At 42.5% G+C, this 243,460-nt stretch overlaps 4 protein-coding genes and 2 pseudogenes across 10 annotated transcripts; 3 read left to right on the forward strand and 3 right to left on the reverse strand.

The window, feature by feature from the left end:
* Nucleotides 1-924: 924 nt before the first annotated feature.
* On the reverse strand, nt 925-38,508 carry ING5 (inhibitor of growth family member 5). 3 transcript variants are annotated; one of them, XM_077153374.1, is made up of 8 exons: nt 38,424-38,508; nt 35,804-35,875; nt 32,920-33,086; nt 32,396-32,507; nt 32,135-32,225; nt 4,856-4,991; nt 4,681-4,742; nt 925-4,520 (listed from the first exon to the last, which is right to left on the reverse strand). In XM_077153374.1, the coding sequence occupies exons 1-8, from the start codon at nt 38,458-38,460 to the stop codon at nt 4,478-4,480; spliced, it is 720 nt and encodes a 239-aa protein (XP_077009489.1). In that variant the 5' UTR covers nt 38,461-38,508; the 3' UTR covers nt 925-4,477. The 3 variants fall into 3 exon arrangements, with proteins under 3 accessions (XP_077009489.1, XP_077009488.1, XP_077009491.1); XM_077153373.1 differs by having other exon boundaries at nt 32,135-32,228; XM_077153376.1 differs by lacking the exons at nt 925-4,520; nt 4,681-4,742; nt 4,856-4,991 and adding an exon at nt 31,111-31,903 and having other exon boundaries at nt 32,135-32,228.
* DTYMK (deoxythymidylate kinase) lies at nt 38,333-63,872 on the forward strand. Of its 3 annotated transcripts, none has more exons than XM_077153378.1 (5): nt 38,333-38,430; nt 47,500-47,608; nt 49,758-49,848; nt 51,582-51,779; nt 63,349-63,872. In XM_077153378.1, exons 1-5 carry the CDS (start codon nt 38,385-38,387, stop codon nt 63,457-63,459), a joined length of 555 nt encoding a protein of 184 aa, XP_077009493.1. In that variant the 5' UTR covers nt 38,333-38,384; the 3' UTR covers nt 63,460-63,872. The 3 variants fall into 3 exon arrangements, with proteins under 3 accessions (XP_077009493.1, XP_077009492.1, XP_077009494.1); XM_077153377.1 differs by lacking the exon at nt 38,333-38,430 and adding an exon at nt 46,260-46,461; XM_077153379.1 differs by lacking the exons at nt 38,333-38,430; nt 63,349-63,872 and adding exons at nt 46,260-46,461; nt 52,871-53,090.
* A 14,703-nt stretch (nt 63,873-78,575) lies between these two features.
* ATG4B (autophagy related 4B cysteine peptidase) lies at nt 78,576-138,697 on the reverse strand. The gene is made up of 13 exons (XM_077153383.1): nt 138,624-138,697; nt 122,378-122,479; nt 122,161-122,232; nt 117,785-117,883; nt 117,173-117,274; nt 116,555-116,627; nt 113,862-113,941; nt 87,158-87,351; nt 84,858-84,936; nt 84,407-84,552; nt 82,697-82,753; nt 81,978-82,071; nt 78,576-80,401 (listed from the first exon to the last, which is right to left on the reverse strand). Exons 1-13 carry the CDS (start codon nt 138,631-138,633, stop codon nt 80,328-80,330), a joined length of 1,182 nt encoding a protein of 393 aa, XP_077009498.1. The 5' UTR covers nt 138,634-138,697; the 3' UTR covers nt 78,576-80,327.
* On the forward strand, nt 112,223-112,936 carry LOC143677433 (small ribosomal subunit protein eS12 pseudogene; annotated as a pseudogene).
* On the forward strand, nt 138,464-241,935 carry THAP4 (THAP domain containing 4). 3 transcript variants are annotated; one of them, XM_077153382.1, is made up of 6 exons: nt 138,464-138,557; nt 141,559-142,718; nt 198,972-199,131; nt 202,256-202,365; nt 203,233-203,336; nt 241,596-241,935. In XM_077153382.1, exons 2-6 carry the CDS (start codon nt 141,815-141,817, stop codon nt 241,713-241,715), a joined length of 1,398 nt encoding a protein of 465 aa, XP_077009497.1. In that variant the 5' UTR covers nt 138,464-138,557; nt 141,559-141,814; the 3' UTR covers nt 241,716-241,935. The 3 variants fall into 3 exon arrangements, with proteins under 3 accessions (XP_077009497.1, XP_077009495.1, XP_077009496.1); XM_077153380.1 differs by lacking the exon at nt 138,464-138,557 and adding an exon at nt 139,311-139,443; XM_077153381.1 differs by lacking the exons at nt 138,464-138,557; nt 241,596-241,935 and adding exons at nt 139,311-139,443; nt 220,430-220,903.
* Nucleotides 222,924-232,782, reverse strand: LOC143676745 (small ribosomal subunit protein uS14 pseudogene; annotated as a pseudogene).
* Nucleotides 241,936-243,460: the final 1,525 nt, after the last annotated feature.

Consider the following 243,460-nt stretch of genomic DNA (forward strand, 5'->3'; position numbering starts at 1 on the left):
CCTGCCAGTTTTCAGCGATGTCTATTCCAGTTACACCTTCAGTAACTGAAGAAACCATATGGGCTGGGTCTGTACCCACTTGAGATGAGTAATTTATCACCTGACGACCTGAAATTCTCACTCTGGCCAGGAGGCCAGTGGCATTTTGGATCCCTGGGAATCACTAACAGTCCAGAGCCAGTAGAGCCCACCCATTCCCCCCCCCACTCCCCAGAGCCCACCTGTCCCAGCCTCCAGTCTGCGAAAGAACTGCCTTTCTTTCCCCAGGGCAGTGATTCTAGCAAATGGCTGCAGGGCCCTTTGGAGAACACTTGAAGGAAAATGTATATGGCGCAAGCTTGTGGCAGGACTGCAGGGGCCCTCCTCAGGGGTCTCAGCCTTCCCTTTGAGGGAGGACTCTGGGTCTGGGAATTGAGTGAGAGGAGGACTTTCCACCATGAAGACCCAAGTCGTATTTTGGGACCCTGACTATTTACCCTGCACAAGAGAAGGTAAGAACTTTCAGCTTCCAAAGGGATCTTGGTCTTGGATGGTCCTTGCAGAGAAAGCCTGTCCAGCACTCCTCTGCAAAGCAATCCCAGCATTCTTATTACGAGCACATCTTTCTTGCGAGTTCAGGAGCATGATTAGTTTTCTGGGTCTGACCAACTTTGGGTGCCACACTGTGGCTGGGGCCCAGAGAGAGCTGCTGACCCTTCTGAGATCAGCATCCACCCAAGGTGTAGCCTGTGGCCAGCCGAGTGTCCCAAGCAAGGCTCCGCCAGCTCCCTGCATCTCCTTTCCAATTGAACCTAAGAGACATTCATCTCTGGGCACAACACTGAAGCTTCACACCATGGGATGTTACACAGTGAAAAGCAGAATGACATCACTGTATTTTAAACAAGATGCTCAAGATACAGAAGTCAGATAATACACTGTCAATTGTTTGTTCCCAAAAATACTTTATTTATTAAACAATATATCCATAATCTATAACATGATCCAAAAATACAGATATACATCTTTACATTATTTAATAAAAAGATTTACAATATTATCTTTCATTTACAAAGGGGACATAGATCATAATTCCTTGAAAATAAAATGTAACATTCATGTTAAAGCTGCATCATCTTTTTGGATGAGTGTGGTAAAGCTGGATACCACAAGACATGTATCTATGAAGAAACTTCTAGGAACTCTGCTGAAGGAGAATATTTTTCTGAGATGTCACCTTGTTTTATAATTCCTCTCAGCATAGGTAATGAAGACCAGTCACTGCTCACTAAAAATTTAGGAGCCCTTTAAATCACTGCTGCCAATAGCACACGTCCCTCCTCACTTTCCCTGACACCACAAAGACCCCGGGCAGACAGCACTGCTCAGAGCAGTCCCTTCCAAAGGGGTGCCAGGGACACAGGAGGCAGAGCGCAGGCTGAAGGAGTGCTGTGTCCCAAGGTGGTCGACCCACCCACCAACTCCCTTGGCCTCTGCTGCTCTGGGCAGGCCGCATGATGCTGGGGCTGGCCACTCGCAGGCTCATGTCCAGGGCCCACAGGGAATCCAGCCCCACCCAGGCCCAAGGGCGACCAGGAAACAGGCTTTGGCTCAGGGTCTGTGGCCCAGCTAGCAGCTCTACCTGTGACACTCAGATCTGGTGGGGGGGCTCAGTTTAGAAACTGTTGTTGTTATGTAGCATGTTTCCTCCTATAGGATAACTAGAGGGTTTTCTTCACATTGCTGACTGAGAATGTAGCACTGAGAGCAAGGAAACTGTTTCTGCATTTCCTCTGAACAAAATATTTCTTCCCTTACAAGGAACCCCACACCCATTAAGACTCCAATGCCTGGGCTCAGATAAATCTGCAAGAGTGAAAATCCTCCGGTGGAGCCCAGACCTCTCCACTGGCTCTGCCAGGTGCCCCATTGATCAGCAGGACGGGCTGCCACCACAGCCTGGACCCTGGCAGGTGTGGAGGGGAGGTGTGGTCTGAGACTAAACCCCTAAGTCAGAACAAAGGGGCCAAGCCTTCCAGAGCAATTCCAGGGCTGGAGTCAGGGCCAATTTCATAGGATATTTTTTCTCAACCCAACAACCATTCCTAAGTATCTTTTCTACTCTCAGACAGATGACAACCAGGGGAGGCATTCACCCAGGCTCCAAAGAATGTTCTAGGGAATCTTCCTATTCTGCTCATGTTTCTGTGTTTTTTCCAAAGTTGTATGCATATTAATTTGGTGATATTATTTTAACTGGCAAAAATAAACACTAGAAACAGAGAAGCACAGAAACTTAAAACAAAAACCAACACAGTATATTACACAGCAAAAAGTAGGACATCATCATATTTTAAACATGGTGCTTAAGATACAGGAGTCAATCATCATTCTTGTGAGATTAGCAAGAGGAATTCAAATGACAATCAAAACAATCATTCATCAAAACCTACATCAACAAACACATCTTTTTTTTCAATGATAACATTGGACACAACCTGTTCAAAGATAAAGCACAAATATTAAATTAGCTTCTAAAGAGTCACCATTCATTGTCTTATCAAACACTTATTGTACTTACCGATCCCTTTCCACAAAAACTGGTAAGAGTGAAGGAAAAAAAATTCACAATTCATTCCCCCACAATCTTTCAACACCTGTACTAACAAAAAGGCTAAGCTGCTGAATCAGAAATCATCTCTGGTTTTGTAACCAAGGCTGAAGGGAGGGTGTGCAAGCTCCCAGCCCCTTTTCATTCTGAGCTATAAGAAGAAGTCAGTTCTAGAAAGTTGCTTTGGGCCCAGGGACCCGACAAGGATGAACCACAGCAGCCCTGAGCCTCTACCCTTAGCTGCCTGGCATTCAAAACCTGGGAACGGTCAGGACACCTGACCAACCCACAGCTGTCTTTTATTTGAGACTAAGTCCTACTCTGTGGCTCCCTCTCCAGAAAGGACAGGTGCTCCAGAAATATTCTGGGGGTGGTCAAAGAATTGCCAGAAAATGAGAATCCCAGACCAAGGCCCATGCTGACTGTGGCTGCTCCTTGGTGTTCTCACTGCCATTCATTGGACAGTAACTTCCTTTGAGGAAAGGGACTCCCAACCAGCATGCAGAGCCTCCCAAGTTTCTTTCTTCTTTATTTCCTCTCCTTGGTAAAGTTTAGAATATAAGAGAAAAACAAAGTCAATATGACCATGAGAAGGTTACAGGCATCTACTTCCAGATGACCCTCCTTATAAAGAAAATAACAGAGTTTTCTCAAGTTGGAGATTTCTTCTCTCAGTTCAATCTCGTGGGTCTCTTTATCTGGCTTGAGAACAGAGACATGCTTCCTTCTCTTTGCAGCCACCCTCTGGCCTGGTGAGATGCATGTGAAAGGTCTCTGGTCATCGGAGCCTCACTTTAGGGGCCATCACAAAGATATTTCGACAGAGCAGATGTTTGCCATTTCCCCCCATGAATCCCCAAAAAGACTGTGCTGAATCAGCTTGGTGAATGCCGACTAAGTAGAAAATACACCTCTGCCTCTCATTTCATTGCAGAACTGCTAGTGTATCACAATAAATTCATAAATCAAAACACATAATACTAGTCCCCTTGGCCAGAAGCTGCTGATCTAGCGTGGGGCAGCAGACAGAGCTTCATGCTCAGATCATAGGAGACTCACTTCATATATACCTCAGCTCCACTATCTTCCTGCTTGGAGGCTAATCTCATCTTCACAGTAAAAACGTCAGGGATTCCCAGAGGAATGGAACCTGAGCAGGCCATCAGGATCTGCGGGTGCCAGTCACATGGCCCAGCAGCTAGGGCCAGCAAAGAGCCACCTCCTCCAGGCAGACCCCACTGAGGGGAGGGCCAGGACACAGCCTAGCAGGGCAGTGCCCGCAGAAGCAGAGCCACGTCCTTCAGGGCACAGACCGGGAGCCAGTGGTCCTTGATGTCAGAATAAGAGTCAAGCCACAAAGGGCACGCCAGGGCAAGCCCTGAGCCCGACCTGCACGCACACATGCGCCCCTGCTAGGTGATGGCAGCTTTACTGAGGAGCTAGGGAAAAATGTGGAACCCAGGCTGTACGAACCAGTTTTACAAAACTACAAACAAAACGACACAAAATTTTACACCCAGAATTGTAAAGGGATGGCAGTGAACCAGGTTAAAATGTTCCGGTCCCAGGCTGTACTTTCTCATGGCAGCCCACCTGTGCCGCCTTGGTATACGGGGGGTGACTGCTCCACTCAGCCCTGGGGCAAAAGTCTGAATCAAAGAGTCATGGGTACAAAGTCACCGTGGCAATCCCCATGTGAGCATCCTCTGTGCAGAACAGATTTCGGTTGGTTTCTTTTTTTTTTTTTGAAATACCAAGAATTACAACTGGCCATTGAGTTATTAAATATCAATAGAAACAAGGTAGTTTTAAGAAGATAAAATATTGCAACATGAATGAAGAAATATATTAACTTGCTCTTCTGATCCAGAGCACATGAGCTTTTCCTTACTTCTTCTTCCTTTTCTCCTGGACACACCGTGGACAGAACCTGTGACGAGAGGGGCCCCTGTGCACAGTGTCGCCCACACACACTGTGTGGTGCCCAGACCACTTCCCTGGGGTCTCCCGGGGCCGCAGAGGGCTGGGGAAAGAGCCCCAGAGATGAAATGCAGAAGACAAAGACACAGAATCATGCACCCCATACTGACCATTTTCCTTTCGGTTTCGTGGTAAGATCCACACAAGCAAAGTGAAACCACTCAATTGGACACTGTAAGCCAAAGGAACAGAGAGGGCTGTGAGAACTGCAGATTTCAAAAGCAGAAACCCACCACAGTGAGCTCCCGGGGGGTGCCGCCGGGGTCCTGGGTGCCCGGCACTCACATCAGGGTTGTCGCAGCCAATCATCTCCCCGTAGGACACCTGGTGGCACAGGCAGTACGTGGGCTCATTGGGGTCCACCGGCATGTCTAGCACGTCTGAGGGGTGCACCGACAGGATGGTGTCAGTGAACTCTGACCTGCAGGGGGGAACAGGGGACACCAAGCATCAGGCCAGTTGCAGGGACCCGAAATTCCCATGTCACCTCCCCATCGCCATGTGGGCAACTGCAGAGGTTAACTGAGCTTCCAAAGGAAGAACAACCACATGTTCTGAGGCACTCCTGTTTAATGGACTTGATTCCATCCCTCCTACTGTTGTTTGAAAATGAGTGCACTTCCTCATCCTGGTTACTGAAGGTTTGCACTGAGTTAAAGCACATTTTTGAGCAAAAAAAAAAAAAAAAATACAGATAAATAGGACTTTGCCAAAATTTAAAACTTGTAAATCAAAGGACATTATCAAAAAGTAAAAAGACAACCCACAGAGCAGGAGGAAATACATCTGATAAGGATTTAATATTCAGTATATATAAAGAACTCCTGTAACTCAACAAAAAAAGACAAACAGGGCGGTCCATGGTGGCTCAGCAGGCAGAGTTCTCTCCTGCCAAGCCGGAGACCTGGGTTCGATTCCTGATGCCTGGCCAAGAAAAGAAAAAAAAAAAGGACAAACAACCCAATTTTAAAAATGGTTGCGAAACTATGATCTGTTACCAGAGAACACTTCAAACTTTACCATCAGAAAATCCCCTGATACTGTGTCAAACCTTAGGGACACCCAAATCAATAGGCCATGCCCTTAATCTTCAGGTTTACCCTTGTCAAGCTTCTGTAGGTACCAGAGAAGCTTAGACTACCTATAGGCATGCCTAAGAGTCACTGCTCGAGGACCTCTTTTGTTGCTCAGATGTGACCTCACTCTCTCTCTAAGCCCAACTCTGCAAATGAAACTATTGCCCTCCCTTGCACATGGGACATGACATCCAGGGATGAAAGTCTCCCTGGCAGCTTGGGAGATGACTCCCAGGGATAAATTCAGCCCTAGTACCATGGGATCAACAATTCCATCCTGACCTAAAGGGGGAAAAGAAGTATAACTAATAAAGTATCAATGGCAGAGAGAGTTCAAATAGATTCAAGAGGCTACTTTGGAGGTTGCTCTTTCACAAGCTTTAGTTAGACCTTGCTACCTATCATAACCTGCCAAACCCCAGTCAGGACCATTCCAGCCAATCTTAAGAACACCTAGGGCAATATATAAGATTCCACAAGGGTTCCATGCACTAGAGGCACTTTTCAGAAACCTAAAACCTCCAGATGGGTCCTTGGACCAGATAAGTCCTGAAACTTAAGAGGGCCCAGCCTCTGCAGAACGTCAGATATTCCCATCTTCCTACCCCATATTAGTGGCAGCCCCTTCTAACATGAAAAAGTCAGAATGGCCATAGCCCAAACACCCCTAAAGAGAGTGATAGAAAGATCAAAGGGGATGGTGGAGTTATATAGAGAAGATAGGATTTAACAAATGAATATGATTGCTGAATCATTAAATTGATAGCTCTTTTAGTCTCCAGTATCTTAGAGCAGCTAGCAGTAAAAACCTAAAATTGTGGAATTGTAACCCATGTCAAACTCTGAAATAGGTTCTATAACTAATTGTGGTGCTGTGCTTTGAAATGTATTGCTTTTTTGTATATATGTTATTTTTCACAAAAAAGAAAGAAAAAAGTTGATTGTGGTGATAAAAAAATATTTAAGCCTTCTAGCCTCCTATATTCTGGAGCAGCTAGAAGGAAAAATCTGAGATGATGGTATTGGTAGCCCATAACAAACTCTGGGATCTGTTCTGTAACTACTTGTTGAAGAGTACTTTGAAAACTATTGCTTTTTTATTTCTTTGTTTTGTATATATGTTATACTACACAATAAAAAAGTAAAAAAAAAACAAAACACTTCTTTTTGAACAGCTGAAAAAAAAAAAAAGACATGCATCAAAACTCTATTGCAGGGTAAACCCTATTGCAAATATTCCAACAAAAAGAGTTCAAATACAAATGTTAATGTAATATAAAATTCTGAGTATTTGGAGGTAGTGCTGATAATATTTTAAAACAAATCCATTCATTTGTTTAGGGAAAAAACATGGGCAAAGGACTTGAATAGACATTTCTCCAGAGAAGATATACAAACGCCCAAAAGTACACGAAAACGTACACAACATCGTTAACCCTCAGGAAAATACAAAGCAAAACCACAATGAGATACCGTTTCACACCTACTAGGAGGGCTACTATTTAAAAACAAACAAACAAACTGAAAATAGCAAGTGCTGACAAAGATGCAGAGAAACAGGAATCCTCATAGGCTGGTGGTGGGAATAAAAATGGTGCAGTCAATGTAGAAATTGTTGTTGGTTCCTCAGAAAGTATAGTTGTTGGTTCCTCAGATAGTTAAACTATAGAATCACCATATGACAGCAATCCCACTTCTAGGTATACACCCCAAAGAGTTAAAAGCAGCGACTCAAATAGATACTTGTTCACCAGTGTTCATCACAGCATTATTCACAATATCTGAAAGGTAGAAGTAATCCAAGTTTCCATCAACAGATGAGTGGATCATCAAATTGTGACTTACCCATATAAGGGAACATTATTCAGCCAAATTGAAGTTCTGATACCTGTGACAACACCAATAAACCATGAAGACATCATGTGAATAAACTAGATGCCAAAGATACTATGATTCTGCTTTTATGAAATAACTAGAACATGCAAGACACAGAGACAGAAAGTAGACCACAGATGCCTGGCCAAAGGAGCGATAATGGGGATTAAGGCTTACTGGGAGCAGAGGTTCTCTTGAGGGGATGGGAAAGTCCTGGGCAAGGTCAGTGGTGAGGGTGGCACTGCATTGTGAATGTGCTAATGCCACTGAGTTGTGTACTTGGGAGGGGTAAGATGAGAAATGTTATGTTCTATATTTCCACAACCTAAAAACAACGGGAGATACTGAAGAGATGATGACAAATGCAATACGCAATCCTGGACTGGATATAAGAATGGAGAAGAAAAGGCCCAAAAGGACATTATTGGGATAACTGAAAACAAACAAACAAAAAGGAATATAGACTATATGCTTTATACCAATGCTAAATTTCTTGAATTTGATAACTTTATTTAACGAGGTTACATAATGATTATCTTTGTTTTTAGGAAATGTACATGGAGGAGTAAATGTCAAAGGAGGTATGTTGCATGCAATCTAATCTCAACTGTTTAGAAAGCAGACATTCAGATAGATGATAGAAAGATTTAGCAAATGTGGCAAAATATTAAAAGTTAGTAAATCTAACTTTTACTGGATAGGGAGTAGTTGGAATTCTCTGCCTGGATTTTGTCTTGCTTTTGCAACTTAGTTTTTTTTAAGTTAAAAAGGAAAGGACCCACGGCTGGGGGCCTCCTACCCAGGCGACAGCCCAGCCCATGGGGCGAGGCTGAGTGCCAAGGGGCTGCCCACAGTTATGCCCATTCTGGGGCCATAAACCCACCCAACCTCCTATATCCCTCCTTGGCCCAGCCAGCCACTCGGCCCCTCGGACTCGACAGGGCCAGCCAGGGGACTTCCTCTGGGGAACTCTGTTCAGCTTGAGGACAGGGGGGGTGGGGTTGGGGGGGTGAGGGGATGGGGTGGGTGGGTATACCCCTTAACGGATGCTAGAGAGGCCCGCAGGTGGGCTCCAGCGCCCCCTACCCCTCAATCCCGTCCCTAGGCCCCGCCCATGCCCACCCCACCCACCAACGGCATCCCCGCCTCCCATAGGCCCCAAGAGGTCCCGCCCACCTCGCCGCCTCACACCAGCCGCTGCTGCCGCCCTGCACCCAGGTCCCCGACCCTGACAACGCAGCCATTCCTTGTGTTGGAGGGATGGAAGTAGGCGATTCTACTCGGGCATTTCTCGGTACTTTTAAAATAAACATTAAAAAAAATAATAACTGGCAGTCTTCAGTGTAATAGAGACAGTATATTCCCATTAGTGTCAGAATAAAATATCTGCCCTACTCCATTCCCCCCAAATCAAGAATATATATATTTCAGGGGTCTAGCTTAGGAACTGCTGGGGGACTGCAGAGCCCGCCTGCATTTCTTTCTTTTCTTGTCTTCTCTTGCTCTCACTCTTTTTCTCTCTGGGAATATATGGGATTTTCTCTTTGTTTGAAATTCTGAAATATCACAAAAAAGCATCCAAGTCCATTGTGTTCTATCAATCTCATTTTCAACCAAGTCTGGAATAGTTCTTCAGCCTAGGGAAGTTTGTTTTCATTTGCTTTTCATCTGAAATCTAGGCTTCACATAATATTCTACTTTTCATTCCATCTTTTGAGTGTTTTTCTACAAAGGCTTTCATGATCTTCTTTTCCATAGCAGCTGGTTCTGGAATTGTGAATACAATATCAACAAAAATATCAACAAGAAATAAACTTAGAGCACTTAGAGCTGTCTGTCCTCTTTCCTACATTTACTTCACCTGGGTTCCCTGTAATGCTCACCAGGCTTGGTGGGACTTCTGCCCCTCATTCAGTTGGCCCTTGGCCTGCAGTCCTGTAGGACCTGCCTGGGCTCAGGACCCTGGCTAATCAAGGTGCAGCAGAGGCGCTAGGGCTGTGGCAGTTGCAGCAGGCAGGCCTGGGCAAAGCGCCTGCTCAGTCTGCTCTCCAGCCTCTCCCGGAGGGAGCTGGGCCAGGGCAGCCCAGCCTGCTCACCGGCTGCTGGGGTGAGGCTACAGCTCCCACAAAAGGCGCCCCTGTGCCACATTGCCTGTACTGGGCAGGTACCCTCACAACACAGTACTGTGGAGCCCTTTCCATGCCAGGCCCTCACTGTGTCCCAAGCACTTCGGGTTATCCCGCCCAGTGCACTTGAGGTTCTCCAGGAGTTGCAGGTCCTGCCTTTCTAGAAAGCAGAATGCCCCCAGCCCAGTATCTAGGCAGGGACAGAGCACTGGGCTGCAACCACACAGATACATTTCACAGGTGAGTGCAGGGGTACCCTCCTAGCAGGCCCCACCCACACCTAACCCTGGACAAGTGCATGTCAAGACAGCAACGTCACAGGGACAAGTATCTAGCATCCTCTCCAATCCCCAACAGAGAAAACAGAACCTGTCATACACAGGACATTCCAGAACGCCCAGCATTACCAAAACATGGGCTATAAAACCCAACTGTTCAAATGGGGGAGTTCAGAGCCCAGGCACAAGGGAGAGGGCTTCAGGCAAAGCCTGGTGTAAACCTTAGGGCCCTCAGGCCCATCCCCTCGCCTGTAAAGGGGGCTGAAAGCACCTGCACTACCCCACCGGGTGGCTGGGAAGGGGACAGAACCCAAATGAAAGCAAATGAAACAGGCTGACAGCCACAGAGCCCCACAGACACCACTGCCTGAGATGGCTCCCAGCAGAAGCCCCCACTTGAAGCCCAGCTGAACCACTGGGCCCAAGTTGGTGGCCACCAGGCAGCCAAGAACTGACATCAGACACAGTAAGACACAACGCAACTAGAACAGGGACAGAGCATGCCCCCGACAACACAGACCCCCAGCACCTGGGCCTCCTGACACTGAGTATGCTTCTTCTGGAAAAGGATGGGGGGTCCTGGTGCTCTCCCATAGCTAGGTCAGGGTGGGGTGTGGCCTTCAGGTCTGAGCAGGGAGCAGGAGGAAGACACAGAACATGGTTGCCACAACAAGTTACAAACAAGGCCAGACAAACTGCAAAACCCCCATTTCTAAAGACCTGGAGAGCTGTGGCTTGACAAGGACAGCAGAGAGGGGCTCGTCCACCTAGGCTTGGCTAACAGTGGGGCCTGCCTATACAGAGACACAAAGGAGGGGCAGTGGGCCGTGAAAACCCCACAGCTCTTACATAAGCATCGGCACTTCAGGAGCCCTTCATTTCTTGCATTAGGAGCTATGCTGGGGGCTGCAGTGATACTGGTGACCAAATTGAATTCCCCACAGGCTCACAGCCTCCGGCTCAGGGTTCAGCTCAGCCTGGGCGCAGCAGAGGGCAGGAAGCTGGAGGGGAGTGAGAAACGGCCAAGGCACAGAATACATCTACAGAGCAGTCTTTCTGGGAAAACAAGGGACTGGCTGGGTTCTCAGTCCAGGGCAGAGGGACTCTGGACATGTGACATCAGAGGAGAAGGTGCACCCCCACTTCAGCCTAGCTCAATGTCTCATGGACCAGAAAGAGCAAACACATTCAGAAGACTGTCATAAATGTAATCCTCCAAGTGTCCTCTCCACCTACTGCTGGGCAGACAATAAAAAAATTATAAGACGTGCAAAAAATGCAGAGAAACAGGACTGGGAATCAAGAGAAAAGATGGCTAATAGAAGCAGATATACAAACCATCCAGAATTAAAATTAGCAGACAAGACCTTTAATAGCCATTATAAATGTTAAAGGAAATGTGGGTAAAATGGATGAAAATATTGTTTCCAAAAAGGAATTAAAATCTCTAAAAAAGGGTCAAGTGAGTATTCTAACACTGAAAATACAATATATGAAGTTAATGTTTATGATCGCATAGATTTGTAAATAAGACCTCCTATCTGCTCAGATGACAAAGTCATTTTAAAAAGACCATGTAAGATGGGTACCTTTTTAATCACCTCTAGGGCAGGTTTTGTGGCCCAGTGTTTAAATTTCCTGGCAAATCTACAAAACTTCAGCTTTCCCAAGAACATACACAAAAAACTAAAAGACTACATTCCCAAGTGCAATTATCAAACTGAAAGCCCACTGAGCAAAAAGGAAGTACAGTCAAAACAATGAAACAGCCCCCTCAAGGCTGATAACTTATAGCAAAGTCCAGACTCTGTGATTATAAAAATTCAGAAATGGATAGCACAATACTACCTAACTGTAATACAATTATGTTAAAACACTGAATGAAGCTGAATGTGAGAATGGTAGACGGAGGAGGCCTGGGGGCACAAATGAAATCACAAAGAAAGACGATAAAGACTGAGATGGTATAATCTAGGAATGCCTAGAGTGTATAATGATAGTGACTAAATGTACAAATTAAAAAACTGTTTTTGCATGAGGAAGAACATAGGAATGTCATTACTGCAGGGTATTGAAAACTGATAATAATTAATATTTTAAAATTTTAACTTATGTGTGAGATTAAAGCAAAAAATGTTTATTTGATACAAAATTTCTATTTTGACTACTGCGTTTCCTAATATAACTTATATAGACAGCTTAATTGAACATCATAAGTACATGGAACCTTGAGTAGGGCATGAGATTTTGTTGGTTTGTCCAGAGTGATGCCCTGATAAATCCCAGAGTGATTTGAACAGTAAATAAAAAAGTATTTGCAAAGTCCCCTTTGGGGAATGGTAAGAAAGGGAGAAAATTCAACTTCCCCAAGTGGGATTCTAAATATTCTCACAAGCAGTACAGACAACCAAAGCAATAGGCTGAGCCCCCAATCTTGGGGTTTGTTCATAGGAAACTTAACCCCACAAAGGATAGGTCAAGCCTACTTAAAATTAGGCCTGAGATTCATGCCCAAGAGAACCTCTTTTGTTGCTCAGATGTGGCCTCTCTCTCTAGCCAACATAACAAGCAAACTCACTGCCCTCCCCCTGTCTATGTGGGACATGACTCCCAGGGGTGTGGACATTTCTGGCAATGTGGGACAGAAATCTTAGAATGAGCTGAGACTCAGCATCAAGGGATTGAGAAAATCTTCTCAACCAAAAGGGGGAAGAGTGAAATGAGACAAAATAAAGTGTCAATGACTGAGAGATTCCAAACAGAGTCGAGAGGTTATCCTGGAGGCTATTCTTATGTATTAAATAGATATCACCTTGTTAGTCAAGATGTAATGGAGAGGCTGGAGGGAACTGCCTGAAAATGTAGAGCTGTGTTCCAGTAGCCATGTTTCTTGAAGATGATTGTATAATGATATAGCTTTCACAATGTGACTGTGTGATTGTGAAAAGCTTGTGTCTGATGCTCCTTTATCTACCTTATCAACATAAGGTAGATAGGAATAAAAACAAATAATAGGGAGAACAAATGTTAAAATAAATTTAGATTGAAATGTTAGTGATCAGTGAAAGGAAGGAGTAAGGGATATGGTATATGTGAATTTTTTTCTGTTGTCTTTTTATTTCTTTTTCTGAACTGAAACAAATGTTCTAAGAAATGATCATGATAATGAATATGCAACTATGTGATGATATTGTGAATTACTGATTATATACATAGAACGGAATGATCATAAGTTAAGAATGTTTGCATTTGTTTGTTGTTATATATATTTTTTTAATTAAAAAATTTAAAAAAAGTCCAGACTCTGGGAAATTCTACAGGTCAAACGGTACAGTACTTCAATAGAAAAGGTGTAAAGGTAAGAAAGATGGAGAAAAACCTATAAATTAAAAGAGACTTAAAGGACGTATCAATAAAGAAAAGAAAAAGACATCTATACTTCTGGCCATGACAGAGTTAGATGTAGAACTTGACTTCCTACTAGGACTGACTAAAAAACGGGACAAAGCAGGAAACAACTGCTTTCAGACACTGGACTAAAGGCAGCCCAGGGTCTTGATCCCGAGACCCACAATCAGCCTAGAGGCATTTTCCAAACCATGGTCCACGGAGAGAAAAGTCAAAGAGAACATGATGAGCATCTTGCTGAATTAAGGGGAAAAAATTCAAGGTTCAGGGAGGCTGAGGCTACTGGAAGTTGAGGGCAGGGTATCAGAGCAAAAGAAGCTACAGAGAGAATGAGCTGAAAAATCTGTAAACGGGTCCCTCTGAGCTTTTCATACATATAACTAAGCTGTCTGTATGCAGACTGAGGATCCAGAAGGTCCACCAGAGACTGCCAGGGAGGGAACTGAACCAGAGGCCAAATGCAGGTAGGTAGAAGTAGGCAGCCCAACTGGCCAGAACAGAGAGAGGGCATTAAACACCAAGGACATTCTGAAAAGGCCAGAAGTGTCCCTTCTTAGCAGTAGGGCTTTGCAAAGTTCAGAGTAAAGGTTATCTTAAACTAGGGGTTGGAGAAAATGACCTATGGTTTGGTTGCCTGTTTCTGTAAATTAAATTTTATTGCTACACAGCCATGCCCTGCCACTTACATATTTTCTGGATGCTTTTGAACTACACTAGTGGAACTGAGTAGTGGCAACACAAATCCCAAATATTTACCACCTGGTCCTCTAAGAAGAAGGTTGCTGATGCAAGCTCGAGAGGCATTCTGATGAAGCTTCAAAGCAAGCCAACAGCCACCTCAATCACAACAGAGAAGGGAATTGCCTCAGGGCTCTGCCCCCTGACACACACTTAGCATAACCAGCAAGAACCAACAGGAACAGCTTCCTAAAAGCTCCACAGAATAGGTAGAAGACTGTAACAACAGGGCAAGCACCAAATATACAAAAAGGTGCTGAAGAGGTAAGACTCGTGGTGCCCTTGCTCGCCCCTCCACATCCTCTCACTTCGTGAGGAGTTGACTTCCGCTCCCAAGGATGGGTCCTTAGTTTGGTTCTCACCAGACTCACCCTCGTGCACATCCTGGGAGTCTGTCTGGTGGTGGCATGAGAGACTTGCTGTCCCAGAACCTGCCCTGTGTGTACAAGGTGGCTCACCGAGCTCTCCTAAAGGACTTTGTGCGGAGCAGGCAAGTGGCTACCTGAGACAGGGGGCTGCTAGCTGAAGGACACACACAGTACGGGGCCAGGGACTGTGAAGAAACTGTGTCCTAGAGAAAAGGGGACACATGTAAACAGGAGACTTCCTAGGACCACAAAGCCATGCCCCAGACAAAAAGCTGGTGCAGAAAGGGTCAGGGAGGCCCCTAGACTTTGGTGTAGAGCTACTCTCCAAGCTCATTGAACGTGTAATCCAATGAAGAGCACTCCCACATGTCAATCTGCAAAGACTGGGAAAGGGTTTTTCCTTTTTCCATTCTTTCTATTTTATTGTTGCCTCTGTCAGCACCTGACCTTCAAGGAAAGCTGTCACAACACTCGCTGGACACGAGATCAAGGAAAGACAACTCAGAGTCTAAATCCCAGTGATCATGGAACACTAAAATACCAAACTTCCAAGGCTTCAATAAAAGGTTATAAAACATACAAAGAAGGAAGGAAGTGAAGGTCCAGGCAATGAGAAACTTAGAAACCACCAATGATGGATCAAACCTGGGACACTGCAGTCAAAGACTTTATGAAAATGGTCCTAAATATGCAGATAATCAGGAAAATGACAGATGGCAGAGATGGAAATTACGACAAAGAACCAAACAGAGCTAAAGACCAGAATAACACAAAGCTCCCATAAGGCAACAGCACACTGGAGCCGGCAGAAAAAAGAGTCAGTGAACCTGAACATGGGACTGTTAAAATTAACTAGTTGAAAATTTTTTTGAATATTCATTTATTATATCCTCTTTCCACTCTTTTTTGTGAGAACACAAAATATTCCCTGCCTTGCATGAGCTCCAAGAATTGTTTTGTCTTCTCCTTTCCAATAGTACTTAACCTAGTTTCACATTCATAAAGTAGTATTTCACCACAGACTTAAAAGTACTGTATGTCAAATTGCCAGAGTGTCTTTTCATTCTCTGTCTCTGCCTGTCTCTCTGTCTCTCTCTGCCTCTCTCTCTCTCCAGCTCTCTCCTTTCTGGCTCTTGGTATTGCAAGTTAAAATTTTAGGTAACTTAACTATCTAAAATAAAATCTCTGTGCCCTCTACCCAGTGAGCATCAGGTTGTGCTCTGTTTTCCCTTCTCTGTGCCTTAAAAAGCTTCCAAGCAGTAAGCTGCTATGATCAAGGTACTCAGATTCCTGGTTTCCCATCCCTCAGTGACTACATATCTGCTATTTCTGCAAACTGTTCACTCATTTATTGTGTCAGGGTTTTAATGAATTAATGTGGAGAGTAATTGTGATCACTATTACTTCAATATATATGTATTCATTTTATAGCATATGCATGAACACACACACACACACACACACACACACACATACACACACACACACATGAAGACCCATGCTACTTAATGTCTGTCTTTTATTTTACCCAGACATTTACCTTTCTGGTGTTCTTCATCCTACCTGAAGATCCAAAATTTCTTCTAAGATCATTATTTTGAGCCTAAAAATAAATTTTTGTCATTTGTTTTAGTGAGAGGCTTATGGTGACACATTCTCTTAGTCTGGTCTGAGAAAGCCTGTATTTCACCTTAGATTTTAAATAAAATCAATTGCTTTCAAAGTAAAAAGCAGAATGAATTTTCAGTAAGTATAAAATGCTAGCTTGATTTTTTTCTTTCTTTAAGCAGTTAAAAGATGTCATTTTATTCACCTCTAGCCTTCATTATTTCTGAATAAATATTAGCAGTCATTCTTACAACTTCCCCTATTTATAAGGTGTCTGTTTTATTTTGATGTCTTTAAGGTCTGCTATTTATCTATGATTTAAATCTATTTGCCTATAATATACCTAGGTATGGTTTCCTTTTTATTTAGCCTGCTTTTTGTCCCCTAAACGTCTGGATCTGTGGATTGATACAATTTATCTACTTTGAAAAATCTCTCTGTCATTATCTCTCCCATTTTCTTTTTCTATTTTCCAGAAACTTCAATTATTAGCTTGTTAAGCCATTTAATATTTTCCAAAAGACTGTTGACACTTCGTTCACTTTTTTAAAATTGCCAATTTGTACTTCAGTCTGATCTTTTTTTTTTACCTGCATTTAGTCTTCTATTGAGCATTTCTTTTTATGCTTGTAATATTATTTCTAACATTTAATTTAGGATATTGTTGATAGTTTAGATATCTCTCCTAGAATAGCCCATTTTTTAACCATTATTTTTGTATTTCACTAGACTCCTCAACATTTTATCATATCTGACTAATATTTTATCATATCTGACTAATATCTGTCTAATAATTACAATATCTGATTTGTATTTCTACTTTTATTGACTGTTTCCTCTTTAGTCAATGCATCACATTTTCTTGTTTTTCCATGTTTTTTTAAAATTTATTTTGTACCATACATTTATATAAAAGCACAATAGAGGTGGGAGTGAATTATTCTTGTCCCTAGAAAGAGGCACACTCCTGCTCCTGTCACTCCTATTGTCTTTCTTGTTGGAAGGCCTGCAATCCCTGGAGTGTCTCTGTTTTCCTCCTCTGCCCTTTTTGCTGTGGTACACCCCCAACATTGTGCTCAAATTCATGGATAAGAGTTTTATAGGTAATGCAATCTTTCTCTGTCTGGGGCTCCTCTGATATTAATATGCCAAGACAATCAACACATTTCCATTAAAACCTTTTAAAAAGTTGGGCTCCCTATGTGGAAGATGACTCCCAGGTATGAGTCTGGCTCTGGCACCATGGGATCAACAATGCCATCCTGACCAAGAGTGGGAAAAGAAGTGGAACAAATAAGGTATCAGTGGCTGAGAGAGTTCAGAGTTGAGAGGCTACTTTGGAGGTCACTCTTACTCAAGCTTCATTTAGACATTGCTACCTACCATAACTTGTCAACTCCCAAACAAAACCATTCCAGCCAATTCTAAAGAACAACCAGGGTATTATACAAGATTCTACAAAAGTTCCAGGCACTAGGGTAACTTTCCAGAAACCTACAACCTCCAGATGGGTCCCTGGACCAGATAAGTCCTGAAATGCAGAGAGCCCAGCCTCTCCAGAACATCAACCAGTTCCATCCCTCTATCCCAATTTCTCAACAGCCCCTTCCAACATGAAAAAGTTAGATTGGGCATAGCCCAAATACCCCTAAAGAGTGGGGAAAAGATCAAAGGTGATGGTGAAGTTATACAGAAAAGGTAGGGTTTAACAAATGAGTAGGATTGCTGAATGATTATATTGATATTACTTTTAGTCTCCGGCTTTCTTACAACAGCTTGAAGTAAAAACCTAAAATTGTAGAATTGTTACCCATACCAAACTCTGAAATCTGTTCTACAACTAATTGGTGTGATGTGCTTTGAAATTTATTGCTTTCTTACATGCATGTTTTTTCACAAAAAAAAGAAAAAAATAGAGGTAATAAAATAATAAAATAATCCCTATATTAAAAAAAATTAACTAGTTGAAAGGGTGGAAAAAAGAATGTAGAAAAGTGACTAGAACAAAATAAAAACTAGAACAAAACAAAAAGTGATTAGAATAAACAAACAAAAAGTGAGCAAAGCCTTAGGAACTGGTGGGACACCAATATATGCACTGTGGGAGTCTCAGAAGTAGGGGAGAGAGAGAAACAAGCAGAAAGAATTTTCAAAGAAACGATGGCTGAAAACTTGACAAATTTAATGAAAGACATGAATATACATCCAAGTTGCAAAAATTCCAGAGAGGATACACCCAACAGACCCAGGCCACAGCATATTCTGATCAAACTGTCAAATGCCAGAGATAAAGAGGGAAATCTGAAAGACACAAGAAGCAACAACTCACATACAAGGGAGCCTCAAACCAAGAAAGCATCAATTCCTTATTAGAAACCATGGAGGTAAGAGGCAATGGGAAGACGTGTAAAGTGCTGAAAGAAAAAAAATTTAAACCAAGAATGCCATATCTGGTAAAACTGTCTTTGAAAAATGAGGGAGGAATTACAACATTCCTGAATAAACAAGATCTGAGGAACTTTATCACCACTAGACAGATTCATCCTTTAAGAAATGTTAAAGGGATTTATGCAGGTTGAAAGGAAAGGACACTAGATAATTAAGTGAAACCACATGAAAAAATAAAGAACTTCAGAAAAGATAATGACATGGATAATTATAAATACCAGTACTATTCTTTTTATTTGTAACACCAATTTTTAGTTCCTCCAGTATAAAAGGCAAATGCAGACAAAGTAATGATAAATCAACAGTTTTGTACACATAATGTATAATTATGTAACTGGTGACAAGAACTACATAAAGATGGGGGACAGAGGGGTAGAGGACCATAGTTTGTATATGCTACTGAAGTTAAGTTCGTTATCAAAACAAACGAGACTGTTACAGATTTAGGGTATTAAATTTAAGTTCCCTGGTAAGCACAAAGAAAATATTCTCAGAGAATATGTTAGTCATAGAGACAGAAATTAGAACAGAGATTACTAGGTGTGGGGGCAGCGGCAAAAGCAAGTTAACGTGAAAGTAGGGTTTCTGTTTGGGGTGAAGGGGAGTTCTAGTAATGATGGTGGTGAGGGTCCTGCAACACTGTGACTGTGATTAAACTCACTAAATGGTATGCCTGAGGAGGAAGCATGGGTTGGGAAGATTTATGATGCACATGTTTCCACAATTAAATAAAAAGAAAGAGAAACCAAGGATATAATGACAATTAAATGCAATCCATGACACTGGATGAGATCTAAGAATGAAGAGAAAAGACTCAAAAGAAATTATTGAGACAATAAAAAATTGGAATACAGAATGAAAGCTTTAAATCAACGTTAAATTTCTTGAACTTGATGACTGCACTTAAGGTGATTACATAAGTGAATATACTTGTTTGTAGGAAATGTACATGGAAGTATTATGTGTTCAAGGAGTGTAATGTGTGTAACCTGCTCTCAAATGTTCCCAAGGTCACACAGATACGTAGACAGAGAGTGGATAGAGACAATAATATGCCGATGGCAGCAAAACGTTAAAATTGGTGTATTTACAAGCAAACTTACCACCCTCCCCCTATCTACGCGGGACATGATCCCCAGGGGTGTGGACCTTCCTGACAACGTGGGACAGAAATCCTAGAATGAGCTGAGACTCAGCATCAAGGGACTGAGCAAAACCCTAGAATGAGCTGAGATTCAGCATCAAGGGATTGAGATAACCTTCTTGACCAAAAGGGGGAAGAGCAAAATGAGACAAAATAAAGTATCACTGGCTGAGAGATTCCAAACAGAGTCAAGAGGTTATCCTGGAGGTTATTATTACACATTAAATAGATATCACCTTGTTAGTCAAGATGTAATGGAGAGGCTGGAGGGAACTGCCTGAAAATGTAGAGCTGTGTTCCAGTAGCCATTTTTCTTGATGATTGTATAATGATATAGCTTTCACAATGTGACTGTGTGATTGCGAAAACCTTGTGTCTGATGCTCCTTTTATATACCTTATCAACAGATGAGTAAAACATATGGAATAAAAATAAATAATAGGGGGAACAAATGTTAAATAAAATAAATTTAGATTGAAATGCTAGTGATCAATGAAAGGGAGGGGTAAGAGGTATGGTATGTATGAATTTTTTTCTGAATAGATGCAACTGTTCCAAGAAATGATCACAATGATGAATATGCAACTATGTGATGATATTGTGAATTACTGATTATATATGTAGAACGGAATGATCAAAAGTTAAGAATGTTTGTGTTCGGTGTTTTTGGTATTTTTCTTAAAATTAAAAAAATTTGGTGTATTTAGGAATCTGGGAAGTTCTTTTTACGGGATTTGTGTTATTTCTGCAACTGTCCTGTAGGTTTGAAATTATTTCAAAATAAAAAGCTAAAAAAAGAAACAAGCAAACAAAAAAAAATCATCAGGAAACATGGTGGAGTAGGAAGCTCAGTACCTCCACCAAAATAACTACTAAACTGGCAGAAACTGTCTGAATCAACTATTTTGGAACTCTGGAATCTGGTGAAACACTGTGCAATGTCCAAAGAAGAACTGGAAGAGGCTGGAAAATTTCAAGTAAGTATCAGTGAATTTCACCTTCTAAGCAATGGCTACTGACCTCTCCCCATCCTTCAGTCATGTGGCAGGCAGCAGGAGGGACTGCAGCCTGGGCTCCTGGGGTATCCTGCTGGTCTGAGGTGGGCTAAAAGGACCTAAGTATTCAAGCTTCAGAGGGGTGTCATCTGACCACTAATCACTGCCTTGGATCAACTACTCCAGATCATAGGGGTGGGGGGTGAGGGGGGCTGGCTCTGAAGACAGCCACTGTTCCAGACCCCCTCAGGAAAAAGTGACAGAGTCTCAAAGAGGCAGTATCTATTTTTTTCTTTCTCCTCTGTCCCCTCACCATTTGGGAGTGAAAATAGTTTGGAAAAGTCACAGATTGATGTCTCCAGTCTTAGCAACAACAACAAAGAGAACAGCCCCAGAGTAGGGGAAGAACTAGACTCCCAGAACTATAACAACATAATACTCAGAATGCCCAGTTATCAACAAAAAAGTGCAAAACAAAGAAACTAGGAAGTATGGCCCCAGTGGTAGAATGCTCGCCTGCAAAGCAAGAGACCAGGGTTCGATTCCCAGCCCAAGCACCAAAAAAAAAAAAAAAAAAAAGAAATTATGGCCCATTTACAGGAAGAAATAAATTTCCTAGAAACCATGTTTGGAACTATTTAAATCAAATGTCTAAAATATATTCAGTGAGCTACCATGTACAAAGAACTAAAAAAATTAGCAAACTATTGTCTGAACAAAATAGAGACAACACTCATAAAAAGGAAGCAAACAGATATTTTTGAACTGCAGGGTCCAACAATTTGAAAGGAAAAACTCATTATATGGATTCAACAGCATATCTGAACAGACAAAAGAATGGATCAGAGAATTTGAAGACAAAGTGATTGAAATTGTCCAGTGTGAGGAAAAGAGAGAATACTGAAAAAAAATCAACAGAGCTGAGAAAACCGGGCCCAATGTTAAGCACAACATGTGAGTTACTGTGGTCCAAAAAGGATAAGAGAGAGACAAAAAGAATAGAAAATGGATCTGAAAGAATCAAGACCAAAAACTTCCCAAATCTGATAAAAGACATGAATGTACAAATCCAGGAAGTTCAACAAGCTCCCAGAAGGACAAACTCTAAGAGATGAACACCAACACATGAGAGTGAAATTGTTAAAATCCAAAGATAAAGAGAGGATTCTGAAAGCAGCAAGAGAGAAGTGACTTGTCACATACAAGGGATGCCCAGTGAGCTCAACAGCGGATTTTTCATCAGAAACCATGGATCAAGTCAGTGGAATAGCATGTTTAAAGACTAAAGAAAAAACTATGAATCAAGAATTCTATACCTGGCAAAATTAAATTTCAAAAATAAAGGAGAAATTAATACATTTACAGTAAAGCAAAAGCTGAAAGAGCTCACAAGCAGAAGAGCTGGCCTATATGAAAAGCTAAAGGGAATCCTTCAGCCTGAAATAAAAGGAACTAGACAGTAACTCTAAAAGCCATAAGAAAAAAAAAAAGCCATAAGAAGAAATAAAGCACACAAGTAAATATACAATCCTGTATTACTGTATTTTTGGTTTACAACTGCTTTTTCTCCCCTATGTGATTTAAAAGGCAAATGTGTGAAACAACATTTTAAGTTTATGTTATTGAGCGTACAGTGCATGAAGATATAATCTGAGACAATAACAATATAAAGCGGGAGAGATGGAATATACAGAATATAGAGGATTTATCAATAGTACATATGGGTAAAAATTTCAATCTACCAAGATTATTTTTTGTCTGAAATATCTTTATTTCAACTCCATTTTTTAAAGAAAAATGGAGAAAATTCACCACCAACAATAAATCTGTATTACAGAAAATGTTAAAGGAAGCTCTCCAGGCAGAAAGGAAATGACAGATGAAGAACTGTTATCTACATGAATAATTACAGGCTCCAAAAATGTTAGCCACATGGAGAGATTATAAAACTTTTTTCTCATCTATTAAAATCTGTTTAACACAATCAGTGATTTAAACCTGTGAGGTTTACAGCAAATGTAGAAGTAAATGTATAACAACAATAGCACAAAGGGTAGGAGACAGGAAAACGAAGAATGCTGTTGTAAAGGATGTTATATGAAATATGAAACAGTGTATTATTTGAAGTTCAATGTGATAAGTTAGGGAAACAGATTGTAAACACTAGAAAAATCTTTTAAAAATAAAAAAAGAGCTATAACTAATAAGACAACAGTGGGGGGGGGGGTTTGGAATGGAATATTAAAGAAAATACTTGATAAAGCTAAAAGTAACCAGGAAAAGGAAAGATGGAACAATTGGAAAACATCTAGCAAGATGGTAAATTTAAATTTAAATATATGATTAATTACACTAAATATAAATGGTTTAAATACTGCAGTAACAAGGCATGGATTATCAAACCAAATTTTAAAAGCAAGACATAATTATATGCTGTCCTCAAGAAACCCACTTTAAATACAATAATGCAAACATGCTGAAAGTAAAAGGATGTAAAAAAATATATACAAACACTGATTACAAGACAGCTAAAGTAGCTATATTAATATATTAAAACAAAAAAAACAGGAATAAAGAGAGACATTTCATTATGATAAAGGTGTCGATTACTTAAAAAAAAACAAAAAAAGCCTCACACAATCACAACAAAATGAAAAAACCCTAACTGTGTATATATCAAATAACAGAACCTCAAAATAAATGAAGCAAAAAAGAGATGAAAAGAGAAATAGACAAATCCATAACTAAGGTTGGCAATTTCAATAATTTTCTCTCAGCAATTGGTAGAACAAGGAAACAGAATACCAACAAGAATATAAAAGATGTAAACTCTACCAACCAAGTTATCAACTGACATTTCACCCCAATAACACCCACCCAACAACAGAAGATGCATTTTTTTAAAATTGTTCATGGAATACTCAGCAACACAGGCCATAAACTGGGCCATATCATAGTAAGACAAGTCTCAGGACCGGACTTCCGGAGAAGATGGCGGCTTAGAAAGATGTGCGGGTCTTAGTTCCTCCTCCAGAACAGCTACTAAAGAAATAGAAACAGTACAGAACAGGTCCCGGAGCCACGACAGAGACCAAAAACACAGCGTACCCCATTCTGGAATGGCTGAACCGGCAGGGAGAATCCGCTGCGGTGAGATCACCGAGGGGCGCGCACTGCCCCGGGTCGGGGCGGCTGGCGGCCGGAGTCCCCTCCTCCCGCCTTCCCGGGCCGACTGGGAGAATTGGACAGGCGGTCTCCTCAAGCCGTGGCGGCTGGTGCCTGTGCCCCCCACGCATGGCCCCCTGGACCGGCTGGGAGAATTGGATCGGAGGTCGCCCAAGCCGCGGAGACCAGCGACCGGGGTCCCTTCCACACACGTGGCTTCCCGGTCCGGCTGGGAATGTTGGATAGGCACTCCCCAAAGCCGCGGCAGCCGGCGCCCCCCCGCCACGCTTGGCGGTCCGGGCTGGCTGGGAGATTTGGACCGGCACTCCCCCAAGCCACGGAGACCGGCGACCCTCCACACGCGCGGATTTCCGGGCCGGCTGGGAGATTCGGATCGGCACTCCCCCAAGCCGCTTCGGCTGGCGACCCCCCCTACAGCGAGAGTTTTCCAAAGTTAAAGAAGCCACAGCATCTTTTACTGGTGGGACCCACAGACAGACAAACGCCACCTACTGGGCAGGATAAGAAAAACAGAGCCCAGAGATTTCACAGAAAAAATCTTTCAACCTGCTGGGTCCCACACCCAGGGAAATCTGATTAAATGCCCAGACGCCAGCAGAAAATAACGGATCACGCTCGGAAAATTGAAGATATTGCCCAGTCAAAGGAACAAACCAATAGTTCAAATGAGATACAGGAGCTGAGACAACTAATGCTGAATATACGAACAGAAATGGAAAAACTCTTCAAAAACCAAATCAATAAATTGAGGGAGGACATGAAGAAGACATGGGCTGAACAAAAAGAAGAAATAGAAAATCTGAAAAAACAAATCACAGAACTTATGGGAGTGAAGGACAAAGTAGAAAAGATGGAAAAAACAATGGATACCTACAATGGTAGATTTAAAGAGACAGAAGCTAGAATTAGTGAACTGGAGGATGGAACATCTGAATTCCATAAAGAAACAGAAACTATAGGGAAAAGACGGAAAAAATTGAGCAGGGGATCAGGGAACTGAATGACAATATGAAGCGCACAAATATACGTGTTGTGGGTGTCCCAGAAGGAGAGGAGAAGGGAAAAGGAGGAGAAAAACTAATGGAAGAAATTATCACTGAAAATTTCCCAACTCTTATGAAAGACCTAAAATTACAGATCCAAGAAGTGCAGCGCACCCCAAAGAGATTAGACCCAAATAGGTGTTCTCCAAGACACTTACTAGTGAGAATGTCAGAGGTCAAAGAGAAAGAGAGGATCTGGAATGCAGCAAGAGAAAAACAATCCATCACATACAAGGGAAACCCAATAAGACTATGTGTAGATTTCTCAGCAGAAACCATGGAAGCTAGAAGACAGTGGGATGATATATTTAAATGACTAAAAGAGAAAAACTGCCAACCAAGACTTCTATATACAGCAAAACTGTCCTTCAAAAATGAGGGAGAAATTAAAACATTTTCAGGCAAAAAGTCACTGAGAGAATTTGTGAACAAGAGACCAGCTCTGCAAGAAATACTAAAGGGAGTGCTAGAGTCAGATACGAAAAGACAGAAGAGAGAGGTATGGAGAAGAGTGTAGAAAGAAGGAAAATCAGATATGATATATATAATACAAAAGGCAAAATGGTAGAAGAATATATTATCCAAACAGTAATAACACTAAATGTTAATGGACTGAATTCCCCAATCAAAAGACATAGACTGGCAGAATGGATTAAAAAACAGGATCCTTCTATATGCTGTCTACAGGAAACACATCTTAGACCCAAAGATAAACATAGGTTGAAAGAGAAAGGTTGGGAAAAGATATTTCATGCAAATAACAACCAGAAAAGAGCAGGAGTGGCTATACTAATATCCAACAAATTAGATCTCAAATGTAAAACAGTTAAAAGAGACAAAGAAGGACACTATATACTAATAAAAGGAATAATTAAACAAAGAGACGTAACAATCATAAATATTTACGCACCGAATCAGAATGCCCCAAAATACGTGAGGAATACACTGCAAACACTAAAAAGGGAAATAGACACATATACCATAATAGTTGGAGACTTCAATTCACCACTCTCATCAATGGACAGAACATCTAGACAGAGGATCAATAAAGAAATAGAGAATTTGAATATTACAATAAATGAGCTAGACTTAACAGACATTTATAGGACATTACATCCCACAACAGCAGGATACACCTTTTTCTCAAGTGCTCATGGATCATTCTCAAAGATAGACCATATGCTGGGTCACAAAGCAAGTCTTAACAAATTTAAAAAGATTGAAATCATACACAACACTTTCTCGGATCATAAAGGAATGAAGTTGGAAATCAATAATAGGCGGAGTGCCAGAAAATTCACAAATACGTGGAGGCTCAACAACACACTCTTAAACAACGAGTGGGTCAAGGAAGAAATTGCAAGAGAAATTAGTAAATATCTCGAGGCGAATGAAAACAAAAACACAACATATCAAAACCTATGGGACGCAGCAAAGGCAGTGCTAAGAGGGAAATTTATTGCCCTAAATGCCTATATCAGAAAAGAAGAAAAGGCAAAAATGCAGGAATTAACTGTCCACTTGGAAGAACTGGAGAAAGAACAGCAAACTAACCCCAAAGCAAGCAAAAGGAAAGAAATAACAAAGATTAGAGCAGAAATAAATGAAATTGAAAACATGAAAACAACAGAGAAAATCAATAAGGCCAGAAGTTGGTTCTATGAGAAAATCAAAAAGATTGATGGGCCCTTATCAAGATTGACAAAAAGAAGAAGAGAGAGGATGCAAATAAATAAGATCAGAAATGGAAGAGGAGACATAACCACTGACCTCACAGAAATAAAGGAGGTAATAACAGGATACTATGAACAACTTGACGCTAATAAATACAACAATTTAGATGAAATGGACGGGTTCCTGGAAAGGCATGAACAACCAACTTTGACTCAAGAAGAAATAGATGACCTCAACAAACCAATCACAAGTAAAGAAACTGAATCAGTCATTCAAAAGCTTCCTAAAAAGAAAAGTCCAGGACCAGATGGCTTCACATGTGAATTCTATCAAACATTCCAGAAAGAATTAGTACCAACTCTCCTCAAACTCTTCAAAAAAATCGAAGTGGAGGGAAAGCTACCTAATTCATTCTATGAAGCCAACATTACCCTCATACCAAAACCAGGCAAAGATATTACAAAAAAAGAAAACTACAGACCAATCTCTCTAATGAATATAGATGCAAAAATCCTCAACAAAATTCTAGCAAATCGAATCCAACAACACATTAAAAGAATTATACATCATGACCAAGTAGGATTCATCCCAGGTATGCCAGGATGGTTCAACATAAGAAAATCAATTAATGTAATACACCATATCAACAAATCAAAGCAGAAAAATCACATAATCATCTCAATTGATGCAGAGAAGGCATTTGACAAGATTCAACATCCTTTCCTGTTGAAAACACTTCAAAAGATAGGAATACAAGGGAACTTCCTTAAAATGATAGAGGCAATATATGAAAAACCCACAGCCAATATCATCCTCAATGGGGAAAAATTGAAAACTTTCCCCCTAAGAATAGGAACAAGACAAGGATGTCCATTATCACCACTATTATTCAACATTGTGTTGGAGGTTCTAGCCAGAGCAATTAGACAAGAAAATGAAATACAAGGCATCAAAATTGGAAAGGAAGAAGTAAAACTATCACTGTTTGCAGACGATATGATACTATACGTCAAAAACCCGGAAAAATCCACAACAAAACTACTAGAGCTAATAAATGAGTACAGCAAAGTTGCAGGTTACAAGATCAACATTCAAAAATCTGTAGCATTTCTATACATGAGCAATGAACAAGGTGAAGGGGAAATCAAGAAATGAATTCCATTTACAATTGCAACTAAAAGAATAAAGTACCTAGGAATAAATTTAACTAAAGAGACAAAAAACCTATACAAAGAAAACCACAAAAAACTGTTAAAAGAAATCACAGAAGACCTAAATAGATGGAAGGGCATACCGTGTTCATGGATTGGAAGACTAAATATAGTTAAGATGTCAATCCTACCTAAATTGATTTACAGATTCAATGCAATACCAATCGAAATCCCAACAACTTATTTTTCAGAAATAGAAAAACCAATAAGCAAATTTATCTGGAAGGGCAGGGTGCCCCGAATTGTTAAAAGTATCTTGAGGAAAAAAAACGAAGCTGGAGGTCTTGCACTGCCTGACTTTAAGGCATATTATGAAGCCACAGTGGTCAAAACAGCATGGTATTGGCATAAAGATAGATATATCGACCAATGGAATCGAATAGAGTGCTCAGATATAGACCCTCTCATCTATGGACACTTGATCTTTGATAAGGCAGTCAAGCCAACTCACCTGGGACAGAACAGTCTCTTCAATAAATGGTGCCTAGAGAACTGGATATCCATATGCAAAAGAATGAAAGAAGACCCATATCTCACACCCTACACAAAAGTTAACTCAAAATGGATCAAAGATCTAAACATTAGGTCTAAGACCATAAAACAGTTAGAGGAAAATGTAGGGAGATATCTTATGAAACTTACAATTGGAAGCGGTTTTATGGCCCTTAAACCTAAAGCAAGAGCACTGAAGAAAGAAATAAATAAATGGGAGCTCCTCAAAATTAAACACTTTTGTGCATCAAAGAACTTCATCAAGAAAGTAGAAAGGCAGCCTACACAATGGGAGACAATATTTGGAAATGACATATCAGATAAAGGTCTAGTATCCAGAATTTATAAAGAGATTGTTCAACTCAACAACAAAAAGACAGCCAACCCAATTACAAAATGGGAAAAAGACTTGAACAGACACCTACCAGTAGAGGAAATACAAATGGCCAAGAGGCACATGAAGAGATGCTCAATGTCCCTGGCCATTAGAGAAATGCAAATCAAAACCACAATGAGATATCATTTCACACCCACCAGAATGGCCATTATCAACAAAACAGAAAATGACAAGTGCTGGAGAGGATGTGGAGAAAGAGGCACACTTATCCACTGTTGGTGGGAATGTCAAATGGTGCAACCACTGTGGAAGGCAGTTTGGCGGTTCCTCAAAAAGCTGAATATAGAATTGCCATACGACCCAGCAATACCATTGCTGGGAATATACTCAAAGGACTTACGGGCAAAGACACAAACGGACATTTGCACACCAATGTTTATAGCAGCGTTATTTACAATTGCAAAGAGATGGAAACAGCCAAAATGTCCATCAACAGAAGAGTGGCTAAACAAACTGTGGTATATACATACGATGGAATATTATGCAGCTTTAAGACAGGCTAAACTTATGAAACATGTAATAACATGGATGGACCTATTGAAAATTATGCTGAGTGAGTCTAGCCAAAAACTAAAGGACAAATACTGTATGGTCCCACTGATGTGAACCGACATTCGAGAATAAACTTGGAATATGTCATTGGTAACAGAGACCAGCAGGAGTTAGAAACAGGGTAAGATAATGGGTAATTGGAGCTGAAGGGATTCAGACTGTGCAACAGGACTAGATTCAAAAACTCAAAAATGGACAGCACAATAATACCTAATTGTAATGTAATTATGTTAAAACACTGAATGAAGCTGCATCTGAGCTATAGTTTTTTGTTTGTTTGTTTGTGTCTTGTTTTTTTTTCTTTTTCCTTTTTTATATATTTTTTATTTTTTATTATTACTATTATTTTTATTTTTTTCTCTATATTAACATTCTATATCTTTTTCTGTTGTTTTGCTAGTTCTTTTCCTAAATCGATGCAAATGTACTAAGAAATGATGATCATACATCTATGTGATGATATTAAGAATTACTGATTGCATATGTAGAATGGAATGATTTCTAAATGTTGTGTTAATTTCTTTTTTGTTTTTTTAATTAATAAAAAAAAACAAAAAAAAATCCACCCTACCTCAAATAGCACTTCCCTACATACTACGATCAGTTTTCTGGTTTTATTTTTTTCCAAGTATTATTACTCCCTAATACTTCCTGGCACAAATTAGGTACTCAGGAAATATTTGTTGACTGACTGAATAAATATTAGGACCTGGAATATATTTCTCCAGAAGCAGTGTTGTATCTCACCTCCTTCCTCATGGAACAAGTAGCCAAGGCCTTGGGCAATGGCTCACAAATCTAGAATTACCCATGGCACCTTTGTTCATTGCTATAGAATAATCTTTAGAAATGGAAGAGAGTAATGATAAAGTAGCTTTTGCAGTACAGACACAATAAAAATTAGAAGGCACTCTACTGTTTTCCTTTGACCATACCTGTGTGAGGGGAAGAAACACATTTATTCATTTAATTAATTTGCTCATTCATTCATCAAATATTTATCTAATGTCTACTCTATGTTAGGCACTGTTCTATGTGTTGGAAATATAGCAGTGAATAAAACAGATAAAAATCCTTAAAAAAAAAAAAGACAAGTCTCAGTAAGTTTCAAAGATTCCTCATGGAATTAAACTAGAAATTTAAATTGGAAAAATATCTAGAAAATCTTCAAATAACTGGAAGTTAAGAAAATACATCTAAAATGCCTATGGGTCAAAGGAAAAAAAATATCTTGGACAGAAGAAAAATAAAAACACAAGAAATCAAAATTTGTGAGATACAGCTAAACAATTGGAAGAAAATTTATAGCTTTAAATATTTATATAAGAAAAGAAAAATGGCATAAAAATCAAAGATCTAAGAAGCCCCCACCTTAAAAACCTAGAGAAAGAAAAGCACAGTAATCCCAAGTTAAATAGAAAGAAGAAAATAATAAAAATAAGAGCAGTAGAAAGTGAAATGGAAAATGGACAGAGGAAAAAACATCAGTGAGACCAAAATCTAGTTCTCTGAAATGATTAAGGTAAAATGAGATAAAGCACAAATTACCAATGAGGAATGAAAATAGGGTCATCAGTACAGATCCTTTAATATCAAAAGGATAATAATGTAATATTATGAACTTGTTGCCAACAAATTCCACAAGTTAAATGAAACAGATAAATTCCTTTAAAGATACAAAGTACCAAAACTGACTAAAGGAGAAATAGAAAGTCTGAATAGTTCCATAACTTTAGAAACTGAGTAAAACATCAAACTTTACAAAGAAAAATCTTCCTTACAATGGGAACATTTAATTATATATAAATTATTCCTTACTAAAGTTAATTTTATTTTTATTTTTTATTTTTGGCATGAGCAGGCTCCTAAAGTTTATTTTAAAAGCAAAAAAAAAAGAAAAAAGTAAGACTAAACCAGCATGTCTAAGAATGTATACTTTGGAGATAAAAATATAAAGAAACATGAGGAAATAAAAACTTAAAAGTCTGAATTGTGTTTATTTTGGGACACAGGAAGGTTATGATTTTGGTGGGGCACATGCAAGGGCTTCTGGCCAGCAAAGGTAGTTACTGGCATGGGTGATAGTTACAAAGGAATATTTACCTTTCAATAATTTACTAAACTATATATTTGTGTTGTCTCATTTTCTGTATCTGTGTATTACTTTACAATACTAAGGTTTTGGGTTTTTTAAAAAGAAAACCAGTTAAAGGTTGTAAGTGCTTTAAGAACCCTAAAGTCTTTCACCCCCTTTTTTGTTTGTTTTTGTCAAGAAAAACTAACTCTTTTTCTAACCTCTTTACATAACTATCACTGGAATTTAACCATTTCCTCTTTGGTCTAAATATCACTTCCATGAAACAATGTTATGACACCTTTCACAGGGCAAGGGCGGGGATCAGATGGGAATAAGCTTTAAATGAAATATCCAGAAATTCAAGTTAAATGATATATATATTTAATAACTGTAGTCACAAAATTTAACAATGCATACGTGCAAAATAAATATTTATACATATAATAACAGATATATACAAATTTGACTACTAAAGAGTAGTGTAGACTTAATTCGATCCATAAAAACTCTAAACATGATCACATCATTGGAAAGGCAGCACAACGTAGTGGCTAAGAGAAACGGTTCTGGATCAGGCGGCCTGGTGCAAGCCCAGCTCTCCCACACACTGGCTACAAACCTCGGGCAAGGGCCCTCCCTGTAAATCAGATTATAACAACACTAACCTCACCGGCACATGTGAGGATTTCCTGGGTTAGCACATATAGGACATCAAGAACTATACCTGGTGCATACGTGGTAAGCACTCACTCAGCATTAGCTTTCATGGCTGTTTCTGTACCCTAAATAAATACTAATGGTGTTCTTTTGGAAAACAAAAAAGAAAAGAAAAAACAAAAAAGAAAACAAAACAAAAAAAACCTCTTACCCTCCTTTATGCTTCTTTTTCTTGGGAGTGTCTTCTTCTGACGTCCTCCTGCCCCGACCCCGAGAGCCTCTTTTTTCTTTCTGACCCCGACCTTCTGAAAAATAATAATAACTGAGACTATTTTCACAGAATTCACTAGAGCAGGACAAGATTTACCCAAATATGTTATTTACCATAATATCCCTATTTCAAGTATTAGACAAAATTCTTCATAACCCCATAGTCAATAGTAACAAAATAAAGAAGACAGTAACGACTTGCTTTTTAACCCACGTCCTCCAGAACTCTCAAAGTCACTGCCCTCCATCTTATCCTTCAGATCAGCTTCGAAGCGTGCTAGGTCCGCATCAAGCCTTCGAATGTGCTTGTCTACCTGTACAAAAGAATACTCAAAAATCTTAAATAAAAGCAAAATACCTCAAGAATCAGAAATCCACTAAGAAAGCAACGAGGAAGAACTTTCTTACACTTTAATTTTGTTTTCAGTCAATAGAACTCTGCTTAAACAAGGCCCATATTTCACTTAAAGCTGACAAAAACAAACTATATACATATGTGAATAATATATATATTCAAACAAATGACTCCTTCTAACCAAACAAACAAAGGCAAAGCTGAACAAAACTGTGGCGCTGGCCCCTGGAGAAGGGTGTGCCTGATGTGCACTGCTTCCTAAAGCATGCCTCTCTCAAGGCTGTCCTCCACCCAGTGCGCAGCTGCTGAGCAGTCCTCCCTCAGGTCTCATCCCATGGCAAGAGGCCTCCCTCCCACCTGCAGTGCCTCACCATCTCGTAGGTCTGCATGGCCAGCTGCACCTTGTCATCGCTGTACTCCTTGCACCTGCTGTAGGCGCTCTGGATCTTCTGAAGGTGCTCCACACGTTGGTCAGGAGAGAGGGTCTTAACAGTTGAGATGTACTCTGCAGCCAGGATGTCAATTTCTGCCTTCTTATCTGATGGCGAAAGGGTTGAAAAGCTAGTCCCTACCTAAGGAGGTGCTACTACCCACTTCAGGTAGGCTGGTGCAGGCCTGGTCAGCACAGCCAGGCTGGAGAGCAGTGTGCCATCATTTGGACAGTCTGCCCAGGACAAGCATCCATGCAGCCCCTTTTGATTCTCGTGTCCCTGCTGGAGCAATATATTATGTGGTCACTCTACATCTGATCCAGCATATTACTCACAGGTATATATCCTAAAGGCAGCAGGCAGGATATATGCCAGAAAAAGTTCCTGACAGCAGAAAACAGGAAGCAACCTAAACGTGCAAACTACAGTAAAAGAGATGAACAAACTGTGGTGCACGCACACAACAGTATGTTAGACTGCAGCAGAAAGAATGAACATGACAAAATGGATAAATCCCACTAAAAATGATAAAGAGTGAAAAGGCAGGACACAAAGGAAAACTGTGTGATTCTGTCACTATAGAGTTCAGAAGCATCCACAACTGGACTTTTGGGTGGACGGAAGAGGATCAGCACCCAATTCAGGAGGTCAGTGACTAGGTGAGTTGGGGGTCGCACAGAGTTTCCCGGACAGAGAGGGCCACCTGATGTAGGTATCAAGTTCTCTATAAAAGTTCTATGCTTGGTTCTGAATATGTGTTATTTCTCACAATAGAGAACTCTTTGTATGCCACAGTCAAGATGCTGTACCCAAGTGAAAAAACGTAGCTTTTCCAAACTTGCAAAACATGTCCCTAACTCAATGAATGAAAAGTCACCACACAGAAGCACATCAACAGGAAATACAAAACCCAGGACTAAAGAGAATATCCCAAAAGCTTCTGAAGAGGAGAAATTAATAAATAAAAATGGTGAGCAGTCCAAACGGCTTCAGACTTCTCAATGGCAATAAGAAAGCAAGAAGACAAAGCCACGAGGCCTTCCACACACTGAGGAAAATGACTACCAGCCTGGAATCCCAGCCCCCTCCCCATCAAATGGGAGGCTAAACACACTTGCAGACATGCAGCAGGTCAAGTGGAGGTTTATTTCCCTATGTACCCACCTCAGAAAACTACCAGAGGAAAAGCTCCACCTAAACAAGGGAGTCAACCAAGAAAGGACATCTGAGATCCCAGGGGCAGGGTGGAGCCCTGGAGAGGCAAGGGGGGATCCCAGGGCAGCACTGAGGGCCTAGAGACATGCAAGTCCGACGAGATCATGGACAGAGGGCTCCAAGGAGGGCATAGAAGGAGCCAGTGGGTCTTCTGTGAGGCCACACCAACAAAGGTTGTGGGGTGTGAGGGTGCAGAATATGAGGGACAAAGCTGTATAGTAATGAATCTGGCCTCTGTCCCTACACATAGGAGATAACCTCTAGACATTTGGAATGTCCTGTGGTAGGAGTATCTTTGGCCACAGCATGCCTCCAGACCACAGCGAGAGTATATAACTCCTGTGCTGACCAGCCACACCAGCAGTCAGAGGGGAGGAAGCTGCCCACCACAAAGGCCATCCACAGAATTATGGATTAAGGGGTAGGGGCTTTGAGCAACGTCCATTGGCCTACCACCCAGACTTCTGGAAGGAGAGGGGACTACAGATTGAGTTCAACCACATGGGTGTGGATTCCATCAGTCATGCTTAAATAATGAGACCCCAGGGAACTCCGGGCACTCAAAGCCCTGATACGCTTCCATGATGGAGAAAAGACTCGGCTGCCATAAAAGATTGTAATGACCTCTGGCCCCACATGGAGAGGACTCAGGGGCTGGTGTGTGCGACCCTCCCAGAGTACGCCCTTGACTCTCTTCTTTTGGCTTCTCTCATTTGTATCCTTTTAGTATTACTGTAGTCATTAGTATCACGCTTCCAGTAAGTTGTGAGAGTCGTCCTAGCAAATTACTGACCCCTTAAATTGGGAACCAGTTGGTAAGAAGAGCGCTGGCCCTGGGGAGCCCTAAACCTGTGACTGGTTGGTGCCTGGGGGGCAGGCCTGTAGAGGGCGGCCCTGAGCATAGGGTCCAGCCTAACTTGGGGTCATGACAATTGAAGTGAACTGAGTACCACAGTCTTTGTAGCAGCTGATTGATGTTTTCGTAGTCTAAATAAAAGCCAACAAACTAACAAAGGAATTAGTGACTCCAAGAAAAAAAACGAAGTTATTCAAAAAAGACCAAGCAAGCCCAGGAGGTGATGTGGTTCAGCTGTGAAGTACCTCGGGCTTGCCTGGGGGAGCAGGCCCCCATATTCGACAGGGTCCTCATACAACTACACCTTGAGACTGGGAGAAATGCAAGAGGAGGCTGATAGGAGTGCCTGGGGGCTGAAAGGGGTGGACATAGGAACAGGAGGTATTGGTCTTCCATAGTATAAATGAACAGATGAAGTTTAAAACCAAAAGGGAAAAAAATAAAGAAATAACAGCAAATATACGTTGTTCAGAAATAGGGAAATCCTATCTAGCTTTGCACACCATGCACATGTAGTTAAAAAACAGAAATTCTTTTAAGAGGAAAGCTAAAAGTAACAAAAGTATTTTGAATGGAAAAGAGCATTTATAGTAAGAGTTATAGTAAGGATCCAAGAAGCTAAATTTGATGACAATTGAATGAGAACTCTGTAGGATACTGGAATACAGCCCCAGCTTGGGGCTCTGCGGCAGACCTGGCCATCTCCCCCAGATGCCCCTCCTAGAACCAGAGCTGGCTTCCAAACGTGCCCACCTTCTGTCCTCTGGTCCAGCTCTCGCATCAGCTGGAAGTTCCTCTGAAGTTCACAGGGAAGGTTCTCGATACCTGAAACACAAAGGCATCAGGCTCTGTGGAATTTATGAGAATAGGACAAAGCTTTGCCTTCAAGGTTTTATATCAAATTCAACAAATAAAAAACTCATTTTCTGTTTCTGTTGGGGCTTGGGAGGGGAGAGGGCTAAAATCTCTTTATTCAGGGTTGGGTACCAAACAACGCTGTCAACAGGCTGCCCACTTCAGGAAGGGAGGAGGTGGAGGTATGCTGTGAAACAGCTGCAAGTAGGACAGGGAAGGAGGCCCAGGGTGGGCAGACATGCCGACTGAGACCCCATCGCCCCCTGGCCACATGCTCACTGTCTAGACAGCAGCACAAGTCCTGCACATGGCAGGAAGCAATCAGCATTGTCCTCTTCCCACAAACAAAACAAAAGGGAGGATTGGGGAGGTCACAGGGCTCTCAGTGGATCCCAACCCAGCCCACCAACCCCACAGCTAGTGCCAGCTGTAGCACGTGCCCTGCCTCTGAGGACAGAGGCACCCCCTGTAAGGCAGAGGCGCACTGGGTTCCGCTGGAGCAGAATGGAACGGCTTGAGAACGCTCCTCTGGCTCATAAGAAAGACTCCTCTCTGAAATCTTTTCTTGGAAAGAGTTGAATCACTTTGGTTCCTAATCAATATAGCTTGAAGGAACAAATAATGCCAGAAAACAAGGCAATTACTAGCAGCAAACTATCTGCAGTTCATGAGGATCTGAAAAACAATAAAAATACTAGTGTTCAGCACAAACTGGAGAGAAGTTCAGACGAAGGGCAAAGCAAGTGCAAAAAAGAGGGGGTGGCGTTAGCTGGATGTGAACAGGGCACAGAGGCTCATCCTCCAGGCCATCTTCATCTTCTACCTCACTGGCCAGAGCCAGATCCCTCTTGGAAGGCCCCTCAAGTACCCGAGATTCCACAGTTCATTCCCCCAACATTTGAACTCATTTCAACACAAATTCTTAATAAGTCCCAGGCACATGGGGGGGAAGGTGGTAATGAGAAAAAGAAATCCCTGCCTCCCCAGGACAGTGTCCATTTCCAACTCTGGTGAATTAACATGGTACTTTCAGTCTGTGATGGCTAGTAAGCAGAGCTCTGGGCAAGTAGGCAGGTTGGGGTCACTCTCCCTGAAAGACAGGTGCTCTGATGCTCTGAGGCTGTGGGATGCAGGCAAGTTACATAATCTTTCTGTGCCTCAACTTCCTCACCTGCAAAGTGGGGATAATGGCGGGACCCTCTGAAGGGTATGGGTGGGTTAAAGATGGCCCATGGGAACTGGACTTCAGTGTTACTCAGTTTTAACCAAAGTTATATTGGAGCCTGCAGCCTTCAACTGCTATACTGAAGGGCCCCATACCACAATGCTGCCCTGGGCCCCACACCACACTCCTGGTCAGAACCCCAGCGAGCCCCTCCCATCCACTCTCCAAAGCCAACCAAGTGAATCCCCAGTCCACCCCGCTCAGGCCCAGGATCTGCTGGGCTGCACCCTCCATCCTACCAGGGCTTTGCCTCTGCCACCTTGCAGGACAGTAATGACCCTGTGCTCTTCACCTACCGCGCTCCTTGTCGCCCTTAGGCTTCTGTGACCCTTCTACAAATCCACCTTCCCCATTAGCTGGTGAATTCCATGGAAGTGGAAGTCATGTCTGCAGTCCTGGCACACCAGCCCCAGTGCCCCTCCTCCTCCTTCCTGGGTACCCACGACGTTGGGGAAACACCTCTACTCCACCACCTCCTTGACTTGGCTTTCCCACCAACCCATGCACCTCTGCTCGGGCCAGAATGGGGCCACCATGCCCTCACTGCCTAGGATCCGGTGCGCCACCAGCATCCTGCGCCCAGGGAGGTGACTTGGGGAGCTGGCCCGGGGAGGTGACCCAGAGAGGTGATCCAGTGAGAAGGTCCGGGAAGGGCACCGCAGACCCGCCCACTCCGGAGCTCCGGATTCACACACCGGGTCCGCCAGCTGGGCTCGGGCGGGTCCCTGCACCTCTCCAGGCCTCGGTTTCCTCGTATGCAACCTGGGAGAGTCGCCATCGACTCAAGTTTCCCCGTGGAGCAAGCCTGTGGTCACATGTAAGGCAAAGGGAGCCGCTCCGGACACGGGCACCGGGGAGAGGCTGAGGGCGTCAGCCCAGGCCAGCGGGGGGACCCGGCCACCGAACGGCCCCCAGCTCAGCAGACCACCCCCTCCCGAGAGGTAGCAACTGAGGCTCGGCGCTGGGAGCCCGCTCTGGTACCAGCTAAGACCAGCGCGTCCGGCTGGGAGGGGGCGCGCGGCCGGGGCGGAGGCGTGGGTGGCCCTGCCCCGCCCTCGGCCCCGCCCCTCCGTGACGCACCTCGAAATCGCCCGGAGCCCGCGCCGCGTTCAGGGCCGCGCCCGCCCCGCCCCGCCTCCCGCCCGCGCGCGCGCGCGCTCGTCGAGCGTCGCCCCGCCAGCCCCCGGCCGCCCTCACTAATCTCCGGCCGCGGCGCGCAGAAGCTACGCGCGAGGAAGCCAGGCGGCAGCGGTCATGCAGCGGCCGGGCCCGGGAGGCGGGGCGGGTGCTTACTGTCCAGGTAGTGCTCCAAGTACATGGCGGTCGCCATCTTCCTCCGCGGCCGCGCTGGGGCTCTGCGCGCGGTCGGCGCGGGTTGCGAGGCGAGGGGCGGGGCCGGCCCGCATCTCATTCACTATTCATAGACCGCGGGCACTGATTGGGGCGCGGGCCGCCGGGGCGGGGCGTAAGTAGGGCCCGCCCCCCAGCTTCCGCTCGGCGCCCTGCGGGTGTGCGCCGCCCCGGGTCTGGGCCTCCGCCGGGTGGGCCGCAGCGCCGGAGGGCGTATGGGCGTAGAGGCACAGTTGGCGTGCGGAGGCCTCAGGGGCTGGGAAGGGAACGGTGGCCATTCTCGCGGTTCTAAGCTCGAGGCACCCGGTGTGCACCTCCAGCCTGCACCTGTTCGCGGCCGACCCCTACTCTGGTCATCTGGGCTAACACGTGCAGGCTCTCGGCCCCCGAGGTGTCGGTGAATCCTGTCTGTCATTCCCAACCCCACCCCACCGTCTTGTCGCACCGCAGTCTTTCCTGCCGACCCAGAACTGGAGGAGGAGCCGAGGGCGGACGGCCACCTACGAGCCAGGGAGAACTGCCTGTACCTCCCATCTCTGGTCTTGCCGCTCCGATCGAACTACTTGGGCCTCTGCTTCTTCCCTTAAACTTGCAGAGGATGTGACCCACCCCTCCTCACCCCTCCACTGGCAGTAGCTGCCCCCACAGCATCAGCCTTGGCATCTAATAGACCCACTGTCCAGTCCACTTTGGGGTCCCTTGAGCAGTACCTGTCACGTGGAAAGTGTTGAGAGTATGACTGAATGCAGCCTTTGTAACGATATGATTCAGTGTTAAAGGAATGAAAGAGCGTGAAAAGGTGTATCCTGAAGTGGATGTAAGAGTGCTGGAGGAGAGTAAAAAATGGGTTTAGAAGGTGCAATTCGGGATGATGCTTCCCTTCTGTGTCCAGACTCTGATGTCCTAGCTGCTGGTGCGCCCCTGGACCCAGGTTCCTCCACTCCCTGCCGCCCCAGCCTGGCCTCCCTAGCTGATTTTTAGGCAGAGGACTACCCTTGGGTGATGTGGCCACTTCCAGGGCCAGCCCCTATTCAGATAATTTCTCCTCGCTCAGAAGTTAGCCCAAGGTAGAGATTGCCCAGGATGTTCCCAGCCCTGAGGGGACAGATGACTTATAGCCAGAACTAGCCTGAGCCCCAGGTCCCTTCCCACAGTCCACATGAGTTGCTGAGGCTGTGGGTCACCCAAATTATCATAACCTGACAGATGCAGATGTCATGATTTTGTCATTTAAAACCTATTCCTAAAGGTAGGCCCCCCTTTGTGAACTGTTCCGCAAACTGCAGGCAAATACTGCAACAGATACATACACGTTCTATTGCCAATTTTCATTCATTATTTCCTACCTCCTGAGGGTGCAGGACTGTGACTGTCTTGCTCATCTTAGAATCTAAATGATTGCAGTTTGGGGAGCACCCGTCCAGGCCCCATTTAATGCTTGCACAAAGAAACACACGCATGCACATGGATTTTTAATGTGATCGCACACTACCCATATTTCTACTACTCGCTTTTATAACTTAATACTCTGACCATGAACTTCTGGCCCCCAAACCTTAATTCTGTCTCATCCTGATTACTGGATAAATTTTACTGTGTTGATGTATCAAACTGTGTTTAACAAACTCCTCACTAATATGGTAATGATTTGACTCTTTCCAGTTCTTCATTATGATAAATAATGCCCTGGTGAACATCCTCATGCATATGTTCCTGTATGTATCCTTCTGTTCTAGGTGTGTATTGTTGCGTAACAAAGTACCTAAGAATTCAGTGCTTTAAAACAACCGTCTCTCAGGAATTCCAGCAGGGCCAGCTGGGTGATTCTTTTGTTCTGTGACCTGACAGAGACCACCAGCTTCCTTTGGGATCCTGGTGCATTGGCAGGGTTGAAAGGCAGGGTTCAGCTGGGACTTTGGGTGCTAACACAAGGGCTGGTCCTGCTGTGGGCATGGGGGCAGAAGGCAGCAGGACCCCCCCAGGGAGGTGCGTGTTCGTACCGCAATGTGGTCTGCCTTAAACACGAGGTGCTGGCTGCCCACACAACCAGGTCACGTGCATTTGGACACCAGCAGGGGCCTGCAGGGGCTGCTACCTCAGCTCAGAAGAAGCCACAGGGCAGAAAACGACACACCAGTGCTGCTGAGGTAAGGGCTGCTGCTGAGGTAACTTGGGGGTTGGCAAGTTATGATGGGTAGCAATGTCTATCTGAAGCTTGTGTAAGAGCAACCTCCAGAGTAGCCTCGACTCTTTATTTGAACTCTCTCAGCCACTGATACCTTATTTGTTACGCTTCTTTTCCCCCTTTTAGTCAGGATGGCTAAATTGCTCACAACTGGTTGCTCAGACCATGGCTGGAGCAAGAGGTGGGCCTAGAGAAGGCAAAGTGGGCACAAGGGCAACCCCACGAAATGATAGGGGTGCTAGGGAGGGCTTCCTGGTAAACTGGGGTGTGGCTGGAGGCAGGTGAAAGTCAACTGGCCATGAGTGTATAATTGCCGAAGCTGGCTGATGGCCACACAGGGTTCACTAGGTTCTTCTCTCTACGTTTGTTTGAAGTTTTCCATTAAAAAAGAAAGTTAAAGGAGCAGTAACATCCAGTCGTTGGTCCTTTGCTGACATTTCCATCTCACAGGAATTGTGTCAGACTTTGCTAGCTATCCATTGAATCTCACCTGCTGCCCTGAGGACCCCACTTCCCAGCCCCTGTGCAAGTAGAGTGGCCACCAGTGGCATGGGACAGAAGTGGGTATCCTCTGCACAGTCGCCCTCAGACAGCAGGTTTGTGTCTTCCTTGATGCACTCCCCCACTTCACTACTCCCCACCTGGCCACGCCAACTACGGTGAGGCCCCTGGGTGGAAACGACCAAAGAAGGATTCTGATTCCTTGGGTGACCCCATGGAGCAGGTTGCACACCGACCAGGAATGCCACAGAAGAGAGAATTAAAACCCTGCCTTTACTAAGTGGGATTTCTACATTACAGAGGCTTAGGTTACCCCAAAGTGGTGGTCCTTAAAGGGAGGCTGGAAATGTCTGGAGATGTTTTGATGATCCCAGCTCTACGCAGTGGGTAGGGGCCAAGGAAGCTGCTAAACTTCTCTCAGGGCACAGGACACCCCACCCCACAGAAGCATCCCACTCGAAATGCCAACTTCAGGATGAGCTCCCAAGCAAATTGGGATATGGTGCAATGCCCATGGTGGTGGTGCGGAGTGCTGAAAAGAGGAAGGAGCTGGGCCACCAGGGTCTTGGGTCTTGAGTAGCTGGGGTGCAGGGAATATCCTTTGGTTGCAAGAATTTGCTCAAACTAGCACAAGTAAGTGATTTGCCTCCAACTGTACCTTCGCCCAGCTGGTCACCCCTCTTTGATCAGTTAGCATGCCTTTAGCTGCAAGTACCAGAAAACCAGCTGTGGCTCCAATCGTCACATAAAATGGTCTCACATAATAAGAAACTTAGAGTGAGAGTAGAACCACTTCTGCCAGTTGGTGCTGTCAAGTGTTGAGGTTGTTGCAGTTCCGTTGGCTTTTCCGGATTGCCGGGTGGCTGCAGTACTGCCTGGCACCCAGTTCTTATGTCCTCGTCCTGACGTGGGTGTAGGAGTCCCTTTGTGGGGGACACTCAGCCTCCTTTGTGCTTTTGCTTTGCTTTGGCAATTAAATCTCAGACCTGATGCTCAGCAGCCTGGAGCTGTAGAGGTAAAGGGCTATGAGTGTCGCCTTTCGCAGGACTCAAACTTGAGAACTTGCTGTGCTGGTCCTGCCTTTTTCTTTGTGTAAGACATGAAAAGTGGTTAGCCGAAGCCGGCCACCTCCACATCCCCATAATCGTTGTATTCTCCACACAACTCAGGTGTTTAACTGCTTCACCCTCCATGCCGCATCCCAAACCACCCCCAGCGAGAGGCCATGGAACCATGAGGCTGCCAGGGTGCCTGGGTTAGCACTGCCCGTCACCACCAGCAAAGGGGTCTGTGTTGTCGTGTCACTGGGGAGGGGGCCTGTCCCAGATCCCAACCTTGAGAGGCTGCTTTCCTGATGCCAACTGTTTCTCCAGATTCACCCAGAAAGCAGAACCTGGACCATGCCTGCAGGCAGGGGGCTCATTTTGGAAAGTGATCCCTGGGAGTGGGAGTGAAGATGAGGTCTGGGGCAAGTGGAGCAGAGAAGGAGGAAAGCCGTTACTGGGCCTGCTCCTTCAGTGATGCCCCTGAAGATGCCACACCCCAATCCCTAGAACCTAGGGATATCACCTTACATGGGGTGTGTGTGGTGGTGGTGGTGGGGGTTGACTAAGGACCGTTAGGTGGGTGGTTGTCCTGGGTGGTCTGGACAGGGCTGTCTGGGCCCCTGCCTAACCTGAGAGTTATCTTCCTTGTACTTATCCTTTTCAGGTCAGTCAGATGGGCATTTTAGAAAAAGAGGCAAAAATCAGACAAAGGGATATCCCTTTTATTTTTTTTACCTAGTAAGACAATACCAAGCAGTAGTCGTATCAGTCAGCGTTCACTTGTTTGTGCTGCAGTAACAGAGGATTCCAAAATCTCAGTGACATGCAATCACAAAGGTTTCTTCTTGCTCCTGTTACTTATCAGCTACAATGGCTGCAGCTCAGCTGTGGCTCCATTTTATGGTTTTCTTCATTTCAGGACCCAGGGAGAAAGAACAGCCCTATTGTGTGCCTGCTGTTCTCATGCTGGGGGTGGAGGGAGAAGACAGCACAACACCAATTATTATTTTTTCTTTCTTGTAAATGCAATTTTATTGAGATATATTCACACAGCATAGAAACCATCTGAAGTATACAATCACTGACTCACAGTATCATCACATGGTTGTGCATACAGCCCCATAATCAAATTTAGAACATTTTCTTTATTCCAGAAAATATAAAAGAAAACTCTAATCCTCCCATACCCCTTATACCCCCATATTATTGACCCATAGTGTTGGATGTGGTACATTTGTCACGGTTGATGAAAGAGAATTAAAATATTTCTGTTAACCGTAATCCATAGTTTGCAATAGGTACATTTTTTCCTTATACTCTTCTGTTAACTCCTTATAATAATGTCGTACATCTGCTCTAGTTCATGAAATAAGTTTTGTATCTGTACAATTAACCACAGACATAAATGCAACAGCTTTCAAAGCTTCTGCCAGTACAGGGCACATATAACTTTTGATCACATTGTATCAACCTTTGGAAGTCATGTTACCAGACAAAGACTGTGGATTCTTCTGCCCACGCGCTCAATAACCAACTCCTAAGACACTGGGATTTCAAAGAGAGTTTATTACTACACATGTAGCAGGAGAACAGATTGCATAACAGCCCAAATTTTGTCTCTCCGAGTTTAGAGGGTTCAAGGGCTTTGGATTTTTTGGCAAGGGGAAATGACGTTATTTCAGATAGTAAGTTCAAAGCAGAAAATGAGATGTGTTATCGTTATCATTTCAATAGGAGAACATAAATTGAAAGGAGAGGAGGAAGAGCTATCACTTCAGTACTAAAGGTGTAAACCAAAAGGAAGAAGTAGTTAATGGCCGACTCCAGTCAGGAACAGGGCCTTTGCTGTAGAAGAGAATGACCAGCTCTTATGATCACAAAGGCACAGGATAAGGGTTTTTTATATTCATTTCAGATGTCAAGGCAGCTGGACTACAATTCAGAGATCTCAGGTGTTTCGCTGTCTACTCCAACATTCCAGAAAGCAAAAAGGAATTTTTATGTAATGATTCACTAATGAAAATTATCCCTTAAATCCTGATTTCTTGGTTACAGCCACATGGCCAAACTCAACATCAATGGGGAGGTCGGAGAATATCCTAATAAGGAGGGAGCCAAGTAACTAGGAAAAATACAATCTACCACCCTTCTAGAACTCCAAACCATGCAAGACAGAGGTTCATTCAGGAAAACAAAAAGCTATTCTTGGTATCTCAGGCAAAAACGTAAACAAAGGCAGAGCAGTGTAAGGTGAGGTGGGGAGCAAAGGTCAGGAAAATTACTGCCAATGATCCAAGCCTGAAGCCTACAAGTAGGTGGTCTCTAGAACTCACAGGGAAGCTACTGCAATTTTCAACAGTATAAGGCTCTCATTGATTCTCTTGGTCTGCAGCAGCAAAGCGGGCGGACCTCAAAATTTTGCCAGAAAATAGCCTTAAATTTCATGTTTATCACATTTCTGGCTGCAACTGCCATCCAAGAAAAATTTGGCAAACTAACCACATAGAAGATTCTGGAAAATGCAGTACCCACATTTTCTTCTTTCAAGCAAACAACTTGACAAATCATCACATGCAAATATAAAAAACTAATAACAACAACAAAAAGTTCGGAAACATCTTCAGGAATCCTGGATGTCCCTAAGAAAACAGCAGCAAACATTATTTTGCATTTTCTATGTGCTGGGGGTTCGGCTTGGGACTGGACATTTATTACCTCTCTGTATTAGGGACTGTTTACCATTTTATGATCAAAACCTGCTTCACCAAGGAGGAATCTGAGGCACATAAGAGATGAAATAGCTTGTATCAAATCAGACAGCTTGGAGGTCACAGGACTGAAGCTGGGACTGGTGAGTGATTTCACTGCTCCCTGGGTGATTTCCAGATCAAGCGTTGGTACCACGTCTTACCGAGAGGCAGACACACCGGGGCTACCGGGTTAGTCCCCCAGCTAAGCTGAGCGTGGAGCACATGGCCTGCTTCCAAGCTGGGCAGAGATTCTGGTGGCTTTTAGGAGCCCCCAACACAGCTTTTCTGTTTGAGGAACCAAAGGTCAAAGCAAAACACCCCCACGTTTTCGTAAAACGACTACGTATTTCACACTTTCGTAATAAAGTAAAGTGAATAGGGTTTCTGGAGATTTCCAGGACTTTGTTAAGGATTACCCGCGCCCCTCACCCCTTCCCTTGTGGCAGCCTTCGAAGGCGGAACCTTCAGAGCTTTGCAATTCTGTGCTTTAGGAACGACAGTGATAATTTATTATTCCCATCATTTTTCTAGACGTCACTTGGCCCTTGTCCAAGCAAAACCCTCAGCCTGCGCTGCTCGGTGAAAAACAGAGTTTTCAGAACGTTAAAGGCGAGCCGCGGACACGCCTACACACGCTGCCCAGGCGACCACGACGCGCGCCCTCGGCCGGACCACGGGCCTGGCCGGGCAACCAAGTGCTCCACGCCTCCGAGGACCGACTGATCGGCCGCGCGCAGCAGGAACCGCGTCCGCCAGCGACGCTGAAGTTTCGGCAGCTCCGGCTTCCGCGCCCACGGGCCCGCAGGTGCCGGTTCGGTTTGACCCGGCCCCGGACCCGCAGGTGCCGGTTCGGTTTGACCCGGCCCCGGGCCCGCAGGACCCGCAGGTGCCGGTTCGGTTTGACCCGGCCCCGGGCAGGTCGCTCTTCTGCGCGGGATCCAATCCCTCACCCGGCTAGGTCACGCTCCCTGGTGTCGACCCGCCTCCCTGCGGCCCGAGGACGGGGGCCCGCGAGAGTCAGCACACGCCCGACCCCGACCCGCAAGCCGGAACCCGCGGGAGGCGGCAGCGCACGCCAGGCGCAGGCGCGGGTGCCAACCACCGTCCGTCGCCTCGCCCCGCCCCCGGGCCCGTTCTAGTCAATCTGACTAACACGGGCAAACTCCCGCCAGCCCCCTAACGCGATCACATTTTAGCCAATCCCAGCCCGCGCTGCTAACGCAACCCAATCCCAGCAAACGCCGCTGACGCCGCAGTCCCAGCCATTACGAGCGCGCGCCGCTGACGCCGGCCAATGGGAGCTCCGAGCGGCGGCGGCGGGAGCTTGGGACAACGCGGAGCCGCGGTGGGCTGCGGCAAAGACGCGGCGATGGCAGGCCGGCGCGGGGCGCTCATCGTGCTGGAGGGCGTGGACCGCGCTGGGAAGAGCACGCAAAGCCAGAAGCTGGTGTCCGCCCTGCGCGTCGCCGGCCACCGCGCTGAGCTGCTCCGCTTCCCGGGTGGGTGCGCCTGGCTCCTCTGCACAGCCGGGTTGTCCTCCACAAAGGCCCCTGAAGGTTTTTGAGGCGGGGGCGAGGGCGGGACGCAGAAGGTTCTCCTGTTTCGGGGACCCTGCGTGGCTGTGCTGCAGCACGAACGCACCGTTTCCTGCAGAGCTTTAGCGCGGCGGTTATTTTGTACAGCTATGTGCTCAAACTTTGGTGCCCATTTTTCTTCTGAAAACAGCGGGATTTGCGATGCAGCATAAAGTGGGGAAGTTGTTTCATCTAAAATTATGTTAGTGACGAGGGCCTGGCTGCCAGCGTGCTGCCCTACTTTAGTTTACCCTTGGGAAGATAGCGCGCCTGGAGGTTACTGCCTTTATCTTCTAAATTGTTTTTCCTGATGGTCGCGGTTACCTGTCACTCAGCTTTGGTTCATCTTTGCCTTTTTTTTTTTTTTTGTACAGCTGTATTGAGTTTGTTGATGTACAGTGAAACACACGTTAAAAGCGCACGGTTTGATGAGTTTCGACATATGTGTAGTCCCGATGGATTTATCTGTCAACTCCAGGAGTTTCCTCATACGCTTTTGTAATCTTCTTTTGTCTTTATAGCTCTGCTTTCTGAGGGATTTTATGGCATATTATTTAAAATAAAATGTTGCCCTTGGCAATACTGAGGAAAATATTATCAATACCTAGATAATCAAGAGACAGCTCAGGGTATTAAAAAAGGTGGTGAGGAAATGGAAAAAAATTTTATAAGTTCTTATCTTCAGGAAACAGGTCACCCGGTCTTATATACTTCCTTCGAAGTCACACTTTTTTTTTTTTTTTTACCTGAATTCCCCTTTCTTGTTGCGGGTCCATCCTGATCCTCCTAGATGGTTTGCCCTTTCTCGGAAAAACTCCTGGTTTTAGGGGAAAGTCTGAACCTAGCACAGATGCCATGAAACTAGAGTCCAGGGTGAGAAGTCTCAGCCCAAAGTACAAGCTAATATAATGGAAAGCCTAACTTCAGTTTTTTGTGTGTTTTGCTCTTTTTTTTTCCTTTTAGAAAGATCAACTGAAATTGGAAAACTTCTGAGTTCCTACCTGGAAAAGAAAAGTGACATGGAAGATCACTCAGTGCACCTGCTCTTTGCTGCGAACCGTTGGGAACAAGTGTAAAAACACTGCCCTTCTGCCTGCTTGCTTTCCCCCACCCCCTAGTCATGGGCTTTGCTTCCCCATGAGTGCTGAGCTTTAGGATTCGGTGAATGCAGCTCTCCATTCTGAATAACAGTGACAGTGAAGCTAGAGGCTGAGGTTGTGCTTTCACGTTTTTGAGGTTCTTTTATTCAGTCTGGTGTGCAAAAGTGGTATTAGCTCCATTTTGGAAGTCCTGAATAAACACTAATTTACATTATAAAGGAGGTGGCCAAGAATCATAGCTAATGCTTTTTCTTCATTTCCTCTTTTCTTTTTTACACCATCATAGTAGATTCCCTCTCCAGTCAACATTTATATAATATTTATAGAGTGCCTGTGGTGTTTCCTTGCAGACATATAGCTAGGGTTGTTTTGTTTTTAACCTGAATGGGGTCATATCATACAGGCTGCTTACAGCTTGCTTTCTCACTGTATTATGGAGCTCTGCCCTTATGTGACAGCACTTCCTCACTCCTTTCCATTGCATAGAGCATCCCGTACGAAGACTGGATTAGGACATTAACCAGGTGTCTGCTGATGGACTTGCAAGTGATTTCTCCTTGTCCAGTTAAGGTGTTGCATATTCCTGTCCTCGGGCCAAGCTTTTGTGCCTTGCCTGGGGAGGCCTTCCTACTCTGAGGATTAGATGACAGTGAGACCATTTATATAATCTTACTGCATATGTGTTTACGAGGTAATTGTTCCAGTTTTTCTTTTTGTGACTTTGTAGAAAAGTGATATAACACACATCTGTCTAATTCAAAATGAACAATACCCCCTTATTTTCTAAACAGTCTTCTTATCCTAGGTATCCAGGCCTGGGTTTGTGTTGTCCATTTGTCCCACTACAGGCTGCTTGTTGCAAGACTTCTGGTTCTCGACAACACCCACTCAGATCACTCCAGCCACTGCTGTCAGATTAGTCTTCTGAGACTGGTTTCCTCTTGTTCCCTTTAAAGTCCTGGTCCACATCCCTGCACCATTGCCCATTGGCTGGTTGGGCATTGCCCACTGGCCTTGGGAATTGATTAGCCCCTCTGTACTACACCATCCTCGTCAGTAGGATGGGGGCCGCAGTGCCCCTAGCAGGCCTGATGTGAGGGTCTGATGAAGTGCTGGGGAAAAGGCCCTGTCCCTGCCAGCAGGCACCAGGGAAGCAGTCAGCGCAACGGAGCTCTTTCAGTCTTACTCTGGCATTCGAAGCACTTCACAGAGAAACTCACTTCCTCCAGCCTCATAATTCACCCTTTTGCTGTGCTTTGTCTTCACTGGATCAATAACTAGTCTCTGAAAATCTGTTGTGCATATGCCATGTTTATTCAACCAGTTTCCTACAGTTGGGCAATTAGGTCTTTTTATAGCTTGAAAGTATAAGCAGTGTTGTGATAGAAATTTCATCTTATTGTTGGAGATATGTCCTCTTCCCCCATACTATTCTGTGAGCTTCTTAATGTCAAGATGTCATTCATCTTTTTGTTCCTCCAAAGTGCTTAGTATGATGGCCCTGTAATTTGTAGGTTCCCAGGAAAATTTATGGAGTAGAAATGAAATTGTTTCATCCTCTCTGGTTTAAGTGTTGCTTCTTGTTATTCTTGGGCGCCTCCATCCTTACTAGGTCATTTTCCCTCATATTTTGGCAGCATAGGGAGGCGGTGCTCGACTGGGCATCATCTGCTTAAGAACTTCTTTGTACCCCTCTGTAACTTCCTGTAACCCCCATAGCCCCATATGATCCCGTCATTTCTTCTCCCCCATGTTCAGGTTTGAGGGTATAAGCATTACTGCATACCCTGAGGCCTCCAGCTGCCTCCCTTAGTCTGCCTCCTTCACTCTCCCCCTTTGCTGACTCACCTTTTCCCTTTATGGGGCCAGTCTGGCATTGCTACCCCTTCCTCAGCCAAGGAATCTTTAATAATCTCAAAAATTCTCTGGATCTAGAAGATCCAGAGAATTTTTGAGATTGTTAAAGATTTCTTGAATAAAAATTAAGGGTCACAAGTCCCATCTCAGAATTTTGCCATTGTTTCTGGTTTCCTTAGTGGTAACTGTCGGGATCACTTAAACGTGGCCAGTTAAGAGTGTGTGGAACTGAAACCTCGACTTAACGCATTCTTTCTGTTTTAGGCCGTTAATTAAAGAAAAGTTGGACCAGGGAGTCACCCTCATTGTAGACAGATATGCATTCTCTGGGGTCGCTTTCACCAGTGCCAAGGAGGTGAGTGCTAGCAGCTTCATCCTTGCAGGTGAGGCCAGGTGTGGCCAGATGTGTGATCACCATCACTCCCTTTTGTCCTGGGAATCAGCTAAGACTGCAAAATAGGTGTGGTAAATGCTCCAACTGCTGTTTTGGAGTGTTATAAGCCTTATATTCCTTTACTCTTTGCTAGGTTAATTTGGTCTTTATTTCTTGTTAGGAAGAGCAAACATTAATGTCTTGTTTTCACAGATAAAACCATATTTGGGACTCTAGTAATACATTTTAGAGTGTATGAAGGGGGCCCCTTGGTACTGGGTTTTTATACAATGCCTTGCTGTCAGTTATTCTTTCATGACTTTCCTGCTGTCGTTTCACAGGTGCTACCCCTTTTACCTACTTTTTATTTAGAACATTTCAAGCATATACTAACAGAGAAAATAATCAGCAAACCTCAGATGCCAGCCCTAGTGTGAGACCCTCTGTTCTCTGTGCTCCACTTTCTTTCCACCCCCAGGCCATTACTAAAGATCTCAGCTTGTGTCCCTAAAAGATGAAAATGTTCTCTAAAACATGATCTCACCTAAAAATAATTGGTAGTGATACTTTGATGTCATTTAAATCACCCAGTTCTTTCTCAAATGCTGTTTGATTTGACTTACTCTTATTTTTTTTTTCTTACTGGTATTTTTATAGTTGTTTTAAATCAGAGTCCAGTTAAGGCCTATCCCTTGAAATGTCACTTAAATCTCTTTTTTCCTTGCATTTAGAATATTTTTATTTCTACAAAACTACTTCAAGGAGTACAGGGGTGTTTGATCAGGAAGCTCACAGTGGCTGGTTCTCTGGTTCATTCTGACAGCCGCTGATGATGCTCCATTAATCCATCAGGGTCTGTGAGGGGCTGCTCTCTCTGTTCTTGTCCGTTCTTCGTGTGTTACCTGGAATCCTTAAGGAGACACTTTCTCTCAAAGGTTTGGTTACTGAAGTTCAATTTATATAACAAGAGGGACAAGACAGGAAAAAACCCTGGGCTATTTCCAAGCATCCCTTTAAAGGGTGTGGCTGTTTGGAATTTCAGGCAGGACACAGGCCCATAGTAAGGGCTTCACAGTGTCTTCCAGGAGTGCAGTTCTGGGGCTGGATTATAATCTTGACTCCTGAAGCTGGGTGAGCTCAAGTCATGGCTTCTCTGGCCCTCCCATTCATCCAGGAATGGGGTGCCACCTTTGGAGAGCTATTACATGAGTAAGAGAACATGTGAGATCCCAGCACACATGGCTTCCTGTCCTCAGTCTCCTGCCCCTTCTCTTACGAAAAAGAGGAGATGACCCTGGAGTATGCAGGAGAAAGCACACAGCTGAGGCCCCCGGGCTGGTCCCTGTTCCGTCTGTGCTCTGCCAGGACACCTGGGCTGGCTTCAAGCCTCCATGGGGTAGGCAGTCCTTTCCTCTCCACAAGGCTCTCGCCCCAGCAGGATGCGCACTTTAGACCAGATATGTGGGGCCATGGCACCATTCTTTTTGTATGTATTTGCAGTGTATTCAAAAAGTTATACAAACAGTTGGCATGAGAGAAAGCAAAAACACTTTAGATTTCCATTAAAAAAGAAAAAAAAAGGCCCACTGCTTTGTATGAATTTGCCATACTTGGTACCTCATCACTAATTATTTCGTCATTTTCATGACTTGTGAAACAAACAATAAGGGCCCATTAAGTTTTCTTTCTCTAACCATTGGATTCTCTCTTGGCAGAACTTTTCCCTAGACTGGTGTAAACAGCCTGATGTGGGCCTTCCCAAACCAGATCTGATCCTGTTCCTTCAGTTAAAGCTCTCAGATGCCGCCGCCCGGGGCAACTTTGGCTGTGAGCGCTACGAGAACAGGATATTCCAGGAACGGGCGCTGCAGAGCTTCCACAAACTGATGGCTGACCCGACTCTTAACTGGAAGGTGAGTCCCTGTCCAGTGAAGCTGGTCATGGTTTATCTCCGCACCCTACTCGGGACCAGCAAGTTCCATTCCTTCGGTGCCTTTTGCAGAAAGCAGAAATGGTTCCTTGCCTGGTAATTGATAAATATAAAGTAACAGTACTTCCAACTTCCAACCACTTTTGAAAAGTGATTCCTGCAGCTTGTTTCTATCAGTAAACGCTATGTTTTTCTGTCCTCTTCAAAACTTTAGTCATGTGATTTGCCTTTAAAACTTTGGAAGCCTATTATCTCCTTCATGTTTTATCTATTATTTTTTCATTGTAGTTTTTTTGTTTAGCTTTGTTTTTTACAAATAACCCCCCCTTCTGCTTTCCCAGTAGCCTTTAACCTACTTTCTATCTCTGAGAATTTGTTATTTCTAGTCATCTCTTATAAGTGACATCAGACAATTTTTGGCCTTTTCCTTCTTTCTTATTTCACTGACATATTATTGCACTTCATTCCTTCTGATAGCTAACTTATCCTCCATCGTGCTTTGGTCACGTGTTGTCTGTCCTTCTCTCAGTGGACACCTGGGTTTGCCCACCTTTTGTCAATTGTCCCTGAAGACAGTCAGGCCCTTCCTTCAGTTGGGCTTACTCATGCACACATACCTGAATTTTTATTTAAGTGGAATCACTCCATGAGATTCCCTGAAAGATACTTTTAATGTTAAATAATGGGTTATTGGATATTTTCCATGTTAATATATATAAATCTGATTTGTTCTTTTCAACAGCTGTATAAAGTCTCATTTAGTAGTAAGACCACAATGTATTTAACCAGTTCATTATCATTCGCCATTTAGAGGCTTAAAGTGCTGTAATAAATACGCTGTTGTATGTATAACTTTGCCTAGTTGTGTATATTGCAGAATGTAATTCTAATATTGAATTTGCTGGTTTAAAAGAGTTAGTACATTTAAAACTTTGATTAATGCTCCTAAACTACGTTTTGAAAGCAGTGGAGTCAGTTAATTCCCATCACCAGGGAATGGGAATGTTGTTTCACTTTACCTTTGCTAGTGTTCAGTGCTCCCAGAATTTTGGATCTTTGCTCTTTGTTCTGTAGGAGAATGGAAGCCGTTTGTTCTGGTAACTGTGGAGGCTGAGCATCTCTTCTGGTTTATGTCCCTGTTGTTCTGCCTGTTTGTACAATTCCCCATCTTTCTATACTGATTGTTACTTTTCATTGCCGGAATGGGAGGACCCTGTTGTGAGATCTCCTTTGCCTATAGTGTGGATCCATGTGCATTTTTAAAAAAAATTTTTATTAATAAAACCAATCCACATACAATGTGAACATTCTTTTTTTTTCATCACATAGTTGTATATTCCTCATCATGATCATTTCTTAGAACATTTGCATCAATTCAGGAAAAGAAATAAAAAGAAAACAGAAAAAAAAAATTCATATATACCATGCCCCTTACCCCCCTCCCTTTCACTGATCACTAGCATTTCAGTCTACTAAATTTATTTTAACATTTGTTCCCCCTATTATTTATTTATTTTTAATCCATATGTTTTACTCATCTGTCCATAAGGTAGATAAAAGAAGCATCAGACACAAGGTTTTCAAAATCATACAGTCATATTGTGAAAGCTATGTCATTATACAATCATCTTCAAGAAACATGGCTACTGGAACACAGCTCTACATTTTCAGGCATCTCCCTCCATCCTCTCTGTTACACGTTAACTAAAAAGGTGATATCTATTTAATATATAATAATAACCTCCAGGATAACCTCTCAACTCTGTTTGGAATCTCTCAGCCATTGACACTTTATTTTGTCTCATTTCGCTCTTCCCCCTTTTGGTCAAGAGGGTTTTCTCAATCCCTTGATGTTGAGTCCCAGCTCATTCTAGGATTTCTGTCCCACATTGCCAGGAAGGGCCACATCCCTGGGAGTCATGTCCCTCATAGACAGGGAGAGGGCGATGAGTTTGCTTGTTGTGTTGGCTGAAGAGAGAGGCCACATCTGAGCAATAAAAGAGGTTCTCTTGGGGGTGACTCTTAAGCCTACTTTTAAGTAGGCTTGACCTATCCTTTGTGGGGTTAAGTTTCCTATGAACAACCCCCAAGATTGGGGCCTCAGCCTATTGCTTTAGTTGTCCCCACTGCTTGTGAGAATATCAAAAAATCTCCACTGGGAAAGTTGAATTTTCCCTCTTTTTCACCATTCCCCCAAAGGGACTTTGCAAATACTTTTTTACTCACTGTTCAAATCACTCTGGGATTTATTCGGGCATCACTTGGGACAAACCTACAAAATCTCATGCCCTACTCAAGGTTCCATGTACTTAGGGTGTTCAATTAAGCTGTCCACATAAGTTATATTAGGAACTGCAGTTCTAGTAACTTTCTTGTGGATTCTTTTGGATTTTTATATAGAGGATTAAGTCATCTCTGAATAGGGATAATTTTTTTTTTTCTTTAAATAATTTTTTTTTATTTATTTTTATTTTTTATTAATTAAAAAAAGAATTAACAAAACAATTAGAAATCATTCCAATCTACATGTACAATCAGTAATTCTTAATAACATCACATAGTTGCATATTCATCATTTCTTAGTACATTTGCATCGATTTAGAAAAAGAAATAAAAAGACAACAGAATAAGAATTAAAACAATAATAGAAAGAAAAAAAAAACAAAAACAAAAACAAAAAACCTATACCTCACATGCAGCTTCATTCAGTGTTTTAACATAATTGCATTACAATTGGGTAGTATTGTGCTGTCCATTTCTGAGTTTTTATATCCAGTCCCGTTGTACAGTCTGTATCCCTTCAGCTCCAATTATCCCTTCTCTTTTTTTTTTTTTTTAATTAACGTAAAAAAAGAAATTAACCCAACATTTAGAGATCATACCATTCTACATATGCAATCATTAATTCTTTACATCATCACATAGATGCATGATCATCATTTCTTAGTACATATGCATTGGTTTAGAAGAACTAGCAACATAACTGAAAAAGATATAGAATGTTAATATAGAGAAAAAAATAAAAGTAATAATAGTAAAATCAAAACAAAACAAAACAAAACAAAACAAAAACCTATAGCTCAGATGCAGCTTCATTCAGTGTTTTAACATGATTACTTTACAATTAGGTATTATTGTGCTGTCCATTTTTGAGTTTTTGTATCTAGTCCTGTTACACCGTCTGTATCCCTTCAACTCCAATTGGCCATTATCTTACCCTGTTTCTACCTCCTGCTGGACTCTGTTATCAAGGACATATTCCAAATTTATTCTTGAATGTCTGTTCACATCAGTGGGACCATACAGTATTTGTCCTTTAGTTTTTGGCTAGACTCACTCAGCATAATGTTCTCTAGGTCCATCCATGTTATTACGTGCTTCATAAGTTTATCCTGTCTTAAAGCTGCATAGTATTCCATCGTATGTATATACCACAGTTTGTTTAGCCACTCTTCTGTTGATGGAGATTTCGGCTGTTTCCATCTCTTTGCAATTGTAAATAACGCTGCTATAAACATTGGTGTGCAAATGTCCGTTTGTGTCTTTGCCCTTAAGTCCTTTGAGTATATTCCCAGCAATGGTATTGCTCGGTCGTATGGCAATTCTATATTCAGCTTTTTGAGGAACCGCCAAACTGCCTTCCACAGTGGTTGCATCATTTGACATTCCCACCAACAGTGGATAAGTGTGCCTCTTTCTCCGCATCCTCTCCAGCACTTGTCATTTTCTGTTTTGTTGATAATGGCCATTCTGGTGGGTGTGAAATGATATCTCATTGTGGTTTTGATTTGCATTTCTCTAATGGCCAGGGACATTGAGCATCTCTTCATGTGCCTTTTGGCCATTTGTATTTCCTCTTCTGATAGGTGTCTGTTCAAGTCTTTTTCCCATTTTGTAATTGGGTTGGCTGTCTTTTTGTTGTTGAGATGAACAATCTCTTTATAAATTCTGGATACTAGACCTTTATCTGATATATCATTTCCAATGAATAGGGATAATTTGACTTCTTTTCTGATTTGCATGCTTTTCATTTTTTTCTCTAGCCTGATAGTTCTAGCAAGAACTTCCCAGACAAGGATGACTAATGGTGACGGTCAGCATCCTCGTCTTGAGCTTAGGGGAACTTTTAGTCTTTCACCATTTGAGTATGATCATTGTTGTGGGCTTTTCATAAACACACTTATCAGGTTGAGAAAGTCCCCTTCCATTCCTAGTTTTCTGAGTGTTTTTTTTTTTTTAAACATAAAAGGATTTTGGATTTTTTTCTCCATCGATTGAGATAATGTGTTTTCTTCCTTCATTCTGTTAATATGGTGCATTGCATCGATGTATTTTCTTATGTGTGAAACCATTCTTGTGATCCTGGAATAATTCCTACTTGTCATGGGATTTAATATCCTGTTGGATTTAAACTGAATCTAGTATTTTGTTGAATATCTTTGCATCTATGTTCATTAGGGATATTGGTCTGTAATTTTCTTGTGCTTCCTTTTTCTGGCTTTGATATCAGGGTAATGCTAACCTTCATAGGATGAGTTAGAAACAAACCCCTCCCCTCCTCTTATATTTTTTTTGGGAAGAATCTGAGAAGGATTGGTGCTAAATCTTTTCTAATTCAGAAGTGAAATCACCCGGCCCTAGATTTTTCTTTGTTGGGAGGTTTTTTTGCTTTTTTTTAATTGAGATATAACATATATACAAAACAGTAAGTTTCAGAGAACATTTTAACAAGTAGTTATAAAACAGATTTCAGAATTTGTTATGGTTACAGTTCCACAATTCCAGGTTTTTCTTTCTAGCTGCTCCAAGACACTGAAGACTAAAAAAAAAGTTGAAATAATGATGCGGCAGTCATATTAAATTTAACAGCATATTAAATCCCACGACCAAGTAGGATTTATTCCAGAAATGCAAGAGTGGTTCAACATAAGAAAATACATCAATGCAAGGCACCATATTAATAGAATGAAGGAAGAAAACATATTATCTCAATTGACGCAGAAAAAAACCCAAAATCCTTTCATGTTAAAAGGAGTTGTTAAAACCTATCTTCTCTGTTACAACTCCTCCTTTGATCTTTCTCCCAGTCTTTATGGTTCTTTGGGCAATGCCAGTTCTAATTTGTTCATGTTGGAAAGGGGTGTCAACAGTATGGGATGGGGGAATGGAATTAGTTGATGTTCTTGAAGAGGCAGGCCCCTCTGGGTTTCATCTAGAGGTTGTAGGTTTCTGGAAAGTAAACTTAGTGTGTGAAACTTTTGTAGAATCTCGTGTAAATCCCTGAGTGTTCTTTAGGGTTAACTGGAATGATGTGATTGGGGTTTGGCAAACCTGGCCATTAGCAATTCATTGCTGAAACTTGCATAAGAGCAGCCTCCAGAATAGCCTCTCAATTTTATTTGATCTCTCTTAGCCACTGATGCTTTACTTTGTTACATTTCTTTACCCCCCCTCCCTTTTTTTTTTTTTTAACATGGGCAGACACCCGGAATCGAACCCAGGTCTTCTGGCATGGCAGGCAAGCATTCTTGCCTGCTGAGCCACCGTGGCCCGCCCCCTTTACCCCCTTTTGGTCAGGAAGGTGTTGTCCATCCCACAGTGCCAGGATCAGGCTCATCCCTGGAAATCATGTCCCATGCTGCCAGGGAGACCTTCACCCCTGGATGTCATGTCTCACGTGGGGAGAGTAATGAGTTCATTTGTGGATTTGGGCTTAGAAAGAGAAAGGCTGCATCTGAACAACAAAAGAGGTCTTCTGGAAGTAACTCTTTGGCATTACTATGGTGGGCTTACCTTTGCTACAGAAATAAGTCTCATAAGAACAAGCCTCAAGATCAAGGACTTGGCCTAGTGACTTGGGAATCCCTTATGTTTGAGAGAGTATCTGTGGTTTTCTTCGAAGGTTTTTAATTACTGATTCAATCTCTTTTTCATACAGGTCTGTTGAGATTTTTTATTTTTTCTTGCATTATGATAATTAGGTAATTTTGTATGTTTCCAGGAATTTTTCCACTTCACCTAGTTTTTCTAACTTATTGTCATATAGTAGTTCAGAATTTCCTTTTATAATCCTTTTTATATTTGTAAGGTCAGTAGTAATGTATGCACTTTCATTCCTGATTTTAGTTATTTGTGTTATCTCTCTTTTTCTTTGTCAGTCAGACTGAAGATTTGTCAATTGATTTACCAAACATAAAATTTGGGTTTTGTTGATTCTTTATTGTTTTCCTATTCTCTATTTCATTTGTCTCAGCTCTAATCTTTACTAGTTCCTTCTACTAACTTTGGGCTTAATTTTCTGTTCTTCTAGATTCTTTAGATATGGAGTTAGGGATTTGTGATCTTTTTTAATATAGGCATTTAGAGCTGTACATTTCCCTTTGGGCATTGCTTTCTCTGCCTCTCACAAGTGTTGACATGTTTTTTTGTTTTCATTTAAAGATATTTCTTAATTCCTTTTTTAATTCTTCTTTGACCCATTGGTTGTTTATTACTGTTTGTTTTCCAGTTTTCTTCATTACTGTTATACAGCTTTATTCCATTGTGATCCAAGAAGATACTTTGTTTATGAGTTCCGTATTTTTAAATATATTATTATATGATTTGTGGCCAAACATATGGTCTATCTTAGCAAATGATGTTTCATGTGCACTTGAGAAAAACGTGTGTTCTGCTGTTGGGTAGGGCGTTGTATGCGTGCACATGGCTGTGGTTGGTTCACAGCGTTGTTCCAGTCCTCTGTTTCCTCACTGATCTTCTTTCATATATTGAAATGCTGGATTGAAGTCTCCGAATATTCCTGTAGAACTATCTTTTCTTCCTTTAATTTTGTCAGTTTTTTCCTTCATATGTTTTGGGGCTCTGTTGTAGATGCATATATGTTTATGGTCATTCTATCTTTTTGCTGGATTGAATCCCTTAGCAATATGGAATATCCTTTTGTGTCTCTCACGATCTTTTTTTTTTTTTTTTTACATCGGCAGGCACCAGGAATCGAACCCGGGTCCTCGGGCAAGCATTCTTACCTGCTGAGCCACCGTGGCCCCCGCCCACAATCTTTTTTTGACTTAAAAGTCTATTTTGCCTGACAATAAGAAAAGTACCCCAGTTCTCTTTTGATTTCTGTTTGCCTGAAATCTCTCTTTCCACCTTTTACTTTCAATCACTTTGTGTCTTTGTACTTGAATGGAGTCTCTTATAGACAGCATATGGGTAAATCATGATTTTCAATCACTCTTTCATTCTCTGCCTTTTTAAAGGATGGGGGTGGGGGTTAGGCCATTGGTATTGAGGGAATAACCAAGAGGAGGAATTTACTTCTGCCATTCAGCAGTTCTTTTCTGTGTGTCTTGATTGTTTTTTGGTTTTTAGTGCTCCATTATTGCCTCTTCTTTTAAATTTAATTGCTTTTTTTTAGTGTACCATTTTTAGTCCCTTTTTCTCTATATTTTCCAGTTTCTTAGTGGTTGTCTTTGTAATTACAGTAAACATCTTAAACTAATAACAGACTAGTTCCATGGTATCAACCTAGTTTCAGTAGTATACAAACACTATTCTTTATATATCTGTCCCTCCTCCTTTTATATTTTATCTCACATTACGTCATCAGTTAACAAACTGATAATTTTTAAAAATATTTTTATTGACATATCTTTTCACACAGAGCCCATATATCAATGGTGTACAATCAGTGGCTCACGGTATTATCACATAGTTGTGTATTCATTACCATGATCATTTTTAGAACATTTTCATCACTCCAGAAAAAGAAGTAAAAAGAAAAAAAGAAAGAATTCATACATCCCATACCCTGTATCCCTACCTCTCATTGACCCTCAGTATTTCAGTCTACCCAATTTATTTTACCCTTATCCCATTATTATTTATTTATTTTTTATCCATGTTTTTTTTCTCATCTGTCCATACCCTGGGTAAAAGGAACATCAGACACATAAGGTTTTCACAATCACACCGTCACATTGTAAAAGCTGTATCATTACACAATCATCTTCAAGAAACAAGGCTAGTGGAGCACAGCACAACAGTTTCAGGTACTTCCCTCCAGCAACTCCAATACATCATAAGCTGAAGAGGGATATCTATATAATGCGTAAGAATAATCTCCAGGGGAACCTCTCGACTCTGTTTGAAAACTCAGTTTGAAATCTCTTAGCCACCGACACTTTATTTTTTCTCATTTCTTTCTTTCCCCTTTTGGTCAAGAAGCTTTTCTTATTCCCTTGAGTTGGTCCCAACTCATTCTAGGATTTCTGTCCCATGTTGCCAGGGAGATTTACACCCCTGGGAATCTCCCTGGGAGGGGGAGGGCACTGAATTCACGTGCCATGTCGGCTTAGAGAGAGAGGCCACATCTGAGCAATGAAAGAGGTTCTCTGGAGGTGACTCTTAGACCTAATTTTAAGTAGACTTAGTCTATCCTTTGCAGGGATTAAGTTTCATAGGAACAAACCAAGATCGAGGACTTGGCCTATTGATTTGGTTATCTCCACTGCTTGCAAGAATATCAGAAATTCTCCAGATGGAGAAATTGAATATTTCCCCTTTTCCCCCCATTCCCCCAGGGTTATTTGTAAGTACTTCTTTATTCACTGCCCAAATCACTCTGGGATTTATTGGGGCATCACACTAACCTGCACAAACCAACAAAATCTCATGTCCTATTAAAATTTCCATGTACTTATGGTGTTCACTAAACTGACCATACAAGTTAAATTAGGAAATGCACCACCCAAAATACAAATTTTGCGTGAAATAAACGTCTCTCCCTTTGGTCTCACACAGAAGTTGAAGCTTTAAAATATGGACGATATCATCCTTTACTCTGTATCCTGATATAATTTAGTCCTAATACAGATCAGGTTCATTTGTATCTCTACTTGATGTCTGATCACTTTCAAATTTTAAACATTTCCTGTGTGGGGTACTACTGACTTTCATAGCTTCACAGCTCTAACTCTGAGTTTCAGATGTCACATAAATACCCGAAACTTCTGGGAAAGACCCTATTATATAAAAACAGCCCAGTCTCTAAGAATTTATAAGTAACAGTTAAAAGTTCCTAATATATAAGACTGCTGTAAGAGCTTACAGTCTAGGACCCTTTACAGTAAGCCCCAACATGATAACACATGCTCTCGACTTCACCGAATTTTTACATTATATTTAGTCCATATGATTGAGACATGATAATATTTGTCTTTTTGTTCCTGACATTTCATTCAACATACAGCTCTTAAGGTTCATTCACCTAGTTGCATGAACAATCATGCACAAATTCATTCTTGTGGCCATTCAGTAGTCCATTGTATATATACATGATTGTTCCCGCTTTCATTGCTCAGTCGTTTTACTCTTAGGCCACCTCTATTCATTGTGGATCTAGAACACTGCAGCCATAAACACCAGTGTGCAAATGTCCATTCATGTCCTCACACTCAGTTCCTCCAGATATATGAGCAGTGGGGTTTCAGGATCATATGGCAACCTCACCCCTAGCCTCCTGTGGAACGACCGCCCTGGCCTCCACGGGGCTGCATCTCTCAGTTTCCCTACCAACAGTGAATAGGTGCATCTCTTTCTCCGCATTTTCTGTAGCATTTTTCTCTCTGTTCGTTTTAAACAGTTTTATTCACACATCATACAATCCAACCTAAGTGTATAGAGGTGCCTTTGCCACCATACTCTATATGAAGACATTTCCTTCTCTTCCATGAAGAATCCATACCCCTTTCCCATGCACCCTGCCTGTTCACATTTAGTTTTGGCATAAGAGGCATGTACATATCTTGATAGGGTGTCTTTGAAAGTTAATTTCCTTTGGTTATCTAAAGCTTTGTATTTCTGGAATGGATTTGGAGCAGGATGGGTTATGTGGGGCAAGGCACAACATGGCGGTAATGGGCTGCAGAAAAGGTATAGGCACGGGTCATGGACACTGCGCTTGTGCCTGTGAGTGTGGGGTGTGAGGTGCAGAGTTGTGGAGGTGCAGTGCAGGAGCCATGGTGGTGGGATTCAGCTCAGGCAGGCCTTGGAGAGCAGGTGCGTGGTCCAGCATGGGGGACACAGGTAGGGCGCAGTGAGGCTGATGAAGGGGTTGTGCAGATACATGGGGCTGTTGTGCAGGCAGCATGTGGGTGAGTGCATGGAACGTGGGGGTCATGGGTATCAGGGTGTGGGGTACAAGGCACAGAAGTTGGGGCACAGGGAGGGCAGGGCGCTGGTATGACCTTACACAGGGAGAGGAGTTCAGTGGGGGCTGGGATGCAAATGTATGAGTGTGTAGGGGTGGGGTACAGGTCATGGGGGTTGTGGGATGTGATTCAGGGTGGGTGATGTTAGGTGGGTGGGGCTCCGGTGCTTGTGTGCAGGTGGGATGGGGGTAGAGGCACGGGTGCACACATATGTAGGGTGGGGCCTATGTAGCACAGATGTGTAGGTGAGCACCTGCCAGGTGTAGGAGCAGGGTGCTTAAACCAGGGGTGGGGGCAAGGGTATACACATGTGTGGGGCAGGGGTCATGAGGTCGGTGCACAGATGCTAGGGCGCCCGGCAGGGAGGATATGGTTGTGCTTGTGTGCATACTGGGGCCAGAGCCCTAGTGTGTGTGTACTGCGTGCACAGAGCTCAGAGCTCAGGTGGGGTTGCGTCTGCATGGACTGGGACCAGGTGTGGACCAGATACGCGGGTCAGGGCCTGCCCAGATGGGGGCGTGCATGGTCTGGGTGCGAGCATTTGCATATCTGGGGGCGCTGGACACTGCTATACGCATACGTAGATCTCAAGGTGGGGTTGCATGCTGTATGGCCTGAGAGTGGGTGTGTCCCAAGAATGAAGTGAGCACCCACAGCCTACCTGAAGGTGCAGGGATGGGGAGGGGTAAGTCAAGTGGCAGGGTGAGAATGTGTCCTTTCATGGGAGAGGTGGATGGGGTTGGGGGAGGCATGTGCTGGGCAGAGGTGTGGGGCGGGGATGGCAGGGGTCTCTTTGAGTGGGGGACAGGAGACGGAGTTCAGATGTGGGGGAGTCACCGGGCAAGAGCAGAGTGCCAGGGTACTGCATTCAAGGAACATGCCTTGTCCCTATCTCCCCATCTGTGCACTCCTGAGGGCTCGGGCTTCCATTTGGAAAGGGGTGTGTTAGTTGTTTGCACTCACTGGGTGGTCTCCAATTCTCTGCGTCTCAATTCTTCAGCCTCCTCAGTTTCTTGTGGGGACGTGGCTGTGTAGGTGGCAAGTGTTGTGGTGGCCTTTGGATCCCATCTCATCCCTGGCTGGCAGTCACTGCATCAAGTGTAAGGTTGAGGGCTAGGCCAGGCAGCCAGGGTTGGTGAGAGGAGCTTGGCTGTTGGCTCTGCCCTCATGGCCCAGTCCTATCCTTAAGGAACAAAGCAGGCACTTTCCTCGTGGACAGACAGCAGCCAGAGGGGCCAGAACTCCACCTCCCCGGGTTCTGTGCTGGGGAAGGTCTGGGTCATGACGCAGTAATGGGTGCTAACTCGCTTCTCTTTCTCCTGCATCCCCTGTGAGAAACAGACTGTGGATGCTTCCAGAAGCATCGAGGATGTCCATAAGGAAATCTGCATGCTATCTGAGGACACGATATGGGCCGTGGCACAGAGTCCACTGGGGGAGCTGTGGAAGTAGCTGGTGCCTGCCAGGAGCAACAGTGGGGCTTCTCCCACATGACCCACTGGCTCCTGCATCTTTGGAAGGTTGGGGCCTGCAAATTGTTCACGGACCTGATGGCAGTGACTGCATGTTTTTTGGTGGGCAGCCCCATGCACAGGCAGCACAGGAACATGGGGAAACCCCCGAGCCAGTGTCCTGCGAGCCCATACAGTGAGCTGGAGTGTGGATGGCCATTCTGTCCAATGTCTGCTGCCCCAATCACCTCTCCATTTTGTGTCCTGCAGTTACTCCTACATTATTGTGTATTTGTATTTAAGTTTAATGATATATCCAAGCAGTTTCATTGAGATCATTTCAAGTGGTAACCATTGGCATTCTCAGTTTCTTACAGACACTAATAAAAGTTAACCTGAAATTGGCCGTGGAAGTGTCACCATCTTTTGAAATACCTAGCCTTGGACCAAGTGAGTGTGGACATGAGGCTCCCCTCCGTGGGCTAGGAGGGACCCCCTGGCAGCCCCTGGTGCCTTTCTTGTCCTTCCTGCAAGGCCCTTATCCTGTCCCTAGCCCAGGTAGTCATGGGGGCTGCAGGCATCTCCATCATCCTCCCTGGCTTAGCCTGGCTGGACGGTGGTAGACAGCTCTTGTGCCATGGCCACATCAGACAGGCTCGGCTGTGACTCTGATGCTCTTTTCCTTACAACCTTAAATGTGAGGCACTCGTCCCCATCCCACTGCACTTCAAATGACTGCTGGCTAGCACCATATGTTGTGCATAATGCCTTTCTGGGTGGAGGACGTTCAGCTCTGCCGGTGCTCATGGCCAGGTGGGCACAGCAGGGACCTCCAGGTCTGCCAGTGCAGCAGTCAGTGGGTTTCAGTGCTCTTCCCTCCACTGCCAGGATGTTGGCATTCCAGCAAAACAAAAATGACCTGGCATTCTCAGTGGACATTGAGTTGTGGCTGCACACAAGCCAGCTGACAGGTGTGGCTGGAAGCCCTGGTTGTGGTCCTGGGGATGATGAAGACAAGGCTCCAGGCAGCATTGCCTGAGTCCATGTCAGCTCACCTCCAGCAGGAGACCCACAGCAGCCCCGAGGAAGGTCAGGGAGTCTTGTCCTGCCTGTAGGCCTGTCTCCTCAACCACGCAGCCACTGCTCCCAGAGCTCTGTGGATTGCTACTGGCAGTGGACTTGTCTGAAGGGCTAAGTTCTGTCCCCAGATTGCCTTCCAACCACCCAGCCATCCCAGCACACTCAGGCTCCTCACACACATTCAAGACTGCACGGATGCGTGGCTGGGGCAACCATAGCGGGTGCTGTGCATCACGGTAGTCTACGTGTGTTAAAACCAAAGACAAGTGCAGGTGTCCTGGTGTCTCGGAGTGGGGGTGGGGGGCCGCTGTAGAAATCTTTGCGGGATTTCTTTATAACAGAACTCTCACACTGCATTGTAAAAATATTAAATTGATTCCTAGAAAGACCTGAGCCACTTGGTGGCTGGCTGCCCCTTGTGGCATGATCACCAACCCTGGGGGAGGTTGGTCAGAGGACAGTCATAGAGGCAGGCAGGCTGGCAGGCAGTAGAAGAAGGAGAAGTTTGATTTGAATAATAAAAAGGAGGTGTAAAACTTTATTCAATAAATACCATACAGGAAAAGAAATGTAAGAAAATAAGGTATCAGTGGCTAAGAGTTCAAATACAATTGAGAGGCTATTCTGGAGGCTACTCTTATGCAATCTTCAGCTAGACATTGCTAATTAGAGTGGATTGCTAACCCCCAACTATCACCATTCCTATTAACCCTAAAGAACACCCAGGGCTCTATTTGAGATCCTACAAAAGTTCCATGCACTAAGATTACTTTCCCGAAACCTACGACCTCCAGATGGTTCCTAGGCCAGATAAATCCTGAACCCGAGAGGGGCCAGCTGCTCCAGAACATCAGATGGTTCCATCTGTCTATACCATATTAGTGACCCACCCTTCCAGCATGAAAAATATAGAATGGCCATAGCCCACCTGTCCCTAAAAATTGGGAGAAAGATCAAAGGAGAAGGAAGAGGTATAGAGAAGATAGGATTTAACAAATGAGTATGACTGCTGAGTCATTATATTGGTAACTATTTTAGTCTCCAGTGTTTTGGAGCAGCTGAGAGGAAAAACCTAAAATTGTGGAACTGTAACCCATACCAAACTCTGAAATCTGTTCTATAACCATTTGTTAAAATGAACTTTGGAATTTATCGCTTTTTTGTATATATGTTATATACTATATATAATTTGCCCAAGTCTAAAATATCCTGGGAGTGTGATGAGGCTCCGGGGCCCCGGGCAGCACCCATAGGCACAGCCATGAGGAAACCACAGCCCCAAGCTGACAGACTGCCCTACCCCCTTGGTGTCACATCCCAATCCCTGGAACCTGTGGGCATGACTCACGTGGCAAAGGGGGCTCTGAGGAAATGACTGAATGAGGGACCCTGAGGTGGGGTAATCCTGGGCAGTGCGGGGGCCCAGTCCCATCACCAAGTCGCTACAAAAGGAGACAGGGGACCCAAGTCAGAGCAGGGGGCATAAACGTGGGCATATCCAGGGGCAGCTTCTGCTGGGATTCTGCAGAAGGCACCAACCCTGGGGCAAGATGGTGGCGTAGTGAGGTGTGGAATTTAGTTCCTCCTCCTCCAGAGCAGCTAGTACATAGCCAGGAATGTTACAGAACTGCTGGGCTCCATCAGTGACCAGACACACAGGGTACACCAGTTGTGATCAAAGGGACCAGCTAAGACCTCATACAGTTAAGTCCCCCAAGCCATGGAGGCTGGCACCCCTCCCCCACAGTCTCACAAGCTCGTTCCTGGAGAAGAAAGGAAACATTACTAGCAGCAATAGTTTAACCAAGTCCCGAGTGTGGAATTAATTAACAAATTCTGACTACTGAAAATAAGACCCCAGCACAGATAAACCTGGAATAAGCACTAAAGTTACCAGGAGTTTTTGCTCTGGCAGGGAAGGGGCAGGGCTGACAGAAAAAAAATATCCAGAGGCTTTTTGACTTAGACAGCACAAAATGCTGGAAAAGGGCTGGACCCTAAGAAAAGTGATCACACAGAGCCTGGAGATACATAAGAGTCCCATACCAACTTAAGCTCTTGATTGGCAAACTGAAGGAGCAGCGGTTTGGCTCTGAAGAGACTTTTTTTGGCTTTTTATCTCCTTCTTAACTGCTCATTAGATAGAACTGGAAGTACATTCAAGTTCTAGCACTGCCCCAGGCAACAGTGGATTAAGCTTGTCTAAGAGGCAAAGTAACTTGTCAGGTGAAAGCAATTAATTTCCTAAATGAAATTACCCCAAGAGAAAGGTGGGACCCAGTTCAGGTAGAATCCCTCCTTCAAGGAATCCAGGTCCCAAGGACTGGAAAACTGAAGCAACTAATGCCAGCCTGCAACCTCACTTCTATCTCAGCCACGCCCCCTGAAATGTGTCTGCTGAATTTAAAGGCACCACATCATTTTAATGTGGTGGGAAGCTGGGCAGACAAGGGTCACATGCGGGACAGGACAGGAAAAGCACAGAGTCTAGAGGCTGCATAGGGAAGTCTGACAAGATGCAGGATCTCACCTTCAGGGAAAACATGCCGGGGACTCTTTCTTCCTGAAGCATGTGCCAGTCCAGTCTGGGAAAATCTGACTGGGGTCCATAATACCTGAGGAGACTGTCCAAAAAAAAAAATGACCCTTATACTCAAGGCAAGAAACAGAAATACAAAAACTGAAAAATTCTGATCAGTTACACAGAATCACACTAGAGGTATAGAATAAGTTGAACTGAATGTCAAAAAACAGAAAACAGCCATCCAGCAAGAAAATCCTAGGTAAAAGAATGAAAACCACCTCTTTTTTATTTTTTTTAAAATGCAGCAACAAAATCTCATGCCCTACTCAAGGTTCCATGTACTTTTGTTGCTATATTTAAAAAAAATTTTTAATTAAAAAAAAGATGAGAACTAACAGGAATAAATATATAGCAACAAATAAACACAAACATCTTAACTTATGATCATTCCGTTTTACATATATAATCAGTAATTCACAATGTCATCACATAGTTGCATATTCATCATTATGATCATTTCTTAGAACATTTGTATCAAATCAGAAAAAGAAAAAGACAACAGAAAAAAATTCATACCTCTTACCTCTCCCTCCCTTTCATTGATCACTAGCATTTCAATCTGAATTTATTTTAACATTTGTTCCCCCTATTATTTGTTTTTATTCCATATGTTTTACTCATCTGTTGATAAGATAAAAGGAGCATCAGACACAAGGTTTTCACAATCACACAGTCACATTGTGAAAGCTAAATCATACAATCATCTTCAAGAAACATGGCTACTGGAACACAGCTCTACATTTTCAGGCAGTTCCCTCCAGCCTCTCCATTACATCTTGAATAACAAGGTGATATCTACTTAATGCGTAAGAATAACCTCCAGGATAACCTTTCAACTCTGTTTGGAATTTCTCAGCCATTGACACTTTATTTTGTCTCATTTCACTCTTCCCCCTTTTGGTCAAGAGGGTTTTCTCAATCCCTTGATGCTGAGTCTCAGCTCATTCTAGGATTTCTGTCCCATGTTGCCAGGAAGGTCCACACCCCTGGGAGTCATGTCCCATGTAGGCAGGGAGAGGGCAGTGAGTTTGCTTGTTGTGTTGGCTGGAGAGAGAGGCCACATCTGAGCAACAAGAGAGGTTCTCTTGGGGGTGACTCCTAGGCCTAATTTTAAGTAGGCTTAGCCTATCCTTTGAGGGGTTAAGTTTCATATGAACAAACCCCAAGATTGGGGGCTCAGCCTATTGCTTTGGTTGTTCACACTGCTTGTGAGAATATCAAGAGTTCAACCTGGGGAAGCCGAACATTCCCCCATTCTCAGCATTCCCCAAAGGGGACCTTGCAAGTTTTTCAGCTCACTGTTCAAATCACTCTGGGATTCATTGGGACATCACTCTGGACAAACTGACAAAATCTCATGTCCTACCCAAGGTTCCATGTACTTACGGTGTTCAACCAAGCTATCTACATAACGTTATATTAGGAAATGCACTAGACAAAATATAAATTTTGTACCAAATAAACATTTTTTGCTTTAGTCTCACACATAAGTTGAAATTTTAAAATATTAATTACCATCTATTTTCAGCACCCTGCAGTAATGACATTCCTTTGTTCTTCCTCATGCAAAAACATTTTTAAAATTTGTACATTTAGTCACTATCATTATACACTCTGGGCATTTCTAGATTATACCATCTCAATCTTTATCTTCTATCTTTCTTTCTGATTTCATTTATGCCCCCAGCCTTCCTCCCTCTATCATTCTCACATTCAGCTTCATTCAGTGTTTTAACATAATTGTAAAAACACCTCTTTTTAATAAGAATAAACTAATTGAGGAAATCAAATGCCTAGATGGCAGCAAAAAATAATAAGTCATACTAGAAAAGTTGAAGATAGGGCCCTAAGGAACAAACCAACACTTCAAATGAGATACAAAAGTTGAAACAACTAATTCAGGATGTTCAAACAGATATGGGAAGTCTCATCAATAATCAAATCAATGTTGTGAGGAGGATATAAAGAAGGCATTGGGTGAATAAAATGAACTCAGAAGTTTGAAAAAACAAATCATAGAAATTATGGGAATGAAAGGCACAACAGAAGAGATGAAAACAATAGATTTGTAGAGGCAGAAGAAAGGATTAGTGAACTAAAGGACTGGACATCTGAAATCTGATTGAAAAGAAAATACAGGGAAAATATGAGCAGGGTCTCAGGGAATTGACTGACAACATGAAATTCACAAATATATATGTGTGGATATCCCAGAAGGAGAAGAGAAGGGAAAAGGAGAAGAAAGACTAATGGAAGAAATAATCACTAAAAATTTCCCATCTCTTAGGAAAGGCAAAGAATTACAGATCTAAGTACAGCGCACGTACCAAACAGAATAGATCCAAATAGACATACTCCAAGACACTTACTAATCAGACTGTCAGATGTCAAAGAGAAAGAGAATTTTGAAAGCAGCAAGAAAAAAATAATTCATTACATACAAGGGAAGGCCAATAAGACTATGTGGATTTCTCAACAGAAACTATGGAGGCGAGAAGGCAGTGGTATGATGTATTTTAAGATTCTAAAAGAGAAAAACTGCCAACCAAGAATTCTATATCCAGCAAAATTGCCCTTCACAAATGAAGGGGAGATTAAAATACTCTCAGCAAACAATCACTGAGAGGATTTGTGACTAAGAGGCTGACTCTGCGAAAAATAATAAAGGGAGCACTACAGGCAGAATAGGAAAAGGCAGGAAAAAGGGATCTGAGGAAGAGTGCAGAAATGAAGACTATCAGTAAAGGTAAAAAGAGAAAAAAAATTAAATATATAAAATCCAAAAGACAAAATGGTAGAAGAAAGTATTTCCTTTACAGTAATAATACAATGTTAATGGATTAAACTCCCCCAATCAAAAGACATACACTAGGCGATGTGACAGTGGCTTAGTGGCAGAATTCTCACCTGCCATGCTGGACACCCAGGTTTGATTCCCGGTGCCTGCCCATGCAAAAAAAAATACACTGGCAGAATGGATTAAAAAACAGGGTCCATCTATATGCTGTCTCATTTTAGACCAAAGGGTAAAAATAGGTTGAAAGTGAAAGGTTGAGAAAAGATATTTCATGCAAACAACAATCAGAAGAGAGCAGGAGTAGCTAAACTTACATGTAACAAATTAGACTTGAGATGTAAAATAAAACAGACAAAGAAGGACACTATGTAGTAATAAAAGGAACAATTCAATAAGAAGACATAACAATCAAAGATTTATGCACCAAGCCAGAGTGCTCCAAAGTACATGAGGCTAGTGCTGAATGGAGAAATAGACACTATAAGAGTTGGAGACTTCCATTCCCTGCATCATCAATGGACAGAACATCTAGACAGAGGATCAATAAACAGAAAACTTGAATAATAAAATAAATGAACTAGACTTAACAAATATTTATGGAACATTATACCCCATGTGCTGATTTGAATCTGTGGTGGATCCCAGAAAAGCCATGTGCTTTAATCCTCATTCAATATTGCTGGCTGGGAGCTTTTTGATTGCTCCCATGGAGATGTGACCTATGCAATTGTGGGTGGTAACTTTTGATCAGATAGTTTCCATGAAGTTGTGACTCCACACATTAATCCTTGAAAAAAGGAAACATTTTGGAGAGAGTCCCTTAGAGCCAAGAGAAAGCCACAGCAGAGCTGAGCAGAGCCATGAGGCTGAGAGAACCACAGGGTCCACCAGCCAGTGACCTCTGGAGATGAAGAGGTTACAAGTTCACAGTTACAAGTTTACCAGTTGCAGGTTTGAAGATGAAGAAGTTACAAGTTTACAGTTCTAAGAATTTACAGGTTTACAGTTCTAAGGCCATGAAAATGTCCCAATTAAAGCAAGTCTATAGATATGTTCAATCTAAGGCATTCAGAAAAGGATACTTTGATTCAAGAAGGCTGATGAAGTTCAGGGTTTCTCTCTCAAATGGAAAAGCATATGGCGAACACGGCTTCATCTACTAACTTTCTCTCCAGGCCTCTTGCTTCATGAAGCACCCCCAGCGGCATTCCCTTCCTCTCCAAAGGTCGCTGGCTGGTGGACTCTGCTTCATGGCGCTGGTTATTCTGTCATCCTTCTCTGCTCTCTCAGAATCTTCAAAAGACAAAATGTCTGGTTCTCTTGGCTTCATGGCTCTGCTCGGCTCTGCTGTGACTTTCTCATCATTCTCAGAAAGGCATTCTCTCCAAAATGTCCCCTCTTTTATAGGATTGCGGTAATCTAATCAAGACTCACGTAGAATGGGTAGAGACATGTCTCCATCTAATCAAGTTTAACACCCACAATTAATTGAGTCACATCCCTGTGGAGAGAACCTAATTAAGTTTCCAGCCTATAGTACTGAATAGGGATTAGAAGAAACCGTTGCTCTTACAATATTGATTAGGATTAAAACATGGCTTTTCTAGGATACATAAATCCCTTCAAACCAGCACATGTAATGTGCAATCTGAGGAGGAAATCCAGAAAAATAATTCCAGTTACCATAGCAACCAAAAGAATTAAATATTTAGGAATAAACTTAAGGACACAAAAGACTTATACAAAGAAAACTATAGGAAATTGCTAAAAGAAGTCACAGAAAACCTAAAAAAAAATGGAAGGGCATACTGTATTCATGGATTGGAAGACTAAATATAGTTAAGATGTAAATTCTATGCAAGCTGATTTATAGAGTGAATACAATACCAATTAAAATCCCAAAAACTTACTTTGTAGAAACAGGAAAACTAATAAAATAACCAAATTTATTTGGAAGAGGAGGGTGCCCTGAATAGCTAAAAATATCTTGAGAAAGAAAAATGAAGTAGGAGGTCTCACACTATCTGACTTTAAATCATATTACAAAGCTACAGTCATCAAAACAGCATGGTAATGGCATAAAGATAGATATGCTGACCAATGGAATTTAACTGAGTGTTCAGATATAAACTCTCATCTATGGACAATTGATCTTTGATAAGGCACTCAAGCCAACCCACCTGGGACAGAGCAGCCTCTTCAATAAATGGTGCTTGGAGAACTGGATATCCATATGCAAAAGAATGAATGGTGATCCATATCTCACACCCTATACAAAAATTAACTAAAAATGGGTTCAAAGACCTAAACATTAGAGCTAAGACTATAAAACTTTCAGAGCAAAATGTAGGGAAATATCTGATAAATTTTGTGATAGGAACTGGTTTCCTAGACCTTATAACCAAAGCACCAGCATGGAAAAAAGAAATAGATAAAAGTGAACTCAAAATTAAACACTTTTGTGCACCAAAGAACTTTGTCAAGAAAGTAAAAAGGCAGGCTATGCAATGGGAGACAATATTTGGAAACCACATATCAGAAAAGGGTTTAGTATCCAGAATGTATAAAGAGATTCTTCAACTCAACAACAAAAAGACAAACAACCCAATTAAAAAATGGGCAAAAGACATGATCAGACACTTCTCGGAAGAGCAAATACAAATGGCTAAAAGAAAAGATGCTTAACTTAACTGGCTATTAGGGAAATGCTAATCAAAACTACAATGAGATATCTCACCCACTGGAATGGCCTTTATTTTTTATTTTTTTAATAGTCCATAAATAAACTGATACATTTATGATCAGTTGATTTTCAGCTAAAATGCCAAGACATTCAATGGGGAAAGGATAATCTTTTCAACAAGTGATGTTGGGACAATTTGATATCCATGTGCAAAAACATGAACTTACATAGTAACTTCACACCACATACAAAATTAACTTCAAATAGATCATAGACCTAAATATAAGAGGTAGAATTATAAAATTCCTAGGAAGAGAAAACATAGGTGAGACCATCCTGGTTTCTTTTTTTTTTAGATTCCAAAGGTATTATTTTGTTTTTTCTTTTTTTATTATTTTTTTAATTAAAAAAAATATATATAACAACAAACAAACATTCTTATGATCATTCCATTCTACATATATAATCAGTATTTCACAATATCATCACATACTTGCATATTCATCATCATGATAATTTCTTAGAATATTTGCATCAATTCAGAAAAAGAAATGAAAAGACAACAGAAAAAAATTCATACATACCATACCCCTTACCTCTCCCTTTCATTGATCACTAGCATTTCAATCTAAATTTATTTTAAAATTTGTTCCCCCATTAATTAATTTATTTTTATTTTTTATTAATTTTTAATTTTTTAAAAAATATGACAACAAAGAAACACATTCTTAACATATGATCATTCCATTCTACATATATAATCAGTGATTCACTATATCATCACATAATTGCATATTCATCATCATGATAATTTCTTAGAACATTTGCATCAATTCAGAAAAAGAAATAAAAAGACAACAGAAAAAAAATTCACACACCATACCCCTTACCCCTCCCTTTCATTGATCACTAGCATTTCAATCTAAGTTTATTTAACATTTGTTCCCCCTATTATTTATTTTTATTCCATATGTTTTACTCGTCTGTTGATAAGGTAGATAAAAGGAACATCAGACACAAGGTTGTCACAATCACACAGTCACATTGTGAAAGCTATATCATTATACAATCATCTTCAAGAAACATGGCTACTGGAACACAATCTACATTTTCAGACAATTCCCTCCAGCCTCTCCATTACATCTTGAATAACAAGGTGTGCTGGTTTGAAAGGATATATGCTCCCTAAGAAAAGCCATGTTTTAATATAAATCCCATTTCATAAAGGTAGATTAATCTCTATTCAATACTATAAATGCTTGAAACTGTAATCAGATCATCTCCCTGGATGATGTAATTTAGTCAAGAGTGGTTGTTAAACTGGATTAAGGGATGACATGTCTCCACCCATTTGGGTGGGTCTTGATTGGTTTACTGGAGTCCTATAAAAGAGGAAACATTTTGGAGAATGAGATTCAGAGAGAGCAGAGAATGCTGCAGCACCACGAAGCAGAGAGTCCACGAGCCAGCAACCTTTGGAGATGAAGAAGGAAAGCACCTCCCAGGGAGCTTCATGAAACCAGAAGCCAGGAAAGAAAACCAGCAGATGACGATGCCATGTTCGCCATGTGCCCTTCCAGCTGAGAGAGAAGCCCTGACAGTGTTCGCCACATGCCTTCTCACTTGAGAGAGAGGCCCTGAACTTCATTGGCCTTCTTGAATCAAGGTATCTTTCCCTGGATGCCTGTGACTGGACATTTCTATAGACTTGCAATTGGGACATTTTCTAGGCCTTAGAATTGTAAACTTGCAACTCATTAAATTCTCCCTTTTAAAAGCCGTTCCATTTCTGGTATATTGCATTCCAGCAGCTAGCAAACTAAAACACAAGGTGACATATATTTAATGCATAAGAATAACCTCCAGGTTCTCTGTTTGGAATCTCTCAGCCATTGACACTTTGTCTCATTTCACTCTTCCCCCTTTTGGTCGAGAAGTTTTTCTCAATCCCTTGATGCTGAGTCTCAGCTCATTCTAGGATTTCTGGCCCACGTTGCCAGGAAGGTCCACACCCCTGGGAGTCATGTCCCACGTAGACATGGGGAGGGCGGTGAGTTTGCTTGTTGTGTTGGCTGGAGAGAGAGGCCACATCTGAGCAACAAAAGAGGTTCTCTTGGGGGTGACTCTTAGATCTAATTTTAAGTAGGCTTGACCTATCCTTTGTGGGGTTAATTTTCCTATGAACAAACCCCAAGATTGGGGGCTCAGAGAATGGCCTTTATTAAAATAAAACAAACAAAAAACAGAAACGACAAGTGCTAGAGAGGATGTGGAGAAAGAGGCACGCTTATCTACTGTTGGTGAGAATGTAAAATGGTAAACCACTCTGGAAGGCAGTTTGGCCGTTCCTTTGGAAGCTAAGTATGGAATTGCCATATGATCCAACAATCCCATTACTAGGTATATACTCAGAGGACCTAAGGCAAGGACACAAACTGACATTTGCACACCAGTGTTTATAGCATCATTTACGATTGCCAAGAGATAGAAACAGCCCAAATGTCCATCATTGGGTAAGTGGCTAAACAAGCTGTGGTATATATATATATATATATATATATATATATATATTCAATGGAATAATCCACAGCTGTAAAACAGAATCAAGTCAGGAAGCATGTAACAACGTGGATGGTCCTTGAGGACATCATGCTAAGTGAAATTAGCCAGAAACAAAAGGACAAATACTGAATGGTCCACTGATATGAACTGACATTATGAGTGAACTATGAGAGTTAAGAGCACAAGTTATCAGGAGATAGAAATAGGGTAGAGATTGGGCAACTGGTGCTGAAGGAATACAAATTGTGCAACAGGACTGACTGTAAACATTCAGAGACAGCACAATACTACCTGATTGTAGCACAAAATAGGTACGCTGAATGAAGATGAATGTGAATATGATTGAGGTAGAAGGGCTGGGAGCACATACGAAAACAGAAGGAAAGGTAGAGGATAAAGACTGCGATGGTATAATTTAGGAATGCCCAGAATAGACAGTGATAGTGATTAAATGTACAAGTAAAAAAATGTTTTTGTATGAGGGAGAGCTAATGAATGTCAACATTGCAGGGTGTTGAAAATAGATGGTATATGAGAAAATCTTTGATCGATGCAAGTTAGGGTCTATAGTCAATAATAACACTGTAATATGCTTCCATTGAATCTAACAAAGGCATTATGCCCAAACTAAACATTTAGCATTATGCTAAATGTCAGCAAGTGGGGCCATGGAGGAGGGGTATGGATTCTTTGTGGAAGGAAAAGAAATGTCTCGTAGAGATTGTGGTGGTGAAGGCAGGTCTATTCATTTAGGTTGGATTGTATGATGTGGGAATAAAACTGTTTAAAAATGAACAGAGAGAAACAAGTTCTAGAGGCAATGTGGAGAAAGAGATGCCCTTGGAGGGCAGGGTGGTGGTTCCACAGGAGGCTAGGGGTGGAGTTGCCATATGATTCCAAAACGCTGTTGCTCAGTATATACCCGGGGGAACTGAGTGTGGGTACACAAATGGACATTTGCACACTGGTGTTTATGACGGCTGTGTTCCAGATCCACAATGAATGGAGGTGGCCTAAGGGTACAAGGACTGAGGAATTGAAGGGGGCCTAAGGTGTATCTATACAATGGACTACTGAACGACTGCAAGAAGGAATGAAGTTGTGAGGCATGCTGCTAGGTGTATAAACCCTGAAGACTGTATGTTGAATGAAATGTTAGGAACAAAAAGACAGATAATATTGTGCCTCAGTCATGTGGACTAACTAGAATATAAGAAGTCAAGAACATGGTTTATCAGGTTGAGGCCTATTCTAAAGGGTCTCAGATTGTAAGCTCTTACAGCAGTCACATATATCCAGAAATTGTAACTGTTCTTATAAATTCTGAGACATAGAGCTGTTTGTGTATAACCTGGTCATTCCCTAAAACCTTGGGTATTTACACCATACAGGAACTGTTTAAAAAGTTTGAAAAAGTCATCAGATTTCAAGTAGAGATATGAAAGAAACTGATCTGGATAGGACAAAGTTATATCAAAAAACAGGGTAAAAGATGTTATCATCCATATTTTAAAACTTCAACTTCTGTGTGAGACTAATGGGATAGATGTTTATTTGGTGAAAAATTTGTATTTTGGGTAGTGCATTTCCTAATTTAACTTATATGGCCAGTTTAATTGAACACCATAATTATGTACATGGAATCTTGAATAGGGCATGAGATTTTGTTGGTTTGTCCAGGTTAATGTGATGCTCTGATATATCCTAGAGTGATTTGGGCAGTGAATAAAAAAGTATTTGCATGGTCCCCTTGGGGTACTGAAGAGAAAGGAGGAAATATTCAGCTTCCCATCTGGAGGATTTCTGATATCTCACAAGTAGTGGGGACAATCAAATCAATAGGCCAAGCCCTCAGTGTTGGAGTTCACCCCTATGAAATTTATTTCTGCAAAGGATAGGTTATGCCTACTTAAAATTAGGCCTAAGAATCACCCTCAGAGGACCACTTTCATTGCTCAGATATGGCCTCTCTAAGCCAATTTGGCAGGTGAATTCCCTGTTCTCCCTCCTACTTGGGACATGATTCCCAGGGGTGTAAATCTCTCTGGCAATGTGGGACAGAAAGCCCGGTATTAGTCTGGACCTGGCACCATGGGATTGAGAAAGTTTTCTTGACCAAAAGCGGGAAGGGAGAAATGAGGCAAAACAAAGTTTCAGGGCTGAAAGAGTTGAGAGGTTATCCTGGAGGTTATTATGCATTATCTAGATATTCCCCTTCCTAGTTTATGATGTATTGGAGTGGCTGGAGGGAAGTATCTGAAACTGTTGAGCTGTGTTCCAGTAGCCTTGATTCTTGAAGATGATTGTATAAAGATACAATGTTTACAATATGATTGTGTGATTGTGAAAACCTTGTATCTGATGCTCCTTTTCTCAAGGGTATGAACTGATGAGTAAAAGAATATGGGTAAAAAATGAATAAATAATAGGGGGGGATAAGGGGTAAAGTAAATTGTGTAGAAGAAAATACTAGGGTCAGTGAGAGGGGAGGTTTAAGGGGTATGGTATGTATTTTTTCTATTTCTGGAGTGATGCAAATGTTCTAAAAAATGATCGTGGTAATGAATACACAACTACATGATGATGTTGTGAGCCACTGATTGTATACCATTTATGGAATGTATGTGAGTGAAGATTTCTCGATAAAAATATTAAAAAAAAAAAAAAAGAAAAAAAGGCACCAACCCTGCACCCTCTGACTTCAGCCCAGCAAGACCGTTTCCTGGCCTTCAGAGCGGCCAGAGAACATGCGGTGGCGTTAGCATTAAGCCTGTGGTGATTTGTTACAGCAGCTGCACAAAAAGTGTGTGTGTTAACAGGCATGTTTGAGAGGCCCAGGATACAGATCCTTGGGCCACTGTGCCTGGGGCCTGCAAAGCGATCTGTCTCCTCTTCCCTGCCTAGTTTTGATCACTTTGCACCTAAGCCTGAGGAAGGTGGTGGAGGAAGCAGGCACCCGAGTGGGCCTCCTGCCTGCTCCACTGGGAGCCCACTTAGAGAGTGAGAGGCACCACAACATGCCAAGTGGGTACTGGGGAGATGGGGCAGCGCATTCCTTCCCAGGTAGACTTGGCAGAGTGAACCCAGATCAGGCGGATGCTACACTGGGACTGCCATGCATCCCTGCTCCTCTTTAGCATTCCTGAAGTCGTTTTCCTTGCATTTCCTTCTTTTTAGGATCAAGTAAAAAGAGAGGTGAGACAAATGTCACAAGGCTCATATGGACAGGCCAGAACAGGCTGGGTGGCTGGCCCATGTCTGATGACCTTGCTGCCTGTTTTCCACAGGCTGCCACATCAGCCACCAAGTCTGTTACTCAAAATCGTCCAAGGGATTTCATGAGTTCAAAAAGTATTCCATCCTATTTTTTTCTGGAAACCACATCAAGGAAAAATTAATAGACACACCAACTTTGTTTTCTACTGAAACTTTTATTTTTGCCATTAAGAATTGCAAACTATACTACTGGAGAATGAACAACATTCTCTTGAGTAAGCTTCTTTCATTAAGGAAAAAAAAAAACCTAACACAGACAGAGCCCATTTTTCCAACAGGATGCTGCCCCCATGTCCGCAGTGTGTGCCCCATGGCAGGAGCAGCAGCAGTGCCTCCTCAGCCAGCACCCAGTGTGGGCATGTGTTCATTTGGGAGAACTCAGAGCATCACAGGCACAGAGATGCCTCCTGCCCTCCCCATTGAGCTCCAGATTGGGGATGGAGTGAGGGAGAAAAGGAGGCCAGACTAGGTAGCCAACTTCTGGGTGGCCTCTGTACCCATGGCCTGTCAGTGGACACCTGCAGCCCCAACCTGGGCAGCGCCTGACTCTGCAAATATTGTGGGAGCCAGCTTTGCCAGAAACAATCGGGTAAACACAGTTCCCTTTGGGAGAGTATGGCCACCCAGCCCCGCTGGGCTCACAGTTATTCCTCCAGCGCTTTTGACTGACATTCCCCATGACCAAGGGGGTCACCAACCCAGGAAGGTGTCATCTAGACTGGGAAAATGAGGGCAAGGTTGCATGTGCTTCACTGGTTTTGAGGAAGGTTTGGAACACGTCATCAGTCAACAGAATGAGTAAAAGCTTCCTGTCCTGTGTCCACCTGTCAGCCATGTACCATTTGCTGGAGTGGTTTTAACATTTTGACCCACAGGAAAGTTCTGAAGAGGACAAGAACGTGATAAGGCTCCCTGGGCAGCTAGCCAAATGGGACTGGGATGCAGCGTGTCCGGCACACCCCTCCCACACTCTCCCAGTTGGATGCTCTGGGCATGGAGTCCGGCTCGCAGTGCCCCCCCAAGCCGTGTGACAGGCAGACAGAATGCAGTCCCCTCCCATTGGCCAGCTCCACTGTCACTCCCTAGGAGGAAGCTGGAGTGACAAGCTTGAGGTGAGGGCCCAGCCCATCTGGGCCTTAGAGAGCTATCCCGGCCCGGCCTTACCTCATCCCTGGGAGACGCTGCGGGGACACTCCAGCTGTGGATGCCGTTCCAGGTAGTGGTGCAGATACACATTTATCCCACCCCTCCCCAGCTCTTTCTTCCCAAAGCATGGAGCGGCTTTGCTGTAACTCCTTTTACCTAATATCCCACCTGAGATAGCCCTTAATGAGCCACACTGGGCAGGTCCTCAGTGGCAGCAGGATGCATGGCCATCGTCCCTCAAACTGCCCACTTGGCATGTCTTCTGCAACTGGGACGTGGGGCCTGCCTGACAGAAATTCATGTCTGTGCTGCACAACTTCAAATAGGACTTTAATTCCCAAACAAACCACAGAATGAAGCCCAGGAGGAAGGATAGAAGCTGATGCACTAATGCAGGACTGGCAGTGTCGTGAGAACTCTCTGAAGGTATGTGAAGACTGTTCTCAGAAGCTCCAAACGAGGCTGCATCAGACTCTAAGATAGGAAGCTCCATGTTCAGGGTGTGCAGACACATGTTAGGGACTCAGGTGGGATGTGTCCAGGCTGAGCTGCCCAACTTCAGGTCCCGGTCTCCAGGTCAGCACAGTCCTTGTCCGCTTGCGCACTGGGCCTTGGGCAGAGGCGGCGGCGCGGGGTGCACACCCTTGGCAGGCGGGCAGGCTGGGATGGATGGAATGTGGGGTGGCACAGGCACCCCAAGCAGTTGCTGGCTCTCAGAAACCACTCCCTAACTCCTGGGTTCTAAAGGGACAAAATTTCAAAGTCTTCATCTTCTGAGTCAAAGAATCTTTCCAGTCGCTCTACGTCGGAAGAATCTAGAAGAAACAAAATAAAAGCACACTGGGTAGCTATCCTGTGGAGTCATGTGGGGCATGGAGGGACAGAGACCTCACTGTCCTGGGGGAAAGGGATGACACCCCCTTACCCCTACCATGTGAGGGCTGATGGGCCTTGTGGTCATTTGTCTAATGCCCGCCGAATGCCAGCCTCCCTACAGTTTCCTTTGTGGCCTCTGTTACTATTCATCTAATACTGTTCTTTACGGCAAAAGCACGTTTCAGCACAGATAGAAGTGCTCTTGGACACCTGCAGCTGTCTGTCCACCCCATGCCGTGGGCTGGCTCTGGTCTGCTCTGCCTCACCCCTCTAATGCTGGGCCAAGGGGAGCCCTCAGCTTCCAGCTCCTGCACAGGGGGCAGCGGCACCTGCCACAGCTTCTTCAGCCAGAGCAGGCGCCGACAGGCACCTGGGGCACCATAGGGGTCTGCACTGATGCTGCTGCTCCAGCAGAGTCTGAGGGCACGGGGAGCAGGCCCAGGTGCCAGTCTCAGGGTTCCGTGGTGCCTAAGATCAGGAGTTAAGGAAAGGGGCCACCAACAGCAGAAGCCCTGGCCTCAGGCACAGATCCCTAAGGTTCACAGAAATTCTAAAGGTCAAAAAAGCAATTAGACCCGAGATTTGCCAGGACCTGGCATCAAGGGATTGAGAAAACCTTCTTGAACAAATAAGGGAACTGAGAAAAGAGATAAAATAAAATTTCAGTGGCTGAGAGATTTCAAACAGAGTCAAAGAGTTATTCTTTTGAATTACATAGACATCCCTTTTTAGTTTACGGTGTATTGAAGTGGCTGGAGGGAAGTACTAGAAACTGTTGACCTGAGTTCCAGTAGCCTTGATTCCTGAAGACAATTATGTAAGGATATAAGTTATACAAAGTGACTGTGCGATTGTGAAAAGCTTGGGTCTGATGATCCGTTTATCGAGGGTATGGACAGATAAGTAAAAATATGGAGAAAAAATAAATAATAAGGGGGATAAATGGTAAAATAAATTGTGTAGATGGAAATACTAGTGATCAGTGAAAGGGAGGGTTAAGGGGTATGATTTGTATGCACTCTTTTACTTCTGTTTCTGGAGTGATGCAAATGTTCTACAAATGATCATGGTGATGAATACATAACAATGGGATGATATTGTGAGCCACTGACTATATACCATGTAGGGACTGTATGGGTGTAAAGATTTGCCAATAAAAAAAATTTTAATTGTATTAAAACTTTAAAAAAATGTACTGAAAATGGTTTTATGACACAACTTATAAGTATCTAGGTGAATGTTGGGTGGGGTACTCAGAGAATGTCAACTAGTCAGGGTGGCTAAAAAAAAGGAAAAAAGAATTGGAAAAGGGTACAGGAGGCAATGTTGCTTTCTCTTGGGCCGACACAGGCCTGGGGCTCAGGTGAATGTTCAGAAGGAAAGGAAAACATGGGAAGAACAGAAACTTTACAAAGATCACACATTTCCCTGGGAGCAGAAAACTGAGATGCATGTGAAAAATCCCACTGCCACCCCAATAGGCAGAGGAGTTGGCTGTACAGTCTCAGGGCTCACCTAAAGAGAGGTTCAGGACATCAGGACAGGCCAGGTGAGAAGGCTGCTGCTCCACCAGCTCGAACATGGGTAGGGCTCCCCCGAGCAGCGCCAGCTAACAGAGACACAGCGTGAGAGGCGGCCCTGCCCAGATGCCACAGGCACTCTCCTCCCGGGTGGCCGCCACCCACAGAGAAAATAATCCCACCAAAACAGCCGCAGCAGTCACACAACCCCAGGGCCCTAGGAGGCCAGCCTCCAGGCCACAGATAACAGACATGCTGGTCCCATGGAAATAGCATGGGATCAAATCCGTCCAACCACTTTTCAGTAGACAAAAGAGCTGAAGGGTGGAGAACATCAAACACAACCCCAGGCAGCACACTTGGGGGTGGCGCAGGGCAAGCTGAACTCACCAACAATTGTGCCAAGATGAGACTGGCTAATAAGCTGAAGTTCAAAAGTCCCCAGGGTTTGATAATAACAATGGAGAGATGCTAGAAGCAACTTCCTCCTGAGTGCTGTGAGGTGCAAACCTGAACATGTAGCTGCTAGTGGTCTGATGCAGGAGCTGCTGGAGGAGGAGACCCTGACTCTAGGGAGCTACTGGAGTGCAGAGCCCCCAAGCAGCTGGGGAGAGGAGGCAGGGTCCTAAGCAAGCCCACCCAGTGCTGCCCAGGACGACAAGCACCTGTTGTTGTTGCCACCATGCTTGGCTCAACACAAGAGCAGCTACTCACCTTTCTCACTTGCTGGCACCAGTCGTTAAAGTCTTCCTCAGTCTTACAGAAAAACCCCTACAGCAAAATACTACTGTAAGTAGGACAAACAGAATCCAGCCACCCACTGAGACACTCTCCTATAGTGAGCTGAAATGGGGGCTTTTCACTTCTAGTGTCTGGTAACCCAGGAGATGCCCCCACCCCCCAGGCCTATATTTCACAGCTTGACCCTGTCCTTGGCCTCCATTCACCCAGGGGCTACTAGGTTGTATGGGTTTTTAAGTCTTGGGATGACACAGATTTTGGTAATATCATAATAGTAATAATACACCAGAAACGTTTTCTGGATCAAAAGCAGATAAAAAACTTTTCTTCTGGCAGCTACACTGAGGTTGGCCAGAGGAGAGTAGCAGCAGGCCAGGCAAAGCTGGTGCTGCCGCAAGAGAGCCTCCTGCTGAGGGACAGATCAGGAGAAGGGAAACTGGGACCCTCCAGGGAGACTGCATTCTTAACCTGACTGTGCCCACAATCACGGACACTTTTCATGGCAATTATGGGGGATTCTAAAAGCTGCCAGAATGATAAATGTTAGCTTTAAGGGGAAATCACAGAAGGGAAAAACAGGAACAGGATGTAAGGAGAAGCTCAACAGGACATTCTCTCTCTGATTCTAAAGACCCTGTTTATATTGTTCCCACCTTTGGTCTGAGGACACAGACCACAAGGTTGATGGGTATCTCCAGATGATGATGCTTCTCGGGCCTGGTCTCAGCTGCCCAGCACCCCCATGGGGCCAACATAAGCCCCAGTGCCCAGGAGCTCACCATGTCCAGGGCTGCTCTATGTGGACCTCGTTACTATGCACCAATGACTGAGCTACCAAGGTGCAGTTAGTGTCACGAACAGAATTTACAGGAGTCCAGGCCACAGAGCTCTGCCTACCTCCCCATCCGTCACCTTCTGAGAGGCCCCACCTGCCTCCCGTTCCCTGATGATACCCAGGAGGCCAGGGAAGCGGGAGTACCAGCCCTTGAAGCTCAGCGCTGGGTGCACCCTGGGCCGAGGCACGGGAGGTCAGGTATGACCTGCATAGCCTTTTCCATGAAGCAGTCCAGCTGACAGCCCTCACCTACCACCTAGATGGCTGCTGTCTTCCTAACTGCGTAGCTAAATCCATAACAGAGCCTATAACAGACTAACACTCCCTTAGTGATGAAATGATTTCTGGTATTTTCGGTGTTCTTACCTATCAAAAACATTCTGAAATGCAGGTTTGCAAAATCCCAAACTGAAAATGTAAACTCTGTAATCAAAGCAAGGAACAGGGAAGCTCAGTCTCAGGGAATGACTACCAAGATACCCTGGTAAGTAAAAAACACAAAAGGAGGTGGCACAGCATAGAGGGCATACAGGCCTCTCGCTATTTATGTCAGAAAGGGGGTTGGAAAAAAAAAAAAAAAAGAAGAAGGGGTTTGATATACTCCAGCTCACCCAGCATATGCACAAAGGCCCTGGGAGGACAGTTACAGGGTGGACACCCCTGGGGAGGAGGGAAATGGTGCTAAAACACTGGCTCTTGTGTACCCTCTGTTGTCTTAATCATTGACCACAATAAATATTCCAAAGTGCTGAAAAACTGCAAGAACCTCAAGGTTTTCCTTTTTGATCCCCAATGGGACTTGCTACTGAGTGGCCCAGCACAGCTGCCTAGGAGGGCGGGCGACCTACCACAGCGATGGATGGGTCGAGCTCCAGGATGCCCATGCGACAGGGTGGATGCTGGCAGTGGAAGCTCTCATCAGGGATGGAGCAGCTGTCCGTGGGCTCCACCGCTGGCTGCGTTGTGTGTGGGTCCAGGTAGATGAGCTCCTCACCTGGCGGGGCAGCAGGGAGAAGCTGTTGGGTAACTCTTCATGGGCTCAGGCCATGTGTCAGACCTGCCCTGCCCTAGGTGGTACCAGTGACCAGAAGCAGAGGACAGAGAAGGGCGAGGGGTGGGGGAAGGTGCATGGGACCCACCCCAGGCAAACAACCTACCAAGCGGCAGAGGCTGCTCCACTATGGGACCTCTGCCCAGTTAGCAGGTATCCTTTAATCTCAACTGTCCTTAGTCACGCAGACCCCACCACCTTGGACAGCACCTTCCTCCTCCTCCAGTTTTGGGCCACTGTGGACTCACCAATATAGCCAATGAAGTAATGGGCACTGTTGGGCTTCCCTCCAACCACTCCCAGGGACTGAGGCATCATGAAGCAGTGCTGCAGGGAGAGAGGGCAGGGTAGGAGGAGGTAATGAGGACTGTGGGGTCAAGGCTTCCACTGAGAGCCACTGCAGACACAGCTGGTGACAAGCAGAGCCCTCTGGGACCCACACAGGAACACCAGCCCCAAGGTGTGCCATGGAGCACAGGCCCTGATGGGGAGATGCCAGGGAAGTTGGGTTAGGAAGATGGGATACACACTAAGGCTTGAAGAAACCTAGTCTGGCAGGAAAGCTACCTGAAGGAGGTGGGCTCGAAGAGTATTGAACTAGGAGAGGTACAGGGGGGATAAAGATGGTTGACAGGAGGGGGGTCCAAGCAGGAGTTTCAGGGAGGATGGCCCTAGAGATGTCCAGCCTTGGCTTGACCAGACAGGAAGGGGGACTCTGTCCAATGGGAGGCAGGAGAAGGGGAGAGAGAAAGGGGCAAGGTAGAGGGGAGGTAGACAATGATGACAGAGTCCCGTGTGGAGAGCAGAATGTTGCACAGGCAAGAAGAGAACACAGACTGAGGCCAGGAGACCAAGAGTGGTCAGAATGTTTGAGAGAGGGGACAAGGTATTGCCAGTTGATGCCTATAACTCAACAATAAAAAAGACAAATGACCCAATGAAAAATGGGTTAAAGGCTTGAACAGACATTTCTCCAAAGAAGATACAAAAATGGCTAAAAGCACATGAGAAGAGACTTGACATCACTGGTCATTAGGGAAATGCAAATCAAAACCAAACGAGATCCTGTAACTACTTGTTGAAGAGTGCTTTGAAAACTATTGCCTTTTTGTTTCTTTGCTTTGTATATATGTTATACTATACAACAAAAAAAGTTAAAAATAAAAAATATATATTTCCCACTAAAAATAAAAAATAAAAAAACAAACGAGAATCCACTTCACATCCACTAGCTTCATATCCATTACATTTTTGTAATGTACAAAAAACAACATTAACAGGTGTTGGTGAGGATCTAGAGAAAGTGGAACCCTATGCACTGCTGGTGGGAATATGAAATGGTGCCAACACTATAGGAAACAGTTTGGTGGTTCCTCAAAGAACGGAATTATCATTTGACCCAGCAATTTCACCCCTAAATATGTACCTAACAGAACTGAAAACAGGTGTTCAGACAACTTATACATAAATGTTCATCACAGCCTTTTTCACAATCAAAAGGTGGAAGCAACCCAAGTGTCCAGCCACAGAAGAAGAGATAAACAAAATGCAGCATCTCCATACAAGGGAATAGATTTTGGCCACAGAAAGGAATGAAGTTTTAATACATACTTCAATATGGATGAACCTTGAAAGCATTATGTTGAGTGAAAGAAACCAGATGCAAAAAGCCATGTGTTGCCTGATTTGAATGAGATGTCCAGAACAGGCAAATGTGCAGAAACAGAAAGCAGCTGACTAGTGACGGGGCAAGGGAGTGACTGCTGAATGGGTATGGGGTTTCCTGTGGTGACTGAGAGTAATGAAAGTGTCTTGGAACTAGACAGAAATGGCAGTTTTGCACATCATGAAAGTACAAAACGTCCATAAATGGTTAACTTTGATGTTACATGTATTTTAATCAAATAAAAAATTGTATTAGTAAAAAAAAAATTGTGATAGGGAAAGGAGAATTTCATCTGGACCTGAAAGCTTTTTGCTTTAGTGACATGCTTGGGAATCCCAGAGACTTGAGAATGGGAGCTCCATCCATCCCCCAGGCCTGCTAGCACCCCATGTTCTTGCAGACAACTGCACCTGCAAACAGACAGACTCAGCCTAAGGCTAAGTTGGGGGCATTTCTAAGGCCTGCAGGACAAACAATCTGCCACTGGTCAGTGGCCTCCTATTCATCACACTCTTGGGCATCTGTGGGCCTCCAAGAAGGGGAGAAGTGGGGCAGCCAAGCTCTCAAGGTATCTTCACAAAGTCCTGACATTCTGTTTTCAGTGTTTAGCTAGGCTGCATTATTACACCTGTTCAAGTGGATTAGGACACCTTCCGTACCCGGCTCGAGCAAGGAATATGCCTCTGCAAACCGACTGCGCTCTCCAGAGATCTGACTGCATGGAAACAGCCCTTAAAGATTGCTTGCTGAAAATGATTGGAATCTTCCAGTGCCTGGGGAAACATGGACACCTAGGGCAGGTGTTGGCCTGGAGGGTCCCCTGCATTGAAGTCAGAGGCCCTGCTGTACTGCCCACCTGTGAGAGGCAGAACACACACCCACCTTCAATGTCTCCACATAAGCTTCATTGATGTCCGTGAGCCCAAGACGCAGAGGGATGAGCAGCACCAGTGGCCTCCACGGCGATGGTCTGCTGGCAACCTCGGCTGCGGCTGGGAACCCGTTGCAGTGCCGGTCAGAACTTGTAGGCCAGGTGGTGGCCCCCACACCTGGTACACTGCTCCTGCACAGCCTTCCTGAAAAGAGCAAACACTTGCGGTGGGGTCCTCTCAACACAAACAAGGCAGTACTCCTCTTGTCTCATAGCAAGGGCCTAAAAAGCGCAGCACCTGAAATTCAATTCCAACTTGGGGAATATAGAGAAGGAAAATGTCCCATAACCCTATTACCTACAGAAGGGAAGAAATGATTCTCTGTGCACACTCAATTTAAAATCTGGCACACACACAAAACAGTGTAAGAAAGAGTTTGTTCTCTCTTTAAAGTAGCAAAAGTCAGCACCCCACCAGAGACGTTTCCCAGGAACCCCCAGATGCCCCTCAAAGGCCCTGCTTTTCCAGGAATACTACTACTTCTTTCTGGATCTCTGTCCATCTTGGCACATCAGGCACTCCTTCAACAGCCCTGCTAACTAAAGGGCGGGTGAGGCGTCCGCACCTCGGACCACCGACACCCACCTCGGTGAGATACACTCCATACATTTACAGTAGGACCTGCACCAGATTGTGTCTTTAATCAAGAATATATGTTAAACTTATCAAATGCCTTCCCTAGTATCCTGGTGGCTATGGCCAAGCGCCCACGCTGCTTATAGGAGCCCTGAAGCGGGCACCTGGGCCCAGTGTCCTTGGGTATCTTCTCAGGGCTCTGGAAAGGCTCTGCTCCAGCCTGGGATTCCCTGACTCCTGGAAGTTTATAAAAATCCCTGGATCCTATCACTTTTTTAGTTAAGGTATATTGGAGAGGATAGAGGGAAGTGCCTGAAAATGTAGAGCTGTGTTCCAGTAACCATGTTTCTTGAAGATGATTGTATAATGATATAGCTTTCTCAATGTGACTGTGTGATTGTGAAAACCTCGTGTCTGATGCACCTTTTATCTATGGTATGGACAGATGAGTAAAACATATGGACTAAAAATAAATAAATAGGGGGAATAAATGTTAAAATAAATTTAGTAGGGCGGGCCGCGGTGGCTCAGCGGGCAAGAGTGCTTGCCTGCCATGCCGGAGGACCCCGGTTCGATTCCCGGCCCCAGCCCATGTAAAAAACAAACAAACAAACAAAATATAATAAAACAAGAAAATGTTTAAAGATGTTTCCCTTTCTTCCTCCCTTCCTTCCTTCCATCCTTCCTTCCTTCTCTGTCTTTAAAAAAAAAAAAAAAAAAAAAAAAAAAAAAAATTTAGTAGACTGAAACGCTAGTGACCAGTGAAAGAGAGTGATAAGGGGTATAGAAAAAAACTGGGGACACAAAGGCCATTTATATATATATATGGTAGATGGAAATACTAGCAGTCAATGAGAGGGAGGGATAAGGGGTATGGTATGTGAGTTTTGTTCTTTTTTCTTTTTCTTTTTCTAAATGATGCAAATGTTCTAAGAAATGATCATGGTGATGATATTGTGAGTTATTGATTATATACCAAGAATGGAATGATCATATGGCAAGAATGTTTGTTTTTGTATGTTGTTATGTTTAAAAAAAAAAAATCCCTGAGTCCTGCATGGGCCATCACACCGATGCCCTTCTTACCTGCTTCTGGAGTAACTGTTAATGAATGTCTCCCCTGTGTTTCCAGCTTTATTGAGGTAAAGCTGACATAAAAGATATAGCCCTTAATTTGATAAGTTCTGATGTACACTTGCACCCAGAGCCATCCCAATGACAGCCACTTTTTTTTTTTTTTAAATCACGGCTAAGGTTTATTATAGCAAAGGATACAGTGTAAAAGTAGCAGAAAAAGATATGCATCCAGCAGAATCCAGAGTCAGGACAGGATTGCGAGCCCTTTCCCACCCAATGCCACATAGGACAGACTTTTGTCTAGCAGCGAACTATAAGAGATGTGTGCATACTGACTCTACCCAAAGAAGTCCTGCTTGAGTCATAGGGTTCAAGACACTCATGAAGGATGGGTCACTTGGGCACATTCTGCTAAACAAGGAGCCATGACAACCAAAACTCAGGATCACAGTGTTGAACTCCAGTGTACATCATCAATCTTGATTTTTGTGAAAAGCCAATGACAGTCACTTTTGATAAATCACATTTTCTCAGGAATCTCCCACTTCAAACAGACCTGCATGCAATGTGTGGACAACTAGAGTCAAGCAAAGATTTCTCTTAAAACATAAATCAGCAATGCTGGAAGATTCTCCACTTGAATCCAAACAGAAACAGATGAACCTAGCATATATCAAATAATAACATCACCACACAGAGAAGAAGTACTTTAAAAGTAGTAACTTCGGAACACAGTGGTCCGACTATACTGGCAAGTGTTTGTTGAAACAGTTTATAAAGAAAAAGAGCTGAAAAGGAACCAAAGCCTTAGTGGGTGTGTTGCAGGCAGTAGTGCTGTGTACTAGTTTGTGCAGGTAAGATCAGGAGCCCACATTCTTGCAGTGAGAGAATGGACATACAAAGGAAGAACAGCACAACGGCGCTGAGCTAGAATTATAAATATATAATCATATATTTATGATTAAAAAACAGACATACGTGAGTGTGCACATACACAGACACAGACATGTATCTCATTGCAAAGACGAAGACACCCCAGTAGCAATGAGCACACCTAGCACCCACTAAAAGGAACCAAGGCTCCTTGAAGAACTGGCTGGTTCCATGTGTGGGGCAGAGAAAGCACAAGATGAGCCTGGATTGTGCAGCTAATGTCAGAAAGTAAGGAAGTGCACACAAAGATGAGGACACCTGAGAAGACAGAGCTGGCCTGAAAGTGTTCTGCTGATCAGATTTGGGACAATCTGAGCGCCAAAGAGAACAATGACAGGAGTAATAACACTGATTTTTAAAAAGCCATGAATCCACTGATTCTAAAAACATTTAAAAAGTATAAATAAGTAGGGCAAAGAAAACAGAAAACAAAGCTCTTCTTTACAGGAGAACGACAACCAATAAATGGGGAAGGAATTTTTTTTAATCACCATTTGTAGCCATCTTTGTGACAACAAATCAGGCAAAAATCATCAATGGGTGTGAAAAACAGTGGGTAATAAGGAAATATGTACAGGCTCAAAGCTTGCTACAGGTAGCCCGCTAACTACAACGGGAAAAAGGTACTTTTAAAACAGAGACTCCATCTTAACTAAGTGACAAACTCAGCACTGCTGATCACAGGATAACTAATGCAGCGAGCGCTGAGGTGCATGGTGCCTGCCACCTGGGAGAATTCCTGCCCAAAATGTTTAATTCAAATCTACTCATAAGGAAACAGATCCTAGAATTGTGTGATATTCTAGGAGCTGGTCTGGATTCTTCCAGTAACGTCATTGTTATATTATGAAAAGAGAGAGAATGCCTTAGTTGGCCAGAATTGTTAGCATAAATACCACAAACTGGTTTTGATGTAACAGGAATTTACTGGCTCCTGGTTTTGGGACTACAAGTACAAACTCAAAATATGGGTAAGGTAGGCCCTCCGAGGGCCGAGACTGTGCTTTCAGTGTATGCCGCCAGCTGTCCCTGGGCTCCTTGGCCTATATCTCTCCCTCCCGGCACACAGCCAGTCCCTCCACTTATTTGTGTCTGCTCTTCAGGTTCCCACTCACTTTAGGATTTGCCCGGTGGCCTTCTCCAACCTCTGACCTCCAGCTTCTTCTCTTCTTAAGGCTTCAGTCATCAGATCAAGACCTACCCACCCTCATTCAGTTGGGCCACACCTTCACTAGAACAAACTTCTTCAAGAGATGCTGCCCACAGTGAGTTCACACCCCCAGGATCACAGGTTAGGACGGGGCCATGTCTGACTTCAGGCTCTGATTCAGTCCATCACAGGGAACTGCCAGGGCTAAAAGAGGCATGACCATCACCTGCAGTGTTGGGCCTGCGAGGCAACGAGTGGCACTGCGGCCCTGAGGTGGCAGGCAGGTGAGGCCAGGCTGCCCACTCTCACAGCTGAGCGTGTCCATGGAAGGCACGCCTTTGGGTGAAGAACCTTTTAGGAGCACTAAACCTTCTCAAAATATAATCAGAATAAGAAAGACCGTGGGGGAGGGCAGTATTTTCACTTTCTTTTTCTCTTTGGCTACTTTAAGCTTCCTACTTTCTGAATATAGATTTCTAGACTCTGAAGTATGATTGTTTCAAAGAACCAGTTCTAGAATATTAGTTCTACCATTTTTTCTTTTAAGTCATTAATTTCTGCATTTATCTTTACTAATATTTATTATCTGTAATAAATCTTTTCTGGAGCATCTTCAATTAATTTTGTTGGGCTTTTCCTAATTTGAGTTGAATGCTTATTTCACTAATTTCTACTTTTTATTATTTGGCCATCAATATTATGGCTACAGATTACAAATTCTGGGTACAGCAGATTCTGATACACAGTTACATTCTATTGGTTTGATTTCATTTGGCCTAAAAGCTAAGATAGAGGTTTGAAATTTCTAGGTAGTAGGTTTTTTTCTTTGTTTCTATTTAGTTACTGTGGTTTTGCTCTATTAACTCTTGAAATTTTGTGACTAATAATTCTATATTCATTTTTTGTTACCATCAAAATAGTTTTATTTTTGTCAATGACACCATGCATATTCTGCAATTGCATTATTACTTTGTCTGATCTCCTTAAAAATTAAATATACACCCAAAATATGTTTATATATTTCAGAAATGTAATACATTAAAGAAGCACTCTGTAAACATAATCTGTTCTCAAATATATTTTTCTGCTTTGTTTCATATATAAATAATTTACAGGATCATAAAACTATCAACTCCTAAGGCCTAAAACTATATGCAAATTTTGCTCAAATGAAGAGTCTGACAAGAACGTTTTCTTTACATGATTTTATAAATAACATGCAGTGTTTATCCATGAAATGCCTATTATTGCCACAAATTATTGTCAACCAATCAGTTCTGCCTACAACAGACCTTCCAGTGCACTTGATAAAGACTCTGTGTGTTGAAAAAGCCAAAACAGTCAAAAGAATAGATCTTTAAAACTGTGGACAAAGTTGCTATTTAAATATACAAAGCTTCACTGAACCCACTTCAGCACGTCTGAACAAAAATTGCTTGTACTACCATTTAAATGTAAACTTAAAAAGTCTAAAATTTAAGGAATACAATCAGATTAAATTCATATTAATATTGTGAAAAATCTTCTGAGATTCTGTTACAGGAATCAACACTATTCTAACTTTTATTCGAGATTTACTAGTTAAGAACTCAAATTACTATTTTTTTATTTTATTTTTTTAAATACAAAAAAAATCAAACAAATGCAAACATTCCTATTTTGATCATTCCATTCTACATACATAATTAGTAATTCACAATATTATCACATAATTGCATATTCATCATCATGATCATTTCTTGGAACATTTGCATCTATTCAGAAAAAGAACTAAAACGAAAACAGAAAAAAAAAATTATACATACCATACCCCTTACCCCTCCCTTTCACTGATCACTAGGATTTGAAACTAAATTTACTTTAACATTTGTTCCCCCTATTATTTATTTTTATTCCATATGTTCTACTCGTCTGTTGACAAGGTAGATAAAAGGAGCATCAGACAAGGTTTTCACAATCACACAGTCACATTGTGAAAGCTGTATCATTATACAATCATCATCAAGAAACGGCTACTGGAACACAGCTCTACATTTTCAGGCAGTTCCCTACAGCCTCTCCATTACATCTTGGATAACAAGGTGATATCTACTTAATGCATAAGAATAACCTCCAGGATAACCTCTCGACTCTGTTTGGAATCTCTCAGCCATTGACAATTAGTCTCATTTCACTCTTCCTCCTTTTGGTCGAGGTTTTCTCAATCCCTTGATGCTGAGTCTCAGCTCATTCTAGGGTTTTTCTCAATCCCTTGATGCTGAGTCTCAGCTCATTCTAGGATTTCTGTCCCACGTTGCCAGGAAAGTCCACACCCCTGGGAGTGTTGTCCCATGTAGACAGGGGTAGGATGGTGAGATCGCTTGTTGTGTTGGCTGGAGAGAGAGGCCACATCTGAGCAACAAAAGAGGCTCTCTTGGGGGTGATTCTTAGGCCTAATTTTAAGTAGGCTTGACCTATCCCTTGTGGGGTTAAGTTTCATATGAACAAACCCCAAGACTGGGGGCTCTGCCTATACCTTTGGTTGTCTACACTGCTTGTGAGAATATCAAGAATTCAACCTGGGGAGGTTGAATTTTCCCCCTTTCTCACCACTCCCTGAAGGGGGCTTTGCAAATACTTTTCCACTCACTGAACAAATCACTCTGGGATTCATCGGGGCATCACTTTGGACAAACCAACAAAATCTCATGTCCTACCCAAGGTTCCATGTACTTATGGTGTTCAACCAAGCTATCTACATAAGTTATATTAGGAAATGCACTAGTCAAAATATAAATTTTGTACCAAGTAAACATTTTTTGCTTTACTCTCACACATAAGTTGAAATTTTAAAATATTAATTACCATCTATTTTCAGCACCCTGCAGTAATGACATTCCTTTGTTCTTCCTCAAATTATTTTTATGTAATAAAATTAAAAAGGAATTTTGCATGTTAGTTATGTCTCATTTTATAAATTATTTTTTAAGCCTTCATTTATAGGGTATGAAACCTAAAAAGTAAAGCCTTCTCTCAGATTTAAATGAATCAAACTGTCATTACTTTTTTTTTATTAATTAATGGAAAAAAAGAAATTAACCCAACATTTAGAAATCATACCATTCTACATATGCAATCAGTAATTCTTAACATCATCACATAGATGCATGATCATCGTTTCTTAGTACATTTGCATCGGTTTAGAAGAACTAGCAACACAACAGAAAATAAAAGTAATAATAATAGTAAAAAAAAAAAACCTATGGTTCAGATGCAGCTTCATTCAGTGTTTTAGCATGATTACTTTAGAATTAGGTATTATTGTGCTGTCCATTTTTGAGTTTTTGTATCTAGTCCTGTTGCACAGTCTGTATCCTTTCAGCTCCAATTACCCATTATCTTACCCTGTTTCTAACTCCTGCTGGACTCTGTATCCAATGACGTATTCCAAGTTTATTCTCGAATGTCCGTTCACATCAGTGGGACCATACAGTATTTGTCCTTTAGTTTTTGGCTAGACTCACTCAGCATAATGTTCTCTAGGTCCATCCATGTTATTACATGCTTCATAAGTTTATCCTGTCTTAAAGCTGCATAGTATTCCAACGTATGTATATACCACAGTTTGTTTAGCCACTCTTCTGTTGATGGACATTTTGGCTGTTTCCATCTCTTTGCAATTGTAAATAACGCTGCTATAAACATTGGTGTGCAAATGTCCGTTTGTGTCTTTGCCCTTAACTCCTTTGAGTAGATACCCAGCAATGGTATTGCTGGGTCGTATGGCAATTCTATATTCAGCTTTTTGAGGAACCGCCAAACTGCCTTCCACAGCGGTTGCACCATTTGACTTCCCACCAACAGTGGATAAGTGTGCCTCTTTCTCCGCATCCTCTCCAGCACTTGTCATTTTCTGTCTTGTTAATAATGGCCATTCTGGTGGGTGTGAGATGATATCTCATTGTGGTTTTTTTTTAAAAATTTTTTTAAATTTATTTTTTTATTAATTAACGGAAAAAAAAAGAAATTAACCCAACATTTAGAAATCATACCATTCTATATGCAATCAGTAATACTTAAAATCATCACACAGATGCATGATCATCGTTTCTTAGTACATTTGCATTGGTTTAGAAGAACTAGCAACACAACAGAAAAAGATATAGAATGTTAATATAGAGAAAAAAATAAAAGAAATAATAATAGTAAAAAAAAAAAGACAAACAACCAACCAGACAGACAAAACAAAACAAAACAAAAAAACAAAAAACCAACCAACCAAACAAAAACCCTAGAGCTCAGATGCAGCTTCATTCAGTGTTTTAACATGATTACTTTAGAATTAGGTATTATTGTGCTGTCCATTTTTGAGTTTTTGTATCTAGTCCTGTTGCACAGTCTGTATCCCTTCAGCTCCAATTACCCATTACCTTACCCTATTTCTAACTCCTGATGGTCTCTGTTACCAATGACATATTCTAAGTTTATTCTCGAATGTCGGTTCACATCAGTGGGACCATACAGTATTTGTCCTTTAGTTTTTGGCTAGACTCACTCAGCATAATTTTCAATAGGTCCATCCATGTTATTACATGTTTCATAAGTTTAGCCTGTCTTAAAGCTGCATAATATTCCATCGTATGTATATACCACAGTTTGTTTAGCCACTCTTCTGTTGATGGACATTTTGGCTGTTTCCATCTCTTTGCAATTGTAAATAACGCTGCTATAAACATTGGTGTGCAAATGTCCGTTTGTGTCTTTGCCCTTAACTCCTTTGAGTAGAAACCCAGCAATGGTATTGCTGGGTCGCATGGCAGTTCTATATTCAGCTTTTTGAGGAACCGCCAAACTGCCTTCCACAGTGGTTGCACCCTTTGACATTCCCACCAACAGTGGGTAAGTGTGCCTCTTTCTCCACATCCTCTCCAGCACTTGTTTTCTGTTTTATTGATAATGGCCATTCTGGTGGGTGTGAGATGTTATCTTATTGTGGTTTTGATTTCCATTTCCCTAACAGCCAGGGAAGTTGAGCATCTTTTCACGTGCCTTTTGGCATTTATATTTCTTCTTCTGAGAAGTGTTTGTTCAGGTCTTTCACCCATTTTGCAATTGGGTTGTTTGTCTTTTTGTTGTTGAGTTGAACAATCTCTTTATATATCCTGGATACTAAACCTTTATCTGATATATCGTTTCCAAATATTATCTCCCATCGTCTAGGCTGTCTTTTTACTTTCTCGACGAAGTTCTTTGAGGCACAAAAGTGTTTAATTTTGAGGAGTTCCCATTTATCTATATTTTTCTTCAATGCTCGCGCTTTGGGTGTAAGATCTAGGAAACTGCTTCCAATATTGTAAGATTTATAAGATACTTCCCTACATTTTCTTCTAACAGTTTTATGGTCTTAGATCTAATGTTTAGGTCTTTGATCCATTTTGAGTTAATTTTTGTATAGGGTGTGAGATATGGGTCCTCTTTCATTCTTTTGCATATGGATATCCAGTTCTCTAGGCACCATTTATTGAAGAGACTGTTCTGTCCCAGGTGAGTTGGTTTGACTGCCTTATCAAAGATCAACTGTCCATAGATGAGAGGGTCTATATCTGAACACTCTATTTGATTCCACTGGTCAGTATATCTATATTTATGCCAGTCCCATGCTGTTTTGATCACTGTAGCTTCATAATACACCTTTAAGTCAGGTAGCATGAGACCTCCGACTTCATTTTTTTTTCTCAGGATAGTTTTAGCTATTCAGGGCATCCTGCCCTTCCAGATAAATTTGGTTATTGATTTTTCTATTTCTGAAAATTAAGTTTGGGGGATTTTAATTGGTATTGCATTAAATCTATAAATCAGTTTAGGTAGAATTGACATTTTAACTATACTTAGTCTTCCAATCCATGAGCACGTATGCCCTTCCATCTATTTAGGTCTTCTGTGATTTCTTTTAGCAATTTCTTGTCTTTTCTTCATATAGGTCTTTTGTATGCTTAGTTAAATTTATTCCAAAAACTTTAATCTTTTGGTTGCAGTTGTAAATGGAATTCTTTTCTTGATTTCCCCCTCAGATTGTTCATTACTAGTGTATAGAAACATTACAGATTTTTGAGTGTTGATCTTGTAACCTGCCACTTTGCTGCACTCATTTATTAGCTGTTGTAGTTTTGCTGTAGATTTTCAGGGTTTTTGATCTATAGAATCATATCTGCAAACAGTGAGAGTTTTATGTCTTCCTTTCCAATTTTGATGCCTTGTATTTCTTTTTCTTGTCTTTTGGCTCTGGCTAGAACTTTCAACACAATGTTGAATAACAATGGTGTTAGTGGATATCCTTGTCTTGTTCCTGATCTTAGGGGGAAAGTTTCCAGTTTTTCCCCATTGAGGATGACGTTAGGGCTTTACATATATTCCCTTTATTATGTCGAGGAAGTTCCCTTCTATTCTTATCCTTTGAAGTGTTTTCAACAAGAAAGGATGTTGAATTTTGTCAAATGCCTTTTCTGCATCAATCAAGATGATCATGTCAAAGGATAAGAATAGAAGGGAACTTCCTCAATATAATAAAGGGAATATATGTAAAGCCCTAACGTCATCCTCAATGGGGAAAAACTGAAAACTTTCCCCCTAAGATCAGGAACAAGACAAGGATATCCACTAACACCATTGTTATTCAACATTGTGTTGAAAGTTCTAACCAGAGCAATTAGACAACTATACTTGTATGATGAATCCTACCTGGTCATGCTGTATAATTCTTTTAATGTGATGCTGGATTTGATTTGTAAGAATTTTGTTGGGGATTTTTGCATCTATATTCATTAGAGAGATTGGTCTGTAATTTCTTTTCTTGTAGTATCTTTGTCGGGTTTTGGTATGATGGTGATGTGGCTTTGCAGAATGAATTAGGTAGCCTTCACTCCTCTTCACTTTTTTGAAGAGTTTAAGCAGGATTGGTGCTAATTATTTCTTGAATGCTTGGTAGAATTCACATATGAAGCCATCTGGTCCTGGACTGTTCCTTTCTGGGAGCTTCTTAATGATTAATTCAATTTCTTTACTTGTGATCGGTTTGTCGAGGTCGTCTATTTCTTCTCGAGTCAATGCTGGTTATTCATGCCTTTCTAGGAAGTTGTCCATTTCACCTACATTGTCGATTTATTAGCATAAAGTTGTTCATAGTATCCTCTCATTACCTCTTTTATTTCCGTGGGGTCAGTTTTTATGTCTCCTCCTCCATTTTTTATTTTATTTATTTGCATCCTCTCTCTTCTTTTTGTCAACCTCTCTAAGGGTCCATCAATCTTACTGACTTTCTCACAGAACCAACTTCTGGTTTTACTGATTTTCTCGATTGTTTTCATGTTTTCAATTTCATTTATTTCTGCTCTAATCTTCGTTATTTCTTTCCTCTTGCTAGCTTTGGGGTTAGTTTGCTGTTCTTTCTCTAGTTCTTCCAAGTGGACAGTTAATTCCTCGATTTTTGCTTTTTCTTCTTTTTTGATATAGGCATTTAGGGCAATAAATTCCCTCTTATCAGTGCCTTTGGTGCATCTCATAAATTCTTTTGAAGTTTTTTAAAATTTTTAAATTTTTATTATTTATTTATTTTTAATTTAACAGAGTTTAATTTTATTAAGAGCTTCCATAACCCAAAATCTGAATTTTTTCTATGGGAGGGTCAATATTCCTCATCTTTAAGGATCTTACAGGCTAATAGAAGATATGACTTGCTTACAAGTATAGTTGACAGCAACAGCACATGATACAAAGAGACTTCAGGGTTAGAGAAGGAGGAGGGGAAATTTTTGACAGGGTGCTCAAGGAATGCAGAACTGAGAATGTGGAGTTTAGGATGAATAAAAGATGAGCCAAGAGGGTGAAGGGGAAGAAAAGTTCTGGGGGAGTACTAAACATGATTAGGCTTGAATTTGGGGGAGTGGGGGTGTGGGAGGCAGGGGAGGAGAGGAGTTAAGTACAATGATGATGAGAGGTACTTTGGTTTGCTAAAGCTGCCAAAATGCAATATACCAGAAACAGAACAGCGTCTAAAAAGGGAATTTGTTACATTCAAAGTTTACAGTTCTAACACCATAAATTAAGGCAAAATTAAGGCACCAACAGGAGGTTAACCTTCACTCAAGAAGGACTGATGCTATCCAGAACACCCCTCTCAGTGGGAAGTCACATGCAGACTCTGCTAGGTTTCTCTCCTGACTTCTCATTTCTTAAAGCTTCCTCAGGGACGCTTTCCTCCTGCATCTCCAAATGTCTCTGGCTGTGTAGTCTCTACAGCTTCTTCTAAAAATGGTTCCCTCTTAAAGGACCTCCAGTAAGTGACCCCACCTTGAATGGGTAGAGACGCATCTCCACAGAAATCACCTAATCAACAAGTCCCGCCCCCTACTGGGTGGGTCACATCTCCATGGAAACAATTTAATCAAAAAGATCCCACCCAGCAATATAGAAACAGAATTAAAGAACAAGGCTTTTCTGAGGTACACAACAGTTTCAAACTGGCACAAAAGGTAAGTGGGAAAGACAGCAAAGATTGATTGTAAGGGCAAGAATTTCGCTTCTGTTTTGTAGGGAAAAATAAAAAGGTGACAGATAATTGAACTATGACTGGAGAAAGACTAAGTGTTGCAGTGTGGGAAATGATTTAGAAGTGGAAAAAACTGGTGGCAAGGAGTCCTGTATTGGCCATTCCAACAGTTCCTGGCATCAGCCACATGCCAGTTACAATCGGTTCTTGTGTATCACTTGTGCGGATTTTGTTTTAGGTACACCCAAGAAAAGTTGGGAGAAGGTCAATTTCAGACAGGTTGACTGTTTCCTGCTTAGAAAGGCTTATAAATTACTGAGGAGAAAATTTTGAATTTTAAAAGAGAGAAGACAAGAGATAGAATGTTTTCAATGTATTTTAAAAGTTACTTCTAAAACAGGGAGGGAGAAAAGGTGAATGTCTTAAAACGATTTATCCTGTTTCTTTTTCAGAAGAATAGGTATTTATTACCAGTTGGCAGAAACATCACTATTTCCTTTGTAATCTTTCCACAGGTGTGAGAAATCACTTTTGTTTTCATCTAGAGTCCCTAACTTAGCAGAAGGAAAATAATCAAGGCACATCCACATTTCAGTGGCGATAATGAATATCTGTTCCTTATTTGGCTTTTTAAAACTTTTTATTTTATTATTATTTTTAAATATTTTTTATTAATTTTTTTAAAATACCAAAAAACACCAAACAAATGCAAACATTCATAACTTTTGATCATTCCACTCTACATATATAATCAGTAATTCACAATATTATCACATAGTTGCATATTCATCATCAAGATCATTTCTTGGAACATTTGCATCTATCAGAAAAAGAAAACAGAAAAAAATTCATACATACCAATTCCCCACCCCTCCCCCTCACTGATCACCAGCATTTCACTCAAAATTTATTTTAACATTTGTTCCCCCTATTATTCATCTTTGTTCCATATGTTTTGCTCGTCTGTTGATAAGGTAGATAAAAGGAGCATCAGACACAAGGTTTTCACACACAGTCATACTGTGACTTGAAGAAGATACAATCATCTTCAAGAAACATGGCTACTGAAACACAGCTCCACATTTTCAGGCAGTTCCCTCCAGCCTCTCCACTACATTTTGACTAACAAGGTGTTAAAGAGACTAACATCTATTTAATGCATAAGAATAACCTCCAGGATAACCTCTCAACTCTGTTTGGAATCTCTCAGCCATTGACACTTTATTTTATCTCATTTCACTCTTCCCCCTTTTGGTCAGGGTTCTCTCAATCCCCTGATCCTGAGTCTCAGCTCATTTTAGGGGTTTTCTCAATCCCTCAATGCTGAGTTTCAGCTCATTCCAGGATTTCTGTCCCACATTGCCAGGAAGGTCCACACCCCTGGGAGTCATGTCCCACGTAGAAGGGGGGAGGGCTTGTGAGTTTGCTTGTTGTGTTGGCTGGCGAGAGAGGCCACATCTGAGCAACAAAAGAGGTTCTCTTGCATCCCATAAATTTTGATAAGTTGGGTTTTCATTTTCATTTGCCTCAAGATATTTACTGAATCCTTTTTTACTTTCTTCCTCAACCCACTGGTTGTTAAAGAGTGGGTTGTTGTTTCCTCTTTCTCTGCCGGCGGTGCTCCCGCCGCCATCCAGCCCTCCTCTTCCTCTTTCTCCGCCGCCGGCACTCCCGCCGCCATCCAGACCTCCTCTTCGTCTTTCTCCACCAGCGCTCCCGCCGCCATCTAGCCCTCCTCTTCCCCCTTCTCCGCCGGCGCTCCCGCCGCCATCTAGCCCTCCTCTTCCTCTTTCTCCAGCGGTGGCGCTCCTGCCACCATCTAGCCCTCCTCTTCCTATTTCTCCACTGGCGGCGCTCACGCCGCCATCTTGCCCTTCTCTTTCCCCTTGTGCTCCGGTGGTGCTCCATCTGCCATCTTATCCTTCCCTTTCTCCTCCTACTCCAGCAGCTCTCCAACCACTACCGTGCCCTCTTCCGCCTTCACCGGCTCCTCCGCCACTGTCCTCGACAGCTTTGCCACCCTCACCTTTCCTCTTCCAGAACAGCTACTAGGGGAGTAGAAACGATACAGAACAGCTCCTGGAGCCACGACAGAGATAAAAAGACAGCGTACCCCATCCTGGAATGGCTGGCTGTCTGGGAGAACCAGCTCCGGTGAGATCGCCGAGGGGTGCGGGCTTTCCCGGGCGGGGCGGCAAGCGGCCGGAGTCTCTCCCCTCCTCCTTCCCAGGCTGGCTGGCAGAATTGGGCAGGCGGTCCCCTCAAGCCGCGGCGACTGGCACCCCTACCACGCGAGGCCCCCCGGACCAACTGAGAGAATTTGACCGGAAATCCCCAGACCGCGGAGAACGGTGACCGGGGGGGGTCCCTTCCAAACACGTGACTCCTCGGTCCGGCTGGGAACGGTGCACTCTTCCGGGCTGCGGCAGCTGCTGCCCTCCCGCCACACTTGGCGCCCCGGGCCGACTAGGAAATTTGGACGGGCGCACTCCCGGGCTGCGGCGGCCGGCAACCCTCCCCGCGTTGGGACCCCCGGGCCAGCTGGCGCTCTTCCAAGCCGTTTCGGCTGGCGAACCTCCCCCACGGCGAGACTTTTCCAAAGTTAAAGGACCTACAGCACCTTTTACTGGTGGGACCCGCAGACAAACGTGTGCCACGAGCGCCACCTACTGGGCAGGATAAGAAAAACAGAACCCAGAGATTTCACAGGAAAATCTTCCAAACTTTTGGATCCAATACCCAGGGAAATCTGTCTAAATGCGCAGACGCCAACAGAAGATAACGGATCACGCTCAAATAATTGAAAATATGGCCCAGTCAAAGGAACAAACCAATAGTTCAAATGAGATACAGGAGCTGAGACAACTAATGCTGAATATACGAACAGAAATGGAAAACCTCTTCAAAAACGAAATCGATAAATTGAGGGAGGACATGAAGAAGACATGGGCTGAACAAAGAGAAGAAATAGAAAAACTGAAAAAACAAATCACAGAGCTTATGGAAGTGAAGATAAAGTAGAAAAGATGGAAAAAACAATGGATACCTACAATGATAGATTTAAAGAGACAGAAGATAGAATTAGTGATCTGGAGGATGGAACATCTGAATTCCAAAAAGAAACAGAAACTATTGGGAAAACAATGGAAAAACTTGAACAGGGTATCAGGGAACTCAAGGACAATATGAACCGCACAAATATATGTGTTGTGGGTGCCCAGAAGGAGAAGAGAAAGGAAAAGGAGGAGAAAAACTAATGGAAGAAATTATCACTGAAAATTTCCCAACTCTTATGAAAGACCTAAAATTACAGATCCAAGAAGTGCAGCGCACCCCAAAGAGATTAGACCCAAATAGGCATTTTCCAAGACACTTACTAGTTAGAATGTCAGAGGTCAAAGAGAAAGAGAGGATCTGGAAAGCAGCAAGAGAAAAACAATCCATCACATACAAGGGAAACCCAATAAGACTATGTAGATTTCTCAGCAGAAACCATGGAAGCTAGAAGACAGTGGGATGATATATTTAAATGACTAAAAGAGAAAAACTGCCAACCAAGACTCCTATATCCAGCAAAATTGTCCTTCAAAAATGAGGGAGAAATTAAAACATTCTCAGACAAAAAGTCACTGAGAAAATTTGTGACCAAGAGACCAGCTCTGCAAGAAATACTAAAGGGAGCACTAGAGTCAGAACCGAAAAGACAGAAGAGAGAGGTATGGAGAAGAGTGTAGAAAGAAGGAAAGTCAGATATGATATATATAATACAAAAGGCAAAATGTTAGAGGAAAATATTATCCAAACAGTACTAACGCTAAATGTTAATGGACTGAATTCCCCAATCAAAAGACATAGACTGGCAGAATGGATTAAAAAACAGGATCCTTCTATATGCTGTCTACAGGAAACACATCTTAGACCCAAAGATAAACATAGGTTGAAAGTGAAAGGTTGGCAAAAGATATTTCATACAAATAACAACCAGAAAAGAGCAGGAGTGGCTATACTAATATCCAACAAATTAGACTTCAAATGTAAAACAGTTAAAAGAGACAAAGAAGGACATTATATACTAATAAAAGGAACAATTAAACAACAAGACATAACAATCATAAATATTTACACACCGAACCAGAATGCCCCAAAATACGTGAGGAATACACTGCTAACACTCAAAAGGGAAATAGACACATATACCATAATAGTTGGAGACTTCAATTCACCACTCTCATCAATGGACAAAACATCTAGACAGAGGATCAATAAAGAAATAGAGAATCTGAATATTACTATAAATGAGCTAGACTTAACAGACATTTATAGGACATTACATCCCACAACAGCAGGATACACCTTTTTCTCAAGTGCTCATGGATCATTCTCAAAGACAGACCATATGCTGGGTCACAAAGCAAGTCTTAACAAATTTAAAAAGATTGAAATCATACACAGCACTTTCTCGGATCATAAAGGAATGAAGTTGGAAATCAATAATAGGCGGAGTGCCAGAAAATTCACAAATACGTGGAGGCTCAACAACACACTCTTAAACAACAAGTGGGTCAAAGAAGAAATTGCAAGAGAAATTAGTAAATACCTCAAGGCGAATGAAAATGAAAACACAACATATCAAAACTTATGGGACGCAGCAAAGGCAGTGCTAAGAGGGAAATTTATTGCCCTAAATGCCTATATCAGAAAAGAAGAAAAGGCAAAAATGCAGGAATTAACTGTCCACTTGGAAGAACTGGAGAAAGAACAGCAAACTAATCCCAAAGCAAGCAAAAGGAAAGAAATAACAAAGATTAGAGCAGAAATAAATGAAATTGAAAACATGAAAACAATAGAGAAAATCAATAAGACCAGAAGTTGGTTCTATGAGAAAATCAATAAGATTGATGGGCCCTTATCAAGATTGACAAAAAGAAGAAGAGAGAGGATGCAAATAAATAAGATCAGAAATGGAAGAGGAGACATAACTACTGACCTCACAGAAATAAAGGAGGTAATAACAGGATACTATGAACAACTTTACGCTAATAAATACAACAATTTAGATGAAATGGACGGGTTCCTGGAAAGACATAAACAACCAACTTTGACTCAAGAAGAAATAGATAACCTCAACAAACCATCACAAGTAAATAAATTGAATTAGTCATTCAAAAGCTTCCTAAAAAGAAAAGTCCAGGACCAGACGGCTTCACATGTGAATTCTATCAAACATTCCAGAAAGAATTAGTACCAACTCTCCTCAAACTCTTCAAAAAAATCGAAGTGGAGGGAAAACTACCTAATTCATTCTATGAAGCCAACATCACCCTCATACCAAAACCAGGCAAAGATATTACAAAAAAAGAAAACTACAGACCAATCTCTCTAATGAATATAGATGCAAAAATCCTCAATAAAATTCTAGCAAATCGTATCCAACAACACATTAAAAGAATTATACATCATGACCAAGTAGGATTCATCCCAGGTATGCAAGGATGGTTCAACATAAGAAAATCAATTAATGTAATACACCATATCAACAAATCAAAGCAGAAAAATCACATGATCATCTCAATTGATGCAGAGAAGGCATTTGACAAGATTCAACATCCTTTCCTGTTGAAAACACTTCAAAAGATAGGAATACAAGGGAACTTCCTTAAAATGATAGAGGGAATATATGAAAAACCCACAGCTAATATCATCCTCAATGGGGAAAAATTGAAAACTTTCCCCCTAACATCAGGAACAAGACAAGGATGTCCACTATCACCACTATTATTCAACATTGTATTGGAGGTTCTAGCCAGAGCAATTAGACAAGAAAAAGAAATACAAGGCATCAAAATTGGAAAGGAAGAAGTAAAACTATCACTGTTTGCAGAAGATATGATACTATACGTCGAAAACCTGGAAAAATCCACAACAAAACTACTAGAGCTAATAAATGAGTACAGCAAAGTAGCAGGTTACAAGATCAACATTCAAAAATCTGTAGTATTTCTATACACTAGTAATGAACAAGCTGAGGGGGAAATCAAGAAACGAATCCCATTTACAATCGCAACTAAAAGAGTAAAATACCTAGGAATAAATTTAACTAAAGAGACAAAAAGCCTATATAAAGAAAACTACAAAAAACTGTTAAAAGAATTCACAGAAGACCTAAATAGATGGAAGGGCATACCGTGTTCATGGATTGGAAGACTAAATATAGTTAAGATGTCAATCCTACCTAAATTGATTTACAGATTCAATGCAATACCAATCAAAATCCCAACAACTTATTTTTCAGAAATAGAAAAACCAATAAGCAGATTTATCTGGAAGGGCAGGGTGTCCCGAATTGCTAAAAACATCTTGAGGAAAAAAAACAAAGCTGGAGGTCTCGTGCTGCCTGACTTTAAGGCATATTATGAAGCCACAGTGGTCAAAACAGCATGGTATTGGCATAAAGATAGATATATTGACCAATGGAATCGAATAGAGTGCTCAGATATAGACCCTCTCATCTATGGACATTTGATCTTTGATAAGGCAGTCAAGCCAACTCACCTGGGACAGAACAGTCTCTTCAATAAATGGTGCCTAGAGAACTGGATATCCATATGCAAAAGAATGAAAGAAGACCCATATCTCACACCCTATACAAAAGTTAACTCAAAATGGATCAAAGATCTAAACATTAGGTCTAAGACCATAAAACAGTTAGAGGAAAATGTTGGGAGATATCTTATGAAACTTACAATTGGAGGCGGTTTTATGGCCCTTAAACCTAAAGCAAGAGCACTGAAGAAGGAAATAAATAAATGGGAGCTCCTCAAAATTAAACACTTTTGTGCATCAAAGAACTTCATCAAGAAAGTAGAAAGACAGCCTTCACAATGGGAGACAATATTTGGAAATGACATATCAGATAAAGGTCTAGTATCCAGAATTTATAAAGAGATTGTTCAACTCAACAACAAAAAGATAGCCAACCCAATTACAAAATGGGAAAACAGACACCTACCAGAAGAGGAAATACAAATGGCCAAAAGGCACATGAAGAGATGCTCAATGTCCCTGGCCATTAGAGAAATGCAAATCAAAACCACAATGAGATATCATCTCACACCCACCAGAATGGCCATTATCAACAAAACAGAAAATGACAAGTGCTGGAGAGGATGCGGAGAAAGAGGCACACTTATCCACTGTTGGTGGGAATGTCAAATGGTGCAACCACTGTGGAAGGCAGTCGGCGGTTCCTCAAAAAGCTGAATATAGAATTGCCATACGACCCAGCAATACCATTGCTGGGTATCTACTCAAAGGACTTAAGGGCAAAGACACAAACGGACATTTGCACACCAATGTTTATAGCAGCGTTATTTACAATTGCAAAGAGATGGAAACAGCCAAAATGTCCATCAACAGAAGAGTGGCTAAACAAACTGTGGTATATACATACGTTGGAATACTATGCAGCTTTAAGACAGGATAAACTTATGAAGCATGTAATAACATGGATGGACCTAGAGAACATTATGCTGAGTGAGTCTAGCCAAAAACTAAAGGACAAATACTGTATGGTCCCACTGATGTGAACAGACATTCGAGAATAAACTTAGAATACGTCATTGGATACAGAGTCCAGCAGGAGTTAGAAACAGGGTAAGACAATGGGTAATTGGAGCTGAAGGGATACAGACTGTGCAACAGGACTAGATACAAAAACTCAAAAATGGACAGCACAATAATACCTAATTCTAAAGTAATCATGTTAAAACACTGAATGAAGCTGCATCTGATCTATAGGTTTTTTTTTTTTTTACTATTATTATTACTTTTATTTCTTTTCTCTATATTAACATTCTATATCTTTTTCTGTTGTGTTGCTAGTTCTTCTAAACCGATGCAAATGTACTAAGAAACGATGATCATGCATCTATGTGATGATGTTAAGAATTACTGATTGCATATGTAGAATGGTATGATTCCTAAATGTTGGGTTAATTTCTTTTTTTCCGTTAATTAATAAAAAAAAAAAAAAGAGTGGGTTGTTGAGCTTCCATATATTTGTGAACTTTCTGGTCCTCTGACTATTACTGACTTCCAATTTCATTCCTTTATGATCTGAGAAAGTGTCTTGCATGATTCCAAATTTTTTAAATGTATGGAGACTTCCTTTGTGACCCAGCATATGGCCTGTCCTTGAGAATGATCCATAAGCACTTGAGAAAAAGGTGTATCCTGCTGTTGTGCGGTGTAATGTTCTATAAGTTTCTGTTAAGTCTAGTTTACTTATTGTATTATTCAAATTCTCTGTTTTTTTACTGATCCTCTGCCTAGATGTTCTGTCCATCAATAAGAGTGGGGAATTGAACTCTGCAACTATTATGGTAGTAGTGTCTATTTCTCTTTTCAGTGTTTTCTTCATGTATTTTGGAGCATTCTGGCTCAGTGCATAAATACTTATGGTTGTTATGTCTTCTTGTTGAATTGCTCCTTTTATTAATACATAGTGTCCTTGTCTCTTTTATTTTACATCTGAAGTCTAAGTTGTTGGATATTAATATAGCTACACCTGCTCTTTTCTGATTGTTGTTTGCATGAAATATCTTTTCCCAATCTTTCACTTTCAACCTATGTTTATCCTTGAGTCTAAAATACATCTCCTATAGACAGCATATAGATGGGCCTTGTTTTTTAATCCATTCTGCCAGTCTATGTCTTTTGATTGGAGATCTAATCCATGAACATTCAGTGTTATTACTGTAAGGGCAGTACTTTCTTCTACCATTTTGCCTTTTGCCTCTGGACTCTGTTTTTCCTATCCTGCCCAGTACGTGGTGCTTGTCTGTCCGTGTGTCCCAGTAACATAAAATGATGCGGTACCTTTAACTTCAACAGACTCTCCCTGCTGGGGTTGTGGTTGAGACAGAGGAGTTTGTAGGCTGGCTTTAGTCACTTCAGTTTTCCAGACCCTGGGGTCTGAATTCCTTGAGGGAGGGATTCCATCTGAGCTGGGCCCCACCCCTCTCCTGGGGAAGGCACAGCCTCTTGACAAGCTCTCAGATAAGTTTAATTCCGCCATTGTCTGGGGCAGTTGGAGCCTGAGAAGCCTTGAAGTTGTATCCAAAGAGCAGTCAAGCTGTAGAAACACAGCCACAAAAAAGAAAAGAAAAAAATCCTTTTCAGAGCAGGACCCCTGTTCCTCAGGTTTGCTAATCAAGAAGCTTAAGTTGGTATGTTGCTCTGCGTATCTCCAGGTCCTACGTGCCCCCTCCTTTCCTTCAGGGCCCAGACTCTTTTCAAGTATTTTGTGCTGTCTGATCCAAAAAAACCTGTGTTTTTTTTTTTCTTTTTCCGTCAGCCCTGCACCCTCTGAGCCAGGGAAAAAACCAGCAACCTCAGCTTTTACTCAAGGTTCAGCTGAGCTTGGGCCTATTTTTAGTAGTCAGAATTTGTTAATTTATTCCACAATTGGAGCTTGGTTGAGCTCAGGCCCTTGCTCTTAGTAAAGTCTCTTTCCTTTCCCCTGTGGGAAGCAGCCTGTGGGGGAGGGGCACCAGCCTTCATAGCTTGAGGGACTCATGGTTCTGGGTGGGACTGCAGCTGGTCCAGCTTGTCCAGACTGGTGTACACTGTGTGTTTGGTCACTGATGAGGCCCAAGCAGTTGTTCTGTACTATTCCTGGCTATTTACTAGTTTCTCTGGAGGACAAACTAAATCCTATACCTCATTAAGCCACCATCTTGAACCTCTCTCTGTTTCCTCTTTTGAATGACTCCAATAAACTAATCAGGACCCATTTAGAATGGGTGGACTCAGATCTCCATCTAATCAATGGTCATACCCACATTTGGGCATGTCACATCTCTGTGGAGAGAATATAATCAAAAGCTTCTGCCCTGAATACTGAATCAGGTATTAAAAGAAACACCTGCTCCCGCAAGACTGGATCAGGATCAAACATGCCTTTTCTGGGGTACATAATTGCTTCAAACTGGCACACTCCACTCTATTCTTAAAGTTCCAAACCTCACATTCAGCCTGCAACTACCTCTATATTGCCATCACACTTCTCAGAGATTTTTACTTCAGTCACCCTGATTCTTCTCTCCCACACTTTTTCTCTGATTGTCCTTACACTAATGTTTGATTTTCTTTTATCAGGGACATTTGTACTCACTGCCAAACTGATTATTTTTTCCAATTTATAATTCTCTCAATAGCCAATGACTTCCTGCTGTATATTTGTGGATGTAATGGTCTATCAACATTAAAGGCTGGCAGAGGCTGGTTGGCCCAGGGTGAGGAGGTGGGGCAGTGGTAAGAGAGGAGGGTGGAGGGGAGGAGAGCAGAAGGACAGTCAAAGCAGTGAGGCCTACCCTTGCCTGGCATGCTTTATGTAAAATCTGAAAAATATGAGTGTCAGCTTCGCCCCACCCCCACACAGGATAGGGGGCCTCTGATAGTTTTTCTGAAAACTATCAGCTTTTCCTGTCTAATGGTTCCACAAGTAGTTCTGAGTAATTGGAGGAAACAGTCCTTACTTGCCAGGGCATTATTTTCCAGAGCTTTTGCTTTGCTGAACACAAGATTTCTCTTCCAGGCCTACTTACACTGGCACTTCTTGATGTGGAATGGGAAAGCCATGTGTTCTGTCTCCCTGAAAGTCCGCTGTGCCCCTCCCCTGGGCTGTCCAGGGTCCCCTGCGCTCTCCATGTTCAGCCGATCAGCTCTCGGTGGCCTCCTTCGTCCCGTCCCTCCAGGCCTTGCCCTCTTTCTCTGCCGCAGGGTTGGCATGGAAGAGCTCTGTGGGTGAGGCCCCTGTCTGCTGGCTTAATCAGGTGTGCCTAATGCGGAGCTGTGCAGGAGGGTGGATGGAAGAGGAATGAAGTTGAGGTACCCCTGGACTAAGACCGAGTCCTTTCAAGGTGCTCTCTCTGCACAACCTTCCCTTCCAGGTCCTGGGAATTGCTTCCTACCCTTGTCCTTCTGGACCTAGAGACAGTAACAGGCCCACCAGGACCACCTAGGGTCCTGCCCATCCCTCAGGGTTCCCCTCCTGCCAACTTGTACCTCAACAGACAGCCTGCTTATTCAACCCTCTGCAAAAACTCCCTTATCATATGTGCTATCCTACCTCCTGCTGGGACCTGACAGACACAGGTCTTCTTTTCAATAGCAATAGGAACTATTTTTCATTTGCTTCAGTGGGTATGTGGATGGGGGAAAAGATTTTGTAAACATGCACTTAAACTGCCATCTTTCCTAAAAGAACTACATTTTTTTTTTTTTATAGCACGTGCAGGCTCTGGGAATTGAACCCAGGTCTCTGGCATGGCAAGCGAGAATTCTGCCACTGAGCCACCATTGCACCACTTTGTTAAGTTTTAAAGATTCTGTTTGCCACATTATTTTACATTCCCACAAGCAATACAGTGTTCTGATCTGCCGTGGCTTTGAAAGCTATTAACTTCAGTTCACACACATTTTAGAGCATACTGCAAGTCAGTGATGGTTTTGGCGGCAGAGCAAAACGCTTATGACATGACAAACGGAGCAAAGGAGCAGGATGGACACTGTACTGATCTCTTTGGAAAATGAGCCGGTGTATGCCATGAGCCCTAGAGCATGAGTCTCTGTGGGCCCAGTGTATCCATGTCCCAGCAATGAACTTAAGGAAAGGCGCAAATGACTGCTTGAAAGATGTATCTATGAGAATGTTTTACCACTGAAAATAACATAGCAGCAAGCAAGTCAGCCACTGACACCACAAGTACCTCTAGGGAGGTGGGCGAGCAGATTGGGGAGGGGGCCAGAGGACACTCTGCCACTGTGAAGGGGTCATAGCTGGGACTACACAATGACTTTAGATTGAAAACACAGGATACAAAGCTCCCTGTGTACAATTATTTTATAAAAACGCCTGAAAGGCTGGATCTCCATAGTGGTTATCTATCATTGTTCCAAAATTATAACTCATTTTTATTTTTTAAATGCTTTTCTTTTTTTTACGTTTTCTATTTATACTGCTTTTGTAAAAAGAAAAAACATTTATACTTATGGTCTCCGCGATTTCCTTAAAAATCTACCGTAAGTAAATAAGGAGATGAAAAAATTCACACAGGCTTCCAACAGCCCCTTGCAGAACAGCACAGCTGAGTTCGCAGGCACCAGGCTGGGCTGCACTGAGGCCCCTGCCTCCCTCAGAGGCAAGTCTGAGATGCCTCCTCCCCAGGGTAGGGCCCTGACTGGGGTTGACCTGCAGGGGCCGCTGCAGGCTCAGGTCCCCGCTGGAGGACACCAGACCAGCACCTGCCCTGACATCCTGGTGGGTCATGTGTGCCCCACAGCTCAAGCAGCACTGCCTGAGAAGATGCTGAGACCTCGCAGGGGACAGTCAAGGTGCCTCCTCTGCAGCCATCCATGGTCACACAAACACAGAGGGACAGGATTCCAGGGATGAGGGTAAAGTAGCCGTGTCCCATGCTCCTTCCTGGCCTCTGCACCAGACTGAGCAGCCTGTCCAGTGGGCAGCCAGGGCTGAAGGTGTGGATGAGTCAGGGTCATTCCCTGCGGGGGTGAATGGTGATAGCACAAGTGGTTCCTAACACTGCAGGAAAAGACATGTGCAGCCACTTAATACATTTCTGAGGACAAAATTAAGTATTTTTCCCTCTTCTTTCTACTTTTCTTAAGCATCCAATGTTTTACAAAAATTTCAAAAAACAGAATGTGGAGCTCTTTCCCTGCTGCCACTGGGTTGTACGTAGGCAGAGTCCTGGGTGCTCTCAAAACTGGGCTACACCCATAACCCACTGCCATGGCCAAGGAAGGCATTGTTGCTGGAGGTGTAACAGACATTAACCCTGCTTTAATAGAGGCGCTGAAGACTGCTCTCATCCACTATGGCCTCGCATGTGGAATCAGCAAAGCTGCCAAAGCCTTAGACAAGTGCCAAGCCCATCTTTGTGTGTTCACATCCAACTGTGATGAACCTATGTATGTCAAGTTGGTGGAGGTTCTTTGTGCTGAAGCACTAAATAAACCTAACTAAAGTTGATGACAACAGGAAACTAGGGGACAACAGGAAACTGTAAAATCAATAGAGAGGGAAAACCCCATAAAGTGGTTGGCTGCAGTTGTGTCACTGTTAAGAACTATGGCAAAGTATCAGGCCAAAGATGTCATCAAAGAATATTTCAGATGCAAGAAATGAACAAAAAAAAAACTTGGCTTGCAAAAAAAAAAAAGGAACAATGTGGAACAGAACAAAGAAATATGCATCCTTCTGTTGTGGTCCCAAGTAAATCAACAATCCAGGGAATGAAATTCATAAAGAAAAAGGAGTGATGGGGAAGCTTTGAAAGGGGCAGAAACCATACTGCTCTTTTATTAAAATGCCACCACTCTGTTTCCACCCTAATTCTAGTCCCAACTCACATAAGACCCAGGTGCTTATACAGACTGGATAGAAGCCTGCCTACCACTAGATTGACTACAGGGAAACAGGCTCTACAGTTACTCTGGTGGAGATGTGATACACAAGACGACAAAAGGAAATCCACAGACAGCCGCAAGCTACTCCACATATAAAACCCACTTCTAAGGATTCATTTTAGTGTAAATTTGGGCAGTATCAGAAACATGTCTTTTAAACTGCTCTTTCTTAAGTAAAACTGTTTTCAAGGCAACAGCCACCATGCAGCACTTACTTAAAGATCGGGGTTGAAGCAGCTTGGAAAAATGCTCTGGGAAGGTACTGCTGAGTAAAGACAACAAGGCACTAGTCAGAAGATGTCGAAGCCACGCTTTCGGTGCAAAGCACTAATTCAGAACCACTCAACAGAAGTTATCTGTTAAATTGAGCCAGATTTCTGAGATTAATTTCAGCACACCTTGGTCAGCTGGATTCCTTGGATCCTGAGCAGATCCTCCTGAGGACGAACGGGGCTGTGCTCTTCTTTCATGCCACCCCTCTGCCACAGCCGGCGCGGTTAAAACTTGTTCTCACATTTTACCTATGCTGCATTAATGCACATAAAGGAACTTATCCAGAATCTCTGCACAAACGCAGCCAAACTCAAACATCTGTGGAAGTTTCTGTCATAAAGATACCAAGAGCAAAATGGGACATTGAGGCACCTACCTCAGCAGAGGCCCAGGCCATTCTCTCATGGCTCTGTGCTCCTTAGCCGGGCTCACAGTGAGGAAGCACAAGGGGCCCCAGACACCCCTCTGCCCAGCCCTCAGACCCAGGAGGGCACCCATATGGCTCCTGAGGGACTTGCATTCCAGCCAAATCCCCTTGTGAGCCAGGCAGGAAGAAGCTGTAACAGCTCCCTTCTGATTCCCACTCTCCACAACTTCCACTCTTATCAACCAGAATCTTAAGTTACTCACTGATTTCCTCCATCACCACAGTGTTGTCCATTGCTACATGAACGGCCAAGGAGCTCCACGTGTCGAAAACTGCAAGTTTCCTAACGGAAAGTGGGACAAAAATATGGCCATAAGCCTTCCACATTGCAAAACGTTTGACCTTTGCTGCAGCACTTTTGAGGGAAGCAGTAGTAGTCTGTTTTTGGGTAAGAAAGACCAAGGTTGGGAAGGTCAAGTGATGTGTCCACAATACTGACAGAAATATGGCTGAGACTGTAAATGGAGCCCCTGACCCCGGTGCTGCCACCACAGCCTGAGCTGCCATCCACAGAGAGCACACCAACAACACATGTCCAGGTATGTGGCACGCTGACCTCACTGGCAGAAAGGGGCAGGAGTGAGGACATTGGCCCAGTTGCTTGGACACTGTAGGCTTAGCCAGGTCCGAAGCAGGCCCAGCCTACCTCACTACACCCCTAGTACCCTCAGGGCCCCTCCCTCTCCCTCTACCATACATGCTCAAGGACAGCTGTGGGAGTCTGACTTCTTACAAGGAGGAATCTACAGGTTAGCAGGGGTCATGGCTGTAAAGATAGTGACACAGAATTGACTGCTCTCATTTTCCCTGAATTTACACATCCAAACAGGTATTTATGAGGCACCCCCACAGGCTGGCACTGGCTTAGGTGCTGCTGCAAAAAAGAAGAAACAACCTCTGACCTCATGGAGATTTTTTTCACGACGGGAGAAGAGGAGACAGATAAATTAAAGGAACAAAGATTCCATTACAATGGTGGTTGGGGTTCTGAAGTAAAATCAAATTGTGCAGTCAAAAGTAAAACAGGGAATCTGGTCTAATATTGGCTGCTGGGGAGGTGGTTCAGAAAGCCCAAATGAAAAGCGGGGGTCTGCTTGGGTTCCTCACCCTAGCGCCTGTGATGGGCCAGGCCCAGGCCTAGTGCTGAAGACACATATAAGAGACCAAGCAGCCCCCTGTGGAGCTGATGCCACAGGAAGACAGACAGAAATCAATAAATGTGCCAGGCAGTAAGAAGCACCCTGGAGAACTAAGCGGGGTTTGGGGGCACAATCCCTGGGTATAGGGGCAAAAACACAGAGACATTAGGCAAAGTGCACACCAAGTTTGCTGGCATGTAAAGGAGCAGCATTACCTCTGGATCTCTGTTTGAGCAGGAGTTGTGGCTGCCTGACATGTTATGAGACATGTCTGACTGCCCTCTGGGGGGGCCCTAGGATGGCAGGAAAAGGTGGAGGCCAGTGAGGAGGAGAGCTGGCACCTGGGCTATGGGCATATAGAAAAAAGGAACACTGGTCGCATTTGGGATATTCTGGATGAGGCGTGTTCAGAGAGAAGAGGGTCTAGAATGATCCTAGATTTTGTCCTGATCAACTGGAAGGATGATGGTGCCATGTTTGGTGGGGTAGTGGGGGTGTGGGAGTGCAGACTCAGTCGAGCACGGTCTGTAGGCTGATGTGCTGTGCACACCCAAGTGGAGTGGAAGTAAGCAGCCAAACACATGAGCCTGAAGTGGGGGACAAGCCAGCCCTGGAGACGGGAAGCTGGGAACCAGGGACATGAGATGACACTGGAGCCACAGAGCTAATGAAGCTGTCAGGGGTGTGGACGAAGGTGGAGTGGCTAGAGGACTAGGCCTTCAGTGTTTCCAGGGAATAGGAGGCACACGGCCAGGGGATACAGAACACACTGCATCAAGGCTACAGGCACAGGCTGAGCAAGATGAGCTGAAACGTGGCCTCTGGATGTGAAAAGATGGTTGATGGTGGCCTCCACTGGGGCTGCTCAGGGCAGCAGTGGGGGGCAGCAGTGGGGCTGAAGGCACTACTGAGAGGGGTGCAAAAAGGGGGTAGGGGCTGCAGGACATGCATGTGAACATGTGGATACCTTCCGAGGCGCTCAGGAAGGGGCAGACTAAGTCCAGGGATGCTGGACCAGGAGCTCAGGCCATATAGTGCCACAGGTGGGGCCCAGGGGAAAGGATGCAGACAGCCTGAGGAGCAGATGGAGGTCAGGGTGAGAGCAGGACGTGTCCAAGAGGATCCCAAGGACCCAAGCAAAGCACTGGGACTAAGAATGGGGCTTAGTCAGGCAGAGGACACAGATGGACTGGGTGGGGTGTTAGAGAGCACAAGGGCGAGCAGAGCTTTGCAGATATTAGTTTTGTAGGGAGGAGAGTGTCAATTAGTTTTGTAGGGAGGAGAGTGTCAGATGGTGTCTCACAGGAATGAAGTCCAGCCAGGAACCGACCATGTTCAAAGCCAATGGAAGGGAAGCAGTAGAGAGGCAGAGGCCAGTAATGTAGGGAGGGTGCAATTATAAAAGTGAGCTTCAGATCCACCCACAGGAGATAGGTCCATAATGCCAGGACCCATCTGGCCTTCCTTCAACAGCACTCAAACTTTTCCTCCACCAACTACAGTTGACCGCAGTTCTTCCTGATCAGATTCAACAACCAGACTCAGAAAATACTATGGTGGGCAGATCCCTGTAGCTGCCGAGGGCAAGGACCCCACTTATTCGGCATGATTTGCCACCTGAGGACCCTCCCAAGGGCTATAGAGTAAAGAATAGGTGACACCTTGTCTTCTTTAGCAGTAACTTCAAGAGAGTTACATACCCAAGGCAGGTTCATGTTATCCCCAGAGGAACCAGGAGGACCCAGCTTGATACGTACTTGAGGACCTGGGCGACGGTGTTGGGTCCATACCATTGTCCGATAGACTTGCCTTCTCCAACTCCCATTTGCGCTGCAGAATGGGATGCAGATTAGCATAGGGTACCCTCCTGCACACCCTCTGGACAGCCAAGCCCACCCTAACCCAAGGGGCCTAAGCTCCCAGGAGCTCCTGAGAGGTACCAGGACATGCCCTCCAAAGGGAGACAGGAAAGGGAACAGATGACAGTTTCCTTTATTGGGAATCAGGAAATTGAGGAAAATGAAATGACTTGATGTTTTAGTCACTCAGCCCAGTCCATTCATATCAATACTTGGAGTTGGAGCAAAGGCTGGTGGGTCTTCTCAGGAGCATATAGAGAAAAACCTCTTTGAGGTCCTGAGTCTAACTTTCCAGATAAGAAAACAGACTGGAATGAGCCACTCCAGGCAATGGTGGTGTGAGGCCTGGGGTCTGAGTGGCACCTGTCACCACCACAGACAGCTCTCAGGCAGGGAGAGCTCAGAATAACCCACAGCTTCTCACAGTGACACCAGAAGAGCTCTTAGGTGAAACCCAAAGAACCACACTGCTTTTTCTAACCCCCTACAGGCAACCACAGTGGGTGCCCCTCCTACCTATCTGGTGGATTGAGTAGTAACTGTCCTTCCTGTCGAGGAAGGCGCTGAGAACGCTGAAGTAGTTGTCTGGCTGCCTCTTGCGCTGTGTCCACCTCCAATCTAAGGGAAACCAATAGAGAAGTTCAACTTTATCACAAATATGACAGAAAAGTCTCCACTTTCATTGATATCCATAACTTCTGTGACCATTTCTAAAGTGAGAAGCTAAATTCTGCAGGATTTCAAATATACATGTGTTAATTTCAGCAAACAAATCCATGCAGAAAGCAGACATTTTTCAGTGATTTAAAGATAACTTCTAAATATTTACCAGCATTCTTTTAAAGTATTTTTTGGGGTGGGGGGTGGGGAGGGGTAGTACACAGGCTGGGAATTGAACCTGGGTATCCCGCACAGCATGTGAGAATTCTACCACTGAACTACTCTTGCACCTCCCAAAGTCATTTTTTAAGTCAATGAAAGCTAGTAGGTTATTACTCAAGAAAAAAAAACACTACATGGGAACTCTTCTACAACTTCTCTTAAAAAGAAAACAAACAAAAAACATTTTAACCTGTTTCCTGCTGCCTTGCCTTAAAGCACCCTCAACACCCCCGTGCCATGGCTCACCTCGCCCCAGGTGCCGGCACACCAGGGCCTGGGCGAAGATCATCTGTCCACACCGCAGCATGCAGCCCCAGCCTGTGTCTGAGGTGGGGCCTGTCCCCCCTGCCAGGTGGAGAGGGAAAAGCTCTCAATTAGATGGCCTGGCAAGGCAGGCTTCACACAGGATGCACTGATGGTGGTATACAGGAGCCACGAGTCTCTGTGCTAGAGGTATCAATGCACCTGCTGTCACCTCTGTCGGAGAAATAAATGTAGATCCTGCAAAGCCAAGGGCTGCCCTCACTGTGTAGGGAAACATGCTGATGACCCACCCCTCAATGTGGGTAAAGGGTGTGAACAGTGACTCATGGAGAAACATGAATACCTGGCCAGCCTGAAAAGAGGCCTACCTCAGGCATGACCCAGAGAATGCAAAGTTAGGTAAAAATTGACATTTTCAAGTACCAGAACAGCAAAGATTATAGGTTCAGTGATGTCCAGTGTTGCCTGAGAGTTGGGAGTGGGCCTGCACAAAGTAGCAGTGGAAGGGACATGGCCTGAGCCCCCAGGGCAAGCCAGCAACAGCTGTGAGCCTCCATCTACACCCACCCTGGGGCCCAGCCACTGCACGTCCACCCATCCAGGTGCACAGAAAAGTCTCCCTCACCTGGCACAGGAATATTGTGTCAGGACGATGAGAAATACCCTGACAGCCCTCAGGAGGAACACAGAGGGATCCCATCAGACACCAACAGGGGAAGGGGGGCTAATGGGGAGATGGGTGGGCATCCACCCACTGTCAGCAAGTGGGAGGCACATAGTGAACCCACTCTGTGACAAAGGAGTAGGATCCCGGAGTCAGGTGCTCGGTCTCTAATCCCAACCAGCTCCCACCTCAACCTGTGATGTAAGCATGTAGATCACCTCCCTAATTGAAGAATAATAAGGCTCACCACTTGCAGTAGCTGTGGGACTCAGAGAGAGAGCCATGCTCCACAGCTCTGCATCTGGCACACAAACCAGCCTGACCCATGGGCTATTACTGTTCTCACCCCACTGTGAAGACACCTGCAGCCAACTCCATATGGCCAGGGAATGCTGGAAACCATGGCCATCCCTTCAAGAGATGTGTCAATCCCACCAGGACACGATGCCTGTACTGCTTCTCCACATTGGTCCCCACCCCAGCTTCCAGCTCCTCATTTTGCCAAATGACAAAATTCAGGCTCCTCTGCGTCCTGTTTCTTCCTGTGTGTTCTAGGTCTCCCAGACAACTGACCTGCAGGGCAGTGTCAAGAGCTTGTCCCTCACTGCACCACAAAACATGTTTCTAATTGTTGGGTGTGACTGCGTTACTACCACTTCAATACCCAAGGCATAACCCCATAGGAAAGCTCCTGTGGGCCGTACTCCTTGGCTTCCAGGGCCCAGCAGAGAGCAGGTTCGGAATAGGTGGAAAGAGGTTGCTGGGGATGGACAACTAATCCCAGAGCACACCCGACAAATGCTACCACTGAACACTGACCCACAGTGACTTTTTTTTTTTTAATATTTTTATTGACAAATTTCACACACATATACTCCATACATGGTGTACAATCAATGGCTCACAATATCATCACACAGTTGTGTATTCATCACCATGATCATTTTCCGGAACATTCGCATTACTGCACAAAAAGAAATAAAAAGAAAAAACTCATACATCCCAGACCCCTTACCCCTTCCTCTCAATGACCACAAGTATTTCAATCTACCTAATTTATCCTACCCTTTATCCCCCCTATTATTTATTTATTTTTTATCCATCTATCTATACCCTGGATAAAAGGAGCATCAGACACAAGGTTTTCACAATCATACGGTCACATTGTAAAAGCTGTATCATTACACAATCATCTTCAAGAATCGGGGCTACTGGAACACAGCTCAACAGTTTCAGATACTTCCCTCTAGCCACTTTAACATACCATAAACTAAAAAGGGATAGCTATGTAATGCATAAGAATAACCTCCAGGAAAACCTCTCAACTCTGTCTGAAATCTTTCAGCCCCATAAACTTTATTTTTTCTCATTTCTCTCTTCCCCCTTTTGGTCAAGAAGGTTTTCTCAATCTCTTGATGCCAAGTGTTGGCGTATCCCAGGCTTTCTGTCCCATGCTGCCAGGGAGACTTACACCTTTGGGAGTCATGTTCCACATAGTAGGGAGGGCACTGAATTGACCAGCCAAGCTGGCTTAGAGAAAGAGGCCACATCTGAACAACAAAAGATTTCTCTGGAGGTGACTCTTAGGCATAATTATAAGCAGGCTTAGCCTGTCCTTCTTGGAGCAAGTTTCACAGGAGCGAACCTCAAGATCAAGGGCTTAGCCTATTGATTTGGTTGGCCCCACTGCTTGTAGGAATATCAGGAATCCTCCAAACAGTCCTCCAAGGCAACTTTGCAAATACTTCTTTATTCACTACCCAAATTACTCTGGGATATATCAGGGAATCACACTAAACTGGGCAAACCAATAAGCTCTCACACACCATTCAAGATTCCATGTACTTACAGTGCTGAACTAAAATGACCATACAAGCAAAATTAGGTAATGCACTACCTAAAATATAAATTCTGGATCAAATAAACACCTTTCCCTTTGGTTGTACACAGAAGTTGAAGTTTTAAAATATGGATGATATTGTCCTTTACCCTGTATTCTGATCTACCCTAGTCCTATCCAGATCAGCTTCATTAATTTGTTTAGTTGAAGCCTGATCCCTTTTTCAACTTTTTAAAAAAATATTTTTATTAAAAAATCTTCATACACATACATTCCATACATGGTATATAAGCAATGGTTCACAATATCATCACATAGTTGTGTATTCATCACCACAATCATTTTTAGAACATCTGTTTCACTCCAGGAAAAGAAATAAAAAGAAAAAAGAAAAAAATCATATATCATACTCCTTATCCCTCCCTCCCATTGACCACTAGTATTTCCATCGACCCAATTTATTTTACCCTTCGCCTCCCTATTATTTATTTTTTTTTAGCCATATTTTTTACTCATCTGTGCATACACTAGATAAAAGGAGCATCAGGCACAAGGTTTTCACAATAGCGCAGTCACACTGTAAAAGTTATATTTTTATACAATCGTCTTCAAGAATCAAGGCTCCCACAGTAACTCTTACCTTATTTCCCCACATTTCTGTGTCCCTGAATATCAGGCCCTTGTGGCTATTTTAATCCTCCACTTTTGGAGAACTGATGAAGGCACACCCAGTGGGAGAACTGAACAGCAACTCAGCCACTGATAAGGCCGTGACTTCTGCCTATAGAATAGGCCAGAGAGTGTCCCCAAAATGTCATTGTCCACTCAGAACCTCCAAATGGGACCTTGTTTGGAAAAAAAGATGCTTGTAGATGTGACCAGCTAAGATGAGGTGGGCCCTAACTCTGACGACTGGGGAAGAGGGAGGACACAGAGACACAGAGAAGACAGCCATGAGACCAAAAACACAACAGAGACCCAAGTGCTACAGCTGCAAGTCAAGGACCTCCACAGATTGCCAGGAGCCAGCAGAAGCTGGAAGAGGAAAAGCAGGAGTCTCCCTAGAGCCTCCAGAGGGCACATACCTGCTGACACCTCGATTTTAGACTTTGAGCCTCCAGAACAATGAGAAAATAAATTTCTGTTGTTTTAAGCCACCTAGTTTAAGGTGATTTGCTCCAACAGCCCCAGGAGGTTAAGAAAGCCTGGTCCTTCCATCTCTGGCTCTAGTTATCTAGCTGTAAAACCCAAGGCTGAGAGCTGGTCCCCATTCTTCATCCAGCTCCAGAGTGAACAATGATAAGGAGCCACTACTTAATGGAATATACTTAAGTGTTATATAAAAACACGTCACATTCATCCTGTCCTTGAAATCTTCCCACCACCAAGTATGAAAAATTTAGAAAAGATCATGGGTAAATGGCTTTCAACCTTCTTAGACCAAGACTATCATAAGAGACATTGTACAACGCAACCCCAGATACACATTCAAATACATATATAAGGCAAAGCAACACACTGTTTTATTATGGCTAACACTATCTCATAATCCATTCTGCTCTGTACTGTGGAAAATGCTGGCCGCTGATGACACCGATTTTAGGCTGCAGGAGTAAGCTATAGCTTGCAGTTGAAAACACAGCACCCTGAGCAGACTGAGGAGCCCTGGGTTTGGGATCTGGCTCAGTCACCATTAGGTGCGAGTTCTCAAATTATCTAACCAGGGGAGATGTGAAGATCAGAACAAAGTGACAAGCACCCAGCAAGCTAAAGCCATACTCTAAACATAAGCCTTCCTCCTTCCTAAAACATTTATCCTTTATAATATATATTTTAACAAAATGGAATACTCACCAATGGCTGGAAAATTCTTCCTGTATGTAAACCAGAGTCTTGATGCCACATCAGACAAGATTTCATCCTTTTCTAGAGGATTTTCAAAAGAATACACACAAATACAATTCTTAAGTTTGTAAATCTCAGTTAGAGACAGTTAACAGATAATTATCATCACAAAATACTTTTTGCAGACTCAGCAGTAAGACAGTGGGGGCTCTAGCCTAATTGATACCTGTGAAAATGCTGTATTTTCTACCCAGTATCCAGACGGGCTCCGAGGTCTCGGGGAAATCTTCAAACTCAGCAAATCTGAGAGTGTCGTAAGTCAGAGTAGCTGTTGAAACCAAAGACATACATCTATCAAATGTTTACCATTTCATAAAATGATATCAGAGATCATCTGTTGAGTTTCTATGCAGAAGAGCCCATAGGGAGATTCTGGCACCCAGCTGGCACCCACTCTATCTCCAGTGCCACCACAACCACTCTTAACAGAGCAACATGGAGAAGCTTCTGGGAGGGCCTTGTGGACAGCACCCTGCCGTGGGGAGGGGGGACATGCCTGGTAAACCAGCTCCCAGGGCTGTTCATATTTGGGTCTGGAAGCGACATCAGGGTAAGAGACCAAAGCAAGGGCCAGCCCCAGGGGAGAGAAAGAATAAAAATAAAATTAAGTTAAAAAGGCCATTTGCCTTCAGCACTTGTTTTGGACTTAAAAAGTTTAATATCTAAAGAACAGAAATAAAATGAAAGGACATCCTTGAACTTTGCATGTGAAACAAGCCATAGAATAAACAGAATGGAGAACAGCTCGTATGGATGACTTGAGGCCCACAACAATGACAGCGTGATCAGTGATGAGAGCTCCTGACAGCCAGGACAGACCCAACCCTCGGAAGGCCGAGTCACCAAAGGCACTCAGGCTCCAAGACGCTGATCATTAGCAGAAGGACACTGCTGGCCATGTGTTCACTTGGCCACACTGCTCTATCCAAGGAGCTCCATACCAACGAGCCACAGTATCTGCCAGGATAATAATGAAACTGAGAACCACATACTCTATTTGCTGCCAGTTAAGAAATCAGAGACCCAAGTGTACATCAACACATGACTGGACAAGGAAAATATGGACAAGGTATAAAACATACAATGGAATATTATCAGCATTAAAAAAGAATGGGGGAAAAAAAAACCCGAAGGGCATTTGGTAGCGGTTCAGGAAGATGGTGGACTACAGTGGATTGGATTTACCCTGCTCTGTAGGACAAGATAGTGGACAGGGAGAGAATGACTGGGACTGTGGTCCCGGGGGCAGTGGGGGTGTTAGTAATTGAAGAGAGTCTTTAGAGTTTCTTGGGTAGGAGTGAGGCAGTGGGGACTGGGACACAGAGAGTGAAGTGAGTCTCACTCGCCATGATCAGGGACAGATTGTGGCGCATGGGAAAGTGGAGATCAGAGGGAAATGACTATCACTCTGCTCCAGCCCAGCTGTTGCCTGGAGAAACCTCCCTGAGAGATTCAGAGTTCAGTGATACCTATGGGGAGCCCACAGGTGGGCCCAGCCATCCACCACAAAGGGCCACACACCCACACATTGGGAGCTCTTGCATGGCCAGGCACCTCAAGTGGTTGACCCATCAGGTATGGTGTGCAGAGGATCTGCTGGGCAACAAGGTCAGCTCCCACTGTCCTGTGCCTGGACCAGCCATCCTGACACTGCAGGCCAGGGGTAGTGGCGCCCCTGCCATGCATGCCATCTTTCAGTCTCTGCAGTCCGGGAGGTGTGGGCCTGAGGAAGGAGGAGCCTCAGGAGAGCCAACTCCTGGTGAGAAGTGGTAAGCGCAGGTTGGCAAAATCCCAATTTGCCTAGGTGTTTCCTTTTCTTTAAATATTTTTCCTATATATGAATTTTCATTATTAATAATATTATTAATATTATTTTTATTTTTAAAATTTTTATTTCTAGATATTTTAATATATTTATATATTTTTCATTTATTATTTATTTACTTATTTATTTCTTAGTCTCTCCCTTCTGTGGACACCAGTTGGGATACATTCCCAATATATTTTGAAGTGACTCCTTCTGTCTACTACTGTTAAAGAGCACTTTTTTCCCAATGTAATTCCATATACAACTTTTATTACTGTAAAACTGTTATTATTATTATTATTTAGGTGTGTGGGCATGTACAGATATTCAAGTACAATTGTACCCCCTACATGAGATCCGAGACTTGGTTTAGCATGGAATTACTGACAAACCAAGCGCAAAAGGGAAACTTCAAAACCAAGTAAATACAAAACTTCAGATGAGTGAAGGAAATCAACTTGTAAAATAACCTTATTAAGATAATCAAATGCCCCAAACACAACAGAAAATCATAAAGCAAGTGAAGAAACAAGCAGAAATTGCCCAAAATAATGACCAAATCAAAACTCCGGAGGGGACAGAGAATGTAGAACAACTACTCAAGGATATTTTTTAAAGAAATAAAGGATATCAGGAAAACATTAGAGAGCATAAAGAAGAACTCAAAAGATCAGATCAAACAGAAAAACGGCAGATCTCGCAGTGATCAAAGTTACAGTAGACCAAATTAGGAATATACAAGAGACACACGATAGCAGATTCAAAAAAGCAGAAGGAAGAATAAGTGAGCTAGAAGACAGAACAACTGAACTAGAGTGTACAAAAGAAAAAATGGCAAGAAAGATGGAAAAAATGGAACTGGATCTTATGGAAATGATGGACAACAAGAGGCACAGAACTATAAGAATCACTGATGTCCCAGAAAGAGAAGAGCAAAGTAAAGAGCTGAGAAGGTTGGTAGAAGATATAATCAGGGAAAACTTCCCACCCCTTATAAAAGACAGAAATATGCAAGTCAAAAAGGCCCAACAAACTCCAAACAGAAGAAATCCATATAGGACTAACTCCAAGACACATACTAGTCAAACTGCCAAATGTTGAAGAGAAACAGAGTCCTGAAAGCAGCACATGAAAAGCCCTCTACTGCATACAATGGAAAACACATGAGACCAAGTTCAGACCACTCAACAGGCACCATGGAGGCCAGAAGGCAGTGGGATGATGTTTAAGATCCTGAACAAGGAAGGCTTCCAGCCAAGAATTCTTTATCCAGCCAAGCTCGCCTTCAAAATTGAGGGAGAGATTAAAATCTTCAAAGACAAACAAAGATTGAGAGACTTACCCTACAAGAAATACCAAAAGGAGTCCTCTGTCAGCTGAAAAAAAAGAGACAGGAGGGAGGTCTGGAGCAGGGCACAGAATTGAAGAGTACCAGTAGGGGTAAAGGATACAAAGAGAGAGAGAGGGAAAACAATATACAGAGTAGACAAATAAAAACTAAAGGATAAGATGATAGATTCAAGAACTGTTTTTACAGTAATAACTTCTAATGTTAATGGACTAAATTCACCAATTAAAAGACAAAGACTGACAGAATGGATTAAAAACATAATCTATCTTTTTGCTGTTTACAACAGATGCATCTTAGGCCCAAGAACACAAATAGATTGAAAGTGAAAAGATGGAAAAAGATGTTCTATGTAAGCTGTAACCAAAAGAAAGCAGGAGTAGTGATACTAACATCAGATAAAACAGACTTTAAATGTAAATACGTCATAAGAGACAAAGGACACCACAAATCAATAAAAGGGACAATTCACCAAGAAGAAATAACAATCATTAAATGTTTATGCACCCAATCAAAGAGCTCCAAAGTACATGAGGCAAATGTTGGCAAAACTGAAAGGAGCAAAAGATGTTTCAACAATAAATGTGGGAGACTTCAACACACCACTCTCCACTATAGATAGAACAACCAGACAAAGGATCAACAAGGAAACAGATGTGATAAATGAATTAGACCTAATAGATATTATATATCATTATACCCCAAAACACTAGGATATACATTCTTCTCTAATGCATATGGAACGTTCTCCAGGACAGATCATATGCTGGGACATAATGAGTCTTCATAAATTTAATTAGATTGAAATTATTCAAAGCACTTTCTGTGACCACAATGAAATAAAGCTGGAAATTAATAATCACCAAAGAACCAGAGCTTTCACAAATATACAGAGATTAAACAATGCACTCTCAAGTAATCAGGGGTCAAAGAAGAAACTGCTGGAGAAATCTGTAAATACCTAGAGATGAATGATAATGAGAATACAACATATCAGAACTTATGAGATGCTACAAAGGCAGTGCTGAGACAGAAATTTATTGCCCTAAATACCAATATTAAAAACTAAGAATCGGGCAGTGTGCCGGTGGCTCAGGGCAGAATTCTCGCTTGCTGTGCCAGAGACCTGAATTTGATTCCCGGAGCCTGCCCATGCCCAAGAAAAAACCAAAAAACTAAGAATGAGCAAAAATCGAGGACTTAACTGATCACCCAGAGAATTCAGAGAAAGAACAGCAAACTAACTCCAAAGCAAATAAAAGAGGAGAAATTACAAAGATTGAAGCAGAAATAAATGAACTGGAGAACAATAAAACAACAGAAAGAATCAACAAAACCAAAAGTGGGTTCTTTGAGAAAACCATTAACATTGATAGACCCCTAACTAGACTGACAAAAAAAAAGAGAGGACATAAATAAACAAAATTAGGAATGAGAGAGGGTCATTACTACACATTCTGAATAAACTTTTAAAAATCATACAAGAATACTAGGAAAACTATGTGCCAACAAACTAGATGACTTAGATAAAATGGAAAATTCCTAGAAACATACAAACTACCTGTACTGACTCAAGAAGAAAATAGAAGATCTCATCAAATCAATACCAAGTAAAGAGATTCAACGAGTCATCAAAAAATCTTCCCACAGACATGACTACCAGGGGTGTGGATCTTCCTGGCAGCATGGGACATAAATCCCAGAATGAGCTGAGATTCAGCATCAAGGAATTGAGAAATACTCTAGAATGAGCTGAGACCCAGCATCAAGGGATTGAGAAAACCTTCTCGACCAAAAGAGGGAAGAGTGAGATGAGACAAAGTGTCAATGGCTGAGAGATTCCAGAGTCGAGAGGTTATCCTGGAGGTTATTCTTATGCATTGAGTAGATATCACCTTGTTATCCAAGATGTAATGGAGAGGCTGGAGGGAACTGCCTGAAACTGTAGAGCTGTGTTCCAGCAGCCATGTTTCTTGATGATGATTGTATAATGATAAAGCTTTCACAATGTGACTGTGTAATTGTGAAAACCTTGTGTCTGATGCTCCTTTTATCTACCTTGTCAACAGATGAGAGGAACATACGGAATAAGAATAAATAATAGGGGGAACAAATGTTAAAATAGATTTAGTTTGAAATGCTAGTGATCAATGAAAGGGATCAGTAAGGGGTATGGCATGTAAAATTTTTTTTTTCTGTTTGCTATACTTTTCTGTTGTCTTTTTATTTCTTTTTCTAAATTGATGCTAATGTTCTGGGAAATTATCATGATGATGAATATGTAACTATGTAATGATATTGTGAATTGCTGAGTGTATGTGTTGGGAATGTGTGTGTTTCTTGTAATTTTTTTTTAATTAATAAAAAATTAAAAAAAGTTAAACAGAAAAAAAAAATCTTCCCACAGAAATATTCAACTTCCCCATTCGGAGAATTTCTGATATTCTCTCAGCAAGCACTGGGGACAACCAAATCAATAGGCTGAGCCCTCAATCTTGGGGTTGTCCCTTATGAAACTTATCCCTGCAAAGAATAGGCTAAGCCTACTTAAAATTGGGCCTAAGAGTCACCCTCAGAGAACCTCTTTTGTTGCTCAGATGTGGCCTCTCTCTCAGCCGACACAGCAAGTCAACTCACTGCCCTCACCCTCCACATGGGAAGTGACTCCCAGGGTTGTAAATCTCCCTGGCAACGTGGGGCAGAAATCGCAGGATAAGCCAGCTCCCAACACCATGAGATTTGAGAAAACCTTCTCAACCAAAAGGGGGAAGAGAGAAATGAGACAAAATAAAGTGTCAGTGGCTGAGAAATTTCAAACAGAGTTGTAAGGTTATCCTGGAGATTACTCTTATGCATTATATAGAAACCTCCTTTTTAGTTTATGGTGTAGAAGAGTGGCTAGAGGGAAGTACCTGAAACTGTAGAGCTGTGTTCCAGCAGCCTTGTTTTTTTAAGATGATTGTACAATGATATAGCTTTCACAATGTGACCATGTGATTGTGGAAATCTTGTGTCTGATGCTCCTTTTGTCTATGGTAAGGACAGATGAGTAAAAAATATGGATAAAAAATAAACAATAGGGGGAACAACGGTTAAAATAAATTGAGTAGACTGAAATACTAGTGGTCAATGAGAGGGAGGAATAAGGGGTAGGGCATGTATGAGTTTTTTCTTTTATTTCTTTTGTTGGAGAGATACAAATGTTCAAAAAAAATTATCATGGTGATGCATACACAACTATGTGATGATATTGTGAGCCACTAATTGTATACCATATACAGAATGTTTGAATGTCAAGAATATATGTTTGTTGTGTATAATAAAAGTATTTTTTTTAAAAAGTATTGGTAGAGTCCCTTGAGGGTCCAAAGGAAAAGAAAAAAATATATATATATATATATATATGAAACAATTAAATTTCCCCATCTGAGAAACCCTGGGTACCCAATCAACCATTCGGTACTCCCAAGAAAATAGGCCAAGCCCTGGGTTTTGACGCTTGTCCTTATGAAACTTATTTCTGTAGTGGAGAAGTAAAGACTACCCATAAGGAGACCTAAGGGTTGCCTCCATAAAGCTTCATTTGTTTCTCAGGTGTGGCCTCTCTCTCTCTAAGCCTAACTCTGCAAGAAAAATCATTAGCCTCCCCACTACGTGGTTATGACAATAAGGGGTAAAACTCTCCCTCTCAACATGGGGTATGACTCCAGGGGATGAGTGTGGTCCTGGCACCGTGGGATCGACAACCCTTTCCCGACCAGAAGGGGGAAAAGAAGTGTAATAAAATAAGGCCTTGGTGGCTAAGAGAGATCAAATAGAGTCAAGAGGCTACTCTTATGCAAGCACTTAGATGTATTAATTGCCATGGTTTGCTAACCCTCAACCAACATCATTCCTGTTGATCTGTTTTTTTTTTCAGGCAAGCATTAAATAAATCTGTTTTATTTAGATTTTTTAAAAAATATCTTCATGCACCATACAGTCCATCCAAAGTATACAATCAATGGCTCATAATATCATTACATAGTTGAGTCTTGTTGACTCTTTTTAAATTTTATTATTATTATTTTTTACATGGGCAGGCACCGGGAATCAAACCCAGGTCCTCTGGCATGGCAGGTGAGCATTCTTGCCTGCTGAGCCACCGTGGCCCGCTCGTCCTGTTGACTCTTAAGAACACCTAGGGCTCGAACTGAGACTCTATAAAAGCTTCATGCACTAAGTTTGCTTTCCTGGAACCTATAATTCCCACAGGGTTCCTAGGACAGATAAATCCTGAAACACAGAGGGACCAGCCTCTCAAAGATTATCAATAACCTTCCCCTATCCTTTTAGTGTTGACACCCTTTCTCAACATGACAAATTCAGAACAGGCACTGCCTAAAGATCCCTAAAGATTGGAGAAGGATCAAAGGAGAAAGAGAAGTTATAACAGAGAAGACAGGATTTAACAAATGAGAACAACTGCTGAATCACTACACTAAAATTCCATCTAGCCTCAAGTGTTTGGAGCAGCTAAAAGGGAAAATCTGAAGTAGTGGAATAGTACCCCATAACAAACTGTGAAATCTGTTCTATAACTATTTGTTGAAGTGTACTTTGAAAATTATTGCTTTTTCTTTCTTTGCTTTTTTTATGTATTTCACAATAAAAAACGTTTAAAAAAAAAAGGAATGAAATCCTGATACGTATGACAACATGGATGAACCTTGAAGACATCATGTTAAATGAAATAAGCCAAACTCAAAAGGACAACTATTGTATTAATTACCTCACTAATATGAAATAATTAGAATAAGAAAATTCAGAGTTAGAAGCTAGAGCACAGGTTACCAGGGTCAAGGTGTGGGTAGGGAATGGGGAGGTAATGCACCTGGTATACAGTTTCTGTTTGGTGTGATGGTAAAGTGTTGGTAATAGACAGTGGTGATTATAGCACAACAATGTGACTGTAACTAACAGCACAGAATTATGTAGCTAAATGTGGTTAAAAGGGGGAAATTTTAGGTTGTGCTTATGTCACTAAAATAAAAATTATAAAAATGAAACTAGAGTTCATCCTCCTGTGATGAACTTCAGGTGAGGAAGCCCAGTGCTCCCAGCCAACAGCAGTCCCATGCCTGCCAGACGGGACACGTACCACCTTGCCAGGCTGGTACCAAGGGGGAAGGCGCCCGTCCTGTCAGCTGCTCCTCAGAGACCCTGGGTACATGCTTCTCACTGTGGCCTTTCCCCCCACCCCCATGTTCCCTCACCTCACCTGTGCTCCCCTCTTCTCTCCCTCACATCACCTGTGTTCTCTCCCCCATGCTCCCTGTGGTAGTTTGAAGTTATGTACCCCAGAAAAGGCCATGTTCTTTTAATCCATTCCTGTGGTGCAGACCTATTGTGGGTTGGACCTTTTGGTTAGGTTATTTCAATTGAGATACAACTCACCTCATTTAAGGTGAGTTTTAAGGGTTTTAATTCTTTTCTGGAGTCCTTTATGAGAGGATAAACGACCAAAAAGGCCCAGGAAGATGAATTTAAAAGAAGCTCATAGAGAAAAAGCTCCTGGAGGAGCTGAGAGAGGAAGTCACTGAAGGCAGAAGCTAAAAGCAACGAAACCTGGGAGGGAAGGACCAGCAGACACTGGCTATGTGTCTTCCGATGTGTCCTAGATGCTGGCAACCTTTCTTCAGAGATGGTACCATACTGTTGATGCCTTCATTTGGACATTTTCATGGCCTTTGAACTATAAATTTCTAACCTAATAAATTGTTACTGTAAAAGACAATATATTTCTGGTATATCGCATTCCAGCAGCTCTAGCAAACCAAAACAGCCCCCCACCTCAGCTGTGCCCCAACCCTCTACCACCCACTGCCTCTCAACTGTAGCCTTTCCCCCAAGGCCCCTAACCTCACCTGTGGTCCCCATTTCATCTGTAACCCCCACCCACATTTCGCCCGCAGCCTCTCCCCTGTGGCCACACATGTCAGAGATGCCCAGGCACTCTCATCCTTTCCCTGAAACTCTATAGAAACCCTTGGAGAAAATCAACGTTACATATGAGTTTCTGCCATACTGAAACTTAGCTTTTGACAACTGCCTGCTTTTTGGTAAAAAATGACATGGGCTAACTATAAAATATATTGAAGACTACAAAAATATGTCATCTGAATCCTACCCCCTCAGAAGGACTCTCTTTCCAAAGTCTTAAAGCACGAACCCACAGAATGTGCCTGTCCCAGATGAGACCATCCAACACCTGTGCTCACTTTCGTTCTTCCACTAATGGACTCATCAGTCCATGTAGTGGGGACCCTGTAGAGGTGGGGTGGTCTCACGGCACTCTGATTCATGTGTTCTCTGCACCACAGTGTGCGGCAGGCCCTGTCAGGGTGCCCGCATCTCCCTGTCACAGGTTCTGCCTCTCTGTCTGCGCAATGGTTCTTGTGGGGAAAGGTGTGAGGGAGACAGTGGTCTTCAAATCCCAGCTTGAGACTAGATCCCTGGACCAGTTACTGAACTTCTAAGTGTGGAAGTTTCCTCATCCATAAAATGGGAATAATGACAGGGTACCCTCCAAAGGTGGCTATGACTCTTCACACCCCCAAGTGGAGGATTGGGGGGCAGATTAGAGTGCTCAGAGGAGAACGCTGTAATTAGCAGTGGGCTCAAACGTCACATGTTGCCACACCTAGAAGCATCAGTAGAATGTGCAGCTGACTCCCCAGTACAGGGCTGGGAAGTACTCAGCAGTGCCCAGCAGTGCCCTGGGAGTTAACCTAAAGGCTCAAACCTTTAGCTGCTGACCACTCTCGGGCTGACAGGGACCTAGGTTCAGCTTTGCCCACACCCTTCACCTCTGTCCTATGTCAGGGTTACAGAAGCACACGATTTCAGAGCGAGCTCACAGCAGGCCTGACAAGCCCTCTTGCCTCAAGCCCTGAGCATGGGACAGACACTGGGGCAGAGGATGGGGGCAGGTGGCCTTCACCCACGAGCTCTGTTCTAACATGTGCTGCTTGTTTATAGTTCCAGGGACAACTTCAACCAAGGTGCTTCGCAACATGAATTTAAAGTTCAAGTTTATTTCCCTCTTTTTTTACATAAGATTATTTGTTTCTGCAGATGATTATAAAGCAGAACGGGGATAAACAGAAGTAGATGTCCGTGTTTCCAGGAGTTGAGAAACAGTGAATGTGCTTAATCTGTCAGTGATATCCCTGCTGCCTACTCTGAGCCAGATCTGGACGTGCATAGACCACTGCCCTTTTTGACCCCTGTGCTTCATTCAATATGGAGACTCAAATCCTAAAGTCTATTCTCAGAAAAAAAGAACGCAAACAGTACTTATCTACATTTAATTTACAACACTGCAAGATAGTAATTCCCATCTCTGTGGCATTGGAACATCCTACCAATGTTTGAGACCTTTTCCAAGCTTAGAATGAACATGCCCAGGTCTCCGGGAAGGTATTTCTGAGATGAATCTCAGAGGGACAGGATGTAGGATAAATGTATCAGAAAATATCTGTAGTATCAGCACCTATAACTTGAGATACTCCTAAGACATGCAGCTCCCCATTTAAAGAAAAAAAAAAAAGGCAAGTAGATAAGAAAGAAAAAGAACTAATTCTGAAAACAGGTTAACAACGCCTGGGCAGCTTTGAAGTTAAGGTTCTTCCATGACTGATGTGGCAAAACACAAGGCAGATGTACTCCTTAGGTTTACTAGCAGATTTTATAGGTAGGGAAGCCAACTTCAGAGTGAAGCAGCACTCTACCGGAGAGTAAGAGGTGCTCTAAGAAGTTCAAAGAGATAGCCAATTTCCTATTGTAACTAAGAAAATTAAGGGTTGGTGTGGCCTCAGATTCTTTACCACATGAGCCAAAGTCAGCAAGGAGACAAGGGATTCTGGAGTGGGCAAAGGCTAAGAGGGCCCCAGCTGTCCTCAAGTCACAGTCAGTCATGAGGCAGCAATGCCCATAAGTCATGTGGGCCCTGTGGGAGTGTCCTTTCTGTTCGGCTCCCTCAGGCTGAGCCCAAACTCCAGGCTTCCCTCAGGAATCCAGAATTAGGGGTGAAGCAGGCTGCCCTCCAGTTTATATTCAGCACACGTACTTAGCTGCATACCTCCCTCACTTCTCCAACTCTGCTGTAACCTTGGGATAGTGGGATGTCTGTGTCTTTGCACCCACCCCCAGAATATGGTGCAGAGGGGACTCAGGCACCACTTCTTGCTGAACACATTCCAGGGTGTGTGGTGCATGGTTAACAGCCTGACCTGGGTCGGAAGTACAGCTCCATAACCAACCAGCCATAGATCTTCTGCAAGCTGTTAACCTTTCTGTACCTCAATTTCCTTCTTGGTAAAATGAACAGCTGTGTTTCTGCACAGAATTGTGGGGATAAACTAGATGACATGAACCATGCTAAGCATGTTGTGGGCACATGCTCGGGGTCAATTGGCTCCCAATCACTAAAAGGGGTGAAAAGATCGTGACACAGCTTGGAAATAGACACATTCTGTACCAAAACAGAGGTGCAACTACTAGTACAATGCAATCAAGCTGAATCAAACTTGAATCCAACTTTCAGAAGAAAGATACGACTGCCTTTAGGGAACAGAAACCAGTGTTGACCTCCACTTCATGTGCTGGTTCAGATTTCCACAAGCTTTACAGCCTAGGAAATTTGCATGAAGGACCCCACAGAATAGCAACAATTATAGCAAGAGGAGAAATGAGTAAGTCCTGCTCATCCCTTTCCTGGGCTTTGTGGATTCTTCAGTGTCCCACTTGCATTGAGTAAGGTGAACTTGCTCCTCCCAACTCTTGAAACGCCCAGGTGGGACCCTACGGCTCAGCTCACTTGCTGGGTACCCTCACAGCTCCTGCCATGGGAAGACTGTCAGGTACTTTAGGCTAAGGCATTGTCCACCCAGCAAACACGAAGGTGGTTCCAGCTACAGAGGCAGACAAAACCGCTGAGTTCCTACCTCCCCAATGAAGGAAGGAGCAATGCTGCTGAACAATACCACTTCTCATGTTTGCTCTTCTAATTCCTACTGAGCCAGTTTGGAGGCAGAGCCAAGGACTCACTGAATGACTGGCTATGTGACACATCAAGTCTCAGTTCTTCTCACCCATGGAATGGGGGCACAGCTGCCATGGGGGGAAGCAGGGATGAGAACACAGGAACGGGACAAGGCTCCAGCAAACATTTCTGAGCACCTCATTTTCACATTAGCTCACTTTTCATTGTTTATAGGATGAAACCCCCCCCCCCCCACTTTCCCAAACACTACTTTCATTTTATCATCAATATCAATTTAGCCATAATATGTATTAATACTTCTACTTGGTTTAATTACAGATCACCAGTTCAGAAAACATGGGCACATACTGAGTTTTAATAGAGAAGCGCATGTTCTATTTTAACGCCAATGTGCACTATCATCAATACACACAAAGGCTGGTCAAGAGAATGATCTCACTTTCCAGGGTGCCTTCATTGCTTCTCTGTTTTGAGTAACCTCGCCCCCACGCGACAGGGCCCTTGCCATAATCTCATCATCTTCACATAAGGTGTCAAACTTCCTCAAGGCAGTCCATACAGCTCCTGAATTAAACACAGCCAGGCCTTGAGAGGACAGCCCCAGGCAGGAGTCTTAACAGGGACTCCGCTTCTGGGCCCAGGGGAGCTCAGGCAGAGGTGCTGTCCACCTCAGGGAGAAGCAGTTCAACAATTTGGACTCACCGGTCCTACACATCCTTGATTCCCCTCAGCCACTTACCTGGATGCATCCTCATCACAACCCAAAGAAGCAGAAAGCACTTTAATAAGATGGTCATTTTATAGGAAAAATCATTTCAAATATTATAAATCCAGTAGGTAGAAAGAGAGGGAATTGTGTTCAATGAATTTAGCCAACATCTCTTCAGCTACTACCTGTTACACTGTCATTAAACCAGGGAGAATCACATAACATATGCACAAATAAGTTTCTTTTAGACATTATTATAGACAACCTGTTTCAAAGATACTTTCCTACAGCACTTCAAAGTGTTTTTTGAAAATTTATATTTTACAAATAATTCAATAGATGGGTTTTCTCTTCTTCCTTTAGAAAACTGTATGTTTAGGATAACACGTTTGCCTACGGCTACTCTTCAAAATTCCAAATACTTTATTTAAAGACACTGGTAGTTCAGTTCTGAATGGAAATAAAGAAATAATAAGAGTCCGGAACCGTAGCTACATTAGGAAATACTGCTTAGCGTACAGTGGAGAGGAGAGGCCCTTCTTATATCACTGACGTCTTAATGCTAACAGACTCCATCTGCACTACATACCAAGTCCACAAAATTGAAATCTTTATAGTTCAGGAATGTGCAAGTTATTAATTCAAGTTCTGTTTTTTTCAATTACCAACCACATACCAGACACTGTATGAAGCACTAGAGATGCGAATATAAGGTACTGGCTCTGGCCTCAAGGAATGGACAGTGTGAAAAGAAGTGCCAGCACCTGCCAGTTTTCTGAACCACGAGGGTGATTTTACAGACAGTACTGGAGGGTTGGTGAAGAATTCATGCTGAAGGCCCTGGGCTCACTCCCAGGTTTCTTCTCCTTCCTACCTACACTCAGACCCCTAGGCAGCTCACCAAGCGTGGCTTCTCACACACTGTAATCTCTGGCCCAGGCTTGTCTCTCAGCTACAGAGCCTCACACCTAAAGGCCCAATGGACACCAGAACACCTACGTCTAGTGGGCATTTCACATTTAACACAGACAAGACCAAACTCTCGATAGCTTCCCACAAAGGAGGAACCACCCCCCACCCCAGGGCCACCCCAGCTAAGTTATTTTTTTAGCTTGGGACAAAAACCTTGGCACCATCTTTAATTCTGCTTTCTCCTCCCCCTTCACTTCCAATCCATAAAGAAATCCTGTTGTCTCTTCCCAAAATACACCCAGACTTGTACCTCCTCTCCCCGCTCTGATCCAAGCCTCCATCACATTTCGCTTGGCTGACCGCAGCAGCCTCCCAGCTGGTCTCCTTCTTCTGCCCTTGCCCCTCTGCAGTGCATTCTCCACCCAGCAGCCAGAAAGTGGCCCTTAAACATACATCTGATCATGTTACTTCTCTGAAAACCTCAAAGGAGCATCATATCACTCAGAATAAACCACCGCCCAGGTCTTTACTGACACAACGAGGTCCATGACCAGGCCTCAGCCTCCTCTGCCTCAGCTCCTGCTTCTCACCTCCACCCACATTCCAGGGCCACAAGGGTCTCCTTCCCATTCCCACATCAGCCACTCACACTTTCTCCTGCACTGCTTTTGAGTCTTGGTCAATTCACCTTTGCAGTGAATTTTTCCCCGCCATCCTGGCTACAATTCAACCACTCTCTGCTTTGAACATATTACTCTCCCACAGAGTCCAAGTCACACCTTTTTTGTCATGCTGCTTTCACTTGATCTCACGTGCAGAACATCAGCTCCATGGGGCAGGGGTTTTATCTATTTTGCTCTTTTCTCTATCCCTGAATCTAACACATAACTGGCACTCAGTAAACATAGGTTATAGAATGAATGACTGTAAAAATAACCCTGTATTATATCACATTTGATCAAAGGAGAGAGTATCTGTAAGCAGATACTGAAAGAGCTCCAGGGATTAGGGGAGGGCTGGACCATTACTCATTCCCCCCAAAAGGATGCACAGCGTTAAGGTAGAAAAGAAAAACCCTCACTACACCCTAAAGATAAAACATACTTGCATCAGCATGAGTGCTGTCCTTCATTTTTCCTATAGTTCTCTACCATGATTCCACAGGTGGCAGCCTGCTGTGTTCTATCATGGTACCATCTCATTACTCTACAATTGTATTCCAAATTTGAGAGTAATGATTCTCACATTTAATATGACTGAAATGGAACTGTTTTCCACTTTAGTCAAAGCTCTTCTATGAATGGTCTTTAGTATCCAAACAATAATATCTAAAAAGAAAACATTTAAGTAAATGATTCTATCCCATTGCCCCCACCCCAATAACTCATACCACAAACAGTTTAACAGTTTCTGATATTTAATTTTAAAAACAAACTTCTCAGACTTCCTTGGGATTTCAAGACCTGTTTCCTCCTCCTGTCATCTAACACATTTAGTCATAAGTTGCCATAAATCATTGAAATAAAATTGGCTGCACACGCTCATTACCATTCCCAAGCTAAGATACTAGTAAATGTATGATGCAGCTGCCAGGAAAAGAAAAACAAAGCAATGCCATTGAGGATGACAGGTAGAATTAAACCAGATGAAAGATTTCCTTTACAGATGGGGGGAGGGGGGAAAATGGACACTTGGAGGAGGATGGTTATGCATGGCTTACATAGAATGAAAAACGGCTGTAAAAATGCTTTCAGAGCTAGTGGGCAAAAAAGATGGGTTTGGTATTGACTTAACTCTCCAAATTATCTCGTCAACAAAAATTAAGGTACTGCCCTCTCTTGACGGGATAGAGTAAGCAAAAACATCAATACCCTACCCCTATTTGTATTAGAATCCCAAGAGATTAAGATGTGACGGACCCACTGTCTCTCTTTTCATTCACAACAAAGGAAGCTTGGACAATCTATTGGTTTCCGAGAAAAAAAAAAAAAAAGATGCGATGTAGTTACTGGAACATGTTTCTCTCTCTAGTTTACTAATAGAGCTTTATAGTTAAAGCTTCCACATCTTAAATCTTTGCTGGGAGGCGAACAAAAGCTTCCAGCGACGCTGGTCCCCAGAAACGGATGATCGTAGCGGTTCTCCTGGGCCCTCAGCCCGCGGGCCGCTCGCTCGCGCCCCGCATTCCCTGCTGTCATTTCTAGCCCATTCCATCCCCGGGGGAGATCAAGTCTGCAACCTCGCGACGACTTGACTCAAAAACTTAACAAGAACTCCCCGCAGTAGAGAAAAGAAACGAGAAGCTCAAACCCGCCCGAGCGCGGTGGAAGGGCGCGCCGCCGACCTTCACTCCCCCCAGCTGCCTCATCCTCCGAAGTCACCCGCGCCCCGCACCACCCAACCAGCGCCCCACGCCCCCGCGGCGGCCGCCGGAGCACAGGCTGCGGCGGGCTTGTCCCCCGAGAAGGGGCGCGCCGCCAGGCGGCAACGGCGGCCTCAAGCCCGGGAAGCGGCAATCTCAAAGGTGAGGCTGAGGGGCGGGGCGCGCGCCTTCCGGGGAGACAGGCCCCGACGCCTGGCAGCTGCTCACCTGCGTCCATCTTCCCTCTCCGGCCGCCGACTGACCCGCGGCGGCGTCGCTCCGACGGGCCCGCAGCGCGACGCGGCGACGGGACACGGTCGGGACCAATCGGAGGCGGCGCGCGGACGGCGACGCGAAGACCGGGGGCGGGGGAGCGCCGGTCGACGCCATCTTGGCGTACGGCGCAGGCGGCGCAGCCGAACGCCTACAACGCGCCCAACTAGGGCCGTGCGGAGCGCGCGGCGGGGTCGGCTGCGTGGGGGAAGTGGAGCCTCGGAAGGCCAGGCCGCGGGCGTCCTAAGCCCGTTTCCACCCTCTCCGAGGGCACTGCGTGCTGGCCGCGGCGCTGCATCTAGGGAACCCAGGGAGAGTCCTTGAAGCCGCGCAGCAGCAAGCCCGGGTCGGGAGAGTTGGCCGGCCTGCGGGGCCATCTTGCCGTACGGATGGACTGCGGGCGCGCCCATGTCGCCGTACGGAGACCTGCTGGGGGCGGCTCCCTCGCCTGCCCCCTCCTCCAACGTCTCCTGCAGCGCGGCTGCCTCTCGGTCCCCGAGACCCACGGGGGCGCCGGGGGCCGCGGGCGCCGCGCGCTCAGACCGGCCTGGCAAGCGAGGCCCCGGCCGCCCGCGCGCCATCTTGCCGTACGGCAGAGGAAGCGGGACCGGCGCGCTCCCTCCCTCAGGGCGGTCCGCGGCCGGGCGCGGCGCGGCGAGGCTAGGGCCGGGCGGCGGGCCGCGGCCCCGAGGCCCGAGATGGTGATTTGCTGCGCGGCCGTGAACTGCTCCAACCGACAGGGCAAGGGGGAGAAGCGCGCCGTCTCCTTCCACAGGTAACCCAGCCCGCCGCCCCCGGCCACGCCCCCGCCGGGGGAAACTGAGGCCCACAGGCCGCGCGGCCCGGCCGTGGGGGACTTTGTCCATCCGGCCTCGGGGCGCTCGCGGGCTACTGAGTCCGCGCCAGACTGGGGGCTCCGCGGGCGCTGTGTGACCTTGGCGGGGCCGCAGTCTCTGGGCCCGCGCGACCCAGGACCCCCGGGCCCACCCGCCGCTATCCCTCAGGCCCGCGCGCCGCTCGCGCTCCCATTGATTCGGGCCGGCGCAGCTGATCTCCAGGCGCACGGTATTCGGGACGCGCTCTTCCTCGGGCTTAATTGTCTCTCTGTGTTGCCTGCGACTTTTCTGCGCTTCTGATGCGCCAGGGAGCCTGCCTTGCTTTCTGCCGTCGGGAATATGCCTGGAGATGCACCTTGCACTTCCTGAGTTAGCACGCCTTCCCGAGACGTTATCTTAATGGGGGGGAGCAGGGGGCAGGGGTCCCCGCAGGCCCCGGAATGGGTAGCTTTGTGTAGCTAGACAGAGAGCGGTGGTCCCGGCGCCTGGCTCCGAAGGTGAGTACGTAGAGAGGCTTGGAAAACCCAGCCTCAGAGCAGAAGCCGGAGTTCGAACAGAATCTGGGATCAAGCAGAGCTTGAGGCCGGTAGGGAAGGCTCATTTGGGCCACTGAGTGCCCGCTTTTCTTACAGGGACTCTCACGAAATTAAGGGGATGGGAGAAAGGGGTTTGTGTTCTCCCTAGAGCGTCTGACTCCCCCAGAAGTGGTTGTTGGGTTCAGGTCATTTGAATGAGTCCTTTGCTTCAGGCTTACACAACGGAGGTATCAGAACAGGAACTGAAGGAATTCTTTTAAAAGCCACCTTACAGGTGTTTTTGTTTTATATCCCACATTTAAGTTTTAAAAATCTTAAATACATGTATTGTTTATAGTCTTTACCTTGGTGGTTATTGAAAGTTAGCAGTGATTCACTTAGGTCTTTAGTTGTTACAGTTTATCAAAAGAACTAGTAATAATAGATTACTGCATAAGTCTGCCATCATGTTTTCTCCAAAGTTTCTTTCAGCACCTGTGCCCCAAAGTTTGGTTACTCTTTTTGAAAATAAGGCAGAGCATTGCAAAGAAGTCTGCTTTTGGAAATTCACATGGTATATCAAGGCAAAGGACATTAAGTTACGGAATCCATGAGGAAAACTAACTCAGAGAGAGAGCACAGCATCCAGGATCTTCTTGGCATTGAGGAAGGACACTAGAAGGCCATGTTTCTTAGAACTTTTTTAGTGTAATCAAGATCGGTCCTGACCCTGGCCCACCTTGGCCCCAAGTAGATTAGATGACCCCAGGTGGAGCAGACAGCCATTCCTGAATGATGGCCCCTCTAATTGTCAATTTGATCTGGCATTTTCTAGATATAGGTCCTGCTCTAAGGAGAAGAAGTGATTATTAGTTATTAGGTATCTTATTCAATATCGTCGAGAGGCCTGTTGTTTTTTAAAGGGAAGTGTTTTATGCTTGTCTGTGGAAATCTAATAGGAACACAGAACATAGCTTCTGGGTCTGGCCTTCTCTTAGTGATAGTCAGAGAAGCTGCTTGGGCCATATTTGGAGCTAGGTACTGTGCTGGGCATGTGGGATGCTCTCGTGGCCACTTGCTTCATCTCTGCCAGCCAGCACCCTGCTTGACTTCTAAGTATGCAACTACCCATCCCCACCCCCACTGTCTCTGTTTGTCCCAACTACCCTTATTTCAGCACTGAAAGGCCTGCAGCCCAGGCACACAGGGAGTGCTGCCCTGCACCCTCTCTCCCTGCACTCCCTGTGCCCACAGAGCATTTATTAGCCTTCAGAAAGAGCTATTTACCTTCTTTCCTTACCTGCCCCACAGACTATAAGAACATTAAGGGTAGATGATGGGTTTTTGATCTTTCTACCCAGTAATATTTTGTAAGTAGATTGTCTTCCTTAAATTTATATTCAAGTATCTTAAAAATGGGTGAAATCAGTACAGGTTTTGGTGCTTACAAAACAACTTTCTTTATTCTTACAGGTAATAATTTAGGGAGAAGACATTAAATGACATTTTTTTCTAATTACTTTGTCATTTGTCCTGCAGGTTCCCTCTGAAGGACTCAAAACGCCTGATCCAGTGGTTAAAAGCTGTTCAAAGGGACAACTGGACTCCTACAAAGTATTCTTTCTTGTGTAGTGAACACTTCACCAAAGACAGCTTCTCCAAGAGGCTGGAGGACCAGCATCGGCTCCTCAAGCCCACGGCCGTGCCCTCCATCTTCCACCTGGCTGAGAAGAAGAGGGGGGCTGCTGGCCATGGCCGCACCAGGAGAAAGGAAGCTGGCCAAAGCACAGGAAGCATGAGAGGACATGTAAGTGGAGTGGATGATAAAGCAGCCGAAGTTTCATCATCGTCTGCAAGTGAAAAACCGATGGCCAAACCGGAGTGCAGAAAGCTGAAGCGAGCTGCTCAGCAGGGTGAAGCCACACCCAGGGCCGGCCAAGAAGCCGATAGTCAAGTCCAGGCCCAGCAGTCCTTGAAAAGAACTTCAGAAGAGAGCCTGGCCACCCCGAAGGCAGGCAGCCAGGGAGAAGCCACAATGTCTGCCATAAACATTGGTGATGGAAATACCACCTCCACCGAGGCTGGTGTCATAGATAAGAGCGGCATTTCCATGGATGACTTTACCCCCCCAGGATCTGGGGCATGCAAATTCATCGGTTCGCTCCACTCATACAGTTTCTCCTCTAGGCACACACGAGAGAGACCGTCTGTCCCAAGAGAACAGATGGACCGGAAGAGGCTGAAGAGAGACGTGGAGCCAAGCTGCAGTGGGGACAGTCTGGGGCCTGACAAGGGCCTGGCCCAGAGCCCCCCGAGCTCGTCCCTCACCGCCACACCTCAGAAGCCTTCCCAGGGCCCCTCCGCTCCTCCAGCAGACGTCACCCCCAAGCCTGCTACAGAGGCTGTGCAGAGTGAGCACAGTGATGCCAGCCCCATGTCCATCAACGAGGTCATCCTGTCGGCCTCCGGGGCCTGCAGACTCATCGACTCACTGCACTCCTACTGCTTCTCCTCACGGCAGAGCAAGAGCCAAGTATGCTGCCTGCGAGAACAAGTGGAGAAGAAGAACGGGGAGCTGAAGACGCTGCGACAGCGGGTCAGCCGCTCTGACAGCCAGGTGCGGAAGCTGCGGGAGAAGCTGGATGAGCTGAAGCGAGTGAGCATCCCTTACCTGAACGGCCTGCTGCCCCCCAGCTGCGGTCAGTACCCAGAGCGCACAGCGGGCACCTCCCTCCCTTTTCCTTACTAGGGGTTTCCTGCAAGGTGGCCGACATGTGCCAGATGCCACCCCCAGGGAAGCACATGCTGTTTCTCAATGCCCACTGCAGTCTGGTCAGAAGCCCTGACTGTGTCCGTGCTCTGCAGGTGCAGGCACCAAGGCAAGTGAGCCTGCAGAATTTGCTGTTGGTCCTTAGAGGGCATGTGTGTATATGGGGATTTAACAGATGAAAGAGGTGGTAGTTCAGGTCAGTTGAAAAGTCTGAACTACTCTATAAATGGTACCTACACAATTGGTCTGCCATTTGGGAGAAGGAAAGTTAGCATCCATTGAAACCTTACACAAAAGTTAATTCCAAATGGATTAAGGATTTAAATGCAAAAATAAAATAAACAAACTATCAGGAAAAATATAGGAAACTCTTACAATCATAGGGAGATTCCTCCTGTTTATGATTTGATGAGTGTCCTTGAAGTTGAAAATTTTGAACATTAATAATTATATTTTTATGTTTTTTTAATTTTGAAAAATAACATATATACAAAAAAGCAATAAATTTCCAAGTACATTTTAACAAGTAGTTATTGAACAGATTTTAAAGTTTAATATGGTTTACAATTCCATGATTTTTCATTTTTTCTTCTAGCTGCTCCAAGACACTGGAGACCAAAAGAAATATCAATATATTGATTCAGCAGTCATATTCATTTGTTAAATGCTATCTTCTCTATTTACACACTTCCTTTTAAAAATATTTTAGGGCGGGCCGCGGTGGCTCAGCGGGCAAAGTGCTTGCCTGCTATGCCGGAGGACCTCGGTTCGATTCCCGGCCCCAGCCCATGTAACAAAAACGGAGAAACAGAATACAATAAAACAAGAAAATGTTTAAAAATGTTTCCCTTTCTTCCTTCCTTCCTTCCTTCTATCCTTCCTTCCTTCTCTCTGTCTTTAAAAAAAAAAAAAAATTTTAAACATCTAGACTAGCAGAATACATTCTCTCATAAAAATTAAAACCTTACAGAAATATATAGAATGAGAAATGAAAGTTCCCATTTCTTACCCATTTCCTCAATTTTTTTCCTTCTTGCTGTTACACATTTGGCATTTGGTAGTCTTTTAGACTATTTTCTAAATGTTTTTGTACCTGTACAAATGTAAGATTGAATATATTTTTATAGGCTTTTTGGTTATGTTCCTGTTTTACCCCTTATTTTACTGTTGATTACATTTTAAAAGTTGGTTTCTAGATGTTCTTTACATATTGAGAATAATAATTCTTAGTCTGTTGTTTTCAGTTTGCTAAAGCTGACAGAATGTAATATACCAGGAATGGCTTGGCTTTTACAATGGGGGTATATTAGGTTAGGAATTTACAGTTCTAAGGCCATGAAAATGTCCAAATTAAGGCATCAACAGGATGATATCTTCTCTGAAGAAAGGCTACCTGCATCTGGGACACCTCTGTCACATGGAAGGCACACGGTGACCTCTGCTGGTCCTTCTCTCCCAGTTTCATTGCCTTCACCTTCTGACTTCAGTGGCTTCCTCTCTCAGCTTCTGCGCACATTTTCTCTATGAGCTTTTTTATTTTTTATTTATTTTTATTTTCTAAATACATATGACTCTCTTTTATTTTTATTTTTATTGGGAAATATCCCCACACATACAGTCTAACCATATTATACAATCACTGGTTCACGATATCATTACATAGTTGTATATTCTTCACCATGATCATTTTTAGAACATTTGCATCACTCTATGAGCGTCTCTTAATTTCATCTCCTTAAAGGATTACTTGATCCAGTAAAAGAATTAAAAAGAAGATGGCCATTCTGGGGAACATAACTTCAAACTAATACACGTGTACCCACGCACACATATCTGGAAATCATTTTCCTACAGCATCGGTCCTTTCATCTGAATCATTGTTTTTCAAGGGGTGTGTAACGCTTCAGGTGGGACAGCTCTTTACTGTGATAGGCTTTACAGGAGCTCCTGGACCCTTCGGGCCCCAACTATTAGCACAACACAAAGCAAAGCCACCGCCCCCACCCCACCCCCACTTAAGTGCAACTGGGAGAAGAGTCACCCAGCTGCGGATCACTGATCTGAGTTTTCAGGTGTGCCAATCAAAGTATGTGCTGTATTCCCTTAGAATCTTCAAGTTGTGTACTGTATTCTCTTAGAAATACAAAATAATGTACTATAGTCTCTTAGAATTTTAAAGCTGTCTTTGTAGATTCTTATGCTTGATATTTTGGGGTACCTTTTTCCATTTCTCTTGGTTAGACTTCAAAAAGTTGTCACTCTTAAAGGTCTTTCCAAATACTAGCTTTTCACTTTATTGATGAAGTCTGTGTTTTTTCTATCTATTTTATTAGTTTTTACTTCTCTCTACTTTCTTTGGTTTTATTTTATTGTTCCTCTGGCCTTTGAAGGTAAAGGCTGAATTTATTTTCTACAGTTTCTTTTTCTAATTCCTGCCATTAAGGCTGTATATCTCCTGTCACTATGGTCACATTCATGGGCTTGCCTCGTGCTGCTTTGATTACTGGCATTTCTGAGTAGTTTGTAATTTCAGTTTTGATTCTCTGAATCCAAGCATTATTTAGAAGGCTGTTGACAAGCTTTTAAATGGTTAGATTGGGGGAGAAGAGCTAAATTTTTGTCATTCTTTTTTCATTTCATTGAACTAGAGTCCAACAATATGCTCTTTTCAAGATTTCTGTGTTTTGGAATATTTTGAAACTTCATTGTGACTTAATACATAGTCAGTTTTTGTGAATGTTTCATTGTTGCTTGAAAAGAATGTATCCTCTCCAGTCATTGGTTACATTGTTCTCTGTCACTGAGGGAGGCTGGGCTCTAGCTTATTTTATTTTTATTTTCTTAACATTCTTTATTGTGAGATATAACATATATACAAAAAGCAATGAATTTTGAAGGACATTGTAGTAAGTAGTTATAGAACAGATTTCAGCATTTGCGAGGGGTTACAGTTCCACGATTTCAGGTTTTCTAGCTACTCCAAGACCCTGGAGACTAAAAGAATTATCAATATAATGATTCAGTAGTCATACTCCTTTGTTAAATCCTGTGTTTTCTGTTTTAATTCCTCCTTTTCCCAATCTTTAGAGATATTTGGAGTATGCCCATTCTGACTTTTCCATGTTGGAAAGGGGTGGTGACAATATAGGACAGGAGGATAGAACTGTTCTGGAGAGGCTGGCCCTTCTGGGTTTCAGGACTTATCTGGCCTAGGAACCCATCTAGAGGTTGTAGATTTCTGGAAAGTAATCTTAGTGCATGAAACTTTATAGAATTTCAGATAGAACCCTAGGTATTTTTTAGTGTTGGCAGGAATGATTTTGCTTGGGGTTTGGCAAACTGCGGTAATTAACAATATCTAGCTGAAATTTGTGTGATAGTAGCCTCCAGAATAGCATCTGGACTCAGTTTGAACTCTCTCAGCCACAGATACTTTATTTTGTTACATCTTTCCCCCATTTGGTCAGGAAGGCATTGTTGCTTCCACAGTGCCAGGGCCGCATAATATTCCATCAGAAATATATACCACACTTAGCCGTTTTACTTCTCAGTCAGTGTATTCTTCACCCAGACTCCGTCCACTAGGTATCATGGATAATGTCCAAAGTAAACAATCCACGTTTTATAGTATTCTCACTTAGTTGTACAGCTGTCAACATTCTCAATTTTAGATAATTTTCATTGCTAGAAAGAGAAAAATGACAGATAAATACACCCTGACCAAATAGAAAATCTAAACCTCCCTTTAACTCTTGTCCCTCTCTCCCAGTTATTTACCCCTGGTATTACTGTGGTACATTTTGATGTTTTCTTGTTAACTATAGGTCATGGTGCACAATAGTAGTTTTCTCCCTATACCCCTCTATTATTGACCCTTTTTAAAAGTCACACCTTTGAAGTAGTTCCTGCAAGAACTCATTTATAGTTGCAGTGTTAATCGGTGGGATATATAGCTCTATAAACCCCTTTCATCTTCAATATGGCAGTATTACTTATAAACCTACTAATGAACAGCCTTCACTTCTATTCACTCACTTAATTTCAACCTCATTAGCTAACGGTTCACCCATCTCTAGCTTCTGTGTATCTCTAGGTCCCCTATATTCTACATTATAAGCCTCTGAGTTTACCTTTACCAAGATCATAATAGCTTAACCAAAATCATACAGTATCCTTTTGTGTCTAGCTTATATCAATGAGCATTATATCCTCAAGTTTCACCCATGTTGTCAGGTGCTTCAGGACCTCATTCCTCCTTGCTGCTGCATAATATTCCTTCATATATATGTATATCATTTCGTTTGTCCATTCATGTTGATGGCACTTGGATTTTTTCCATCTTTTGGCGATTGTCAGTAATGCCACTAGCAACATCAGTGTGCAAATCTCTGTTTGTGTCACTGCTTTCAGCTCTTCTGGGTATATTCTGAGTAGTGGTATTACCAGTTTGTAGAGCAACTTGATAATTTAATTTTCTAAGAAACCGCCAAACTGTCTTCCACAGCAGCTGTACCGTTATACACTCCCACCATAGGCTCTAGCTTGTCTGTATTAGTAAGTAGCTCTGTTCCCTTACTTATTTTATCTACTTGATCTGTCGATTTCTAAGAAAGGTAAGGTTTATCTCTTACTGTGGTCCTGCCTTTGTCTATTTCTTACATGTCCATCAATTTTCACTACATGTTTTAGGACCATGTTGTTAGATACTGTCTTGGTTTCCTGGCGCTGCCATACCAAACAACCACAAACTGGGTAGCTTAAAATAACAGAAATTCATTGTCTCACAATTTTGGAGGCTAGAAGTTCAAAATCTGTTGGGCTAGATCCCTCCTTGCCTCTTCCTGGTTTCTGTGTTTGCCAGCAACCCTTGGGCTTCAGGCTCTGCCTCAGTCACGTGGTGACTTTTGTCTGTCTGTGTCCGGTTCTGCTCCTCCCCTAGGGACACCAGACATTGGGTTAGGGCCTAATCCACTTTGGCTACATCTTAACCAATAACGTCTTCAAAGACCCTATTTCCAAAATAAAGTACACCTTTAGAATTAAGGAGTTAGGAAATTAGAACTTGACCATGTCTTTTGATTGGGGGAAGGCCACAGTTTAGCCCATAACAGGTGCGTGGTTGCTCCCTCCTGTTATAAATAAGTAAAAGCTGTTTCATCCTGTTTAGAGTTTTCTTTCTTCATCTCTATTTTCTGCTTTTTCATCTGACTTGGTTTTACAGCTACACTTTAACTTAATCCGAGACTCTTTATCTTTTTATAGAGCACTTGATACATTTGCAGTTGTGATTAATGACAAGTTGGAATTTGTACCTACCGTTTTACTTCACTTTTTGTTAGACTTTCTCATTGTTTCCTCCTTTTCTGTTCTCGTGGATACCGCCGGTTTTTAAAAGGGTCATGTAGCGTGTCCTTGTTTGGAATAGTTAGTGTCTAAATGGCTTCTCCTCACTTCACTTTAAACCTCCATGGTGGTCTGGGATCTCAGCACCAGCTTGTTCTTATTTCCCCCCACCAAGAAACAACAGTTATTTATTTTATTGGCTACCTATTCATCACTCTTTATTGCATTCAATTTTGTTCTCCTTTTTGGCAATGTTTATGGATTTTTAAAAAAATTTTATTCCAGTAAAACTTTGAGAGAGGATTTTTGGGTGTTTACATTTTCTGGGTCCTTTTGTAAGAAAATGTCTTTACTTTGCACCCCCCCCCCCCCCCCCCACACACACACACACACTCATACACACACATTTGCTGGTTTGGTTGAGAAAAAAAAATTAGATTTAAAATCCTTTGCTGCCAGAGCTTTGAGGCATCAATTTATCATATGTTGCTCCGCTGTCTGGTGCCAATTAGATTTGTAACTGGCCACTTCTCTCAGAGAAGAGTTTCCTGAGTTTTCTTTCTGTCACTGGGGTTTAGAAGGCCACCAGCTGAGTCCATCGTGGGTTGTAGTCATTTCATCCACTTACAGTCCTTTCATGCTGAAACTTCTGGCTTTGTAGGTCTGGGGAATTTCCTTCTATTGTTTCCTTGGTCATTTCCTTCTAATGTGCTGGGAATGGATTGGATGGTTTATTTATTTATTTATTTTTGTATACTGTATTGGGGGGTCACATTTCATTTTTGCATGTGAGTATACCCTTATTGCAGCACCATTGTCTTGAATTTTTGTTTGTTTGGGAAGTGCATGGGCCTCCCACATGGCAGGCGAGAATTCTACCACCGAACTACCCCTGTACTCTCGATTGGATGGTTTTAAGCAGGGAGCAATATGATCTAATTTCATTCTGGCTGCCCTGTGAAGCATGGATTGCAGGGGCAAGTATGGGAGCATCAGGGGGCTTTGAAGGGCCTGGGGGTGGTCCCAGATCGGAGGGTGATGGCTCAGACTGGGTGGCAGTGAAGATGAAGAGGAGTGGATTATGCTTGGTTTAAGTCCTGGCAGAGGCACAGTAGAACCTACTGGTGGGGGAGCTGAGAGAGGAAAAAGCAGCCAAAGTATATGGCTGGAAGTGCTGAGTATGATGGGGAGTGGGGGGTGGGGGAATGGTTAGATACTGATGCTGGGTCAGATTGAAGGAGGCTACCCCGAAAACTGTAATTCCTGAAGCTTCTGTGACCCTGCCCAGGAGCAGGCCCTGTTGGAAAGGGCGTTGTAGGAGAGGAGACTGGGGAAGAAGGGCATGGTCTCAGGAAGCCTGAGAGGGATGCTCAGCTGGGCTGGGTGCCTCCCTTGTCAGACAGGAGGCAGGTGGCTAGCTTTGGCCACATAGGGTCATTACTGACCTCACCCTCCTGGGATAGAGCTGGGTCTGAGCAGGTGAAGGAGAGATGGACAGCGAGAAGGGAGCCTGGGGCTGACCCCTTAGCTTAAGGGGTCTAACTATGACAAGGGGGCATCAGCCAGAAGAAAGTATGGGGCCAAGGAACATTCGTTCTCCAGGTGGAAACAAACAAGCATGTACCCCTGCTGCTAGTGTTCTGGTAGAGAGGGAGAGCAGGAAGGGTGGTGGAGAGGGTGGCAGGGAGAGTGGGGGGCTGGAAGGGAGGAGGATGGGTCTGGTAAGGCAGGGTGGTGGGGAGCTACGGAGGAGGGTGGTAGGAAACTGTGGAGAGGGGCAGGTTTGGGGGCCAGGAGAAGGTGTGGAGGAATGATCCCCTGAAAAGGGAGAGAGCACACACTTGCTCTTCTTTCACCCCATTCTGTGTGCACCACTGGAAACACATGGGCGTGTGGATCAACCTGCCACCCCACCTGCTGCTGGGCCTGAGCCTGATGTCCTTCCTCCCAGCCTCCCTCCTCCGTCCCATCCTCCTCCCCATCCTCCTCCCACACTTATTCCCCCCTGTCCCCCTCCTCCTGACCCTCCTCCTACCATCCCTCTCTGCTCTTGAGCTTTGATTGATGCCTCAGTATATCTGTGCTCTTGGTAGTTTTCTCTATAATGGATTTGTTCTTTTGGTCACTTAAGGGATCTTCTGTGGAAGGGTCAGTGTGCATATTTGTTCTGTTCATTAGTCAGTCCTTTTATTTATTTTTTAAAATATTTTTATTATAAACAATGAACAGACATACAAACATTCTTTTTTCTTTTTTATGCAAGTGAGAGGTTTTTAATAGATTTAGAATTGAAGAGCTCCATATTCAGGACTTGTTTATCACCTAACATATCAACGTTCAGAAAGCCTGACTAAAAGAAGCCAAATCAAAACCAACCCACACAGCATTAACACACACCTCTTTTCGAATTTTATTTTAAATATTGAAAAGAGAAAAAAAACCTTAATAGATTAAAACAAGTCAAACACCCACTCTACGCAGATAAAACCTTTACAGAGGTCAGCTGAAGTAATCCAGAGCTAAAACTGAATTGTGCAGATTTTCAGTGTAGTCACCAAACAGTCATATAACACAAGCGAAAGTCAATTATATGCACACTAGGCAAGCCCTCTAAGAAATGTGCCCCAAGAAGCATTACCTTTGTTTTGTGCCATCCTGAAAACTTGCACGCTTTATTTTTCAGACATTTTTAATAGTGTGTGTTCTCTGCCACGTGGTAATGCTTTGCTACTATTCATATAGGATCACTTATCCTGAAGCCTTGCCATTTCCCTAAGAGTAGCTTTGATTCTGCTTTAGAAGTCTCATATAAATTATAATCTTTATCAAATATTAATATGGAGGTGACATAGAATGCAACATATACAAATTGCCTCTCTCATACAAACGTACGTGACATACAAACATTATTGACATGGTTACAATCAGTGGCTCGCAATATCATCACATAGTTGTGTATTCATCACCATGATCATTTTTTTTAACATTTGCATCTCTCCAGCAAAAGAAAGAAAAAAGAAAAACTCATACAATACCATACCCCTTACCCTTTCATTGACTGAAATACAGACATAGTATTTCAGTCTGCTCAATTTATTTTAACCTTTGTTCCCCCTATTATTTGTTCATTTTTTTATCCATATTTTTTACTCATCTGTCCATACCCTAGATAAAAGAGCATCAGACACAAGGTTTTCATAGTCACATTGTAAAAGCTATATCATTATATAATCATCTTCAAGAAACAAGACTACTGGAACACAACTCTACAATTTCAGGCACTTCCCTCTAGCCACTTTAATACACCAAAAACCAAAAATGGGATATCTATGTAATGCGTAAGAATAACCTCCAAGATAACCTCACGACTCTGTTTGAAATCTCTCAGCTACTGATACTTTATTTTGTCTCATTCTCTCTTCCCCCTTTTGGTCGAGCAGGTTTTCTCAGTACCTTGATGCTAAGTCCCAGCTCATTCTAGGATTTCTGTCCCACATTAGTCATGTCTAACAGAGAGAGGGGAGAGCAATGAGTTCGCTTGCCGTGTGGGCTGAGGGAGGGAGGCTACATCTGAGCCACAAAAGAGGTTCTCTGGAGGTGACTCTCAGGCCTAATTTTAAGTAGGTTTAGCCTATCCTTTGCAGGGATAAGTATCATGGGATCAAATCCCAAGATTAAGGTCTCAGCCTATTGATTTGGTTGTCCCCACTGTTTGCAGGAATATCAGGAATTCTCCAAATGGAAAGTTGAATTTTTCCCCATTCCCCCAAGGGAACTTTGCGAATACTTCTTTATTCATTGTTCAAATCACTCTGGAATATATCAGGGCATCATACTAATCTGGACAAACCTACAAAATCTCGTGCCCTATTCAAGGTTCCATTTACTTACGATGTTCAATTTAACAGTCCTTTTATTTTCGAGAAAGTTCCCTAAAACTTGGCCGAGGGCCTGCAGGATTAGGGCTTCTGAGGTGTAACCACCTTGCCCTTGGAAACTTCGGTGTGTGCTTATTTTCCCGGAGCCACTGAGTGTCACAGTTTTCTAAGCCCTGAGAATCACTTGTCCTGGAAGCATTCCTCCAACCAGTGCAGCAGGCAGCACCTCCTGGCACTGGCTCGTCGGCTTCTTGCATGACTAGGCCATGCCCACCTTTTGAAGGCCGTGCTACCTTTTTCTTACTGAATTACAAATGTTCTTGATATAACAAGGTTATTAATTCTCTGAAATAAATGATTCAAACATTGCCCTCACTTTAATAATTTAATAATTGCTTTAAACATGTTTTTGTTTTCTCTTAATTCCTTTATAGTTTCATTATCTATATATAGCTTGAATTAATCTGGGTTTTTAAAAACTTCAGAAAATCTTGAACATATACAAATTGACCAGACTGGTATAATGAGCCCCTCTGGATCTGCTATCCAGCTTAATTTTTAGCAATATACTGGTGTTTCATCTCAACTTCTACTCACTACCTACCTAAGTTTGACTTTTTTAAAAAATGAATAGTCTTTATTTTTAGAGCCGTTTCAGGTTTACATAAAAATTGAGCAGTTAGTATAGAGAGTCCACAAATCTCCCCAACCCTGTTTCTACTTTATTAACATCTTGCATTACAACTGTGCCTGTGATACAATCCATGAACCAGCATCACTAACTAATGGTCACAGTCCCTCTTTGTGCTGTGCAGTTCCATGGGTTTTGACAAATGCATCATGCTGTGGATCCACCATTATAGCCTCCCAAAGACCAGTTTTCCTGCACTAACAATGCCCTGGGCGCCAACTTATTCACCCCAGCACCCTCCCACCCAAAACCCTGGCCACCATTGATCTTTTTCTGTCTCTCTAGTTTTGCCCTTGTCAAATCCTGGGTTTATACAGTATGTGGCATTTTCAAAATGGCTTCTTTCACTTTGTAACATGCATTGAAGTTTCCTCCATGTCTTCTTGTGGTTTGATGCCTCATTCTTTTTTTAAAAAAATTATTTTTTATTTTTTAATGTAATTTTATTGAGATAGATTCACACAGCATAGACACTATCTGAAGTATACAATCAGTGGCTCACAGTATCACCGCATGGTTGTGCATTTAGAACATTTTCAGTACTCCAGAAAAGAAATAAAAAGAAAATCCTAAACCTCCCATACTCCTTATCCCCTCTATTATTGACCCATAGTATTGGTGTGGTACATCTGTTAACTGTTGATGAAAGAATATTAAAATATTACTGTGATTTATAGTCCATAGTTTGCAATAGGGACTATTTTCCCCATATACTCCTCTGTTATTAACTCCTTATAATGGTGTAGTATATCTGCTCTAGTACATGAAAGAACTTTTTTATTGTTATCATGGACATTGTCCACCACAAGATTCAGTATGTCATACATTCCCATGTTTTGTAGTTGTTGTTGTTGTTGTTGTTTTTGCATGGGCAGGCACCAGGAATCAAAGCCAGGTCTCCGGCATGGCAGGCAAGAACTCTGCCTGCTGAGACACCGTGGCCTGCCCCATTCCCTTGTTTTAACTCCACCTTTTCTTCAGGTGGTGTATGTGACTTTAAACTTTCCCTTTCCATGGCACTCAGACCCATTCAGTTCTATTAATTATTTTCACAATAATGTGCTAACTTAACCTCTGTCCATTTCCAAATGTTTATGTTCACCCTAGTTAAAAGTTCTGCACATATTAAGCAACCCCTCCCCATTCTTTAGCCTCGCTCTATATCCTGGTAACCTGTTTCTATATTTTATTTCTATGAGTTTACGTATTATAATTAGTTCATATTAGTGAGATCATAAAATATTTGTCCTTTTGTGTCTGACTTATTTCACTTCACATAATGTCCTCAAGGCTCATCCATGTTGTCCTGTGCTTCAGGACTTTATCCCTTCTAACTCTGAATAATATCCCATTGTATATGTATACCACATTTTGTTTATCATCTATTGTTGGGCACTTGGATTGTTAAACATCTTTTGGCAATTGTGAATAATGCTACTGTGAACATCAGTGTGTAAATGTCTGTCCATGTCCCTGTTTTCAGATCTTCTGGGTGTATCCTGAGTAGTGGGATTGCCAGGTCATAGGACTACTCTGTACTTAGCTTCCTGAGGAACCACCATGGCAGCTGTACCATTGTACATTCAATGATTAAGTAGTAGCTTTACTGTTGTTTTTTTCAGGACTTTCTAAATATAGGATCATGTCATCTGCAAATAGTGACAGTTTTACTCCTTCCTCTGTAATTTGAATACCTTTTATTTCTTTTTGTTGTCTGATTGCTCTAGCTAGAACTTCTGGCACAATGTCGAATAACAGTGGTGACAGTGGGTATCCTTGTCTCGTTCCCAGTCTTAGAGGGAAAGCTTTCAGTCTCTCACCATTGAGTATGATGTTAGCTGTGGGATTTTCATATATGCCCTTTCTCATGTTGAGGAAGTCTCCTTCGATTTCTACCTTTCATGATAAAAAAATGGTTTTCATGAAAAGATATTGAATTTTGTCAGATGATTTTTCTGCGTTGATCAAGATAATGATGGGGTTTTTCTGCTTTGATTTATTGAAATGATATATTAATTGATTTTCTTGTTTTGAACCAGCCTTGCATACCTGAAATAAAACTCACTTGACCATGGTGTATAATATGATGTTGGATTCCATTTGCAAGTATTTTGTAGGAAGATTTTTGCATTATATATTCATTAAAGAGATAGAGCTGAAGTTTTTTTTTACTTGTAGTATCTTTATCTGGCTTTGGTATTAAGGTGATATTGGCTTCATAGAATGAGTTAGGTAGTATTTCCTCTTCAATTTTTTTTGAAAACGTTGAGCAGGAATGATATTAATTCTTCTTGGAATTCTTAGCAAAACTCACTTTAAAGCCTTCTAGTCCTGGGCTTTTCCTTGTTGGTAAGTTTTGTTGTTGTTGTAGTACAGAAAATGGGTATCTTAGCTAGCTTAACCATAGGCATATTTAAATAAGCTATCCATATTATCATTGTAAAACCTGTAAGTTTCATAATGTTACTGTTTTTAAATATTTTTATTGACAAATTTTCACACACATATAGTCCATTCATGGTGTACTATCAGTGACTTATAATATCATTACATAGTTGTGTATTCATCACCATGATCATTTTTAGAACATGTGCATCACCCCAGGAAAAGAAAAAGAAAAGAGAATAAACTCATACATTCCACACCCCTTACCACTCCCTCTCATTGACCACTAGTATTTCAATCTACCCTATTTATTTTACCCCTTCTCACTGCTGTTGTTTATTTATTTTTATCCATATTTTTTTACTCATCTATCCATACCCTAGATAAAAGAAACATCAGATGCCATGTTTTCACAATCACACAGTCACACATTGTAAAACTACATCATTATACAGTCGTCTTCAAGAATCAAGGTTACTGGAACACAGCTCAGTGGTTTCAGGTACTTCCCTCCACCCATTTCCAAACACCATAGACCAAAAAGGATTATCTATATAATGCATAAGAATAACCTCCAAGATAACCTCTCAACTCTTTGAAATCTCTCAGTAACTGAAACTTTGTTTTGTCTCATTTTTTTCTTCCCCCTTTTGGTCAAGAGGACTTTCTCAGTTCCATGATGCTGGTTCATGGCAAATCATGGCAGTTCTGTCCCTTGTTGCCAGGGAGATTTATACCCCTGGAGTCAGGTTCCATGTAGGAGGGAGGGCAGTGAGTTGACCTGCTGAGTTGGCTTAGAGAGAGAGGCCACATCTGAGCAATAAAAGAGTTTCTCTGGGGGTGACTCTGAGGCATAATTTTGAGTAGGTTTATCCTTTTGTTTGCAGGAATACGTTTCATTGGGTTGAACCCCAAGATCGAGGGCTCAGCCTATTGAATTGGTTGTCCTCCACTTCTTGCAAGAATATCAAGAATTCTCCAAATGGGAAAGTTGAATATTTCCTCCTTTCTCCCAGGTCCCCAAGTGGACTTTGCAAATACTTCTTTATTCACTGCCCAAATTACTCTGGGATGTATCAGGGCATCACACTGATATACCAACAAGATTTCATACCCTATTCAAGAGTCCATGTTCTTACGGTGTTCAACTAAACTGAACATAGAAGTTAAATTAGGTATTGTGCTTGTTGGTAACTTTTTGATGACTGATTTGATCTCTTTACTTACGATTGGGTTATTGAGGTCTTCTGTTTCTTCAGTATAGGTTGTTTGTCTGTTTCTAGAAAGTTGTCCATATCATCTAAGTTGTCCAGTTGGTTGGCATACAGTTGTATGCGATCTTACGATCTTTGTTTATTTCTTCAGGTTCTGTGGTAATGCCCCACCTCGTTTCTGATTTTATTTGCAGTGTCTCTCTTTTTGTCATTGTCAGTCTAGCTAAGGGTTTGTCTTTTTTTATTAATCTTCTCAAAGAAGCAACTTTTGGTTTTATTGATTCTAATTTTTTATTCTCCATTTCCTTATTTTCTGCTCTAATTTTTGTTATTTCTTTCCTTCTACTTGCTTTGGGATTAGTTTGCTGTACTTTTTCCAGTTTCTTCAGTTATTCAGTTGGGTCGTTGATTTCAGCTTTCTTCTTTTTTAATGTAGGGATTTAGCACTATGAATTTCTCTTAGCACTTTGTTACATCCCATAAGTTTTGATATATTTGTTCTAGTTTTCATTTGTCTTGAGGTATTCACTGATTTCTCTTGTAATTTCTTCTTTGATCCACTAATTGGTTAAGAGAGTGTTATTTAACCTCCATTTATTTGTATATTTTCTGGTTCTCTGTTACTGATTTCCAACTTCATTCACTTATGATCACAGAAAGTACTTTGTATAATTTTATATTTTTCAATTTATTAAGACCTGTTTTCTGCCCCAGCATGTGACCTATCCTTGAGAAAGTTCCATAAGCACTTGAGGAGAATGTGTATCCTGCTGTTTTGGGATGCTGTGTTCTGTATGTGTCTGTTAGGTGTAGTTCATTTATTCATATTATTTAGGTTCTCTGTTTCTTTATTGACCCTCTGTTTAGTTCTACCATTGGAGAGAGTGGTGTGTTGAAGTCTCCTATTATTATAGAGTTGTGTTTACTCCCTTCAGTTTTACCAGTGTTTGTCTCATGTACTTTGGGGCACCTTGATTAGGAGCATAGATATTTATGACTGTTACTTCTTCTTATGAATTGCCCCTTTTATTATTATATAGTATCCTTCTTTATCTCTTCTAACATTTTTGTACTTGAAGTCTATTTTGACTGATATTAGTGTAGCTACCCCAGCTTTCTTTTGTTTACTACTTGTGTGGAATATATTTTTCCATTCTTTTACTTTCAGTCTGTTTGCATCTTTGAGTCTAAGATGAGTCTCCTGTAAACAGCATATAGAGGGATCATATTTTTAAATCCATTCTGCCAGTCTGTCTTTTGATTGGGTGGTTTAATCCGTTAGCATTCAAAGTTATTACTGTAAAGGCAGTTCTTTATTCAGCCATCTTATTCTTTGGTTTTTATTTGTCAGATCTTTTTTTTCTCTCTCTCTTTTTATCATTTAGGTTACCCTTACTTAAAGAGTTCTTCTATTCTGTATCCTCCTCCAGAGCGCTCTGTCCTGTCTTTTCTTTTCATCCAGCAGGACTCCTTTACTAGTTCTTGTAGGGATGCCTAAATTCTTCCTCATTTGTGAAGGATAGCCTTGCTGTGTAGAGAAGTCTGGGCTGGCAATTTTTCTCCTTCAGTATCTTAAATATATCATATATTGCCTACTTGCCTCCATGGTTTTTGATGAGAAATCAGTGGTTAGTCTTATTTGGCTTCCCTAATTTGTGTTGAATTTCTCTTCACTTGCCGTTTTCAGGCGCCTCTCCTTGTTGGCATTTGACTGTTTGATTACTATGTGTCTTAGAGTGGTTACTGTAGTCTTAGAGTAGATTTATTTAGATTTATTCTGTTTGAAGGATGTTGGGCTTCTTACATTTGCGTATTTATGCATTTTATAAGGGTTGGAAGATTTTTTGCCATTATTTTTTCTAATAGTCTTCCTCACATTTTCCCCTTCTCTTCTCCTGAGGCACCCATGATGCTTATATTTCTGCACTTAGTGTTGTCGGTCACTTCCCTGAGACCCTGCACAAAATTTTCTCTGTTAGTTCTTTTGTCTGTTCAAATTCAGTCTGTCTTCTAGCTTCCTGATTCTTCCTTCTGCCTCTTCAAATCTGCTGTTGTTTGTCTCCAAGTATATTTTTAATTTCATCTACAATGTCTTTTATTTCCATTATGTCTGCTGTTTTTCTATATATTCTTTCAAATTCTTCTTTGTGTTCTTCTAGTGTCTTCTTAATATCCTTTATCTCTTTATACACATTTTCCTTCATTTCTTTGAATTAATTCAGGAGATCTCCTTACTCATCTTTGATTAGTTCCAGATTCTGTGTCTCCTCTGACTTTTTGGTCTGTCTCCTCTAACTCTGATTGGGCTATTTCTTCTTGGGTTTTTCTGTGCCTTATGATTTTTTGGTTATATCTGGTCATCTGAATATCTTGATGGGTCTATTCTGAAGTCTGGCTTCTCTGTCTTGTCTAGGGTTTAGTTGTTACCTGGGTTTGTAATAAGACACTGCTTTGACAGTGTTTCTCAGCCTAAACAGGGCCGGGTACCTGTGCAGAGGATGTCTGGAGAGGCTCTGAAAAGTTTTGCAGTTCCCTTTACAGGTGTGCAGCTGTAGTCCAGCTCCCGTGGGTAGAACAGGGACTGGATGAGCTCTGAAAAGCCCTGCAGTTCTCTGGCCTACCCACCAGATGGCGCTATTTGGCGACATACTCCTCTGAGGCTGTTTGCTTCTTGGAGCCCTGGCTGCTGCATTTTACCTGCGGGGCTGAATTACCTTTGGAGCCCAGGCAGTGTCCTGAACCTGTGGGTCTGAGACTGTAGGTTCCTCTGCCCTCACTTCACCTGCCAGAATCTGGCTAAATATGGGGCTGTGTCCTCCACTTTCCATGGGGTAGAGGACACCCCCAGATCCTCAGTCTGTAGCTGGCCCCCCAGGCAAAGATCTAGCTGCTGGCTAATGTTTCCCTCAAGGTGAGAGAGGGGCACCAAGGCTCAGGGCTCTGTTCACATTTACTCAGACCCTTTGTCCCTAACTTATCTGGGCCTTAAAATGTACTCTCCTGTCCCCTAGGTCCGCAAACAGTTTATTTGGATAGCTTCTCCGTGCCTACTTGCTGCTTTTAGGGAATATTTTGAGGTCCCCTCCCTAGTCCTCCATTTTAGAATCTCCTTGCTTCCACCTTCCCCAGCAGCTTGTGCCCTGCTGTGGGTCCCTGTGGGCTTGGGTCTCTGTGTCTAATATAAGGGGTCGTCTGTCCCACTGCTGTGAGAGATTTTATAGGTGTCTGACTCCACTGGGAGTTGTGGGGGATTCCAGCCGCTACCTCTGGACACTTTATGAGGTGCATGGGACCAAGTGAGGGGGAGGGGCGTCTGGGACAGAAATTTCCTACTGGTATTTTTCCTTCTTTTGTGTTGCTCTTCCTATTTTGGACTTGATCTTCTGTCCTAAAAACTTATCACATCACCCCTCTCCAGTTCTCCCTTCTCACTCCACTGTACTCATTTAAATTGGGGAGTATGAGGGTATTTATACAATTCTTCAGTGGTTTGTACAAAAATCGGAAGAATCTGGAAATACTCCATCCCTCATTCCCGATCTTCTGAGTTAAGACCATTCCTTGATGTGATTCATGCTAAAAGATTTACACTGCTGTATTTGCATTGAACGAACCTATTTAATCATCAATCTTAGGCTAGAAAGAAATAATGGGGCAGGGCATTCCCATGTAGAGAATAGGGGTGAGAGATCAAGAAAGAGAAAATAAGTGTATATCCAGGTCACTCGGAAACTTTTATGCTGGTGCAGGAAACATGTCAATGTGGCCACAGAATGTTTAATAGAAGATGGAAGAATGTAACTCTGTGTTTACTGCTAGAAACCAAAGCTTCGTGTGAAGTCTTAAATTTATGGGGAGGAATGAAGGGTAGGAGAAAGTGTACCCGTCTGCTCTTTCTCTGATCTCTTCCCTTCATCTCTGAACTGCAGGAGACTGAGACCCCTTGGGTTTTTTTGTTTTGCTTGTTTTTTAATTTGTGTGTGTGGGTGAAATATAATATACATACAAAAAAACAATACATTTCCAAGTACTTTTTTTTTTCCACAGCTTCAACTACTTTATTATTTAACAAGAAAGATTGAAAACAAAAGAAGCAATCATTCAACTATAGAGGTTTTAAAAAAGGCCAAAGAAATAAAAATAAAGCCAGAGGGAAGGATTAAAAAAATGAAGACTGGATGGACCGAAAAGCTCTCGTTGGCTCCTCCCAACTTCTTTTTTTTTTATGGGGTGTTTAAAGTTTTCTCTTTTTTTTTTTTATTAATTAACGGAAAAAAAGAAATTAACCCAACATTTAGAAATCATACCATTCTACATATGCAATCAGTAATTCTTAACATCATCACATAGATGCATGATCATCGTTTCTTAGTACATTTGCATCGGTTTAGAAGAACTAGCAACACAACAGAAAAAGATATAGAATGTTAATACAGAGTAAAGAAATAAAAGTAATAATAATAGTAAAAAAAAAAAAACCTATAGTTCAGATGCAGCTTCATTCAGTGTTTTAACATGATTACTTTACAATTAGGTATTATTGTGCTGTCCATTTTTGAGTTTTTGTATTTAGTCCTATTGTACAGTCTATATCCCTTCAACTCCAATTACCCAGTATCTTACCCTGTTTCTAACTCCTGCTGGACTCAGTTACCAATGACATATTCCAAGTTTATTCTCGAATGTCGGTTCACATCAGTGGGACCATACAGTATTTGTCCTTTAGTTTTTGGCTAGACTCACTCAGCATAATGTTCTCTAGGTCCATCCATGTTATTACATGCTTCATAAGTTTATCCTGTCTTAAAGCTGCATAATATTCCATCGTATATATATACCACAGCTTGTTTAGCCACTCATCTGTTGATGGAGATTTTGGCTGTTTCCATCTCTTTGCAATTGTAAATAATGCTGCTATAAACATTGGTGTGCAAATGTCCGTTTGTGTCTTTGCCCTTAAGTCCTTTGAGTAGATACCCAGCAATGGTATTGCTGGGTCGTATGGCAATTCTATATTCAGCTTTTTGAGGAACCGCCGACTGCCTTCCACAGTGGTTGCACCATTTGACATTCCCACCAACAGTGGATAAGTGTGCCTCTTTCTCCGCATCCTCTCCAGCACTTGTCATTTTCTGTTTTGTTGATAATGGCCATTCTGGTGGGTGTGAGATGATATCTCATTGTGGTTTTGATTTGCATTTCTCTAATGGCCAGAGACATTGAGCATCTCTTCATGTGCCTCTTGGCCATCCGTATTTCTTCTTCTGAGAGGTGTCTGTTCAAGTCTTTTTTCCATTTTGTAATTGGGTTGGCTGTCTTTTTGTTGTTGAGTTGAATAATCTCTTTATAAATTCTGGATACTAGACCTTTATCTGATATGTCGTTTCCAAATATTGTCTCCCATTGTGTAGGCTGTCTTTCTACTTTCTTGATGATGTTCTCTGATGCACAAAAGTGTTTAATTTTGAGGAGCTCCCATTTATTTATTTCCTTCTTCAGTGTTCTTGCTTTAGGTTTAAGGTCCATAAAACCACCTCCAGTTGTAAGATCCATAAGATATCTCCCAACATTTTCCTCTAACTGTTTTATGGTCTTAGACCTAATGTTTAGATCTTTGATCCATTTTGAGTTAACTTTTGTATAGGGTGTGAGAGATGGGTCTTCTTTCATTCTTTTGCATATGGATATCCAGTTCTCTAGGCACCATTTATTGAAGAGACTGTTCTGTCCCAGGTGAGTTGGCTTGACTGCCTTATCAAAGATCAAATGTCCATAGATGAGAGGGTCTATATCTGAGCACTCTATTCGATTCCATTGGTCGATATATCTATCTTTATGCCAATACCATGCTGTTTTGACCACTGTGGCTTCATAATATGCCTTAAAGTCAGGCAGCGCGAGACCTCCAGCTTCGTTTTTTTTCCTCAAGATGTTTTTAGCAATTCGGGGTACCCTGCCCTTCCAGATAAATTTGCTTATTGGTTTTTCCTCAAGATGTTTTTAGCAATTCAGGGCACCCTGCCCTTCCAGATAAATCTGCTTATTGGTTTTTCTATTTCTGAAAAATAAGTTGTTGGGATTTTGATTGGTATTGCATTGAATCCTAAATCAATTTAGGTAGGATTGACATCTTAACTATATTTAGTCTTCCAATCCATGAACACGGTATGCCCTTCCATCAATTTAGGTCTTCTGTGATTTCTTTTAACAGTTTTTTGTAGTTTTCTTTATATAGGTTTTTTGTCTCTTTAGTTAAATTTATTCCTAGGTATTTTACTCTTTTAGTTGCAATTGTAAATGGGATTCGTTTCTTGATTTCCCCCTCAGCTTGTTCATTACTAGTGTATAGAAATGCTACAGATTTTTGAATGTTGATCTTGTAACCTGCTACTTTGCTGTACTCATTTATTAGCTCTAGTAGTTTTGTTGTGGATTTTTCCGGGTTTTCGACGTATAGTATCATATCGTCTGCAAACAGTGATAGTTTTACTTCTTCCTTTCCAATTTTGATGCCTTGTATTTCTTTTTCTTGTCTAATTGCTCTGGCTAGAACCTCCAACACAGTGTTGAATAATAGTGGTGATAGTGCGCATCCTTGTGTTGTTCCTGATCTTAGGGGAAATGTTTTCAATTTTTCCCCATTGAGGATGATATTAGCTGTGGGTTTTTCATATATTCCCTCTATCATTTTAAGGAAGTTCCCTTGTATTCCTATCTTTTGAAGTGTTTTCAACAGGAAAGGATGTTGAATCTTGTCGAATGCCTTCTCTGCATCAATTGAGATGATCATGTGATTTTTCTGCTTTGATTTGTTGATATGGTGTATTACATTAATTGATTTTCTTATGTTGAACCATCCTTGCATACCTGGGATGAATCCTACTTGGTCATGATGTATAATTCTTTTAATGTGTTGTTGGATACGATTTGCTAGAATTGTATTGAGGATTTTTGCATCTATATTCATTAGAGAGATTGGCCTGTAGTTTTCTTTTTTTGTAATATCTTTGCCTGGTTTTGGTATGAGGGTGATGTTGGCTTCATAGAATGAATTAGGTAGTTTTCCCTCCACTTCGATTTTTTTGAAGAGTTTGAGGAGAGTTGGTACTAATTCTTTCTGGAATGTTTGATAGAATTCACATGTGCAGCCGTCTGGTCCTGGACTGTTCTTTTTAGGAAGCTTTTGAATGACTAATTCAATTTCTTTACTTGTGATGGTTTGTTGAGGTTATCTATTTCTTCTTGAGTCAAAGTTGGTTGTTTATGTCTTTCCAGGAACCCGTCCATTTCATCTAAATTGTTGTATTTATTAGCGTAAAGTTGTTCATAGTATCCTGTTATTACCTCCTTTATTTCTGTGAGGTCAGTAGTTATGTCTCCTCTTCCATTTCTGATCTTATTTATTTGCATCCTCTCTCTTCTTCTTTTTGTCAATCTTGATAAGGGCCCATCAATCTTATTGATTTTCTCATAGAACCAACTTCTGGTCTTATTGATTTTCTCTATTGTTTTCATGTTTTCAATTTCATTTATTTCTGCTCTAATCTTTGTTATTTCTTTCCTTTTGCTTGCTTGGGATTAGTTTGCTGTTCTTTCTCCAGTTCTTCCAAGTGGACAGTTAATTCCTGCATTTTTGCCTTTTCTTCTTTTCTGATATAGGCATTTAGGGCAATAAATTTCCCTCTTAGCACTGCCTTTGCTGCGTCCCATAAGTTTTGATATGTTGTGTTTTCATTTTCATTCGCCTTGAGGTATTTACTAATTTCTCTTGCAATTTCTTCTTTGACCCACTTGTTGTTTAAGAGTGTGTTGTTGAGCCTCCACGTATTTGTGAATTTTCTGGCACTCCGCCTCTTATTGATTTCCAACTTCATTCCTTTATGATCCGAGAAAGTGTTGTGTATGATTTCAATCTGTTTAAATTTGTTAAGACTTGCTTTGTGACCCAGCATATGGTCTGTCTTTGAGAATGATCCATGAGCACTTGAGAAAAAGGTGTATCCTGCTGTTGTGGGATGTAATGTCCTATAAATGTCTGTTAAGTCTAGCTCATTTATAGTAATATTCAGATTCTCTATTTCTTTATTGATCCTCTGTCTAGATGTTCTGTCCATTGATGAGAGTGGGGAATTGAAGTCTCCAACTATTATGGTATTTGTGTCTAGTTCCCTTTTCAGTGTTTGCAGTGTATTCCTCACGTATTTTGGGGCATTCTGGTTCGGTGCGTAAATATTTATGATTGTTATGTCTTGTTGTTTAATTGTTCCTTTTATTAGTATATAGTGTCCTTCTTTGTCTCTTTTAACTGTTTTACATTTGAAGTCTAATTTGTTGGATATTAGTATAGCCACTCCTGCTCTTTTCTGGTTGTTATTTGCATGAAATATCTTTTGCCAACCTTTCACTTTCAACCTATGTTTATCTTTGGGTCTAAGATGTGTTTCCTGTAGACAGCATATAGAAGGATCCTGTTTTTTAATCCATTCTGCCAGTCTATGTCTTTTGATTGGGGAATTCAGTCCATTAACATTTAGTGTTATTACTGTTTGGATAATATTTTCCTCTAACATTTTGCCTTTTGTATTATATATATATATATCATATCTGACTTTCCTTCTTTCTACACTCTTCTCCATACCTCTCTCTTCTGTCTTTTCGTATCTGACTCTAGTGCTCCCTTTAGTATTTCTTGCAGAGCTGGTCTCTTGGTCACAAATTCTCTCAGTGACTTTTTGTCTGAGAATGTTTTAATTTCTCCCTCATTTTTGAAGGACAATTTTGCTGGATATAGGGGTCTTGGTTGGCAGTTTTTCTCTTTTAGTGATTTAAATATATCATCCACTGTCTTCTAGCTTCCATGGTTTCTGCTGAGAAATCTACACATAGTCTTATTGGGTTTCCCTTGTATGTGATGGATTGTTTTTCTCTTGCTGCTTTCAAGATCCTCTCTTTCTCTTTGACTTCTGACATTCTAACTAGTAAGTGTCTTGGAGAACGCCTATTTGGGTCTAATCTCTTTGGGGTGCGCTGTACTTCTTGGATCTGTAATTTTAGGTCTTTCATAAGAGTTGGGAAATTTTCAGTGATAATTTCTTCCATTAGTTTTTCTCCTCCTTTTCCCTTCTCTTCTCCTTTTGGGACACCCACAACACGTATATTTGTGCGGTTCATATTGTCCTTGAGTTCCCTGATACCCTGTTCAAATTTTTTGATTCTTTTCCCGATAGTTTCTGTTTCTTTTTGGAATTCAGATGTTCCATCCTCCAAATCACTAATTCTATCTTGTGTCTCTTTAAATCTATCATTGTAGGTATCCATTGTTTTTTCCATCTTTTCTACTTTATCCTTCACTTCCATAAGCTCTGTGATTTGTTTTTTCAGTTTTTCTATTTCTTCTTTTTATTCAGCCCATGTCTTCTTCATGTCCTCCCTCAATTTATCTATTTCGTTTTTGAAGAGGTTTTCCATTTCTGTTCGTATATTCAGCATTAGTTGTCTCAGCTCCTGTATCTCATTTGAGCTATTGGTTTGTTCCTTTGACTGGGCCCTATTTTCAATTTTCTGAGCGTGATCCGTTATCTTCTGCTGGCGTCTGGGCATTTAGTCAGATTTCCCTGGGTGTTGGACCCAACAGGTTGAAAGATTTTTCTGTGAAATCTCTGGGTTCTGTTTTTCTTATCCTGCCCAGTAGGTGGCGCTCGTGGCACACGTTTGTCTGCAGGTCCCACCAGTAAAAGGTGCTGTGGGTCCTTTAACTTTGGAAAACTCTCGCTGTGGGGGAGGTTGGTCAGCTGAAGCGGCCTGGAAGAGCGCCAGCTGGCCCGGGGGTCCGAAAGCAGGGAGGGTCGCCGGCCGCCGCAGCCTGGGAGAGCGCCCATCCGAACCTTCCAGTCGGCCCGGGACTCTAAGCGTGGCGGAAGGCTGCCAGCCACCACAGCCCGGGAGAGCGCACCGTTCCCAGCCGGACCGGGGAGTCAAGCGCCCGGAAGGGACCCCCCCCGGTCACTGTTCTCTGCGTTCCGGGGATCTCCGATCCAATTCTCCCAGTTGGTCCGGGGGGCCTCGCGTGGTGGGGGCGCCAGCTGCCGCGGCCAGAGGGGACCACCCGCCCAACTCCGCCAGCTGACCCGGGAAGGAGGAAGGGAGGGACTCCGACCGCTTGCCGCCCCGCCTGGGAAAGCCCGCGCCTCTCGGCGATCTCACCGGAGCTGGTTCTCCCAGACAGTCAGCCGTTCCAGGATGGGGTACCCCATCTCCTTGATGTCTGTCGTGGCTCCGGGAGCCGCTCTGCACTGTCTCTACTCCCCTAGTAGCTGTCCCGGAGGAGGAAAGGTGAGGATGGCAAGGCCGCCAAGGACGGTGGCGGAGGAGCCGGTGAAGGCAGAAGAGGGCACGGTGGTGGCCGGAGAGCCGCCGGAGCAGGAGGAGAAAGGGAAGGACAAGATGGCGGATGGAGCGCCGCCGGAGCAGAAGGGGAAAGAGAAGGGCAAGATGGCGGCGGGAGAGCCGCTGGTGGAGAAAGAGGAAGAGGAGGGCCAGATCCCAAGTACATTTTAACAAGTAGTTATGGAACAGATTTTAAAGTTTAGTATGGATTACAGTTCCACGATTTTTCATTTTTTTTCAAGCTGCTCCAAGATACTGGAGACCAACAGAAATATCAGTCTAATGATTCAGCACTCATACTCATTTGTTAAATCCAACTTCCCTGCATAACTCCACCATCACCTTTGATCTTTCTTCCATTCTTTAGGGGTATATGTGCTATGCCCATTCTAATTTTTCATATTGGAAGGAGCAGTCAGTAGTACAGGGTAGGGGGATGGAACTAGTTGATGTTCTGGAAGGGCTGGGTCCTCTGTGTTTCAGGACTCGTGTGGTCCAGGGACCCATCTATAGGTCATAGTTGTCTGGAAAGTTACCCTAGTGTGTGGAACCCTTGTGGACTCTTCTATTATACCTTAGGTGTTCTTCAGGATTGGCAGGAATGGTTTCAGTTGGGGGTTGGCAAGTTGTGATACGTAGCAGTGTCTAATTGAAGCATGCATAAGAGTAACCTCCAGTTTAGCCTCTGAACTCTTTTATTTGAACTCTTTCCACCACTAATACCTTATATGTTACATTTCTTTTCCTCTTTTTGTCAGGATGACATTCTTGATCCCACAATGACAGGGCCAGTCTCATTTCTGGGAGTCATCTCCCATGCTGCCAGGAAAATTTTCTTTTCTTTTTTTTTTTCCTTTTTTTAAATCGATTTTCAAACTTTCTTAAAAAATACAACAACAAACGATCAACCCCCACCCCCAGAACACTTGCATCAATCCAGAAAAAGAAACAAAAAGACAGTAGAAAAAAATTCACACACACCACACCCGCTATCCTTCCCCTCATCGTGCCAGGGAGATTTTCATCCCTGAATGTCATGTCCCACATATGGGGGAGGGCAATAGTTTTACTTGCAGAATTGGGCTTAGAGAAAGAGAACTTGCATCTGAATAACAAAAAAGGTCCTCCGGAAATGACTCTTAGGCATACTTATAGGTTAATGACTCTTAAGCATACTTATAGGTAGGTAGGCTAAGCTTCTCTGCTACATATATAAGCTTTTCTTTCAATCATTTTTGAGATTTATCTGTGTTGAAACATACAGCTCTGCTTCATTCATTTTTTTTTTGAGGGGGGTGATATTTTTGTTTAGAAATCTTCACACATACTGTCCATTCATAGTATGCAATCAGTGGCTCACAATGTCATTATATAATTGTGTATTCATCTCCATGGTCATTTTTAGAGCATTTGCATCACTCCAGAAAAATAAATGAAAAGAAAAAACTCATACATCTCCTCCCCCTTGCCCCTCCCTCTCATTGACCACTAGTATTTCAATCTTCCCAATTATTTTACCCCTTGTCTCCCCTACTATTTATTTATTTATTTTCCCTCTTTGTTTGTTTGTTTGTTTGTTGCTCATCTGTCAATACCCTGGGTAAAAGGAACATCAGATACAAGGTTTCACGGTCACATAGTCATGTTCTAAAAGCTATATAGTTATGCAGACTTTTTTAAGAATCAAGGCTACTGGAACACAGTTCACCAGTTTCAAGTACTTCCCTCTGGTCATTCCAGTGCTCCATAAATGAAAAAGAGATATCTATATAATGCATAGGAATAAACTCCAGGGTAACTTCTCTGTTTGAAATCTCTTAGTGACTGAAACTTTATTTTGTCGCATTTCCCTCTTCCTCCATTTAGTCAAGCCTTTCTCAATCCCATGATGCTGGGCCCCTAGCTCATTCTGGAAGTCCTGTCCCAGGTTGGCAGTGAGATTTACCCCCCTGGAAGTCACATCTTGTGTAGGGAGAATGGCAGAGAGTTCACCTCCTGAGAAACAAAAGAGGTTCACAGAGGGTGACTCTTAGGCATATTTTTTAGCTCTTTGATTGTATAGTATCGCATATATGCAAAGCTAAGGAATTAAAAAACAATAGTTTTCAAAGTACTCTTCAACAAGTAGTTACAGGACAGATGCCAGAGTTTGTCATGGGCTACCATACAATCCTCTCAGATTTTTCCTTTTTAGCTGCTCCAGAATATAGGAGGCTAGAAGGCTTAAATATTTTTTTATCACCACAATAGACATTTTTTCTTTTTTGTGAAAAATAACATATATACAAAAAAGCAATAAATTTCAAAGCACAGCACCACAATTAGTTGTTGAGTATATTTCAGAGTTTGTCATGGGTTGCAATTCCATAATTTTAGGTTTTTACTTCTAGCTACTCTAAGATACTGGAGACTAAAAGAGATATCAATTTAATGATTCAGCAATCATATTCATTTATTAAATCCTATCTTCTCTGTATAACTCCACCATCACCTTTGATCTTTCTGTCCCTCTCTTTAGGGGTGTTTGGCCTATGGCCATTCTGACTTTTTCATGTTGGAAGTATCTGTCACTAATATCGGGTAGGAAGATGAAACTATCTAATGTTCTGGAGAGGCTGGGCCCTCTATGTTTTAGGACTTATCTGGTCCAAGGACCCATCTGGAGGTTGTAGGTTTCTGAAAAGTGCCTCTAGTGCATGAAACCCTTGTGGAATCTTATTTTTGCCCTAGGTGTTCTTTCGGATTGGCTAAACTGGTCGTGGTTGGGGTTTAGCAGGTTATGTCTAACTAAAGCTTGCATAAGAGCAACCTCCAGAGTACCCTCTTGACTCTATTTGAACTGTCTCTGCCACTTATACTTTATTAGTTACATTTCTTTTCCCCCTTTTGGTCAGGATGGAATTGTTGATCCCACAGTGCCAGGGCCAGATTCATCCCTGGGAGTCATCTCCACCTTAACAGGGAGATTTTCACCCCTGGATGTCATGTCCCATGCTCGGGGGAGGGCAAAGATTTCACTTGCAGAATTAGGCTTAGAGAGAATGAGGCCACATCTGAGCAACAAGAGAGTCTCCAGAAGTAACTCTTAGGCATACCTATAGGTAGGCTAAGCTTCTTCTCCACTACCTATATAAGCTTCACAAGAGTAAGCCTCAAGATCAAGGGTATGGCCTATTGATTTGGGTGTCCCTAAAGGTTGACACAGTATCGGGATTTCCTGATGTTAAAGTTTAGTAGTTCTATATTTTTTCTCCAGTCCCTCAAGGGACTTTGCCAGTACTTTTTGATTATCTCCTTAATATACTCTAGAATGTATCGAGGCATTACACTAAGCTATACAGTATTAAAGGACCTCTTTCTTATTCTGGGCTCCCTCTGTTTCACTTGTTCAAATGAGCTGTACAGATAGGTTGAGTTAGATTATGTGCTACAGAAAATTTCAGTTCCAGACCAAATAAACCTTTCCTCCTTTGGTCTCAAAGAGTATGTGTGGTTCTAAAATATAGATGTTGTCTTCCTTTCCCCTGTGTTCTGAATTACTTGAACCCCAGCCTTATCGGCTTCATTCTTATCTCTAAATATCAGGTTAGTTTTATATATATATATATCAGCCTCTCAAAATCCAGAAATAATAATTACCACTCTGGGCTAAATGTATCTGCTATAAAAGCTTACAGTCTAGGCCCCTGTTTTCTTGTAAGCATTTTCTAAAGGAGACAATACCATTGTTGTTCTTTTGTTTCTAGCATATTTTACCTCACCAAATGTCCCACACGTTCATTCACATCAGTGCTTGCCTCACGACTTCATTCCTTTTGTGTAACAGCACCATATTTGTTTATAAGTATACGTCATTGTTTGCCAATTCTACTTCTCAGTCAGTGCATCCTTCAGCCACCTGCATTCATCGGACGTCATATAGAGGGTCCAAAGTCCACAGTCCATCAACACTCTCAATTTTAGATAATTTTATTGTTCCCAAGAGCAAGAAAACCAATAAACACACTCTCACCAAGTAGGAAATCTAAACCTCCTCTTAACTCTTGTCCTCCCCACATTGTTTACCTCTGCTATTGCTGTGGTAGTGCTGATGTTTTCCTTTTAAACATAGCCCATAGCGGGCAATAGCAGTTTTCCTCCTGGACCCTGGACTTAAACACTCTTTGTACACAAATCATACCTTTGAAGTAATTCTTGCCAGAACTTTTTTATATTTCTAATGTTATTCGGTGGGATACATAGGTCTATACAACCCCTTTCAATCATGTTCACTTTCAATATGGTAGTATTACTTATAGACCCATTAGAAAACTGCTTTCACTTGTATCTATTCCCTTACATTTGAGTTCAACCTCATTCACTAACCATTCACCTATCTCTAGCTTCTGTGTATCTCTAAATCCCCTATTATAAGCCTATGATTCTACCTTTACCATGGTTATAAAAGTGGAGTCATACAGTATCTATCCTTTTGTGTCTGGCTTATTTCACTCAGCATTATGTCTTCAAGGCTCATCCATCTTCTCATGTGCTTCATGATGTCCTTTTATCTTACTGCTGCGTAATATTCCATTGTATGTATATACCACATTTTGTTGATCCATTCATCTGTTGATGGGCATTTGGTTTGTTTCCATCTTTTGGCAATTGTGAATAATGCTGCTATGAAATTCAGCGTGCAAATATCTCTTTGTGTCGTTGCTTTCAGCTCTTTTGGGTATATACCAAGTAGTACTATTGCTGGGTCATAGGGTAACTCGAAATTTTTTTTTTAACTTCTTTTATTAATTAAAAAAAATTAACAAACGAAACATTAAGATATCATTCCATTCTACATATACAATCAATAATTCTTAATATCATCACATAGTTGCATATTCATCATTTCTTAGAACATTTGCATCAATTTAGAAAAAGAAATAAAAAGACCACAGAAAAAGAAATAAAACGATAATAGAGAAAAAGAAGTTATACATACCATACCCCTTACCCCTCGCTTTCATTTACCACTAGCATTTCAAACTAAATTTATTTTAACATTTGTTTCCCCCTATTATTTATTTTTATTCCATATGTTCTACTCTTCTGTTGATATAGTAGCTAAAAGGAGCATCAGACACAAGGTTTTCACATTCACAGAGTCTCATTGTGAAAGCTATATCATTGTTCAATCATTATCAAGAAACATGGCTACTGGAACACAGCTCTACATTTTCAGGCAGTTCCCTCCAGCCTCTCCATTACATCTTGAACAACAAGGTGAGGGTAACTCGAAATTTTAGTTTCCTAAGGAAGCACCAAACAGTCTTCCATAGTGGCTGTGCCATTATATATTCCCAGCAGCAGTGCATAAGTGTCCCAGTTTCTCCACATCCTCTCCAACATTTATAGTTTCCTATTTGTTTAATAGCGGCCATTATTATAGGTTGTATCTCATTGTAGTCTTGATCTGCAATTCCCTTATAGCTAATGAAAATTAGCATTTCTTCATGTGTTTGTTTGTTTGTGTTTCTTTACTTGGGCAGGCACCGGGAACCGAACCCGGGTCTCCGGCATGGCAGGTGAGAATTCTGCCTTTTAGCCACCGTCGCACTGCCCTCTTCCTGTGTTTTTGAGGTATCTGCATTTGCTCTTCAGAAAAATGCCTATTCATATCTTTAGCCCATTTTATAACTGGGTTGTTTGTTCTTTTGATGTTGAGTTGTATGATTTCTTTGTGTATACAGGATATCAAACCTTTATCCAATGTGTGATTTCCAGATATTTTCTCCCATTGTGTTGACTACCAACTTCACCTTTCTGAGAACATCTATTGAGGTGCAGAAGCATTTGATTTTGAGGAGTTCCCATTTATCTATTTCTTCTTTTGTTGCTTGTGCTTTGGATGTAAAGTTTAGGAAGCTACCTCCTGTTACTAGGTCTTGAAAAAGTTTCCTTACATTTTCTTCTAGAAGCTTTATGGTGCTAGTTCTCATATTTAGGTGTTTGATGCAATTTGAATTAATTTTTGTATAGGTGTAAGATAGGGGTTTCTTTCATTTTTTTGGCTATTGCTATCTAGTTCTTCCATGCCTATTTATTAAAACGACTATTTTGTCCCAGTTCAGAGAATTTGGGGGTCTTGTCAAAAATCAGTTGACCACAGATTTGGTGGTCTGTTTCTGCACTCTCAATTCAATTCCATTGGTCAGTACTTCTGTCTTTGTCCAGTAGCATGCTATTTTGACCACTTTGGCTTTATAATAAACAGAAAGTACTACTCCTCCCACTTTGTTCTTCTTTTTTAGGATGCTTTTAGCTATTCAGGGTCTCTTTCCCTTTCCAAATTCCCTACCAGATGAATTTGGTAACTAGCTTTTCCAAGTTTTCGAAGTAGGTTATTGGAATTTTGATTGGTACTGTGTTGAATCTGTAGATCAATTTGGGTAGAATTGACATCTTAACTATAAGCATGAGCAGGGAATGTCGTTCCACCTATTTTAGAACTTCTTTGATTTCTTTTAGCAATGTTATGTAGTTTTCTGTGTACAAGCTCTTTATATCCCTAGTTAAGTTCCTTCTTAATTACTTGATTCTTCTGGTTGCTATTTTGATTGGCTAACTTCTCAGTTTGGTTATTGTTTCTGTATAGAATTGTTATTGATTTTTGCACATTAATTTTATATCCCACCACCTTGCTGAATTTGGTTTATTAGCTTAAGTAACTTTGTTGTAGATTTCTGAGGATTTTCCAAATACAGTATTATGTCATCTGCAAAATAATGAAAGTTTTATTTCTTCCTTTCTAATTTGGATGCTTTTTATTTCTTTGTCCTGCCTGATTGTTTTAACTAGAACATGTAACACAGTGTTGAATAATAGTGGTGACAGTGAGCCTCTTTGTCTCGTTCTTGATCTTAGGGGGAAGCTTTCAGTCTCTCTGCATTGAGTATGATGCTATCAGTTTTTTATATATTTCCTTTATCATATTGAGGTAGTTACCTTTGATTCCCATCTTTTAGTGTTTTTATCAGAAAAGGATGTTAAGTTTTTTCAAATGCTTTTTCAGCATCAATCGAGATGATATGTGATTTTTCTCTTTCAATTTGTTAATGTGCTGTATTACATTAATTTATTTTCTTGTATTGGACCATCCCTGCATTCCTGGTATTAAACCCCACTTGGTCATGGTATATAATTTGTTTAATATGTTGTCAATTCGATTTGCTAATATTTTGTTGAGAATTTTGCATCTGTGTTTATTAGGGAGATTGGCCTGTAGTTTTCCTTTCTTATGGCATCTTTACCTGGTTTTGGTATTAAAATGATATTAGCTTCATAAAATGAGTTAGGTAGAGTTCCTTTTTCCTCAATTTTTTTGGAAAACTGAGCAGAATTGGTGTAAGTTCTTCCTGGAATGTTTGATAAAATTCGCCTGTGAAGCCATCTGGCCCTGGGCTTTTCTTTCTAGAAAGATTTTTGATGACTGATTGAATCCCTTTGCTTGTGATTGGTTTGTTGAGATCTTCTGTTTCTTCCTGAGTCAGTGTAGCTTATTTTTGTGTCCCCAGGAATTTGTCCATATCATCTAAGTTCTCTAGTTTGTTAGCATATAGTTGTTCATAGTATCCTCTTATGATTTCTTTTATATCTTCAGGGTCTGTGGTAATGTACCCCTTCTCATTTCTGATTTTATTTGCATCCTCTCTCTTTTTTTTTCTTTGCCAGTCTATCTGGTGGCCCATCAATCTTAATGGTTTTCTCAAAGAACCAATTTTTGGTTTTATTGATTCTTTCTATTGTTCTTTTGTCTTCCAGTTCATTTAACTCTGCTTTAATCTTTGTTATTTCTCTTCTTCTCTTTGCTTTGGAGTTAGTTTACTGTTCTTTCTTAAGTTCCTCCAGGTGAGCAGTTAAGTCCTCGATTTTTGCTCCTTCTTGTTTTTAAATGTAGGTATTTAGGGCAATAAATTTCCCTCTCAGCAGAGACTTTGCCACATCCCATAAATTCTGATCTGTTGTATTCTCGTTTTCATTCGTCTCCACATAGCTACTTATTTCCCTAGCAATTTCTTATTTGACCCACTGGTTGTTTAAGAGTATGTTATTTAATCTCCATATATTGGTGAAGCTTCTTGTTCTTTGGTGTTTATTGAAATCCAGCTTCATTCCATTGCGATCAGAGAAAGTGTTTTGAATAATTTCAGTGTTTTTAAATGTATAAAAACCTGTTTTGTGCCCCAGCATATGATCTATCCTGGAGAATGTTCCATGAGCACTGGAGAAGAATTTATATCTTGGTGTTTGGGAGTGTAATGATCTCTATATGTCTGTTAGGCCTCATTCATTTATCAAGTTGTTTAACTTCTCTATTTCCTCATTGATTTTCTGTCTGGTTGTTCTGTCCATAGGGGAGAGTGGTGTATTGATATCTCCTGCTATTATTGTTGAAACATCTATCGCTCCCTTCAGTTTTGCCAATGTCTGTCTCATGTGCTTTGGAACTCCTTGATTGGGAGCTTAAACATTTATGATTGCTATTTCTTCTTAGTAAATTGTCCCTTCTATTAACATATAGTGTTCTTGTTTGTCTCTTATGATGTCTTTACATTTAAAGTTCATTTTGTCCGATATTAGTGTTCTAGTTTACTAGCTGCCAGAATGCAATATACCAGAAACGGAATGGCCTTTAAAGGGGGTAATTTAATGAGTTGCTGGTTTACAGTTCTAAGGCCGAGAAAATGTCCCAATTAAAACAAGTCTATAGAAGTGTCCAATCTAAGGCATCCAGGGAAAGATACCTTGGTTCAAGAAGGCCAATGAAGTTCAGGGTCTCTCTCTCAAGTGAGAAGGCATGTGGCGAACACAGTCAGGGCTTCTCTCTCAGCTGGAAGGGCACATAGCGAACATGGCATCGTCATCTGCTAACTTTCTCTCCTGGCTTCTGATTCCATGAAGCTCCCTGGGAGGCGTTTTCCTTCTTCATCTCCAAAGGTTTCTGGCTCATGGACTCTCTGCATCTCATGGCTACATCGTTCTGCTCTCTCTGAATCTCTTATTCCCCTTTTATAGGACTCCAATGAACCAATCAAGACCCACCTGAATGGGTGGAGACATGTCGTCCCTTAATCCAGTTTAACAACCATTCTTGACCAAATCACGTCATCCAGGGAGATGATCTCATTACAGTTTCAAACATACAGCATTGAATAGAGATTATTCTACCTTTATGAAATGGGATTTATATTGAAACATGGCTTTTCTTAGGGGGCATACTTCCTCTCAAACCAGCACAATTAGTATAGCTACTTCTGCTTTCTTTTGGTTACAACATGCATGGAAAATCTTTTTCCATCCTTCCACTTTCAATCTATTTGTATCCTTGTGTCTAAGATGAGTCTCTTGTAAGCAGCATATAGCTGGATTATATTTCTTAACCCACTCTGCCGATCTGTATTTTTTAATTGGTGAATTTAATCCATTAACATTCAAAGTTATTACTTTCAAAGAAAGACTTTCTTGATTCCACCATTTTATCTTTTTTATTTGTCAGATCTATATATATTCTTTTCCCGTTTTCTCTTTTTATCCTTTAAGTTACCTTTAGTGTACTCTTTAATTCTGTACCCCCTTCCAGGCCTTCCTCTCTTGTCTTTTTTTTTCAACTGGCAGAACTCCTTTTAGTATTTCTTGTAGGGCCAGTCTCTTGTTGACAAATTCTTTCAGTATTTATTTGTCTGTGAAATTTGTAATCTCTCCCTCAGTTTTGAAGGACAGTCTGGCTGGGCATAAAGTTCTTGGCTGGAAGTCTTTCTCTTTCAGCATCTTTAATATATCATACCACTGCCCTCTTCCCCCCCTCCCATGGTGCCATTGAATAATCTGAACTCAGTCTTCTGTGGTTTCCCTTGTTTGTAGTGGATTGTTTTTCTCTTGCCACTTTCATGATTTTCTGCTTCTCTTCAACATTTGACAGACAGATAAGTGTGTGTCTTGAGTAAGGCCTATTTGGATTTATTCTATTTGGAGTTCGTTGAGTTTCTTTGACTTGCATATGTATGTCTTTTATAAGGGTTGGGAAGTTTTCCCCCATTATATCCTCAACAACTCTTCCTACCCTTTTCTCTTTTCCTTCTGGGACACCAATGATTCTTAATATTTGTGTGTTTTGTTTTGTCCATCATTTCCCTGAGATCCAATTCAATTTTTTTTTTTTTTGCCATTTGCTGTTTTGAGTGTTCAAAACCAGTTGTCCTGTCCTCTGGTTCACTTGTTCTTTCTTCTTCCTATTCAAATCTGTTCTTATGTTTTTCTCTCTCTCTTGTTTTCTTTTTTTTTACATGGGCAGGTACCAGGAAATGAACCCAGGTCTCCAGCACAGCAGGCAAGAACTCTGCCACTGCACCACCATTGCCCTCTAGTATGTTTTTCATTTGGTCTACAGCATCTTTAATCTCTGTGATATCTGCTGTTTTTCTATTTATTCTTTCAGATTCCCCTTTTATGCTCTTCTGTTGTTGTCTTGATCTCCTTTATGTCATTAGCCATCCATTTATTTTATTTAGTACCATTATGTGAACATCTATGATTAGTTGTTCCAACATCAGTGTCTTCTCTGGCGTTTTAATTTGATTAGGCTCAGGCGTTTGTCTGCATCATGATATGCTTAGTGATGTTCTGCTGTCTTTGCAGCATGTAAATATCTTGATTGGTTTACTTTGGAAGTTGATTTCCCTCAGTAGTCTAAAGCTTTGTATTTGCAGGATGAATGTGGAACAGGGCAGGGTGGGGTACAACAGTGTGGTGATTCATTGCAGCACAGGTATAGGTGCAGGTTGGGGATGCTGCGCTGGTGCCTGTGAGTCTGGGCACCCAGCAGCAGGAGGATGTGGCTGTGTAGGTACACAGGTCTGGGGTACGTGGTCCTGGTGTATGCTGGTCTAGGTCGTGGTACCCTTTGTGTGCATGTGCCTGGCTCAGGGCAGTGGGTCGGCATTTCACCTGTGGGGGTAGATGTGGCCTGGGCACGCATGTCAGCGCTTGCCCAGAGCTGGAGGTTGTGACTAGGCGCCGCGTGCGTGTGCAGTTCTGGGAGGCCTACAAACAGATATACATGTGTGCAGAGTCCCCTCTCACTGTAGTCTCTGTCCTCCTTGGACAAGGCCTGCCCTGCGGCCCCTCCTGCCGTGGTTTGCTGTTACTGCACTAGAGCCGTGCTGCTGTGGGCTGAGGAGGCATGATGTAGTCCTGGGATCACTTCTCAGTCTTTGGTAGATGTGTCCTGGGCTGTGACCTTCCTGAGTGTTCCTTCCCACTTTTCTCCCTTAAATGGGATAGGCAGAGGAGAGGGGCTCAGAACTGGGGAAATGCCCTCCCCAGCACCTTTCAGCTGTGTAGCCCTCGGCACTAAAGCTAGGCCATTGCTGTCCAGCGTGGTGATTTTCTTTGGCTCTTCACAGTGAGAAGTTGTGGGGTTCCTGAAGGTAAAATCCAAGAAAGTGTGGGGCCCTGAGAGCCCCGAGGAGATTCTCCCACTCACTCTTACCATCACCCAGCCTTCAGCAGTTCGTCAAAGTCACCATTTCTGTGTGTTCCTGGCAGCTGAGGCTCCCAGAGCTTCTGCCTCAGGGGAGATCTTGCTGCAGTCTAGATTTGAGGGTTGTCCTTGCTCTGTGATCTGTTCTCTTACGGGTCCAAGAAAAGCTGTTGATTTTCAGTTCAGATTTTTTCTTGTTGTGAGGTTGGGACTGTTATTTTTAGCTTGTTTATTGTTAGTACGTAGGAAAGCTATCAGTTTTAGTAACCAGCCATCTTGTCAAGTTAACTTATTAGTTCTAATGTTTTTTCAATTGAGGCTTTGGGATTATTCATTAACTCAATCATAGCAACTGAAAGCAACAATTATTTAGTTTCCGTTAATGTCTTTTTCTTGTCTTACTGCAGTGACAAGCTTGCAAAGCAATGGACCCAGTATTTCACAGCAGTGTGTGGATTTGCTCAGTATGCTTTGACTTTCCTTTTTTTTTTAGCATGGGCAGGCACTGGGAATCAAATCTGGGTCCTTGGCATGGCAGGCAAGAACTCTGCCACTGAGCCACCATGGCCTGCCCTGCTCAGTATGCTTTGATGTAAACATTTCTTATTTTATTAAGAACATCAAAAGTGAGTTTTGAATTTTATCAAGTATCTTTTAAGAATTATCTTCCAAGATAACTCCCCATTCTCCTTTTCTGACATTCTCTCCAATCCACTAATAAATTCTTTTGTTGCAGCAAACATAGTTGTGATGTATGGAAACTCTTGTCCGGATTCTCACTGTTCCTTTTTCATGGCATCTTGTTTTTGTTTGATCAAGGACACAGTGGGTCATTTTAGAATGTCCTTGTCTCTGCTGCCTTCCCAGCCTTCATGTTTGTTACGAGGCCTTGGCCTTTCTTCATTGAGCTACAGGTGATCAGCTAGAGTTCAGCAGTCTTAAGAATGAGCCCAGTGACAAGCAACCTTTCACTCTTTGACTAAGAGAAGTGAGTGCTGCCCAACAGGCTTCTGGGTTGAGTGGGGCTTGGGCTCAGGAAACCTCTTACAAAATGGGCAGCACTTGTCCGTGGCCTGAATATGCTCCTCTTGACCATTTGTTCCCTTTAAAGACGAAGCTGCCAGGCGTTTTGCCCATATCCATCACCCGTAGCCCTGCACCTTTCCTAGTACCCCCCCCCACCCTGTGGTCCCCAAATCTGGGGTGCTACCCCTCCTCTACCTGTGCCTTCCAACACTGATGAGCTTTGTCTCAGAGGTTCCCTTCTCCTGCTCCCTCTATTCCATTTTTCTTTCCATGCTGCTGTTTTGAGGGGATCTCAGGAAGGAGCAGTACCAGATGAGGTGCTTAATGAGCCTTTACTCACAGCAAGGTCACCACCTCCAGTGTGGGCAGACCCCACCCTCCAGCGGTTCTCATCGGGGGGACCAACAGTCCAACTTTAGCTCTGAAAGTCTCACATCCTGGAGACCCTCAGTCCCAGGCAAACTGGATGGTCCTCAACGGGGGCACACAGGGAACCAAGTGGCTGATGTGGGCGCTGGGAGCAGTGGTGGCCATGGGAGGAGAGGACCCACGGGTGGAAGGAAGGCTGCACACCCAGGGAGATGGGGTGTCCACACTGGTACATGGTGGGGTCCATTCTACGTGGTGGAGAATTCAGGAAAAAAACATTGCCTTGGGGTCATTTGATGAGCTTAGTTTTAGATCTGTGGAATTTTAGGTGCTTGAAAGAAAGTCCAGTGAAGAGGCCACTAGCTAGAAATTGGAAAGATGTGTGGGGAGTGAGAGATGGGCAGGGATGTGCAAGTCTTCAGCCTCCGTGGACACTTGAGGCCAAGGAGGGAGATGGGGGTGGAGGACAAGGGTGGTCACTTGGATCCTGCACAGGCCCCACCACTGTGGCTAGCACCAGGGCTGGAGGAGAGGGGGCGCCTGTGTGTGCCCAGCGCTGGGGGAGGGGTTATCCCCAGGTGCCCGTAGAAGGTAGGGAGGGCAGTGTCCCCATGTGCCCAGGGCTGGAGGAGGTGGCATTCCTGTGTACCCAGGGTCAGCAGGGTCGCAAGGGGGGGAGTCCCCAAGGTGTCCATGGGCCACTGTGGTCCCTCATCCTGTGCATTAACCCGAAGGGCAGTGACAGAAGCTGAGCTGGAGTCGTAGCCCAAGTCCTGCTGGGCCTCCACTTTCTGTGCTCAAGCCTTTCTGCTCAGCTGGGTCTCAGCATGATGGGCGGTCAGTAGCCTCTTGGGAAGGGTGAAGCCACTCAGCACCGTGCTCCAGGGTTTAAGGAGGGGCCTTAAACAGGCACTAAGGAGACTCTGGCTGGAGGTCAAACAGCTGAAGGTGGAAGCATGGTAGTGAGTGGTTGGCAGCACCCTGATAGGGAGAAGGGGACAGGAGCTGGGTGGGGTCTGCTCAGCAGCAGAAGCTTATAGTGAAAGGAAGAGAGTATCACTTGAAGGACCCACACCCCATGGGGCAGTGCTGCCTGTTCATGGGAGGCCTGTCCTGTGAAGTCAGAACTAAGGAGTAGTTGATGGCTGCTGCAGAGATAAAGGAGCTCTTCAGGTGTGGGCATAGAAAGAGAGTCCAGACATATTTTTAAGAGAAAAAGTGACAAAAGAATAAAAATTATAGGATTCCATTAGTAGAAGGAAAAACATGACAGCCAAAATACAGAGCAGGCATAAAGCTGGCTTCATGGGGACTTGTCAGGAAAGGTAATGGCAGGTGGACACTGCAGGCCCCCACCTCCCTCCCAAGTGCCCCAGGAGACTTGTGTTCGGGCCTCAGGCCTCCCCCTTTCCTAGGGCCAGCCTCACGGCAGGGCGAGACCTGGTATGGATGGACAGATGTCTCACAGTGGGATCTGGTGCCCTGCATGGGGCCTCCAGAGAAGCTAGGGGGCTACTGACCCCTCCTAGCTTGTTGCTTGACAACCTGCAAGGAGCTGTCACGGTCCTCATGAGACTGCCCCACATCCTGGCACACAGAGACGCACAAGTGAGTGGGTATGTGCCTGCAAAAGAAGGACCCCAACGGGTACCCCCTCTGCCAGGGGCCTGTGACCCTATTCTGGAGTGCTTTTGTTTTCAGCTTTTTCTGAATGCATACATCCATGCCCTGTTCACACCATAAGAAAGTAAACTTCTAATCTTCCCCCTGGGAAATCGTGAAAAGTAAAGGATAAGCTGCTGTCTTATGGAAACTTGTGTTCTGATTTCTCCCCCTCACCTCTTCTCTTCCCTGTGTATGTCATCACCTTTCTGTTTTGCGGTTGATGAGTCAGGCTTTGCTGTCCTTTCTCAGAGATGGCTGTTCCTGGTGCAGCAGTCACAGCGTCAGCTCCATTACGTCATGCCGGGCAGTTGGCATCATTTTCTGTGCAGCAGCCACAGCATCAGCTCCATTATGTCATGCCGGGCAGTTGGCATCATTTTCTGAGTGAACATGGCAAGAAGCATGGTTATCATTGACACTGTGTGGGAAACCCCAGAAGAATTCTGTTCCAGTCCACTGTGCATCTGTGTCAGCTCCTATCCTGGCTCCCTACTGACAGAACTCTGCTTTAAACCAAGTCAAGGTGGGCGGCCCATCCTCAAAGGAACCAAGAGAAGAGCCCCCAGAGCGACTGTTCTGGCTGGAAACTGCTTCTTTATGGGCCTGGGTTAATTTGTTCTTCTCATTTAGTTGTGTCAGTTCCCTCTGTCATGGTGGGTGGAAGGAGCAGATGCTAAAGTCCCGCATCTTGCTGAATGACCTTCACCTCTGGTCAACTCACATAGCCTCTTCAAGCCTGTTTTTCATTCATAAAATTCTACTTGACCTTCTCTGAAGCTCCTTCCAGCTTTCAAGTTCTGTGATCTCCAAGGCTCTTTTTCTAGAGAAATGTCTGAGGAATGATCTTTCTCAGTGAAACTACAGTTCCCAGAATGCTCTTTTCAAACTTAGCGTTCACTTCCTACAGTGCCATTCACCAGCCAGATGCAAACATTTCCACCAATAGGCAGAAGACAACTTTGAAGAACCTTGGCGTGTCCAGGAGTTAGAAAACTTAGGGATGGGTAAGCCTGCTCTCAGTGTCTGGGACCACAAAATGAAAATTCACATTTTTTCCAGAAATTTAAATTTTTGTTTTGAATTTTGGCTAAGATTTTAATAGTAAAAAAAAAAAAAAGAAATCAGAAAACAAATGCGTAGAAAAGCCTATCTAATTATTTGAAGAGGTGGAAGGTGGAAAGTAGGTTAGGTCCCTTTTTTACTATACTTATTTCTTTGCTTTTTAAATTCATTGTTTTCCTATTGAAGTATAGGTAGAGTAAAATACAGAATTTTAGTGAGTATTGATATATACACAGTGTGAAGAGGTATGCACAGGTGTTTACAGGTTTGTATCTTTGCTTCCAGGGGAGCAGTACCTTTCCTACTTTAAAATGTCTCTTCTGACTTTAAAAAGAGGTAATTTCAGAATTTTCTAATCCTTTTTTCAAGGTATTGCCAAATAGAGAATAAGCAGCTCACCTTCTCTTTTTTTTGGCTGCGATGCAGTGTTCCTGTAGAACCCACAAGTGAACTGGAGGCTCTGGGCAGCTGGTGATTGAGTTAGCTGCTCCTCTGCAGGAGAGCTTAGCTCCTGAAGGCTCGGCGCCACCATAGCTGTCTGGTCATCGCCAATTTGACTGAAAAGCGCCAGTGTGACAGAATGTGTTCTGAATTTATTTGAGGCAGTAAATGGAGGCCCGAGGGCATCAGGATCTGATCTCCATGGAAATGCCCCCTCCCTCTCTTCAGGTATTGCTGGGAGCATTAGGATTGCTCCCCTGGGGGTTCTGACCTGTCACCCATGCACTTTGACCCTGCCCTTCACACCCTCTTCCCATCCTGGCCAAATTCCCCACCTATAGACCTGCAGGGCATTGTAGTTCCTGCTTCCCACGTGCTGGTTCAGCCAAGTCTGTCCTCTGTCCTAGGGCCTGGGCTGCTGCCCCTTACAAACTGTGATGCTGCCCCCATGCCCCCATGGCCCCCAGAGCACAGCTCTGGTTCAGTTGGATGAGCCCTCACACAGACCCAGCCCAGGATGGCCCAGAACCACAGCCCTGCTGGGACCCCATAACATGTGGGACATGACCACCTCTCCAGGGAGTATTCTTAAGAGTCAGCAGAATTGATGTTGATTGGAATTTAGCAAACCATTGCAATTAGCACTGTGTAACTGAAGCTTGCAGAAGAGCAGCCTCCAGAATAGCCTCTGTGACTCCATTTGATCTCTCTTGGCCACTGAAACCTTATTTTATTACATTTCTCTTCCCTGTTTTGGTTAGGAAGGCATTGTCGATCCCACGGTGCCAGGGTCAGACACTCCTCGAGACTCACCTGCCAGACACCGGCTGATTCTGGGCCTGAAAGGCTCTGATTAGCAGGAGTTACCTGTATCCCCTGCCCCCAGGACTCCCCAGGCCTTGGCCTGGGCCCTTCCCACCAGCCACCCCCTCCCCACTAATTCTTCAGGAGTGGCTGCATCACTTTGCAGAAAACCTTTACCCAAGTGCCTTCGCAGCCCCCAAAAGTGTCTTTTCCAATTGCAGGCTCCCCTCATCTTACTCTACGTTTCTCTTGTGATGTCATTTTCTGCTTTTTGTTAAAAGTACTTGGATAACTGTCCTCTCCTACTGGCTGGTGAGCAAGGTCTTGGGGCAGAGCCCCCACATTGGTATTCCAGGGGCCTATCTGAGGCTCTGTGGAGGAGAGGCGTTCAAGTTCCACCTACTGCTGGCCTTCAGGAAACACAGTTCAACTGTGGAAGTTACTTGTTCTTTCCTTACTAACCCTTCTGTACTCATTTCACGAGTATTTTATGGCAGGGGCCATTGCTTCTTCCGCTTATGCTTTGGGCTAGTAACCAGCCATTCAGCCTGTGTTTTGATGCCCACCTCCTGGCATGCAGCCCAAAGGCAGCTTCTCCCAAAGGTTGTTGATGTTCTGGGTGCAGCTTTCCTAGAAGCACAGCAGAGGCTCCTCTGGAGTGTGTGTGTGCCCCTGGCTCAGGACATGAGGAGCTTGGGGTTGTCCACCAGCCTCTTCACTCACAGGCCAGAGAAGAAAAGGAATAAGAAAGGAGGAGAGGGGTCTGGCAGGTACAGGTGACACAAGGAATCCGTGGACAGGAATGGGCACTTGGGTCCAGAGCAACTCCTGCCTTGGGCTGTGCCAAAGGTGGGGTACAGGGAGCACCATGAGGCACCTGAGAGCCAGGGGCAGTCAGCCAGCATCAGCCCTGCCACAGGCACACACCTGTTCTGCGTGGCAAGACAATGGCTGCAGACTGACTGACAGGCAGAACATAGTCAGACAGGGCTGGGCTCATGCAACAGGCTTGGCAGCAGTGTTTGAAAATTGGGAGATTTCAAACCCGAAATCCAGATTGCTGGCTTTTCTTGACGCACCAGGTTGGCAGCATGTAGCCAGGGAAGAAGAGAGACCTCAGGAGGTGGCTCCCCAACGTGTCTGTCCAACATGTCCCAACTGAAGCTTCCCAAAATGGCCTGACTGGGACTCCCCGATGTGTCCCAACTGGGCCTCCCACATGAGGCTCTAGGGTGTTGCTGGCCACTCCCAGCCCTTGTGCTCCCATGAGTCAGGGAGCAATCCAGGAAAGAAATATATGTAGTTTATATTATAATACGTAGTTTCCTGATGGTTTGGATGTTTACTCGTTTGTTTTGTGCATTTCACCTTTAAATTGTTATGAGCTTGGGGTTCAATTCCTGGACCATGCACCCCCCCAAAAAAAATTGTTATAAGCTTAATAGCTCATTTAAACAACCCAAACTCCTGGAGTCTAGAATGGGAACAAGGCCTTGTAAGTCTGTAGAGCTTAATGTAATACCGGATACATTTCAGACTATGGTGGGTTGATAATTAAAAAGTGTTGGTAGAGTCCCTTGAGGGTCCAAAGGGGGGTGGGGGGCAGATATATATATAAAACTTTCCTATCTGGGAAACCCTGGGTACCCTCCCAACCCAAGAAAATAGGCCAAGCCCTGGATTTTGAGGCCCTTATAAAACTTATTTCCTTAATAAAGAAGCTAAGATTACCCATAAAGAGGCTTAGGAGTTGCTTCCAGGAAACCTTTTCATTGTGCGGATATGACCCCTTTCTCTCTAAGCCCAACTCTGCAAGAAAAATCATTATCCTCCCCCACTACAAGGGGCATGACATTCAGGGGTAAAAATCTCCCTGACAATGTGGGATGAGTCCTGACAATGAGTCTGGCCCTGGCACCGTGGGATCAACAATGCATTCCTAACCAAAAGGGGGGAAAGAATTGTAACAAGTTTCAGTTAGATAGTGTTAATTGCCATGGTTTGCTAAACCCCAACCAACATCACTCCTATTGACTCTTAAGAACTGAGACTCGATAAAGGTTTTATGCACTAGATTTGCCTTCCTGCTGACACCCCTTCTCAACATGAAAAAGTCAGAAAGACATTGCCCAAAGATCCCTGTAGATTGGGAGAAGGATTCAAGGAAGAGGTGGAGGGTATAACAGAGAGAATAGAATGTAACAAACAAATATGGCTGCTGAATCACTATATTAATATTCCTTCTAGCTTCCAGTGTTTTGCAGTAGCTAGAAGGAAAAATCTGAGATGTTGGAATGGTAGCCCATGACAGACTCTGGGATCTGCTCTGTAGCTGCTTGTTCAAGTGTGCTTTGAAAATTATTGCTTTTTTTCTTTCTTTGCTTTGTATATAGATTGCTTTTTACAATAAAAAAAAGTTTTTAAAAATGTTATGAGGCATGGTCTCCATGAAACGCACAAATCTTTAAAATCTCCCTAACAGTATGGGATGACATTACTACTTGAGTTTTGACAATTCCTGTGCCCCCATACCCTAACCACATGGGTTCTTTCCTCCCCCAGGCCCCCACCCACATTGTGGGATGTCTTTCGCCGTAGATTAATTTAGCCCATTCTGGAATTTCATGCAAATAGATTCATAGAGTATATACATTTTTGTATATGGTTTCTTTTCCAGGGTCATCTAATTGTGTTTTTAATTTTCAGTCTTGTATTGTTATCAGTTATATAAACTCTTTTTAGGATTTTTGACTATTTAGATGTTCAGTTTTCATGAGTGTTCCAAAGGAACTTGAAGTTATATTCTTTAATTTAAGCTATAAAATTCAATATAAATCCATCAGAACTACCTTATTAATTTATTACTTAGGTTTCCTATTACATTATTTATATTTTGTTCACTTGGATACAGTCTGAGAGAGCAATTGGAATTTCCTTCGTGTTTTTCTACCAACTTGTCTGTACATCTTCTAGTTTCTGCTTTAAAATGCTGTTGCTGTGTTCAGTGTGTGGCATCCATGACTACTGTATCTTCGTTGTGAACTGGATGTGTTAGCACTCACAGTACCATTCTGTGCCCAGCTGACTATGTTCTGGCTTGAACTCTGTCTCACAGCAGGACTGGTAACGCTGCTTTCTGCTGGCATTTGCCCACCTTTGTACTGCCCATCTATCTGAATTACTTTATTTTAGGTGCGCCTCTCATTTACCGCAGAAGAGTTGAGGGGTTTGCTTTGTGATCCCTTCTTTTAAGGGCGCACCTTAGTTTTACTCTTAATTTTATATTTACATTGTACCTGCTGTTTTTTTTCGTTTGTAAAACGCGGTGTTCCCCTGCTGGGTCTGGGGCCTGACTTGCTGGCTCCACAGGCTCCACAGGCTCTGACTGACCTGGCACTGACATGCTTGGCCCACAGCCCCTGCCTCACAGCTTCTGGGGGGCCCAGCGCCGCCTGTCTCTGTGCCCTTCGTTTTCTCTTGACACTCACACGTTCACTGGGGTTCCTGTCGCCCCCACCTCCTCCATTCATCTTGATGGAATCTGTCTGCTGGAATGTCTTTAGGAAGAGTCCCCAGGAACTGTGGGCCTGAGTTCTTGAGGGTCGAAACGACTCGTTAGCACCCTCCAATAGAAACACAACACAAACATCACAGGTAATTTTAGATTTTCTAATGGCCACATTGAAAAAGGTAAAATGAAACAGGTGACATTCATTTTCCTAATGTATTTTATTTAGCCCTTTAGTATCCAAAACATTATCATTTCACTATGTACGCAGTAGTTAAAAATTACTGAGATATTTGAAATTCTTTTTTTTTTTTTTAAGTATTTTACTGGTTGTTTGCGCTTGGTGCTTGTCTCACACTGTCCAGCTCCTCTTGGTTGGTAGCGCTGAGACTTGAGTGTGGGGTGGGGTCTCAGGCTCTGTGCCTCCCTCAGCCCCCAGCGCCCCCACCCCTCACCCCATCCCACCCCCGGTGTCTCTTTTGTGTGCTCTGCCTCTAGCTGTTGTGGGTGGCCTGGCACCCAGAGGATGCGCTTCACCTTTACTGTCCAGGTGTTTTGCTGGAAGGTGCCCACTGTGGACCAGCCAGGTTGGTTCTCCTTGGAAGGCAGCTTTTGCAGCAGATAGGGCTAAGCCTTCTTTTATTGTCCAAGGTTTTCCCAAATACCTGTACCTATTTCTTCTTTTTCATGGTTAGGTTTTCTTTGGGCACTGCACTTCCACATGGAGGACTTTCCCTTTTCTTCTATTACAGACTTCTCTAATCTTTTTTGTTGTTGTTGTTAACAGCTTGTTGAAATATAATTCCCATACCTATAGTTCACCCATTTACAGTGTATGATTCTGTGGTTCCTAGTATATTTGCAGATATATATAGTGGTGTAGTAGCACCATCTAATGCTGAAAGCTTTTATCACCCTGAAGGAAAACCTGCACCTATAGCATTGACTTCCCATCACCCTCCTCCTAGACCCTGGCAACCAGGGTCTACTTTCTTCCCTATGGGTTTTCCTATTCTGGAAACTTTGTATATGTGGAATTTTGTGTCTGGTTTCTTTCACCGAGCTTCCTGTTTTCAAGGTCCATCCACGTGTAGCACAAGCCAGCTCTTCAATTCTATGGCCGAGTGCTCTTCCCTCACATGAATTTCCCACATTTGTTTATCCACTCATCTGTTGATGGATACTTGCATTGCTTGCAGCCATAAACATTGTGAATTTATGTTATATTCCTCTTGGGTATGTGCCTAGGAGAGGCACTGCTGGGTTATGTGGTAGCTCTGAGGTTAACTTTCTAAGGAACCGCCAGTTTTCCATAGCAGCTGCACCATTTTACTTTCCTTCCAGCAGCGTATGAGTGTCCCTAATCCTTTTTAGCTTTGTTTCTTTTTTTTCTTTTCTTTTTTTACTCACTTTTGTTCTCTGTGCCCTTATTCTGTTTCCAGAGTCTGATTCTCCCTTGTTCTTCCAATTTCAGTTTCATTTTAATGGTGGTTTTGTTTTGTTTTGTTTTATTTTCTTACACTTCTTTTGCAGAGTTGCTTATATTGCATCTTCTGTCTTCTTGCCATTTCTTTCCCAGTTCTTGCAGTTCTCATTCGTGGCCTTTTTTTGTAGAATGATTGCTTCACAAAGTTTTTTTAATTTTATTATTTTTATTGAGAAGTATCTACATGCATACAGTCCAGCCCTGCTTGCTTCACTAAATTTTTAAATGTGTGATGAAGTATCTGGTCCAGTTTTAATTTGTTCCTGGCAATATTTTGCCATTTGGTTGTAAGTTTTCCTGGTCTTTGCCATGCTTTTTGTTTTACCACACCTCATCAATTTTAAGACAGTTTTCTATGTCTGAGAGCTCAGGCAGCATCACGTCAGTTTGGCCATCAGGCAGAGCCAGTTGTGTGGTATCTTCCTGTCAGTGGTGTCTTTGGAGGGAAGATGTTATCTGGCCCTGACATGGCTCCCATTCCTCCGTGAATGCCTGGGATGGTCTGCGGCTACCAGGTGCAGGGGGAGCCTCCTGCGCCCCAGCAGTCCTGGCCAGGTGCTCCTTGTAGACATCACTGCCTGTACATGTCTAACTGGCCAGGCCCCTCCCGCCTCTCCCCGTCTCCCTGTCCTGGACCCAACCCCTACTGCCACCCACTCCCCGGACTTCCCATGGCTTTTATTTTATTTATTTATTTATTTATTTATATTTTTATTTATTTATTTTTTTGCATGGGCAGGCACTGGGAATCGAACCCGGGTCTCTGGCATGGCAGGCGAGAACTCTGCCTGCTGAGCCATGATGGCCTGCCCATCCCATGACTTTTAGACAACAGCCCACCTGCTTGTATTTTGGTGGCTGTAGATTTATCTGTGTCCTTTTTTCCCTGAAAATGGAGTTCAAGGAACTCTTTTTATACTCTTTCTTGTTTTTTCATTATTTCCTGGGAGAGAATGAGATAATACTAATTTACATAATTATGTTTCCTCTGAGAGACCGTCCCCCCCCCCCCGCCACCCCAGCAGAGGTCTGGAAGGAAGAAAGAGCAAGACCCACCCACCTCCCTCTCCTTCTCCCACTTCGCTCTCCTTCTCCCTCTTCCCTCTTCGTCTCTCTCCTCCTCTTCCTCCTTCCCCTTCTCCCTCCTCCTTTCCTCTCTTCCTCCTCCTTCCCCTCTCCCTCCCCTCACCCTCCTTCTCTCCCTCCTCCCTCCTCTCTCCTCTTCCCCCTCTTCCTTCCTCCCTCCTTCCCTCTCTCTTTCTCCTTCCCTCCTCCTTTTCCTTCTCCCTCCTCCCTCTCCTCCTCCCTTCTCTCTCCCTCTGCTTCCCCCCTCCCTTTTTCCCTCTTCCCTCTTCTTTCTCTTCCTTCCCTTTCTCCCTCCTCCTTCCCTCTCTCTTTCTCTCCCTTCCTCTCTCTGTCCTTCCCTCCCTCACTCCCTTCCTCTCGAACCTCTCCATTTTCTCTGACCTTAGAGGAGCCCCTGCCTGCTGACTCCCCATGAGGAGGACAAGGCTTCCATCCTCAGGGGTCACCCCAGGGGTCAGGTGGGAGGGGAAGGCCACGCTACTTCGCAGCAGAGGGTAGATGAGAGACCCATCCACTCAAGGAAAAAGGACATCTTGGGCAGCGAGTGGGCCAGAGACCCACCTTCCATGGAGAGGACAGGTGCTCCCTGAGGATTGACAGCCAGGGGCTTGTGGGAGAAAGTGGTGAGACGAGGTTGCACACGGCACCTTCCCAGTTCTGGGACTAGGGGTAGGAGAGTGGAACACAGGCAGGGGGTAGGCAGCAGGCTGTGTCAGGGGTGGTCTGCAGGGCTACGTAAGGTATCTCTAAGCAACATCCTGGGACCCTCAGACCTCCTTCCCCTTCTCGGCAGGTCGGGAAGGGGCAGAGGTGTTCCCTTAGCTGCATGTCTTTGAAGAGACTTCCTCTTAGAGAACAGCTTAAATGGATGAAAGGACCTGGATAGTGAGGAAACCACTGTGGGCTCCATCCTCCATCCGTATTGGCTGGACTCCCAGGACAAGCATGTGGTGGCTCCCTCCTCATATGCGGGGTTTCCTGACGTCCTAGGAAACCTCTCCACCGGAGACAGCACCCCCAACCCTTATGTGGCTTCCATGGTTGCAGTTACCTGAGTTACACCCTAGGATGGACACAGCTCATTCCCTCTGCTCCTTGGGAACAGGCCCATGCTGCCTCCTCAGGAGGAGGCGTGTGCCACCAGATGGGACACCTGGGTGCAGGTCACAAGCAGAGCTGACATTTTCTTCTCTGTTGAGAGTCTGTGTATGTCAAAGCCAGGTGGAGAGTGTGCCAGGGCCTCAAGGGCCATCTCAGGCCAGTCCCTGAGGCTGAGAGGTTGTGCGATCTGCTGCCCCAGCACCTGAGTCTGCTGGCACTTGTGCCCACCCCACTCATCTCCAAAACACCTGCAGGGCTCCCTGCACCTGACTGATCCTTGCATACACATCCTCCTCTCCAAGGCCATCCCTGCTCACCTCATTAAATGGATCTCAGAGGCCCCCCATGGCCACCTGCCTCACCACCTCCACCACTAGGCCCTCTGCATCTGTCAATTCCATCTCTGTGTGTTGTCTGGCATCTCATTCGAATGTGAGCGCCCAGGGTTGCTGTGTTCCTCTTCCTAGAAGAGTGCCTGGCAAGTAACATGTGCTAAATCAGTATTTGTTGGGTGGGTTGCTTGGATAGGAGGTGGGTGGGTACGAGAATGGGTGGATTCGGGTGTCACAACATGAAGCAACACTTAAACATTGTTTTCACCAGACTTCTTCTAGGGTCTACACATTTGTATTATGAGACTTTTATTCCTTAACTGCATCAAAGATTGTAAATAAACTCCTAATTTTAAATATTTGTTTTCTAATTTGAAAAGTTTCGTTAGAGTTCACATTTTCCCATCCTTACTTTCCAACTTTTCAAGGCGGTTTAAAAAGAAAATATTGAAAGAGATGGGCCAGGTTGGAAAAGGAATGGCTTTTCACCCACCCTCCTGATTACAGCTCCTCATGTTGACTGTGTGTAAACTCAGCACCTATTCCCTTCTTGCTTCTCACCGGGGCTGACTAGGCTCTCCTCCCACACCGTGTCCTGACTTCACACCTTGTGCCCCTTTCCCTCTGGCTCTGCCTCCCAGCCGTGCCCCCTGCCCATGCTCCTCACTGGATATTCTTAGGCTTCAACTTTACTTTCTCCTTCTCCAGAGCCCTTTTGGTCTTGTCTTTCTTCCTAAATACTCCTTGTACTGATTTGAAAGGGTATATGCCCCCTAGAAAAGCCATGTTTTACAAAATCCCATTTTGTAAAGGTAGAATAATCCCTATTCAATACTGTATGTTTTAAACTATAATCAGATCATCTCCCTGGATGATGTGATTTAGTCAAGAGTGGTTGTTAAGGGGGATTAGATGAGGACATCTCTCCACCCATTTGGGTGGGTCTTTTTTTTTCTGTCTTTTTTCTTTTCTTAATTAGAGAAGTTGTTCGTTTATAGAGCAATCATACAAAATGTAGAATTCCCATGTACTACCCTGTTATTAACACCTTGCATTGGTGTGGAACATTTGTTACAATCTATGAAAGTACATTTTTTTTCAATTAAATTCTTAAAAAAGATTACAAGAAAGAAACACAAACATTCTTAACATATGCTCATTCTGTTCTACATATATAATCAGTAATTCACAGTATCATCACATAGTTGCATATTCATCATCATGATCATTTCTTAGAACATTTACATCAGTTCAGAAAAAGAAATAAAAAGACAACAGAAAAATGAAACGAAAACAGAAAAAAATATATACATACGATACCCCTTACCCCTCCCTTTGATTGATCACTAGCATTTCAAACTAAATTTATTTTAACATTTGTTCCCCCTATTATTTATTTTTATTCCATATGTTCTACTCCTCTGTTGACAAGGTAGATAAAAGGAGCATCCCACACAAGGTTTTCACAATTACACAGTCACATTGTGAAAGCTATATCATTATACAATCATGATCTAGAAACATGGCTACTGGAACACACCCCTACATTTTCAGGCAGTTCCCTCCAGCCTTTCCATTACATCTTCAATAACATGGTGATATCTACTTAATGTGTAAGAATAACCTCCAGCATAACCTCTCGACTCTGTTTGGAATCTCTCAGCCATTGCCACTTTGTCTTATTTCACTCTTCCCCCTTTTGGTCAAGAAGGTTTTCTCAATCCGTTGATGCTGAGTCTCAGCTCATTCTAGGATTTTTCTCAATCCCCTGATGCTAAGTCTCAGCTCATTCTAGGGTTTTTCTCAATCCCTTGATGCTGAGACTCAGCTCATTCTAGCATTTCTGTCCCACGTTGCCAGGAAGGTCCACACCCCTGGAAGTCATGTCCCACGTAGACAGGGGGAGGGTGATGAGTTTACTTGTTGTGTTGGCTGGAGAGGGAGGCCACATCTGAGCACCAAAAGAGGTTCTTTTGGGGATGATTCTTAGGCTTAATTTTAAGTAGGCTTAACCTATCCTTTGTGGGGTTAAGTTTCATATGAACAAACCCCAAGGGGCTCTGCTTTAGCTTTGATTGTCCACACTGCCTGTGAGAATATCAAGAATTCAACTTGGAGAAGTTGAATTTTCCCCCGTTATCACCATTCTTGGGGAGCTTCTTAATCACTGATTCACTTTCTTTACTTGTGATTGGTTTGTTGAGGTCATCTATTTCTTCTCAAGTCGAAGTTGGTTGTTCATGCCTTTCTAGAAAGTTGTCCATTTCAATTACATTGTTGTATTTATTAGCATAAAATTGTTCATAGTATCCTGTTATTACTTCCTTTATTTCTGTGGTGTCAGTGGTTATGTCTCGTCTTCCATTTCTAATCTTATTTATTATTTGCATCCTCTTTCTTCTTCTTTTTGTCAGTGTTGCTAAGGGTCCATCAATCTTATCAATTTTCTCATAAAACCAGTGGTTTTGTTGATTTTCTCAATTGTTTTTGTATTCTCAATTTCATTTATTTCTACTCTAATCTTCATTATTTTTTTTCCTTTTGCTTCTTTTGCTGTTCTTTCTCTTCTTCTTCCAAGTGGACAGTTAATTCTATGATTTTTGCCCTTTCTTCTTTTTTGATATAGGCATTTAAGGCAGTAAATTTCCCTCTTAGCACTGCCTTTGCTGCATCCCATAAGTTTTGATATGTTGTGTTTTCATTTTTGTTTGCCTCAAGATATTTACTGATTTCTCTTGTCATTTCTTCGTTAACCCACTGGTTCTTTAAGAGTGTGTTGTTGAACCTCCACATATTTGTGAATGTTTTGACACTCTGCCTATTATTGATTCCCAGCTTCATTCCTTTATGATCTAAGAATGTGTTTTGTATGATTTCAATCTTTTAAAATTTATTTAGACTTGCTTTGTGACCCAACATATGGTCTATCCTTGAGAGTGATCCATGAGCACTTATGAAAAAGGTATATCCTGCTGTTGTGGGGTGTATTGTTCTATAAATGTCTGTTAAGTGTACCTCATTTATTGTATTATTCAAATTCTCTGTTTCTTTATTGATCCTCTGTCTAGATATTCTGTCCATTGATGAGAGTGGTGAATTGAAGTCTCCAACCATTATGGTAGATGTGTTTATTTCTCTTTTCAGTGTTTACCGCATGTATTTTGGAGCATTCTGGCTTGGTGCATAAATATGTATGATTATGTCTTCTTGCTGAATTGTTCCTTTTATTAATACATAGTATCTTTTAACTGTTTTAACATTTGAAGTCCAATTTGTTGGCTATTGGTATAGCTACTCCTGCTCTTTTCTGATTGTTATTTGCATGAAATAGCCTTTCCCAACCTTGCACTTTCAACCGATGTTTATCCTTGGGTCAAAGATGTGTTTCCTGTAGACTACATATAGATGAGTCCTGGTTTTTAATCCATTCTGCCAGTCTGTGTCTTTTAATTGGGGAGTTTGATCCATTAACATTTAGTTTTATTACTGCACGGGTAGTACTTTCTTCTACCATTTTGCCTTTTGAATTTTATATGTCATATCTAATTTTCCTTCTTTTTACCTTTGCTCATAATCTTCATTTCTACACTCTTCTCCATGCCTCTCTCTTCTGTCTTTTCATATCTGTCTGTAGTGATCCCTTTAGTATTTCTTGCAGAAGTGGTCTCTTGGTCACAAGTTCTCTCAGTGATTTTTTGTCTGAAAATGTTTTAATTTCTTCCTCATTTCTGAAGGACAGCTTTGCTGGATATAGAATTCTTGGTTGGCAGTTTTTCTCTTTTAAGAATTTAAATATATCATCCCACTGTCTTCTTGCCTCCATGGTTTCTCCTGTGACATCTACGCATAGTCTTATTGGGCTTCCCTTGTATGTGATGGATTGCTTTTCTCTTGCTGCTTTCAAGATCCTCTCTTTCTCTTTGACCTCTGACATTCTGATTAGTAAGTATCTTGGAGTACGTCTATTTGGATCTGTTCTCTTTGGGGTAAGCTGCACTTCTTGGATCTGTAATTTTAAGTCTTTCATAAGAGTTGGGAAATTTTCAGTGATAATTTCCTCCATTAGTTTTTCTCCTCCTTTTCCCTAGTCTTCTCCTTCTGGGACACCCTCAACATGTGTATTCTTGCGCCTCATATTGTCCTTCAATTCCGTGAGTCCCTGCTCATATTTTTCCATTTTTTTCCCTATTTTTTCTTTTTCTTGTCGGGTTTCAGATGTTCCATCTTCCAGTTCACTAATCCTATCTTCTGCCTCTCGAAATCTGACATTGTAAGTTTCCATTGTTTTCTTCATCTCTTCTACTGTGCGTTTCATTCCCATAAGTTCTGTGATTTGTTTTTTCAGACTTTCAATTTCTTCTTTTTGTTCATTCCTTGTCTTCTTTATATCCTTCCTCAATTCACTGATTTGATTTTTGATGAGGTTTTCCATGTCGGTTCATATATTCTGAATTAATTGTTTCAACTGCTGTATCTCATTTGGATTCTTGGTTTGTTCCTCTGACTGGGCCATATCTTCAATTTTCCTAGTGTGATTTGTTACTTTTTGCTGGTGTCTAGGCATTTAACCACCTTATTTAGTTTATCCTGGAGATTGTTTTCACTTCTTTTACCTAGAGTTTTCTTGCTGGATGAATTTGTTGTCTATCTGTTCTTTGACATTCAGTTCAGCTTTTTCTGGACCTCTAGCTTAGGTTTTATTTAACAGAGGAGAATTTTTCAGTTCCTGTTTTCTTGTTTTTTGCCCTGCCTGTATGGTGCCTTTTTCTTCCCACCCTTTGGAGGGTCTACTTAGGTATTACAGACCCCGGCCTGATTTTCCCAGACCAAACTGGCCTCCTGTCAGAAGAAAAGAGTCACCTGCATCAGTTTTCCCTGAGAGTGAGATCCAGTAGGTTAAAGGACTTTCCTGTGAAGTCTCTGGACTCTGTTTTTCTTATCCTGCCCAGTATGTGGTGCTTGTCTGCTTGCAAGTCCCACCAGTATAAAGTTATGCAGTACCTTTAACTTTGGCAGACTCTCCCTGCTGGGGACGTGGTGGAGACAGAGGAGAGGTTGTAGGCTGGTTTTAATGGCTTCAAATTACCAAGCCCTGATGTCTGAATTCCTTAAGGGAGGGATTTCACCTGAGTTGGGCTTCACCCGCCCCTGTGGAAGGCACAGGGTCCAGACAAGCCCTCAAACGAGCTTGTTTTGTGCCTATGCCTGGGGCAGTTGCAGCCTGAGGAGCCCTGCCGCTCGCTGTATCCAAAGGCAGTCAAGGCTTTTTAGAAACAGAGCCACAAAAACCTCTGTTTCTTTTTTTTTTTCTTTTTCCATCCACCCTGCCCACTTGGTGCTGGGGCAAAAATGAGCGACCTCCGCTTTGACCAGGTTCACATGAGCTGGGGGCCTATTTTTAGTAGTCAGAATTTGTGAACTAATTCTACAATTGGCGTTTGGTTGTGCTCAGTCCCTGTTGCTGGTAAAGTCTCTTTCCTTTCCCCTCTGGGAAGCAGCCTGAGGGGAGGGGCACCGGTTGTTGCAGCTTGCGGAACTCACAGTTCTGGGGCACTCACAGCCAGTCCAGCTGGTCCAGACTGGGGTATGCTGTGTGTCCGGTCACTGATGTGGCCCCAGGAGCTGTCTGTACTGTTCCTGGTTATTTGGTAGCTGTTCTGGAGGATGAACTAAATCGTGCATCTTGCTAAGCCGCCATCTTGGCACCTCCTCTTCTCTCTGTTCATTTTTAAACAATTTTATTCACACATCATACAATCCAGCCTAAGTATATAGGCATGATTTCGCCAACATACTCTATCTGAACACATTTCCTTTTCTTCCACAAAGAATCCATACCCCTTCCCCATGCCCCCAGTTTTTGACATTTAATTTGGCACAGTGCCTTTGTTAAATTCTGTGGAAGCATATTACAATGTTAGTGTTGACTATAGACCCTAGGTTCCATTGATTGTACTTTTTTCCTGTATACCATCCATTTTCAACACCTTGCAATGTTGACATTCATTTTTTTCTCCCTCATGTAAAAACATTTTTTATTTGTACACTTAATCACTATTGTTGTCTATTCTAGGCCTTCCTAAGTTATAGCATCTCAGGCTTTATCCTCTATCTTTCCTTCTGGTTTCATATATGCCCCTAGCCTTTCTCCTTCAGTCATACATTCAGCTTCATTCAGTGTACTTATATTATTGTGCTACCATCAAGTGGTATTGTGGTATCCATTTCTGAATTTTTACAATCAGTCCTTTTATACAATCTGTATTACTTCAGCACAGGCATTCATTCTGGACCCTCTTTCCATCTCCTGATAACCTGTGTTCTTAACTTCAACTCTCAAAGTTCACTCATCGATGTTAGTTCATATATGATGTTAGTTCATATATATGAGACCATAGAGAATTTGTCCTTTTGTTTCTGGCTAATTTCACTCAGCGTAATATCCTCCAAGTTCTTTCACGTTGTTGCATGCTTCATGACTTTATTCTGCCTTCCAGCTGTGTAATATTCCATTCTATGTATATACCAGTTTGTTTAGCCATTCGTTTGTTGATAGGCATTTGGGCTGTTTCCCTTTTTTTTTTTTTTCTTCTTCATGTATACCGTATGGTGGGGCTCACATTTCATTCTTTTTCCATGTGAGTATCCCTTTATTGCTGCACCATTTGTTCAGTTTTTGCTTGCTATTTTGTTTTGTTTTGTTTTGTTTGTTTATTTGGAAAGTGCATGGGCCACAAATCAAATCCAGGTCTCCTGCATGGCAGGCGAGAATGCTACCACTGAACTACCTTTGCACCCCAAGTTTCCATTTCTTGATAATCGTAAATAGTGCTGCTTAAACATCAGTGTGAAAATGGCCATTTGTGTCCTTACCTTCAGTCCTTCTGAATATTTACCTAATAATGGTATTGCTGGATAATATGGCGATTCTATACTTAGCTTCCTGAGGAACTGCTAAATTGCCTTCCAGAGCGGTTGTACCATTTTCACATTCCCACCACAGTGGGTAAGTATGCCTCTTTCTCCACATCCTCTCCAGCACTTACCATTTTCTATTTTTGTTTTTTGATAATGGCCATTCTAGTGTTTATGAGGTGAGATCTCACTGTGGTTTTGATTTGCATTTCCCTAACAGCCAGTGAAGTTGAACATCTTTTCAAGTGCCTTTTAGGCATTTGTATTTCCTCTTCTGTAAAGTGTCTGTTCATGTCTTTTGCCCATTTTTTAATTGGGTTGTTTGTCTTTTTGTTTTTGAGTTGAAGAATCTCTTATTGTGGGTACGAAACTGTTATCTGATATGTGGTTTCCAAATTTTGTCTCCCATTGTGTAGGCTGCCTTTTACTTTCCTGACAGTTCTTTGATGCACAAAACTGTTTAATTTTGAGGAGATCCCATTTATCTACTTCTTTTTTCAGTGCTCGTGCTTTGGGTGTAAGTTCTAGGAAACCATCTGCTATTACAAGATTTGTAAGATATTTATTTTTAAGTTGTACAAGATATTTCCCTACATTTTCTTCTAACAGATTTAGATCATGTAAAGTCCTCCACTCACACCTCTGATGTATAGTACTGCACTCACATCTCTGAGGTTCAGGCCTCCACCCACACTCTATGTAACAGTGTCCTGCAGTCTCACGGAGAGTTTGTGGCTGATGTCTCATCCAGATTGCGTTGCTCAGCATAGTCAGTGATGGTCACCTTCTGATCTTTTTAAACCTTAATTCTCTGGCTTCTTTTGTTCTCCTTTTGTTCCTACCGCACCTGTTTCCCACGCCTGGGTCCAATTGGCCAGAACTGGTTACGGCCCCCCAACCCTTCCCTATTGCACTGTGTCCTCCAGAGGGCCAGCAATCCACAGCCTGATGCCCTCACTCTCCTTCCTTCTGCAGAGCCCCCCGAGATGAGCCCCGTGGTGGCGCCCCTGTCCTGGATGCTGGGCACCTGGCTGTCGGAGCCCCCAGGGGCCAGTGCCCTGCCAACGCCGCAGCCCGCATGCTACCTGGAGGAGGTGCACATCTCCCACGTGGGCCAGCCCATGCTCAACTTCTCGTGAGTGCCTCAGCCCCCACCTCTCACTCCTGTTGGCTAGGCTGACCCACACTCCAAGCCCTAAATCCTTGGGTGACTGTAGTTCATCCCTGAGGTCATGCTTCCACTCTCGCATTGGTTGATGTGAGTGAGCAACCTTCCTTTAGAGTCCCTGTGCCCTGAGGGACCCCCAGCCTTGTCCTCGGAGAAGTCCTGTGGCCTCACAAGTGGACACGGACACAGTGAGGATCTGTCCACCCACAGGGAAGGAATTAGAAGCAGTTTCACTTTAGTTGCAGGAGTAGTATACTTTTAAATTGTCAACTGTAAGGAAAAACTTGAAGTATAAAGCTAAGCTGTGTCCCTCCCTCGGTATCCAGCTGTCTAGCTCTGCATCTTCTTAAATAACTTAGCACTATTTGTATAATGCTTAACAATTTCAGATAATTTGGAATATCTGATTGCTTTAAAAAGTAGTTGTTCCTTACGCATTTCATATCACCCTTAACTGAATGAATTTAGGAAAGTGATCTCCTTGCACATAAATTCCAGGTAACATGAAATACCCAAGGACAGTTAAAGCAGCCTTTTATAAACTACAGGTTATGGCCCATTCAAGGATTGGGAAGTCAGTTTTTTTGGTTGCTATTTATAGTAGATGATGTGAAATAGTAAAAATTATAATATATATTTTGGCAAATAGAATGGTCTATATATAATGGTAAACATGTTTTGTAACAGATATGTCTGTTCTGGATTACAATATAAAATATATTTCTTTTTTTTTCCACATGTAAAAATGATTATTTATTCCACCTAATTATAATTGAACGAACCCACCTTTGGAGCATGCCAATTTCAGGACAATTTTGTCCTAGGTTTTTTGGTGTTTTTTTTTTTTTAATTTAAATTAATTAAAAAATTTTTTTTTTAAATATAGCAACAGAAAAACACAAACATCTTAACTTATGATCATTCCATTCTACATGTATAATCAATAATTCACAACACCATCACAGAGTTGCATATTCATGATCATAATCATTTCTTAGAACATTTGCATCAATTCAGAAAAAGAAATAAAAAGACAACAGAAAAAATTCATGCATACCATACCCCTTACCCCTCCCTTTCATTGATCACTAGCATTTCAATCTAAATTTTTTCAACATTTATTCCCCCTATTACTTATTTTTATTCCATATGTTTTACTCGTCTGTTGATAAGGTAGATAAAAGGAGCATCAGACACAAGATTTTCACAATCACACATCACATTGTGAAAGCTGTATCATTATATAATCATCTTCAAGAAACATGGCTACTGGAACACAGCTCTACATTTTCAGGCAGTTCCCTCCAGCCTCTCCATTATATCTTGACTAACAAGGTGATATCTATTTAATGTGTAAGAATAACCTCCAGGATAACCTCTTGACTCTGTTTAGAATCTCTCAGCCATTGACACTTTATTTTGTCTCATTTCACTCTTCCCCCCTTTTGGTTGAGAAAGTTTTCTCAATCCCTTGATGCTGAGTCTCAGCTTATTCTAGAATTTCTGTCCCACGTTACCAGGAAGGTCCACACCCCTGGGAGTCATGTCCCACGTAGACAGGGGGAGGGCAGTAAGTTTACTTGTGTTGGCTGGAGAGAGAGGCCACATCTGAGCAACAAAAGAGATTCTCTTGGGGGTTACTCTTAGGCCTTATAAGATATATTTCTTATTAGAGTTTGGGATACAAAAAAGAGAGTGAGCATGCTCTCACAAGGTGTAGCTGCCAACATTGACCTGTCAGAGTTTATCTCAGGGACTCCTCGACTAGGTTCACACAGTAGCACATAATGCTAGTGGAATTGTAGGTAAGGTAGCTTTCACGTTTGCGTCAGCGCCTTCAGCTTACAGTGCAGGTATCTGTAGGTACTGCCATGAACTTCCAGCAATTATGCAGGTTGACTAGAAAGTATACCTTCATTTAATGCCTGTTCCTGTTTCTTACTATATGAATTGACAAGACTTTTAAGCAAGATAATAGCTCAAAAAAGAAAAGTCATATATCTTCTCCAGTTATGATAAGAAGACACAGGATAAAATTCAATATCCATTGACACTGATTCCTGATAAATAGGAACTTTTGGATATTTCTTTTTTAAAAATTAACCTTTTATTATTATAAAACCAGTATATATACATGGTAGGAAATCAAGGAATAGACATGAGCCTAAATAAAAGCATCCTATTCCCACAGCCTTGTGGTCAAACATGGCTGATACTCTGTGTTCATTCTTCCAAATCTTAAAAATAAAACAATTACATGGACACACATCTGCCAGCGTGCACAGGTGCATGCTTCTTGCACTTGTCCATATGCATGCATGGCTGTGTGTGTACAAGCACATATACACATGCATTCCCATTTTTTACTAAACTGAGGTCCTATTATGTTGATTGTTTCAAATAATGCTTGTTTTTCAGTCATAAATTTCCATCTTTCTTTTTCAGCATATTTTCCTTTCAGCTAATACCCAGGTCATTTTCATGTTTCCTCAATGGAAATTCTAAAACTGAAAAGTACAATAATTGAAATTACTTCAATAAATGGGTTTGACTGCAGACTAGATATAGCTGAGAAGAGGATTAGTGAAGGGGAAGAAAGACAAATGGGAACTGTGCAAACCAACACCAGACAGATTTTTTTAAATGCTTAAGTATGATCAGAAAGCGAACAATAAACTGGGAAAACATACAGCTTATTCCACCAAGGACCAATTTCACTACTTAAAGAGCATCTGTTGATCTATAAAAACAAAGCACAAGAGTAGATCCCAATAGATGGTCCTCCCTAGGTTCACTCAGCTTTAGGTTGCTGCAGCTTTGACCTCCCCAAATGCTGCACCTTTTTGTCTCATCCATAAGCCCCTACACCACCCCTTCCTCTGTGGAGCATGGGCCGTGGGTTGGAGAGAGCATGCCCAGCACTCCCAGCCACACACTAGTCGAGACCCATATCATGCTGGGCCCTCAGGCTCTCTCCCAGATTTTGTGATCCTCAAGTGTTTCCCTGTGTGTGAGGAGCATGCATCAGCTCCTCCTGCATGGAAGAGCGCAGCACCAGCCTCCGCTGGCTCATGCCTCCCGGTCCCCATAGGTTCAACGCCTTCCATGCAGACACCAGGAAGCCGATGCACAGGGAGTGTGGTTTCATCCGCCTCAAACCTGACACCAACAAGGTGGCCTTTGTCAGCGCCCAGAACACAGGTAACCTGGCTAGGGTGGGGTGGGGGCTGAGCAGTGCCAGGAGGGGGCAGGGCTTTGTTTCCAGCACTTGCTCCTAGTGTCTTGCTCACACTTGCTCACAGCCTGGGAAGCCTCAGGCTGTGAGCAGACACCAGCTGGAACTCTTCGGTGAGAGCAAGCCCATTTCCCTTCCTGCATTGCACCTGGTTCTGTCAGGAGCAGTACACTGCTGGACCTATACCTGACTGTGACTGGGGCACAGCTGTTCCTGTGGGGCTTGGGATTGTGATAACGTGGGAATTGGAGCAAGGAATACTGCAGGTCACTGGTGGACATTTGGTTTGCTCCAGTGTGGGCCACTCTAAAATATTTGACTCAGTTCGTTAATTTACAAATTACTCATACCTGGGTGTGCCTCACCATTACCTTGGTGGCTCACTCCAAGGAGTCTCTCTTCTCGGAAGCAACAGACAGTAAGCATCAGCGCAGCCTCACATGGAGCTGCCCAGGGACTGGACAGGAGGTCAGGCAGATGTCCATTCTGCAGGCCACATAGGGGTGGCTTTATGACTAACTCCCGCCAGGTGTGGGGCCAGGTACATCTGGAGGGAGGAGGGTGTGAGGGCACCTGCTGCAATGGAACAGGGAGAGAAGAACCCTGTTTCCTTGAGCACTTGGGGTGGTCAGCCACAGGCAGGAGAAATATCATCACCTCCATGGCTGCAGTGCTCAGGTCTCCACAGTCTTTGAATCTGAATGACTCTGGTGAGAGCCTCACAGACAAGAACACAATACAGGCATGAGGAGCCCAGGGAGCCCAGTGCGGAACCTGGGGAAGCTGTGGGAGCCCAGGGAGGCCCCCACATGCTGAGCAGCCCCTCCTTCCAGGCATCGTGGAGGTGGAGGAGGGTGAGGTGAATGGGCAGGAGCTGTCAATCGCGTCCCACTCCATCGCCAGGATCTCCTTTGCCCAGGAGCCGCACGTGGCACAGGTGAGCAGACCCTCCTTGGTGGGTTTACCCCTACAGCTGTTCAGGGGTGGGCGGGAGGAGGGGCGTCTGCAAGGGGTCCTTGGCCATGTGTAACCCAGCCAAGTAGTGGGAGAACATGCAAAGGAGCCCACATGTGGCCTGAGCCAGAGCTGACAGCCTGGTTTTCATTTGAAGATGATGTGGTTTCTTCTTTCTTTCTCCCTTCCATCCATCTGACTGTCCGTCAGTCCGTTATAAGCTTAGGAGCTTAGAAGCCTTTTCCTTTCAGTGGCTCACCCACCAGCGTCATCTCTTTAATGGATGCATTTCATTTCATTACAAAACTAATTTTATACCATCAACGGCTTGTCAGATTTGACTTTTGAAAAACTGTTCAAAAAATTGGAGTGGAAAAAAAAAGTTGGAATGGAAATGATTTATAAAAATACACAACAAACATTGAGTACTCTTATTTCAGAATTTGTTATGGAGATGTATAGTCATTCTGCTTTCAGTAGGTTCTCTCCTGCACCACTGACACCAAAATGCTTTTGTTTTATTACTGTGGGTTTCCGGTCAACATTTACTTTTTCCTGCACTGAGGATTATGGCCAGGAGAAGTCCCAGCACCATGAGCAGACCCTCAGATGAGGCCCTTGTTTCCTGAAGACGGCCTGGACAACTCTTTGGACAATGCTTGGGCAGAATTCTGTCTGCTTTTTACAGAAATTCTTTTCTCAAATTTAGTAAAAATAATATAATTACCACAATACTAATTGGATACATGTTTGGAAAAAATTTCAAGTTCTGCAAAAGTATATAGTACTTTTAATCTCACCCTTTCCCCAAAGCAGAACTCTGTGGTATACCTCCTTCCAGATCTTTTCATGCACACATACACCTGCACACCTACAAATAGAAGAGTTTTATTGTGAAAATGTTCAAACTCCCAGCAGTGTTAAAAAAAAGTTTTCAGTGAACACCCAGAGATTCTACACTGTAATTTATCACCTGCCCATCCATCCATTCCTCCACTTAATGATCCAACCAGCCCTATCAAATATCATTTAACATATTCTAAAATTACAAATAGGATTGCACATTATTCCCTGACTCTATTTTTTTCTTACTCTTTTATCATAGAGACCTGTCTGTCTTCAGTGTTACATCATTATTTTTCTCTCTGCACAGCATACAGAGCACAGATGCTCTATAACTTAGTTACTGAGTTTCTGCCTGAGGGACAGAGAGGTTCATTGCCACAGCTGCTGCCCTAGCGTCCCTTTACATTGGCCTTACTCAATTCTGCAAACTTAACCGTGTCTGTTGGATGAATTTCACAGTATCTGTTGGATAAATTTCTCCCAGCTGAATCACTGAGTCAAAGAACAGGTGCATTTTAAATGTTGATAGATGCTGATAAACTGCTTTTCTTAACAATTTGTCCTCCCACCCCACTCCTTCACTAACGTGATATCATTTCAGATTTTTTTATCCTTTTTATCTGTTAAATGAAAAGTAGTATCTCATCCATATTTTGAGTTTAACTGAGAAATGAGGAAGAATATTTTCTCTGAACTTCTTGGCCATTGGTATTTCTTATTCTTTTTTTTATATAACTATTTATTTATTTTGTTTTATTAATTTTTAATTTTTTTAAAAAAATTACAAGAAACACAAACATTCTTAACATATGATCATTCCATTCTACATATATGATCAATAATTCACAATATCACATAGTTGCATATTCATCATCATGATCCTTTCTTAGAACATTTGCATCAATTCAGAAAAAGAAATAAAAAGACAACAGAAAAATAAAACGAAAACAGAAAACAAAAATCGTACATACCGTATCCCTTACCCCTTCCTTAGATTGATCACTAGCATTTCAAACTAAATTTATTTTAACATTTGTTCCCCCTATTATTTATTTTTATTCCATATGTCTTACTCGTCTGTTGACAAGGTAGATAAAAGGAACATCAGACACAAGGTTTTCAAATCCACAGTCATACTGTGAAAGCTATATCATTATACAATCATGATCTAGAAACATGGCTACGGGAACACAGCTGTACATTTTCAGGCAGTTCCCTCCAGCCTCTCCATTATATCTTGGATAACAAGGTGATATCTACTTAATGCATAAGAATAACCTCCACGATAACCTCTCGACTCTGTTTAGAATCTCTCAGCCATTGACACTTTGTCTCATTTCACTATTCCCCTTTTAGGTCGAGAAGGTTTTCTCAATCCCTTGATGCTGGGTCTCAGCTCATTCTAGGATCTCTGTCCCACTTTGCCAGGAAGGTCCACACCCCTGGGAGTCATGTCCCACATACACAGGGGGAGGGTGGTGAGTTTGCTTGTTGTGTTGGCTGGAGAGAGAGGCCACATATGAGCAACAAAAGAGGTTCTCTTAGGGTTGATTCTTAGGCCTAATTTTAAGTAGGCTTGACCTTTCCTTTGTGGGGTTAAGTTTCATATGAACAAACCCCGAGACTGGGGGCTCAGCCTATAGCTTTGGTTGTCCACACTGCTTGTGAGAATATCAAGAATTCAACTTGGGGAGGTTGAATTTTCCCCCATTCTCACCATTCCCTGATGGGGACTTTGCAAATAATTTTTTATTCACTGTTCAAATCACTCTGAGATTTATCAGGGCATCACTCTGGACAAACCAACAAAATCTCATGGCCTACCCGAGGATCCATATACTTATGTTGTTCAACCAACTGTCTACATAAGTTATATTAGGAAATCCACTACTCAAAATATAAATTTTGTACCAAGTAAACATTTTTTGCTTTAGTCTCACACATAAGTTGAAATTTTAAAATATTAATTACCATCTATTTTCAGCACCCTGCAGTAGTGACATTCCTTTGTTCTTCCTCATGCAAAGACATTTTTTTAATTTGTACATTTAGTTACTATCATTATACAGTCTAGGCGTTCCTAGATTATACCACCTCAATCTTTATCGTCTATCTTTGTGATTTCATTTATGCCCCCCAGCCCTCCTCCCTCTATCATTCTCACATTCAGCTTCATTCAGTGTTTTAACACAGTTGTATTGCAGTTAGGTAGTATTGTGCTCTCCATTTCTGAGCTTTTATATTCAGTCCTGTTGCACAATCTTTATCCCTTCAGCTCCAGTTACCCAATATCTTACCCTATTTCTATCTCCTGATGGTCTCTGTTACCAACAAAATATTCCAGGTTTATTCACTAATGTTAGTTCATATCAGTGAGACCATACAGTATTTGTCCTTTTGTTTTTGGCTAATCTCACTCAGCCTAATGTCCTTAAGGTCCATCCATGTTGTTACATACTTCATAACTTTATTTTCTCTTACAGCTGCATGATACTCCATCATATGTATATACCACAGTTTGTTTAGCCACCCATCTGTTGATGGACATTCTGGCTCTTTCCATCTCTTGGCAATTGTAAATAATGCTGCTATAAAGATTGGTGTGCAAATGTCCATTTGTGTCCTTGCCCTCATGTCCTTTGGGTAGAGACAGCATATATAGATGGATCCTGTTTTTTAATCCATTCTGCCAGTCTGTCTTTTGATTGGGGAGTTTGATCCATTGACATTTAGTGTTATTACTGCATGGGTAGTACTTTCTTCTACCATTTTGCCTTTTGGATTTTATATGTCAGACATTTAATGTTATTACTGCATGGGTAGTACTTTCTTCTACCATTTTGCCTCTTGGATTTTATGTCATATCTGATTTTCCTTCTTTTTACCTTTACTCATAGTCTTCCTTTCTACACTCTTCTCCACACCTCTCTCTTCTGTCTTTTTGTATCTGTCTCTAGTGCTCCCTTTAGTATTTCTTGCAGAGCTGGTCTCTTGGTCACAAGTTCTCTCAGTGATTTTTTTGTCTGAAAATGTTTTAATGTCTCCCTCATTTTTGAAGGACAGTTTTGCTGGGTATAGAATTCTTGGTTGACACTTTTTCTTTTTTAATAATTTAAATATATCATCCTACTGTCTTCTCGCCTCCATGGTTTCTGCTGAGAAATCTACACATAGTCTTATTGGGCTTCCCTTGTATGTGATAGATTGCTTTCGTCTTGCTGCTTTCAAGATTCTCTCTTTCTCTTTGACCTCTGACATTCTGATTAGTTAATGTCTTGGAGTACGTCTATTTGGATCTATTCTCTTTGGGGTACGCTGGACTTCTTGGATCTGTAATTTTAAATCTTTCATAAGAGTTGGGAAATTTTCAGTGATAATTTCCTCCATTAGTTTTTCTCCTCCTTTTCCCTTCTCTTCTCCTTCAACACGTATATTCGTGCACTTCATATTGTCATTCAATTCCCTGAGTCTCTGCTCATATTTTTCCATTTTTTCCCTATATTTTCTTCTTCTTGTTGGATTTCAGATGTTCCATCCTCCAGTTCAGAAATCCTATGTTCTGTCTCTCGAAATCCACCATTGTAGGTTTCCATTGTTTTTTTCATCTCTTCTACCATGCCTTTCATTCCCATAAGTTCTGTGATATGTTTTTTCAGACTTTCAATATCTTCTTTTTGTTCATTCCTTGCCTTCTTTATATCTTCCCTCAGTTCATTGATTTAGTTTTTGATGAGCTTGTTCATGTCTGTTCGTATATTCTGAATTAATTGTTTCAACTCCTGTATCTCATTTGAATTGTTGGTTTATTCCTTTGCCTGGGCCATAGCTCCAATTTTCCTAGTGTGATTTGTTATTTTTTGCTGGCGTCTAGGCATTTAATCACCTTAATTAGTTCATTCTGGAGATTGCTTTCACTTCTTTTACCTAGGGTTTTCTTGCTGGATGAATTTGTTGTCTATCTGTTCTTTGACTTTCAGTTCAGCTTTATCTGGACCTCTAGGTTAGGTTTTGTTTAACAGAGCAGAATTTTGCAGTTCTTGTTTTCTTGTTTCTTGCCCTGCTTGTATGGTGTCTTTCCCCCCCCCCCCCCCACCCTTAGGAGGTTCTACTTCGGTATTATAGACCCCGGCCAGATTTTCCCAGACCAAAGTGGCCTCCTATCAGGAGGAAAGAGTCACCTGCATCAGTTTTCCCTGAGGGTGAGACCCAGCAGGTTGAAAGACTTTCCTGTGAAGTCTCTGGACTCTGTTTTTCTTATCCTTGCAGGTCCCACCAGCATAATGATGTGGTACCTTTAACTTTGGCAGACTCTCCCTGCTGGGGGCGTGGTGGAGACAGAGGAGAGGTTGTAGGCTGGTTTTAATGGCTTCAAATTACCAAGCCCTGGTGTCTGAATTCCTTGATGGAGGGATTCCACCTGGGTGGAGCTTCACCCCTCCCCTGGGGAAGGCACAAGCTCCAGATAAACCCCCATAGGCATTCTACCTATGCCTGGGGCAGTTGCAGCCTGAGAAGCCCTGCCTTTGTAGAAACACAGCCACAAAGTCAAGCCTTTGTAGAAACAGCCACACAAACTTCTGTTTCCTGTTTTGTTTTTTTTTTTTTCTTTTCTTTTCTGTCAGCCTGCTCCCTTCGCGTCAGGGCAAAAATGAGCGACCTCAGCTTTGACCAGATCACCTGATCTGGGGGCCTATTTTTAGTAGTCAGAATTTGTTAATTAATTCCACAGTTGGCTTTGGTTGGACTTAGCCCCTGCTGCTTATAAAATCTCTTTCCTTTCCCCACTGGGAACAGCCTGTGGTGGAGGGGGGCTGGCCGCCGCGGCTTGGGGAACTCACAGTTCTGGTGGGCCTCGCAGGTGGTCCAGCTGGTCCAGACTGGGGTATGCTGTGTGCCTGGTCACTGATGTGGCCCCAGGAGCTGTTCTGTTCTGTTTCTGGTTATTTAGTAGTTATTCTGGAGGACGAAGTAAAATGCACACATTGCTAAGCCACCATCTTGGCCCGGAAGCGCGTCTATAACTATCATCTTTCTTATTCTTTTTTTTTTTTACATGGGCAGGCACCGGAAATTGAACCTGGGTTCTTTGGCATGGCAGGCAAGCGTTCTTGCCTGCTGAGCCACCGTGGCCCACCCTCATATTTCTTATTCTTGATATTCAAAGTTTTTGTCCCTTTTCTGTGGGTTGTCATTTCCTTATTGAATTGTGGGAACTTTTTATGTACTGTGGTTATTAATCTCTTATCTGTTATTTGTGTGACAAATATTCCCCCAGTCTGTGGCCTATTTTTTTTTTTTTTTTTTTTTTTGCTTTATGATGCATTTTTCCTCACAGGTTGAAAGGTTTTTTTGTAGTTGTTTCTGGGGGCCTTTTTCCTTTATGGTGACTGGGTTGGGTTCTTGCTTAGGAGGGTGTTTTTTGGTCCAAAATGAATAAAAATAATCTTTTTTATCTCTCAAATCTATTTTTTCACTTAGGGTACAGTTCTGACTTTTCCCAAATTGGTGACCAGTGGACCCAACAACGCTGTTAAGAAATGCCTTGTTTATCTTTTATCACATTCCTATAAATTTGGGGTCTCTTTCTTTCCCTTCACGTGCTTGTCTATTTCTTCACCAATAACACGTTTTTTTAAATTATCATAGCTTTACATTTTCTCTTGATATCTGAGGGAAGGTTCCCCTTATACTTTTCTCCAAATTTTCTTGGCTATTCATAAGTATTTCCTCTTTTTCAAAAGGGCTTCTTAAGTTCCATGATATTTATGTTGAGTTCCATGATATTTATCCATGAGTTGGCAGGAACTGGCTTCTTTCCTTCCATAGCAGCAGCCAGCAGTATGGTGGGTTTTTTATTTCAGGTTGTCTCTTTGTTTCAGAAGAGAGCAAAATTTTATTTCTTTACAGTTTTCATCATATAAGTCCGGCACATTTCATGTTAAGTTAATGTATTTAAGGGCTTCATGGTTTGTGTTGATATTATAAATAGAATCTTTTTCTGCTTTGTTTTAATTGTTTATTGGTGGTATGTGGGAAACGTCCAGTACATTCAGCTGACCTGGCTCCCAGGTGCACCTCTGATGGAGCAGAAGAGGCAGTCTTATATTGGGGGCTCCTGTGAAGAACTGAGGATCCCACCACTCAGCTCTGCTGTAGATTCCTGGCAGACAGAGACCCTTTCCAGGTGAAGGAGGCTCCATGGGTGGTGCACTGAGAGTTGTCCTCAGGAATGGGTTGTGAATTTTCTCAAATTTTGTGGCCTCTTTTGGATGGATGTGCCTTTTGAGTTAACCGTTGTCTTTTTTCCTTTGGTTTTTACACATTTATCACTAATGTCACACCAAATCCTGCCATTTATCTAAAATTCGTCTTCGTACACACATATTCCAGTGCTCAAATTCCACCTTGAGTTTCCTCCAGCAGAAATCCACCCACCCACCCACCCCCAGAACTTTGTGGTCTGCTGGGACCAAGGCTGCCTGCCTCCAGGTCCCTGCATGCAGTCTTCCCTGGGCTCCTCACCCCCCAGCCTGGTTCCTTCTGGAAGGGCTGCTCTGTGGGCACCATGGCTCCAGGGCAACTCCTGCACTCTCCTGTGTGCACCGTTCCTTATTCTGTCATTTCTTTGTCCTTTTGCTCTGTTTTCTGGGAGATTTTCATATTATCTTCTAGTTATTCTACTGAATTTTGTGTGTGTGCCATCAAAACTTTAATTTCCATGAACTCCCCTCTTCATGCTCCTTTTTCTTTGCTTCCTATATTCGTTTCTTTTGTGGATGTAGCATTTTCTCTCCTCTTCTCTGAGGACATTAATGGTAGTTTTCTGTTTTCTTCTTCCTCCACAGATCTGTACCTTCTAAGTTGCGTTTAAATTTTTCTGTTTCTATGTTTTGATCTCTGTGTTTCATGTTGAGGCTTTCCTCAGGTGTTTGGTGTGCTTGGGGTCCCCAAGATCACCCCAAGTCTGGTCATTCACTAGAAGGACTCCATACAGTGACCCCAAGCACCTTCCAGTCAGCAAAGGCAAAGGGCTCATGGAACAAAGTTGGGGAGATTTGGCACAAGCTTCCGGCCTCTCCCCCATGGAGTCACACAGGTACCCTCAGCCCCCAGAACAAGCAGTGACAGCACATGTGAAATGCTGCCACCAGGGAAGCCCTCTAGAGTCCCAGGCCTAGGGTTGCATGAGGGGCTGGTCGCGTGGGCCCCTCTGCCTGCTTTGGGCCAAAGCCCCAGCTCCCCAAGGAGAGCAAGTACTTAGCACCCACATGTCGGGCAGTTCAGCACAGTGAGACCTCTGCCCAGCATGAGAGGTGGATACCTTCCTGACATGGAATCCAAGTTCCCAGAAGCCAGCCCAGGGCCTACCCTGCAGGCAGCCTCTCCAGGCAGGGTTGTCAGTCTGTCGTGTGGACCCTTTCCCGCACACAGGGCACCCTAGGATCTGTTCCTAGTGGATGAGGCCTTGGTGGATGGCTGAGGTCCTCCCCGGCCTAGCACCCTGGCTGGGCAGCTCAGTGGGAATTTTGTCCTGAGTCGCCTCAACCAGCCTGTTGTGTACCCAGACACTTGCTGTTAGCCACTTGGGCAGGTCTTGCCCTCTGTAGGGGCCCACCTGCTCCCACCTGTGCCACCCAGAGCACCTTGTGTTTTTAATAACTTTTTTGAGATATAGTCCATATAACCATCCAATTTACTTATTTAAAACATGGAATTAGTGGGTTTTAGTATATTCATATAGTTATGCAACCATCATGGTCAATTTTAGAACCTTGGTATCACCCCAAAGGCACCCTTGTACCTTTTTGCTATTGTGCTGCAATTCCCCCGTCTGCCTCCAGCCCTTGGCAGCCACTAATCTGTTTCCATTCCTATAAATTTGCCTGTTCTGGACCATTTCTGTCAATAGCACTCAGTCTGTGACCTTTTGTGATTGGCTTCTCGCACTCAGTACAGCGTTCCTCTTCCTTTGTTAAGTCTGAGCCTTGGCGACATCCCTTACTGCCATTTGTATGAGATTGGGGAAGCTGAGGTTGACACAGATGGTGAGCCTCCACCTTTGCTGGAGGTCTTCTTGTTTTGGGGTCAGCGCTGGATTGTTGGGAGAACCAGCGTCTCCCCCTCAAAGCTGTTATCACACACAGACCCCTCCCACCTCTTCTGCAGCAAACCCATGGAAGGGCAGGGGCACTGCCCTCCCCTTCACTCTGTGGGGGTAAGGCTTGGCACCAGGAAAGCCGCCACCATTTTCCTGGAGCTGCTGGTAATACAGCAGCCAGGGCCATAGTCTGAGGTGCTGGCTCTTTGCTTGCTGTGTGGGCATGTGGCAGACGGACCCAGACCACGGGCCCTACCTATGACAGGTATGATTTCATGGCCCAGGGACGCCTGGGGGTTGCACTCGGGGGCTCTGAAGAGCAAGTCTCCATGCTGTACTTGGTAACCAAGAGCACACACGTCACCACTCGTGCCCTGCAGCCCCCCGCTGAGTTCACACATACTCTGGCTGTCCTCTCCCTGTCCAGGCTCTGCCATCTCTCCCGTCCAGGCTCTGCCATCTCTCCCCGTCCAGGCTCTGCTGTCTTCTCCCCGTTCAGGCTCTGCCATCTCTCCCCGTCCAGGCTCTGCTGTCTTCTCCCCGTCCAGGCTCGGCCATCTCTCCCGTCCAGGCTCTGCCATCTCTCCTCGTCCAGGCTCTGCCATCTCTCCCGTCCAGGCTCTACCATCTCTCCTGTCCAGGTGCTGCCACCTCTCCCCGTCCAGGCTTTGCCATCCCTCCCCGTCCAGGCTCTGCCATCTTTCCCCGTCCAGACTCTGCCATCTCTCCCGTCCAGGCTCTGCTGTTCTCTCTTGCCGACATCTTGTGGTTGTTGGAGAATTTGGAGATGAGCATTCCGTTGCCTAATCAGTGGCACCTGTCTTTTCCAGACTGAGTTTCTTTTCCCTTTTTTGTGTTACATTTTGAGGAGCAAAAGTTCTTCATTTCAGAGGCTCAATTTGCCCCCCTTTTCCACTGTGCATTCAGATTTTAGTGGGACTTATAAAGCAATGCCTCCCTGCTCACAAGGTCAAAAGTTTTCTTTTTTGTGGGAAAGTTTGTAGCATGTTCTTTAATCCAGCTGGAACCGCCCTTGGTGTGAGATGTGAGGTGAGGGTCACTCCCATCTCCCCTCTGGCTATCGAGGCATCAGCCCTTCTTGGGGCACCTGCCCTTCCTCCTGGGACACCATCTCCACCACACTGCGGCCTTCCCTCCTGTCTGTGTGTCCTCTGTCTGTATGCCAGAACCACACATTCAATTACTGTGGTTTAATGGTGTGTTTTTTTTAAATATCAGTTCTATTGAGGTATAATTTGCACACAATCAATACATACCTTTCAAATGTAGAGCCCAGGTTTTGTTTGTTTTTAAACTTTATTTTAGTAACATATGCTCTAAAATTTTCCCCTTGTAACCAGATTCACTGTGCTGGTTTGAAAGGAAGTATGCCCCCTAAGAAAAGCCATGTTTTGATATAGATCCCATTTCATAAAGGTAGAATAATCCCTATTCAATACTGTATGTTTAAAACTGTAATCAGATCATCTCCTTGGATGATGTGATATAGTCAAGAGTGGTTGTTAAACAGGATTAGGTGATGACATGTCTCCACCCACTTGGGTGGGTCTTGATTGGTTTATTGGAGTCCTATAAAAGAGGAAATATTTTGGAGAATGAGAGATTCAGAGAGAGCAGAACAGCATAACCACGGGAAGAAGCAGAGTCCACCAGCCAGTGACCTTTGGAGATGAAGAAGGAAAATGCCTCTTGGGGAACTTCATGAAACAGGAAGCTAGGAGAGAAAGCTAGCAGATGACACCATGTTCGCCATGTGCCCTTCCAGCCGAGAGAGAAGGCCTGACTGTGTTCGCCATGTGCCTTCTCACTTGAGACAGAGACCCTGAACTTCATCGGTCTTCTTGAACCAAGGTATCTTTCCCTGGATGCCTGTGACTGGACACTTCTATAGACTTGTTGTAATTGGGACATTTTCTCAGCCTTAGAACTGTAAACTAGCAACTCATTAAATTCCCCTTGTTAAAAGCCGTTCTGTTTCTGGTATATTGCATTCCAGCAACTAGCAAACTAGAACATTCACACATATGTCTCAGTTCTGTTAGTTATAGTTACGATGTGCCTATAACTGCCATTGTCCATTTCCAAACCTCACAGTCAACCCAAGTAGGATAGGAGCTCAACTCGGGCACTACACGGTCTGACAATCTCTGGCCAGTGCCTTACTCCCACAGCCACCACCCCACAGAGACCCAGGATATCACAATCTGGGAAGAGCCCTCGTGCTTGGGTGCAGCCTGCCCACACCAGCCGCCACATCCCCCAACCAATCTGCCCCTGCAGGTGCTAGGCGCCTAAGTGGAGGCACACAACCGCACCCTTTCATGTCTGCCTTCTTTTGCTTAGAACCATGTTTTTGAGATTCATTCATGTTGCTGTAGTGGTAACTCAGTGTCCCCTGCATGAGCTCATTGCTGTTCTTTTCCCACTTCCTGTACACATTGGGTCTGGCTCCAGTTCTGGGCTATTTATTATGAATATAGTGACTCAAAATGTTTGTGCACATGTGTGTTCGTTTCTCTTGGGCAGACACCTGGGTCAGGCCTGCTGGGTCACATGGTCCGTACCACTGTTGTCCCACGCCACCTGCCTCTCTACTGCCCCTGACCCGCATCCCCAGCAGCACCTCCAATGACAACAAGCAGTGCTGCTCCTCCACTGTGCTCTCTGCCCAGGGCTTCCCACAGACAGCTGGCATTCTGCTGAGCCCTTGGGCCGCACATGGGTCCTCTGTCCCACAACAGATGGACACTGCTCCATGCATGGCTTTGCATTTCTCTGAGGGCCTTTTGAAGAGCAAAATGTTGTGCCTTTGATAAAGTCCTTTGTATCAACTTTTGCTTTTAGGGTTAGTGCTTTCTTTGTCTGATATAAAAATGCTTTGCCTAATCAAAGGTTGCAGAGATTTCCTCTGATGTTGTTTCTAGAGGTTTCCCTTCCTGAACCTGATGGTTCTGTGAGGTGAAAGATGGGTCCAAGGGCCATAGCTGCTGCTGAGGTCCCTTTGTCCAGCTGAAAAGACTGTCCTTAAGTCACCCAAGCGCATGGGGCCTTGTTGGAGATTGCCTTCCTCTGAGTATGTCCATGTCGAGCCTGGACTCCATTCTGCCCCCACCTGCATGTCCAGCCTCGAACCAGGATCATACCATCTCAGGTGCTATAGCTTCTTCTGATCCTTAAAATCTGCTTAGATAAGGCATCCAGCTTTGCTCTTTCCACCACCCCCCTTCCAAAAAAATCATTGTGGCTTTCCTGGGACCCTCTGAATTTCCATATGAATTTTAAAGTGAGCTTGTCCATTTCTACAAAATACTTTATTGGGATTGCTTGACTTTCTAGGTCAATTTGGAGAAAAGTACCATCTTAAAGTAAATCTGCTAATCTAATACCATGGTCAAAATTTCTACTTATTTAGGTTTCTGTCAACATTGTTCTGTGATTTTCAGTTAACAGGTCTTCCACATATTTTGTTAGATTTATCCCAATTATTTCGTGGTTTTGGATGCTATTATAGTTCTAGTTTGCTAGCTGCCAGAATATAATATACCAGAAACGGAATGGCTTTTAAAAAGGGGAATTTAATAAGTTGCTAGTTTATAGTTCTAAGGCCAAGAAAATGTCCCAATTACAACAAGTCTATAGAAATGTCCGATCAAAGGCATCCAGGGAAAGATACCTTGGTTCAAGAAGGTTGATGAAGTTTCACAGTTTCTTTCTCATCTGGAAGGGCACATGGCAAACAGAATCAGAGTTTCTCTCTCATCTGGAAAGGCACGTGGTGAACACAGTCAGGGTTCCTCTCTCATCCGGAAGTGCCTAGGGTGAACATGGTGTCATCTGCTAGCTTCTTCTCCTGGCTTCCTGTTTCATGAAGCTCCCCGAGAGGCATTTTCCTTCTTCATCTCCAAAGGTTGCTGGCTGGTGGACTCTGCTTCTCGTGGCTATGTCGTTCTGCTCTGCTCTCTCTGAATTATAAGTGTTTTTTTTTAATTTCCAATTTGTTGCTGGTATATAGAAATACAACTTCTGGTTGTATATTGGTTTTTTATTGTGTAACTTTATTAAATTCACATATTCTAGTAGTTTGCTAGGTTATGCTTATTTTTTCTAATGGTTTCTTAGAGATTCCTTGGGATTTTCCTCATAGCGATCTGCAGTTAGGAAGAGCAATATGCCTTCCTTGCCCACCATGATGCCCTGAGTGTCCGGCTCTTCATGGCACTAGTGTGGTGGCCTAGCAGTGCTGAGTGGAAATGGCAAGAGTGGATTGGCCCTGCTTTGTCTTTTGCTCACAGGAAGCAGTGGCTTTTCCACTGCAGGGTATGACCTTAGCTGTGGACTTTTTGTAGATGACAATTTACCAAGCCATGCTCCTTACAGTTTTAGTATGCTAGTTATTTTTAAATCATGGGTGTTAATTCTTTAATGCTTTTTCACTTTTTTTACTGTGGTAACATATGTATATATATCATAAGGTTTGCTGTTTTAACCGTTCTGAAGTGTACAATCCAGTGACATTAATTAGATTCATAACCTTGTGCCACTGTCACCACCTGCCATTACCAAAACTTTTCATCACCCCAAACAGAAACTGTCTACCCATTAAGCAGTAACTTTCCATTCCCTACCCATACCCCAGCCCCTGGTAACTTCTTTTATGCTTTCTGTCCATGCATTTGCCTATTCTAGGGATTTCATACAAGCAAAACTATACAGTATTTGTCCTTTTCTGGCTGGTTTCTTTCACTGAGCTTAATGTTTTCAAGGTTCATCCACATTGTAGCACATATCAGAGTTTCAGTTATTTTGTTATGGTTGAATAGTTTAAGAGGAATTGCTAGGTCATGTGATAATTCTGTGTTTACCTTTTTGAGGAACCTCCAGATTGCCTTCCACAACAGCTGTCTGGTTTACATTCCTACCAGCAGTGCTCAAGGGTTCTAGTTTCTCCACCTCCTACCAACACTTGTTATTTTCTGCATGTGTTTTTTTTTAATAATAGTCATTATATGGCTGCAAAGTAGTATCCCATGATTTGAATTTCCATATCCTAGTTAACTCATGACTTTCAACCCAACATCTCCTAGTTCAAATTATTCTTTTATTTCTCATGATTTTTTTTTTGACTAGGATGTTCAGAGGTATGTTATTTATTTTCCAATATATGAGGATTTTCTGTATATCTTACTGCTAATGATTTCTAATTCAATTCTATGAAACTCAGAGAACATGCTAAGATTTCAATCTTTTGAAAATGTTTAAGGCCAAGTAGTGTCCTGAGAATGTCGTCAGCCTGGTTAGTCAAGAGCTCAGATTTTCTACGTACTACTGATCTTTTTTTTTTTTTTTTTTTTGAGTCTGGGTCTGTCATCTACTGAGAAATGTTAAAATCTCCAGTTATGGGGTGGTGCATCGGTAGCTCAGTGGCAGAATTCTCACCTGCTGTGCCGGAGACCGGGTTCAATTCCCAGAGACTACCCATGCCCCCCCCAAAAAAAAAAACCAGCCCTATTATGACTGTGGGTATTTCCCTTTCTTGGGCTCTATCAGTTTTTGCTTCATGACTTTTTTTTATTAATTTTAAAAAATTTTTTAAAAGAATATAACAACAAACACATTCTAAACATATGATCATTCCATTCTATATATATAACAGTAATTCACAATATCATCACATACTTGCATATTCATCATCATGATCATTTCTTGAAACATTTGCATCAATTCAGAAAAAGAAATAAAAAAGACAACAGAAAAAAATTCATACATACCATACCCCTTATTCCTCCCTTTCATTGATCACTAGCATTTCAATCTAAATTTATTTTAACATTTGTTCCCCGTATTTCTTATTTTTATTCCATATGTTTTACTCATCTGTTAAGATAGATAAAAGGAGCATCAGACACAAGGTTTTCACAGTCACACACAGTTAAATTGTGAAAGCTATATCATTATACAATCATCTTCAAGAACATGGCTACTGGAACATAGCTCTACATTTTCAGGCAGTTCCCTCCAGCCTCTCCATTACATCTTGACTAACAAGGTGATATCTGTTTAATGCGCAAGAATAACCTCTAGGATGACCTCTCGACTCTGTTTGGAATCTCTCAGCCATTGACACTTTATTTTGTCTCATTTCACTCTTCCCCCTTTTGGTAGAGAAGGTTTTCTCAATCCCTTGATGCTGAGTCCCAGCTCATTCTAGGATTTCTGTCCCACGATGCCAGGAAGATCCACACCCCTGGGAGTCATGTCCCACATAGAGAGTGGGAGGGCAGTGAGTTTGCTTTTTTTGTTGGCTGGAGAAAGAGATCACATCTGAGCACCAAAAGAGGTTTTCTTGGGGGTGACTCTTAGGCCTAATTTTAAATAGGCTTAACCTATCCTTTGTGGGGTTAAGTTTCTTATGAACAAACCCCAAGATTGGGGACTCAGCCTGTTGCTTTGGTTGTCCCCACTGCTTGTGAGAATATCAAGAATTCTCCACTTGGGGAAGTTGAATTTTCCCCCTTTTTCACGTTCCCCCAAGGGGACTTCGCAAGTACTTTTTTACTTACTGTTCAAATCATTCTGGGATTTATTGGGGCATCACTCTGGACAAACCTACAAAATCTTATGCCCTATTCAAGGTTCCATGTACTTATGGTATTCAATTAAGCTGTCCACATAAGTTATATTAGGAACTGCACTAGTCAAAATATAAATTTTGTACCAAATAAACGTTTTTTTGCTTTAGTCTCATACATAAGTTAAAATTTTAAAATATAAATCACCATCTATTTTCAACACCCTGCAGTAATGATATTCCTTTGTTCTTCCTCATGCAAAAACATTCTTTAAATTTGTACATTTAGTCACTATCGTTATATACTCTAGGCATTCCTAGATTATACATCTCAGTCTTTATCGTCTTTCTTTCTGATTTCATTTGTGCCCCCAGCCATTCTCCCTCTATCATTCTCACATTCACCTTCAGTGTTTTAACATACTTGTATTACAGTTAGGTGGTATTGTGCTCTCCATTTCTGAGTTTTTACAATCAGTCCTGTTGCACAATCTGTATCCCTTCAGCTCTAATTCCCAATATCTTACCCCATTTCTATCTCCTGATGGTCTCTGTTACAAACGACATATTCCAAGATTATTCACTAATGTCGGTTCATATCAGTGAGACCATATAGTATTTGTCCTTTTGTTTTTAGCTAATCTCACTCAGCATAATGTCCTTAAGTTCATCCATGTTGTTACATACTTCATAACTTTATTCTGTCTTACACCTGCATAATATTCCATAGTATGTATATACTACAGTTTGTTCAGCCATTTGTCTGTTGATGAACGTTTTGGCTGTTTCCATCTCCACAATTTTAAATAATGCTACTATAAACATTGGTGTGCAAATGTCCATTTGTGTCCTTGCCCTCATGTCCACTGAGAAGATACCTAACAATGGTGTTGCCGGGTCATATGGCAATTCTATATTTAGCTTCCTGAGGAAACGCCAAACTGCCTTCCACAGCGGTTGTACCATTTGACATTCCCACCAGTAGTGAATAAGTGTGCCTCTTCCTCCACATCATCTCCAGCACTTGTCATTTTCTGTTCTATTTATAATGGCCATCTTGGTGGGTGTGACATGATATCTCATTGTGGTTTTGATTTGCATTTCTCTAAATAGCCAGAGAAATTGAGCATCTCTTCATGTGCCTTTTGGCCATTTATATTTCCTCTTCTGAGAACTGTCTGTTCAAGTCTTTTGCCCAGTTTGTAATTAAGTTGTCTGTCTTTTTGTTGTTGAGTTGAACAGTCTGTTTATATATTCTGGGTACTAGGCCTTTATCTGATATTTCATTTCCAAATATTGTCTCCCATTGTGTAGGCTGTCTTTTTACTTTCTTGACAATGTTCTTTGATGCACAAAAGTGTTGATTTTTGAGGAGTTCCCATTTCTTTCTTTCTTCAATGCTCGTGCTTTGGGTGTAAGATGTAGGAAACCACCTCCTATTATAAGATTTATAAGATATTTCCCTACATTTTCTTCTAGCTGTTTTATGGTCTTAGATCTAATGTTTAGGTCTTTGATCCATTTTGAATTAATTTTTGTATAGGGTGTGAGATATGGATCCTCTTTCATTCTTTTGCATGTGGATATCCAATTCTCCAGGCACCATTGAAGAGACTGTTCTGTCCCAGGTGAGTTGGCTTGACTACCTTATCAATGATCAATTGTCCATAGATGAGAAAGTCTATATCTGAACACTGTTTGATTCCATTGGTCAGTATATCTATCTTTATGCCAGTACCATGCTGTTTTGACCACTGTAGCTTCATAATATGACTTAAAGTCAGGTAGCATGAGACTTCTGACTTCATTTTTCTTTCTCAGGATGCTTTTAGCTATTTGGGACACCCTAAATTCCAGATAAATTTGGTTATTGGTTTTTCTATTTCTGAAAATAAGTTTTTAAGATTTTAATTGGTATTGCATTGAATCTGTAAATCAGTTTAGGTAGAATTGACATCTTAATTACATTTAGTCTTTCAATCCATGAACACGATATGCCCTTCCATTTATTTAGGTCTTCTGTGATTTCTTTTAACAATTTCTTGTAGTTTTCTTTATTATAGGTCTTTTGTCTCTTTAGTTAAATTTATTCCTAAATATTTTATTCTTTTTGTTGCAATTGTAAATGGAATTTTTTTTGTTGATTTCCCCCTCAGATTGTTCATTACTAGTATATAGAAACACTACAGATTTTTGAGTGTTGATCTTGTAACCTGCCACTTTGCTGTACTCATTTGTTAGCTCTGATGGTTTGCTGTGGATTTTCTGGGTTTTTTTGACATATAGTATCATCTGCAAACAGTGAGAGTTTTACTTCTTCCTTTCCAGTTTTGATGCCTTGTATTTCTTTTTCTTGTCTAATTGCTGTGGTTAGAACTTCCAACACAATGTTGAATAACAGTGGTGATAGTGGACATCCTTGTATTGTTCCTGATCTTATGGGAAAAGTTTTCAGTTTTTCCCCATTGAGGATGATGTTAGCTGAGGGTTTTTCATATATTCCCTTTATCATGTTGAGGAAGTTCCATTCTATTCCTATCCTTTGAAGTGTTTTCAACAGGAAAGGATGTTGAATTTTGTCAAATGCCTTTTCTGCATCAATTGAGATGATCATGTGGTTTTCCTGCTTTGATTTGTTGATATGGTATATTACATTAATTGATTTTCTTATGTTGAACCATCCTTGCATACCTGGGATGAATCCGACTTGGTCAGGGTGTATAATTCTTTTAACGTGCTGCTGGATTCGATTTGCTGGATTCAATTTTGTTGAGGTTTTTTGCGTGTATATTCATTAGAGAGATTGGTCTGTAGTTTTCTTTTCTTGTAATATCTTTGTCTGGCTTTGGTATGAGGGTGATGTTAGCTTCGTAGAATGAGTTAGGTAGGCTTCCCTCCTCTTCAGTTTTTTTGAAGAGTTTGAGCAGGATTGGTACAAATTCCTTCTGGAATGTTTGGTGGAATTCACATGGGAAGCCATCTGGTCCTGGACTTTTGTTTTGGGGGAGCTTTTTAATGACTGATTCAGTTTCTTTACTTTTGATTGGTTTGTTAAGGTCGTCTATTTCTTCTCAAGTCAATGTTGGTTGTTCATGCCTTTCTAGAAAGTCCATTTCATCTACATTGTTGAGTTCATTAGCATAAAGTTGTTCATAGTATCCTCTCATTACTTCCTTTATTTCTGTGGGGTCAGTGGTTATGTCTCCCCTTCCATTTCTGATTTTATTTATTTTCATCCTCTCTCTTCTTCTTTTTGTCACCCTCACTAAGGGTCCATCAATCTTATTGATTTTCTCATGGAACCAACTTCTGGTTGTGCTGTTTTTCTCGATTGTTTTCATGTTCTCAATTTCATTTATTTGTACTCTAATTTTCATTATTTCTTTCCTTTTGCTTGCTTTGGGGTTAATATGCTGTTCTTTCTCTAGCTCTTCCCAGTGTAGAGTTTATTCCTCAATTTTTGCACTTTCTTCTTTTTTGATATAGGCTTTTAGAGCAGTAAATTTCCCTCTTAGCACTGCCTTTGCTGTACCCCATAAATTTTGATAAGTTATGTTTTCATTTTCATTTGCCTCGAATATTTACTGATTTTTCTTATCATTTCTTCCTTGACCGACTGGTTGTTTAAGAGTGTGTTGTTGAGCCTCCATATATTTGTGAATTTTCTGGCCCTCTGCCTATTATTGATTCCCAACTTCATTCCTTTATGATCTGAGAAAGTGTTTTGTATGATTTCAGTCTTTTTAAATTTATTGAGACTTGCTTTGTGACCCAGGCATATGGTCTATCCTTGAGAATGATCCATGAGCACTTAAGAAAAAGGTGTATCCTGCTTTTGTGGGGTGTAATGTTCTGTAAATGTCTGTTAAGTCTAACTCATTTGTTGTATTGTTCAAATTCTCTGTTTCTTTATTGATCCTCTGTCTACATGTTCTGTCCATTGATGAGAGTGGAGAATTTAAGTCTCCATCAATTTGGTAGATATGTCTATTTCTCTTTTCAGTGTTTTCACTATGTGACTCATGTATTTTGGACCATTCTTGCTTGGTGCATAAATATTTATGATTGTTATGTCTCATTGCTGAATTGCTCCTTTTGTTAATACATATTGTCTTTCTTTGTCTCTTTTGACTGTTTTACATTTGAAGTCTAATTTGTTGGATATTAGTATAGCTATGCCTGCTCTTTTCTGGTTGTTATTTGCATGGAATATCTTTTCACAACCTTTCACTTTCAACCTATGTTTATCCTTGAGTCTAAGATGTGTTTCCTGTAGACAGCAATAGATGGGTCCTGTTTTTTAAATCCATTCTGCCAGTCTGTGTCTTTTGACTGGGGAGTTTAATCCATTAACATTTAGTGTTATTACTGTATGGGTAGTAGTTTCTTTTACCCTTTTGCCTTTTGGATTTTATGTCATATCTAATTTTTCTTCTTTTTACCTTTACTGCTAGTCTTCATTTCTACACTCTTCTCCACACCTCCGTCTCCTATCTTTTCATATCTGCCTCTAGTGCTCCCTTTAGTGTTTCTTGCAGCAATGGTCTCTTGGTCACAAATTCTCTCAGTGATTTTTTTTTTCTACAGATGTTTTAATTTCTCCCTCATTTTTGAAGGACAGTTTTGCTGGATGTAGAATTCTTGGTTGGAATTTTTTCTCTTTTAGTAATTTAAATCCCACTGTCTTCTCGCCTCCATGGTTTCTGCTGAGAAATCTACTGCATGGTCTTATAGGGCTTCCCTTGTATGGAAGGTTGCTTTTCTCTTGCTGCTTTCAAGATTCTCTTTCTCTTTGACATCTTACATTCTGAATTGTGTCTTGGAGTACATCTGTTTGGATCTATTCTCTTTGGTGTATGCGGAACTTCTTGGATCTATAATTTTAAGTCTTTTGTAAGAGTTGGGAAATTTTCAGTGATAATTTCCTCCGTTAGTTTTTCTCCTCCTTTTCCCATCTCTTCTCCTTCTGGGACACCCACAACACGTGTATTCATGCACTTCATGTTAGTTCCCTGCGTCCCTGCTCATATTTTCCCATTCTTTTCCCTATATTTTCTTTTGCTTGTTGGATTTCAGATGTTCCATCCTCCAGTTCACTGATCTATCTTCTGTCTCTTGAAATCTGACATTGTAGGTTTCCATTGTTTTTTTTTCATCTCTTCTACCGTGCCTTTCATTCCCATAGTTCTGTGATTTGTTTTTTCAGACTTTCAATTTTTCTTCATTCCTTGCCTTCTTAATATCCTCCCTCAATTTATTGATTTGATTTTTGATGAGGGTTTCCATGTCTGTTCGTATATTCGGAATTAAGTGTTTCAAATCCTGTATCTCATTTGGATTCTAGGTTTGTTCCTCTGACTGGGCCATATCTTCAATTTTCCTAGTGTGATTTGTTATTTTTTGTTGGCATCTAGGCATTTAATTATCTTAATTAGTTTATTCTGGAAGTTGTTTTCACTTTTTTACCTAGGGTTTACTTGCTGGATGAATTTGTTGTCTATCTGTTCTTTGACATTCAGTTCAGCTTACTCTGGACCACTAGCTTAGGTTTTGTTTAACAGAGCAGAATTTTTCAGTTCTTGTTTTCTTCTTTCTTGCCCTGCCTGTATGGTGCCTTTTTCCCCCCACCCATAGGAGGGTCTACTTAGGTATTATAGACCACAGCCAGATTTTCCCAGACCAAACTGGCCTCCTGTCAGGAGGAAAGAGTCACCTGCATCAGTTTTCCCTGAGAGTGAGACCCAGCAGGTTGAAAGACTTTCCTATGAAGTTTCTGGACTCTGTGTTTTTCTTATCCTGCCCGGTATGTGGCGCTTGTCTGCTTACAGGTCCCACCAGCATAAGGTGATGCGGTACCTTTAACTTTGGCAGACTCTCTCTGCTGGGGGCATGGTACAGACAGAGAAGAGGTCGTAGGGCTTTAATGCTTCAATTTTCCAAACCCTGGGGTCTGAATTCCTTGAGGGAGGGATTACACCTGAGCTCGGCCCCACCCCTCTTCTGGGGAAGGCACAGGCTCCAGACAGGCTCTCAAACAAAGTTGTTTCTGCCTATGCCTGGGGCAGTTGCAGCCTGAGAAGCCCTACCACTGTATCCGAAGGTAGTCAAGCCTTTGTAGAAACACAGCCCCCAAAAAGAAAGACTAAGTCTTGGAAGATCAAGGAAGTTCACTTAATCCAACTTGATGAAATCTATATCTCACACATACTGACAGAAGCATTGGCGGCAAATATTGAGGAAATCAGACCATGCCAGTTTGAGGAAATGCAGCAAGAGCAGGAACCCTGGCCAGATTTTCATGGATTGCTCTAGTAGAGCTGCTGGTGACCTGTCTTGCTTTCAGGGAGGCAACAAAGAAAAGGCTAATCATTTACTTTAAAATGAAATGCCAGATGGAATATTTTAGAATTATAGATGCTCATACAGTATGAAAATGTCTACCAGCTAGCCACTTGTTTTCTATTTGTGCTACTTGATCTGGGCAGTCACCATTCTCTCTTCTTGCCTCCTTTCCTTATTCCATTTTCCTCTCTACCAGCTGGTTCGTTATAGCTTCTTTTACTGGTCTTTAAGCAGTTACTGTGGAGAATACAGCAGCATGCATTTTTGGCTCATTCACGTCTGATACAAATTTAGGACTTTCACTACTTCTGAACTATGCCAAGAACCCTAGAACAGTGCTTTGAAAACCATACTGTGCGAATCATGTAGTCCCAGACTCTGTAGGTCTGGGGCAGAGCGTGAGACTGCTTCCAGCAAGCACCAGATGAGGTAGTGCTGCTGGTCCTTGGCCGCACAGGGGCCACAAAGCTTAAAACACTTTCGTTCCCTTTATGGACCCCCACCCCACCCCCATTTTGCTTCTGTTGCCTTATGGTTTAGTACATAATGTTTTATGTTTTTATTTATGTAGTGTTCTAGTTTGCAAGCTTTAGAATGCAATATACCAGAAGTAGAATGGCTTTTTAAAGAGGGAATTTATTGAGTTGCAAGTTTACAGTTCTAAGGCCATAAAAATGTCCAAATTAAGGTAAGGTTATGAAAATGTCCAAATTAAGGCACCAAAAGAGGTTAACTTCAGTCAGAAAACGCCAGTGAAGTTTAGGGTTTCTCTTTCAGCTGGAAGGGCACATGGTGAAGTCAGCTGGCTTTCTCTCCTGGCTTGTTTCATGAAGCTCTTCTTCATCTTCAAAGGTCTCTGGCTGCTTACTGGGCTCTCCTGACTCAGAAGCTTTTTTCAAAATAGTTCCCTCTGAAAGGGCTCCAGTAAGCAACCCCACTTTGAATGGATGGAGACACAACTCCATGGAAACCATCTAATCAAATGTTACCACCCACAATTGAGTGTGTCACATCTCCATGGAAGCAATCAAAAAGCTCTGACCCAGCAATATTGAATGAGGATTAAAAGACATGGCTTTTCTGGGGTCCACGGTAGATTCAAACCAGCACATGTAGTAAGCATTTATTTATTCACATCTTTTTTTTTTTTTTTAGAGTATTTTTTTTTATTAATTAAAAGAATTAACAAAACAATTAGAAATCATTCCAATCTACATGTACAATCAGTAATTCTTAATAACATCACATAGTTGCATATTCATCATTTCTTAGTACATTTGCATCGATTTAGAAAAAGAAATAAAAAGACAACAGAATAAGAATTAAAACAAGAATAGAAAGAAAAAAAAACAAAAACAAAAAACCTATACCTCACATGCAGCTTCATTCAGTGTTTTAACATAATTGCATTACAATTGGGTAGTATTGTGCTGTCCATTTCTGAGTTTTTATATCCAGTCCCGTTGTACAGTCTGTATCCCTTCAGCTCCAATTATCCCTTCTCTTTTTTTTTTTTTTAATTAACGGAAAAAAAGAAATTAACCCAACATTTAGAGATCATACCATTCTACATATGCAATCATTAATTCTTAACATCATCACATAGATGCATGATCATCATTTCTTAGTACATTTGCATTGGTTTAGAAGAACTAGCAACATAACCGAAAAAGATATAGAATGTTAATATAGAGAAAAAAATAAAAGTAATAATAGTAAAATCAAAACAAAACAAAACAAAACAAAACAAAAACCTATAGCTCAGATGCAGCTTCATTCAGTGTTTTAACATGATTACTTTACAATTAGGTATTATTGTGCTGTCCATTTTTGAGTTTTTGTATCTAGTCCTGTTGCACAGTCTGTATCCCTTCACCTTCAATTACCCATTGTCTTACCCTGTTTCTAACTCCTGCTGAACTCTGTTACCAATGACATATTTCAAGTTTATTCTCGAATGTCCGTTCACATCAGTGGGACCATACAGTATTTGTCCTTTAGTTTTTGGCTGGTTTCACTCAGCATAATATTCTCTAGGACCATCCATGTTATTACATGGTTCATAAGTTTATCCTGTCTTAAAGCTGCATAATATTCCATCGTATATATATACCACAGTTTGTTTAGCCACTCATCTGTTGATGGAGATTTTGGCTGTTTCCATCTCTTTGCAATTGTAAATAATGCTGCTATAAACATTGGTGTGCAAATGTCCGTTTGTGTCTTTGCCCTTAAGTCCTTTGAGTAGATACCTAGCAATGGTATTGCTGGGTCATATGGCAATTCTATATTCAGCTTTTTGAGGAACCGCCAAACTGCCTTCCACAGTGGTTGCACCCTTTGACATTCCCACCAACAGTGGATAAGTGTGCCTCTTTCTCCGCATCCTCTCCAGCACTTGTCATTATCTGTTTTGTTGATAATGGCCATTCTGGTGGGTGTGAGATGATATCTCATTGTGGTTTTGATTTGTATTTCTCTAATGGCCAGGGACATTGAGCATCTCTTCATGTGCCTCTTGGCCATCTGTATTTCCTCTTCTGAGAGGTGTCTGTTCAAGTCTTTTTCCCATTTTGTAATTGGGTTGGCTGTCTTTTTGTTGTTGAGATGAACAATCTCTTTATAAATTCTGGATACTAGACCTTTATCTGATATATCATTTCCAAATATTGTCTCCCATTGTGAAGGCTGTCTTTCTACTTTCTTGATGAAGTTCTTTGATGCACAAAAGTGTTTAATTTTGAGGAGTTCCCATTTATTTATTTCCTTCTTCAGTGCTCTTGCTTTAGGTTTAAGGTCCATAAAACCGCCTTCAGTTGTAAGATCCATAAGATATCTCCCAACATTTTCCTCTAACTGTTTTATGGTCTTAGACCTAATGTTTAGATCTTTGATCCATTTTGAGTTAACTTTTGTATAGGGTGTGAGAGATGGGTCTTCTTTCATTCTTTTGCATATGGATATCCAGTTCTCTAGGCACCATTTATTGAAGAGACTGCTCTGTCCCAGGTGAGTTGGCTTGACTGCCTTATCAAAGATCAAATGTCCATAGATGAGAGGGTCTATATCTGAGCACTCTATTCGATTCCATTGGTCGATATATCTATCTTTATGCCAATACCATGCTGTTTTGACCACTGTGGCTTCATAATATGCCTTAAAGTCAGGCAGTGCGAGACCTCCAGCTTCGTTTTTTTTCCTCAAGATGTTTTTAGCAATTCGGGGCACCCTGCCCTTCCAGATAAATTTGCTTATTGGTTTTTCTATTTCTGAAAAATAAGTTGTTGGGATTTTGATTGGTATTGCATTGAATCTGTAAATCAATTTAGGTAGGATTGACATCTTAACTATATTTAGTCTTCCAATCCATGAACACGGTATGCCCTTCCATCTATTTAGGTCTTCTGTGATTTCTTTTAGCAGTTTTTTGTAGTTTTCTTTATATAGGTTTTTTGTCTCTTTAGTTAAATTTATTCCTAGGTATTTTATTCTTTTAGTTGCGATTGTAAATGGGATTCGTTTCTTGATTTCCCCCTCAGCTTGTTCATTACTAGTGTATAGAAATGCTACAGATTTTTGAATGTTGATCTTGTAACCTGCTACTTTGCTGTACTCATTTATTAGCTCTAGTAGTTTTGTTGTGGATTTTTCCGGGTTTTCGACGTATAGTATCATATCGTCTGCAAACAGTGATAGTTTTACTTCTTCCTTTCCAATTTTGATGCCTTGTATTTCTTTTTCTTGTCTAATTGCTCTGGCTAGAACCTCCAACACAATGTTGAATAATAGTGGTGATAGTGGACATCCTTGTCTTGTTCCTGATCTTAGGGGGAAAGTTTTCAATTTTTCCCCATTGAGGATGATATTAGCTGTGGGTTTTTCATATATTCCCTCTATCATTTTAAGGAAGTTCCCTTGTATTCCTATCTTTTGAAGTGTTTTCAACAGGAAAGGATGTTGAATCTTGTCGAATGCCTTCTCTGCATCAATTGAGATGATCATGTGATTTTTCTGCTTTGATTTGTTGATATGGTGTATTACATTAATTGATTTTCTTATGTTGAACCATCCTTGCATACCTGGGATGAATCCTACTTGGTCATGATGTATAATTCTTTTAATGTGTTGTTGGATACGATTTGCTAGAATTTTATTGAGGATTTTTGCATCTGTATTCATTAGAAAGATTGGTCTGTAGTTTTCTTTTTTTGTAATATCTTTGCCTGGTTTTGGTATGAGGGTGATGTTGGCTTCATAGAATGAATTAGGTAGTTTTCCCTCCACTTCGATTTTTTTGAAGAGTTTGAAGAGAATTGGTACTAATTCTTTCTGGAACGTTTGGTAGAATTCACATGTGAAGCCATCTGGTCCTGGACTTTTCTTTTTAGGAAGCTTTTGAATGACTAATTCAATTTCTTTACTTGTGATTGGTTTGTTGAGGTCATCTATGTCTTCTTGAGTCAAAGTTGGTTGTTCATGTCTTTCCAGGAACCCGTCCATTTCCTCTAAATTGTTGTATTTATTAGCGTAAAGTTGTTCATAGTATCCTGTTATTACCTCCTTTATTTCTGTGAGGTCAGTAGTTATGTCTCCTCTTCCATTTCTGATCTTATTTATTTGCATCCTCTCTCTTCTTTTTGTCAATCTTGATAAGGGCCCATCAATCTTATTGATTTTCTCATAGAACCAACTTCTGGTCTTATTGATTTTCTCTACTGTTTTCATATTTTCAATTTAATTTATTTCTGCTCTGATCTTTGTTATTTCTTTCCTTTTGCTTGCTTTGGGATTAGTTTGCTGTTCTTTCTCCAGTTCTTCCAAGTGGACAGTTAATTCCTGCATTTTTGCCTTTTCTTCTTTTCTGATATAGGCATTTAGGGCAATAAATTTCCCTCTTAGCACTGCCTTTGCTGCATCCCATAAGTTTTGATATGTTGTGTTTTCATTTTCATTTGCCTCGAGGTATTTACTAATTTCTCTTGCAATTTCTTCCTTGACCCACTCGTTGTTTAAGAGTGTGTTGTTGAGCCTCCAGGTATTTGTGAATTTTCTGGCATTCTGCCTATTATTGATTTCCAACTTCATTCTTTTTATGATCCGAGAAAGTGTTGTGTATGATTTCAATCTTTTTAAATTTGTTAAGACTTGCTTTGTGACCCAGCATATGGTCTATCTTTGAGAATGATCCATGAGCACTTGAGAAAAAGGTGTATCCTGCTGTTGTGGGATGTAATGTCCTATAAATGTCTGTTAAGTCTAGCTCATTTATAGTAATATTCAGATTCTCTATTTCTTTATTGATCCTCTGTCTAGATGTTCTGTCCATTGATGAGAGTGGGGAATTGAAGTCTCCAACTATTATGGTATTTGTGTCTATTTCCCTTTTCAGTGTTTGCAGTGTATTCCTCACGTATTTTGGGGCATTCTGGTTCGGTGCATAAATATTTATGATTGTTATGTCTTCTTGTTTAATTGTTCCTTTTATTAGTATATAGTGTCCTTCTTTGTCTCTTTTAACTGTTTTACATTTGAAGTCTAACTTGTTGGATATTAGTATAGCCACTCCTGCTATTTTCTCGTTGTTATTTGCATGAAATATCTTTTCCCAACCTTTCACTTTCAACCTATGTTTATCTTTGGGTCTAAGATGTGTTTCCTGTAGACAGCATATAGAAGGATCCTGTTTTTTAATCCATTCTGCCAATCTATGTCTTTTGATTGGGGAATTCAGTCCATTAACATTTAGTGTTATTACTGTTTGGATAATATTTTCCTCTGCCATTTTGCCTTTTGTATTATATATATATCATATCTGACTTTCCTTCTTTCTACACTCTTCTCCATACCTCTCTCTTCTGTCTTTTCGTATCTGACTCTAGTGCTCCCTTTAGTATTTCTTGCAGAGCTGGTCTCTTGGTCACAAATTCTCTCAGTGACTTTTTGTCTATAAATGTTTTAATTTCTCCCTCATTTTTGAAGGACAATTTTGCTGGATATAGGAGTCTTGGTTGGCAGTTTTTCTCTTTTAGTAATTTAAATATATCATCCCACTGTCTTCTAGCCTCCATGGTTTCTGCTGAGAAATCTACACATAGTCTTATTGGGTTTCCCTTGTATGTGATGGATTGTTTTTCTCTTGCTGCTTTCAAGATCCTCTCTTTCTCTTTGACCTCTGACATTCTAACTAGTAAGTGTCTTGGAGAACGCCTATTTGGGTCTAATCTCTTTGGGGTGCGCTGCACTTCTTGGATCTGTAATTTTAGGTCTTTCATAAGAGTTGGGAAATTTTCAGTGAAAATTTCTTCCATTAGTTTTTCTCTTCCTTTTCCCTTCTCTTCTCCTTCTGGGACACCCACAACACGTATATTTGTGCGGTTCATATTGTCCTTGAGTTCCCTGATACCCTGTTCAAATTTTTCCATTCTTTTCCTGATAGTTTCTGTTTGTTTTTGGAATTCAGATGTTCCATCCTCCAAATCACTAATTCTATCTTCTGTCTCTTTGAATCTATCATTGTAGGTATCCATTGTTTTTTCTATCTTTTCTACTTTGTCCTTCACTTCCATAAGTTCTGTGATTTGCTTTTTCAGTTTTTCTATTTCTTCTTTATGTTCAGCCCATGTCTTCTTCATGTCCTCCCTCAATTTATCGATTTCGTTTTTGAAGAGGTTTTCCATTTCTGTTCGTATATTTAGCATTAGTTGTCTCAGCTCCTGTATCTCATTTGAACTATTGGTTTGTTCCTTTGACTGGGCCATATTTTCAATTATTTGAGCGTGATCCGTTATCTTCTGTTGGCGTCTGCGCATTTAGACAGATTTCCCTGGGTATTGGATCCAAAAGTTTGGAAGATTTTTCTGTGAAATCTCTGGGTTCTGTTTTTCTTATCCTGCCCAGTAGGTGGCGCTCGTGGCACACGTTTGTCTGCGGGTCCCACCAGTAAAAGGTGCTGTGGGACCTTAAACTTTGGAAAACTCTTGCCGTCCTGGGGGTTCGCTAGCCGAAGCGGCTTGAGCCGACCCGCGGTCCGAACGCAGGGAGGGTTGCTGGTCGCCGCAGCGAGGGAAAGAGCCCGTCTGAATTTCCTAGTCGGCCCTGGGCAACAAGCGTGGCGGGAGGGCGCCAGCTGCAGCGGCCCGCCCGAGAGAGTGCACGTTCCCCGGGAGTCACGGGTTTGGAAGGGGCCTCCCCCACCCGTCACCGTTCTCCGCGGCCTGGGGGTTTCCGATCCAATTCTCTCAGTTGGTCCGGGGGCTGCGTGTGGTGTGGGCGCCAGCCGCCTTGGTTTCAGGGGACCGCCTCTCCAATTCTCCCAGCCAGCCCGGGAAGGGGGAAGGGAGTAACTCCGGCCGCTTGCCACCCCGCCCGGTAAGGCCCGCGCGCCTCGGCGATCTCACCCGAGCTGCTTCTCTCAGCCAGCCAGCCGTTCCAGGATGGGGTACGCTGTCTTTTTTATCTCTGTTGTGGCTTTGGGCGCTTTCTGTATCATTTCTACTCCCCTAATAGGTGTCCTGGAGAAGAAACTAAGATCCGCGCGTCTTACTAAGCCGCCATCTTCCAGGAACTCTCCTAATTCTATTCACATCTTTAACTTTTCTGCTGCTCTTCATTCTTCCTTCGTCCCTGAGCTTCCTTCTGGGTTCATTTTCCTTCTACTTGAAGACCTTCCTTTAGTATTTTCTTCAAGCAGGGGATCTCATAGTGAACAAATTCTCTGTCTTTCTTTGTCTGAAATGTTTTTATTTTGCCTCCATTTTTTTTAAATGCTTGTATTGACAAATCTTCACACATACGGTCCATACATGGTATACAATCATTGGCTCACAATATCATCACATAGTTGTATATTCACCACATGATCATTTTTAGAACATTTGCATCACTCCAGAAAAAGAAATAAAAAAAAAAACTCATACATCCTGTACCCCTTACCCCTCTCTCTCATTGACCGCTAGTATTTCTATCTACCCAAATTATTTTACTCCTCTCCCCGTTTTTTTTTATGCATGGGCAGGCACCTGGCATTGAACCCAGGTCTCCAGCATGGCAGGTGAAAATTCTGCCTGCTGAGCCAACATCACACCACCCCATTTATTTATTTTTTATCCATTTTTTTTCTCATCCATCCATACTTTGGATAAAAGGAGCATTGGACACAAGGATTTCACAATCACACAGTCACATTGTAAAAGTTATATTGTTATACAATGGACTTCAAGAATCAAGGCTACTGGAACACAGCTCAATAGTTTGAGGTACTTCCCTCCAGCCACTCCAGTATACCATGAACTAAAAAGTTGTATATATCTATATAATGCGTAAGAATAACCTCCAGGATAACCTGTCTACTGTTTGAAATCTCTGCCTCCGTTTTTTTTTTTAATTAAAAAAAATAACAAGGAACACAAACATTCCCAACACATACACTCAGTAATTCACAATATCATCACATAGTTGCATATTCATCATCATGATCATTTCCCAGAACATTAGCATCAAATCAGAAAAAGAAATAAAAAGACAACAGAAAAATATAACAAACAGAGAAAAAAAAATTTTACATGCCATACCCCTTACTGATTCCTTTCATTGATCACTAGCATTTCAAGCTAAATCTGTTTTAACATTTGTTCCCCCTATTATTTATTTTTATTCCATATGTTCCTCTCATCTGTTGAAAAGGTAGATAAAAGGAGCATCAGACACAAGGTTTTCACAATCACACAGTTACATTGTGAAAGCTATATCATTATACAATCATCATCAAGAAACATGGCTAATGGAATACAGCTCTACATTTTCAGGCAGTTCCCTCTAGCCTCTCCATTACATCTTGGATAACAAGGTGATATCTACTTATGCATAAGAATAACCTCAAGGATAACCTCTCGACTCTGCTTGGAATCTCTCAGCTATTGACACTTTGTCTCATCTCACTCTTCCCCCTTTTGGTCGAGAAGGTTTTCTCAATCCCTTGATGCTAAATCTCAGCTCATTCTGGGATTTCTCTCCCATGTTGCCAGGAAGATCCACACCCCTGGTAGTCATGTCCCACGTAGACGGGGAGGGTAGTGAGTCTGCTTGCTGTGTTGGCTGGAGAGAGAGGCCACATCTGAACAACAAAAGAGGTTCTCTTGGGGGTGACTCTTAGGCTTAATTTTAAGTAGGCTTGACCTATCCCCTGTGGGGTTGTTTCATATGAACAAACCCCAAGACTGGGGGCTCAGCCTATAGCTTTGGTTATCCACACTGCTTGTGAGAATATTGAGTTTTCCCCCATTCTCACCATTCCCCGAAGGGGACTTTACAAATACGTTTCCATTCACTGATCAAATCACTCTGGGATTCATCAGGGCATCACCTGGACAAACCAACAAAATCTCATGTCCTATACAAAGTTCAATGTACTTAAGGTGTTCAATCAACTATCTACATAAGTTATATTAGGAGATGCACTAGTCAAAGTATAGATTTGTACCAAATAAACATTTTTTGCTTCAGTCTCACACATTAGTTGATATTTTAAAATATTAAGTACCATCTATTTTCAGCACACTGCAGTAATGACATTCTTTTGTTCTTCCTCATGCAAAAATATTTTTTAAATTTGTACATTTAGTCACTGTCATTATACACTCTAGGCATTCCTAGATTACACCATCTCAATCTTTATTATCTATCTTTCTTTGTGATTTCATTTATGCCCTAGCCCTCCTCCCTCTATCATTCTCATATGCAACGTCATTCAGTGTTTTAACATAACAGTTAGGTAATATTGTGCTGTCCATTTCTGAGTTTTTATATTCAGTCCTGTTGCACAATCTGTATCCCTTCAGCTCCAATTACCCAATATCTTACCCTGTTTCTATCTTCTGATGGTCTCTGTTACCAAGGAAATGTTCCAAGTTTATTCACTAATGTCAGTTCATATCAGTGAGACCATACAGTATTTGTCCGTTTGTTTCTGGCTAATCACAGTCAGCCTAATGTCCTTAAGGTCCATTCATGTTGTTACATACTTCATAACTTTATTCTGCCTTACAGCTGCATAATATTCCATCTTATGTAAATGTCACAGTTTGTTTAGCCCACTGTCTGTTGATGGACATTTTGGCTGTTTCCATCTCTTGGTAATTGTGAATAATGCTGCTATAAACACTGGTGTGTAAATGTCCATTTGTGTCCTTGGCCTCATGTCCTTTGAGTAGAGACAGCATATAGATGGGTCCTGTTTTTTAATCCATTCTGCCAGACTATGTCTTTTGATTGGAGAGTTTAATCCATTAACATTCAGTGTTATTACTGCATGGGTAGTACTTTCTTCTACTATTTTGCCTTCTGGATTTTATATGTCATATCTAATTTTCCTTCTTTTTACCTTTACTCATAGTCTTCCTCTCTACACTCTTCTCCACACCTCTCTCTTCTGTCTTCGTATCTGTCTCTAGTGTTCCCTTTAGTATTTCTTGCAGAGCTGGTCTCTTGGTCACAAGTTCTCTCAGTGATTTTTTGTCTGAAAATGTTTTAATTTCTCCCTCATTTTTGAAGGACAGTTTTGCTGGATATAGAATTCTTGGTTGGCAGTTTTTCTCTTTTAATGATTTAAATATATTATTCTTCTTGCCTCCATGGTTTCTGCTGAGAGATCTGCGCATAGTCTTATTGGGCTTCCCTTGTATGTGATGGATTGCTTTTGTCTTGCTGCTTTCAAGATTCTCTCTTTCTCTTTGACCTCTTTCATTCTGATTATTAAATGTCTTGGAGTACATCTATTTGGATCTATTCTCTTTAGGGTATGCTGCACTTCTTGGATCTGTAATTTTAAGTCTTTCATAAGAGTTGGGAAATTTTCAGTGATAATTTCTTCCAGTAGTTTTTCTCCTCCTTTTCCCTTCTCTTCTCCTTCTGGGACACCCACAACACATATATTCATGCACTTCATATTGTCTTTTCAATTCCCTGAGTCCCTGCTCATATTTTTCCATTTTTTTCCCTATTTTTTCTTTTTCTTGTCGGATTTCAGATGTTCTGTCCTCCAGTTCAGAAATCCTATGTTCTGTCTCTCGAAATCAACCATTGTAGGTTTCCATTGTTTTTTACATCTCTTCTACTGTGTCTTTCATTCCCATAAGTTCTGTGATTTGTTTTTTCATATTTTCAGTTCCTTCTTCTTGTTCTTTCCTTGCCTTCTTTATATCCTCCCTCAGTTCATTGATTTGGTTTTTGATGAGGTTTTCCATGTCTGTTCGTACATTCTGAATTAATTGTTTCAGCTCCTGTATCTCATTTGAATTGTTGGATTGTTCCTTTGCCTGGGCCATATCTTCAATTTTCCTAGTGTGATTTGTTATTTTTTGCTGGTGTCTAGGCATTTAATTACCTTAATTAGTTTATTCTGGAGATTGCTTTCACTTCTTTTATCTAGGGTTTTCTTGCTGGCTGAATTTGTTGTCTATCTGTTTTTTGACATTCCGTTCAGCTTTATCTGGACCTGTAGCTTAAGTTTTGTTTACAGAGGAGAATTTTTCAGCTCTTGTTTTCTTGTTTCTTGCCCTGCTTGTGTGGTGCCTTTCCCCCACACACACACTTAGGAGGGTCTACTTAGATATTATATACCCCAGCCAGATTTTCCCAGACCAACCTGGCCTCCTATCAGGAGGAAAGAGTCACCTGCATCGGTTTTCCCTGAGGGTGGGACCCAGCAGGTTGAAAGACTTTCCTGTGAAGTCTCTGGACTCTGTTTTTCTTATCCTGTCCAGTATGTGGTGCTTGTCTGACTGCAGGTCCCACCAGCATAATGATGTGGTACCTTTAACTTTGGCAGACTCTCCCTGCTGGGGGCGTGGTGGAGACAGAGGAGAGGTTTTAGGCTGGTTCTAATGCCTTCAAATTACCAAGCCCTGGTGTCTGAATTCCTTGATCGAGGGATTCCACCTGGGTGGGGCTTCACCCTTGCCCTGGGGAAGGCACAGGCTCTAGATAAGCCCCCAAAAGAGCTCACTTCTGCGTATGCCTGGGGCAGTTGCAGCCTGAAATGTCCTGCCGCTGTATCCAGAGGTAGTCAATCCTTTGTAATTACACAGCTGCAAAAACCTCTGTTTCCTTTTCTTTTTTCTCCCCTTTTTCTGTCAGTCCGTCCCCGTTGGTGCCGGGGCAAAAATGTGCAACCTCCGCTTTGATCAGGTTCACCTAAGCTGGGGACCTATTTTTAGTAGTCAGAATTTGTTAATTAGTTCCACAGTTGGTGTTTGATTGTGCCCAGTCCCTGCTGCTGGTAAAGTCCTTTCCTTTCTCCTCTGGGAAGCGGCCTGTGGGGGAGGGACGCTGGCCACCACAGCTTTGGGAATTCACGGTTCTGGGGGGTGCTTGCAGCCGGTCCAGCTGGTCCAGACTGGGATATGCTGTGTGTCTCGTCACTGACTTGGCCCCAGGAGCTGTTCTGTACTGTTTCTGGTTATTTAGTAGTTGTTCTGGAGGACGAACTAAAATGCGCACATTGTTAAGCTGCCATCTTGACCCGGATGTGCCTCCGTTTTTTAAGGGTATTTTTTTGTGCAACTGGAATCAGAGGGAGACAGTTTTTCATTATTTTGAAATTGTGACTCCATTGTCTTCTGGCTTCCATCCTTTCTGTCAGCAAGTTGGTTTTCAGTCTTCTTGTTATTTCTTTGACAGTACGCCCCCCTCCAGGGCCCCACTGCCTTCATGTTTCTGTTTGTCTTTGGTTATGAGCTGAAGTTTTGCTATGATGTGGTTTGTAGTGTGTTCTAGTTTACTAGCTGATGGAATGCAATGTACCAGAAATAGAACGGCTTTTAAAAATAAAATTTATTAAGTTGCATGTTTGTAACTCTAAGGCCATGAAAAAACCCAATTAAACCAAGTATATAAAAATGTCCAAATTAAGGCACCAACAAGAGGTTGAAAAAAGGCCAATGAAGTTCAGAGTTTCTCTCTCAACTGGAAAGGCACATGGTGAACATGGCAAAGTCTGCTAGCTTTCTCTCCAGACTTCTTGTTTCATGAAGCTCCCCTTTATGAAAAAGGAACGTATTCCTTCTTTATCACCAAATGTTTCTGACTGCATGGGCTCTTGTAGTTCTCCTGGCTCTTTTTGCTCTTGAGCTTTTTTCCAAGATGCTTCTTCTTTTAAAAGATTCCAATAAAGTAATCAAGACCCACCTGGAATGGGTGAAGTCATATCTCCATCTAATCCAAAAGTTAATACCCACAATTGGATGTGTCACGTCTACATGGAGATAATCTAATCAAAAGATTCCAACCTACATTATTGAATAGGGATTAAAAGAAATGGTTGTCAAAGCAATAGGCTTAGCCCCCAATCTTGGGGTTTGTTCATATGAAACTTAACCCCACAAAGGATAGGTCAAGCCTACTCAAAATTAAGCCTAAGAATCATCCCCAAAAGAACCTCTTTTGGTGCTCAGATGTGGCCTTTCTCTCCAGCCAACACAACAAGCAAACTCACTGTCCTCCCACTCTCTACGTGGGACATGACTCCCAGGAGTGTGGACCTTCCTGGCAATGTGGGACAGAAATCCTAGAATGAGCTGGGACTCAGCATCAAGGGATTGAGAAAATCTTCTCAACCAAAAGGGAGAAGAGTGAAATGAGACAAAATAAAGTGTCAATGGCTGAGAGATTCCAAACAGAGTCGAGAAGTTATCCTGGAGGTTATTCATGCACTTAAATAGATATCACCTTGTTAGTCAAGATGTAATGGAGAGGCTGGAGGGAACTGCCTGAAAATGTAGAGCTGTGTTCTTGAAGATGATTGTATAATGATACAGCTTTCACAATATGACTGTGTGATTGTGAACACCTGTGTCTGATGCTCCTTTTATCTACCTTATCAACAGATGAGTAAAACATATGGAATAAAAATAAATAATAGGGGCAATAAATATTAAAATAAATTTCTATTGAAATGCTAGTGATCAATGAAAAGGGGGGTAAGGGGTATGGTATGTATGAATTTTTTTCTGTTGTCTTTTATTTCTTTTTCTGAATTGATGCAAATGTTCTAAGAAATGATTATGATGATGAATTTGCAACTATGTGATGATATTGTGAATTACTGATATATATGTAGAATGGAATGATCATAAGTTAAGAATGTTTGTGTTTGTTATATTTTTTTAAAAATTAAAAAATTCAAAGAAAAAAAAGAAATGGTTATTCCCACAAGATTGGATTAGTTTAACATGGCTTTTCCAGGGTACATAAATCCTTTCACAAATCTTTGTCATAATGTCTTTTGTTAGTTTCAGCAAATTGGCCATAACCTTCCAAATACTACTTGTGCCGCAATCTTTTTCCTCTCTCCTTCTGGGACTCCTGTTACCCATATGCTAGAAATTTTTATAGCTTCCAGGATGTCTCTTATGCTTTCTCCTTATTTCCCATCTTTCTTTATTCCAAGCTTCAGCCTGGATGTTTTCTACTGGTCATTTTCTAACTTTTCCAATCTTCTCCTAAATTGTATCTAATCTGCTATTAATCCCATTCACTTAGGTCTTAATTACACTTTTTATATTTTCCAGTTTAGAATTTCCTTTTTTAAAAAATATTTTTATGGGCAAACATTCACACATATATTTCATACATGGTATACAATCAGTGATTCACAATATCATTGTATAGTTGTGTATTCATCACCATGATTATTTTTTAGAACATTTGCATCACTCCAGGAAAAGAAATAAAAAGGAAAAACTCATACATCCCTAACCATTTACCCATCCCTCTCATTGGACACTAGTATTTCCATCTACCCAATTTATTTTACCCTTTGTTCCCCCTATTATTTATTTATTACTATCCATCTTTTTTTTACTCATCTATCCATACCCTGGATAAAAGGAGCATCAGGCACAAGGTTTTCATCACACAGTCACATTATAAAAGTTATATCATTATACAATCATTTCAAGAATCAAGGCTACTAGAACACAGCTCAACAGTTTCAGGTACTTCCCTTGAGCCACTCCAGTACACCATAAAATAAAAAAGGGATATCTACATAATGCCTAAGAATAATCTCCAGGATAACCTCTGAACTTCCTTTGAAATCTCTCAGCCACAGAAACTTTATTTTGTCTCATTTCTCTCTACCACCTTTTGGTCAAGAAGGCTTTCTCAGTGCCTTGATGCCAGGTCCCAGCTAATCCCAGGATTTCTGTCCCACATTGCCAGGGAGATTTACACCTCTGGGAGTCATGTCCCACATGGGGGTAGGGCAGAGAGGTCACCTGCTGAGTTGACTTAGAGAGAGAGGCCTCATCTGAACAACAAAGAAGATTCTCGGGTGGTGACTTTTAGGCCTAACTTTAAGTAGGCTTAGCCTGTTCTTTGCAGGAATAAGTTTCATAGGGGTGAACCCCAATATTGAGGACTTGGCCTGTTGATTTGGTTGTCCCCACTCCTGCAAGAATATCAGAGAATTTCCTTTCCCTGTTTTTCCATTTGGATATCAGTTGTTTGGTCTTATCTCCTAGCATCACCATAAAGAATTGCAGCGATGACTTAAGGCTTTGCTTGGTGTTCTTCCCCCAGAGAGCAGTTCTGAGCTTCCAGGTGCTGCTTAGGGAGGGGCAGGTCAAGGTGGTCCAGTCTGGAGAGGCCTCCCCTCCTCAGTAGGCCTAGGAGTTCAAGAAGGTGCTGCTAAGCCTCCACTTCCCTCTTGGCCCCTTGACCTCCAGACATGGCAGCTCAGCTCTCGGCAGATGGTGGCTCCACCCTGGACCCACCTTGGCCCTGCCTTCTCTCCAAGCCTCCGTCTTTACCACCTTGGCGGCTGTCTGATGTCTGCAAGTGGATTTTTAATCTAGCTTTTTGCTGTTTTCCTCTGTGAGGGGGCTGGTCAGTCACAAAGTTGGTTCCTGTTGCCAGGAGTAGAAGTCCTGCTTTTGCTTCTGGAACCCCCATCATGTTTTGAATACTGAAACAGCAGTGAAGATTGAAGGATTCTCTCTCAACATCTATCATGCTTTCACATTTCCTGTTTATCACAGCTACAAATTTTTTCTCACAGAGTATTTAACTCCAGTTTCCCTCATTTGGGATTAATTGCTGCAGGTTTGTGTTCTCATTGGCAACAGCTGCCATAAACTGACTCTCATGTATTGGGGTCCCAAAGGTGCCCCTACTCATCTTTCCATGCATGCGTCCGACATCAGCTCAAGGCATCCCTGGGCTGGCGTCTCTGACCAGCTGCCAGCCTGTGACAAGCCACCTTGGCGACACCTGCAGCAGCATTTGGCATGTGGCAGGGGCCCAAGCATTTATGGAGTCTTGAGGATAAAACTAAGGTGTTTGTGTTTCTTCTGTTTTGTTTATCTGCTTAGATTACCCGAAAATTCAGGCTGAATTCTGAAGGCAAACTTGAACAGACAGTCTCGATGGCAACCACTACACAGCCCCTGACGCAGCATCTTCACGTTACCTACAGGAAGGTGACACCATAGGAGTTGGGCTGCCTGTGCTTGAAGCAGAGGCAGGAGCGCCAGTCCCAGAGGCGTTGGAGGTGCTGCTTCTGGGACCCCCTACTCCTCCCGCAAACCGTGGCTCCGGGGCAGTTATGCCTGAGGCAGAAGGGGTATGGTCAGGAAGCATCCGTGGGATCAGGAATGTTATGCACAGGTCCTGTGGTGGCATAGAAAACCAAATAAAAGGCCTTTATTTTTATGGCTGAGTATTTTGAATCTCATTGTGTAGACTGTCTCTTCCCCTGCTGGTGATGAGTAGGGTTCCCAAGGTTCATCCCTGAGAAATTAAGAAAGGACCATGCTCCCTTCCTTTCCTTTTCTTTTTTGCTTCCTGCAGTTTGATTAGATCTAAAATATTTGTACATCTTCACTAGAGTGCTAGAGTAGTCAACGATAAGTTGAAGAAAAGATGGGGCAGAAAGGGGGTGGTGTGTGTGTGTTTGTTGTGTCTTTTAAAAGAGCTAGAAGAGCTCAAAGGCATTGCCTGTGCCAGGGTCTCAGCTGGGACCCAGGTTGCCAGCGGGACACGTCGAGGCTGCTAGGCTTGCCAGAAGAACCTGGACACCAGAATCAGAGCTTTCTCTGCAGTTGGGTGAGGCTGGAAAGACCTGGAAGCACCAGAAGTCCCCCACTTCTCCTGCTTCCGAGGCCTCTGCCTGGGCCTCTGCTGGCAGAACCCACCTTCACATGGCTGGAAAGGAGCTGGGGCAGCATAAGAGTGGGCTCAGATGTGGTTTTTGGAGTCAGGATACCACCACAGCACTGCACTAGTGCCATGGTTCAGAACATGTGACCGCAGCACGGATGTTCAGATCAGGGAACTCCTTGTGTTTGGCATGTGTCTCCTAGAACCCATCTCTTCCCCTGTGATGTGGCCTTGCTGGAGAAGCTGGTCACTTGCCTGGATGCGTAGCTGGTGGGCTCCTCATAGCACTGAACTTATTCCCTGCCCTGCCGGCAACTGGGACTTGGGCCAACAGTTACAAGGACACGCTGGTGAGCTCCCCTCTGCCTGCTGGCCTGGCTTTGAGGTGCTGAATCAGCAGGCTCGCTGGTGGCAGCCTGGTCCCTTTGCTAGTTTCCCATCAGCCTCTCACCCCAAAGTTTTGCCACCGTGGGGACTTCCTGCTCAGCCAGCTGCTCCAGTCAGGTTGCAAAATGGTTACTTCTAACTATGGCTATTTTTGCATCCCCGGCAGGAATGCTGCAGAAGAGCTTTCCTTCATCCATTAGGCTAAATGGGGTTATCCCGAAATAGTTCACATCAGAAAACAGGAATGGTTAATGCTCTCCCCTAATCGTCCACTTTAGGGAGAGAATGCCCTGGCGATCTCCTGCCCGTGTCCAGTGAATCGAGGCATTTCCCATCCTCCCTGCATTGTCCTCCTGCCACTGCAGACTCGAGACATCAGTGGGTTCGAATGGATTTTCATCAAGTGTAGTCTCTTTACTAAGTCTCTTTACAGCCTCCCTCCAGGGGCTGCACCCTCGACCCCATCTAGGCGCCAAGTGGGGTAACTGCACCCCTGGAGCAGATGCTGTCATGTTTGCATGTGGGACAACCCAGTAGGTGAGAGATGATTGTGGGGTATTGGGGGTGGGCAGTTATCTTATTGCTTATCTTTTTCCTCTTAGTTCTCAGAGCTTAGGTGTTCCTTTGAAATAAGAATTTCAGGAATAATTAGGAATTATTAGGAATAAGAATATTCCTAATGTTAAGTTAC

This window comes from Tamandua tetradactyla, chromosome 3 (genome assembly GCF_023851605.1).
Source record: "Tamandua tetradactyla isolate mTamTet1 chromosome 3, mTamTet1.pri, whole genome shotgun sequence".
Taxonomy (NCBI): domain Eukaryota; kingdom Metazoa; phylum Chordata; class Mammalia; order Pilosa; family Myrmecophagidae; genus Tamandua; species Tamandua tetradactyla.

What these genes read in the sequence shown, in the direction of transcription:
- ING5 (XM_077153373.1), bottom strand. Translation starts at nt 38,460, where the DNA reads ATGGCGACCGCCATGTACTTGGAGCACTACCTGGACA. An exon ending in AAAAAGAAGCATAAAGGAGG is followed by an intron (nt 4,992 to 32,134) that starts GTAAGAGGTTTT and finishes TCCCCCCTGCAG; the next exon opens with GTCAGAGTTCACTGACACCA. An exon ending in TTGGCTGCGACAACCCTGAT is followed by an intron (nt 4,743 to 4,855) that starts GTGAGTGCCGGG and finishes TTTGGCTTACAG; the next exon opens with TGTCCAATTGAGTGGTTTCA.
- DTYMK (XM_077153377.1), top strand. Translation starts at nt 46,332, where the DNA reads ATGGCAGGCCGGCGCGGGGCGCTCATCGTGCTGGAGGGCGTGGACCGC. An exon ending in GCGAACCGTTGGGAACAAGT is followed by an intron (nt 47,609 to 49,757) that starts GTAAAAACACTG and finishes TTTCTGTTTTAG; the next exon opens with GCCGTTAATTAAAGAAAAGT. An exon ending in ACCCGACTCTTAACTGGAAG is followed by an intron (nt 51,780 to 63,348) that starts GTGAGTCCCTGT and finishes TGTGAGAAACAG; the next exon opens with ACTGTGGATGCTTCCAGAAG.
- ATG4B (XM_077153383.1), bottom strand. An exon ending in TGTGGTGATGGAGGAAATCA is followed by an intron (nt 87,352 to 113,861) that starts GTGAGTAACTTA and finishes TGCTCTTTTCAG; the next exon opens with GAAGGCTGTGCAGGAGCAGT. An exon ending in CTTATGTGGAGACATTGAAG is followed by an intron (nt 84,937 to 87,157) that starts GTGGGTGTGTGT and finishes CTCTCCCTGCAG; the next exon opens with CACTGCTTCATGATGCCTCA.
- THAP4 (XM_077153380.1), top strand. Translation starts at nt 139,367, where the DNA reads ATGGTGATTTGCTGCGCGGCCGTGAACTGCTCCAACCGACAGGGCAAG. An exon ending in CCTGCTGCCCCCCAGCTGCG is followed by an intron (nt 142,719 to 198,971) that starts GTCAGTACCCAG and finishes TTCCTTCTGCAG; the next exon opens with AGCCCCCCGAGATGAGCCCC. An exon ending in AGGAGCCGCACGTGGCACAG is followed by an intron (nt 203,337 to 241,595) that starts GTGAGCAGACCC and finishes TTATCTGCTTAG; the next exon opens with ATTACCCGAAAATTCAGGCT.